At 39.4% G+C, this 288,358-nt stretch overlaps 3 protein-coding genes across 43 annotated transcripts; all 3 read right to left on the bottom strand.

The window, feature by feature from the left end:
- Positions 1–47,290: 47,290 nt before the first annotated feature.
- On the bottom strand, positions 47,291–94,079 carry ramp1 (receptor activity modifying protein 1). Of its 2 annotated transcripts, XM_003215159.3 has the most exons (3): positions 93,766–93,896; positions 77,035–77,173; positions 47,291–48,723 (listed from the first exon to the last, which is right to left on the bottom strand). In XM_003215159.3, exons 1-3 carry the CDS (start codon positions 93,815–93,817, stop codon positions 48,468–48,470), a joined length of 447 nt encoding a protein of 148 aa, XP_003215207.3. In that variant the 5' UTR covers positions 93,818–93,896; the 3' UTR covers positions 47,291–48,467. The 2 variants fall into 2 exon arrangements, with proteins under 2 accessions (XP_003215207.3, XP_062816946.1); XM_062960876.1 differs by lacking the exon at positions 77,035–77,173 and having other exon boundaries at positions 93,766–94,079.
- Positions 94,080–103,021: 8,942 nt separating this feature from the next.
- Positions 103,022–128,310, bottom strand: rbm44 (RNA binding motif protein 44). 11 transcript variants are annotated; one of them, XR_010000374.1, is made up of 16 exons: positions 128,174–128,310; positions 126,541–126,618; positions 125,101–125,483; positions 118,649–119,994; positions 117,763–117,818; positions 116,656–116,826; positions 115,348–115,423; positions 114,685–114,763; positions 110,924–111,028; positions 108,680–108,765; positions 108,489–108,562; positions 107,727–108,192; positions 106,491–106,639; positions 106,239–106,398; positions 103,764–103,910; positions 103,022–103,495 (listed from the first exon to the last, which is right to left on the bottom strand). XR_010000374.1 is itself a non-coding variant. In XM_062960826.1 (16 exons), the coding sequence occupies exons 3-15, from the start codon at positions 125,432–125,434 to the stop codon at positions 106,239–106,241; spliced, it is 2,994 nt and encodes a 997-aa protein (XP_062816896.1). In that variant the 5' UTR covers positions 125,435–125,483; positions 126,541–126,618; positions 128,174–128,310; the 3' UTR covers positions 103,022–103,495. The 11 variants fall into 11 exon arrangements, 10 of the variants coding, with proteins under 10 accessions (XP_062816896.1, XP_016850686.2, XP_062816885.1 ...); XM_062960826.1 differs by lacking the exon at positions 103,764–103,910 and having other exon boundaries at positions 107,727–107,950; positions 108,059–108,192; XM_016995197.2 differs by lacking the exon at positions 103,764–103,910.
- Positions 128,311–137,297: 8,987 nt separating this feature from the next.
- lrrfip1 (LRR binding FLII interacting protein 1) lies at positions 137,298–283,065 on the bottom strand. Of its 30 annotated transcripts, XM_062960781.1 has the most exons (23): positions 282,854–283,058; positions 219,210–219,296; positions 208,278–208,295; positions 201,784–201,831; positions 200,661–200,705; positions 199,836–199,886; positions 187,397–187,477; positions 186,103–186,147; positions 182,056–182,121; positions 178,185–178,262; positions 170,540–170,572; positions 165,523–165,648; positions 164,820–164,891; positions 162,565–162,735; positions 161,008–161,100; positions 158,152–158,244; positions 156,197–156,289; positions 154,885–155,026; positions 146,444–146,493; positions 142,873–142,987; positions 141,840–141,919; positions 140,567–140,671; positions 137,298–138,253 (listed from the first exon to the last, which is right to left on the bottom strand). In XM_062960781.1, the coding sequence occupies exons 1-23, from the start codon at positions 282,965–282,967 to the stop codon at positions 138,143–138,145; spliced, it is 1,917 nt and encodes a 638-aa protein (XP_062816851.1). In that variant the 5' UTR covers positions 282,968–283,058; the 3' UTR covers positions 137,298–138,142. The 30 variants fall into 30 exon arrangements, with proteins under 30 accessions (XP_062816851.1, XP_008111933.2, XP_062816693.1 ...); XM_062960623.1 differs by lacking the exons at positions 137,298–138,253; positions 140,567–140,671; positions 141,840–141,919; positions 142,873–142,987; positions 146,444–146,493 and adding an exon at positions 150,068–153,914 and having other exon boundaries at positions 282,854–283,064; XM_062960669.1 differs by lacking the exons at positions 137,298–138,253; positions 140,567–140,671; positions 141,840–141,919; ... (1 more) ...; positions 146,444–146,493; positions 282,854–283,058 and adding exons at positions 150,068–153,914; positions 229,567–229,620.
- Positions 283,066–288,358: the final 5,293 nt, after the last annotated feature.

The following is a 288,358-nucleotide window of genomic DNA, read 5'->3' as shown; positions in this document are numbered from 1 at the left end:
ATTCAGGCACAAAGCTTAATGGTTACAATGTTGTTTCTCCTTGTGGTATTTTTATTAACAGTTACAATGCTAGAATAAGATGAGTCAAACTCCCTAAAGTCACTTATTTTACTTAAAGTAGTTAGAACTTCTTTCTCTGCTACTTTTAAAACCACAGTCACCCCTGTGATATGTGATCACAGACTCTCTGTTCCTTACTAGGACACAGACTACAGTAAATAAGTCACCAAACTTATTTTAATCCGACTCAAAATGACCAATTGAGTCTCCCTTGATCCCCTCAACCTAGGATCAAGTCTTCTCTGTACCTCCTCAGGGCATAGACTGACTTCTTTTTTAAAGTCTGCACTTCTTCAGCAAAACGGCAGTTGGCTCCGCCTACTTCTCCATGGCAACCAGCCTCTGAGTGCTGAGATGCAATAAATGTAATACTTACCCTTTTAAAAACACTAACACACAATTAAACATAATATCTGTAAACCAAAAATTCGTACTTCATTACAGGGCGTATAGGGTCTTTGGGTCAAATTTGGTTCAGTGAATGAAATACATCCTGCATATCAGATATTTACATTATGATTCATAACAATACCAAAATTACAGTTATGAAGTAGCAAAGAAAATAATTTTATGGTTGGGGGACACTACAACATGAGGAACTGTATAAAGGGGTTGCGGCATTAGAAAGGTTGAGAAACACTGCACTAAAAGACCCACTAATGTTCCACCTGACCATTAGGAAGAACTTCCTCACTGTGAGAGCTGTTCAGCAGTGGAACTCTCTGCCCTGGAGTATGGTGGAGGCTCCTTCTTTGGAGGCTTTTAGGCAGAGGCTGGATGGCCATCTGTCAAGGGTACTTTGAATGCAATTGTCCTGCTTCTTGGCAGGGGCTTGGACTGGATGGCCCACGAGGTCTCAACTTAATTATTCTATGATTCTACTATGATTTTTTGGTACAAATGTGGTTGCCAGTTCTTACTAAAAAGCCACATATATTTGCAATAAAAGACATAGGCTTTCTTCTTCTCAGAGGCAAAAAGGCCAAATATTTCCCTCTGTTCTTTCTATTCATTAGCTGTAGTGCTGCTAGAACCTGCCTAAATGTCATTTAAGTGGATTACAAAGCTAAATGGTTAATTAAAGGGACCGTAAGAGTTGGAAGCTATTAATGGAGATTGGCTGTCTTAACACAGCCATAATTAGTCTAGGAAGCTGCATCACCCTGACTCAGAAAACTACTTTGTCTAGACTAGCACTATCCATCCTGCCTGGCATAAGATTTCCACAGTCTGCACAGGTTTCCCTCGACAATCCTATTCTCCAGAAGTTAAACTTGACATGTCAAACTGGAACTGTTCAAGACTGAACTTGAGGGGCTTCTTCCAGCCAGGCCCACAGGGTCTACCATATCATTTGGTCATTTGTATCCTATAATGAGAGTTCATGGGACATCACTGTTGCCTCTGTCTTCAAGCAACCCGATCGGAAGGCTTTCTTAAAGAGTGCAGCTGACGTTTGCTACTGTCATCCCCTGAAACGGAGGCCTCTACTTATAATCCACATTATCAGCTTTGAACTGGGTTATATGAGTCTACACTGCCATATAATCCAGTTCAATGCAGATAATCTGGATTTTATAGGGCAGTGTAGATGGGGCCTAGGAGAGTGTGACTTGTTCGAGGTCACCCACACTATTGGATCCTGTGGCCAAGTGGCGACTTGAACCCAGGGCTGGCTCCAGCACTCAAACCACCTCATCCTGGCCCTGATTTCTTGGAAATATGATAAGCCTATATTGATGTATGGGGCCGCCTGGTGGCACAGTGTGTTAAAGCGCTGAGCTGCTGAACTTGCGGACCAAAATGTCCCAGGTTCATATCTCAGGAGCGGAATGAGCGCCCGCTGTTAGCCCCAGCTTCTGCCAAGCTAGCTGTTCGAAAACATGCAAATGTGAGTAGATCAATAGGTACCGCTCCGGCGGGAAGGTAACGGTGCTCCATGCAGTCATGCCGGCCACATGACCTTGGAGATGTCTATGGACAACGTCAGCTCTTCGGCTTAGAAATGGAGATGAGCACCAACTCCGAGAGTTGGTCACGACTGGACTTAACGTCAGGGGAAACCTTTACCTTACCTTATATTGATGTATATGCCTAGCCAATGCCCATATTCTTACATACTTACACTTCCCCTTTCTTTCTTTGGCCTTCTCTTTTCGTAGTAAAGAGATTTTAAAGACTTAGTGCTTAAAAAAATATATTTTTGTGAGAGTTCCCTTTTTCTCAGGCTGGGCCCCACAGTTCCAACTTCTGAAAACAGGACAGACTTCTTCTCTGCTGCTCAAGAGACTACTAGGGCATAGAGCAGTGGTTCTCAACCTTCCTAATGCTGCAACCCCTTAATACAGTTCCTCTTCTTGTGGTGACCCCCAACCCTAACATTATTTCCGTTGCTACTTTATAACTGTCATTTTGCTACTGTTATGAATCGTAATGTAAATATCTGATCTGCAGGATGTATTTACATTCACTGGACCAAATTTGGCACAAATACCCGAAACGCCCAAATTTGAATACTGGTGTGGGGGGGGGGGGTATTTTGTCATTTGGGAGTTTAGGTTTCTGGGATGTATAGTCCACCTACAATCAAAAAGCATTCTGAACTCCACCAACGATGGAACTGAACCAATCTTGGCACACAGAACTCCCATGACCAATGGGAAATACTGGAAGAGTTTGCTGGGCATTGATCTTGAGTTTGGGAGTTCTAGTTACCTACATCCAGAGAGCACTGGATCTGGACCAAACTTGGCAGAAATACCCAATATGCCCAAATGTGAACACTGGTGGAGTTTGGGGAAAATAAACCTTGGCATTTGGGAGTTGTAGTTGCTGAGATTTATAGTTCATCTACAATTAAAGAGCCCCCTGAAACCCACCAACAATAAAATTGGACCAAATTTCCCACACAGATTCCCCATGACCAACAGAAAATACTGGTCTTTGGCAACCCCTCTGAACCCCCCTCGCGACCCCCCCCCCCCAGTTGTCCTGACCCCCAGGTTGAGAAACTCTGGCTTAGAGCAATGGATTCAAACTGCAGAAAAGCGTTTCTAATCTATATGAATATTAGGAAACACTCCCTGATGGTAAAGGTGTGGTGGAGTGTCCTTCTCTGGGTTTTTTTAAAACAGAGGTTGGATGGCAATTTATTGGGAATGTTTTGGCAGAATGAAGTTGAACTGGATAGCCCTTGTGTTCTCTTCCAACTCTATCATCCTATGAATCCTGCTATTTGCTCTGCTTTTCCTAGCCTTTGATGCCTGCTAATCTCACCCTGCACTATAGTCCCTCCTTAAATCCCTGCTTAGACTTGGGTTATGGATCTTTAGTGAATTTGATGTGGACAACATTATTTTACAATTAGTTCCAATAATGGTAAGCATGACACTCTATGTTTTATATTTAAGGAAGCCAGACAGAGTCGGGTTTAACAAAGAAACAAGTAATTCAACACTGAAACCCAATAAAGCAACGACCAATCTGTATGTTACCAAGTTTATCTGGATAATGTACAGATTGGTTGTTGCTTTATTGGGTTTCAGTGTTTAGCTCCAAATATACAATAATGATGCTCAAACTGCCAGACCATTCCCTCATTCAATTTAAAGTTCCTGGGTACACTCACTCTCCTCCGACTCCCACAACTGACTCCTCAAGTGTCTTCCTTCCACTGTTGCCAACCATTTCTATTTACAAATTCCCCTTTGCTCAGAGAAGCCCCTTTCTCCTTCACAGAGTTTTCTCTACTGGGATTGGCTGCCTCCAGTAATTCAAATGTTGCTTGGGACCAGTTCAGTGCCCTTTTCCCACTAATGTCACATATTCCCCCCTTCAGATGTCATTGCTCTATTGAGATTTCCAAAGGTCTCAATGAAAAGTGATAAGATCTAGCTCCTTGACATTTACTGAAGGTTATATTTACCATAACCAAAAACGTTACAATCTCTTCAGTCTCTTGCTGGGTCGTGGCACATTAACAACAGGTCGGTTCATAAATAAAATACATTTGGCTACCTTCACAATATCTAGCACAAACATATCTTTCCAGTTTTCCAGCCATTTCTTCTGCTTCATTACCCATGTTATTTGCATACTTTCTGGTTACTATGGGTGCAGCATCTCTCGCTACAGTGAAATGCAGAATCTTTCCTGAGAAGTCAGAAAAGAAATGTGGGTAGTTTTATAATACCTAGTGTTCTTCCGCTATCTGTTCCTGGGAAAGAGATGAACCAATATGTGCTTCAACAACCTTGCTACCTTATATTTCCCCTCTTCCCCAATGAGGTGAATATGCTTCCTTCTCCCTCAGTTTAGAGTCTGTATACAACAGTGTGGTAAGTAAGCAAACTTTAGTATATGAATGTAAGGGCCAGAGACATTCCAGAAAGAAAACAAATTACATAACTAATATTGAATTACATAATTTAAATATTAATATTGAATTACATAATTAAAATATTTTTCCAGTAAGAAGGGCAAGGGTCAACAAAAATCAATTGGTGGTCTACTTGCGGCCCACGGGCCGCAGGTTGGACCACACTAGTATACAAGATCAAATTTCTCTAGTATACAAGATCAAATTGCTATGCACCACCTTTGATTGATAATTATCTTCCCCACAAACAATTAGTTGACATCATTTAGTTGAGCTTGGATCTCAATAGGTCCTTCCTATGAGGCCGAAGAATCAACACTTAGCCACCAGCTTCAAAAACGTACTATCTCGCTTTTCAGTCATTTTGGTTCTTTTGTTTCATTTAGCTCCAGCCATCCTTGTTGCTCTTTTTAACAATGTTTGAAGATTTTCTACATAGATTATGATGGCTTTCAACAGTTGATCTTCCCTTTCACTAGCTTATTTAGCTATACTCAACAGTTCTTCCTTCTTCCTTCCATATAATAGTTCAAAGGGACTCAATCTTAAACTTTCTTGAGGCACTTCTTCACAAGATAACAAGAGATGTTGTAATTTGAAGTCCCAATCATCCGGATTCTCAGACACATATGCTTTGAACATTTTATTCATTAAGTCTTTCTACTAACCCATTAGTCCCAGGAAGACGGGGTGTAGAGATGAGATGCTTGACACCACGTCCTTCCCAAGCTCCCTTCATCAACTTGTTTCCAAATCAGAGACTAGGAAATCCTTGTTTACAAAACAGATTCACCAATGTAGCAGCCACACTTGTTATTTCAATGTTGGATAAAGCAACAGCTTCTGGGAGCTAGTAGCACTAACAGCTGGTAGACTGGCTGTGATTTCGGGGAGTTGGAGGCCAAAACACCTGGGGACCCACAGGTTGAGAAGCACTGGTGTAGGTGGTCTCACTTATGGAAGATTTGGCAAAGTATCTTCTAATAATTTACTACTTTGAAGGGATCACAATGGCTTATTGATGCTCTGGTCGGCTGTGGCCTTTGGTATTCAAGGCTGTGGCCTTTGGCTGTGGCCTTTGGTATTCAAGGACCCTCCATGGATACCAAAATCTGTGGTTGCTCAAGTCCGAATGTATTCAGTGGCATAGTAAAGTGGCAGCCCTATACTGGGTGTCCATAAAGCCTGTTTACCATTTGCCAATTTTTAAATGGAAAAGAGTATTTATGAGCACCCTGTATAATATGGCAAAATCAAGGTTTGCTTTTAGGATTTTAAAAATATATTTTTTCAATCTGTGACTGGCTGAATTCACGGATGCCAAATTTGTGAATGCGGAAGGCTGAATTTATGCACAAGCATTACAGAGTAATCCTAATAAATCTTTCAAAATAGGGGTAGAAAAGAAAAACTAAATTTCTCAGGAAGTTGGAACATAGCCTGTGTGAGGAAGGACTGAATCCTTTGAGGTAAGACCAAAACCCAGTTAGGCAGGATATGACAGAGCAGAGGTTCTCAACCTGTGAGTCCCAGATGTTTCGGCCTTTAACTCCCAGAAATCCTAACAGCTGGTAAACTGACTGGGAGTTCTGGGAGTTGTAGGGCAAAACACTTGTGAGACACAGGATGAGAATCACTGATACAGAGGTTTATAGAATACAGACAATGGAAATGTTTTCCTCCTTTTATAATAATAAAACTTAGGATCATTTAGTGAAATTTATTGGCAATTCATTCAGAACAGGAATGAATTGCCAAATCCTTGCACAATAAACATAGATACAACATTACCATATCTTGTGAGAGCAAAATTCCAGGTTAACAATAAGTAATCCTTTCTAATGAATGCAAAAAAGCTAAACTGCTAAATCAAAGCTTTCATAGTGTGTTGCCATGGTAGCTAAAGTGGAATCAAAGTTCTGTTGTCAAACCACACCACCTCACAATCATTGGGGTATGGATGACTTAAGGAGGCCACAACTCTAGTATTCCCCTAAGAACCAAACCATATCCCCTTTCCCAAGAATAAGCCATTCATCCACTAAGTATGTACAATCACTTCACATCCTCTGATTCACACCCTCACAACAAACAAGAGATCAGCAATCAGCCTGTTCTCATGTCTCACAATGACTCAGACTTGACTCAAGCCATGAACGCATTAAGCTGTCGTCTCAACCTTTTGTCCTAATCAAAGAACTCATCATGACACCCAGCCACCCATTATCCCAAATCTAGGAATATTGTGGGACCCATTTCTCCATGGAAAAACCCACTAACCTCCCTTTGTTCTCCATGATTCACGGCTCCACATTCTTTTCCAATCTTCCTCCCAGAGTCAGACTCAAACAGATAGCAGACAGCTTCAAATTTAACCAATGACAGTTTATTCCACCCAATGCACCAATCACAAAATGTAAATGAATGCATTTTTGAACCAATGAGATCAGGGATTGTAAATTGCACCAATCACAATGCATGTCCACTCTCTGTAATAAATGTAAATTCTCTATATAATATCCATGCTTGGACCTGGAAAGCATACTGGATTTGGGTCTGCCCCCAGTAGACTTGTGCACGGATTCGGAGTGGTCGGTACTCTTCAGCCAATCCAGCTTGTTTTGCTTGGCTGGATGGCCATAATGACAAATGCCCAGCCATCCTCCTCCCCTATTCAGCATCACAGTGGCTTCACTGTATTTTTGACCTCTCTCTTGAATCTTTTTGATTTTCCATTATTTTCTTGATCCTTTTTATTTAGTGGGACTGACTGGAGTTGGGAATGTGTGGATGGGTGGGTGGGGTGCACAGCACGTGTTTAGGGGCTTTGAGAGCCACCCTTTTAGTTTCTTTTTCTCCTCTCCTCCTTTCCTTCAGAAAATACTTCTAAAAGATAATAGTTAAAATTAATAACAGTAATCCCAGCAAACAAACAAAAAAAGCCTAATTCTCAGAAAACTATTACCACCTACTTCTCCTCTAAAGTAGAAACAGTTTAAAGAAAGCATTAAACCTGAAGCAGAAAGGCGTGGGGGGTGGGTGGGTGGAAGCACCACTCCAAGCAGGGCCTGCAGTGCAAATCAAGAGAAAAGAGAGGGCTTTTTAAAGGAAGCCCAGGTTATCACTCTTCCTTCCCTGAGCCTCCTGAAAATGCCTTGGAAAGCTATGTGCAGGGAGAGAACGTGTGTGCCTGTCTCCTATTGAATAGAAACAGCTTTAATGAAGAATTAAACCCAGGTCTCTTCTACAGACCAAAGGGGAAAGGATTGCAGAAAGACTGGTATCTTAGCTCTGATTCTTTTTAATCCAGGTTTTAATGAAGGATCGAACCCCGGGAGCAGCGTGAGCGGCCGCTGTTAGCTCCAGCACCTGCCAACATAGCAGTTTGAAAACATGCCAATGTGAGTAGATCAATAGGTACCACTCCGGTGGGAAGGAAACGGTGCTCCATGCAGTTATGCCGGCCACATGACCTTGGAGGTGTCTACGGACAACGCCGGCTCTTTGGCCTAGAAATGGAGATGAGCACCAACCCTCAGAGTCAGGCATGACTGGACTTAACGTCAGGGGAAACCTTTACCCCCCCACCACCACCATTGCAGCCAATTGGTCGGATGTAGCCATATTTTTTGGTCTGCAAACCAAAAACTCTATTCAGCTGCGTGCCCGTTTTCGGGAGGCACACAAAAATGGATATGGGGGTCTACTGGTATCCAGCCAGCAGAAACAGATCGAAGTTCAGCCAAAATGTACAAACCTAACCTCCAGTTCCTACTCTGGCCAGAGCTGGATAAATTGATCTCTGATCCTGGTCAACTCGTGTGTGTTTCATTGGACCAAATGGGAGCTGTAGCACATCTGCAGGACCCAAGATTTTGTAAAACAACTGGCGTCAGATGGCCTGGGAAGTCAAGAGAGTTCTAGGTGGTCACACCTGCACAAAAAACATAGTCCATCCCCAAACTACAGGAATGCTCCATATATATGTGAACTGTAGACTACTAGACTCTGCGATGTCTTCTTTCATGATTCTCCATTACTTTTGCCCCTTGCCAACACTCTGTAGGTTCACTGAGCAAGCTCCTTCTTCACTAGGCTATTTTGAGCCCAATCCAGCCTCCCTTCCTCTGCATCAGTTTTGCTCATTGTATCTGCATGGCTATCATGATTCAGAGCCTGAATTGGCTTAGTGTCACTGCTACTCTCATGTCTAAGTTTATATCCCTCTTTATCTATAAATCTATGGATGTAAGTGTGTAGTTTGTTATGGGTGCTCCAAAAAAGAATGTGTCTCTGCCACTTCTAAAAGCATCTAGAAGCATTTCCATTATAAATGTATCAAAAGTATCCTTCTAATGTATGACAGAACCAGTTTAAAATTTGTTTTAAAATAACTCCTCTCTGGCAGACAAAAACAAGAGTAAGGGGATAATTGGAAGAAGAACTAGGTCAAGCTTGCACTTGTTACAAGAAAACACTGCATTGAGTGAGTGCCCAGTTGCAGTCTGCAGCTATTGTTTTCCCTGTATTCAGTCTTACCATGATAATGCCAGAGTGTCCTGGCAGGACACAACATTAATGATAGAGTACTGTATTCCATCCTTTTTTTAAAAAATGTTTTTTTTATTAAGTTTCCATATATAAGTGTACATATATACAAAAGAGAGACAAACTAGGGAAATAAAATCCAGTTGGGGAACTGGAAGAAAAAGAGCGAAGAGAGAAAGAGAGAAAGAAAGAAAAAGACAAAGGGGAAAGGAAACAGGGCAAAAGAGGTGAGGTTGGTGTGGTATCACTTCCACATCTCCGCCGGAGGGTCTAACTTTCTCTGTTGTTAGGTTTTTTCTTCTTATACCACACTCGTTTCTTCAATCTCGGTTTCTCCTGTTTCTTCTCTTCTTCACTGTTTTGGTGGGATTATCAACCTGATCTTATTTCTCATATAGTTTTCAGCTTTTATATTTATCTAAATTTATTCAGTTCTCTATTAGGTTTCCTTAAATTCCAGGTGATATTGTATCTGTTGCCAGTTTGTAACTTTTCTAGGTCTACCTTGGGTTTTTGCTATTAAGTAAGTTAATCTATCCATATTTTTTATTTCAGCCACTTTAATAAGCCAACCTTCTCTCTTGGGGATTTCTTTTTGTTTCCAAAATCTAGCGTAAGTCATTCTTGCCGCAGTAGTTAAGTACATCATTAGTTTCCGTAAAAATTCCTAGCAGGTACAGTTCTGGGAGCTTTTTTAATTTTCTATTTAACATTTTTTGTATTATCTCATGTATCCTAGTCCAATATTCTTTGGCCTTTTTACATTCCCACCATATATGGTGGAATGTCCCCTCTTTTTTGCCACATTTCCAACATTTAAATTTTTTGTTTTGTTGATCATTTAGTTTTGTTGATCATTCCTAATTTTTTTGGGGGGGGGGTGATGTACCACCTATAGAACATCTTCTGTATTCCATCCTAATTTTATTTGAAAAAAGATAAGTTTTTTAAAAAAATGATAAGAAAGGCAAGCAAATAGAGTGAGCCACTGAACAAAAGGTGAAGTCAGCAAAATAAAAAATGAGATCATTTTCATCAGGGAAGATAGTGGTCAGCATCCAGTTGTTAGAAAAACAGAAATAGATATTGAAAGGCATATCTTAAGAATCAGCCAAAAAAGAATAGCAGTAGTAGTAGTAGTAGTAGTAGTAGTAATACTTTATTTGTATTCCACTCTATCTCACTGAGCCTACACAACATAAAGGCAAACATCAAATGCCTAGAAACAATGAAACACAAATAAAAGTAAAGGCTTCCCTTTCTGGCTCTGAGGGGTGGTGCTCCTCTCCATTTCTAAGCCAAAGACCCTGTGTTGTCTGCAGACACTTCCTAGTGAAGAGGCTCAGTTGTGATACTCCTTTAAGAAGGCAACCTTTGTTAACCTCTCGAAGTTGGGTTCCCAATGAGACGTAGGAAGGCAGAGGAAATTAAAATTACACAGCCTTTATTTGCAAATAGAGGATCTGTGGGTGAACACGTGGAAGGAGGGCGGCACACCGAGACACAGCTTGGTTAATTTTTATAGGATTCCCAAAGATATTTCACACCTGCTAAATTCTTCCATTCCTATACCTTCTTTCCTTTCATCCTACACATGGCGCTTTTGATCAGATGCTTATCAAAACAATTCAGGAAAGCAAATGTTCCGGGTTCAATTGATCAAAATCAAACTACATCAAAATGCCATTGCCTGCTTAGGTGAGTTTCTTGAGCCAGATATTTTTGCATTTCTAAGGAATGTTAATTGCTTGCTTCTCTTCTTTCAACTGCCATTTGTGTTGTATGTTTTCTTTGGTTAATTGCCTTTTCCTTCTAACACTAAAAACTTAGGCTATTTATTTTATAGACTATTCTTTATACTATTGTAATGTATTAATCAAATACAAATCAGGACCCTTGATTTATCCCCTTCACTAGGCCATTTGGCTGGCATGACTGCATGGAGCACCATTTACCTTCCCGCTGAGGCGGTACCTATTCATCTATTCACATTTTGCATGTTTTCAAAGTACTAGCTTGGTGGAAACTGTGGCTATCAGTGGGAGACCAGTATCCACTAGTTGCAGTTGCAGTGCAAAAGTATTTAAACACATAGAAGTTTAATACATACATACATACAAACACAAATGATGTCAGTAGAACAAAGATTGTTAATTTCACATTAAAAAGAAATGATTTGTTCTTTTCTCAAAAGAAGAAAAAATATTCTTCATGTGTATAGTATTAATTGTTACGTCTTTACTACAGATGAGTAGGCTCCATATCCTTGCACAGTAAATATTCTGGTTTCTTTATTACACAAGAGTAGACCCCAACATTCACTCACAACTGGTTTCGACTCACAGGAGCCTTCATCAGGTAGCTGGGTCTGTAAATGTTACACGTTAATAACAACAACAACACTTTATATTCTGCCCTATCTCCACAAGGGGACTCATGGATCACGGCAGATCACAGTACACAACATTCATGCTTTATTGACTACTCTAAAGCCTTCAACTGTGTGGACCATAATAAACTGTGGCATGTACTTGGTGGTATGGGGATACCAAGTCACATTGTCTGTCTCCTGAAAAATCTGTATAAAGACCAAGTAGCCACAGTAAGAACAGATCACGGAACAACAGACTGGTTCAAGATTGGGAAAGGAGTGCGGCAGGGCTGTATACTTTCACCCTCCCTATTCAACTTGTATGCAGAACACATCATGCGACATGCGGGGCTTGAGGAATCCAAGGCTGGAGTTAAAATTTCTGGAAGAAACATTAACAACCTTAGATATGCAGATGATACCACTCTGATGGCTGAAAGTGAGGAGGAGCTGAGGAGCCTCATCACCAAGGTGAAAGAAGAAAGTGCAAAAGCTGGGTTGCAGTTAAACGTCAAGAAAACCAAAATCATGGCAACCAGACCGATTGACAACTGGCAAATAGAGGGAGAAAACGTGGAGGCAGTGACAGACTTTATATTTCTAGGCGTGAAGATCACTGCAGATGCAGACTGCAGCCAGGAAATCAGAAGACGTTTACTTCTTGGGAGGAGAGCAATGGCCAACCTTGATAAAATACTGAAAAGCACAGACATCACACTGGCAACGAAGGTCCGCAGAGTCAAAGCAATGGTATTCCCCATAGTAACCTATGGATGCGAAAGCTGGACCATAAGGAATGCTGAGCGAAGGAAGATAGATGCTTTTGAACTCTGGAGCTGGAGGAAAATCCTGAGGGGGCTTTGGACCGCAAGAAGATCCAACCAGTCCATCCTCCAGGAAATAATGCCCAGCTGCTCACTGGAGGGAAGGATATTACAGGCAAAGTCGAAGTATTTTGGTCACATCATGAGAAGACAGGAAAGCTTGGAGAAGATCATGATGCTGGGGAAAATGGAAGGAAAAAGGAAGAGAGGACGACCAAGGGCGAGATGGATGGATGGTATCCTTGAAGTGACTGGCCCTTGAAGGAACTGGGGGCAGTGACGGCCGACAGGGAGCTCTGGCATGGACTGGTCCATGAGGTCACGAAGAGTCGAAAATGACTGAACGAGTGAGATGACGACGACTCTGCAAAGGCATTTTATTCTGTTGCGAGTATAGAATTGAAAGAACTCAACCCATTGCTAATATAGCAAGCCCGTCAGTCAGGTGGTAGTGATATAGTTGCTAGTTCTGAATAGTATTTAAAGAAACACCTCCACTGTTATGAAAAATAGTCATATGAATTAATGTTGTTTAACCCCTTTGGATGTTCTGCTTGTAAAAATAATAATAATAATAATAATAATAATAATAATAATAATAATAATAATAATAATACGAAATCCAGCATATCTATCTTGTTTGCTGTGTCATAATAAAATAAAAACTTTATTTATATACCGCCCTATCTCCCAGAAGAGACTCAGGGCAGTCTACAACAAAGATACAGACATACAATACACAACAATATAAAAACACATTATTACACAAAAATAAAATTTACATTTAAATAACAATCAGTAAAATCACAGCAGCTTCCAACTGGGGTCAATAATGTCATAGGTAACATAGACCATGATCAGGAAAAGATGAGACTGTACAGTATATTTCATGCCAAGTCGGTGGAATAGCCAGAATGGAATTCATTCAAACATCTGCTGAAACCACCAGGTTTTGAGCTCCTTACAGAAAATATGTAGAGTAGTGGCCAGCCTAATCTCCTTAGAGAGAGCATTCCAGAGCCAAGGAGCCACTACTGAGAAGGCCCGCTCCCTCATCCCCACCAACCTCGCTTTTGTGTCTCTTGTAAAGTGGGGTCTCTTGTAACCCGGTATATCTTTCACCAAATTCGAGTATTTTGTCACTGTTTTTATTGTGTGTTTGGATAAGTTAGTCAGAGTGAGAGGCCATGCATGTCTGTTATCCCTGGGATGATCTTATCCTCTAATACAGTAGTTCTTGAAACTCTGGAAACTTTGGTGCTGGCCTTATGACGCAAATGTTCTGAATAATCCTTGTTTCTAAACTGGCTTTTCAGTATTTCCATGTTATGCTCAAAGTCCTATGGTAAGGTTCAGTTACGTAGGATCCTTAACATCTGTGTGTATAGGTAAAAGTAAAGGTTTTCCCCTGACATTAAGTCTAGTCATGTCCGACTCTGGGGGTTGGTGCTCATCTCCATTTCTAAGATGAAGAGTTGGCATTGTCTGTAGACATCTGTAGACATCTCCAAGGTCATGTGGCCAGCATGACTACATGGAGCTTGGTTATCTTCCCGCTGGAGCGGTACCTATTTATCTACTCACATTTGCATGTTTTTGAACTGTTAAGTTGGCAGGAGCTGCGGCTAACAGAGAAAGCTCACCACACTCCCTGGATTCGAACTGCCAACTTTTCAGTCAGTGCCACCGGGGGTATAGTAATTTTTTTTAAAAGGTAGAATATGGTAACTGATGTAATGTAAAAATGCATTTCTGTTCAAAGGTTTTTGGTAATTGTCAACTAGCAACTTATTATTTTTTAATTTTTTGCATCCAAATATGCTACACTATTGGGATTGATATTGCCTATGAATTTGATGCAAAGGTAAATGATGCATATTAGACGTTCCTGAGCTCTTTGATAGTTCTGCATGATCAAAAAGACATCATCTATATATCTGCAGTACTTTTTACCATGTGGTTGGAAAGGGGAATTTTTGTGTGATTCAAAATAAATTTAACTTCCAAATTATTCATAAATAAATTGGCAATGGATGACGTGACTGCGCTCCCCATGGTCACACCCTGAGCTTGAAAATAAAAACAGTGATCAAACTTAAAGTAGTTTTTCTCAAGAATTACATTAGTCGAATTCAATAAAAATGGGTACGAGAATGTAAGTTAGGTCTCAGATCAAGCGTGTTTGCACAGATTTCTCGAGCTTCTGCTAAAGGAATACTTGTATATAATGAGGTCACATCCATAGTCATAAGGACCGCGTCTGTGGGAATACAAAGATTTTCTCTGATGTTGATGAAATGTTTAGTATCCTTGATATATGACATAGTTTGTTTACAGAGAGCTGTAGAAAAAAAAATCCACAAATCTACACAATGGTTCGAGAACTGAGCCGGATCCGGAAACAATGGGCTGGTCTAAAGGTGGCATACGTTCCTCTAGGAATGCCACTTTATTTTTAAACAATACAATATTGATAGTAGAAATGCTGAAGAGTTGCAGATGGATTATGCCCTGCGTATTGTGCAGTGAGGTGGCATTTATATACATTCACTCTTTCTCAGATGTGCTCTGGTGATATTCAGTACAGGGATTGCACAATGTTAGCCATGCAAGATTCCATCAGCAGGTATTTAAGCTCTGCTGAATCAATGTACAATCTCATCCATAGGTAAGGGTAAAGGTTTTCCTCTGACATTAAGTCCAGTCATGTCTGACTCTGGGGGGTGGTGCTCATCTCCATTTCTAAGCCAAAGAGCTGGCGGTGTCCATAGACACCTCCAAGGTCATGTGGCCAGCAGGACTGCATGGAGCGCTGTTAACTTCTCGGTGGAACAGTACCTATTGGTCTACTCACATTTGCATGTTTTCGAACTGCTAGGTTGGCAGAAGCTGGGGCTAACAGTGGGAGCTCATCCCGCTCCCTGTATTCAAACTACCAACCTTTCAGTCAGCAAGTTCAGGAGCTAAGTGGTTTAATCCTCTGGGCCACCAGGGGCTCCAATCTCATCAATTGTGTATAATAATGTTTTAATAATAGTAATAGTAGCTGATTGCTTCAGTGTAGTAGAAAATAATGATAAAGGAAAGTTTAAAAAGTAAAATAAAATCACCATCACCAATAAGAACTTTTGCCATTAGTGGTGCTACAGGCATTCACTGATAAGTGCCAAAAATGTGGCTAACCATAGGAAACCCCATGAAATGTGTGGAGACACCATAATTCAATAGCTGACTTAAATACACCTGCACACATAGGATACCCATGAAGTTACACCAATGCAAATATACCCTGCCAATTGCAGTTTACATGGGTGGGAAAACAGTTCATTTCCCTGTGGCAAAATGAATTGCAATATGGATGCTGTGAAAAAAGGCAAATATTATATCCTCACGATACAACAACACCCCATCAACAAGAAATCATCTAGTTCCTGTGCAAGAAATTAGCAGCAATAATTCCAAAAATAGAAGGCCATACAAACTATTATTAATTTTTCTTGTAAACATGCCCTCATTGCAATACTTAATAATATCCTTAAGCAGTAGTGTTTCAACAACTTTGAACTGTTTTAGATGGAAAATTGTTGATTTTTTTAAAGCATCAGGATCTAATTTGTATCTCACAATTTTGCAGGCAAATGTTATTAATCACAAGTGAACTGTAATCACCCCAGTATCCAGAGAGAATAGGAAACCCATAGCTGTTTGCGTGAGAAAAATGTCTTGGGTTTTCTTCTGGGAAAGAGGAATGATATAAATCTCCTTGCAAGAGAAATATGAGGAACTTGGAAAGTGCTGTTCTCTGGATTGAAACCAATATCATATATTCTTTTGTTTCCACTACTTTCCTCACTCCCACACTCATAGAATAATAGAGTTGGAAGAGACCGCATGGACCATCTAGTCAAACCCCCTTCTGCCATGCAAGAAAGCACAATCAAAGCATCCCCGACAGATGGCCATATAGCCTCTGTTTAATATTTTTATTTGTAAGTTTTTGAAATGCATAAAAGAAAAACACAACATACATTGCACAATGACAAAGACAATAACAAAGACAACAACCTAACATGACTATAACGGACAAGACAACACATAACCCAACCAATTCGCCTTCCGAACCTTTTACATGACAATACTCTTTTCCCCCCACATCCGCGGCTTTCTTAGGTACCCTTGGGTCCTAAGTTAGCTGATCATTATAGTTCCCTTTAGTTGGTATTTTCTTTATCCATATATTCTTTCACTGGAGACCAATTGGTCTCCCTTCTTGGAGCATCATCCTGTTTTATATACTGAGTCAGTAAATCCATATTCTTAATATCTATAAGCCAATAACAGCCAATTTTCCTTTGACGGTGTTTCTTGTGTTTTCCATAGTTTGGCCAGATTTATCCTGGCTGCCGTCACCATGTATGTAAAAAGTTTTTCCGTATTCTGGTCCATCGGGAAGTCCGTTATTCCTAGTAGGAAGTATTCCGGTCTCAGGTCAAATTTTTTTCCTATTATCTTTTCCATTTCTTTATGTATAATCTGCCAAAAGTTTCTCACTTTCTTACAGTTCCACCACATGTGCATAAAGTCCCCAATGTGTTTCCCACATTTCCAGCATTTGCCATCTCCCTTTCCCTTGTTCATTTTAGCCAGCTTAACCGGCGTAAGGTACCATCTATAAAAGATTTTATACCAGTTTTCCTTTAGTTCTACTGCATATGTGTATTTGATATTTGTGTTCCATATTCTTTCCCATTCCGACATATTTATCGTACGGCCCACCTCTTTGGCCCATTTTATCATAACTTCTTTAACCTGATCTTCTTCCGTTTCCCAAGTTAGTAACTGTTGATACAGTATTTTTATGATTTTTTTGTCGGATTTTAACACTCTATCCCAGCCTGTGTCTTTTTTCTCAAATCCTATTTTCTGATCTTCTCTAAAACTTTCTTTTAGTGGCCAGTAATTTAACCATGACATGGATGGTTCCAATTGTTTAATTTCATCGTAGCTTTTCAGCCTATATTCCTGGTTTTCTGTGTTTAGTAGCTGTCTATATGATAACCATTTTCTCTTTGGGAGTTCCCTCATATGTTCCGCCTCCATCGGCGAGAGCCACATCGGAACCTTAGTGTAAAATCTTCTTTTGTATTTGTCCCATGTTTCTATCAACGCTGCTCTTATATAGTGCTGTTTAAAACACTTTTCCTTTTTGCTTTTCTCCCTCCATAGATAACTGTGCCATCCTTTATTTAGATCATATCCTTCCAGATCTAACATTTTTTTGTCTTTCAAGTTTGACCAGTCCCTGACCCAGCTTAAGCTCGCTGCCTCGTAATATAACAATAAGTCTGGAAGCCCAAGGCCTCCTCTTCTCGTATCGTCTTTCAAATATTTAAAGGCAATTCTGGCCTTTTTACCTTCCCATAAAAATTTATTAATTTCTTTTTGCCAATTTTTTATGATTTTTTTATTTCTCAGAATCGGTATGTTTTGGAACAGAAAGAGGACCTCGGGCAGAATCTTCATTTTAATTGTTGCTATCTTTCCTAGAAGGGAAAGTTTTAGTGATCTCCACCTATTCATTTTATCTTTCATCTCCCTCCATCTCTTTTCATAGTTATTTTTTTGGAGTTGAGCATTACTTGCCGTTAGCTCTATCCCTAGGTACTTGATCTTTTTCACTATCTCAATGCCCGTTTTTTTCTTTAGATTCTCCTTGTTCTTCTGTGTCATGTTCTTTGTTAAGATTTTGGTTTTTTCTCGATTTATTCTAAACCCTGTCACTTCTCCAAAGTTGGCAATTGTTTCCCACCAAAGGTCGAACTGTTCTAAGGGATTCTCAATTAGACAGACGAGGTCGTCCGCGAAAGCGCGTGTTTTGTAACTGTGGTTTCTAATTCTGAGCCCCTTAAGGTCACTATTTTTTCTAATTGCCTCTAATAGGATTTCCAGCATCATAATAAACAGTAGCGGGGAAAGTGGGCACCCCTGTCTTGTCCCTTTTTGTATATTTATATTGTTTGATAATTGACCATTCGTTATTATTTTTGCTGTTTGCTGTGAATAGATTGCTTCGGTTGCGGAGATGAAATAATATCCGGCATCCATTTCTTTAAGAATTTCTATGATGCAAAACCAGTTAACATTGTCAAACGCCTTTTCGGCATCCAAGAATAGGAAAGCAATTTCCTTTTGTGGGTTTTTGTCGTAAAACTCTATGGCGTTCAGTATTGTCCTTATGTTTTCCCTCATATGTCTGCCTGGCAGGAACCCTGCTTGCTCTTCTTTAATCCTGTCCTTTAGAACTTCCTTGAGTCTGGCTGCTAGTATACTTGTGAAGATTTTATAGTCTGTGTTCAGCAGCGATATTGGTCTATAATTTTTTACATTTGCCATGTCTGCTTTTTCTTTTGGGAGTAGTGTTATATTTGCCTCCTTCCATGTTGCCGGGACTTTCCCTTCTACGAGAATTTTATTCATAACCTGCTGTAGTGGTGGGGTTAGTATCTCCTGGAATGTTTTATAGTACAGCATTGTGAACCCGTCTGGTCCCGGCGCTTTATTGGGCGGCAATCTCTTAATGGTTTTGCTTATTTCTTCACCTGTTATCTTTCTGTTAAGAATCTCCCTTTGCTTCTCTGTAAGTTTTGGGATATCTTGTTTCCCCAAATATTGGGTTACCTTTTCTTTTGGAATTTTGTCGTCCGCATATAATTTCTCATAGTATTTGGTAAATTGTCTTTTTATTTCTTCATTGCTATAATAATTTTTCCCTCCTTCCTGGATCTTGTTAATAGTATTTGCCTGTCTTTTTTTAACTAACCTCCACGACAGCCATTTGCCTACTTTGTTCGCGTGTTCGAAGTACTGTTGTTCAATGTATTTTAGCTTTTTCCCAATCTCCTCCATCTGTAGTGCTTCTAGATCTTTCTTATTCATTTCTAATTTCAATTTGATTTCTTTGTCCTGGGGCTTCCCCTTTAGTTGGTTTTCTAATCTATTCACTTCCTCTATGATTTTTGTATATCTTAGTTGTCTTGCTCTATTCATTCTTACACTGTGTTGGATCATCAGTCCTCTTATATACGCTTTGCTGGCGTCCCAAATTACTTCAACTGGAGTGTCTTCTTCCTTGTTAAGCTTGAAGTATTCACCTATTTTTTCTCTGTACAGATTCTGGTCCATTGCCTTTTTCAGCAATGAGTCGTTCAGTTTCCATCTAAATTCCTCCCTTTTCTTTCCTCTACCTTCCATTATCAATTCTATTGGTGTGTGGTCTGAATTTAGTCTGGGCATAATTTTAATTTTGGTTACTTGGTTCATTACTGATTTGGTGCCCCAAATCATGTCTATTCGTGACCAGGTTGAATGTCTATTTGAGAAAAACGTGAAGTCTTTTTCGTTTTCATGGTGGTACCTCCAAATATCTATAAGGCCTAGATCTTCTTTTAACTGTTTAAATTTTTTTGGTAGCTCTCCTGCCACTTTGTCTTTTTTCCTCCCCCCTTGTTTTGATTTGTCTAATTTATTATTTAGTACTCCATTGAAGTCTCCTAGAATCAGAAGATCATCGTACTCTTCTTCAAGTATTTTTTGGTATAAAGCCTCTACGAATTTTATCTTGCTCCCATTTGGGGCGTATATATTGCAAATTAGGATTTTTTTCCCCTCTATTATTATCTTGACCCCTAACATCCTACCATCTTGGTCGTTGAACCTTTTTTCAGATGAGATATTTTCGTTAACGTATGTGACCACCCCCCTTTTTTTCTCCGCACTGGATGCGTAGTATGTTTTTCCTAGACTTTCTGTGTTAGGTGTGCTACGTGCTTATTCATAATGTGTGTTTCCTGTAAACATATTACGTCATATTTTCCTTTTTTTAATTTGTTGCCATACTTTTTTCCTTTTATTGGGCGAGTTGAAACCGTTAATGTTATTAGAGTAAATTTTACATCTTTGAGCCATCATCGTTTTTACTCGCATCAGTCTTGTTAACTATTCCCTTCTCAAAGTGAAGGGGTCACATAGCCCAATGTGACTCCATTTTAGATTTGCCTGTCTGCTTTGAAATGGAGGATCAGTCTCCCCTCTAAATTATAAAGAATTGCAACTTGCTGTTTTTGCAGCATGTGTCTAAGTTTAGCAATAATCAGTTGTACTTGCGGTTAGGCTAATTCCGAGAATTGTATGCAACATATATACGTTACATATGTTATGCTTGTACCTGCTGAAATCTTGCGGTTAGAACATACTGGACTTGTTGACAACTCAGGAAACTCTAGCTCACCACAAACTGTACTGGTGGTTTTTCCAGTAAAGACCAGTCCAGAATGGGGAACTAGAAATGCGTAAACAAGTAGGGTATAAAAGACCCCGGGCAGATTTGCTCGAGGCCGACAGCTTTTGCCAGCCACACACTGTGTGACTCTGTCTGCCGGTAGCTACCAATAAAGGTGTTTGTCCTCAACGAATTTTGGGCTCTTTAATGGTCTCATAGCGGCTTGGCGAACTCGGGTAATTATAATTTTCAGTGATTGGGGTTAGCTCCCAAATCACCCCTTTCATTTCTGGTGCGTTGGCCGGGAAGTGAAATTTTGGGATTTGTAGTACTTCGCCAAGGTTCCGTTGTAGACCACTCAAGAGCTGCTCTTGGGAGCAAGGCGTGGCCACTTCCCCCTTCCGGGGTGCCGCGTACGGTCCGCGCTGAGACGTGCACGGCCTCTCGAGGTAAAGACCAGCGGTTCCCTACGTGGCACCCGAGGCAAGGAAAGGTGAGCTCTCCTCCAAAACCAACTTGTTGGGAGACAACCATCGCTCGTGGGAAGGCGGCCGCCGCGGGACAGAACGCCAGATAGGCAAGTATATCTCTTAAACCGCTGTTGTTTAGCATTGCGGGGAGGGAGAGTTTTAAATTGTAGAAATTGTTCTGAGTCCCGTTAGAAGCCCTTGGGAAAACGTAAGAAACCCAAAAGGGAAGAGCTCTAGGAGAGACCTGATAGGGAGATCCAACCAGGTCTAGGAGGCAAGCCCTATTGACTGGACGTGCACGGGAGATCCAACCACAGTCCAAGGGACATACTCCATTGGGAAAAAAAATTTTTATTTCTGTGTTTTCTTTTCGCATCTTGTGGGAGGGCGGAGAAGACCTTGCGTTCCCGGTTACTGGCCATTGATCTTCTGGGGGTGCCGGCCAGGGTCGACTCCACATACCACAATGGGTGGGAAAGGATCAAAGAAATCCAAAGGAGCAGAGGGGTCGGTGACCCCTCTCCAATGCATGTTAGACAATTTTGATAAGTTTTCCAAATACACATATGAGAAAGGAATGAAACCAAATAAGTTGCGCTCGCTGTGTGAGGTGGAATGGCCCTCATTCCCCCTCACTCCCCAGTGGCCTCCTGAAGGGTCACTCGATCTTGCTTTGACTGCAAATGTCTATAGATTTGTTGGGGAGGTACACCCTGATCAGGCCAAATACATTTCAGCTTGGTATGATATTGTAAGGAAACCGCCTGATTGGTTGAGAGAATGCAAATGCATGGTGGTTGAAGAGGTGATGTCAGGGGGAAATAGAGGACTTGCCTCAGGTAGTTCCCAGAGGGGAATTGGCACCCCAATGGGAAGGAAAGGGGGAAGGCAAATTGCTAAACCTCCCCCCTATCAAGATTCAGGGAATCCGGCTGACGAACCCATGCCGGCTCCCCCATATATACCTACCCTCTATAGTCCACTGACATTACAGGCAAGGGGAGGTGCGGTGGGGGGACTTGACCTCACGGCAGCGGCAAGCGCCCCCAAGCAGGAGCAGCCTGCTGTGAGTTCAGGCCCCCAGCCGCTCTACCCCTCAGAAGAGATAAAGCGAACGGAGAGGCAGGCAAAAATAGATGCTCGTCAGAAGTTGGAAGAATTGAAGCAAGCCCATTGTTATAGTGAATCAAGTGATGATGAGGCAACATTGTGCCCCATAAGGGAGGTGCCGCAACTTGTGCCATTGTCCCTAGATGATCAGGGGCGCCCTAGGTTTGAGACTAGGACCTTGTTTCAACACGTTCCCTTTACTTCTTCGGACATTTTGAACTGGCGCACAAACCGCCCCGCCTGGTCAGAAGATCCGAGAGGCATGGCGAACCTGGTTGAAGGCATCATTCAGACACACAATCCTAGCTGGGTGGATTTGAAACAGTTGTTGGAGGCTTTGTTGACAGCAGAAGAACGAGTGTTGTTGACGCAGGTGGGTAGACAGGAGGCTGCAAAGGAGCATGCAACCTCTCATAGTATAGATGCGGTGGATGTGTACCAGGAAAGGGTATTCCCAGTGAGGGAAGACCCACATTGGGATTTGAATGAACCAGGGGGCCTTGGTAAGGATGCTCTGAGGTTGTATCAGAATTTGGTTGTGCGCGCTTTGAGGAAAGGAGTTCCAAGGGTCCCAAATTTGAAAAAGATTTACCAGATGGAGCAGGAGAAGAATGAAAGCCCAGTCGCATTTCTGGAAAGGCTCAGGGAAGCGTTTGAGAAGTTTTCTCCCTATGACATGGATGATCAGAGGGATCAGGCTGCAGGAAAGATAGTGTTGAAAAGTGTTTTCTCAAGCCAGTGTAGCCCAGACATACGGAGAAAGTTACAGAAGGATGCTGGTTTGGCTCATTTGACTTTGGAAAGGATCTTGGAGATTGCAAATCAAGTTTACTTGTCTCGGGAGGTGGTGCAGGCAAAGAAAGATGAAACAGCGGTGGCTCGCAGGGCCAAGGTCATAGCTGCTGTGTTCCAAGGGGGACAGCAGCAAAGACCCAGAGGATCAGGCTGGAAAGGGAGAGAACAAGGAAAGAAAGGACCAGGGGGCAAGCCACTGGGAAAGAATGAATGTGCAAGGTGCCACAAGCATGGGCATTGGGCAGCTGATTGCAAAGTGGATCTTGAGAAAGGACAGAATAGGAAAATGCAGAATGGAAACTGGAAAGGGAAAAGGCAGAACCGTGGGACTGCCGGCCAGCCCAGATGGGCTCCGGTTGCAGCTGGATTGGTAGACCCCGCGTTAGATGTGCATGGATTAGCCTCCGTGAGGGAGGAGGATGAGTATGAGCAATAGGACAGACCGGCTCCCGGATCCCCGGGTAGCCATGGAGTGGTTAGGATTGAACCAGGGGAGCCAATGGTCAATATGAAAGTTGGAAATCAATCCGTTGAGTTTATGCTTGATTCCGGGGCTTCTAAGTCTGTGGTGAACACGGCTGTGTCTCACCCGACTGGAGAAGATGTAAATATTGTAGCAGCTACAGGAAGACGAAAAGCTTGTCCTTTGTTGGCAGAGAGAGAATGTTTACTAGGGGGGCATCTGGTCAGGCATAGGTTCATTTATATGCCTGAGTGTCCAGTGCCTCTAATGGGAAGAGACCTTTTGTGCAAAATGCGAGCTGCTCTGCTTTTTGAAGAAGATGGTTCAATGTTGGCAGGCTTCAGGACAGGTCCGGATAGGCAACTGGTAGAACAGCAGTTGAAAATGGCTTTGGAACTACCTACGGAGGAAGAGTGGAGATTGTATTCTGTATTGGAAGAAAGAACCGACTGGGAAGCATTCAATGTCCCAGAGGTGTGGGCAGAAGATAACCCTCCGGGGTTGGCAAAGGATGTTCCACCAGTCATAATTGAATTAAAGCCCTTCGCCAATCCGGTGGCAATCCGACAGTATCGGCTCCCTCGGGAGGCGATTGTTGGAATCGCCGCCTATTTGGAGAGGTTGGAGAGATACGGAATACTGGTTCCTTGCCAGTCTCCATGGAACACACCCTTGTTGCCAATCAGGAAGCCGGATGGGTCTTATCGCCCTGTCCAAAGATTTGAGAGCTGTAAATAAATTAGTAGTCCCTCTTCACCCGGTAGTTCCGAACCCATACACATTGCTTAGCCTTATTCCACCCCATCACCAATGGTTCACTGTCCTGGACCTTAAGGATGCATTCTTTTGCATCAGACTGGCTGAAGAAAGCCAGAAGATTTTTGCCTTTCAAAAGGAGGATCCTGGGACAGGGGCCAAAGGTCAACTTGTTTGGTCAAGATTGCCGCAAGGGTTTTGTAATTCCCCGACCATTTTCGGACAAGCCTTGGCACAGGACTTGCTGCCTATGGTCAAAAATGATAAAGGATGGACCATTCTCCAATATGTAGACGACATTCTTCTCTGTGCAGATAGTAGAGAGGAATGTTTAGAGGGAACTCAGACCTTGTTGCAGTTCTTGGCAGAGAAAGGTTACAAAGTCTCAAAGAAAAAGGCTCAGCTGGTTCAGCAGGAGGTGAAGTATTTGGGTTTTCGTTTGGCTAAAGGTGTTCGGAGGCTAGAGGTGGAGCGCAAGGAAGCCATCTGCTCCATCCCTACCCCCCAAACTCGGAAACAGGTCAGAGAATTCTTAGGAGCGGCAGGGTTTTGTCGTATATGGATTCCGAATTTCGGACTATATGCCAAACCCCTCCATGAGACTACAAAAGGGAAGTCAGGAGACCCCTTGGTGTGGGGAACAGAACAGCAGGATGCATTTGAACAATTGAAGAAAGCCTTGATGTCTGCCCCAGCTTTGGGGTTGCCTGATTTGGACAAAACTTTCTACTTGTATGTAGGAGAACGGAAAGGAGTGGCTGTAGGAGTATTGACTCAGTTGGTAGGCGATTGGCCCAGGCCAGTAGCTTATCTGTCTAAACAACTGGACAATGTGGCCTGTGGATGGCCCCCATGCTTGAGAGCTGTAGCGGCTGCTGCAGTTCTAGTAGAAGAGGCAAACAAGCTGACCTTAGGGCAGCCTGTGATTTTAAAGTGTCCCCATGCAGTAGTGACTCTAATGGAACACAGGGGACACCATTGGCTCACCAATAGCCGAATGCTCAAGTATGAAAGCATGTTGGTGGACAATCCACAGGTTAAATTGTCAGTGTGTGCCACTTTAAACCCAGCTACCTTGTTGCCAGTGGAAGAAGGAGAATTGATGCAGCATGATTGTTTAGAGGTGATGGATGAAGTATATTCGAGCAGGCCAGATCTCAAAGATCTGCCACTACAGACTCCAGAATGGGTGCTTTTCACAGACGGTTCAAGTCGTGTGGTTGGTTCTGAAAGGAAAGCAGGGTATGCAGTGGTGAACAGCAATGGGGAGACCCTAGAGGCAAAGGGGTTGCCTCCGGGGACTTCCGCACAGCGGGCCGAGTTGATTGCTCTGACCAGGGCCCTCCAATTGGCTAAAGGAAAAAGAGTCAATATTTATACTGACTCGAAATATGCCTTCACCACTTTGCATGCCCACGGTGCCATTTACAAGGAAAGAGGACTGCTGACCTCTGCTGGACAACAAATCAAGAATGCAACAGAAATTTTACAGCTTTTAGATGCAGTTTGGGAACCAAAGGAGGTAGCAGTCATGCATTGCAAGGGACATCAGTACGGTGAGGATCAGGTAACACAAGGGAATCGCCTGGCAGATCAACAGGCTAGGAAAGCAGCAGACGAAAGTACATCAGAGGAATCAGTTTTGCAATTGGATGTCACACCCACAGTAGAGTCCATGACTTACTCTGCACAAGAGAAGGAGTGGGCCCTAGCAGAAGGGGCAAAGTGGAAGGGTAATATTCTTATATTACCAAATGGAAAAATCTACGTCCCAAAAGCGTTGGGATGGGGATTGGTGAAGGAGGTTCATAGACAAACCCATTTGGGTGCAACAGGAATGGCCTCACTCTTAGAACGGCAAATCTGGGTGGACGGCTTGCATGCCTTGGCCAGAACTGCTGCCCTAAGATGTGAAATTTGTGCAAAGAACAATCCCAGGATGGGGCCATTGCTCCCACCTGGAGTTCAGTATTTGGGAACAACACCCTTTGAGTCTCTAGTGGTTGATTTCACTGAAATGCCAAAAGTCCAAAGGTTTCATTACATGTTAGTGATGGTATGCACTTTCTCAGGGTGGGTGGAAGCATATCCTACCACCTCTGAGAAGGCTGTAGAGGTCAGCCGTGCCATGATGAGGGACATAATCCCTAGATACGGAATACCTTTACACATTGGGAGTGACAATGGCCCGGCCTTTGTCCACCAGGTCCTAGGGTGCCTAGCCCAGTTGTTAGGAACCGCTTGGAAATTGCATTGTGCATACCGGCCCCAATCCTCGGGGAAAGTAGAAAGGATGAACAGGACTTTGAAAGGGACCATCTCAAAGATGTGTCAAGAGACTGGGATGACATGGGTTCAAATATTGCCAATGGCATTACTGAAGGTCAGATGCACCCCCACCAGGGTTTTGGGTTTGTCACCTTATGAATTGTTGTATGGAAGACCCCCTCTGAAAATTAGACCTCTGCAAGGAGACATACATGAATTAGGCAAACAAGAATTGATAAAAGAGGTCCAAGCTTTGGGTACAGTGTTGAACAAACTGTATAAATATACTGGCATGCTGCGTTACCCTTTTCCCGTTACTGCGTTACATTCTTTTTCACCAGGAGATTTTGTTTGGCTGAAAGATTGGAAGTGCGATCCCCTCGGCCCAAGGTGGAAGGGACCACTGGAGGTGTTGCTTACAACCCCTACTGCTGTGAAGTTGAAGGGTATAAAGCCGTGGGTACATTACACTCGTGTCAAGAAGGACTATACCACCAAAGATCCTGATTTCTGGAAGGTAAACCTACACAAGGACAATCCACTGAAATTCACACTCACACGCCCTAAGGGTCAAGCTACCAAGAGCTGCCCTGAAGAGGAGGGGCCCGAAGCTACCTAGAGCTAGCCCCAGAGGTCAGGTTACCAAGAACCGCCTTGAAGAAGGAAGGAGGGTACACTTCCGAGAGTGTCCCAAAAGACCGAATGGACACTTGGTTTTGGGTGTGGGGAATTGGGGGTTCCTGTGTGGGTTGTATTTTGTTTCTGTGTTGGCTGAAATTTTGTGATATTAAGGACAAACACCACTGTGAAAATGAGGACGCAATTATGCTTATTGATATTGATAATGATGCCATTGGTGCAGACTCAGATGGGTTGGGACAAGAACATGTTCCACCAGTTAATTAAAGAAATAGCCAAAGAAGCAGAGGTCACAGACTGCTGGATTTGTGCCCATAGTCCTCATTCTCAATATGAGGGCTGGGTCATGAAAGCAGGGCCACTGCTGGATGTATCTGGATGGAAATTGTTTACCCCTTGGACATATGCAAGTCCGGAGGGGTTAACTGATTCGGCTCAATTTTTATTGGCCCTCGATGATTCTGCACCAGATGCATCAGCCTGTCTGACACGGTCAGAAGAAGGGATTTCAGAAGTTGATCATAAGAACTTCCCCCAAGCCAAACTCATAAAAGTAGGAGATTACCCCCGTTGTAATCTCACTCTCCCTGTGTATTATGACAACATACACTTCGGAGTTGAACAGCCACAGCCACAACGAAATGGTCACCTGCAGAGATTAAAAAGACAGGTGGCCTCACCAGAGGGGGGTCGCAAGAAACCACCCTCTCGTCCGGCTACGCCACCACCAGAGGAGGGTGAAGTGAAACTGCCCCCTCGTCCACCACCACGTAATGGGAAAGTTAACACCCCCCCCCAAATATTTGTGGTTAAGCCCGGGTCGGAGCTGCCTCGAGCAGCAACTCAACCACCTGAGGCGGGAGCGGCGGCTCCACCACAACCGCCTGTGGGTGGTGCTGCTTCTTCACCACGATCACCAGTGGTGAGAGCCGCACCCCCACTGCGGCAAGATCTGCTCCGGACACAAGGAAACTTCCCAATGGAATACCAAATTCCTGGAAGGCCAAGGCCCGGTATACTGCTTGATAACCATGCAATGGGAGGATTGCCTCCGGGATACTTCTGGATATGTGGAAAGTGGGGAGGTAAAGTCTTACCCCCACTATGGGTTGGTACCTGCACCATTGGTACCCTAATCCCCACTAATATTGGGATACACCCGCGAGAGCAGCCCTTGCATGCATTGGAAGCAGCTGACCGGTGGAACAGGCCTAAAAGATCCTATGATGAAAAGCGTGGCTATGATCCTGAGAATACATACCTAACAGAGGGAGAGAGATTTGGAGCAATCCTGTTCCCTTGGGTGGGAGTTGCCCTAAACGTCAAACAACTGAGGAGGCTTTCCGCACAGCTGGAAATTCTGGCCAATCAAACCGTTATAGGCATGAAGGCACTCCAGACTGAAATTGACTCACTAGCAGGAGTCCTTATGCAACACAAGATGGCATTAGATTACCTTCTGGCGGCAGAGGGTGGCTTATGTGTTTGGCTGAACACAACGTGTTGCCATTATGTCAATGAGTCTGGACTTATTGAATCTGATGTGGCCAAAATCAACAACGTTGTCTCCACCATAAGGGCTACTTACACCCCCAAGGGAACTGGCTGGATGGATTGGCTTTTTGGCTGGCTCCCAAATCTTAATTGGTTACGAGACCTCATCAAAGTATTGTTTATAATCCTGCTAATTATACTTCTTGCTTTGCTCTTTTTGCCTTGTATTATGTCATGCTTAAGAAACATGATGGCGAGACTGATCACTGCCACCTTCAGTCAGCACAGGGAAGTTCAACGTGTCATGTATATGCAGTTAAACACCATGGAGCAAGACACCACCCCACTGTAATTCGAAATTGCCTGTGTAACCAAGAAAATATCTTCCTTGGTTACAAGAAAAAACGGGGGAATGAAGGGGTCACATAGCCCAATGTGACTCCATTTTAGATTTGCCTGTCTGCTTTGAAATGGAGGATCAGTCTCCCCTCTAAATTATAAAGAATTGCAACTTGCTGTTTTTGCAGCATGTGTCTAAGTTTAGCAATAATCAGTTGTACTTGCGGTTAGGCTAATTCCGAGAATTGTATGCAACATATATACGTTACATATGTTATGCTTGTACCTGCTGAAATCTTGCGGTTAGAACATACTGGACTTGTTGACAACTCAGGAAACTCTAGCTCACCACAAACTGTACTGGTGGTTTTTCCAGTAAAGACCAGTCCAGAATGGGGAACTAGAAATGCGTAAACAAGTAGGGTATAAAAGACCCCGGGCAGATTTGCTCGAGGCCGACAGCTTTTGCCAGCCACACACTGTGTGACTCTGTCTGCCGGTAGCTACCAATAAAGGTGTTTGTCCTCAACGAATTTTGGGCTCTTTAATGGTCTCATAGCGGCTTGGCGAACTCGGGTAATTATAATTTTCAGTGATTGGGGTTAGCTCCCAAATCACCCCTTTCAAAAGTCCATTAAGTCTATTGTATCTTCAGGTGATTTTTCCCTTATCCTTTTCTTTAATCTACTCGTCCCCTCCCCTTCCTCCTCCCCCGCCCCCCCATCCCCCCCGCCCCCCTCCCCCCCCACTCTCCATCCCTGTGTGCAAATTTTTCTCGTAAAAAGCCCTAGCTTTGTATTCACTTGTGATCCAAATTTTGTTCCCTTCCCATGTCGTCATAAGGCCCTCCTTTTTGTCCCATTTAAATCTTATGTTTCTTCTTCTTAGTTCATCTGTTAAGAAAAGATACTTGCGTCTTTTTTCTAGTACTGATGTTGGGTATTCTTTTAGAATTGCAATTCTGTTCCCTTTGTCAAATGTTGGGTTACTCGCGTTTCCCTTCAGAACCTCATCTCTCAGATTTTTTTTACTGAAATGTACCACTACATCCCTGGGGGTGTTATATTTTTTGGCATAATTTGATTGCACTCTAATCACTCTATCTATATTCATGTCTGTTTCCTCTTTTGTTTTGTTTGTTATATTGGACACAATTTCAATAACCCTTTCTCTTATATTTTCTTGTTCTCCTTCCCTTAGATTGCGGAATCTTAATTGAAATTCTTTTTCTCTTGATTCCAAAATCTCTTGCTGTGTCCTAATTACATTCAAAGTCTTCTCGATTGTCCCCCTCTCTTTCTTCGCCATCTCCTGTTGTTTTTTAATTATTTCCATTGCCTTATCCCTTTCTTTGCACCCTTTTTTTGTTAAGTCTAGATCTTCTCTTATTTTATTTATTTCTTCTTTGACTAGGGTTTGTATCTCCTCCTTTATGTCCCTCTTTATCCCTAACATCTCTTCTCTCATCTCCAGATATTGTCTATCTTGTTTTTCCTGTATTTTAGAAACCTCCGTTTGTAATTTCAAAATTTCTACCATCACATCTTTAATGCTATAGTCTTCTGTTAATGATTCCTTCCTTATAGCCCCTCTCTTTTCCTTATCTTTTTCTATCCTGGGTTTTGGTGTATTCATGACTCCTGGCCTATATAACCTTTCTATCTCTTCTTTCTATCCTTTTCTTTCTTCTATCTTTGGCCCTTCAGCCGGGGTTTGACCCTTATTGGTGGTGGGAAAAGTAAGGGGGGGGGAGGAAGGCAGAATCTAAAGGGATGAAAGGAGAGAGTGATAGAAAACGGAGAGGGAAAGAGAAAAACCGAGAGAAGATAACAGCTAAGAGGCAGATAGATAGGGTGAGGGGTAGAAATAAAATAATTAAATTTCTATCCCCCCCCTTTTTTTGGAGCTATTGCTGTTGTTTTTACCGTTAATTATTGTTGTTATTAATATTTCCCCTTTCCCACCCTTCCTCTCTCCCCACCTCTCCCCCCCTCCCACCCCTCCACCTCCCGGTTCTTTTTTTATATATATATATGATTTTTATTAAGATTTTATTAACATAAAAAGAGTGAGAACAATAATGAATAAAGGAAAGATAGTGAAAAGGAAGGGGATCATGAGATTGTGAGAGAGGAAAAAAAAAAGAAAAAGAAAAAGAAAAAGAAAAAAAAAGAACACAGTACTTCCCGTCTTTTCTTTGGGGTAACGAAAAATTTCGTATTTGTTATCACTGTAAGTCCACTCCGACATTATGATTTGAAAAAAGTTCTTCTTGTTCTATATAGATTGTTAGTAGTGACCAATCTGTTTCTTTTATTGGTTTGCCATGATGGGTCTTCATATAGTATGTCAATGTGTCCATGTTCTTTATGTCCATGATTTTTAATATCCATTCTTCTTTAGTTGGTATGTCTGTTGATTTCCATTTTTTTGCATATATTATTCTAGCTGCGGTTACAAAGTAATTAAATAGAATCTCTTGATTTCTGTTGAGATTCGTATCAATCATTCCTAATAAAAAGTATTCCGGTCTTAGTTGGATATTGACTTTAATGATTTTTTGTATCACTTCATGTATTTTTTTCCAATAATCTTTTGCCAATTTGCATCCCCACCACATATGGAAGAATGTGCCTGTCTGTTTCTCACATTTCCAGCAGTGGTCCTTTACATTTTTATAGCACTTTGCCAGTTTTTGAGGAGTCATATACCATTGGTACATCATTTTGTACAAATTTTCCTTGAGATCGTATGAATTGGTGTATTTCAATTTGTGGTTCCACATTTTCTCCCATTCTTCCATGTTTATTAGATGTCTCACATAGGATGCCCATTTTATCATGCAGTCCTTGACTTGTTCTGTTTCTGTAGTCCATTGTAACAATATTTTTTAGTTTTTAGTTATTTCTTTTCTCTCATTAAGTCTGATTTTATCCCATAAGGTATCTTTTTCTGCAAACCCATTTTTTTAATCTCTGTTGTAATACTCTTGAATCTGTCTATATTGAAACCACGAGACCTTTTGGAATCTATTTCTTATTTCTTCTTGAGTTCTCAATATAAATTCCCCATTCTGTTTTTTCAAGACGTCTTTATATGTTGGCCATTCTTCCCATCTTAATTCTGTTCTTTGTGACGCTTCTATTGGGGATATCCAAAGAGGTGTTTTCTGGTAAAATCTTGCTTTATAATTTTCCCATATTTTGATGAGGGCCGATCTAATAAAGTTATTTCCAAAATTCTTTTCCACTTTTTTCTTATCGTACCACATATAGGCATGCCAACCATATCTTAGGTCGAATCCTTCTAAGGTTAAGCTTTTGATTTTGTTTAAATTTGCCCAGTCTTTGATCCAGGTTAGGCCACAAGCCTCATAGTATGATCTCAGGTCTGGTAGTCCCAGTCCTCCTCTCTTTTTTTCGTCGATCAGGTTGAGGAGTTTTATTCTCGCTTTCTTCCCTGTCCAGATAAATTTAGTTATGTCTGAGTTCCATTTTTTAAATATTTGGTAGTTTCTTATTATAGGGATTGTTTGAAAGAGGAACAGGATTTTTGGTAGCACGGTCATTTTGACCGTTGATATTCTTCCGAGTAACGATAGATTTAGATGTTTCCACGATTCCATGTCTTTTTTTATTTCCCTCCATTTTTCTTCATAGTTATTCTTTAATAGTTGCACATTTTTGGGTGTAATGACTATTCCTAAGTATTTTATTTTATTAGTGACTTTTATTCCTGTTATTTTTCCCAATTCTTCTTGTCTTTTCCTTGGAATGTTTTTAGTCATTATCATTGTTTTATTCTTGTTAATTCTCAATCCCGAGACTTTGCCAAATTCTTCGATTTTTTTAATCCACTTTTGGATGTTTTCTAGTGGATTTTCGATTATACAAATATCGTCGGCGAATGCCCTTATTTTATAGTCTTCTTTTCTTATTTTTATTCCAATTAATTCTTTGTCCTCTCTTATGTTATTTAGGAGCATTTCCAATGAGAGTATGAATAATAAAGGTGAGAGTGGGCAGCCTTGCCTTGTGCCTTTTGTTATATTGAATTTTTTTTGTTTCTTGGCCATTTATATAAATCTTTGCTTCTTGTTTAGTGTATATTGATTTTATTCCTGTAATATATTGATGTCCCATATCCAATTCTTTTAACAACATAATAAAGAAATCCCAATTAATATTATTAAACGCCTTCTCCGCGTCTAGCGCGAGGAAGGCACATTCTTTTTGATTATTTCTTTCGTAATATTCGATTGCATTTAATATTATTCTGACATTATCTTTTATTTGTCTCCTTGGAAGGAATCCGGCTTGGTCTTCTTTTATCCATTCTGTTAAAAAGGTTTTCAACCTCTCCGCCAATATGTTTGTAAATAATTTGTAGTCTGTGTTTAAAAGCGAGATTGGTCTATAATTTTTGATGTCCTGAGGATCTGATTTTTCTTTATGAATTAATGTTATTGTAGCCTCATGCGTCGCGTGCGTCCTACGTTATTCGCTGTGCGTCAAGCGGCTCGGTGCTCCCTCGCCTCTCCGGCTGTCCTCCCGGCTCTGTTGCCGCCCCCAGCGCCGTCTAATGGATCTACCGTCTTGCTTCTCCTCGCTCCGGTTCAGTTTTCCCCTTTGTTTTGTCTCTAGTATTTTTGCTTTGCTTTGCTTTGATTTTAGAGGGGTAAAGCTGAAGTTCAGTACACTTCCTTTTCTCCGTTTTCACAGTACTGTTGTAACCGTCCCGGGAACGGTGTCATGCCAATATTCAAAGTGGCTTTTTATTGTTCCGGTGCTGACTTAACAATTCAGCTTTCCTTCCACCTCCGCCACCATCCTATGCCGCTAGAAAAGTTTTTTTGCTCATGCAAAAGTTCCTAGTTCCTTTGTTCCGCTTCTGCCCTCTATCTTCTTTGCTTTTAAAATAATGGCAGGCGTTCTACCCGGCCAACCCGGTATCCTCCACCACGCTTCGCCTACCTCAGGTCCCTTTGTCTGTTGGTCACCCGAAGAGAGACACTTCGGGGCGCTAGGACCCACGGTTTCGCACCTCACTTGCCTCCAGCTTAAGTGAGTGGGAGCTTTCCTTGTTGCAGCTCGACCAAAGCCCTTTGGTGAGGCAGAACGCTGGCTATCTCAGGAGCCTCAGCGTTCTGCTGCGTTCGCCATCTTTGCCATTACCGGAAGTCTCCATATAGCCTCTGTTTAAAAGCTTCCAAAGAAGGAGATTCCACCACACTCTGAGGCAGAGAGTTCCTCTGATGAACAGCTCTTACAGTCAGGAAATACTTCCTAATGTTCAGATGGAGTCTCTTTTCCTGTAATTTGAACCCATTGCTCCGAGTCTTAGGGCCCTTGCAGACAGGCCCTATATCCCAGGATCTGGTCCCAGGTTTACTGTTTTTCCCAGATTATCTGGCAGTGTGAACTCATAGAATCCAGTTTAAAGCAAAAAAATAATAATAATCCTGGGATCAGATCCTGGGATATAGGGCCTATCTGGAAGGGCCCTTAGTTTCCAGGGCAGCAGAAAACAAGCCTGCTTCCTCTTTATTATAAAATTCTTTCACGTATTTATACATGGTTATCATGTCTTGAGCCCCGGTGGCGAAGTACGTTAAAGCACTGAGCTGGAGACCGAAAGGTCCCAGGTTCAAACCCCGGGAGCGGCGGGAGCGGCTGCTGTTAGCTCCAGCTCCTGCCAACCTAGCAGTTCAAAAACATGTCAATGTGAGTAGATCAATAGGTACCGCTCTGGCAGGAAGGTAACGGCGCTCCATGCAGTCATGACCTTGGAGATGTCTATGGACAACGCCGGCTCTTCGTCTTAGAAATGGAGATGAGCACCAACCCCCAGAGTCGGTCACAACTGGACTTAACGTCAGGGGAAAACCTTTACCTATCATGTCTCTGCTCAACCTTTTCTTCTGCAGGCTAAACATACCCCGTTCTTTAAGACTCTCCTCATAGGGCATTCCAATGTGACCCACGGCTGGTTATGGGCTCCCTTGCTGGTTGGTCAATGAATGCTCTCTGGATTCAGATTCAAGATGCTGAAGAATAACCCCTGCATTAGTTCAGCACCTTGGATAGCTCCCAAACCCAGAATGGATTCACTAAGGCAGTGTTTCTCAACCTGTGGGTCCCCAAGTGTTTTGGCCTACAACTCCCAGAAATCCCAGCCAGTTTACCAGCTGTTAGGACTTCTGGGAGTTGAAGGTCAAAACATCTGGGGACCCACAAGTTGAGAATCACTGCACTAAGGGCTCATGGATTCAGCATGTACATGTTGAGTCTGGGGCCATTGTCCAGAAAGCCCAGGATCGCATTGTCCCCACTAAGCTGTCACCTTCTTTGCCCTTGCACCCCTAGCGAGTCATGTTCAATCTTGCTAGTTGTGCAAACACCCATTTTAACAGCAACAGAGGCACTTACAGGGGACAGGTACTCGAGCAGACCTCTATGAACAGTTGGGAACAGCAGTAGGACAACCCACCACCCTTCCTTGTACTAATCAGCACAGCAAAAAGGGGGCAGTGGGGATGTTCCTCCATAGCAGGCCTGCACAACCTGTGGCCCCCCAGGTATTTGGGACGCAAACTCCCAAAAGCTCTAGCCAGCTTTTCCAATGATTAGGAATTATGGGATCTGAAGTCCAAGACAGCAAGAGGGACACAGGTTGTGTAGTCCTGCTCTAGACAATGACTGGGTTAAATTAGATCCAATCTAGCTGTCCAGATTGTCCAGAAGCTCTACTGTATTTCTAAGTTTCAAGGAAACCAAGTTCATAGAATCACAGCATCCTGGAGGTGGAAGAGACGTTATGGGCCATCCAGTCCAAACTGATTCTGCCAAGAAGCAGGAAAATCACATTCAAAGCATCCCCGACAGATGGCCATCCAGCCTCTACTTAAAAGCCTCCAAAGAAGGAGCCTCCACCACACTCCACGGCAGAGAATTCCACTGCTGAACAGCTCTCACAGTGAGGAAGTTCTTCCTAATGTTCAAGTGGAATCTCCTTTCCTGTAGTTTGAAGCCATTGCTCTGTGTCCTAGTCTCCAAGACAGCAGAAAACAAGCTTGCTCCCTCCTCACTATGACTGCCTCTCACATATTTTCCCTGGCTATCATGTCTCCTCTCAGCCTTCTCTTCTGCAGGCTAAACATGCCCAGCTCTTTAAGATATCCCTCAACTTTGCCAAATTTGGAGCAAAGTTAGTTTTAAGTGAAAAACAGTGATACGCACCTGATGCCGCTCTGTGTTGTGAAGACACAGTAGTCTATTCACTTTGACTGTGGGGTTTAGGGTAATTGCAGATAAGTTCCAGCTCAATATAGAAGATGCTAGCTGCCACAGACCTTTAGCCTTAAGATTCAGCTGCTGTTTTCTATGGATGATGATGATGATGATAGCATCATCCCTCAGGAAATCCTGCACCTATACCATATTCTGTATTGGTCTATATAGCCCATAGAACTGAAGGTAGTAAACAGCCAGTTTATGACTATCAATAAGGAAGAACTTGAAGGAAAGCCAGTTTTTCTTAAAGGGGACTGTTCTCAGAAATCAAAAGGTTTTATAATTTATAATTAAAGTACTCAAAGCATTTCAGACTTAATACCCCATTTTCTGATTCTGTGACATGTGAACTAATATTAGATAACCTTAACTCTGGTCTTAAGCCCACAAGCTTCTTGACAATTGAATACAAAAAGGTCATGGTAATATCACCTCTCATCACACTGTTCTATTAATGCTTGCTGCGGTCTATGCAAACAACAACCACCAGGAAAATCAAGCTACAGTTACACAATCTCTAAACTTCCGTCTCTTATCAGCCTTCATATCCTGCCAACATTTGGCTGCAGTAAATGGGAAAGGTGTTGACTTTGGCAAGTCCTTTGCCTGGGCACTGCCTTTACTGAGCTTTCCCAAGCCGAAAAGCAAGTTAACTAGTCACTTTTATAAGAATAATTACATGTTCAAGATGTAGCTGAACACTGGAACACATTGCTCTGATTTCCCAGCGTTCACCCAAAAAGCAACACAGGAATAAACATTTAATTGTGTGCTGGTATTGACTTTCCCAAGAGTATAAAAAGCAGAAACCATATATACATTAATTTGGTGGCCCTGAGCAGGCATCATCATTTCAGCTGCAAGGAAATAGAAAATGAGTGTATCACTGGTATTTGACAGTTGTCTTCTTGATCCTCTATAACAGATGTCTGCAATCATTAAAAAGCTCAATTTTTGCCCAGATTCTGCAGCCAGCTTGGTCATGGAAGCCCATTGGGTGGCCTTGGCTGAGTTCCAGGCTTCCCAGAAAATCCATGATAGGGTCACCATATGTTGAAGGCACACAGTAGCTGTGTGCTGGGCTGTGGCGCTGGCTGGTTAGTAGCCAGCTGCAATAAATCACTATGAACAAAAGGTCATGAGTTCAAGGCCAACCCGTGACTGAGTGAGCACCCGACCATTAAAATAAAAAATAGCCCTGCTCATTGTTGACCTAAGCAACCCAAAAGATTGTTGCATCTATCAAGTAGGAAATTTAGGTACCACTTATGTGGGGAAGCTAATTTAACTAATTGACAACGCCATAAAAATTATTCAGCAGCGTTTGGAATGAGGAAGTATCCAAGGACTCGGCATCACAGTGGATGATGAAGCAGCTGCTCCCCCTGTGGCCGGAATTGAGCATATCCACAGGAAGCTGGAAGCTGAAGGAGGTTAAATTGCTTCTGTGTTTCTGTCTCTATGTTCATATGGCATTGAATGTTTGCCATATATATGTACATTGTGATCTGCCCTGAGTCCCCTTCAGGGTGAGAAGGGCGGAATATAAATACTGTAAATAAATAAATAAATAAACAAATAAATAAATAACAATGTGCATGTGCCTTCAACTTGCCTGTCGACTTACAGTGACCTTACAAATTACCAGATCTTCATTTGTTCACATTAAGTGTTACGAAAGGTCAGTCGAATACATGGAGCTCCCAGTAGCTCAGTGGGTTCAACCCTTGTGCCGGTAGGACTGATGACTTGAAGGTTGGGTTGCTGACCAACAGGTCGGCGGTTCGAATCTGGGGAGGTAAGCTCCCGTCTGTCAGCTTCACTTCCACTTCCATGCGGGGACATGAGAGAAGCCTCCCACAAGGATGGTAAAAACATCAAAACATCCGGGCATTTCCAGGGCAATATCCTATCAGATGGCCAATTCTCTTACATCAGAAGCAACTTGCAGTTTCTCAAGTTGCTCCCGATATGAAAAGAAAGTCAAATACATTATTTCCTCTTTTCCACTCCCATATACTATGGATGTAGCAACAAAAATCCCACATTAATTAAATCAATTTATGGCTGGGCTGTTCCAGGGATACACAGAAAGGGCCTTTCTCTTGATAGTTCCAGTCCACGGACAACTGCCAGCAGAACCAGTCCCTAATACAAACATAGGCCTAATGTAAACAGCAAATTGAAGACAGTGCCAGCGAATCACATCTACCAAAGAAAATTAGACTCCTTTAGTTTTGGAGGAGCAGCAGAACAACATCGCCTGTCACATCAGGCTGTCTCACAGATTAACAGAATAATTTGCAGAGTAATCAAGCTGTCAGCTAAAGAGCAGGTCTGTTTGATTTGCAGCCAAGGTTCCTTCAAATATGCTCTGATGAATGTGGAGAGCTCAGGTGTTGATGGCAGTGGAAAATTAAAAGACCCATCATGATCAGATTTTTAAAAAAGCTTTTAATCAATAACAGAGGACATTGTCAGCTGGGAGCCTGGCAGAGATAAAAACCCTGGAGAGAGAAGCCTGTCTGAAATGAGGTTCTGCTTGTGAGAATGTGCAAAAACTACAACCAGGCAAGAAACTCCAAAACAAATAGGAGTTGGATAAATAAACTGGGTTGTAGAGTGTCAGGTCTCAGGAGTTTCGTCTGAAGTTAACTTCTGTGCACTTCAGGAGAAAATATGAAAGCATCATGGTGAGACCGGAGAATCTAGAAGGCAGGCTCTCTTCTGAATGACATACGGATAATTTTTTGGCCACGCTCTTGACTAGAATAACCAGCTGTCACCTTCTATCTAGCACAGCATTTCTCAACCTGGGGGTCAGGACCCCTGGGGGAGGTCGCAGAGGGGTCACCACAAACTATTAGTAAACATTACAACTCCCAAATGTCAAGGTCTATTTTCCCCAAACTCCACCAGTGTTCACATTTGGGCCTATTGAGTATTTGTGCCAAGTTTGGTCCAGATCCATCATTGTTTGAGTCCACAGCGTTCTCTGGATGTAGGTGAACTACAATTCCCAAACTTAATGCCCACCAAACCCTTCCCGTACTTTCTGTTGGTCATGGGAGTTCAGACTGCCAAGCTTAGTTCCGTTCCATCATTGGTGGAGTTCAGAATGCTCTTTGACTGTAGGTGAACTATAAATCACAGCAACTACAACTCCCAAATGACAAAATCAATCCCCCCCAACCCCACCAGTATTCAAATTTGGGCATTATCAGGTACTTGTGCCAAATTTGGTCCAGTGAATGAAAATACATATATCAGATATTTGCATTATAATTCATAACAGTAGAAAAATTACAGTTATGAAGTAGGAACAAAAATAATGTTATGGTTGGGGGTCACGACAACATGAGGAACTGTATTAAGGGGTTGTGGCATTAGGAAGGTTGAGAACCACTGATCTAGCCTTTCCACAACTGGTGACCCACAGGCTTCATCCACAGGGGTTCCTAGATCTTGGAACTTGGGCAAGTTTTTCCACTTCTCAGGGAAAGGAGAGGAATCTCAGGGTGACAGCGCTGCCTTGAAATATGCTTTTACATATATATTTCTCTTGGCTGGGCTTTGTAATGTTTTTATTTGAATTGCAAGCTCTGACAACTTGTTTTTGCATCATGCTTAATACCATCACCAAGGGTGAACATCAAAAGATGTTTTGTCTTTGAAATCCTATGGTATTAACCTGTCAATCCTGCCACCCACTAATCTTCCTCCTTATTCTCTTTCTTGTACTTTTATCTCTGTGAACTCGCCATGCAGCATCCAAAACTACGGCGTATATAATCATGTGCATACCATTGTGCCCACCAATTACTGTCCAATTACATCTTGTTCTCTATTCTATAGCGAATCAAGGCTCTCGCTGCCAGGTTCACTGACTGCTTCTCTGTTTGTTTGTACCAAAAGACTAGTAAGTAAAAAATGACATCTGTCTCTGCTTCCTCTCACCACGTATAGCTGCATTTTTACAGCAGCCTCTCTCTCTCTCTCTCTCTCTCTCTCTCTCCCCCCCTCCCTCTCTATATATTAATATAATAGAATAGAATAGAAAAAATCTCACTGGGATTGTGCCTTGATCCATAGCAGCTTTGAAGTAAAAAGATTGATAAAGTAGCCCAATCAAGCAGTGGAACACATCCCTGAATAAGCTTGAAAATGAAGCCTTCAGACATAAGTGGTGGTAATAATAATAATAATAATAATAATAATAATAATAATAATAATAATAATAATAATAAAAATAAATTACCTACCTTTCCTTGCGGCTCAAAGCGGGGGACAATATAGTTTAAACCAGGGGTCCTCAAACTTTTGAAGCAGGGGGCTGGTCCACAATCCTTCAGACTGTTGAGGGGCTGAATTATCATTTGAAAAAAAAATACAAACAAATTTCTATGCATACGGCACATGTCTTATTTGCAGTGCAACAACAACAACGAAAGAACAATACAATATTTAAAAATGAAAACAATTTTAACCAACATAAACCTATCAGGATTTCAATGGAAAGTGTGGGCCTGCTAATGGCCAATGAGAGAGTCAAGTTAATTAGGACTGTTGTTGTTGTGTGCCTTCAAGTCATTTCAGACTTTGGCCGAGCCTAAGTCTAAAATTAATTATTTATTTACTGCATTTATTTACTACATTTATATCCCGCCCTTCTCACCCCAAAGGGGACTCAGAGCAGCTGTATGTACATACAATATATTATTAGCATAGCACAATATTAGCATTATTATTATTATATGGTATTATTATTATTAGTATTATATTGTATAACATAATATTATTATATGTATATACAATATATTATATTATTAAAACTGATATAAAAATATTATATTATAAAACTGAGGGTGGGGGCCAGGTAAATGACCTTGGAGGGCCGCATCCGGCCCCCGGGCCTTAGTTTGGGGACCCCTGGTTTAAACAGTGTGGTAGAACAAAGCACTATTAAAATACATATAACAAATATACATAGGTAGCTAAAAATGTAGCAATATAATGCAGATTACAATTCACAAATTAAAATTATTATTAATATTATTGACACAACGACGTTGTATGACACAGCAAACAAGATAGATATGCTGGATTTCGTTTCACAAAATCACAAGTCGAACACTTCCCAAGTGTCTAGGACTGTGTGATGTATTTTCGGATGATGCGTGCAGATCCCAGTAAGGTGGCCTTTTGCAGTTGGCAGATCGTAATTTTGTCAATGTCTATTGTTTCCAAATGCCGGCTGAGATCTTTTGGCACGGCACCCAGTGTGCCCATCACCACTGGGACCACCTGCACTGGTTTCTGCCAGAGTCTTTGAAGTTCAATCTTGAGGTCCTGATAGCGGCTGAGTTTTTCCTGTTGTTTTTCTTCAATGCGACTGTCACCTGGGATGGCAACATCAATGATCCAAACTTTGTTCTTTTCCACAACTGTGATGTCTGGTGTGTTGTGTTCCAGAACTTTGTCAGTCTGGATTCGGAAGTCCCACAGTATCTTTGCGTGTTCATTTTCCACAACCTTTGCAGGTTTGTGATCCCACCAGTTCTTAACTGCAGGGAGGTGATACTTGAGGCATAGGTTCCAATGAATCATTTGGGCCACATAGTTGTGCCTCTGTTTGTAGTCTGTCTGTGCAATTTTCTTACAGCAGCTGAGGATATGATCAATGGTTTCATCGGTTTCCTTGCACAGTCTGCACTTTGGGTCATCAGCTGATTTTTCGATCTTGGCCTTGATTGCATTTGTTCTGATGGCTTGCTCCTGGGCTGCAAGGATCAGGCCTTCTGTCTCCTTCTTCAGGGTCCCATTTGTGAGCCAGAGCCAGGTCTTCTCTTTATCAGCTTTTCCTTCAATTTTGTCAAGGAACTTTCCATGCAGTGTTTTGTTGTGCCAGCTGTCATAATATTATTATTATGTTTATTTATACCCCACTTTTTCTTTCCACAAGGAGACTCAAAACAGCTTATATTAAAAGCATTTCAACACCATTTAAAATCTACAAATATACAAACATGTAAACAGAATTAAATATCAATGGTATTAAAATTAAGTTAAAATCCATAAAAACATATTCAAATCTAAAAACCACAGCACCCTAACCCTAACCCTAACCTTTAATGTTAAAAACCTTCTGCTTTCAAAGCCTGCCTGAATACAAAGGTTTTAGCCTGTCACCGGAAGGACAGCAGGGAGGAGGCCATTCTGGCTTCTCTGGGAAGAAGGGAGTTTCAGAGTCAAGGGGCAGCCACCGAGAAGGAAGGCCCGCTCTCGCATTCCCACCAAACAGGCTTGAGATGGAGATGTGACCGAGCGAAGGGCCTCTCCTGAAGATCTCAGGGCCTGGCCAGGTTCGTACAAGGGATAGCCTGGAACTGGGCTGTCTAGAGCTTTAAAGGTCATAACCAGCACTCTGAATTATGCCTGGAAACAGACTGGCAGCCAGTGGAGCTGCTGCAACAGGGGGGTTGTCTGCTCTCTGTAGACAGCCCCAGTGAGCAACCTGGATGGAGCTCTTTGGACCAGCTGAAGTTTCCAAGCACTCTTTAGAGGCAGCCCAACATAGAGCATGTTACAGTAATCCAGACAAGCTGTAACTAAAGTGTGTACCACCGTGGCCAGATCTGTCTTCACAAGGAATGTGTGCAGTTAATATAATAAATAAATAATATATAATAAGTTTCCTGGGGCGGACTATCTTAATCAGTCCCCCATCCCTGCGGAGTTTTGAAGTCCCAGTGAGTCTAAACCTGACCAGGTAGTGATTGGTCTATGACAATGGAACTTCACACCACTATCACCATCCCCACAACCCATCCTGCACAGAAAACAAGGTCCAAAGTGTGGCCAGCAGGGTGAGTAGGACCAGACACCACTTGGGACAGACCCATGGTTGTCATGGAGGCCATAAAGCCACCCTCGACTGGGGAATCTCAGCATGGATGTTGAAGTCTCCAGGCACTATTACCTGCCGAGACTCCAATTCCAACTCCACTCCCCGCTCTCCCAGCCTTGCCTGTTGCCGTACAGAAAAATTTGGCGGGCAGAGCTGAAAGATATTAGCTCCTCTCAGTTTCATCCAGCCAGGTCTCTGTGATACACACCCAATCAGCATGCTCATCCAGAATCAAGTCCTCTAAGTGACAGTAGCCAGTTGGGTTCTAGCTGGTTGTAGTAATGCCCCCCCCCCCCCCCCCGAGGACCTACGTGTGCGGAGCGGATTGTGTAGGAGAAGGCAATCCTGTAGGTAACCTGGACCCAAACTAACACTTTGTACTTTGCTCAGAAACTAATTGGCAACCAGCAGAATAACATGCTCACTCCTGGATGTTCCTGTAACTAGCATGACTGCCATGTTTTGAACTAATTGGAGTTTCCAAACTTGGTCCAGAGGTAGCCCAATGTAAAGCACATTGCAGAAGTCCAGTCTTGAGGTTACCAGCATGTGCACTACCATCTTCAGGTTCTCCGATTCTTGGAGGGGGCACAGCTGGTGTATCAGCTGAAAGTGATAGTAAGGGTTCCCGACGGTTGCATCTACCTGGGCTGACATTTGAAGAGACGGATCCAGGATTCCCAAGTTGCAAACAGTCTTTCAGGGGTGCCTCAGATTCACATATTCCCCTGGCGTTCAAGAAGGATACCATGGTTGATTGTATCAAAATCCTGCTTTGAAGCCAATTTGAAATGGGAGTGTGTGTCATCCAAGATTGCCTGGAGTTGGACAGCAACTGCCTTCTCAATCACCTTGCCCCCAAAAGGAAGGTTAGACACTGGTCTGTAGTTATTAAGGTCCAAGGGATGAAGGGTGGGCTTTTTCAGCAGTGATCTAACTACTACTTCTTTTAAACAGAATGGAAAATTTCCTTCCCTGAGAGATACACTGATAATTTCTTGTATTTGAAACCTAACTGCATCTCCTTCCTAGATGACCAGCCAAGAGGGGTAGGTTATCCTCCTTAATTGGCCCAGATGTTTATCCACATCAACAGTGTTCACCAGTTGAAACTGATCCGGTGTAATTCCACTTAGGTACGACGGAAAGGGCCAACAGAACGTACTCCTGACTGAATAACTCCTGTGGAACAGGTGCAAATTCAACCTTTTGTCTGGTGCAGGACATGCCGCTAAGCTCTTGTCACTGATATCTAACCATGGATCTGGAAATTACCTTCTGAGCATGCATCAAAATCATATTTTAACTTCTGATATTGCACAGAAAGCTGAGTTCTCTGTGTAGTGGGAGAACTTTCCCTCCCAAGATATGATGCTAAGCTACTTGGAATTTTAACCATAACCGTAGATTCTCCCTAAGGTCAGCATATGTGTATGTGCGTCTATAACTTAATATAACAAATCGCTAGAAAGACTAACATAGAATCTGATCATTTCCCCATGTAAATATGCTGGGATTCCAAGACTTAAAAATGCTTAAGTGGAATGCTGATGCTAACTATGCTGGTGTACACTTCACTGTCATTCATGAGTCAGAAACCCAGTCAACCAGAAATTGATAAAAATATTGGGGTGCATGCAGCAGTTAGATTTAGAATCAAGCATGCCAATGGCTTGGATAAAGAAATTAAGTTTTGTAAGGATGTTATGAGTTAATGGGAATTATTGATATGATTTTATTTATTTGTTTGTTAAGGGAAAAGGGAGTTATATATTAGCAAGGAAAAGCCTAACATGGAAACTAGCTGGAAGCAGCGTTTGGTAGGTTGCCATGGTAACACAGCTTCCCTTGGGAGAAAAGGGGCGTGGCTAAGATGACAGTTGGAGCATATTCCCTTTTAAAAGTTCAGTTGCTGTTAGGGTTTAAAAAAGGACGGTGGCTGTTAGGTTTTGGAAAGATTAGGAGCTGTGGAAATCAGCTAAGGACGGTAGCTTATGGTCACTCAGGAGAAAGGCTGGTGATATAAGTTGACCGGGTGTTTTATTTACTGTTCGAAGAGAAGTTATTTAAGATATATCAATTCAAGAAAGACTACATTGTAACTTAAGATCCTGAAACGTTTATGTATTGGAACCATACGCTTATGTACAAATAAAGATTGAATTTTGTTATTGTTCACAAAGATCAATCTCCTTGCCTCTCTGTAAGCCTGTTACCTCACGTTGGTGGCAGTTACCGTACCTATCTATATAAGTTACTGTCATGGAGCCAATTCCCAGAGCTGAGTCTGCAAGCTCTGGAATCGGAGCCATAACAACAAGCACTTCCCGATAGCTCATGCAGACACCTGGCACCGGAGCATGGGAACTTTTGGAGTGAGAATCAAAACAGCTTTAATGAATAGTTGGTGTTGTAGTGGTAGTAATGTGATATGTGGGGTGGGGTTTGGTGATGATATTTACATGTGGTGTGACGTTGTAGCAAAGGTGATAAAAATGATTGTGTGTAAACATTATGTCATTCTCGACTTTTCCCAAGTCGTGTGTTCTTCAATAAAGATTGGTTTTGATAACAGCTACCTTTGGTCTGTGTTCATGCTGGTCGTTTGAAGTAAGCGTGACAAGTTACCATACTTTTCTATATAAGTCACCATCTTTACTCATTTAAACCCAATCAGTTCCGTTATCCTTCCTTATCCACTAAATCCTCCCTGTCATACATTCACACATCCTCCATCCCTCCCTCTCACATGCGAGCACATCTCCTCAATTGGAGGCAGCAGTGGGATTTAGAAAAAGGATTTCCCCCTGCCTGAGTTGAGTACCACAATTTGGGCTCTCTTCAAGTTTTATTACAGAAACTCTATTCTATGACAGAAAAGTTACTCAGGGTAAGGATTTAACCTATCTACATCTTGGAAAGTCATGACAGGAACATGTGGGAAGAAGAGGTTGAGAACCATCCCTACAAGTATCAGTTTATAACACATAGGCAGATGTAGAAAAAGGACACTTCAGATCACTCAAACAATCAGCTCACTCACTATTCCTACTGTCCACTAAAAGGCCTTTTTCATTCTTCAGTGCTAAGGATTGTTGCATTTTCCAAGAAAAAGGGAGCTCAAAAAGGTAGAGTAGTTGATAAATAGCAGAGACCCCTAAGTCTAAAGCGGTGCTTCTCAACCTGTGGGTCCTCAGGTGTTTTGGCTACAACTCCCAGAAATCCCAGAAAGTTTACCAGTTGTTAGGATTTCTGGGAGTTGAAGGCCAAAACATCTGGTGACCCACGGGTTGAGAACCACTAGTCTAAAGAGAGAAACCACATCTACTTCATTCTTCCACAACATTTCCCACCTTCAGTAAATAATAACATCTGGGAGGCCCATGGGAAGATCTCCATCCCCCTGGCTACCAGCTGCATCCATAACATTCCGACTGCTCTTAAACATCCATGAATGAAGGAGCACTCATATATCGAGGGCACGGGCTGTTCCTTATCCCTGGGAATCCAAGAACAGACAGAAGGTGTTGTCTGTTCACCACAGCCTTTGTTCAGTGATAGAGGAGACATTGTTGCACATACAAGTGCCTCCACCTCTTTTGCTCTGCAGCCAGGGAAAACAGTGAAATAAATTTTAAGCATGATATGCACACTACCCACACCCAGAGATGCTGAAAGAACATTGAAAGAAGTCATTCTCCACAACCACAACAATTTTGGACGATACCTCTTACTTCTTGGTTCACACATTTCTCTCCCCCATGACAGTGCATAGCCTGTGAAGTCAGACATTAGTTTGCACATTACATTTCCCTTTGAGAGCATATGATCTGTGATTGCTTGAGTGAAGAGAGGAAATTATATAATGAAACTTTTTTTAAAAGGTGTAATATTCAAAGCAGCTTTACTTTTCCAGCATCTTCTATGTCTGGTTGCATTTTAATAGTTTTAAAAAAATAGTATCTGTTGCTACAGCAACAGCAAGTCTTTCTCAAATACAAAGCCAGAATCCAGCTATTTAAAGGAACAATAAAATTGTAATTTGACATTTGATTTTATTATGTATCCTAAACAAGCGTGCTTATACATGCACACAGAAAGGGATATGGAAGAGATTTTCTGCTGTGTATGAACATCACTTCACAGCTGATAGCTACAATCCACGACTACTTTGTTAAAAAGCCTTTTGGTATGGAATTCATAATACTTTACCAGCCACCTGCCATTTGCTGTTACAACTAATGCTAGATCACATAGGCATTTCATTGATCATAACTGAAATTCAGAAACAGCCAATCCCAATTTCTCAAGTAATGTTTTAATTTAAAATAAGTTTATAGAATAGTATCTCACAAAAATACATTGTGTGGTTAATATCCAACAAAATACATACACAGCAGTATATTAGTTCTGTCTCCCATGCGCTGCTCCCTTGTCAGTCAGTCAATGCCTGCACAGCTAGCTCTGTGTGATTTGCACATGAATCTATTACAAATAAGTCAATTATAACACACCGTGAACATACCCTAATTAGTACCTTACTTCTTTCCTCCCTTCTGCACACATATAGAGTTTGAAAAATTAGTTTTTCGTTCACCTTATGTACCTTGTGTTTGCTTAGGCAAAAATCTGGAAATTATTGCTCTGCTAACCTGTTAGTATGGATATTCCCCCTTCTTTCCTTCACAAAATAATACTAAAATGGAAACTGCAACTTGCATTCACTTTTGTTAAAATAAATTATTTATTGAGCAATTATGCTGCCCCGGTCACTCCTCAGTGTCGCAAAATTGTTTTAGGGCAAGACACACTTCTAAACAGTGCAGAGCTCTTTAGTTCCAACTAAAGTATATATATTAAATCAACAGAAATTTGGCAAATCACACTACTTCTGCAGTGTAACTGATTCAACGGACTTACTCTAGTTGGGTCTTGCAAATAAGTTTAGGCTTATATGTAAATCCAGCTAAGTTTTTTGTTTATTTATAAATTACCCAACTTAAGGAACAGCCTACTATCACAAAGGAAGTGTGTATAGCCCAGTACAGACAAAAGGACAGCAGAACAACATTAAGGGCCAATCAGAGGTAACCAAAAGGGGAAAGCAATTTGAAAGAGAAGTATTTGTCCAGCATGACTAAAAGATGGGTGCACAAGAGGGCTTCAGGTATATAGGAGTGCGGTTTAGTCCATGGTGCATTTCTTAGCTTCCACAATACAGTTATTATCCAGAGAATATTGATGTCTATCCCCTTTATCAAGATGTAATCGACTGCTGGACAGCATATAGAAAGACTGCCTTTACTGCTGTTTACATTTCCGCAGGAAGAGTAACAAAACTGTTCCTCACTACAGATCATCTAGAGTTCAATTCCAACTCCCCAGGGTTTCATGAATCTGAAGGCTGGAGACTTTGGGGTACTTCTTTACAAACAGATGCAGATCTTGCCATGGAAAACCAAACGTGGAAGACATTTAGACAATGCCTTCGCTGCGTTTGCTCCGCCATACAACCAGTGCCGTCATAAGCAGAGTGACAAAAATGGGCACCACAATAAAGGGGCACAAAATGGAGTTCGGTGGATCCCTCAAAGACCTTCCTGAGACAGCGCAGTTTTTGAAGTAGTGCTTGTGAATTGCCACAAAGAACTCATCCACCAGGTGGTTTGGCCAGTAACAGTCCAGTTTTGCAGCTACCAGGAAAGTACAGTTGGTAAGTTCCCCATACCAGCTGAAAAAGAGAAAAAGGAGACTTGTTAAAAGAACATCTGTTGCTGCAGCCATTAAGGGGTATTTCACACATTATACAGAAGCAACGTTCGAATGGTCACTGATGGAGAACGCAACAGAGTTTGACAGTGTCATAGATTACCCTGAGACCACCCACATTACACGTGACATCTGACATTTAAAGTATTGTGGGCATGCAAAATAACATGTGAAATGGTCTGAAGAGTAATTCAGCTAGGAAATCCAAATATCTATATATATAAAATGATGAAGTTGTTTGCGCAGTGACTATAACAACAAAACTAAACATCCCAGAAATACGAAATTTGGCAACATAATGCAAAAGGCTTGCCTCCAGGTTACAACAACACAACCACACCACAAAACCACAATCCAGACCCACAAAAATCACAACAACGCATCATGCGATAACAACACAACTAAACGCCCCAGAAATACAAAACTTGGCAACACAATGCAAAAGCCTTGCCTCCCAGTTGTAACAACACAACCACACCACAAAACTACACAGGACCCACAAAACTCACAACAACGCATCGTGACTATAACAACACAACTAAACGCCCCAGAAATACGAAACTTGGCACACAACTAAACGCCCCAGAAATACGAAACTTGGCACACAACTAAACGCCCCAGAAATATAAAACTTGACAACACAATGCAAAAGCCTTGCCTCCCGGTTGTAACAACACAACCACACCACAAAACCACAATCCAGACCCACAAAACTCACAACAATGCATCATGACTATAACAACACAACTTAAACTCCCCAGAAATACGAAACTTGGCACACAACTAAACGCCCCAGAAATACAAAACTTGACAACACAACATAAAAGCCTTTTCTCCCAGTTGTAACAACACAACTACACCACAAAACCACAATCCGGACCCACAAAACTCACAACAACGCATCATGAATATAACACAACTAAACACCCCAGAAATACAAAATTTGACAACACAACGCAAAAGCCTTGCCTCCCAGTTGTAACAACACAACCACACCACAAAACCATACTGGACCCACAGAACTCACAACAATGCATCAGGACTATAACAACACAACTAAACACCCCAGAAATACGAAACTTGCCAACACAACACAAAAGCATTCCCTCCCGATTGTAACAACACAACCACACCACAAAACCACAATCCGGATCCACAAAACTCACAACAGTGCATCGTGACTATAACAATACAACTAAACGCCCCAGAAATACAAAACTTGCCACACAACTAAACGCCCCAGAAATACAAAACTTGGCAACACAACACAAAAGCCTTGCCTCTCAGTTGTAACAACACAACCACACCACAAAACCACAATCCGGACCCACAAAACTCACAACAACGCATTGTGACTAACAAATACAAAATTTGACAACACAACTCATCCACCTCCCCAATCCCTACATTCACACTTGGCCTCCAAAAAAACAATTACAATAATAACAATGACAACAACAACAATAAGAATCAACACCATCACAGGCAAGAAACAGCCAGGCACTGAGGCTGAGAGGCCAGTCAGTGCTACACTGGGTCTCCAAAAAACAATACAGTAGCATCTAACTTATCCAACCTTCATAATCACTACAACAACAACAATAATAAACACCTACACAGGCAAAAAAAAAATTATTGTACCACAATAAAAATGTAAACCGCACTCAGCAGAATCAGACATTACAATTAACAACAAACCAAAGACAACAGGGATCTCAAGCAATTATCAATCAACACAAAAATTGAAGAAGGTAACAGACTTCAAATACTACTACTAATGTGAGTATAAAGAAGGTGGAGGTCACAGCATCAATACAAGCTAATGTAGACTGACCAACACCACCAGACTAAGCCACAGCAACGCGTGGCCGGGCACAGCTAGTGACTAATATTTTAAAGGGGAGAAATATTACACAAAATCCCAAGCCTTCAGATTGAGGGAACCCTGGAGAGTTGGAATATTTAAGGTTAGGAGCAACTCCCTTTTCATCCTTAGTGAGTTTTTACAAAGGGGGAGGGGGAAAAAGAGGAAAACTGTGAAGTTGGCACTAGCACCATGCTGGGTTTTGGCACCAGACAATCAGTGTCTCATGTTTCTAGGCACATATAAGGATGTGCATGCTGTAGATATGGGAAGGTGATGTCTGTTCTCTGCTCCCACTAGATCTAAAAAAAAGGAAGAAACAGATTTGAGTTTTGTTGGTTCAGCCATGTAGCTTAGATCATAGAATCACAGAATTATAGAGTTGGATGAGAGAGACCACACAGACCATCCAGTCCTACCTCAAAGCACCGCTGACAGATGGCCATCCAGCCATGCAGCCAGTCCTTTGGTGAGACTACATGAAAGCAAAGTTTTTATTGTCTGGAGGCTTCCTATTCCATGTACTTAGCTGTTTCAAGAGGGACACAGTTTTTAAATTAGGCCCAATAAATTATGAAGTGCAGAAATTCTGTGGTTCAAAATGTGCTGGTTCATGTTACCACTAAATCCCAGTCATGTGTGCAATGGCATTGCTATTTGTATATATAAACAATATAAGGTTTCCTTCTCAGGGCCAGTTCTTCCTTGCAAGGAAGATAGAAGTGGGTTGTTGTGAGTTTATCGGGCTGTATGGCCATGTTCCAGAAGCATTCTCTCCTGACATTTTGCCCACATCTATGGCAGGCATCCTCAGAGATTGTGATGTCTGTTGGAAATTAGGCAAGTGGGGTTTATATATCTATGGAATATCCAATGTGGGAGAAAGAACTCTGGTCTATTTGATGGAAATGTGAATGTTGCAATCGATCAGCTCGATAAGCATTAAATAGCCTTGCAGCTTCAAAGTCTGGCTGCTTCCTACCTGGGGGAATCCTTTATCGGGAGGTGTTAGCTGGTCCTGATTATTTCTTGTTTGGAATTTCCTTGTCTTCTGAGTATTGTTCTTTATTTACTATCTTGATTTTAGAGTTTTTAGTACTGGTAGCCAGATTTTGTTCATTTTCATGGTTTCTTCCTTTCTGTTGAAATTGTCAATTCTTGTGGATTTCAGTGGCTTCCCTGTGTAGTCATAGTGGTTGTTAGAGTGGTCCAGCATTTCTGTGTTCTCAAATAATATGCTGTGTCCTGGTTGGTTCATCAAGTGTTCTGTGATGGCTGATACAAGTGCTTATGTCCCCTTTTCACATACGTTCCAATCCTACTTATACAAGGGTATTGACACTAAGCAAACAATGGGCACATGAGAAGGGAGGGAGGAAGGCGCTAGTTAGGTAGCAGATAAAACAGCCCGGGGGAGCTAGAAAAAGAAAGATTCATCTACACTTCTAGCGTTATGATTCACTCAAGTCAACCTGCTCCTTCTGCTTTATAAAGGCATGCACTTCTGTCCTCATAGGCAATACTGGCTGACCCAGGAAGCCAGATCTTTCTTAAAGGGGTCGGGGACCTCTGCAATTACTTTCTAAAAGCAAGTGAAAGGTCTAGCTCATTCTGCTTTTCAAACTGTTCATTACAGCCTCAAATATGACCCCAATTAACTGAGAGGTAGCTATGCTTTCGTAGCTGTTTTTATGTTAGAGCTTTTTAAAATACAAGGTTGAACACTGACTTTTTAAATCTAATTTTTAGACAAATGTAAAATGGTACTTTACTATTTTATCACTGTGATGAAACCTGTAGTTGATACCTTTCATTTAAAGCAAATAAACACAAACAAGAGACAAAAATCATATTTACTTGCTTTGTGAGATGTTGTTTTAAAAAGAGCTCTGAAAGCAGAAGTCAGGTTAGAAAAGGACAGGGAAATACACAAGATTTCACGTTAGAGTATCCAAGCTGATGTTACTATTTCAAAAACCCTAAGCATTCCCTTTTCTTTTCATACTTAGACTCAAAGCATTGTTTTAATTAAGTTAGGCTATAAAGCAGTGGTTCTCAACCCGTGGGTCCCCAAGTGTTTTGGCCTACAAATCTCAGAAATGCCAGCCACTTTACCAGCTGTTAGGATTTCTGGGAGTTGAAGGCCAAAACATCTGGGGACCCACAGGTAGAGAACCACTGCTATAAAGTATCATAGAACCACAATTTATCACAAGGTGTCATACTGCAACAAAATTATCTAAAACTCCCCCATTTTGATCAACAAAGCTATCTGTGCCATTGTCTACCTTGGGATTCATATTAGCATACATTCTAAAGGAAAAGTGGCCCCAGACATATAGAAGATGCTGCATGCATTTATGCAGGCGTCCCAGCTAACACATTTAACTGCTGTGTAACTTTCCTGCCTACAAATAGGATGCAGGTATGCTTTGCTCCAAATATTGGCAGCTCCTACAGAGACTGATTCGCAGGTGAATGCCGGCAGGGAGGGGATTATCAGGACTCAAAGGAACAAACAGTGCTGAGGACCGTCGTGCATCTTCTGTTGCTTGGAAACCATTCACTTTTCCTTGAGGCCCTGTATCCCAAACAACTGATGTGTGCAGAAGTATGACTATAAGAAAGCAAGCTGGAAATTGCATTATAATGGAATTGACGATGACCTAAAGAAGTTTCACATTGTCTCTTGTATGTTAGCACTGTCGTCACTGAAGATAATTCACAGGTGGGAATTAAACAGATTTTGGTTTCTGAGGCTGAAGTAAAATATGCTATGTTTAGAGACTGATATCTTTCAGTTACTCTCCTTTGGGAGACAGATCAAATGGATAGTGAGAAATGAGCACCCATCTATGTTTCTACTGCTGAAGCTACTAAGGCAGTGGTTCTCAACCTGGGGTCCCCAGATGGTTTTGGCCTACAATTGCCAGAAATCCCAGCCAGTTTACCAGCTGTTAAGATTTCTGGGAGTTAAAGGCCAAAAACAACTAGGGATCCCAGGCTGAGAACCACTGCACTAAGGCAAGGCCATCTTCCAGATCCAAGGACCCCCCAGCCCCTTCTGGAGAAGGCCCTTATTGCTATGTGTCTGATTATAGGAACACAGCCAAATTAGCTGCCTTCCATTCTCCACAGGCCATTAAATTGGGTGCATCTACGCTGTAGAATTAATGAAGTTTGATATCACTGTAGATGATACTAAATCTTGGGAGCTGTAGTCTGCTGAGACACCAAAACATTTTGGCAGAGAAGGAGAAAGACTTTGCAAAGCTACAAATACCATAACCCCATAGGATAGAGCCATGGCTGTTAAAGTGGTAGATGCACCCACTTGTCATATTTGGGAAGCACTGGAGAAGTCTCCACATGAGGAGAGGAAAAAGGCTAGAGTTGTGTCTGGTAAAGTTTTACATTCCTCCAAGTGAGGCAGGATCTTGTCCATAGTGTTAATACTTTGTTTCATCAATTATTGAGTATTTTGCAGAGAAGGCACCAATGAAATAAAAAGAAATAAATGGTATAATCCTAAACAGGTCTATATTCAACTGCTCAAAATAATGATACACTATAGTGTGTATTGGAGTGTAACCTTAGCAATAAGGCCAGTCAAATTTGGTGGATTTCCCAAGTAAATATGCAACTTTTAGTTCTGTACGTTTTCTTTGGAGTATTCAATTTCTATTTTAAGTAAATGACAAACCTATGACTAAAACTAAAACTTTTTCTAAAAGGTTGTTCTTATTTGTCAAGCACATTGCATTCTTCAGAGGATTTAATCTCAGTTTTAAGTAAGGGATGCTCTCATGATTAAAAATAGAATTCTTTCTGCACAATTTGCAGGGCTGCGGATGACCTTGTGATAATGATACAAACCTCTTTAGAGTCAATAAAAGCTCTCTTGAAGGTGTTTGAGGCTTGTTCTGGTTTTAAAGTGAACTGTGAGAAAACAAAACTGTTGAACTTTGGAGAGAAGAATGAAATCATTGCTTTAGTTTATTTTAAAATCAAAAAGGGATTACAAACAACAGTCGACAGAAATTCTGGAAAGAAATTAGAAAATATTTGGAAAAATTGGGAAAGCAGAATTTATCTTTTCTGGGAAGAATTGGGGTACTAAAAGCAAATGTTCTACTAAAGCTGTTATTTAATTTTCAAAATAATCCTGATAATAAGAAATATAATACCATTTGTGAAATGGCAAAAGGCTATTTCTAGATAACAAACCTAGAATAAAATTTATTATGTTGTCTGATGCTAAGGAAAGTGGTGGTTTAGATTTACCTACCATATAATATACTTGTGTGTAAGTCAAAAACCACATAGACTATAGAGTCTGCTGGATAATCTAGCGATTTCTTGATTTTAAAAAGCAGTATTATTATTCACTGTATTTTACTCTCATGGGGATCCTGTGCCCCTAACAGTGGCAAAAGTGGAAAGCTGACTATAGGTAAGCTCTATATTAGCAACATGGGAGAATCATCAGAATTGACATTTCCAAGTAGGGTTTCTCATGGATTTTTCTTGCTTTTTATTACTCCCATAATCACAATGTTTTGCATAATGGGGTATTGCAACATGTAAGTCACACCATTCAAAATACTGCAAATGAAAACTGTAACAATCTTCGTCTTCTTTGCATCTAGGTGACCCTTCAGTATAGCATCCTGGATATTCCCGTAGAGACAGAAACACAGAAATCACAAAGGCCATCCAGTCTAACCCCATTATGGCATTCAGGGACAAACAATCCAAGCATTCTTGACAAATGGCCATTCGGCTTCTCTTTAAAAACCTCCAAAAAAGGAGACTCCACTTTCACCACTGTTGAATAGTTCTTACTACCAGGAAGATCCTTCCTGATATTTAGGTGGAATTTATTTCCCTGTAGTTTGAATTTGTTGCTCCAAATGAACAAAACGGTATGGAAACACAAATTAAATGGCTGAGATGCTAACCAGGCCCATGATTATAAGGTACCAAACCCTTAAGACTGCCTTAAGAGATCCTTACTGGGTACCATGCAAAGAACAACCATCACAACAAAAGTGATGATTCTGCTAATACAGCAAGAATGCAAATGTAAAATGAAACAAAAGCTGTAATATGCATATACAGTAGAGTCTCACTTATCCAACATTCACTTATCCAATGTTCTGGATTATCCAACACAGTTTGCCTCCCACCCTGATCCACCGCTGTTTCTTTAGGCAGCAAGGATTGGACTTTTTATGGATTTAATTTCCAACAGTGTTACTACTGTAAGTTCATTTTATGCAATTCTATCTTTATTTGTAGTCCATTTGTCAGTAGCCAATGTTTTTGTAGTCAATGTTTTCAATATATTGCAATGCTTTGGTGCTAAATTCATAAATACAGTAATTACTACATAACATTACCATGTTTTGGGCTGTTTTTTCTGTCAATTTTTTGTAAAACATGATGTTTTGGGGCTTAATTTATAAAATTATAACGTAATTTGACATTTAATAGGCTTTTCCTTAATCCCTCCTTATTATCCAACATTTTCACTTATCCAGTGTTCTGCTGTCCCATTTATATTGGATAAGTGAGACTCTACTGTATCATGTACACTGTAGAAAAAGTTTAAGAATTACTTGTCTTTCTGGCTGGGGCAAAGAAAACAAATCCTAAGTTAAGATGTGCAACCCTAGCAGACATGCCAAAACATGGTAGATTACTACCTATGCTGCAGTACACATTGATTCATCATTTAATGCTGTGACCCAAACAAACAAAACAAAAGCATTCACATTAAATTTGCGGAAAAATTCTATTTTACAGCTACACAGCATCTTATTGACAGATGGACTACATGACATTTCAAGATGGAGTTTTTAAAGATTTTCTCCAAGAAATCTTTCCATTCCTGTCCAGAAAAAAGCAAAGCGATATTTTGTTTTTGACATTTTTCACATTGCACACAAGCAAGAAAATGTCCTTAACCTGTCAGGTCACATAAACTCTGGCTTGCACTTAAATGTGTTGCAAATGCCAGCATGGCACAACAGCACTATTCAAATTACATACAATTGTCATCAGATTAACAAGCTATCTAATTCAATTTAAGTATGCTACTATAGTATTACTTGGTTTCATGACATTCATTAATAATTCCATTGCAACCATGTGGAATGAATCAAACAGAACAAAGTAGAAGCTTAGAATAGTTGATCACCAGATGCCATGGTATTTCTGTTGATACTGGCTTAGTAGCCATGATCTCACAGAAGGCTTTGGAAACTTCAGGCTTTCAGACAATGGAAACTCCTTTCACACTAAAGCGGGCTCTACACTGTAGAATGAAGGTACATGGATTGGCACTACTATCTCCCATGGCTCAGTGCTATAGAATCCTGGTAGGTGTAGTTTGGTGTAGAAAAGCCAAATGGCTGCATAAAACAACAATTCCCATGATTCCATAGCACTGAGCTAAGAGAGTTAAAGTGGTGTCAAATTGCATACATTCTACAGTAAAGATGTGCCCTTAGAGTTACATTATCCAAATCTTGTGACCCCAAAAAGTGGAGGTTCAGATACATGACCTCAAGGTACCCTGCTTAGCTTTGGAAGCAGGAGAATACCCCCTGCCAACTTCTCCCTTTCCCCTCCCTCCACACAAAAGGGCTCAAGATACCAGAATTCCCACTTCAGCCTCTCTCCTGGACTTAGAACTGAGAATATTGTTTAATAAGAGTAGAATTCAAAACAACCTTAACAGATTAGAGAGATGGGCCAAAACTAACAAAACGAAGTTCAACAGGGACAAATGCAAGATACTCCACTTAGGCAGAAAAAAATGAAATGCAAAGATACAGAATGGTGGGGGGGGGGGGGGAGCGCCTGGCTCGACAGCAGTACGTGTGAAAATGATCTTGGAGTCCTCGTGGACAGGAACATAAGCCTACAATGTGATGCGGCAGCTAAAGAGCCAATGGGATTTTGGCCTGAATAAATAGGAGTCTAGTGTCTAGATCCAGGGAAGTCATGCTTCCCCTCTATTCTGCTTTGATCAGACCACACCTGGAATACTGTGTCCAATTCTGGGCATCGCAATTGAAGGGAGATGTCGACAAGCTGGAAAGTGTCCAAAGGAGGGTGACTAAAACTATCAGGGTCTTGAGAACAAGCCCTATGAGGAGCGGGTTAAAGAACTGGGCATGTTTAGCCTGCAGAAGAGAAGGCTGAGAGAAGACATGATGAGGGCCATGTATAAATATGTGAGGGGAAGTCACAGGGAGGAGGGAGCAAGCTTGTTTTCTGCTGCTTTGGAGACTAGGACGCGGAACAATGGCTTCAAACAACATGAAAGGAAATTTCGCCTGAATATTAGAAAGAACTTCCCAACGGTGAGCGCTGTTCAGCAGTGGAACACTCTGCCTCTACCATGGAGTGTGGTGGAGACTCCTTCTTTGTAGGCTTTCAAACAGAGGCTGGATGGCCATTTGTTGGGGGTGCTTTGAATTGGATTTTCCTGCTTTTTGGCAGGGGGTTCAACTGGATGGCCCATGAGGTCTCTTCCAACTCCATGATTCTAAGTCTTCCCTTTTCCAACCCTGATATCCATCAGCAAACACTGTCTCCCCTGAAACAATAACTTCCTATGTTAATGAGGTCAAATGGGAAGTGTAGATACAGAAGGAAGACTCAAGAAATCCTCCAATGAAAGGGTTTATTAAGTTTCACACCACACAGTTTACACCATTTAGATTGCGAATTGTAATTTTGTACTAATTAGAGCGATGCCTTTTATTTCAACAATGTGAACCAATAAAATTGCTGTTTGTAACATGTACCTTCCAAAGCAATTTCTATTCTATAAAATGTCCATGCCTGTAGCTGTGGGTTATGCAGGATTTGGGGAAATTTCCCTGGTATCTTTCTTGGCCAAATGAAGCAATACAGAGCTATATGCCTCTGCCCTCCACCCGGCATGCCTTCACTTGAATCAATCAGAGCTTGGCATGCTGGGCAAACACCGAGATTTTGAGCAAGAGTTTGAATGCAAAGTAACTGCTGATCAGTTCCGTGACTTCAGAAACTCATTGCTTATACAGAGTGGACAGATTCACATGGAAATATATGTTCTGCGTACTCCCAGATGCTCCTGCTACAAAGCCTTCCTTTGTACCATATAAATGGCTAATTGTTGCTCTTGATAAATCATGGGATTACAGCTCTCAAACATCCTAATGGATCCCACTCAATCGGATTTGATGATATGCTCAGAAAACAAAGGAGGAGGCATAGGACATGAAAGCAAGAAAAGAGGACCACTATTAATTCATTCACTGGTGCAAAATATATGGCCTTCTAGATGTTGTTGGATTCCTGGCATCTCTAACCAGAACAGAGACATACCAAGACCTTGCAAATAAACCCTGAAGTAGTAATAAATTAAGACACATTTAAAATAAAGTGATTCTACTTAATTATTCAAGTGCTTGGTGTGTAGTCTTTTGTGAATAATGAATAATGTGATAGCCAGAGCAAAAAAGCTAAGCTGTACAGAGCTAACACTATCTTTTACATTCATTCTGTCAACAGGTGATATTTTCAATATGATTTCAAATTATGTGGTGAAATATAGGTTTTAAAGATGCAAAAAGGGGAATAACAAAAGGACCACTGACTTTAGCAGGAGGGAAATAACTGAATATTATCTTTATTAGCCCTCATCTGGGAATATTTTGAAAAAATATTTCTTAATCTTGTACGAAATTCAATGTATTGTTGGATTATTAAAATGGCCTTTTTCCTGCAGGACCATTTGTGAACGCAATGATATGTGACAATACTGCTATACCAGGAGATTGAAATGCATGTTTACTCGATGTACATAATTCATTTTGAGTAAGGTTATAGTTATGGAAAGTTTGGTTCTGTTCAAACTCTGGAACAAAATGTTCCTGGGGCAGGGATACTATTCCAGCCATCTGGATGGAGGTGAAAACAACTTTTCCAAACATAGACAAAGCCATCTTTATATCACACTCACTTTGAGGTGGCTGCTGAAAATCTTTTATCTTAAAACTACATTTCCACATTTAACTAAGGCCAGAAACGTCAGAGTCCACCACTCCTGGATGATGAAGAAATCTTCCAGCTCAAATGTCCACAGTGGTTCCAGGAAAGAGACTCTTCCGTTCATCCAGTATCCAGGTCCCTTGGAGTTGCTTGTAGTGCTCTAATAAAACTCTTGGGTACACTCATCGAAGGCACAATATGGTTTGTTGTTGTGTACCTTTACTTCAGATTCGCAATCCTAAAACAACTATTATTTTTTATATACTTACAAAACAAATCCAGTACCGGGTGCCTGTATTAATGCTCCCCATGTCATCACGTCAGAGGCCTTCTACTCTTTGAGGCAGAACTATTCATGGCAATGCAAGCAGGTATTCAATTGCTGTTCCCAAAACAGGGATTCCTAGCAGAAGGAAAATTCTAGTCTGAACTAAAATAACAAGAGTGTGGAACATCTGTGAATGATTTTGACTCATGCAGACATCAGATCAGGAAAAATGACATAGATGTTGACAGGTACCAGTAACGTCTCACATTGTTCTGTATTTCTGCATGAATTGTTGAGAACCGTTTCTCAGAGTATTTATTGCTGTTTCTTGTGTCCTTCCTCATAAAGTTTTCCATAGTTACTTTGAGTCCCCACAAGGAGAAAGGCAGGGTATAAATAAAGTAAACAATAATAATAATAATCTGTGTGTGTGTGTAGTGGGGAACCAACAGAATGCCTGTGAGCTTTATGTTTATAATTTATCTGGTGGAGGAAGATTATGCTATTCAATTTAGTACTAAGAGGACTTCATCATGTAGATATTCCCCCATCTGATCCCTAAAAGCTCCAAGCAGAACCACTTATCTTTCCCAACATGTGTTCTCCAAAAGGTTGTTTCTCAGCAACCATCAGTATTATGCCAGGGCTACATGGTGCCAAAGTATCCATACCACTTTCCAAATTACTCTGTTAAACCTTTTCTGTTTGTTTCCCTCTAAAGCAAAGTGCGCAACACATTTGCTCTGATGAGACATGATACTCTGATGAAAAGATTTATGAGCAGATGTATTCAGACTGAATATCATCTTCTGCATGCACATGCATCCACCTGTTTTCACTCAAAATGACTTCAGAAATTGCCTGCATTATTAAAAGGAAACAGTCTTGTTCCAGCACTTAAAAATCCAAATTTTTTTAGCTGCAAATAAACGTAATCTCAGTCAAACTAATCCATACATTTGGGCTGCAAGCTAATACACACAGAATGGGTTTACTACCAAATGAATTTGCCCCTAGATATAATGAAGCAAGCACTGATAACTCAGCATCACATTGGGCCATACTGAGAATATATTGGCACATAATACTTCCTGCTAGACTTTCCTAATAGTTTTAAAGAAGCAATTCTGGTGGCTGTTGTAAACTGAGACAGGCGTTTTGGCAGCAGGAGTTTAAGGAGACAGCAGGAATAATGTCAGTGCATGAAGGCACAGTCTTGTATGAGGCATCTGTTTAGCAGATAAAGACTACTGACTGTGCAAATCATATTTTGTGGTTTGGCATTCCCAGCTGAAACTGGGAAGTCTACTTTTTTAAAATAATGGCCAAGAGAAAGACAGAATGGGAGAAGAATTGACAAGATCTGAATAAGGAGAGCAGAAATTAAGGCATGCTCGTGTCTTCAATTGTAGTATATCAAGTTTAAGTGGCATGATTAGTTTTTAAGAAGTATATTATTCTAACAGAAATGACAACAAAGTACATTTTTGGATTTTTTTAAAAAGGTATCTGAGGAAGATACTCAAAATCATTATCAGTTGTTGAGTTTATGCTTTTGTGATTTTTATGTTTTTATGTATTAATTCATTTTAACTGAATGTATCTTACGTAGTTGTATTTTATTGTTTATTAAGTTTACTTAAGTTGAGGGTTAATCAGACGCTGGCGCATCCCTCCTGCCATCTTTTCCTCGTGAGAGATTTTAAAGCATTGTCTTTGCTATATTATCCAGAAATTTCTCCTAAAATTAGAACCAATTCTTTACTTATTCCCTTTTAAAGGTTGGTCTGACAGCATGCCACAGTGGAAAAGAACTCTTAAGGAGTAATATTTGTAAACACTTTCTGTAGAATTCAATATAGGTCTATTTTAGCCCTTGCTAGATTTTTAAATATTTAAGGTGAATGTTCCCAGAATGTAATGACAGCTGAGTGAGCAATGATTTTATGAATTCAATATGCAATTCCTCTGATGTGGAACTCTCCCAGAGAGACACCTTAGATGGACACATAAAGAACAGTTCCCACAGGACTGCTTCTACTACTGTGTTTTCATCAGCTCAACACAAGTAATTTAGAAATACTTCCAAGAAAACATTTTGTTTTGGGGACAGAATTCTAAAACACATACGACAAAAACAGAGTTCATTTTAGTACACCCACTGTGTGATCTTCTAGTTCCTAAATATGTGGATGATGTTTAAAACATAAAGAGACTTATTAGGAAGTGGGTTCTTTTAAACCCGAAACGACTTGGCAAATATGCTGGTTATTTTCTTTACTTACTGGGATGTAAAACCCAATGGAATTTTATTGGTCTTAAATACATTTTGTTTTTTTGATTTAAGGGGATACTGCTTTCACTTTTTACCAAAATAGAACTGAATTAGGAAAATGTATATTATGCTGAACATTCCCCCAAATTTTCTCCATGCCTTACATTGATTGCATTTTAAAAGCCTACCATCGGGCATGCCTTGGTTTTCATCGATCTCACAAGGACCCAAAGCCCTGAGACTAGGCTCCGTGTGTTATGTGGTCAAAAACTTTTATTCTTTAAGAAGCCCAATACATTCTGGCCTTGTCATGAATTTATTTATTCTAAAAACAAACAGAAACATATGCTACAGTTTCTACTATATGGATAAACATATGCCTATCGATCAATGTATATGTATAATAGAAACTAACAAAAAAATTTTTTTTAAAGGAGTTGTTTATGTGTCATTCCAAATGTATAAATAGTATTTCTGTTTATCCCACGAAGAAGGCCAGCACGGGGCTTTTTAAGGAATAAACCTTTTTAACCATAGCATATGGAATGTAATTTCCTTTTATTTTTTCACGATCATTACGTGCTTTCCAAATCATGAAATTCAGTTTTAGTTAAGGGCATAACCCATTAAATGCAACCGTTTCCTAGCAAGCTGTACATTGCTGGTTTTTAAGGGAAGGCTGATAGCAAAGACTTCACCAAATGCTGGTCATTGACTGAAAATAAAATATTTGATTTGATTTGACGTCACCAAAGAACTCTGAAGCCCCAACAAAATTTTCTGATGATAAAAAAGAACTAAAGAACACTCTTTTTTAGCTGAAAATAAATGACTATTGCTATTACGTTTAACAAAATCAAGCCAGAAAATGTGACCAGAGGCTCAGAAGGCATATTACTCAAGTGCAGCCATTGGAGTGAGTCATCATAAGAGCCCGACACAAGACACTGTAAAATGAACCAACAGCAAAAAGGAATAAAATAGGAGACAGGAAATGATTGGAACTTTGGAAGGCATAGAACAGTGGTTCTCAACCTGGGGTCCCAGATGTTTTGGCCTACAACTCCCAGAAATCCCAGTCAGTTTACCAGCTGTTATGATTTCTGGGAGTTGAAGGCCAAAACATCTGGGGATTCACAGGTTGAGAACCACTGGTATAGAAGGAGAGCCTCCTTTTTGGGGGCCTTACCTTCTATAGATTGATTATCAGAAACTATGAAATACTCCAAAATTGTCCCCCATCACTGGTCGAGATAGTGACACCTTTGCTTTCTGATGCTTCAATGTACACAAACTTCATTTCATGCAAAAAAAATTAATAATAATACACTTTATTTATATCCCGCTCCACCTCCCCAGAGGGACTCTGAGCGGATTACAGAACACATATGAGGCAAACATTCAATGTCAAAATTATCAACAATACGGTATATAAAATTATCTTCAGGCTATAGTGTAAGTTAGACACAAACTAATTTCATGTTTAATCTTCAGCCCCAACTCCAAGATATATATCACAAATTTCTTTTTTTCCAGCTGGAAAATCAAAATCTAAAAAAGATCTAAATCAAAAACATGTCTAGTCCCAAGCATTTTGGATATTAAACCAATAACAATTTACTGTCTTCCTTGCTTCAGATCTTTAAGTTATGTAGCCCTGTCCTCGATTTGGACAAAATCCTCTTAAGTATTCAACCAAGTACTTTCCCACCATATGTGATGATGAGCCATTTTTCTTATTACAGTAAATGTTGATGAATCAAGAGAGATTTGGAGACAACACCATTTCATGCAAAATGCAATTTATTTGCCTCTCCCTCGGCTTCCCTCTTTTTTTTTTTACAAGGATTTGCATAATTTGCATTCAAAATACATTCTAGGCAGAATAAATACAGGCAGTCCCAAGTTGCAAACATCTGGCTTACAAACAACACATAGTTAAGAATGGGGGTGAAACAACAGGAAATGAAAGTAATCTGCCCTTTGGAAGTGAAATTTATTCCTGAAACAGTTAGCATGTGGAAAAGTTGTTTCCACTGAAGTTTTATCGCCAATGCTTGTTTCATACGTGTTGTAAAAGTAATCGTTCAAAAAACAGAAATTTGAACACACAATATAGAACTATATTGGAGGCAAAAAATTCATTTTTTAGCCAACAGAACCTTCTTACATTAAGGACAGTTGGATCAATTACTTGTTATATTGATGAGAAATACGTTTTTTGCCCTGAGTAAGATGACATATGGTAAGCTAACTGCAAGATAAAGGATAAGATCTGATACAAAGATATAAGACCTGTAGTTTGGAACTGATGCTTTAGCTATGCTAGGAGTATGTTTTGCCATGATACTAAATATGGAAACCACAGTGCTGTTTCTAAAGACACATTTTGAGTTATTTCTACTTCTCCGGGTTGGATACTGGATACATGGGGAAAACAAATCATATCATTGCTAAGTTATGTTTATAAATAACTTCTCCCAGTAGCTTTTTACTTTAGACACAGACCTCTCTGAAAACATGAAAGCAAGTTGCATATTGCACATTCCCAATGAGATTTAAATGGTCCACTACCAAGTAATGATTACGATGATGACGATGACAATTATGATGATGATACAATGTTTATTTTTGTTTGTTCTTGGCTTGAGCTGCCTGGGATGCCTTTGCAGTTTGGACAGAAGTCCAAATGAACATTATTCGTATTCTATTTTCTATTTTGATGTTAATTTCTCTTTTGTCACAAGTTTATGGTTACTATTTTGTATGATATTTTAGATGTTTATATTTGCGAAGGGCATTGAATGTTTGACTTTTTTGGTGTGTAAATCGACCTGAGTCCCCTCGGGGGGAGAGGGCGTTCTATAAATAAATTATTATTATTATTATTATTATTATTATTAGTATTATTATTATTATCAGTACATGGGAGCTAATATCTTCAGCTCAGCTAAGTACTTGCTTCAAGGGATGGTGATTAAGCAACATCTGCTGTCTCATGAAGTCATAATTAGAAACCAGTGACCAGGAGGTTTCTTGGAAGAATGATTATGAAGGGTCTGCACCATCCCACTTGCTAGAAAAACAGCAACTTCAAAAATTAGATTTTAATTCCAGTGGCTGGTACCAAACAAAAGAATGAGTCAATGAAAGTTATGACGACAACAACAACAACAACAACAACAAAAACAAAAACAACAATTTTTATTGCGGCCCATAGACCCATCAGTGAAACAAACAATTGTTTATAAATTCTCCCATCTCAGGGATTTTACCAGATTCCCATGCCTTTCAACATTTCCCAGATGAAAACTGGGACAGGTCTGGCCAAATGTCAAGATGACAAAAGTTATCAAGGAGGAACAGGCAGGCTAGGGACCTCATCACATGCAGCGTTTCCCACATGGAGATGAAGCCTGCTGAAACAAGGAGCTCAGAATACAGGTGAGTAATGGTGTTCTGAGCTCCTGGCACACACCAAAACTATTGCTAATGACAAAAACACACACACACACTTGTGATGGGATATGACAGATTTGTCTGTGTTGAATTGTTTTAGTGACATGGAGGAATGGGTGTTCCTCACCACTTTGCTTTCACTGTATTTTCTCCTTAATAGGCTTGAGATTGTGCTCTTGCTAGCTTTTTAACATAATATGTTTTTAAACATAACACAGGTCTAATGGAGGAAATGAAAGCCTAGGAGGATCAAGGCAAAGTGGTCTAATGAAAGGAAGCACAGCTTGCAAGATGGGATGGTTGCAAAGGGTCGAAAATTGCACTGGTCTAATGTAGAGAAGGAAGCCATGGGAAAGACTTATCATGGCAAAAGGGTTTAAAATGCCTCCGCTTCCTCCAAAAATGAGATGAGGTCCATAGTAATCTTGGCTTTCGATATTTAAGTTTTCCCTGAGGATTCCGATATTTAAGTTTTCACCGAGGATCCTCCATGTGATGGTTCAAACATGGGCAACAACAGGGAAAAACTGGGGGAAACTGAAGAGGGAAACACATGTGGGAAGACACAACTTAAAACGGGACAATTGGGGATCAAAAGGTACAGTTCCCTTCACTAGACAGATGGGCTCCCATGCTTCTCAAAGTCAATGTGTTGAGGTCATAGGAAGGGCTGCATCAGTTTGCTTTTGTCTGACTCTATAGGGAAGGACAAGACAAACTACCTATTTTTGTACTTTGAATTCAGATTGCACTACTTGAAGTAAGCTGGCAACAAAGGGAGAAAGTGAAAAGAGGAGAAAGTGGAACGTTTTAAAAGCAACTGTAGCAGTGGGATGATGGAAGATTAATCAGGAATGCCCCTGCCAAATTAGGAGACATGGAGGGTGTGAGTTCCCATTGACCCACTCTGTCTGCTTTGCCAGAAGCCAGCAATTGCATTTCAGTGTAGGGCCACAACATGTCCTCAGTTATTCAGAGGGATCAGTTTAAAATCTTAGATTAACTATTAAGTGTTCTGTTATAGTAGTCACAAATATCTAAAATGCATAGGAAACATCATTTCAAAAAGTGTTGTTTTCCCCATTCTTTTATATAAAGAATTCCTCTTGCAGCTGGACCAGAGTGCTATTTTCCCAAAACTTGGAAGCAATGCCTGGCACCCTGTGGGTTAGTCTCTCTAGTCCAAAGGAGGCCATTCAGAGAATCATCGATTTGGAAGAGACCACAAGAACCACCCATGTAGGAAATCACACTGATTGAATGGATGGTCTCTAGTCAAGAGTGACAATGGAATTTAGGCTATTGCATAACATGTAACAGAATTGCCCGTGGCAAGTTACTTTTCTTGTTAACAGGGACAGAAGCAAATTAGATTTGATAAACAATGCAGCATGTGTAATCAGCATCACTTTCTAATTACTTTTAAAAATTATTAAAATGTGTGGTGGACTTTTAAACACTTTTTATAAGAAAAAAGTAACAAGTGTGCAGCACTGCAATGAAAAATGACCATTTCAAACATTATAATGAGATATGGAAATAATTACATGTTAAAGTAACTTTCCCCAGCCTAGAGCCCTCAATTTTCAGTTTCAAAGCAGAACTAGCTAATTAAAGCTCTTATAAAAAGCTGGCTGTGAAACAGTAATAACCTAGAAATACTACTGTAAGAATCTGGAAGTTCTTGGAGTTGAAATCAAGCTCACAACAATAAGCTGGAAGCAAATAATTTATTCCGTCTTTCCCCAATCACCGAATAACGGTTCTAAAGATTTCCCGCTCAAACACCCTGTAATATAACAGCCCAACTCCCAACTGCCCCTAGTGGCTAAACACTGTGCCCACAGCCTATTAACTACAACTTCTATTTCCTTCACAAAACAGTTGTCTTATCTACACTACCCTGCACCCAGCCTCCCTCCCCCCCCCCTCCCTTCTTTATGGCAGAGAACCATATCAGCCAGTTCTAGGCTGATACGGTAATCCTGACAACTACTTTAAAACTGTAATTCCAGTATAAAAATCATTTTTTGAAAAGCCATCATGATTTGCTAGTTTCTCTATCATCCCATTCTCAAATATTCTCACATTCTATTATTTTAATTGAAATGTATCCATAAAATCTGACATTGCTATGAAACACACACAAAAAAGGAAACACATGATGATGACAGCACATCCACAGTGGCTACTGTCTAGACTGTGATCATAATTAGATAATCATTGAAACAGTGGTAAATTCATGTCTTTTACTTCGCTTTTACTTCACATCGGAACTAAAAAAGTGTATGTTACAGTGCCCAAGTTACGGACAAGATGAGTTCTGTAGGTTTATTCTTAAGTTGAATTTGTCTGTAAGTCAGCTTTGGATAGCATAGGGAAGGGTTAACCCTACTGTGGTGTTCAGAAGATTTCACCTCACTTTCAGTTCCTGTGATCATTGGATTTTGAAAAATGTGGCTTGTTGTGGAAACAAGGATTGGTGATAAAACTTCAGCTGAGATCCCTTTTTCCCATGATAACTCTTTCAATTGTGAATTTCCTTTCCTAGGGGTAGATTTCTCTCACTTCCTGTTGTCTCATCCCCATTTGTAACTAGGAGTCAGAGACTGCCTGCACATGAAAATGCGCATGAATGTTTTTGCAACTGAAAATAATAAAAATGGTGGCAATCTTTTCTCGTGGATCCAGTTTGACTAGAACTCATGATGGGACAGAAAGAAAAAAAATCTATTTATAGTAAGCAGTGACAGCTTTATGGCAATGCCAAGTTTGGTTTAGTTGCTTGCCTTGAACTGCAATCAATTGAGAGCTTACAGTATTTGCTTTTGGGCCACATTTCTCAGAATGCCATAGCCAGCATGGCCATAATACCTGGAAGAATACCTCATTTAATCCAATGGGCTTTTGTTTGAAATTGAGATGCTTCAGGGTTTCCCTGATAATCAATTTTAGTTGGCCAATTTCAAACTATGTTCAGCTTCCAATTCCTCTCTCTCTTTACACACATACACACAACTCCTGTAGATATGGTAAGTATACCACAAAGGATCTCTGGATAATGGACAACCTAATTGCCTATTGATGCCCAGGCCTAAAGGGGAAGGAGGTTTTGCGTAATGGGAAATAATAACTCTTTACTGACTGACCACCTGATAAGCTGCAGTTATGTTAAGCATTTGGTTCCTTCTCAAATAGCTTTACAGAAACCACTGCAATTACGTGTCTGTATTAATCATATTGATCCATTTAAAGTGGGATTTAAATAACCAGGATGGAACAATAGCTCGGCTCAGCTCCCCTTTTAAAATACAGCTGTCATGCTACCACAAAAACAAACAGCATAATGAACTGGCTCTTTTAAGTGGATTTGGCTGCTACTGAACACGTATGTACAGGAAAGGACATTTGCAAATGCTCTCTCATGAATAAATGACAACAGCTGCCACCTGCAAATTAGAGGTAGGTAACAAACTGTTCAAAATTGATTGTACCAAGGCCATGCAGGCTTTTAGGGACAAAAATAGCAAAAGTGACAACAATGGGGCACTTACAGAAGATCACATCCCCCCTCACATCTTGGGGTCCTGGAGAGAGGTGGGGAAAGCATGCCCATCCCAAAGTGTTACTGGATTGCAGATCTTGTCAGCCCTTGTCAGCACAACTCATGGCAAAGGACTATTGGAACCACAGACTAAAAGCACCCGGAGAGCTACAGGTTCGCCTTCCCTAGATTAAAAGGAAAGGCCAATGTTAAGGGCTGGGTTTGTTAGGCTCCTGCAGAGGTCCATGCCCTGAGTGAGGCCCCCATTCCTGCAGTAATGTGGGTCTCTGCATTGTCAGTTCTTTTTATTGGCCTTCCTTTTAATCCTGGATGAGGAATGTTTAGCTCTTCCCACTTGCTGAGGACTCCTCTTCTTGCTTGCATGCTTTCACCTGCCTCCTTTGGGCACAAAATCCTCTTTGACTGGCATGTATAAAATGAAGTAGCTGAATCCTCTATTTGCTTTGTGCTTTCCCTAACAACGATTGTGTCGGATGGGCCAAAAGGACAGGAGTGAACGGGCTAAAAGAAGGAGGGCTCACTTAGGACATCTTGCTTACACACATATCTGTTGTCCTAACTGTTTTTTAGTATATACCCTCCTACCCAAACTCACTTTCCTGACTGCCCTTTCCCTCTAGTTCAGTGTTCTCAACCTGTGGGTCCCCATATGTTTTGGCCTTCAGCTCCCAAAAATGCTAACAGCTGGTAAATTGGCTGGGATTTCTGGGAGTTGTAGGGCAAAACACCTGGGGACCCACGGATTGAGAAACACTGCTCTAGTTTCATATTATATTCCAAACTCCCCTTTCTTTATCCAAACTATAGGATATTATTGGGTTATTATACTAGATTCCCAAATTCTAATTACAGGAAAGTAACAGGAATGTGAAACAATGGGCTCTGTGATCAAAACTGCCGTAAGCAGAAATGCTTTAAAAAGAAAGAAAATAAGGGATAAAATATGAAACAAACACTTCATGTTTTTCCCCAGAAAAGAGTGATCGTATCTGATAGTGTGAGATGTTTTAGTTTATCCAAAGTATGTTATTTTAGATTTCTTGGCTAAGAGGGAAATCTTTGGTTCATACATTTCCCACCAGAAATATATGTTTTTTATCCTTGCTCCCACAATGCGTCATGAGTGATCTTATTTATTTCTTCATTGTTACTGAAAAGAAAGAAACAATTATCCCAAGAGGCCCACGGCTTTCAGATGAATCACAATACCCAAAGATATGTGCTAATGTACGCTCCGTATAGGCACACCAAGAGTATTTTTATCCTTATCCAGTCGGAACAGCTGTACTCCAAGTTAGAAGGATGTGGGCTGCACAAGTGCAATGCAATCACAAAAAGCTAACAGAAATATGTGCTCTTGCTTTCAGCCCGAGAATCTAGTAAATATACTGGTAGGTCAAGTTGTTCTTGGCCTAAATACCTTGAAGATACCAGATCCTGTCTAATCTTGAAAGCTAAGCAGGGGTCAGTCCTAGTTAGTACATGGATAGGTGGTCACCAACAAATACCAGCTGCTGTAGGCTCCATTTCAGAGGGAGGAACTGGCAAAATCACTTCTCAGTATTCTTTGCTCAAGAAAAGCCTGTGAACTTTACAAAGCCGTTATAAGGCAGTTCCAAAAGGGATTGCTCTTGTGACTTGGTTTCTGTTGAAACACTTGACTATTCTGTTTGTATCCCTCAAATATGATAAGAAATACTGCTGAGACCCACCTCAAGCCATGGATGGGTAAGAAAATCATCATCATCATCATCTTTATCATTATCATTATTAATACAGGAATTCAATTTTGTAGTGTTCTCAATGGTATGAGTATTATAAAATTCCATCTCTCCTGAACAACTCTGATGCACTCTTTTGCAAGACTGTTGCGAGGAGATTTGCCAGATGGTGTGGTGAATCTGGCGGACAGCATGGGAAACCATCACCCCGCACCCATATCGCCAACATAGCCGCTTTCCCCATCTCACAGTGGAAAACGGAGGCTCCCAGCATCACCCTGCACTCAACCCATTCTAATTAATGAGAACACAAGAAGAACACGCACGGCTCCATCCTAAGATGCTTCCTAGGTGGAGCCAAGACCTTGTGTCTCAACATCTAAATCAGCTAATGGTCAACTCGAGTAGACGTTTGCTGTAAATTGAGTTCTCCTAAGGTAGTGGTTCTCAACATGTGGGCTCCCAGGTGTTTTGGCCTACGACTCCCAGAAATCCCAGCCAGTTTACCAGCTGTTAGGATTTCTGGGAGGTGAAGTCCAAAACATCTGGGGACCCACAGGTTGAGAAGCACTGTCCTAAGGGCTAAATGTCACACTTTGGACAAGTGTTTTAGGCCTTGGGAACCTATTAACATTACTAAATGGGATTTTCACAGGTCAGGGTCTGTCCCTGAATCTTTCTAGCAAAAAGCCTTATAAAAATATTTTTTCAACACTTGATTCCTTTTCTTTCAATTTTTGGTTTCATGCCTTCACTGTAACTCCTGAAATGCCACTTCCTCTACCCATCCCTCCCTCCCTCCTCCTCTTCCCCTCCTGCTTAAACATCTTCCCATTCCTTTCTCTCTCTCTTTGCCTGGTTATCTTTCCTTCCTTTCTTCTATCAAGACAGAAAGGGTTCTTTTTTGCCTTCAAGAAAGAGCTTGTAACACTAAAATTAGTTGAATTAAAACTGCTGTGTTAAAATTGCTGAGTAAAAGAAGGGCTGACAAGAGCTTGTTTGTTTTCTATTCTATGCTGATGTTTTGAAAACTTAAATTCCAACTTAAGATATAGTTACATTTCTGTGACTTTGTTTTGTTTTATTTGAAAAACAAGCTATGAGCAGTTTGGGAGGCAGGGTCAGAAGAAGCGCACTGCTATCCTAAGAACTCATAAATTTCCTTTCAAATCCCAAATTTCTAATATTGCCAAAAGTGAGATATTGAAAGTGGTACAGATTTAGAATTATTTGTAATATTTATATTATTTTGGTAGTTTTACCTGCTGCTTTTCTGTGCACATTTAAACTAAAACTCAACTGAAGTGTTAAGTTGTTGCAAAAACTAGAAGTTTGAAGACCAAAGGAAAATTTCATTAGAGTGGGCATAATTCTTATTTGGGAGTTCAATGCCTTCATCTCCATCCTACCTTAGATACACTCTGAGCTACTGCGTGCCTAATGACATCTATATGGTCCACTCGTCTGTAACATCACAAGGTACTATCATGAAGTCATAGGTTTTGGCCCTGAAACCTCTGGACCCAATGGCACCTGACTTGGCAACTACACTAGAAAGTAATCCATGCAGAAACATTGCAGTTAAGTGCAAGGATGGCCAGAGGGCTGGCTGAATCATTGTATGTGTTGCACACAAACTTTCCATGCTTTGTTCATTTCAGATCCCCAACTGTCCTGAACTTAAGAACTCCAGAAACTAATTTAAAACTTAAGGAATCGTGATTCAGGTATAATAATTAAAACAATAAATGCCAGCATCATTCTATCTCATTCTGAGATTGGCTGCTTCCTCTAGTAATCTGAAGATGAAGGCCAAACTACCATAATGCTGGGCAAATTCCATGATTGCTACTCTTATCTATGCTGCACTAACTCCTGCCAAGAATGGTAAAACATAAATGTGCTAATACTTTTAATTAGGTTCTGATGTTGCTGTGTCTGCCTGGATTTTTATCTCAGTGCAGGTGCAAAGCATGAATGTCATAGCTAAAAGAAATGGCAGAACCATGCTTTCCCTGAAGTCTGGCAAGTTGTAACCAGTGATTATACATGGAAAAAACATTATCACCATGTATTTCACACTCAAGTGCTGTACATACAAGACAGGACACCTGAGACAGAACTGCAGTGCAAGATGCCTTCTTGATTTGATTTGAATTTTAAAAGAAGTCTCTGCTGTAAAAAAGAAACAACCAGGTCGGCATGTGTGAGTGAAGAAGCAAGAGCATATCTTTCTGCTCTATTTCTCCTGACATTTGAAGAACTGGAATTAATCTAAAAACTGTCTTCAGATTCTGAAGAGATTTCTGGATCTCCTTCTCATGCCATAAGTGCAATTTCACAATGAGACTTGGAACAGAAGTTTATACTTTCATTGCTACCTGAGATGCAACATGACCCAACAGGCCTGTAAGCCTGTCCAGGAAAGCTATCATCATAGGACGTGTTGACTTATACCTCAATGTCCCCGAAGGGCTTTTTATTCATATCTAAAACACTATCACACACATCCATGTTTTGGAAAATAAGACTAGCACTCTTCCATCCCATTACTGGAGGAAGCAAACTCTGTTGGGAAATTGGCTCAGTTACATAAGCATGCTGCAACCAGACCCTATATTCCAAATCTTTGCCAGGTTTCTTCAGAACTCAGACTTCATTCTTTCAGGCAGGGTTTGATGAACTGCTGCCACATGGGAATCAAGCAAAGTCTGTCAACTGACTGACCACAAAAATGACAGCAAATACTGTGTTGGATAATAAAAAGGATACAACTTTATTTGGTTACAGCCTGCCAGGGCTGGCCCTAAGTAGGTCAAGGATCCCCATCTGCTGGCCCACTTGCCATTGGGAAAAATACATTTGTCCTTGAGACAACTGCTGGGACACCCCAGCTGCAGTCTGTCTCAGAGTATACCAGGATATGATGTGGTGTGACTGCCCTGGCTGGGTATACCTACCTGGCCACATCTCATCTATTAGCCAGGGTTGTCTCATTTGGGACCTGTTTTAAACTATCAGTGCCCTCTGTCACTAGTGAACAACTAAATCCATGATCCATGCCAATCACCAAAACCCCAGTTGTGAAAATAAATAGCTGCAATATTTCAGGGAGAGGAGGGAGAGCTGAAGTTTCTCTTGGACTGGCTACCTCCTTCCTGTGAGCTGGCTATTTAAACCCTGTTGTCTTTGGTGGGCTTTTTGACCAATCACCAAGCCCAAAGTTTGCATCTGATAGTCTGCGGAGGGTCGGCTCACAACCACAAAGGATTGCGCTCCATCGCCACCTCCCCCTTTCTCCTAGGAACAAAGGCACCTGTTGACACTAGCAGATATTTTATGCAGACATTCTTTACAATACAACTTTAGGATTGCCATAGGGTGGAAACGGGGAGTTTTAGGGTGAGTTCTGAGGGAGTTGAGAAAGGAACAACATACAGTTTGCTGATATAACACACATAACACACTAATTGGACAAGAATGTGCAAGATTGCCTTTTTATACATAGAGGCAATCACTGCTATGTTCTAAACCTTGAGAATACTCCCTGTTGAATCTACACTGCTAAATAGAACAGCAAGTAGAGAAATCTACTAGTTACTGTCAGATTTTTAAAAATTGTTGAGGGTAGAAAGTCTATTCCTTGTGCTTTCTTGATGTTTAACTGAGAAATAATATTTTTTTACATCACTTAGGACTAGAGGAGGTCACTGGGGTAATTTTTGTTGGTGGGGGAAATAGCAGATTTTTCTTTTAACTGTTCTAAAAAAAATCCCAATGCTTGAGAAGAATCACATCCATTTGCTGGAACCAACAACACACATTGAGTAAGTGCTGAAATAATCCAACTGCCCTGCAACTATATGCCCAAAGAGATTACTATTTTATTTATAAGAAGCATCCATCAGCATTTGCTAGGTAAACTTTTAATTTTGCCCCTTTTCCCATCTTAATCAAAGCACTATACCTTTGCCTAGAAGTTATACACTCCTTTAACCAAATCAAGCAAAGAAAAAGTCCATAGACAGCAAGTGTAAAATACATTAAAAGTCTGGGGAAATGAAAACAATGTCTTAGGCTATAATTTGATGCCCACTTACTTGAAAATATAACTTAATGGGAATGACTTCTAAGCAGAAATGTTAACCTATGACCATGTAATACATTCTGAGCAACTGAGCCACTTGCTATGGGGGCATAGTGCACACCCACTGCATGTTTGAAGAGACACCTCTTCCTTTCCTACACGGTATATTTTCAGGAGTAAAGGCCTGGGTGCCCATGAGGCAGGTAAGGTGTTTTCAATGGAAAGTTCAATAAGGGGTATGCACAGCAGTACTAAAGCAGTTGTCTGCCTTGTATAGGCTGCTTCAAGACAAGTGTAGGCAAGTGTAGGAGGATACGATTTCTTGCTGTTGCTTGGGGAACAGGCAGTGAGGTGTCTGTTTGTTCTTAAACAAGGCTCATCTGTCCAAAGCATGTGTTCCAGATACAGTTATAAATTCAAAAATAACCGGAAAGTACATGCATGTCTACTTTCTACGGACAACGCTGGCTCTTCGGCTTAGAAATGGAGATGAGCACCAACCCCCAGAGTCAGACACAACTAGATTTAATGTCAGGGGAAAACCTTTACCTTTATCTTACACGCATGTTATTAACAACTTAAAATTGCCATAGTTGTGACTACTGAAGAAGCCCTTTGTCAAAGTAACAACAAACGCTTCGGGCAGAGTTCAACTTTAAATATTTCTTGTTATTGGTGGAAATAATATGAGATATGATGTATTTTTTATCTAAGATCCCATTTTTCAGACATTTAGAAGTACTTACAAATGAAACATAGTATGGAATACAGCTGATTCTGATTGTGTCCCACTCCACCCCAAAATGTTTTTCTTTTTAAAAAATGCTTGCCTACTTCTACTAAAACGGCTCTTAAAAAGTAACAATTGACATATAGACCCAAGAATCCATGTACAATTTTAGGGAAATTTGTATACAGTCCCTGAGTGGGTGCGAGGAACTCTTAAAAATGCTTTGTCAGGCACATGAGTAGACCAGGCTATATCATTATGACATTGTAGTCTCAAATTGGAGTTAGTTTTCCATTTTACTGTTCCAAGCATTGGAAACCATGCTAAATTAAGGAGGATGTGAGATGTGTATATGTGAAGGGATTGCTTACTTAAGGGGCTATTCAGGTTTTGTGTCATGCCATGGCAGTGCAAGACCGGGGCAATTTTGCCACCCTGAGATTCACTGGGGGCCACACATCTGTTCCAAAACATGCTTTTAATTTTTAAAAGATCTCATTTGCTTGTATATATTTTGTGGGTTGTTTATGTTAATTTCTTTGAAATTCTAACAGTAAAATAGTTTTTCAGTAGAATACACAAAAAATGAGAAATACAGTCAGTCATCCACATTTCCTAGGGTTAAGGCATAGGACTCACTCCTGTGAAAATGGAAAAACCGTGCACAAAAATACCTGACAAAGTACTTCGCTAGGAATCTCTAGGTCTTCGAGCATGACTTTATTGTCAACTTCTGCTACTAGTTAGCCACAGAATCACCCCGGAGCACTGAGTGTTTGCTAGAGAGATGTTTTCTCTAGGAATCTCTACATCGTTCTACATGACTCTGTGGCCAACCTTTAGTCAAAGTGGATGGTAGAGTTGCACTGGAGGACCTAGAGATTCCTAGCAAGAAACCTTTAATCAAATTCATTAACAATGAAGTAAGCAAAACTCAATCTAGCAAATGTGGAGGGCCAACTGCAACTAGAAACTCATTTCTTGATTTTCAAAACAAAACAAAACAAAAAATCCCAGGAAAGCAAGGCTGCTTACTCAAACAATACTGGGAGGAGGGGCTTCAGCCCAAACGTTATCTATTCTGACAACAGAGCACTTAACGAAATGGATGGGGAGAACTGTCTTGACATATGTCCTGGGTTGGACTGCTGACCTTATGAAGCCCACTGTAACATTTTTTACTTTAATGTTTACAGACACTGTCTGTTACCATTTCAGTGGATAAAATATAATTTAGACCATTTGACACTCACTCAAGAGTCTTCTCCCAGTCACACCACAGCGTCGTCCTGAGAGTTTCCATGTCAGATTTAAACTTGCTGAGGCAAAATTCCTGTATGAGTTGGCCATAGACAGTTTCACGGCACGCAGTGACCACCAGGAAATGATGGGCTGAAAATAGGGGGACAGTGGGAAAGGAGGGGGAGATAAGAAGAAAAGCAAAGATGAAAGACAGGGCTGTGTTACTTTTAATCCATTTTAGTAAATATTACTAATATTAGACAAACTACAGATTTTCTCATCAACTCCTTGACTCTGGACTGTATCAGAAAACATAATGAGAGCTTTATTGGCATCATTTTCTATCCCTGAAACTTAAAGCAGGTGCCATAAGTATGTGTGGGTATGTATATATGTATGTATGTGTGTGTGTTTGTATATATACATACACACACACATATACAATTTCAAGGCCCGCCCGGTGGCACAGCAAGTTAAACCACTGAGCTGCTGAACTTGCTGACTGAAAGGCCGGTGGTTCGAACCCAGGGGGCAGGGTGAGCTCCCGCTGTTAGCCTCAGCTTCTGCCAACCTAGCAGTTCAAAAACATGCAAATGTGAGTAGATCAATATGTACCGCTCTGGTGGGATGGTAACACCACTCTATTCAGTCATGCTGGCTACATGACCTTGGAGGTGTCTATGGACAACGCTGAGCACCAACCCTCAGAGTTGGACACGACTAGACTTAATGTCAGGGGAAAACCTTTACCTTTACCTATGCAATTTCATATGTCAACTGGGACACCACTGCAGAAGGATTCCCAGGCACTACATTAAATTTGAAAAGAGGGCCTATTTTCAGCACAAAGCATCTATTACTTTGTTCAAACTAGCACTAACCCTACAAAAAATATGGAGGGTTTCACAGAAATAAAGAAATCTATTTTCTATGGAATAACACTGCAAATTAAAATATAAAAATAAGCAGAGACTATTCAGGTTAGAGCTTGTTACATCAGGAATAAAAAAAAATCTGACAAGGTATTTAGACTTCTCTGCCGAGTGCTGGCGCCTCACCAAACTACAACTCCAAGGATTCTATACCACTGAGTCATAATATTTAAAGTAGATTCAAAATACATTAATTCTGAAGTGCAAATGCACTCTTGCAACCATTAAAAGTACAGGAGCCCACTCAGTTTTCTTTCTGGCAACTCTTGCCAAAGTAAGATAATGTGGCAACCGTTTTAAAAATGGAACACCACTCTTACAACTACAGCACTCCTGTGGCAAAGAGTTAAATTGTGCATTTGATGTATGAAATTGTACTTATTTTCATAGATGAAAACAAAGTATGGGTCATAGATGAAAATAGTGCATTTGTGCAGTTCTGAAAGTGCTGCTGTTCTGCTGCATCGAAGACTGAGATACTGCATTTGTGCATGCTTGCATGCATGCCCAATAATATATGTTGCTGGAGGATCTGCTCCAGCTGTAATTTATTCAAGAATAGCCTGTCCTATAATGGCCTCTGAAGTGCTGGAATTGTAGCTGACTGACCAACACAGTTGACTCGCTGTTTTAAAATTAATGTGTTGCTTTAAGATAATCTGTCAAAGGGAGCATCTACATTGCACACTGAATGCAGTTTGACATTGCTTTAGCTGCCATGGCTCAATACTATGGAATTCTGGGAGTTGTGGTTTGGATTCATTGGCAAAGTGAGATCTGTCCTGACTGTCAGCACAGTTGTGATGTTATTTATGCTCTTTAGTTCTTGCCTGGATGACTTTTGCAAAATTAAATAGCTAGCACCACATACTCTCCTTCGAACCCTCCAGTCAGATCACAATTATGGTATGGGGGCTAATAGGCCCCCTTATTCAGCATGATAGTTAAATTTTTCATCTAAAAAAAGTAATATCATGCCATAGAACCCAAAGTGGCACAGATATGCTTCTTAGTTCTTCCACTCAGACTGATAAGTTGTAGGATGTGAGCCTGAGGTTCAAGGACAGAGCTTCCCATGAGTCTGCCAGTCACTGACAGCACTCTTGACCTGGGCATGGAATGCTGGCAAGAGATGCGCTTCCTCCGGGAACATCCTGGGTATAAAAACAGCCTGTGAAATCCACAGAGACATTTGATAGTCCCTTCACCAAAATAGATCCATCTAGGCTGATACACAGTCAAGAAGAAGCCACCAACCAAGTTTACATACACTGATCCCCAGCCCTAATTCACCCATTCTGCCATGCTTACAACAGTAGTGCATATTCTTTCCCTGTCCAACCACTAAAATATTAATTATGAACAACAAACACTGACTTATCTAAAAGCTTGACCTGGAATTTAATTACTTCAAAGCAGTTCTCACAGACAGTGTTTTCTGTCCTGGAACCAAAATAAGTCATCTGACCTTTTTCTTCAGTCTACTTTGGTCAATATATCTGAGATTTTGTGTCAGCCTATCTAGCATCTGATAAACTTCAGCTCTTTTATAAAAATGCCAAACTCTGGTTTCTCTTCAGATCGTATAAATATGCCAAACCACATATTAGTAGGAATCAGAGCTTGGAAAGGCTATTGTTTGGATTAATGGGAGCTGTAGTAGTTTAAAAAAAAAAGCTTTCCTAAACCATATGACACAAGCCTAGCACAATGTTCACAAATTTTGATATAAACTGTTCTGACCCATAGCTCCTGGACTCTAATCATATAATACTTGTACAGATCAGAGTGCAATCCTAAATGGCCCCTCCACTCTAAATATGTCAGGGGTGGTTTCTGTCTTCTAAGCCCCACACAATCTTCATGTCACATTATCCCCACCATCAACCCGTGCACCATTATCCTCCCATTTTCCAAGACCAGGTACTGCTAAAATCTCATAAGCAGACTTGTACAATTAGCTGTTGAGGGAAGGCATAAACTAGAGTTTCCTTCTGTGAACATGAATTCTGTTTGGAGGAGGAAGTGGATGATCCAAGCCAAAATACATAAAAAATGCCCAAAGTAACTTGGTTCTATAAAGAATTATGATGTCTGGTTTTGTTGGTAGTACACTGGCATTTCAGCTATTTTTCAGGTCCTAGAAATGCAAAAGCAAAGTAAAACCATGCTGGTTTCAAAAACAAATCTTTCAAAATAAACCATGACATCCTTTCAACCAGCTAGAAAAAAACGTATTCAAGAACGAAACAATTTTTTTAATGGGAAGGAGGGCTTTTATATAAACTGCAAACAAAAGAAAGACGGTTCACCCAGCATAGTCTAGTTGCAAACTGTTTTTATCTATTTTTGACTCCTCGTAATCTTCCAGAGCTGCAGCCACCCCTCCTCTCTCGGCTGAAAGGCAATGCCAAGGTTAAAAGTATTCACAGCTTCAGGCTGTGACACATTTGTCCTCCCAGACTTCCTCCTCAGCAGGGCTGCATGAAATGCTTGTGATGAAATCTAAAACCAAGAGAAGCTCACCTGTTCTTCTACTTGATTATGAATTCTAGATTTATTTAAATGGTGTCCACCAACCTTTGATATCCCATTCAGTGTTAAAGGTTTGTCCAGCTGTCAGCAGCTCAGGCTGAGCATGAAGCCGGCAGCTGGGCTGGCAAGAGTTGATGCTGCCAGACAGTGCCCATTTTCTGTGGCTGGACAGGCAATGGTCTTGCTTCCCCAAAAGATGGCATTTTCCCCTTTTCTCTTTTCTGTGTAGCAAAATGCTACACAATTTGAACAAAGCATTAGGCACCATGTTCAACATTGTGCATGGTCCCTTTGGAGGTATTTGTTTTCACAGCACATGGGCTATCTGGAACTATTCTGGCATCGGGAACTAGAAAAACATGGCAGTTTCTCTAACCCTTTCTATTTTCCATAAACATGAAAATACATGTTAGTTAAATACCATGGTGCCCAATTAAAATCAGCTAAGCTGGAGGAGCAGTTCTCAAGTGGTTTGAACTTGGAGAATAAAAATAAAAGTTGCAATTAACATTAAAAAGGAAACATTTGCCTCCTTATCTGAACTCCTTGTCCCTGACTTTCATGCAGATAAGTAAAACAGCACTGCCTTTTCCATCTTGCTGGCCTCCATCCCCACTACAGAAAACACTGCCAACTAAATGCTTTGAAAAGTGACTCATTGGCTGGTCAGTCCAAGCACCCCCAATCTTCTTTGGCACAACAGCTTCCAAAACACTCAGTTCCAGCAATAATCCCACATGTTTCCCTGCATGTATCCATTTCCCATGATGACCCACAATTATGAGTTTCCAGACTGAAACCCTAGAGAAGACCCCTGTATCTTTAAAACAAATGCAGAAGTGGGATTTTCACCAAGCTTTGTGTATGTGTAAGCCATTGGTTCTCAACCTGGGGCCTCCAGATGTTTTTGGCCTTTAACTCCCAGAATCCTAACATCTGGTAAACTGGCTAGGATTTCTGGGAGTTGTAGGCCAAAACATCGGGGGACCCCAGGTTGAGAGTCACTGGTATAAGCAGATACTTATACCACCTACTGAAGTAGTGGTATAACACCTACTGAAATTAACTCTCTTATACAACTACTAAAGATATGGAGCCATTCCATTTTCAATCTGAGTCAAGTAAAATTCTACTTTTATTGTGATTCTTGTTTCTTGACATGGGATCTCAAGGCATACTTTATTGAATGTTTCAATAAACTCTATGGCAGTGACAAACTGTAGAAATAGTTTTTCTTCCTTCCTTCGGGCAGACTCGATTCTGCCCTAAGACAGATCCCCCCTCCCCCCCCCCCCCAAATGACCTGGCAAAACTGGAGCACCAAGACTCGGGCCCCTTCCACACAGCTGAACACAATCCCACATTTTCTGCTTTCAACTGGAATACAAGGCAGTGTGGAGCCCAGTTCAAAGCAGATATTGTTGGATTTTCTGCCTTGATATTCTGTGTTATGTGGCTGTGTGGAAGGGCCCTCCTACATACTTAAAAATTCTCAGGAACAATAAATCAGAAATATATTAAAAGATTAAGCATTAAAAATATTAATAATGTGATTGTCATTGAGAGCCCACAGGAATAAAGAAGTAATATTCAAGCAAGGGAAAGGAAAATGTCAACCCTAAAACAAAATTATTCTAATGTTTAACTGGTTTAGAACTGCTAAAGTACTATAGCACTTTCCCCATAATTGTTGGGTAATGAAGATGTGGATATTGGTGAAAATCAATTTCAGAAATGTTGCACAAGTCCAGAGGTGACACATGATCCGTGGGAGGAGGAGAAGGTAGAACACAAGGAGGGAGGAGTGTTTGAATGCAACCTGGTTATTTATAGGTAAAAAATTAAAGGCTCACCCAGAAAGGAGGAAAAAAAAACATTTGTCAGTCAAAATGTGATGTAAAGATGCATAGGTTATCTACCTGAGTAATCCTTTTCCTAACAGACACATATCTGAAAAGCTTGGCTACCAAAATGCATTTCTGATTCTCTGCTTAATTCAATATTTGGCTTTATCAGCGCCAAAGGTTCACTTAATTGTATTAAAGTCCCTCCCTAGATTTATGGTACAGAACAAAACCATGAATCTGTGGTCTGCATTGTGTGTTTATTTTATTACAGGATATGTTTCCTGAGTAACAAATTGCAGCTGTAATAAATATGGACCCTAATCAAAAATGCCCACGTCAGAATCAAATGTATGCTCAGTTCTCTGCAGGAGCCATTTATCTTCAGGGATCTGGTCACCATCACAGAAACAGAGCAATGGTGAGAATGCAGCATTCTGCACGTTTGGAGCGATCTCTATGCAAGATTCAGCCAGAACAATAACAACCATGATGAAAGAAGAATGTGCTCCATTCACGTTACTTTAGGTAGCTCCAAATGAAAGCAAAGCCCCGATTAATTTCCAAAGTTATCTCAAGGTCAGACATCAGAGTCTATCCAGGTTATTAAAAACAAACTGGAAAACACCCTACTGTATAATTTTCTAATCTTTTTGTATAACAAGTATTTGGTATTGGAATATAACCATATGTCTCAATAGACACAAATAGAATGAACTTGTTAAGTGTCTACTGAGATACGTGTTTATATTCCTTCTCTTCCTCCTCCTCCTCCTTCTTCCTCTTCTTAAATTACTTTCTACCTTTTCCTCAGCTCTGGGACTCAAGGCAGCATACAACAGTTAAAACAGATACAGCTAAAAGTGCTCCCCATACATAAGTCAATATATCAATAGAATTAAAAGCAGTTAAAAATATTCCTCTTTAGAAAGAAAATCTAAAAATATAAATATTGAAACATATTATTTCTCTAGTGCTCAAATGCTAGCCAAGACAAAAAGGAGTCTCCTCCCTGTGAATGGTAACATAATTATTAAGCAACCTAGCCATACATTCTCTTTAAGGGTAGACCAGTTGTTCCAAGTGCAACAAACCCAGGTTCCGCTCTTCCATGTTAGAACATGTTTCTGAATGAAGAGCAAGCCCAGATAATTCCTAGTATCTGAAGGCACAAAAATCTGTCTTTGTGCACCCACAGCTTCCATGCATATCTTGATTCAGGTGTGTATTGGAGGAGTACATGCAGGAGCCACTCACAGGACAACAGATTAGTTCATATCAGGCTATTCTGTGGTCAGTTTGGCTTCTAATATCTTCTACTTGGTTGGCCCTTGAACAATTACACTAATTTGGCTTCTTGAACTGAGTCTTGAAGTCTGCGCAGTCTTAAGAGGACTGGAGGTGCAAAGTTTCTATAATAAGGACATCTTTCCCTTTCCCTTCCTTCCTTCCTAAGGTGAAAGGCAACCAATTGGCCTTGCAGTTTCTTTTCTAAGTAATGGTTTCCCACTACAATGACATAGTGTCACGATCATCATGTGTTCACACTTTTTTCCCTTTCTGTCCACAAAGAGGGGATTTAAACTGACAATTGAAGTTTGCCATAAAGTGAGCTTTTGGGGTCTCCTGGGGTTTGGTTTCAAAACCCACTATAGATACATAGTGTCTCTTCCATTTGGCTTTTTGGATTAAAAAAATATTTTTAAGCCATAGGTATACCATACACTTACACACAGAGAAAGCCACAGATTGTGCATCCAGATTCGGACATCCATGGCTTGAAAGAAAACTGTATGCACACACACACTATACCTGAATTTCAATCCAACCTCTATCACAGCATTCTACTATCTACCATTGTATAAGCTGATTATGTCATGCAGGACACTGAGCTGCTGACAAAGATGCATAGTAAAAGTAAAGGTTTCCCCTGACATTAAGTCCAGTCGTGTCTGACTCTGGGAGTTGGTGCTCATCTCCATTTCTAAGCCGAAGAGCCAGCGTTGTCAGTAGACACCTCCAAGATCATGTGGCTGGCATGACTGCATGGAGCTCGGTTATGTCATGCAGGACACTGAGCTGCTGATAAAGATGTATACAGCTAGTTTAATGCATTTTGGGTTGAGAAAATGGGTTTGGATGCTAACCTCAGCTGCACACACTCTGTTTCTTATCATCTCCAAGTTGTTGGACACAGGAGAGTATACATGAGTAAAGCTCGATTGCTACCTTTTTCATGGCTTTTTCACTGAGATCCTAGAGATTCTCTGGGGAATTCTCCAAAAGAACTGACAAATCATTATGTGTAGTTCTATAACTTAAGTTTAACCAGTTCAGGCATACGGATATGCCTGTGACAAGGAATTAGGGAGGTGAGATGAAAGGGGGGAGTCAACTGCAGAGTACGTTCAACTTGGTCACTAGAAATAATAGCATGTCTTCTATTTATATGATAAATTTGTCTGCCATCTGTTGTGCGATAGAAGTCCACAAGTCTGATTACAGATTGATAAACTTTGGAATGTTATTTACTGGAGCCAAAATCAACATTACAGTAAAATTTTGGACAGTCAGTGAACTCATTGTGATACCTCCTGAATACACAACTTTGCCCTAGAATACATGATTTATTAATTAAGTGGTGTCAAGGTCCACTGACCCTACCCACTAGGTTGTCTGATTACCTTACTTTGCCCATTACGACACAAAGGTTCTTCAAATATTTGCTCATGGCTGATCCTCCTGTCTTGATTGTGCTCCTAATTCAGTGCTCTTGAGCATGACTGTGTTGCTTGAGCAAAGCTCATAGCTCTCAATTAGCATGGTTTTCTCCATTAATTATGGGCATCAGTTTCTCCTGCTGTCAAACTTGTGACAACAGTATGTAATACCCAATTAAAAGTTATTGTATGTGAACATTTCCAAAGTGGTACAAGATGCCAACCCTTTCACTAGCATTTAAATAATTGTCTGTGGCCTTTAGTAAGCTGGCCACCAAATGCCTAGGGACAAGTGCTACATCAAGGCTCGTAGGGTGGCATGCTGCAAACTCATGAGACATTAGACTGACCTATGTGAGCCAAGGGATTCTCATGCCTTACAAGGTATTTGACTTTCAAAATATTGAAATAGCCAGAATTTTCAGCTGTCATTTATTGATTTATGGGCCACTGCTAGCTGCACTTGGCCAGTACAAGTGGCCTCACTGTCCGCATGTCACAATCTCTCCCCTTCTAGACGGTCTTGATTGAATAGTGGCAGTAGCACTGTATGTGTGTTTTGCCAGTGGTAGCATATTTGAGTCCTGAACCCAAGGTATGGGTATGTGCCTTCAAGTTGACTGTCGAGTTATGGTGACACCATGAATTTCAGAGGATCTTCTTAGGCAAGGAATACCCAGAGGTGCTTTTTACCGTTCCTTCTTCTGAAACATAGCCAGTTATTGATTGGTGGTCTCCCATTCAAGTACTAATGATGTAATGATGTATCAACAAGAGGGGGAATACCACCATAATAGACATCAACAGTAGTTGTGTAGGTACATCATCAACACATTTGATACCCAACCATCCAAAGACAGACCATTCATATGGTATAGGAATAAGTGTCAGCATGTCTTGGGTGCTGAAGTAGGACTGAGTCCAAGGTTTGAATCCTCGCTTAGGTATAAAGTGATTGACTGGGTGTCCCTGGGCATGTCACACTCTCTCAGACTAAGAGGAAGGCAATGGCAAATCTCCTCCAAATAAACCTTAAAAAAAAAACCTTCAACAGAATCATCATTAGTTGGAGTCAACTTGAAGGTACATAAGAAACACATCAAGCTGGTAAAAAAAGGTAAAGGTTTCCCCTGACATTAAGTCCAGTCATGTCTGACTCTGGGGGTTGGTGCTCATCTCCATTTCTAAGTCGAAGAGCCGGCGTTGTCCGTAGACACCTCCACGGTCATGTGGCCGGCATGACTGCATGGAGTGCCATTACCTTCCTGCCGGAGCGGTACCTATTGATCTACTCACATTGGTATGTTTTCGAACTGCTAGGTTGGCAGGAGCTGGAGCTAACAGCGGCCGCTCACGCCGCTCCCGGGGTTTGAACCTGGGACCTTTCAGTCTCCAGCTCAGTGCTTTAACGCACTTTGCCACCAGGGCTGGTACTTCTCTTTGTCTTATTAAATAAATACACAAATAAATGCAGTTAATAGATTAAACACATAGACATTATTTGCAAATCTTCAGATGGAAATGCTTTAAAACCCCTACATTATAGATCTAGTTTTCTGTGGATTCTGTAACAAAACATTGTTCTGATGGCAAAAATGTTCCAATAGCAGTTAAAGACACATAATATCAGCCTACAGGTCCTCACACGAGGAAAGGTGGATGTTGTATAAACAGAAACATATTTTGTATAAATATATTCTGTACCAATCAAAGCATATTTTCACCCAAGCTTGATATTTAAAACAAAGGGAATCTAACCTGCATGTCTTCTATTTCCCAGTAAAGGATTACAAGATAAACAGTAGTAAATAGTTGATTATGTTGTTAGAGATAAGATCATTATATATATAGAACAACACAATACATTATTCAGTAGAGTTTATCTGCAGAGGAAAGTGCATAAAAGAAACAGGAGGAAAAGAAATGGACCTTTCTTCAAACAATCAAAGTCTGTAGGAACATTTCATTTTTCAACATAGTTACTGATCAAGAAGTCTGAATGTATACTTAATATGAAGGATATCAGAACTATCCAATCTTGTTTTCTGTGTCTCAAGTTTTGAATATAGGGATAATGTACAGGCAGAAGGAGACCTGTCACATTTATCCATCATTACTATTACAAGAACCTTGGAAAATACATACATAATTCCACATTTGTCTTAACCAAACAAGACAGATGTTGTGACACTTAATTAGGGGGAAATCCAGGTACTCCAGACTAAGTTCCTTATTTACGATTTATTAATGAAAAGATAATCTCACAATGATGAATTATTTGATCCTTATTGTCAACAAACTAAGCCTGATACTTCGGAGCAGCAACCTGTTTTCTGTAATATGCTACATTGACAGTGTGATAGACATAAATAAAAAAGTGGCTGATCTGCATATGTGGAGGAAGACAGCACTGCGTATGCAAACTGAACTGGCATTGCTTCTCGCAGAAATATGAAAATAGGTATGCTGCCTGAGTATCTGTTTGTACTGATGAAAGACAGATGTCTTCTTCCTATGAGGATTTTTTTCCCAGAGAGACAGCTGCATTAATCTGTTTGAGTGTTAAAAATGGGATGAGAGAAGGCATCTTGCAGCATCTTTATGACTAATAGATTTATTTTAGCATCTGTTCCATAGATTGCAACCCACTGTTTTTGAAGCACTGGTAAGTACCACATCCAAGCCTTGTGTATACATTCACAGGGATACAGCTGCAACTGTGTGCAGGGAACCAAATAGGTTGTTTATTTCAACCTCCCACTGAAAGCGCTATTCATCTGTCTAACATCTCTCTCAATTAGCATCAGTATACCATAACACTATGTAACAAAATGTAGAAACAAAAATCTGTTCCTGGTTTGAAAGTGTTATTTCCTATTTAATTGTGTGGTATTTACTTTGAAAGTAGTTGTTATACTCAAGAAACTAAATTTTTGCAGTTGTCACAAACAATGTTGAATTGGTTGAGGCTCGATGAGATATTCACTGAAAAACAATAGCAAAATGTACTTCAGAATGTCTTGTAAAAACAAAGTTTTTGCAGTTTAATAAACCTTTTCCATATTTTTATGATAGAACCAAGTAGGAAATGATATGTATAACCCAGGAACAGAAATCATGTTACACTGTGTAATTAAGTGAGCAATTTGAACTACAAAAGATGATCTCATTTTACTGTGATGTCCTATGAAAAATATCTTGTCAAATAAGTCTACCTGGAACCTATGATCCACAGAAGAGGTCATTTTTTCAGGATGCCTTTACACTACAGAATGACTGCAGTTTGACACCACTTTAAGTGCCATGGCTCAATGCTATAGGATCCTTGGAGTTGTAATTCCTTAAGCTTTTGGTGCCAAAGAGTGCTGGCACCTCCCCAACCTACATCTCCCATGATTCCCCAGCACTGAGCTATGGCAGTTAATGTGGTGTCATGTTTCATTGTATCTACAGTGTGGATGTGTCATGAGTCCCATCACCTTTGGTGAGTGGGGACACAAGATAGGGCCTTTTCAATAGCTGCCCCCTGGCTCAGGAAGTCTCTTTCTAGAGAGGCCAGAATAGACCCCTTCTTACTCTCTTTTTGCCAAAAGGCAAACATAATTTTATTCTGACAGACTTTTAGAGCTAAATGTTTTGAAAGGCTTTTAAGAAGATGCTGCATTGCTTTATTTCAGTTATTTTAACTGCTTTTATTCTTTTTAATTGAACATTTTAATACCGTGAATAATGTTGTTGTAATGTTGATCTTTTAAGGGTATAGCTATATTATGTTGGCTTTAAATTACATACCTCCTAGATTATCCATTTTTGAAAAGAGTTGACTTCATAATAAAAATGATGATGATGATGATGGAGAAATATGCTGACAAACCTTTGGGAAGAAAGAAAGTATTGGGCTTCTTTATGCCAGCCAGCTACGACGTGTTAGTCACCAATGGTGTTTAAAGTGGCCATTTTTATGAGTCCTCTGATCAATGGAATGTTTTTGTTAGAATATGTCAAAGCTAAATATCTTACCATTTAATTAACTCTTAGAGGGAGAAAACATTTTAAGGTTGATGACCTGAATGTACAAACTTCACTGTGAAAATGAAAAAATGTGAAGACGTGATGCAACTATGTTATCAGTGCATTTGAGCCATGGAAATTGCACGGCACATTTTCCTTAGTATTGATTTCCTTATAGTTAGTTTGCAGGGAGGAATTTATTGTGCACTGAAACCCCAAAAGACTAAAAGGAAAAAAACACACTGAAGAGTCATAAAGAATAGGCCCTGTTTGCATACCAGCAAAGGCATTAACAAAAGTGGAAGTTTTAAAAACTGCAGTACTTAAACTATACAAAAATACCACGAATCTTTTGGGAAGTAAAGAAATACCAGATTAAAGCTCAACAGAACAGAGAAGCCACACACTCTGCCACTTCCACCCATCCAGGGTTGAGCTATGGAAATAGTACATGGTGTACATGCTTGGGAGAAATACCGATAGCTTCGTATGCTCTGCAATGCGGATAAAAGTTCTGTCACCCCCTTGTTCTCTTTAGGGTGTACCTACACTGCATCATTGCTGCAGTTTGACACCACTTTAACAACTCCCAGCAAGAGGTGAGGCAGGATTTTGCTTGCTTGCTCCTTCTTCCACCACAATTTTGAAGGGACAAATCCACTAAACCCAGTTCCTCCTGCAGATGCACCATCTTCAATCCTAGATGGATTGGGGGATGAAGAAGGAAGGGTGCCATAAGGGAAAGGGCAGCCAAGACAAGAAAGTATTTGACCAATCACAATGGCTGAAAGCAAAGAAGAGGTCGGGGAGAAGCAAGTTGTTCTGTAGGCTATTTGAGCATATTAACTATGACAGCGGACTACCATCAGGGACTTTTGCAGCATAGTTCATTTTTCTATTTCTGGTCTAATGCTGTTTGACCTAAATAAAGCCCAGGCGAACAGCTTCACTCTCCCGGGTTTTACCACTCTACAGAAGCCACGGATTAGAAGTTGCTCCATGCCCAGGGCGAGGTAGAGAGGTTTGGGTTATTATTTCTCCAATGAGAAAAGGAAACAGCAGATAGGTACTGACTTCTCTTTCCTACTCATTTCCCCAACTGCCCTAAGGAGGAGGCCACCCAGAGGAGGAAGAGACGCTGACTTCTTTCTCTCAATTGCAGTGAAGGGAAGGTGATGACTGCCGTTGTTTTCCAGTGCTCATTTGTCTTGTCCTTCCTCCATCTCTGCTTGCCCATCCTCTTTCCTTCTAGCTACTAGGGCATACTTTTCCTTTGCGTCATAATACAGAAGAAAGGGATCTCAGAGCATCTTTGAGACGGAGAGAGAAGTAAGTTGGTAGTACAAGCTTTCACTGACACATTTGATAAGGCAGACTGAGTCCACAAAAGCTCACATTACAAACTTCTTTGCCTCAGTTAGTCTCAAAGGTGCCATAAGAGCCTTTTATAGGTAAAGATAAAGGTTTTCCCCTGACATGAAGTTGAGTTGTATCCAAATCTGGGGGTGGTTGGTGTTCATCTCTATTTCTAAGACGAAGAGCCAGCATTGTCTATAGACACCTCCAAGGCCATGTGGCTGGCATGACAGCATGGAGCACTGTTACCTTCCTGTCAGAGCAGTACCGATTGATCTACCCACATTTGCATGTTTTCGAACTGCTAGGTTGGAAGAAGCAGGGGCTAACAGCGGGAGCTCACCCCCTCCTCACATTAGAACAGCCGACCTTTAGGTCAGAAAATTCAGCAACTCAGCACTTTAACCTGCTATGCCACCAGGAGCTCCTTTCATATACTAATACAAAACAATATAGCTACTGAAAATAACCACAAAAGTGAAAATAAGACTTCTCCACCCAATGGATAGGATTAAGATTTCTTTGAGACTGAACAGTGTGCCTTCAGGTCATTTCTGACTTACAGTGACTATAAGGCAAAACAATCCTAGCATTTCCTTATCATGATCTGTTCAGAGAGATTTTTTTTTTGCCACTGCCTTCCTCTGCCCAGATGCTGGTGCCTCACCAAATTAAAGGTATGTGAGAGAGTGTGATTTGCCCAAGGTCACTGAATGACTGGAGGTATGCCCCTGTTGTACTGTAATATATAAACGAAAGCAATGTTTGCAAGAGATAAGCTCATATTCACATTTTAATTTCTGGGCCCCGCCCAACGATGCAACTGATGCATATATTTGTATTCTTACAATTGACAAATGTTTGAGTAGTCAAAGATAAGATATTTTAGACCTGAGTGAAGAAAAAAACAAAGGAGAAGGACGGAATAGTATCTGCTCCCTGGAGAACCCAACTCACCAGATTCACTGGTACAATGAGGGCGTCTACACTGTGGAATTAATGCAGCTTGACTCCACATTAACTGCCATGACTCAATGCTATGGAATCATGAGGGTTTCAGTTTGGTGAGGTACCAGCACCCTTATGCAGAGAAAGCTTCCAAACTGCATAATTAAACTATGCAGTTAAAGCAGTGCCAAACTGCAATTATTCTCTCTTTTTTTGTATAATTTTTATTGTGGTATATGAAGGAGAAAAAGCATACAATCTTGAAAATTCAACAATCGAGATACACATATTATTTCCCCAGTCCCACCCATGAACCACCACCCATGACTTCCGACACCATGCCATTAGGTACTAGTATCTAACCAGACTCTATCCTTATCACCACATTAATAAATTCCTCATGCAGTATTCATTCTCTGATAAATGGCCAGCGAAGGGTCATGCTCCGCAGTGGCAGACTGGGTCTGAATATATTGGTTGCCAAGAGACACTTGGGGGGGGGGGGGCACCCACAATAAGGCACGGGGAAACTTCAGCCCTCCGGGTGTTTTGGACTTCAACTCTCACAATTCCTAACAGATGGTAGGCTGTTAGGCACTATGGAACTTGGAAGTCCAAAACATCAAAGGGAGGAGGGAGCAGAGGAGGGCAACTAAAATGATCAAGGTTCTGGAAAATAAGCCCTATGAGGAGCTGCTTAAAGTGCTGGGCATGTTTAGCCTGCAGAAGAGAGGGCTGAGAGGAGACATGTGTAAATTGTGAGGGAAAGTCATAGGGAGGAGGGAGCAAGCTTATTTTCTGGTGCCCTGGAGACTAGGACGCGGAACAACGGCTTCAAACTACAGGAAAGGAGATTCCACCTGAGCATTAGGAAGAACTTCCTCACTGTGAGAACTGTTCAGCAGTGGAACTCTCTGCCGCAGAATGTGGTGGAGGCTCATTCTTTGGAGGCTTTTAAGCAGAGGCTGGATGCCCATCTGTCAGGGGTGCTTTGAATGCTATTTTCCTGCTTCTTGGTACTGGGTTGGACTGGGTGGCCCATGAGGTCTCTTCCAACTCTATGATTCTATCTGGAGAGCTGAAATTTGCTCATGCCTGCTATAAAATCATAGAATTGGAAGGACATAGGCAACCCAGTCCAACCCCGTTCTGACATGAAGGACAAGCGCAAACAAAGCAGTCCTGACAGATGGCCACCCAGCCTCTGTTTCAAAGCTTCCAAGGAAGGAGCCTCCACTATACTCTGAGGCAGGGAGTTCCACTATTAACTGCTCTTAAGAGTCAAGAAGTTCCTCCTAATTTTCAGGTAGAACTTACTGACTCTTGACTTAGTCAAGAAGTTCTTGCTAATCTTCAGGTGGAGGCCTCGGTTGTGCAGTGGGTTAAACCCTTGTGCCAGCAGGGCTTCAGACTTGAAGGTTGGGTTGCTGACCTGAAGGTTGCCGGTTCGAATTCAACCTAGAGAGAGCACGGATGAAATCTCACTGTCAGCTCCAGCTCCATGCTGGGACATGAGAGATGCTGGGACATGAGAGATAGTAAAAACATCAAATATCCGGGCAATATCCCCTGGGTAACGTCCTTGCAGACGGCCAATTCTCTCACACCAGAAGCAACTTGCAGTTTCTCAATTCGCTCCTGACACGAAAAAAAATCTTCCAGTGGAATCTCCTTTCCAGGAACTTGCACCCATCAATACAATCAAAATGTGTATCATATTGGAACTTCTGAGAAGCTTGAAGCCCATGAACATACAGTAGAGTCTCACTTATCCAACGTTCTGGATTATCCAATGCATTTTTGTAGTCAATGTTTTCAAAACATCGTGATATTTTGGTGCTAAATTCGTAAATACAGTAATTACTACCTAGCATTGCTGCGTATTGAACTACTTTTGTTCAACATGATGTTTTGGTGCTTAATTTGTAAAATCATAACCTAATTTCATGTGTAATAGGCTTTTTCTTAATCCCTCCTTATTATCCAACATATTCGCTTATCCAACGTTCTGCCGGCCCGTTTATGTTGGGTAAGTGAGCCTCTACTGTACTTTTAATATACTGTCTACACTTGCCATCGGGTTGCAAGCTTGCCTTGAGCCCTGGGCAGCCTGAGAAGGGTGAAGGAAGGTACCTTTTCCCTAGTCCCGCCCATACAGAGCTGGGGAGGCCCCACCGAGAAGAAAAAGCTGCCCGAGTCACAGCTGGAAAAGGGTTCCTGTCCCTTTAAGGATGGTGTAGGCGAGGGAGACCCAGGTGATGCGAGTTAGCTGGCTGTTTAACCAGCAGCGACCCCGCCGCCCTTCAAAGAGGAGCCCAAGGCAAATACAAAGGAGAAGAAAGTCCCAAGCCCCCACCCCCGCGCCCGAAAAGCCCACGGTCGGGAGCAGCACTCACCCAGGCTCAGCCACAAGAAGCGCCTCAGCAGGGCGAGCATCCCCAAAGCCATGGCTCCTCCCGCCCCGAAGCAGCGGGGAGAGAGAGAGCGCGCGCAGAGGACCGTCCGCCCGACTCTGCCTCTCTCTCGCTCTCTCTGACTGGTTTGGTCCCCGGGCGCGCGCGGCGCAGAACACTCCCGGGAGCACGTGCAGCGCCGCGGCGGGAAAGGAGCGCCCTGATTGGCCAGCCTTGGAGCCGCGAGCCCAAGCAGCATGCCAAAGCCAAAGCCAAAGCCTTCCTCTCCCCGGCGGCTGCATCTCATAATAATAATAATAATAATAATAATAATAATAATAATAATAATAATAAATAAATAAATGTAAGTATGTGTGTATATATATAGATATATGATTATACACATGACATTATATAAAATACTAGCTATGCCCGGCCACGCGTTGCTGTGGCGAAGTATGGTGGTATGGGAAATAAAAGTATTGAGGAATTGGTGGTAGTGAAGGTAAAGGTTTTCCCCTGTAGAGTAAAATCTCACTTATCCAACATTCGCTTATCCAATGTTCTGGATTATCCAGTGCAGTCTGCCTTTTAGTAGTCAATGTTTTAAATTCATTGAGATATTTCAAAGAAGATAATATAAGATTATAAATGGGTTATATAGCTGTGTGGAAGGGCCTTGAGTCTACACTGCCATATAATCCAGTTCAAATCTGCTAATCTGTATTTTATAGGCAGTGTGGAAGAGGCCTAAGTGAGGCCTACCTCTGCCTGTCCCCTGGGCTGAGTGGGTTGCTAGGAGACCAAGTGGGCGGAGCTTAGCGTTCTAACTGGCAGCAATTGGATAAAACACAATTATTCCTCTCCCTCTAATTAGGACTTAATTTTTCTTTTCTTTTTGTTGTATGAACGTAGAGGCATGGATGAGGGGTTGTGCTGCCAAGTTTAGGGTTTCTGGGATGTGTAGTTTTGTTGTTTTGTCCTAGGCCGAAATTTCATTACCCTTTTATATATATAGATAGATGGGAAAAGAAGAAACCACTGCACTTTGCATTAAAGCAGGCCTGGGCAAACTTCGGCCCTCCAGGTGTTTTGGACTTCAACTCCCACCATTCCGAACAGTAGGCTGTTAGGAATTGTGGGAGTTGAAGTCCAAAACACCTGGAGGGCCCAAGTTTGCCCAGGCCTGATTTAATGTGTGCGTCAACTGCAAAACAAGATGCATGAAGCTGATTGGTTGAGCGATGTCTGGAGAGCTGTTAAATCTGGGAGTTTTTGATACTGTTCCAATTTTGTTCAGGCTTGAGCTGAGCAGGTGCAGAGACAGTTGGAAGAGAGAAGCAAGAGAGAGAGAGATGTTTGAAGTGTGTTCTTGCTTCTTGAGCTGCTGGAACAGGACAAAGGAAACACATGGACAAAGGAAAGACTATTTTAAATCTCTCATAAAAAGAACATGATGTGAGTTGGTGCAACTGAGCACACTGCACATATGTTGTTCTGGGTTTAAGAAGAATAAACCATTTGTTCTTTATTGTTCACCTGCGTGGCACACATCTTTTTTCTCTGGCAAAGCAGTGCATGGCGTACACATTTTGATTTTTCATTAGGTCACACAGTCCAACCCCGTTCTGTCATGCAGGAAAAGCACAAAATAACCTTGACAGATGGCCATTCAGCCTTTGTTTAAAAATTTCCAAGGAAGGAGCTTCCACTGTTTAACAGCTTTTGCAGTCAGGAAGTTCTCCCTAATGGTGGGAACAGCATTTCTTGATCTCGAAAAAGCATTTGAGTTCCCGATTACTATTTTATGACACAGCAAACAAGATAGACATGCTGGATTTCGTATCACAAAATCACAAGTTGAACACTTCCCAAGTGTCTAGGACTGTGTGATGTATTTTCGGATGATGCGCGCAGATCCCAGTAGGATGGCTTTTTGCAATTGGCAGATCGTAATTTTGTCAATGTCTGTTGTTTCCAAATGCTGGCTGAAATCTTTTGGCATGGCACCCAGTGTGCCCATCACCACCGGGACCACCTGCACAGGTTTCTGCCAGAGTCTTTGAAGTTCAATCTTGAGGTCCTGATAGCGGCTGAGATTTTCCCGTTGTTTTTCGTCAATGCGACTGTCACCTGGGATGGCAACATCAATGATCCAAACCTTTTTAGAATCATAGAATAGTAGAGTTGGAAGAGACCTCATGGGCCATCCAGTCCAACCCCCTGCTAAGAAGCAGGAAATCGCATTCAAAGCACCCCCGGCAGATGGCCATCCAGCCTCTGCTTAAAAGCCTCCAAAGAAGGAGCCTCCACCACGGCCCGGGGGAGAGTTCCACTGTCAAACAGCCCTCACAGTGAGGAAGTTCTTCCTGATGTTCAGGTGAATCTCCTTTCCTGTAGTTTGAAGCCATTGTTCCGTGTCCTAGTCTGCAGGGCAGCAGAAAACAAGCTTGCTCCCTCCTCCCTATGACTTCCCTTCACGTATTTGTACATGGCTATCATGTCTCCTCTCAGCCTTCTCTTTTGCAGGCTAAACATGCCCAGCTCTTTAAGCCGCTCCTCATAGGGCTTGTTCTCCAGACCCTTAATCATTTTAGTCGCCCTCCTCTGGATGCTTTCCAGCTTGCCAACATCTCCCTTCAACTGCGGTGCCCAGAATTGGACACAGTATTCCAGGTGTGGTCTGACCAAGGCAGAATAGAGGGGGAGCATAACTTCCCTGGATCTAGACGCTATTCCCCTATTGATGCAGGCCAGAATCCCGTTGGCTTTTTTAGCTGCCGCATCACATTGCTGGCTCATGTTTAACTTGTTGTCCACGAGGACTCCAAGGTCTTTTTCGCACACACTGCTGTCAAGCCAGGTGTCCCCCATTCTGTATCTTTGATTTCCATTTTTTCTGCCGAAGTGAAGTATCTTGCATTTGTCCCTGTTGAACTTCATTTTGTTAGTTTCGGCCCATCTCTCTAGTCTGTCAAGATCGTTTTGAATTCTGCTCCTGTCTTCTGGAGTGTTAGCTATCCCTCCCAGTTTTGTGTCGTCTGCAAACTTGATGATCGTGCCTTCTAACCCTTCGTCTAAGTCGTTAATAAAGATGTTGAACAGAACCGGGCCCAGGACGGAGCCCTGCGGCACTCCACTTGTCACTTCTTTCCATGATGAAGACGATGCATTGGTGAGCACCCTTTGGGTTCGTTTGCTTAGCCAATTCCACCTAACCGTAGTTTTGTCTAGCCCACATTTTACTAGTTTGTTTGCCAGAAGGTCGTGGGGGACTTTGTCGAAGGCCTTATTGAAATCCAGGTACGCTACATCCACAGCATTCCCTGTATCGACCCAACTCGTAACTCTATCGAAAAAAGAGATCAGATTAGTCTGGCATGACTTATTTTTGGTAAATCCGTGTTGACTATCAGCAATGACCGCATTTGTTTCTAAGTGTTCGCAGACCACTTCCTTAATGATCTTTTCCAGAATCTTGCCTGGTATCGATGTGAGGCTGACCGGACGGTAATTGTTTGGGTCGTTCTTTTTTCCCTTCTTGAAGATAGGGACCACATTTTCTTTTCCACAACTGTGATGTCTGGTATTATTATTATTCTTTCCCACCTCTCCTCACGGCCAAAGGCAGGTTACGGCATTACTAAAACATAAACACACAATCATTTTAAAACACTCCGTAAAATATGTATCAAAATACACAAAACAAAAACAAAGCATACAGTGGAGTTTAAAATTCACAATTAAAACTATCTGAGTAGGCCCGTCAGAAGAGATAAATCTTCACTTGTATCTTAAATTCTGACAGCTGATCCATCTGTTGGAGCTCTATCTGCAGGTCGTTCCATGGAGCGGCTGAGGAAAAGGTCCTCTGGGTGGTAGTTGCGCGTCAGGTTTTGGCTAATTGGAGTAACTGCACCCCAGAGGACCTCAGTGTGCAGGGCTGATTGTACAACAAAAGGCGATCCTGTAGGTAACCATCTTGTGCTTTGCCCAGAAACTAATTGGCAGCCAGTGGAATGACTTTGGGATCAGTGTGATATGCTCACTCCTAGATGTTCCCGTAACCAGTCTGGCTGCCATATTTTGAACCAACTGGAGTTTCCAAACTTGGTACAAGGGTAGCCCAATGTAGAGCATATTTCAGAAGTCCAACCTTAAGGTTACCAGTGCATGCACTATCATCTTTAGGTCCTCCAAATTTAGGAAGGGGCACAGCTGATAATAAACACTCCTGACCGTCGCATCTACTTGGGCTGATATTTGGAGGGGTGGGATCCAGGAACACTCCCAAGCTGCGAGCACTGGTTGAAACACCTCCACCCCCAGATTAAGATCCTTGATGGCAAGCACCTGTTTTTTCTGGATTCACTTTCAATTTGTTTTTCCTCATCCAGCCCATTACCTCTTCCAGGCGTTTATTCAGAGGAGACACACAATATTCTTAGTTGAAGCTATTTTTGAAGGCATAGAGAAAGATATTTGGGTGACATCAGCATACTGATAACACCCTGCCCCAGGATGATCTCTCCCAGCTGTTTCATGTAAATATTGAAAAGCATTGGGGATAGAATGGCACCTTGTGGGAAAGCACATCACAGCTCCTTTTTAGAGGAGCAGCTATCCCCAAGCGCCACCATCTGGAACTTGCCCGAGATGTAGGACTGGAACCACTGCAGCACAACGCCTCGATACTTAGCCTCCCCAGGTGTTCCAGAAGGATACTGTGATCGATAGTATTACAAGTCTCAGAGAGTAGGCCTGTCCCAATAGATAGGTCTTCAGTTGCAATTTTAAATTCCAACAGCATGTTTCGCTGTTAAATCTCTTCTGCCAGGCCATCCCACAGATCTTCTATACTGAAGCATTAAGGAAGGTTGACACTGTTAACTGCCGGGGCTCCAGGCTCTGGAATCCTGGGACGTGCAGTTTGGTGAGGTACTGGCATTGTTTGGCAGAGAAGAATCTTGCTCGATTCCATAGCAAAGTCTGGGAGCAGCCACTGAAGAGGCCCCTCTCTCTTGTTCCCACCAAATGTGCTTGAGAGAAGACCCACCCCAGATGATCAGAAATATCTAACAGGTTTGTAGCGAGACCTAGGCATTCAATAAGCCACCATTCCTGCTTGCCAGTGACTTTTTTCTAAGACCAAAGAAGGCAATGCCTTTCCTGCTAGTGTGCGATTCTCAACATGTCCTTAAGCGGAGGGGCCTGTGCTGTTTGGGTTTATTTGTTGATGGTTTCATTTCCTGGAGTAATCTCCATGGTGTAAACAATACGAAAAACAACTTCATGGCAATTGGTAAAAAGCACGCAACCCAAGATTCAAAATGAAAGAGTGGAACATGTTGACATGCCTCCGAATATAGTTGAAAAAGCAAGGAATGACCCAGAGCAGCTTTTCAAAAAAAGGAAAAATGCATGCAACCAAAACATAAAATTGGCACTGGGAACGCATAGTGGATGGCATATGCATAGTGGATGGCATTATACGTATGTTCACAGCTCTAAAGCATATAGTATGCAACTGTGGTCTTCCTTTCATTAGCCCAGAAGATGATGCCCTTTCATTGCTTCTAGTTTGATTATCTTAAGCGGCATCAGCCCTGAAAGGAAAGGAGAAGTCTCCCCAGGTGCATTTTGGAAGACTCCTGAGCATTTGGTGCCAATTCTGTGCACCTTTTCCATTTCAGATGGTGAAAAGGCAAAGGGAAAACATAGCTGTCAAAGATTCTTCTTAGGCAGGACATAAAGTTGATAACAACAAATAGATCAGGTTGGAAAGTCCCGTGACCCTCTAGAGATTAGTGGTTGCCAACTTTTTTTTTTTTTTAACCAGGGACCATTCTCCAACATTAGTACCAAAAGGTTATGAATCAGTTTTTGGTTAACTTTAGATTCGGTTTGGTTATCTGGGGTGCTGATTCAGAAATTGCATTGGATAGACCGTATCAATTCTAGTTTCTAATACAGAACAAATGCCATCCAGTGGTCGCTGTCTGCTCAACCACAGAAAACCATATTTAATAATCTGGAGCTAATGTGGTCTATCAAGTGCAATTTTCTGAATCCGCACCCCAAATAACCCCAGAACAGGCCTAAAAACAAAGACACCAAGGTGCCACTGCTTCCAGGCGCCACATGGAATGGCTCCACTCGGGGAGGGAGAGAAAAGCAGCAGTCAGGAGGCTTATTGTCACACCTTTTGTGGGTAGTCAGCCTCTCCCCTCCCAACATCCCCGTTGCCTCGGCACTATAAGAGGGTTTTCTGAGACCAATCGCTCTCATTGCAATGGTGTAGAAAAGGTGAGGCATGGGACCATATTTTAGTTCTTGGGGATGACTGGACAGGTACTCTAGAGGTTGAGCTTAAACTCACAACACTTTTATTGTTGGCTTAGCTTGAGTTCAACACCAGGAGGACCACACAATCCATATTCATGGCCAAGGCTGGAAGTGGAAAACTGTTCCTACTTATGTTTCAAGAATGCTGCAGACGTTGCACTAGACTGAAGCAAGACAAACTCAACCTCTGATTCCTGTACAGTATTCTGTCAGAGTATAGATTGAACTCTCCTTATTCAGAATTCCAAAACATTCCAAAATCGTCCATAAAAATAGTCACTTTTGATTTCTTACAGTTCAATAATCCAAATTATTGTGTAAAATCACCTTCAGGCTATGTGTATATGAAATATAAATGAGTCATAGCTACATTTGTGTCTCATCTCCAAGATACTTCAGTATTTATTTATTACAGTAATTTAGGATATTTTTACCCCACCTTTCACTGTGCTGCGGACCCAAGGCAGCTTACAATAACAGTTTATGTACATATATGCAGATACTGGTATTTCAAAATCTCCACTCTGCAAAAATCCCAAACACTTCTGGTCCCAAGCATTTTGGATAAGGGATTATGTATTCATACGTGTACTATTCTGATTATTGAATGTTTACAATGCAAACTTCAGACAGCAAGGAGAGGAAAGCTGTGATCCTCCAGAAGTCGATGAACTCTTCATCTATAGTTTCAAAATGAAAGATCCAAATTTAAAGCAGTATATTTTACAATGGCAAGATGTTACAATTACACAAACAGTTGCAGATAGTGTAATGAATTATGAAGTTACTAGGTTTTAAAAAACAATTTTTAAAAACCAGAAACAAATCTAAAAAAATACATCAGCAGATGGAGAATATTTAATTTAAACCTTATGCTGCAGGGTCACTATCCTGTGAATAACTGAGCTTGGGGGGGGGGGGCTATATGTGCACTGCGAGAGGAATCTATGCCACACCATTTCAAGGGGTGGGGGTTTTGGCCATGGTTGCAGAGATATAGCAATTTCAAATCAGGTCCATCTTTTAAAAACACCCTATATTATTGATCACCATTTATCAAGACAGCAGAGGGGTCTAATAAAACTGAAGTCCAACATTTGAAAGCCAACCAATTTTCCAGTCCTGCCTTATTAGTTCACATGGGACATGTACACCTTAATAACTGTGTACCTACTACTGAACCATTACACTCAGCTTAATAGCAGAGAATTAACACTACCATAGCTTATAATACAATTATTTTAAATGACCCCACTTTCCTAAGATAATTCCACCCATACTTCCATTTCCTTTTATCAATCTCTTGGTTCTATGCTAATGATATATCTCCTCTTTCAGAGTGGCAAAATTACCCAATTGCTTGCTTCAGTTCAATTTTAGGGCCATGAAATGATCTGACATGGTGTAAGTTTATAGATGTAAAATTGCAAAGCAATTTCTCACTCTCCAATCTAGAATTATATCTCCAATTACATCACTTTTCCAAAAGTGAACTCTGGGGCTGGTGCAAAGTTCATAGCGTTTTATTTATCCGTAGAGATATTTTCTTTTGCTGCCACCTATTGTATTATATGAAGAATCACACTCAACACCTAAATCGGTTTAAGAATGGATTTGCCTTAAAATAATAATAATAATCCCAGGTGACAGCAGGATTGAAGAGAAACAACTGGAAAAGCTGAAACAATATGTGGATTTAAAGATCGAATTACAAAGACTTTGGCACAAGCCGGTCAAGGTGGTCCCAGTGGTGATTGGCACACTGGGTGCAGTGCCTAAAGACCTTGGCCTGCACTTAAGCACAATCGGTGCTGACAAAATTACCACCTGCCAGCTGCAGAAGGCCATCTTGCTGGGATCTGCACGCATTATTTGCCGATACATCACACAGTCCTAGACACTTGGGAAGTGTCCGACGTGTGATCCAATACAGGAGCCAGTAGTGTCTGCTGTGGACTCATCTTGTTGTGTTTCAAACAACAAAAACAATAACAAAGGATTTGCCTCTATGTAATTTCACGTTGCTTGTCAAGCATACATTTCCTAAATGCGGAATTGCCATTGCCTTGAAGCTTTTCATCTACAGGCCATCCCCCAAGTTACAAACATCCTCTATTTTTAGTACCATCCCAAATCATAGAACCATAAAGTTGGAAGAGACCTCGTCGGCCATCGAATCCAAGCCCCTGCCAAGAAGCAGGAAAACTGCATTCAAAGCACCCCCAACAGATGGCCAACCAGTCTCTGCTTAAAAGCCTCCAAAGAAGGAGCCTCCACCACACTCCGGGGCAGAGAGTTCCACTGTTGAACAGCCCTCACAGTTAGGAAGTTCTTTCTAATGTTCAGGTGGAATTTCCTTTCCTGCAGTTTGAAGCTGTTGTTCCATGTCCTAGTCTCCAGGGCAGCAGAAAACAAGCTTGCTCCCTCCTCCCTATGACTCCCCTTCACATATTTATATATGGCCCTCATCATGTCTCCCCAGTCTTTTCTTCTGCAGCTTAAACATTACCAGCTCCTCATAGGGCTTGTTCTCCAGGCCCTTGATCATTTTAGTTGCCCTCCTCTGGACACATTCCAACTTGTCAACATCTCCCTTTAATTGTAATGCCCAGAATTGGACACAGTATTCCAGGTGTGGTCTGATCAATGCAGAATAGAGGGGTAAGACCCTCCCTGGATCTAAGTTTTGACAATTTTTCACATTTTGATTGAACAGTAGGTTTTGTTTGTGTTTGTTTTGTTTCTTTTATGTCTCATCTCTGATCTGTAATTTTTAGTAATAGACTGGTAGTCATATCAGCTAAAGTACAAAGTAGCCAAAGTGAAACAGTTCCCATTTGTTTGCACTGTTAAATATCTTCTGAAACCCATGATACTTGAAATATGTGCCCTAAACGTAGAACTATGAACAATATAACAGTTAAATATAATTTCAATGAGATATTTATTCTTTATATCTTCAAATATGAGCACTATCAAACAATTCAACTTCAAATTTTTGAAAGCAAATGTTCAGTGATATTACCATTCTAAACAAAAGCTGTAAGATCAGTATGAGTAACATAAAAATATCATTTCATTAAAAAGAAATTAACAGCAGAAAATAAAATTATAAACAGGTAAAAGGTTATTTTCATAGATACTTAAGGCAACGTTTTTTTAAGGAAATAAACATTGGATCCCGGGTTTCTTGTAAATTTGTTCCCAATAACAATAACAAAAACATGAATAACATTTGAATACAACCTATATTTTTCAACCAAAAGTTTTGTTTTGTTCCTCATTTAGTCTATATGTTCTAAAAAACCTGTGAGCTACAGCAACTCTTCAACTTAAAAGTGCGTTTTCTCTTCACGCCTACAAAGACGGCTTCTTCTTTCAGCCACAGCTGCCAATGTGAACATACAGACAAATTATTAGAAAGAACAAAGACTTATCATAAGATCTACGCATTGTTAAAAAGCCACAGTATCCAAGGAATGGGAAAAATGCTAGTCTGTACTCAGTCACAGAAAATGGTAGAATTTGAATGTACTATTTTTAGGGCACACATTTTTATATTTTACTTCCCTTTGTACATTCTACTGGAGAAAAGCAATTGCTTAATGCCCAAAATATTCTATGGAGATAAGGAGAAGCCCTTTTCTCAGTCTCACCATCATTGCAAGGACAATTGGTGGGGACACAAGAGAGGGCTTTCTCTTTCGGTAGCTGCTCCTCGACTCTGGAAGTTTTTTCTTCTCAGGAAATTTGTCCTATTTTGAGATTTTATATAAAGAGAAATGCCAACTTGTCCAGGTTTGCTAATAAGAGAAAGAAAGTCACGCACATGGGATGTACTGTACAGCAAAGTATTTTAAATGAAGCGATAACCCAAACCGACCTCCCTCCTTTTGTTAGGAATCAAAATAAACTAAATCATTAAACTAAATTTTGACAGACAAAGGAGTGGAAGAGGTTAGGAAACTTCTCTGAAATAACTAAATAAAGCTCTCAAACAACTCCTGTATTTAAGGTTATGCTTTATTCCTAGAAGTTAAAAGGTTAGAGCACAATTTCATTATTTTATTCACTAAAAGCAGAGGTAACACGTGCTACTATTATAGTTCTAATGAAACATTAAGGCTGAGACATTACGGCTTGCCTATAGGCACTGAATGTGCCCATGACTCAGTAGAAATATCAGCCCACATTTACAAAAGCATATATGGAGGTCAGACCTCAAGCATTCTGCCAAAGGGCATTTATAAAACTCTTTTAAATTCATTTCAGCTTATGGTCTAAAACTGTCCTTAAATGACCAGGGAGGAATACATGACATTAATTAGCCCAACAAACAGTCATCAGAGTATAGGATCTGCTCAACGTATTGAATCAAGCCAAAGGCTTCTCTGGATGAGCAGTTTAAAGGCCCCTCCCTAAATTACAAGCCCCAGAATTCTGCAGGAGGCAGCATTTAAAGTGGATTGAAGTGGAAAAATGCTCAAGTGTGATGAGGCTCCAAGTCCTGATTTTAAAAGTAGTCAGTCGAATGCTTATAGGGAGCTCACAAACCAGATATAAGGGCAGTAGGTGTCTCTAACTACTATTTGTTATAAGGTAATATTCAATTACATGCTACTTTTTATCCTGTTGATAGTATACTGTACAGCCATCACAATGAGTAGCCATGAAGATTCCTAGCCTCTGAATTTGTCTACTATCTCTTCAGAAATATCTATTGTGGCTGAAGAGGCTTTTTCCTGTGTCCTCAGCCGACAGACCTATGATGATGACCAAAGGAAAGCCCTCCCTGAAAGACCTTAAAACTTGGACATATAGGGAAATTAGGGTCTTACTAATAATTTGGACTCATGGTGCATTATCATATTACTTCAAAACAATATATGACCCCCCACTAATTGTTTGCCACTTCCTCTTGTGCTTTATTGGGTGCTACTTGGAGGAAAGGGGGGGGGGAATAACAGGATGGTGCCCATACTACGTGCATTTCTCAGTTCTCTCACTGCAAAAGGGAAGATGCTGAATAAGGATTATTTCAAGACTGAGCTACAACTCTGAAGTGGTTGATGAGTTAGCCTTCCAAGTCATCCTCCCTCTCCTTACTAATTTAATGTAAGTAAATGGTACACCAAACAGCCCTCCAAGTAAGCAGAAAAGACAGGCAAAAAGGATACCAGCTGAGGAAATGCACACAAAGACATGCTTAGCAATATTCATTTCTTTCATAAACAGTTATAGACGTATCAAAACCAGATCAGAAACAAAGCACATGGCAAAGTGCTATGTTTTCTGCCTGTCCCATTTTCACATCAAAAAGCACCCTACCAAACTGTTTTCCCCACAGTACTGTTTACTGCAAAAGAGAGCCAGTGTGGTGTAGGGGTTTGAGCAACAGACTATGAGTTTGGAAACTAAGGTCAAATTCCACACAGGCACAGAAACCCACTGGAAAGACAGCCTCTCAGCCTCACAGAAAGAGCAAGGCAAAACGTTTTCATAAACTTCCCTAACAGTTTCACTAAAATGTTGTCATAGGACAGAAATGCCTTGAAGGTACACAGAAACAATGACTAGATAAACAGAGGCTGGACAGCCATCTGTCGGTTATGCTTTGAATTTGATTTTCCTGCTTCTTGGCAGGGGGGATTGGACTGGATAGCCCACGAGGTCTCTTCCAACTTTATGATTCTATGACTGTTTACAACAGTCAAGTGGGGGATGGGGACGAGACCGCGAAAACACCTCTCCATGAACTCAACTGAGATTAGGGTATGGGAACTCCTTCTAAAAATAAAGGAAAGTATACCTCACAACCTCTGAGGATGCCTGCCATAAATGTGCGTGAAACATCAGGAGAGAATGCTTCTAGAACATGGCCATACAGCCCGAAAAACACACAACCCAATAAAGGAAAGTGTCCAGGGCTAATGACTTTTTAAAATGTCTGGTTAATTTAAGATAAAATAGGTTCTTAATGTCATATAACATACGTAAAAGTTCCATAAAAACAGTGGCTATTAGGGTTCAAGATATACCCAGAGCTAAATATTTTATACTATTTGGTAGGAGGTATTTGTCAGATTAAATAGCATTAAACATTTCTATTTCCAGGCATTTTATATACCAACCTATTTATTTCTCAGGTTGTTGTTTCCATTTCCCTCGTATTTTGTTGTAAACTTTTTATTCAGAAGGGATGATGCCATTTCCACAATAGTACTAAGGGGTAAGCCACCAAGTAGGCCCTTCTGTTCTTTTACCTCCAGTAAAGCATTCACAATATTGTCCCTAAAAATGAGAAAATTTATAGTATCTAAGAGAAGGTCAAATACTGCTATTTAATGCATTCCATGAATTCCACCTTCAAACACCATACTTACCTACTGACCTCTGGATGTAGAACTTCTAGGTTTTTCACGATTTTGCGGAAGCCTTTCAAATTCAACGTGTTGGGAAATTCAACATTATTACTGAATGGACTTGGAGTACACTGTACTGAGCCCAGTAGCAAATGGCTCTCTGCAACATCCTAAGTAAAAATTATACAAACTATTTAATAACCCAAGCAAGAAAAATTCTATCTGCACTACTTTTTAACTATATGGAGATCCTAAGCTACTGTCTTAGGAATAAGTGCTCTCAAAAATCTGTGGAAATAGCATGAAGACCTTGATACAGCCTCAAGTGTAGTCTCAAGAAACACAGTATCACATGTACACAACAGAACTACTGATCATGGACACTTAGACGTGTAGGTGCCTTCCCTTCACTCATCAATTTATGGCATAGGGTTTTCTCAGACAACAAATACTCAGAGGTAGTATTCCTTCCTCTGAAATATAGTCTACAGCACCTGCTATTTGTTACAGTTTCCCATCCAAGCACTAACCAGGGCTGTCTCTGCTTAGCTCCGAAGATCAGATAGGATCTGGTACCTTTAGTGTATTAAATCAGTTCCACTAGTCTATTACAGTATATAACAAATTTTGAAATAAATTCTGTCCCTGGTTTGAAAGCATTATTTCCTGTTTAATTGTGTGGTACTTACTTTGAAAGTAGCTCTTATACTCCAGAATCTTAATTTTTGTGGCTGCCACAAACTATGTTGAATTGGTTGAGAGACGATGAGATATTCATAAAAAATTATAACAAAATGTGCTGCAGGATGTCCCGCAACAAGCTTAATAAACTTTTTCCATGTTTTTATGATAGAACCAATTAGGAAATGACATTTATAATCCAGGAACAAAAATCATATGGCATAGTGTTATCTATTGTATCTATTGTAATTAATAATAGAATTGGATAGAAAAACCTCAGTTTTCTCTATCAGGTCTAGGCACAATATTTATTACATGGAAACTATTAACTGTAACTAAAACCAATGACTGTTTTTAAAAACTGGATATCAGAAAACTTAAAACATGAATGGTGTTTATTCCTGAATGCAGTTAACGGCAGCGTTCTAGAATGGGACACCATAATTCCACAGCTTGGGTCCAATTCCTTAAATATCAGTTGAGCTTTCAGAGGTATTATGTCCACACTGAAACTTACATGAGAAAAAGAGACACCACAGTTTTTAAAGAAGGCAGTCCTGTATGAAAAGAAGTTACCTGCTGATCTTTTTCAAAGCATCCATTTCTTGATGAAGGTTTAGAGAATTTGAAACCAGAGTCAGGTACTTTAGAAGTGGAAAATGCACAAAGCGGCAGTTTTGAAGATTCCAAGGTGGGTGGACAAACATTTGACACAGCAGGCGAAGGGAATTTTATCGAAACTTTGGACGCATCTGGTCTTTTTGAGGAGACGGGACTAGAGGTAACTGCTCTGGGAGATACTAAGGCAGAAGGAGGCACTTTTAAATTCACATTACAGTTCTTTCCAGTCTTCTCAGAACAAGTCTGCAGTCTTTGGCATTCATGTTCTGGTTTCACAGAACACTTACAATGTGAGACTCCATTTTCTCTGGCAGTTTTTACAAGTCGAACCTTCACTGCTTGTCCTTTTATTAGTTCTCCATTCACTTTTTTCACTGCCAAACTGGCATCAGAGGCTGATTTGAAACTAAGGGATGCATATCTAAATGTGAAATAAGTGCCAAAAATTAAGAAAACGCGTTTGATAGAACAACCAGGTATATCTCATTTAACAAAAGCTCTTGACAGAGAAGCTCGTTTTTACAAAATATTTTTATGCTCTCATTTTTTGTTTTGTTTTTGTAGCAATATTAGCACTAGGAGGAGGGCTGGAGAGATACAGACATTTGGTGTCAGAGTGCATCTACATGCCTGCAGTAAACAATGAGATAAAGCCACAGCTGGAAAAGAATGGAATTCACAACTTCTAAGTTAAAACCCTCATTATTCTATATGTACCTGTAATTCTCAGAAAGTCCACAAATTGAAATACTAGAAACATTGTACTGATGAAAATGAAGCCACAGATCAACCTACAATAGACAAAATAAAAATACTGAAATAGAGAGACAATGCCAAGTGAAATAAACTGATCGTTAATACTTTTAAATTATGATTTAAGTAATTATAGTGAAACAAAGTTGACTTACTTCTGATACTATGGGACTTAAATTGCCAACATGGACAAAAATATTGTTCTTTGATACCTTTTTAATGTCATCTACAGTTTGCATTTCTAGAAATGGAAAAAAGGTTAAAAACATTAACCAAGCACTAACCAATGAACAAAAAATAAAGTACATTGAAAAAAGTATAATTTATTGAATTTTCATGTGTTAAATTAAATTTTAGTGCCATCCCAACAAATTCCACTGGAACTTCTTTTTGTATTAACAAGTTCCATTCTTTTCAGTGGGTCTTCTCTAAATACCGTAATTTATTCTTCAGTATTAAGTTTCACAGAACATTACAACTCCATTTGTGTATTAAAATTGGCACCAGAAAGAAACCACTGTTGAAGCCAGTGAGATGTCAGGTGGGCAGGGGATGGGGTGCCATTCCGTAAATGTGGGGACCAAAACTGAGGCTTTTTTCCATTTTGTTCCACCAAATGGGAGGAAGAGGCTCTCCTGCAGACCTCAGTTCTCAGGCAGGTATATGTAGGGGCTTTATGACAGAAGCTTAGGCAGATTTTTTTTTTCAAATTTTGTTATATAGTATTATTACACATCAGGTCCAACTTTTGTAAAAACTAGTTAATGAATTAATTTTGGAAATATTGATATATATCCTGCATGGACTAGGCCAAAGCACCACTCTCAAACAAACCTTTTTTTTTTTTTTTTACTTAGTATGTTCTTATTGTATTGTTAGCCACTTTGAGTCTCGCCTTGGTACAGGAAAAAATGTGGGGTAAAGATATGCTCAAATGAATAAAACAAATCACCAAAACAAACATAGACACTATGTTGGTTACACAAATGTCCCATATTTGTCAAATAAACTAATAAATATAACTGCTAGTTAAGCAAGTTATAAAGAATTTGAAAAGTTATCACTGAAACCATTTTACCTTGAACATAATAATAATAATAATAACTTTACTTTTATACCCTGCCTCCATTTTCCCGAAGGAACTCAGGGCGGCTTACATGAGAAAAACAACCAACAACATAAGTTAACATACAGTATAAAACATAATTATACAACAACATAACATAATGAAATTTAAAACCAAGACATCAGTTGATACATATGATTTGTGATTTGTGCAAAACTCTAGATAAGGTCGATGAAAAAGGTAGGACAAGCAAGGAGGACATGAAGCTTGTCACGTTAAAATACTAAAACCTATAAAATGTATAAAATGAGGGGCAATGATAAAATACAGAACAATTTTATAAACAGGCACATGGCTAGATACATGGCTGGTGGCCTCTTCACTCAAAAGCGAACCGAAACATCCATGTTTTTAAATTCCAACAGAAGATGGACAATGAAGGAGCCCGTCTAATCTCCCTAGGGAGTTAGTTCCAGAGTCGGGGAGCCATCCTCTCTCTCGGCCCCACCAACTACATTTGAGACGGGGGTGGGAGTGAGAGGAGGGCCTCCCCGGAGGATCTTAGGGCCCAAGCACATTCATAGGGAAGGAGGCGATCATGGAGATAAGCAGGTCCTAAATCATTTAGGGCTTTATAGGTGATGGCCTGCATGTTGAATTGGGCCCGGAAACTTATCGGTAGCCAGTGGAGCTGCTTTAACAGGAGGGTTGACTGCTCTCTGTAGCTAGCTACGTTTATTAATCTGGCCGCTGACCTTTGTACCAACTGTAGTTTCTGAACCGTCTACAGGAGCAGCCCCACGTACAGCGCATTGCAATAATACAGTCTGGAGGTAACTAAGGTAGGATTTGTTTTTTTGAACATAATATATTTGTTCCTTTTTCAGTATAATACAAATAATGTTATTACCTGCCTCTCCCTGTGGCTTGAGATGGAATACAACATCAAGAAGCAATCAGTTTGTAAAAGAAAAAAAAAGCTAAAAGTCCTATTTAAGGAATTTGCCACCAGCACTTTTTAGGCTGGGCACCTAGATCAGAGTAAATGGAGCAGATTTATCAACCAACATTTCAGACATAGGAAAATAGAAAAAGCGTTAAACTTGCTGTGAAAAAAAGAGAATATCCTCCTAGAATTGAGTATAATGATGGGACCAGCAAGCATCATCTCCCTTGCTAGATTTATAGAACGTTCTAAAATTCAAATTTGTGCAGAGTTAGATCCCTTGTGAGACCAAAAAGAGATCACAAGGAAGTTTTACAAGTGATGTCTGGAACAAAGGAAAACAAAGCATGATAGTATTTTTGTTGTTCATACATAGCCAAAACCCACCTGTTAGGTTTAACTGACCTGTAGATGATAGTGCAGCATCACTCACCGACAGGTTTTCTGTGGCATCAAACCAGTCTTCAGCAGTTTCTTCAGAAATTGAAGATCCTTCATATAATTATAAATAGTTTAAACTCAAATACAAACAAATACAGAATATACTGAGAATACAACACAGATGGATAAAAACAGCACAGGCTGAAAATATGCGAGAAGTCATGAACTCTTCTTCGATCATTACCATTCCCATACTGTTGACGTTTTTCTACATCAGCAGCTTCATGATCAACCATTGTATAGTTTACATAAACAAATAGACAAAAAAAGAATGTCAAATCTGAATTAAAAGTAAACTTACAATGACTTCTAATTTTGTGACCCTCAACATGTACAGCAAATTAGACTATATTTTTCTATAGGAGAAAGTAAAGAACATCTAACATTGCTCAAGAATTTTTTAATTTTTTAAAGTTTTATTGTTTATATAGGAAATAAAAACAGAAAAAAAGAAAAAAATACAAAAGAATAAACAGGTTTACAAAATAGTATACAGCCTGCGCTAGCTAAACATGTGAAAAATCAAAATTGGCTGTACAGTTATTATACCTTAACCCCCATGACCTCGACATCCCTCAATAAGGATCACATAACTAACCAGCAACTATGTCCTCTTTCACTAAATCCCCTTTGTGGCAATCATCAAATCTACCTCTGTCTTCTTTCCCAGATATCCAAGTGCCAGGCTGCATTTGTTTGTAACATTACTCAAGTATTATAAATATAACATGATAGCCAAGTATTTTTTTGGCAAATTATAAATATCACTACAAACTGAACCAGATGGAGAAAAACTATTTTGTCCAGAAATTACTAATATTAGGGTCACAAAGAAAGACAGCTTTATTTTATCTTTGGTTGATAAAAGGACAAGAATATAAGGGTGATAATACAAGTGGGAAAACAAACTTGCAATGAAGCTAGGAATAAATTGACATTCTTCTCCCATGAATATTTTCTAAGAGCAAGGTGAGATACAAAATAATTGAGATACTCTCAAGCTTAGTCATTATGACCAAGACATTAAAGGTATCCTCCTAATACTAGTTCTAATTTTGCTGGTTCCATTACCTTACTGTAATGGGTTGTATGTATGTGAAGCTGCTGAAGGCAAACTGCAAAATCCAATTGGCTCAGAAAGTGGCTTTCCCAAGTCAGTATAATAATTTTATCCATTTATCCATTCAGACCACTTAATTAGCTTCCATTTTGTTTTCAGATCTAACTGAAGGTGATGGTTTTGATTCTTCCGAACAGTCTAGAATAGGCCTGCACAACCTGCAGCCCTCCAGGTGTTTAGACTTCGGCTCCCAGAACTCCTGACCATTGAACAAGCTGGCAAGGGCTTCTGGGAGTTGGAAACCCAAACACTTTGAGGGACAGGTTGTGCAGGTTTAGTCTACAACATAATTTTCTTTTATTTAAGTTACTAAATATACACTTCCTATCCTTCTCTACCATCATTTTATAGATACATTGCAGAACATTAAGATTTACAACTAGATACTCAAATCTAACTGCATTTGAAAGGCTCAAGGGGATAAAAAAATATCTTTATCCGATTCAGGAAAACTGCCACTATCGAAAAGATCTGCCTTAATTTACCTCAGAAAGTGGGAAACCTTAAAGACAAGCTTTAAAGTGTCTTATCAGCTTCACGTGGGAATAAAGATGGAAAGTTCTGATTATTTCAAAATGGGCAAGATATGATCTATAACACAGAATTCTTCTGTATGATTTTTCTCCTCTTTAAATAAAAAAGCCAGTCCAACTCTTGTGTTTTTTAGATGTTATGTTGTTATTAATTTAAAGCAGAACTATCTCAACTACTAGCTGGAGTACAGGCAGTCCCCAACTTATGAACACAATAGGTTGTATAAGGTTTGTCCTTAAGGTGAATTTGTATGTAAATCAGAACAGGTGCATTTTAAGTGTAATTCCAGATGTGTGTGTACACATATATACATACACACACACACACACACACACAATATATAAATATATGTGCAAGCTTTGGATAGCATCACTTTCTGTCCGTGTGATCATTGGATTTTTAAAGATTTGGCTTGTTGCGGAAACAAAGATTGGCAATATGGCTTCAGTGGAGATACCTTTTCTCCATGATAACTCTTTCAGGAGTGAGTTTCCCTTCCCAGGGGGCAGATTTCTCTCATTTTCTGTTGACTCAACCCCGTTTCTAAGTTTGATGTTTGTAACCTGGGGATAAAAATTACAGTGGAGACCCCTTTTCCATAACTTTTTCAGGAGTGAATTTCCCTTCCTAGGAGTAGATTTCTCACTTGTTGCCTCAAAACTGTTTGTAACTTTGAGTCCTTTGTAAGTCAGATGTTTGTAACTCGGGGGCTGTTTTTACTGTGGAATGCCCTCCCCTATACAATCTACTTATCTCCTTATTGAGACAAATAGACTATACTTATCTCAGTATTTCACTTTGGTTGGTTAAAAGATTTTGTTTGTTCTCCAAGGCAGGTTTTTGGCATAAACTGCCTTGGGAATATTAAATAGTGTAAAAATATTACATATGCAAAAAATAAAAACACTCTCATTCCTTATTTCCTCACGCGACTCATTGTGTAACACTTAGATAGCTACTATTAAAACGGGGGAAGGGGAGCAATAACAAACAGTAAAGAATTGAAACACCCTTTAGAGCATGCACTCATAAAATGTATGAGACTGTATAAGGTTGCTTCCCCACTTTCTACAAATGTCATTGACTTTGATGCATATTCCTTCCCCATTATGCTGAGAAAAACATGTTCAAATCACAAATTCATCAATTATTGGAATACAACATATTCATGGATATTCAGAACAAGAGAGGCATCATTTTTCAGACTCTGATGAGAGGAAAAATAGGGAAGACAAAGTTCAGGATTATTATTGGTCACACTACAAGAGATGGGGGGGGGGGTGAATTCAAATAGGTTCTTCATTCAAGTCTTGTTGACAACAGTACACTAATCTAATATCCAGAATGGGGTCTAAATCAGATACGCTTGAAACATCCAGTCAAATGCCGGGACTCCAATTCCTCCTCCCTGACAGACATACCAACTCAGGAGTGGGAAGAACTGACTGACTGGTCATCCTGACATGAAAGGCCAAGGATGCGGGAAGGGAGGGAAAGATGAGAAGAGGAGATGGAACAAAGATAAGTTGGAATGTAATCTTTCCTAAAGTATATAGCAGAATTAGTTTTTTTGAATTTTGGCAAGCAGGAAAATAGACTTGTTTCCAGTGACTACATTGTGAGCGCGTTTTACTTCCATGACCTGCCAGGATCTTATGCTTATTACCTAGGTTGTACAGTCATGTTCTAGTAGCATTTTTTCCTGACATTTTGCCTGCACCTGTGGCTGGCATCTTCAGAGAATCATCAGCCACAGATGCAGGTGAAACATCAAGAGAAAATGCTGCTAAAACACGGCCATACAGCCTGGAAACCACACAACACCCCAGTGAAAGCCTTCAACAATCTAAAACTAGATATTTTTAGAAAAGACAAGAGCTTGCACAATGCTTTGAAGAGGAGTTTGTCTTAGTCTACCTATTTATTCTGTTCTGTTTTGATGATCAACATTATTACTTTCATTTTAGTACGACAGCTACAATCCTAATAACAAAACTTTATGGCGCAAGAGTATATCAGGATCACTGTACTTCAAATTTTTAGATAAACTTACCACTTTCTATAAGATCATTTTGCCACTCCTTTGCATTATTGTTAGAAGGGTTCAAATTTTCACTTATTTGATGTGTAACCTAGTTGAAAAAACAGTATTCAGTTTTGTTCTCTGCACTACTTTAAAGTAACTGGAGTAGAGCAGCAGCAGGCCTCCTGTAATGTTGAGGCTTGTTCTATTTAAGAAAGCTGCTGCTTCTGCACTGCTTTAGCAGAGAAGTCTGCTAATTGGCCCACTTTCCTTCCCTGCCATGTGCTGGGCAGAAACTAGAAGGCATAAGTCAGAGAAACAACACAATTAAACGTTTATGTTTAACGCTACATTTCTTTAAAAGACTCTGTTTGAGAAACATAAAATGAGTAAGACAGTTTCCCCCCACTTCTAGCAATTCAAGAAGTGGAATACCCAGAAATAGGTATTATTCTGATACAGACTGGGCCCAGTGTAAGACCTGGAAAGACTGCATATGAACCCAATTTAATAAATGCCAAAGATAAGCTATCTTTTGTTATTTTCAGTACTACAGAAACACAATTACAGTATTAGTTATATTGCTTCCTGATATAGGGTTGCTTAAAAGATATGTCATAGTTTTCATTTGAACCAATTTCAAAAGTTCCCAGAAAAATCACAAATACTGAAATAATGAATTAGAAGACTTACTAAGGAGTGCGAAGAACCTTCTATGTTCTCTGACAATGAAACTTCTGACACAGAGCTTACTATTTCAGAAGCAGAACTAAAAATAAAGCAGCAATATTTGTAACGTGTTATGCACCAATGTAACATTGATATATGCTAAGTGTTCTGCTCATCTTCATTTAAATTTTTATCACAGCTTTCATTGTTTAAAAAGCATATGGAGAATTTACTATACTGCACAGAAAACCTGTTTCACTTGCCTGAAATCTTTTCAATGGGGCTTGTATCTGAGTATATATATATAGCATTCAGCTGTGCTTTGTATGCTTGGTAGACATGTGAAGACCCCAATGTAGCTCAGAAGCAGCATTTAAGGCAGAAAAAGTTCAATATATAAGGAGACTGAGCTAAGATTATACACCTTACACTGCAGGAAGTTGATCTATGTTTCCCTGTCTATACAGTAGTTTGGCTTATCCAATATAAACAGACTGCCAGAATGTTGGATAAGCAAAAATGTCAGATAATATGGAGGGATTAAGAAAAAGCCTATTACATCCAAGCAAAGGCAGGAGGGAGGGATTGGGGGCTATTGACATCATTCCCAGGCTCCCCCGCATGCGACCTCCCCTTCCTTGCCTCCTGCTTCAGTGCCCACTTTTTCTTTCTTTCCCTCCCTCTTCCATAAAGCAAAATTTTCTACTGCTGGTGAGACAGAGAGGGAGACAGGCCAGGGCTTCAGGGAGGGGGGTAAGGCGAGGATGGGTGCCAAGGTCAAAAGCACCAGAGAGCGAGGCCAACTGAGCAGCCAGGGCAGCGGGCAGCCTCAGCAATGCTCCCACTTTACCCACGCGGAGACCGCTTCCCCGAAGCCTTGCCTGGGCTGAATGAGAGGCCCCAGGGAGAAGAGTCAACAAGGAGAGAAGCGGAGTCCAGAGCAGGAGCCAGAGAAGGAAGAGGAAGGAAGGAAGGAAGGAAGGAAGGAAGGAAGGGGAGCTTTGTTGCAATTCTCTGAGGAAGAGCCTTGTTTTTATTCTTCCAAGCCAGAAGCAGCCAAGGTGGATTGGATAATACATCGGATAAGTGAAGGTTGAATACGGGAGACTCTACTGTATACAGTGTTCCCTCACTACTTTTGGCTCCCTTGCTGTTTTGCGGGTTTTCAATATTAATGTACACATTTATCGCAGTATTTTTGCTGTTTTGCAGGTTTTTGCCGTGTGCAAAGGGTTTTGGAAAGGGGGGGGGGAGAAATAAAGGGAGGGGGAGGGAAGGGTTGTACCTTCTTATACCACAAATGAATTAATTTTAGAAGTGTTTCATACATACCTGTTTACATCTTTTTCATTCATAGCATCTTTAGAAGTCTGCACACAATGCTGACTATATATTTGGTAGATCATGTTTAGAAGCTGCATTTCAGCCTTTACCGTTCTCTGGCATATCTCCTTGCAGCATTTTGGCAAATGATCACTTATTTCCTGAGAGAGCTGCATCAGCCTTCAACAGAAATATTATTTAATTCCATTATCATCAGATGGGAATTGGAAGTTTATTTTTGAAATCTATATTAATAAAGACAGGTGGGAACATATCACCTGTCTTTATTAACTGGGGAAATTAGTCATCTTTCCTGTTTTCAAATAGAGTGTTAATAATATAATTCAGAATACTAATGAAAGGACATGCCTATACCCTAAATTAGGCTTTGAATTTTAAGCAACAACTTATCTGACCTAAATGGGTTTGGACTCAGGACAGCCCTTCACAAAATAAGTCACCCGAAACTTCTCACCATGGAAGGAAAAGGGGAAATTTGAAGGTATTTCATCTTGTATTCCAGTGGTTCTCAACCTGGGGTCCCCAGATATCTTTGGCCTTAAACTTCCAGAAATCCTAACAGCTGGTAAACTGGTTGGGATTTCTGGAAGTTGTAGGCCAAAACACCTGGGGACCCACAGGTTGAGAACCACTGTTCTATTCAACATTCTATTCTATATTCCATGCAGCCTTCAATATTCTGAAGTTGGCAGAAGTGTAAAAGAGAGGAAACTGACAAAGTTGACTTTCTCTGCACTCTTTCCTGTCACAAAAATTCTGGACAAAAAAATGAATCTTTTAAGATGAAAAAATAAAATAAAGCTATATACTATAAATACTAATGTATAAGTCTAGAAATGTTAGTCAAAAATCAACCCAAAAATCTGGGCTGGCTTATCCACAAGTTATTTTAAGTACAGTACTTAAATCTTACTAAGAAAAGGAACTGGGTCCTTTCTGAGTAGAGTGGAAAAGGGCAAGAACTTGCTCTGTACCAAGAGAACCTTTTCTGTGGGTCATACCAAAATCCATGTCTGGCCCCAAATCCTCCCCTTTATTTTTACATGAGATTGACTTGTTCACAAATATTTACTGAAATTAAAAATGGTTGTATACCTTTTGGGAATTTCATTGAATTCTTTACTTCTACTGTTTTTACACTCCAAAGGATCCTGGAAAGATAAATTTTAAAGCTGGAAAGTTAATGTGATCAATCAGCCAGTGGAATGTAGATTTAACTAACAAGTTCAGCAAGATGTCCAACTGCTCCAAAACACCTCGTTATTTTGCTAGTGTTCAGACAGGAAAAAAAAACAATCTATCCTACCAAACAATTTCAGAAAAAGTACAGTCTGCAAGCTGCAAGCAGATCCTGGACCTCAGTGCTGCAGCTCATGAAACCTCCTCACTCCTAAATCCCATGCTAAAATGTAGCATAAAACTTACAGAAAAACTATGTATAGAAAAGGCCATAACATTGTAAAGGGGTTCTTAACATCTTTTAAATTATCACAAAACATATAGAATGAAGAAAATAATGCTTCTGCCTCTTCGCTTTGTGCTTCTACCAATTTAAAGTTGATCTTTCTTTTTCATTGTTCCATGTGAATATGAATTTATACACTATTTGTTATTTATAGAGCACATTTTCTTCTTCATAAACACGTAAAAAAATTGGGGTGGGGGGGCCAGAATGGATTAATAGCATTTAAATGGGAAACTTCATTTTAAGATAACTTTGAGTTAAGAGCTTAGTCATGGAATAAAAAAAACTCTTAAGTCAAGATATCACTGCACAGCCCACCTGCTAAGAAAATGTTTATGTCAGTGAAAGAAAAGTTTCCCTGTCCCAGCAGCAGTCTACCTGCCTTGGACTGTTAGAAGATAGTTTACAGCAGAATTAAAGAGAAGTTAGTTGTGTGAGTTGAAGGCCATTTGTGGAATATCAAATTTTGTTATAAGCAAAACATTTTTAGTTTCATAAGGTGCTTAACAAGATTACCTCAGTTTTGGATTTCCATCCGCAATTTTCCAAAATGTCAGTAACTGCTATTTGTGAATCAGTTGTTTTCGCGTTTCCAGAGATGAATGTCCAATCTGTATTGCAGGAAACACTTCTGTGGGAATCTGTCAGCCACTTATTAGGCCTCTCTTTGTTCATCATTGTTATTGTGGTGTTTTGTGCTCTGGTCATCACTGTGACCTTAACATTAGTTGCTCGACTTGTTGTAAAACAAGCCCTAAAATCAGAAGTTGCATCAACAGCTTGGTTAACTGTACTTTTACTCATTTTGACACGCTTTAGCTCTGAGTTAGAAAAACTCTCTTCATATCCTCCATGCAATTTGCAGGTACAAATCCCATGGGCACTAAGTGCAACTGATTGTTCATGAGCACAAGGATCTAAAAAATCTAACTCACCACCGGAGGTAAGTACAGGTGACTGAAGTGTTTGCGTTGCACCTGTAAGAGAATTTGCTTTGGTTTTTCCATCAATCCCACTCTTGCTCACAAGGAAGGATTTTGGATTCTTATTTTCTCTACTAGCCTTAACACTAACTAAACCTTCATTACCACAAAACATATTAACAGTCTCATGTCTTTCCTGACCATCAGAATCAAAACAATAGTCTACTTTAGAATTGCCATCTTGAAACATCTGGGAGAGTTCTGGTCTTTCACTAAAACTGTAGTAATGACTTATATTAGGTTTGTTTTCCAATTTATTTAACTTTGGCTGGCCACCTGCCATACAACTTGCCGATTCCTTAGTGTGGAAAGTTTGTGATGTTTCCTTTTTTTGTGTATATGAAGAGCTATGACAAACACAGTCTTGTTCTTCAGCACTGTGATATTCTAACTGTGAGTCATCATCTAACTCACTGCATCTGTAGTCATTCTGATTATTGATTAAGTGGGGTAAGTCTTCATCAATATGCACATTAATATCTCCATCAGTGTCATCTTCTGGTGGGATGGAAATTTTCTGCTGCTCTTTACACAAAGATTTACATTTTTCATCCACTGTTGAACTCAAGTTAGCCAAGTTCTCTTTCGTCAAAGTCAATTCTGAGAAACTTAAATAACATGACTGGCTTGAAATGGAGCAGTTAGCGCCTGCTTGATGTTCACTAGACATATTATTAATCTCAGTTTTTGCAGAATGTTCTGACTTGTGGGCAGCATTCAAGACAGTGGATTTATATTGATTTTTTCCACTGTGCTCCGAAGTTCTAGCATTGAAATGAATCCTTGAATCCATTAGGTTAAGCATATCTTTATTGAACCTACTTCTGTCAGAACTATCCGATGACAGCTGATGGGAATTAAACGCAACGTTTCGATCTGCTTAAAAACAAAATATATTTAGAAAAGTTATTTAAACACAGGGTCTTTCTGTACTGAAAAAGTACTCAATGTTCAACACTGAATTTAAGCAAATACATGATGTTGAAAAATTCAATGCATGTCATATATACTTTGCTATAAACCAACACTTTCAATATTGTGTGCCATTAGACAATATCAAGCAAATAAAATATTATACACCATTAGATACTTCAGGCAAATAAGAGTTGCAAACTGTAGGGCTGTAAAAACTAATACTTGGAGTTTAGAAGGGATCTTGAATCCATTATTTGAAAGTAAACACAAAAAACTACATATACAATCATTTTACAAATTATGGGTGCATGTACACTGCAGAATTGAAGCAGTTTGACACCACTTCCAACTGCCATGGCTCCATTCAGTGACGTCTTGGGAGGTGTGGTTTTATAAGGTCTTTAGCTTTTTCTGTCACTGAGTGCCAGTGCCTTGTCAAACTACAAAATCCAGGATTCCATAACATTGAGCCATGTGTCAAATTACATTAATTCCACAGTGTAGATACACCCTGTGCTACTGTTTTGTAGAACTATAAAGAATATATACTACAAAACCACTACTAACATGAAATTAGAAAGCAGAGCAGTATTTCCCAAGTTTGGCTCTCTAGATTTTGTTGAACCATATCACCTGTAAAATCAGAGGCATGCTAATTAATTAATCATAGAATCATAGAATAGTAGAGTTGGAAGAGACCTCATGGGCCATCCAGTCCAACCCCCTGCTAAGAAGCAGGAAATCGCATTCAAAGCACCCCCGACAGATGGCCATCCAGCCTCTGCTTAAAAGTCTCCAAACCTTGCTCTTGATAATCTGTTTATTAATTATTCTTTCTCCATAAATAGAAGGAAAATATAAAAACCCTCCTCAAAATGATTTCCTATTAAATCTTTTTCTTTGTATTCTAGACATGTACAAATCCTTTACTTTCAATTAATATTTTCTCCAATGCTTTAGTAATCAAACAATTCCCCCTTAAAGAATACAACTGCTAAAATACATGACTTCCGCTCTGCCTCCTGGTGGCTTAACTACAGTGATCTTATACTAACTGCAATTGCATTTATGTTACATGCAGTAAATACTGTGGAATCATAATCAATAGAGTGTATCTGACTATAATCTAAAAGTCTTGTATTTCAAGATGTTGCCTTATTTTCCATTGCATCTTTCAATGTCCGTTCTCTGCACCACTTGTTCTCTACGGACTAATGTTTTCCTATCTTCCTTCCTTCAGAATGTGAACTGGTAGTTGAATTCTGTAAGTCTAATGTGCATAAGCTCTTTAGTAAACTTTTGAAGGATTTACATTGAAATAAGCTATGTGTATTTAGTCATCATGTTCTCATTTGAAGAGTTATCTTCCCTTAAGAGACGTTTCTTCCTGCAATTCCTCATTCATTACTTATCTGTATTTTGCAAAAGTTTAGTTTTTCTACTTCTGTCTCAAAACTTCCAATGCTATCTGCTCGTGTTGTTACTTTTCTTTTCCTATTGAATATTTATTCTGTGTGTGTGTCTTCAGGCTTATCTCTATTTTCCCTGTAATTTCACAACTGAAGCATATCCTTTTCAAATTCATTATCATTTAAATTAATCATGTTAAATACATCCTTTTTATTCAAGCCTGCCTGGCAATGAACTGTTTTTTGAATTCACTGTTTATCCATGTTCCATTATCCTTAATTGTGATTGAACATTGGTGCCTGACAGAAATGAATTTGTTGGCGAAGGCTTTCATGGCTGGAATCACAGGGTTGTGTGTTTTCTGGGCTGTATGGCCATGTTCCAGAAGTATTCTCTCCTGATGTTTCGCCCACCACCTATGGCAGGCATCCTCAGATGTTTTGAGATATATGGAGTAACTAAGCAAGAAAGGTTTATATATCTGTGGAGGGTCCTGGATAGGGGAAAGAAGGCCAGTGTGAATGTTGTAATTAATCACCTTGATTAGCATTAAATGGCCTTCCAAGCTTCCCATTCTGGCCTGGGAAAATCCTTTGTTCAAAGTCGTTAACTGTCCACAGCTGCATGGAATACGGTAGACTCCTGCAGGTGTCATCCACATACTGTAGCTGAAACATACAGTTGGCTTTTTTGGTGCTGTTTCTAGGGCTTGTTTTTCAGTGTTCCATGTAGAAATTTGCTACTACTGGGCTGAGAGGGCTCCCCATGGCCACTCAATCTTTCTGTTCATATAATTCATTGATATGTCAATGACACCTTCACCATTTGGAGCCATGGAGAAGAACTCAGCAAGTTCCTGGACCACCTCAACAGCATCCACCCAAACATCCAATTCACCATGGAAAAAGAAAGGGAAGGAAAACTGCCATTTCTAGATTTTCTAGTCATCCGCAAACCCAATCAACAATTGGACCACACAGTTTACAGAAAACCTACACACAGGGATAGGCACCTTCATAACTCCAACCATCACCTAAGTCAAAAAAGAAGCACAATCAAAGCCCTGACAAACCGTGCACAAATAATCTGCAAACCTCACCTCCTCCAAGGTGAACGAAACCACCTAAAGTGGGCTCTACAGGCCAATGGATACTCCACTACAGACATCAGAAGACCTGCAAGACCAAGAACAAGGCATGAGAGTAAAGACAAAGATCCACCCAGAGGAAAGGTGTGCTTACCATACATCAAGGAAACCACTGACTGCATAGGAAAGCTGATGAAGAAACACAACCTACAAACTGTTTACAGACCCACTAAGAAAATCCAACCAATGCTACATTCAACAAAGGACAAGAGGGCCACTGCGACGCCCACCAGTGACGGAACTGGACAAAACTTGGCACTCAGAACCCCATGAACCCCTTTCCGCCCTGGGGCAGATTGGGGGAGGATGGACCAAGTAGCTTCACTTACTTCTTGCTCTGGGAGTTGTAGTTCACATTTATACAGACAGCACTGAACCCAGCCAACTTCAGATCTGGACCAAACTTGGCACACAAGTTTCTCTAATGACCCGGGCACCGCCGGGTCCCCAAGCTAGTCTATAATAAAAGTGAAAACTCGTATGTGGCACAGGTGTCTGCTCACACAGACAGCCTCCGGCCTCCACAAACAGGCTATAGTTCTTAGTGCTGAGGAGTCACCAAGTCACTCTTTTCCACTGACATTGCGGTTACAGTGAGCTCCATGAACATGTAGCCCAACCCCTGCCGATGTCCTCCCCAAACACTACGAACCACCACTCAAGGAATGCTTTCATTTGGGGACCATTTCATTCTAGATTTTGCATTGTCCTCCACCACAGGCAGGCATCCCAGGGTTGTCCATTAGTGTGGAATTTGCATGACCCCACCTACTGTCCTTCACTTTCAAATCTGTCTCCATAACAAACAGAGCACAATTGAGCAGCAACTACATTGCCTGGAGGAGTTTGGGGATTGATTCCACATGGTGGAAGCTGTAGTTCACCTACACCCAGAACGCTATGAACCCAAACAATGATGGTCTGGACCAAACTTGCCATGCATACCTCATATACCCAGATTTGAATACTAGGGTTTTTTATGGGAATTGGCCTGGAGATTTGGGAGTAGTAGGTACTGGTATTTATAGTTCACCTGCAATTGAACACTACCCACGATGGACCAGGACCAAACTTGGCACACAGAGTCCCCATAACCAATAGAACATATTGGACAAGTTTGGGGAAAAGGGAGTTATAGTTCATCTGCATCCAGAGGAACAGTGACGCCCACCGACAATGGACCATGAACAAATTTCGCACAGAGAAGCCTCATGACCAACTGAACATACTGCAGGTGTTTGTGGGAATGGGCCTTGATTTTGGGAGTTGTAGTTCACCTGTATCCAAAGACCACTGAACCCAGCCAATGACGGCTCTGGACCACACTTCGCCTGCTGTGGATACTGATAGATGTTTCGGGACAATTGCCCCAGGAATCTGGGAGTTGTAGTACTTCACCCCCATCCAGAGAGCACTGGAGCCAGGTGATGACCAGCCAACGACGGATCTGGACCACACTTGGTACACAGACCCAAAATGGCCAACTTTGAATACGGGCAGGGTTTGGGGAGGATTGACCCACAATTCTGGGAATTGTAGTTCACCCATTGCAAACTGAGAATACGTAACATTCAAAGAAAACTAATGCCTTTTTCAAATAACCCAGGCACCACCGGACTTTCAATAGCTTCGGCTCCCACAGACCACTGCAACGCCCACCAGTGACAGAACTGGACCAAACTTGGCAGACAGTACCTCCATGACCCCATTTACATCCTGGTGTGGATTGAGGGAGTATGGACCAAGGATGATGGGATTTGCAGTACCTTCATTCAATTCACCTCCCACAGACCACTGTGATACCCATGAAGGACGAAACAGCACCAAATTTAACACTCAGGTGCCCACTTTACATCCTCCTGCAGTGAGGGAACAGTGGACCAGGGCTGATGGGATTTACAGTACTATCACTCACTTCCTGAGACCACTGGAACCCACACCAATGACTGATCAAGAACTTGGCACACAGACCACCCATGACCCCACTCTACATCTTGGCGTTGGTTGGAGGACGATGGACCAAGGATAATGGGACTTGCATATGGGAGTTGTAGTTCACCCGCACCCACTGAACCCAGACAACATTGGATTTAGACGACACTTGGAACACAGGCAAACAATGCCTTCCTCAAGAAACCTGGGCACCACCGGGTCCCCAAGCTAGTTCATAATAAAAAAAGAAAAACATGTTTAGAAAAAATAGTAATAGCTTTCCTTTTCTTTAAAATTTAATAGTTTGTGCGTTTCTGATATTTTTATTATTGATTGTCTATTTTGTTAATAGTTCATTGGCTAATTCTATAATTTTTTTTCTTAAAGTAAAAGGTATAAACACAGGATCTCTTTGGATCTTCAGTTGCTATGAAATTATAATTTTTAAACCATCAACTAGGCACCGCAAATATAAACAAAACGTTGAGTACTTTCCAATTAAATTATTCAAAATCACTCATTATATTTACACATTGCTGACAAACAGTTGATATATCAATCAAAAGCATAATTAAACTCACCCGAAGAACTCTGAATAGTATTGTGCCTCTCTAGAGCATCTGCCTTACAAGCATTTGTTTCAGCAGTGGCATTCATTCCAGCAGCAGCATATCTGTAACAGTTTTGCCTTGGATGACGGTTAAAAGCAAAAGATGACCCAGGTGGGGCTGCCGGAAATGGATTTGCCGAACAGCCACTGATTTCAGGAGTAGAATTGGGTGCTCTTGGATGACCATACAAAGGTACCACTATATAAGTGACCTGTTCATAAACTGAATGATCTCCCAGAAACCATTGTCTTGTGTAGTATGGAGGCGAAACCCATAAAACATTAAAATGAGGCAGGCATGACATATTTTAGGCATGTGTGTAAGACAGGGAGAAAGTATGTCAATTATAATTTCTGGAAAGCAAGAAAAATAAACATGTATAGAAAAAAGAATGATCAGCACCTAAAGAATCCTGAAATGTATACTCTAATTCTAAACAGCATGGTAATCGCAAGTGGAATACATCACTTTATATTTATATTCTTCAAATCATTATTTTAAATACCACTTTAATAATACAATCACATGCAATGCACCTATTTCCAGGAATTTCAATTACTTTCCCTGAGACTTACTCATAGATAAGAGTGTACAGGACTGCAGACCATATCTTTTGTAATTACAGTAGAGTCTCACTTATCCAACACTCACTTATCCAAGCTTCTGGATTATCCAAGCCATTATTGTAGTCAATGTTTTCAATACATTGCAATGTTTTGGTGCTAAATTCGTAAATACATAGCATTACTGTGTACTGTGTACTGAACTACTTTTTATGTCAAATTTGTTGTATAACATGATGTTTTGGTGCTTAATTTGTAAAATCATAACCTAATTTGATGTTTAAAAGGCTTTTCCTTAATCCCTCCTTATTATCCAACATATTCGCTTATCCAACATTCTGCCAGCCCGTTTATGTTGGATAAGTAAGACTCTACTGTACTGTAATATTATGGCTGCATCAAAAGAATCAATGTGAGTACATACTTTGCAGATTTGATCTGAAGAGAAATTTGTACATAGCACGAACTTCTTTTACAGAGTCACTTTGATTTCTGAAATAACTTACTAGCATCCAGGCTAATGTTCCTGAAAGACACTGAAAATTCATTTGAAAAAGGAGTGCTTAGCTCTTTGGAAATTGTCCACAACACTATCAATCAGCACTAGTATCCAATATTGTCACAATCAAATACTTTAAACGAGGAGTTGGATCAAAATCATTAGAGCAATGGTTGTCCCCCAGATGTTTTGCACCACAGGTCTCAAAAGGGCCAGCTAGCTTGGCAAATGGGCAAGAATTCTGGAAGCTGAAGTTCAGTGTATGTGAAAGTCCAGGGTTTGCACAGCACTACTTAAAGGAATATATATGAGGGAACAGAACACGTGAAGTTTGTAGGTGAAACTTACATGTTTCAGATTTCAATCATTCCAAACTATTCACATTTCCAGTTTCTCTTTATTAGTTATACAGCATTTCCACTGTTACTGCAAAAATCACAGAAATAGACTTTAGCATATTTCACATTAGTATAAACGGTAGATTGTGTCAAATGTTTCATCACCACTGCTTTGCTTTTTATCAGCAAAAAATCTACCTTTGATGATTTGTCTGACAAGGGATTCCTGTAACATACTCTAAAGAGAGTGAATATTCTTGACTCTAGCATGCTAGATTAAACAGCTGCCCCATCCAAACACAGGAGGGAAGTCAATATTCTTATACTAGTGTCTTCTGTGAAGTGAACAGCGGAAGATTTCTGTGATCATAGAAATAATTCTATTCTAAAACGCTAAGGCCAATCAGGAAGATTAAAGGTTTATTTTTACTACTTTTAAAACAACCTTGCTCACGATACTTCAATTTGAGAAAATAATATGTTTAATATTAATAGAAAAGTTGTGGAGGTGAGGTTTTTTGGGGGAGGGTGCGTTAACATAAACTATAATAAGTACAATTCAAATTGCATTTTAACTTAACACACACAGTACTGTTTGTTTTACAGGGATCAAAATGTGTGATTGTTAGCTGCCTTGAGTTCCCGGGGAAGAATGATAGGGTATAAATAAATATAAGTAAATAATATTGTAATATCAAATATTCATATTGTAATAGAAGTGGCACAAATACATGTTACAAAGCTTTTGATTAGTCTCCAGCCTATGGTCCTCGCAGCATTATTGCCTCACTGTTGCTAGGATTGATGGGAGTTGCAGTCCAGCAACAAGAGGCCCTTTATCCCAAGGATCACCAAACTCTGGTTGACTTCAAGTCCCAATGACCAAGGAATGCATCTACACCAGGCATGAGCAAACTTGTTGAATCAATGTAGTTTGACACCACTTTAACTGCTATAGCTCAATGCTATGGGACCTTAGGATTTGCACTCTAGTTTTGGAAGGCACCTGCACTCTTTGGCAGAGAAAGCTAAAGTCATTTAAAACTACAATTCCCAGGATTCCAGAGCTTGGAGGGCAGTTAAAGGGGAGCCAAACTGCCTTATTCCTACTGAAGTCAAACTTTCATCTGACAATACAGTTCCAACACTACACCCAAGGATTCTGGGCCCTTAAGTCCAAAACACTTGCAAGCCAAAGTTTGAGAAACATGGCTTGTGTTATATGTTATGCCAGGCATGGGCAAACTTTGGCCCTACAGGTGTTTTGGACTTCAATTCCCACAATTCCTAACAGCAGCTGTTAGGAATTGTGGGAGTTAAAGTCCAAAACACCAGGAGGGCCAAAGTTTGCCCATGCCTGTGTTAAGCCATAGAATCCACGTATTCAAGATAGATGGGACATACTTCAGTTCGGTGGCCTGGCCATAACAGTGAGGCCTATTCTCACCCTACATACTAACTTGTCCGCACTCTTCTGTATTTCTTTCTTAAATAGTGGGCACATAGAAGTCAACAGTGACCCTGAGGGTTTGTTTCCCCCCCCCCCCCCCCGAATTTCACACAAAAAAGTCACAACAGTCCCTTCGCGAAGACAGTGCGTTAGTCCCGGCATCCCGCCCCTTCCCTTCCCTTCCATCACGAACCTCAACGAAAATATAACGTCCAACCCCGACCTCGCGCGGCTGCCAACTAACGACCACGTGCCCAACCGGCACGCTTTATAGGAGACGGGAGCTCCGAAGCCGAACTCCATTGGGCCGCTTCTCTACCCGAGCGGATTGGTGGAAGCAGGGGACCCTTTCGCCAATCAGAACCGGCGGTCTCCCGGAAGGCGGGAAGATTCTTAGAGCCCCGCGGACTCTTTCAAGACGTTTGCGCCGAAACCATGCCTGGGGTTCTCTTAGGCAAGGAATATCCGGATGTGCTTTTGCCGGTTCCTCTATTTCAGAACCTGCAGCACCTGGTGTCAATTGGTGGCCTCCCATCCAAGTACTAATTAAGGTCGTTTTACCTGCTTAGCTTCCAAGATTAATTATGATTTGGCCCCTCGTGCAGGAATAAATTGGGCTGCTGTGAGTTTTCCGGGCTGTATGGCCATGTTCCAGAAGCATTCCTCCCAGACGTTTCGCCCACATCTATGGCAGAGGTTGTGAGGTCTGTTGGAAACTAGGCAAGTGGGGTTGATATATATGTGGAATGTTTAGTGTGGGATTAAGAACTCTTGTCTGTTTGAGGCAGGTGTGAATCTGGCAATTGGCTACCTTGATTAGGATCGAATAGCCTTGCAGCTTCAAAGCTTGGATGCTTCTGCCTGGGGGCATCCTTTGTTGGGATGTGTTAGCTGGCCCTGATTGTTTCTTGTCTGGAATTCCCCTGGTTTTTAGAGTGGTGTTCTTTATTTACTGTCCTAAGTTTAGAGTTTTTTTAAAAAATATTGGTAGCCAGAAAACTTCTAATAGTAAAACTTCTCAAAAGATAGGAATTAGCATGGAGAACATGAACAGCTGGAGGTTCAGATCTCGCTGGAAAGAAGTCTTTCCTCAAATTGCCAAAACCTCTTGTCTTGCTTATCCAGCGTTCTGTATTATCCAACGCAGTCTGCCAATGTTTTCAATATATTGCAATGTTTTGGTGGTAAATTCGTAAATATAGTAATTGCTACATAGCATTACTGCATATTGAACTACTTTTTCTGTCAAATTTGTTGTATAACATTATGTTTTGGTGCTTAATTTGTAAAATCATAACCTAATTTGACATTTAATAGGCGTTTCCTTAATCCCTCCTTATTATCCAACATTTTCGCTTATCCAGCGTTCTGCCGGCCCATAGAACGTAGTTAGAGACTTTACTGTAGCTAGAATGTATGCTTACTTCTAACGTTCTCCTTCCCTGGTACAACCTGAAAGTAGGCTGGAATTCCTTAGGACGGCTGCCTGTCTCACCAGAAGCAATTTTTCCTGTAGTAAACAGTCTGTAAGGCTACCTTTTCACCTGTATGCAATGTGTTTTGCACATTCAGATTTCAGGAATTCCATATTCAAGCTTTCTAGAACTTTACATACATAGTGTTTAACGCTCTTTAATCTTTAATAAAACTGCAATAAATTCACCAGCTGTTTTGTTTTGTCTTCTGTTTATATATACAGTAGAGTCTCACTTATCAAACATAAATGGGCCGGCAGAATGTTGGATAAGCGAAAATGTTGAATAATAAGGAGGGATTAAGGAAAAGCCTATTAAATGTCAAATTAGATTATGATTTTACAAATTAAGCACCAAAACATGATTTTTACAACAAATTTGACAGAAAAAGTAGTTCAATACGCAGTAATGCTATGTAGTAATTACTGTATTTATGAATTTAGCACCAAAACATCACAATGTATTGAAAACATTGACTACAGAAATATTGACTACTAAAAGGCAGATTGCGTTGGGTAATTCAGAGTGTTGGATAAGTTAGACTACTGTAGTAACATTTTTCTTGCAAACACTTTCCTTGTTACCCTTCTAGGGTAGTATCTTGTGTAATGAAGATTCTTGTTGTCATGCAAGCAGCTTATCTATCTATACACATAATAAAAGTGAAAATCTGTATGTGTGTATGTGGCACAGGTGTCAGCTCACACAGACAGCTTCTGGCTTCCACAAACAGGCTATAGTTCCCAGTGTGGTGGAGCCACCAAGTTACTCCCTCCCAGGACATTGCAGGTTACAGCAAGCACATCCCAATGTTCCTTTCTCTATTTGCATGACCCTGCCCACTGCCTCTCCCTTAATCCCTTCCTATTCTTTTCTATGGCACACAGCAAACAGGAATTGATCAGCAACTGAACATACTGGAGAAGTTTGGGGAGAATTCACCATGATTTAAAGGGTTTGTAGGGACTGGACTGTATAGTTCACCTGAAATATAAGAGCACTCTGAACCCCACCAATGATGGACCTGGAACTAACTTGCCACACAGACCCAACATGGCCAAATTTGCATACTGGCAGGGTTTGGGGGTGATTGAGCTTGACATCCAGGAGTTCACCCATATTTCAAGAACACTGAACCCATCTGATGATGGATCTGGACCAAACTTGGCACATAAATTCAACATGGCCAACTGGGAACACTGGTGGAATTTGGGGGTGATTGACCTTTATCTCTGGGAGTTATAGTTCACCTGTATTTCGTGAGCCCTTGAACCCCCGATGACGGATCTGGACCAAACCTGGCACACATATCTAACGCTGCCAACTTGGGGTGATTGACCTTGGCATCAGAGTGTTATACTGTGTTTCCCCGAAAATAAGACAGTGTCTTATATTAATTTTTGCTCCCAAAGATGCTCTAGGTCTTATTTTCAGGGGATGTCTTATTTTTCCAAGAAGAAGAATTCACATTTATTGTTGAACAAAAAAAATGAACACTTATATTCTGTACAGTAGTTGTTATCACAAACCAGCATAACCAGACAAACTGTGAATCCTATCAAGAATTTCTTGTTACTACCATTATTTCCATGTACAACACTCTATGGTACGTACATTTACCGATCCTGCATGCTCTGGTGTTCTGTTCGGTGGGCATGCTTCCAAACAAAACCTTTGCTAGGTCTTACTTTCGGGGGAGGCCTTATATTTAGCAATTCAGCAAAACTTCTACTATGTCTTATTTTCTGGGGATGTCTTATTTTAGGGGAAACAGGGTAGTTCACCCATATTCAGAGAACACTGAACCCAGCAAGTGACAGATCTGGACCAAATTTGGCACACAGACCCAACATGGCCAACTGTGAATACTGGTGGAGTTTGGGGACAGCTCATGCAAAATTTTTGGGAATTGTAGTTCACCCAAATCCTTCTGCATTTTCTAATTGGGAACATTCATAAAAAAACAAAAGCAAAGACGAGCTTTTTTCTAGCATAACATATGACCAAACTGATATTACCTAACATCCAAAAACAAACAAGGCCCTTTTCAAATAACTCAGGCATTGCTGGGGACCCAAGCTAGTAATAAAAAAACAATTGTCCACCTAGCCCAAGCTTTCTTCTTCGGCTAGTAGAATTATTACCAATATGTCTGTTTTGCATCCCAAGAACTCAGCACAAAGATCGCTCCCATTCCAGTTGTGTTTAATACTGGCTAGGTAAAAACAAACTGGGACAGCAAAGCTGGGAAATCACAAATTGTATCATATACTCTTATTATTATTTTTGCTCTATGTAAGAGTTGCAAGTCCAACCTTGGGTTGTTGTTTTTCAAAAGAAATTAAATTAATAGAATTTTAAGATTAAATAACTAGAACTCCATCTTAAACACATACCAGGCCATTCATCATAAAGTAACTGAGATGCAGGGCCACTGTCTCAATGCACTATTCTGCTTTAGAGTTTGAAACAAACCTATTTGGCATATTTGTATCATGAAAGATCAGATATTATGGGACAAACTGATCTAACATTTAAACTTTAAAATAATCCAAGGATTTAAAATCTGTCCCTAAAATATCAAGGCGCTGAGGGTTTCTGCTGGGTAAGAGATAAAAGCATGGCTCAGCTGGTTTTGTGATACTAGATTTTCCTTCTCAGGATCTAGCTCCCTTGTTCTTTCAATAAAGCTTCTGCAGATTCTGCAGCTGGACCTGTTAAGGCAAGGGTCCCCAAACTAAGGCCCGGGGCCAGATGCGGCCCTCCGAGGTCATTTACCTGGCCCCCGCCCTCGGTTTTATAATATAATATATTGTATATACATATAATATTGATAATATTATAATGTAATACACTATAACACTAATAATAATACCATATAATAATATCAATTATATATTCTATATTACACTAGCTGTGCCCGGCCACGCGTTGCTGTGGCTTTTTTTTAGTGATGTTGGTCAATCTACATTGGGTTTTATTTTTGTTGTGACCGTCAACAAAAATTATACAGTATTATTTATTCATTTATTACATTAAAGACATATGATAGGATACTACGCTATAACATATACGACTATATTAGTAGTAATATATACATATATATATATATATATATATATATATATATATATATATATATTGTTTTGTTTTGTTATTAGTATTATATTGTAGTGTATTATAATATTATTAGCAGTATTATATGTATATACAATGTATTGTATTATATATGTATTGTATTATTATATATATTAATATATTGCAAATTGGCCCGAGTACGGAATGGCCTTGTAGTTTCAAAGCTTGGGTGGTTCCGTGTGTTAGAGGGGGGGAATGCTTTGTTGGGAGGTGCTAGGTGGTCCTGATTGTTTCCTGGATGGAATTTGTGTGTTTTCAGACTGTTGTTGTTTATTTACTGTGCTGAGATGAGAGAGTGATGAGTACGGAATGGCCTTGTAGGTTCAAAGTGTGGGTGGTTTCCTGTGTGAAGGGGGGAATCCTTTGGTGGGAGGTGTTAGATGGCCCTGATTGTTTCCTGGATGGAATAGCTGTGTTTTTAGAGTGTTGATCTTTATTTACTGTCCTGAGATGATATTGTTGTGTATTATTGTACCACAGTAATTATTTCATATTACAGTAGAATCTCACCCAACATTCGTTTATGCAATGTTCTGGATTATGCAATGGAGTCTGCCTTTTAATAGTCAATGTTTTTGGAGTGAGTGTTTTTAATGTATTGTGATATTTTGGTGGTAAATTTGCAAATACAGTAATTACTACATAGCATTACTGCGCATGGAACTACTTTTTGTGTCAAATTTGTTGTATAACATGATGTTTTGGTGTTTAATTTGTATAATGATGACCTAATTCGATGTGTAATTGGTTTTCCTGAATCCCTTCTTATTATCCAACATATTTATTTATGCAACGTTCTGCCGGCTTGTTTATGTTGGATAAGTGAGATTCTAGTGTATATTTATAATGTGATATTATTTGTTTAGAAGTGGATTATATGAGGCGCCTTCTGTTATAACAATAATAATTATTATAGTCTTGAATGATTATCATTGTGATAAAAATAATAACTACTTATTATTAGTTGTTATTATATTGTTGAATGATTATCAATGTTATAATAATAATAATTAATTTGTGAATGATTATTACTATAATAATAATAATAATTTTCTATTATTACGATTTGTTAATACATTGTTGAATGATTGTCAGTGTTATAATAATAAGAACTGACTATTATTATGAATTATTATGTTCTCGAATGATTATCAGTATTTACTAATAATAAATTAGTATTATTATTGGTGATTATTACATTCTTAACTGATGATCAGTTATTATATTAATAATTATTACAGGGAAGGGAAAGGTGAGGGCGATAGGGTTTGAGAGGGGAAAAAGGGGGGCTTCTGAGGCATTGGAGGGGTTGTAATTTGTGGGTGAGAACAACAACAACAATAACAACAGAAAAGGGGGAAGCTCAGCCTGGGCCAACTTGGGCCTTCCCTTGACTTGTTTTGGGCGCCAACTTCCACCCTTCCTGGCCTGAGGCTCTTTCCTTTTCCCCATCAGCCGTTGAACCGGGTGAGGGGGAAAAGGAAGGGCCCTGAGGCCGGGAAGGGCGGGGGTTGGCGCCCCAAACAACTCGAGGGGAGGTCCAGGCCTGCTCGAGGGCCGTGCCCTCCTCTTCCCCCCTCACCTTGAAGAGCTTGAAGACCTCCGAGGAGAAGAACCGAGAAGGGAGGAGGAGGAGAGAGGGTGAGGCGGCGGGTGGGGGGGGCTCCGCGGGGCCTTCCTCGCGCTGAGGGGAGGGGAGGGGAGAGGGGCGGGAGGAGGGGGCCTGAACGGCAACCGGGGCCCTCCATGGGCCCTGAGGGGGGAGGACATTGAGGGGGAGAGGGCAGAGAGCGACGTGAGGCCCGCACGCCTCCCAGCGCGGCCTCCTCCATCCCGCGCCCAGCAAGGAATCGGCCTTCCTGCCTTCCTTCCTTCAGCTCTGAGGCGAGGTGTGTGTGTGCGCGCGCGGGAAGGGATGGGGGGGTGCGCGCAGGCGCACATCGCCTGTTGCAGTTTTTGGCCGTTTGTGGCCCTGTGATTGTGTTTGTCCTATAAATCTTACTGGAGCCGCGCGAGCGCCATAAAGGTTTGAAGCATGGTGTTTTTGCGCATGCGTACTTAGTTTTGGCATTTTTTGGTGTTGTGATAGTGTTTTATGTGTAAATTTGTTGTATCTTACTGGAGGCGGGGATGATGGATTGCGTTGCCAATTTTCGAGTTTGGGGGGGCTGTAGATCTGTTGTTTTGTCCATCGCCGTGATGCCATCACTCTTTTATATATATAGATATAATATTACTAATAATATTACAGTATAGTGGTATAGTTCAATATAGTAATATATAATGCTAATATTGTGCTATGCTAATAATATAATATATTGTATGTACATATAATATTGATAATAATATTATAATGTAATACAATATAACACAAATAATACCATATAATAATATTAATTATATATTCTATTTTACATATAATATTACTAATAATATTACAGTATAGTGGTATAGTTCAATATAGTAATATATAATGCTAATATTGTGCTATGCTAATAATATAATATATTGTATGTACATATAATATTGATAATATTATAATGTAATACAATATAACACAAATAATAATACCATATAATAATATTAATTATATATTCTATTTTACATATAATATTACTAATAATATTACAGTATAGTGGTATAGTTCAATATAGTAATATATAATGCTAATATTGTGCTATGCTAATAATATATATTGTATGTACATATAATTTGTAAGCCACTCTGAGTCCCCTTTGGGGTGAGAAGGGTGTGATACAAATGTAGTAAATAAATGCAGTAAATAAATAATAAATAAATTTTAGACTTCGGCTCGCCCAAAGTCTGAAATGACTTGAAGGCACACAACAACAACAACAACAACAACAATCCTAATTAACTTGACTATCTCATTGGCCAGAAGCAGGACCACACTTCCCATTGAAATCCTGATAAATGTATGTTGGTTAAAATTGTTTTTATTTTTAAATAATGTATTGTTCTTTCATTGTTCTTCTTCTTGTGGTTGTTGTTTTTGCACTACAAATAAGACATGTGCAGTGTGCATTGGAATTTGTTTGTATTTTTTTTCAAATGATAATCCGGCCCCTCAACAGTCTGAAGGATTGTGGACCGGCCCTCGGTCTAAAAAGTTTGAGGAACCCTGTGTTAAGGTATACAGAAAACGGGGTGAGTTTTGCAAGGATCAACACCAAGGTTGTTGTAGATCAACTTGTGGCATTGCATCAAAAATAAACCCTTCAGAGCAACAAAACTTTCATAGTCCTTGTATGCATCACAGAGAACATGGCTTCTCCAACTCCCATCATCGCCAGAGAGTGAGCAAGGGAGAGAGCGCCATGTATTCCAAGACACACCCGGTTATACTCCACTGGCTGTGGCCCAAACTTACTGGTCTTAATTAGCACCTGCATATAATGACCACCAGAATGAGGTTTTCTCCTTAACACATATATTTTGACTCTGCTGAACAAGAATAAATTTATGCTTCCTCTTTCATCTCTGTGAAGCTACTGTGTCTTTGATTAATTATATTCTGCATAAACCGCAACAGGTCCCAGTCTTTGCCATCCATAAGCTGAAGGCTCCTGTCCATAGAAATGTTTATCATCTAGGGAAATCCTGCTACACAAAAAGGAAAGAATCCTGATTCCCCCCCCCCCCCCCCCCAAGTTCATAACATCCCAGTTTCTGCTATTTTTCCAGGGTGTCCTCCAAGTTTCATGGCAAGGAGTTGGACTGGATGGCTCTTGAAGTTTCTTCCAACTCCAAGATTTCAGAGGGTCCAAGGATTTGCCAAGTGGTGTATGTGTGTGGAAAAACTTAAACAGAAGTTGTGTCCTTCTATCACTTGTGAGTACATCTCCTAGGTACTTGTTACTGAACTTTGCCTCCCAAAATCATTCAGGGATTGGCTGGGAAATCTGGGAGATGAAGTCCAAAAACATCTGCAGCCCATCTCCTACTATTGTGCTTCTGCCAGGATGGATCCAACCCAGTGTAATTAGCTGAGTTGCTACCACACTAATTTTCCATCCTTCCTAAAAAGAAGTAATAAACACAACCCAACAACATCATAAATCCTTGGTCTTGGTTTTCAGGCCTGTTCCTGGGGTTATTTGAGTCAGAAAAATTGCATTGGATGAATCGCATCAGCTCCAGTTTCTTAAATATGGTTATCATGGTTTTCTATGGACAAGCATATGGTGATTGGTAGATGGCATATGTATATATTTCAAAAACTAACACTGATAGCGGAAAACCGGCACCATTTTTGGAATTAGCAGGTCAAATATACCCAAATGAGACTAACATTTGAGACACCACAATGTGTTTTGACCAGTGTAATCAATGGTATTGGGAAACCTCTTAGTTTGGGTAGATCCCAAGAACATTAAGAAATGCAGTGGTTGTATTAGGATAGTGAGCGTCTGGTACCATTTGAGTATACTTTGTATTTGGAAATCCATTCATAATTAGTATTGCCCTTTTTCTGTATCAGGGAGATCTGGTGCTTTATCGCATTAGGGCTTGACATAAATATTGTCGCTTTACTGACTTTTCAAAAAAGGGAGAACATAGTTGACAAAAGAACATTTTCAGAAAATGGCTGACTACTTCTGTAGCAGATTGACCACAGTTATGACACATCTGATATGCAATTGGTACTATTAATATACCACAATATAAGATAAGATCCAGGTCTTAAAACATGGGGTCGTAGTTTTATTTTTTTGCAACATTACATCCTTTATAACAAGTCATTTACTTAAATTCCAAATACGGGGATTAAATAGAACTAAAAAGCTGATCTTTTTTTTAAAGTGAAGCTATTGCCTATTGACCCTGAAATAAAATAAGGTTTACGATTGAATAGGTGCAAAATTCCTCTCATAACCTTTTACGTTTTTATTGGCAAAGTCATTTAAGGTCACTTTTGCTTCCAAGACCATCTTCCACGATTTCTGCTGAAGGACTTTTGCTTCATAATGGCTTCAGGTTCCACAGTGTTCTGTAAAGAAGGAGGCTGCTATGAAAACACTATTATCGCTCTTGCTACAGTTGCAGACACTGCCATACATCTGACAAATACAGTCATTTTTGCCACTCATTTCCAAGAACAGAATTCAAGTTCCAGTTTAATAGATTTTTTTTTAAAAAAAAATCAGTATTGTTCTCAGAATGTCAACAGCCAGCTGCCGTGCTTTTCTGGTTGAGGCGCTAAACAGAATGCCCAGTGTGCTTATTAATGGCATACAGGTACTGTACTGCACTGCATGCGTTTCAAGAGGACAGCATGGAAGGGCACCAACAAATACAGGCATTTGGAGCAGCTACTTTAATGCATATAGTGCAGGAGGTTTGACTCTGTGCAGGCAGAAGAACCTCATTTGACGTATGGTGGCACATGGCAAAATGGGTTCATGTGTTTGGACTTTTTTCTCTCTTTCTCAGAAGGCATGAAACAAAGCATCCCAAACAGGTACAGACATAAGCCTCGGCAGCATTGTTGTTTTTTCAGTCAAGTAGTCTTCAATAAACACTGGCATCTATTGCTGGGACAGTAAAGCACTCCGATTGGCTTTCATCTTCTCTAGTCGCTTCATTAGATGACCATTGCTTACTTCAAGTTCTTCTGTTCTGTCTAATGCTGAACGAAGCTAAAAATAAATAAACAAACAAAAATCAAATCCAGGTATAGGAAGCATAAGCAGTATTTTATTCATCCTGACAAACAGTGTGACCAGAATTAATTCCAATTTTAAGGACCAGGAAAGTAAGGTTGCTTTTCAAGGGATCCTCCTCTGTGCAGTCACATAAAGAGGATGTCACATAAACATACGAAGGTGCCTTTTGTGAAATCTGATCAATTGAGCTCCACCTCAGTTGTTCTAGATCAGGGGTCCCCAAACTTTTTTAAAAGGAGGCCAGTTCACAGTCCCTCAGACTGTTGGGAGGGTCGGACTATAGTTGTTGTTGTTTTTAAAAAAACTATGAACAAATTTCTATGCAGTGCACACTGCACATATCTTATTTTGAAGTAAAAACAAAACAAAACAGGAATACAGCATCAATGTTAATCATAATCACAATAAAAATAATAAAGAGGGTTAGAAGAGACCCCTTGGGCCATTTAATCCAACCTCCTATCTTTGTGCACCAAAAGAACTAGCAAAGCACCCCTTAATAATTATTAATTAAATAATGATTAAAATACCATTATAAACAAGCAAAGCTTTGGAAGGCATGCACCAGGCGAGGGAGGAAACGGGAAAGGTGTGCGCCTTTCCCTCCTACCCCATGCCACACACACCTTCCTCGGCGGAGGAGGAGGGAGCTGCCGCTGCAGGGGCCGGATAAATGGCTTTGATGGGCCGCATGTGGCCCCTGGGGCCTTAGTTTGGGGACCCCTGTTCTAGACCTTATGTTTCCAGGCATACTTAAGCCCCAGACATTTTCTAATATGTGGGATTAGACTCAAAATAAAGGAAAAAGATGGAATAGCTGAAAGCCCATAGTTTTTCATGTCATAGCTTCCACCAAGATATTCTTTAAATTGAAACTGAAAGATGGGTCCCACTTAAGCAGTGGTATATTGCCACCTGAGGAACACTGAAACGATCCAGAGGGGTGCTAGTAGCCTGGGGTGTAACTGGGAGTGGCATTGAAGAAAAATAAGGTGGTAGTAAAAACATGAAGAAAGAAAAAAAAACTGAAAACCATTCAATAATGTTTAATTTGTTACATAACATAGAGTTAAACATATAGTGATTATTTTCTAAATGAATACACAAAATGCAAGTTATAGTAGTTTTAACAAGCAAGTGCTGGCTTGTGAATGTGTTGTGCATTGTTGGGAAGTTCAGCAAGCATCAGTAGAAATATGTATGTGTGGTGACTTTAGAGTACAAGGATATAAATAAGTGGCATATATGAACTTTAATTTAGATTGTTTCTGAATTGTGTGACAATCAGTTAATAATAGTGCAAGTGCAATAAGTATTTAAAACTTGTATTCATGCTGCTGACAAAAATAGAGCTGAACATTAAAAACATTGATAGCAGCACACCAGGTTCATCCTTCTCATTTAAAATTATTTTCTGTGTGTAATGTGGCTGTTACTATTGATGATATGAATAAATAATTTTATACTGCCAAGTTTCTTGTTTACAACATCTTTCTTTACCATGTTGTAAAATGTAGGTAACAACATAGATAAATAAAAGAATGTCACTGCATCTTTCTGTTTCTTCACTTAAAAATTTCCAGTAATTTTTTTCTGAAAAGGGGCCAGTAGCCCAGATGAGTTTGGGAACCTTTGGCTTAAAGGAATAGGAGGAGCAGTAACCTAGATGAAAAAGCTTAGAAAAGGCTTTGTCTGTCTGCACATTAAGTTTCCCACTGTGTTTTCTATGTTGTTTCAGTTTTTCCCTTTTGGGTGTTTTGTCCAGGCTATCAGTGTTGCCTGGTGCATTTATTTTAGCTGTGTTTTGGAGTGTTAGTGTTTCTGTATGTGCATGTGTTTACTAGTTCGTGCCCACAAATCCCCTAAAGTAAAGACCTCTTTAATTTGAGTGGCAGAAATTCTCCAACGTCTTATGTGGGGAGCTTTTCCTATCAGCTGCGGTCTGCTATTCTAGTACAGAAACACAAAGCCATTCACTGCACTATCATCATTAAACTTCCCAACAGCTGTGAGGAACCGATTGTCTGTAGGCGCCTTCCCAATATTGGGCTGCATAAGAAAAGTTAATCTTCAACATTTAGAATAGTTTCTTGGAATGGCACACACTGAAGTCATTCAACATCTATTTAGGTCCACCTAGACGCGTAATAAGATGTCTTTGGAACAACTTTTCAATTATATTAAGTGTCTTATTGATCAGAGGGGGGGGGTGTTTAATCTTGTGTAGTATTTCTGGTGTTAATTTTTAACATTTTTACTTAAAATTGTTCACTAGTACAAATTTACCTCTCTTTGGAGTTTACGTTTCTCTGATTTCAGCTCATCTTCTATTCTTTCAGCACTTTCTGAAGACATTTTATAGCGAGCAACTTGACTTTCCAGTCTTATTACCTAGCACGAAAAAACTTACTGTTAAGGTAGAAGTGGTGCACTACCACCATAGCATAACAATTATATATGAACCAAAACAAATCAGGTCAACATCAGTTTAAGACCCTCTGGACAAGAAGGTCTTTGCAGACTGCCAGCAAGACCCTAGGGAGCTTCTCTAGGGAGGGGACTTCAAAGCTAGGGTGCTACTACTAAAAACATATTTTCTCAATATCCTTCTGTCCTACTTCAGATAAGTAGGAGAGAAGAATCTCTGATGGAGATTCTTCATCAGGATACATTCAGGCAAACAAATCTGGTAACACACAATGATTACTAAAGGCCACAACCAGGACTTGGTTCTGGGTCCAGAAACAGTCTGGGATCCCAGGGTTAACAGAATTTCTGCTTCTAAAATGAGTGGGGAACACTTCAATGAGTTCTGATCAGGAAACTATTTAGAATTGCTGTCTTTAAAAAAAAGACATCGATGAGTTTCTCAAAATTGTTCATCTGTAGATTAGTAGATATGACCTACTAATTTTGTAACTATCTGGGGAGATAATGTAAAAGCAGTCAAATCATCAGATAAACTTTAAATAATATGAATACTCACTATTCCCCTCTCCCCAAGGCAAATACCACTTTAACAATCTGAAACATTGGTTTTACACTATTTTTCTAGAAACAACCCAAGATCACCAACCTCTCAACTAGGTTTCTAAGCTTTGTCCCAGCATTTACTTAAGACCCTGCAGAAGGTATTGCCACTAGCAGAACAACATGCAATAAACTTGAAGTGAATCTAGAGAAAAATGTTATTACATTTATATCAATCAACGTCTGAAATAGATATACAAATAATGTACACTATAGTATATATTCCTGCATAAGGCTGGGCATTTTTAGCAAAAAATTTGATGGTCAGGGGCAACTGGATCCCTGAGGTGGCATTAGCCCTCCCTTCTCTCTATTGAATGACCCTTGACACATCCATAGGTCACATCAAAATCCGTAATTCTGACCCCAAAACCTGCCCTCAACTAATACATAAGGTCAATTTATACACAAGTCTAGACAGTAATTTCAGTAGATGTTTTGAAGTACTATTGCCTGGGTTCCCAAAATTAAATAAAGAAATAGCAAGCAATGTAAATAGCTGAAGGATCTTAGAACATCAAAAACATACATTCTGTTCCAGTGCTGTAATTTCTTGTTCAGATTTTGCAAGCTTAAATTTGAGGTCACTGATTTGTCTATTTGCATCTCCTAAAAATAAAAACAAAACAAAACACAATTTCATTAGTCATCGGATAAAGCCTGGAGTAAATTTCTATCCCAAAATTTCCTGGGAAATCAGAATAAATATGCTGCAATTTAGTCAAAGTCTAAAATGTAGTTATTAAAATGCACTCTTTCCTCAAGGACAAACACGAAATGTCTTATGTTCTAACAGCTCATAAAACTCCTTTAATAAAGTCCATACATTCCTTGAAATCTGGCTGTTTTCTGCTTTACACCTGAATCCAAGTAGGAACTCATTTGTTACATTATAGATAATATAATTGGCCCTTTGCATCAGTGGATTCTGCATCCATGGATTCAACCACCCGTGGCTTGAAAATATTTTAAAAATCCAAAAAGCAAAGCTTAAGTCTTCCATGTTATATAAGGAATGCAATTTACTATGTATGCCATTGAGACTTGAGAATCCTTGAATGTTGATATCTATGGAGTGTTCTGAAACCAAACCCTAGCAGATACCAAGGGTCCAGTGTATTCATGGCTAACATTCTGAGGAAACTGGATATCTGAGACCCACACATAAAACTTAGAAGTCAACAAATGGAAATCAACTTTTCTTTCCAAATTGGAAAGCATACACACAGTCTCCACAATAAGAATCTCACTAATATGTATTGGTTACCACATATAAATGGAATTATTAACACATTTAGCCACAGAACAAATAGAATGTTAACTTTATAGAATTATTAAACTATGCCCACATTCATTGATAATAGAAAAAAACTGGAAAGAACTTGCAGACATAATGGGTATTCAGCTTAGGGAGGGAGCTTTACCCTTACATGAGGAATGCTGGTGTGCTATATAACAGAGAGCCCACTTTAATTCTATCTAATTTAGTCTTTGTGTCTGTGGAGAGAGTTAGCTACTGTTACAGACAAGCATATTTTCTTCAATATGGGGATTAATCTTACTTTGGAGATCAACCGCATGTGTCTCTGTGCCATTTTCTAGTACTTCCTCCTCCAAATGCATATTCTGCATTTTACCATTCTGTTTTTCTTCCAGTTGTGCTTTGAAGTTTTTAACCTGAAATCCAAAGACAATTTAATCAACTTATTTAAAATAAGCTAATCAATATAAGCAAAGCAAAATATGAGTAAGATAATTAAAGAACTCTTGATTTCTGGAAATTTCTGCCGTAAGCAGGTACATCTGAATGGGAAAATAGCCTGCTTGCCTGTAGCTATAGTTCTTTTAGTGATCATCTAAGAATCCAAACATGGGATTTCTGTGCTTTGTGCAGTCTGTTCTGGAACTGAGCTTTAGCAAGAGCCCTACCCCCTAATTTACTACCCCATCTTTAAGAGTAGAGCTTCTACTGTTCCCACTCATTTCCCAGTAAGTCTCATGGCAGTGTGAGAAAAGATGAAACCTGAACTTGAACACAGAGTCTGACACGAGAAGAAGGATGGGTTCCCTGAATATACAGTTTACTGTTTCAAGAACCATTGTTACAGGGAAGCAATTTTTCTCAGCTTCATTGCCGTTTTGGAGCAGCACATACATGAATACATAGCCAACTAACTTAGGCAGGATGATAGAAAAGTCAAGATTGCATGAAGAGAGATCCCTTATGAAACACCCATATTCATGAGCTCAGATAGTGATAGATCAGCTGTTCCCAACCTTTGGTCCTCCAGGTGTTTCGGACTTCAACTCCCAGAATTCCTAACAGCTGATTAAGATGGCTGGGATTGAAATCCAAAACACCTGGAGGACCAAAGGTTGGGCACCAGTGTGCTAGATGAAAAAGGAAAACTGAGACTGGGCAGTATCTTTTCTTTTGGAAAAGATAAAGGAATGCCAAGGATGTAGATACAAGGAATACATATAATGACTTCTGATAGACCAGGGCAGTGGTAGAATTGCCATTTTATAAGAGATGATGATAATAAAAGAAATCTATTTGTTGGAATAAGCCTCATTCATAGTGTATGGGTATTTTGGAAAGATACAGTCGGACAAAAACTTTTATCAATACTCCAGGGACCAAGTTGTTTATGAAGGGAAATCTGGAGGAATAAAAGCTCAGGTGGAAAGGCAAGATACAATTTTGGGCAGGAAGTTCATGTCCAATCTCAGAATCGTGCAAAGCAAGACAATCTGAAGGATACAAAACCAGCTTGCCTAGTGAGACATTGCGATTGCCCTAAGCCCCAAATGAACAAGAGCTACATGTCAAGGAAGTGTAGTATCATAGTAGAGATAACCATATAGAGAAGTAGGAATGAACCTCACAAGATGATGATGCAGGTTCTAAAGGCAATATGAGACCCTCTTACTTATCAAATCGGAGAAAACAAATTACCATGAAAAGTATACATTCTCCAGCTTTAATAAGAAGCTAATATCTCACATAGAGTTCTGGCATCTGTTCTGAGTAGCATAGACTTGTAATGAGTCTACAAGGTCTGATAAAAGCAGTAGCTTTTGCTTTGCCTGCAGTACTACTGGGAACATAGGCAGAAGTTCAGGGTACAGTAGAGTCTCACTTATCCAAGACTCACTTATCCAACGTTCTGGATTTTCCAACGCATTTTTGTAGTCAATGTTTTCAATACATCGTGATATTTTGGTGGTAAATTCGTAAATATAGTAATTGCTACATAGCCTTACTGCATATTGAACTACTTTTTCTGTCAAATTTGTTGTATAACATGATGTTTTGGTGCTTAATTTGTAAAATCATAACCTAATTTGATGTTTAATAGGCTTTTCCTTAATCCCTCCTTATTATCCAACATATTCGCTTATCCAACATTCTGCCGGCCCGTTTATGTTGGATAAGTGAGACTCTAACAAGAAAAGACACAGTTGTAGATGGTGTTTATATTTTTTTGCAATAACAATCCTATGCATTTTAGGCAGGAAACAACTGCATGTCAAAAGGTGTGAAAACAGGAATACAATCCCATACTTTTTTCCTCTCATAAAAATTGTGAAGTTGGCATCTTTTGAGATGCAGCCAAGTTTAACAGAAGCCAGACAATGCCTCTCAGACAAAACAAACAGTAACAGCTAGTATCAACAATACAGCTTCAGTGAAGTATTCTTCTTTTCATTCTCAAGAAATGCACGTACAGATTGCTTAGATTTAAGACCTATAAGACAGTTCACTTGGTTGGGTGACTAGGACTTGTGCAATATTATGTTTTAAATTTTGTATACTGTTTTTATTTGATTATATTTAGGCGTTTAAATGTTTATGTTTTATTGTATTACTGTGGTTTGTATTATTGACATTGAATTTTGCCTGTTTTGTAAGCCACCTTGAGTCCCCTCTGGTGAGAAAGGCGGGGTAGAAATGTTGCAAATAAATAAATAAATAAACCTATTTCCTTGTAATACAGATCCATCTGATTCCCATCCTATTCTTCGGAGCAGAAGGAAACAAGCTTGCTCCTTGTCTACATGACACCCCTTCAGAAATTTAAAGATAGCTGTGAAGCCAGCTCTCAGTTTTCTTTCAGCAAAATGTAAGCCATTACTTGAGATCAGGAGGAAACAGAGCAGAGAAGCCACAGGTTAGAAGTATCTTGGAGTATATTTCAAAAGCAATAAAAAGAGATACTTCAAGCAATACTTATTTAAAGCAACATTTTGACTTCTGGGTGGATGGGACTGATATCAAAGCTTCCAACTCGAGAATATTCTGAAAAGGGGTTTGCACGGGTACTGAAGGTCCATGTATGTGATGCACAGGAACTGTAAAGACACACATATTTCCATAGGATAAGAACTGCTGGTGTAATGAATTATGGGATGGCAGGAGAAAAGCTCATAAGCAACTTTAACCTATTACATGTTTCTTTACAGCTTTAAATGCAAACTGTTTAGGTTTATGAAATCAACAAAGTGACTTGAACCTCTTCTGTTAAATAGAACAGGTGCATAAAGAAGAACCTGTAGACACTGTCAGCATGTTCCTAAAGAACCATGACAGCTCCCTGAGTTTTTTCAAAACTAAAGGTTTTAGGAAACCATATTTGTTACACTGGTTACCAAGATTATGACATTATAATTATGTAAAGAAATAATCCTTTGGAATGCTTAGTGTGAGAAGGTGACTATGGGAGGAAAGGTTGTCAGTAAGGATGCAACGTTTTGTATGACTCTGTTTAAAGTTAACATAGTATATCAGAATTGTGAAGACAGTCACTCAGCAATTGTCAAGTGACAAGACAATGTACTTTAGGCAGGGATTTGTGTACTTAGGCCATTGTACAGAATACCTAAGCACATGTCTTTTTCAGATAATGTCCTTTTAGAAAGGCCCCCAGAACATTTGATACAACCTTAAAACTTCCATCATCACACTCAAACTTGAAATTCTTCTTACTGAAGTGGCCAAGGACTTGCTCTCGTTTGGCTTAGAGGAGCCCTTTCATTTTATTCCATTCTTTATGGGAAGATGTGATCTTGTAAGTTAATTTTAATGAGTACAGGAAAAAAACAACACCTTAACATAAAAATGTAGATTACCTGTTCAAGTAAAGATTCTCGTTCATCAATAAGTTTTCTCAATCTAATGTCTATAAAGAGGGAAAAAACATATGAAGAGTTCAATGTTGATATTGTGAAACCAAAGAAGTCCAAGTTATGTGTATAATTTTGAAAAGAGAAACAATGATGGTTAGCTGATCTAACAATAAATGAAGTTATGCACGTACCACGGTAAATGAGGCCACAAACAGGACTGGGAAAGGGTTTCGCCCAAAGGGAGTTATGCCAGTCTCACACAAAGCATGCTTGTCACTTCAGTAGAAGCACCCAGCTGCATGCAAAGTGGCTATTCTTCTACTGTGGGTTAGCATGCAAGAATTCTAGGTTCAAAGCACTGGAATACAAAAATCTCACAATCTTTACATTTGAACAGCATTAGAAAGATACCATCAAAACACTATGAGCCACATAGCTTAGAAACAGTAAAGTCTTCATGATTTGTGCTTTATTTGTATTAAGAAACTGCACATACTGATTTTGCATTTTCCTGGGTGAGAGACATTTCAATGTGCATCTTTCAAATCCAGAAGAGAGTACCATCCCAAACCATTTGCTATTGTCCTCTTGAACTTGGGAACAAGCAGTTGTTAAAAATCTAGGATGTCCAAAGCAAGTACTCCCTTTCTCTTCATATGAAACAAAAGCCACACATGGTAGAAGGCAAATATAAAGGGATTGCTGATTCCATCACATTTTCTATTTGAAACTGAATATACCCCCCAAAAACCAACCTGCTGCAGTGATAATGACATTCATAGCAGTTTCATCTCCTTTCTCCCTATTTCCCCCAACCAATACCTAAAAACTTTACTCTGCAACAACTCATGACAAAAAATAACAGAACTGTAATATCATACTGCACAGAAACATTATTCTTCAGAAAGAGGTACTACTTGGTATTCAGATTTTTTCTGCATTTTCCCAGAAACTATTTGTTATAGCAGATGAGAAAAATCAATGAAAGAGCTGGGTGGACTTCCTGTTGTACACTGGCCCTTTCCTTTCCACCTGCCAAACTTTTCATCAGTTTGGAGTGGTTCTGGTATGTATAAGAAACTGTAACAGGAAGAGAGATGCAAAGAAATGAATCCCATTCTTGCTGTTGACCTCGATGTTCTTCTTACAAGCAAACAGAATTGACCCACTGCATCTACTGCTGAATGTTAATTCAACGATTATAAAACCCTCACTAATTAAGTGGGACTACTTATGTGTCATTTAGAAATTTAGATCACCAAGTCTCTATGGAGCTGTAGGTGTCTATATGACCAGTTACATAATAAGTGGAATATTTCACATTATAAAACTTCTTATATGAAGCTATTATTACAAATTATGTAAACAAAGCATTCCTATTATTTTTAAATTTAGGACAACTATATATGTCTGGAGTAGAAAATAAAGCTTACCTAGCATTTGTAAACTTTACAGATATGAAATACACCATTTGTAGTACAGAAGATTATTAACAGGTTAAATGGTTTCAGAAATGTATACAGCTCAAGAGAGATGACAATGGAGATGACAACTACTTTAGTAATGATCAAAATATAGTACATTTTAGGCTGTGAAACTTTTTTTGACCCAGTAGTGTTGTTACCATATAAATTAAGAATTATTATGTAAGAGTTCAAGATAGTCAATAGCATAACTTGGATGAAGAATTTTAATTATTCAACACAGAACTGTATTATGGTAGTTAGCCCCTTGAGTCCCAATGGGTAGAAAGGTGGGCTATAAACAAAGTTAACAACAACAGCAACAATAATAGCAATCATGTGGAAATTGCTTTTTTGTGATGCAATCCTTTCTAGATAGACACTGGGCAGGAGGGACGCTGGCATGTGAACAAACAAATGGTATACGTTTTCCCTTGTAAACTGCTCACTCACCTATGTGGGGTCACCTTTGATACATTCACCAATTAGATTACAGATGTTAAATTAACATAGAAAAGTTACTCCCACAAGACAAACACCAAATATTTATGTGTATTTTGGATCAAATTCAATGGCAGCTGAATTGCGCAATGTTAGATAATTTACTTACTTTAAAATGTCTGAATATTATATAATGGTGTAGAACCATCACCCCTCAATGTAGACATTAAAAAGAGAATTGCCATTAATGAAACTAAAGGTAGTGAAGTTATGCTAGAATCCAGCACCAAGGAAGTTTTCTTCTCAGTCCAGTCTGCTTCATTATGTGACTCAATGAGTTATTCGAGGCAAGCGAATTAAAGGCAAGCAATTAGTAACTGCAATAACAGTATTCTTTCCCCCACAACAATTGCTCCTGTCTCCCCAAATATGGTTCTTTCCAAGCGGTTAGGGAGTTATAGATTAATATAGTCATTATTTTACAGGACATCACCTTAGAACAGCAGTAGGGATGGGCAGTAAGTCACCAACAGTTTTCTTTGTTATCGCCAGTGAAGAAATCCTTAACAATTAATCCCTGTATGATTAGTTAAAATGGCCATTATCACAGAGGGCGCATGTCATAGCTTACAGGCACCCCATATAACAATAACAATTTAACTGTAAACACTGGATATGAATCTCTAATTATGTAAGGAATGACTACAGGCTTATATTAATTTATCACATGAAATCTGAATAGTTCATTTTGTTTGATATTCATCACTGCTCACTAAGAAATTTGATCAAAGCTAGTCGTAACTAGCTCAACTTATAGAGGCACTACAGATCCAATATTATTGGTATTATTAATTCCACATGTTTGTAGAAGGAATGAGTATGCAATCCCTAAATGAAAAATCGGTTTCTCCCATTACATAGAAATTTATGAACACAAAAAGTGAGTGGTTTCTATACAGCTACCTGCCTGAAAGACTTGTTTGCAATATGAACTTACTCCAGTTCATGTAATCAGCAGTGGCAGCTTTATTGAAGGCCTACATGCAATGGATTCTGTCACTGCTTTCCATAGAATTCAGAAATATTCATAACAAACCAGAAAGAAAACAATTGCAGGTGTGTTAACAATCATGGAAGGAAGGGCAAACATCAGTTTGGAAATGAGCGTATCTATATGCTCAAGAATCATAGGTTTAAATGGAACCACAATGACCATATAGTTAGATTTCCTGCCATGCAAGAATAGTGCGTTAACATTCTCACAAGAGATTGCTACCCAGCATCTGTTTAAAGGCCTCCATTGAAGGAGATTCCACCCACTTCCAAGGCTTTTACTGTCAGGAAATTCTTCTTAATGTAGTTCACAACCAAGTCTCTAGAGCAGCTGCTCAAGGCTGATCTTTTCAGACATGCATCTTTGACATTGTATTGAGCGTTCAAACTGGCTGATCTTACGCACCATATCTTCTAATATTGTTTTATGTCTTTGCTGCCCACAGCATGGAAAATTATTTCTCAAAGAAACTATTTTTTAAAAGAAAATATCTTATTAGTTAAGTCTGAAGTTGCTGATTTTAAATCCTTTCAGTACTGTACTGTATTGGCTATAAGACAAATCCTTTGCTTTTGCAAACAACTACAATATTTTAAGAAAGCAGTAAAGACAGCTCAAAATGAGTTAACACAAGTTTGACACATTCATATAAAACATTAGAAGGATCCATTTGATTATAAGCAGCTTTATAACCAGTGGGCAAGATACATTTTAAAGTATATATATTTTTATTTCTACTATATACAAATCAATGTGCATTACATATGGTCTGTTCTTTTGGTGTTTTATTACCCGCATACAAGGAGAGTATTTATTATTTGTCACAGTGCTATATGTCTATGATTTTCAAGGTTTACAGCTTTTAATTTTAATATTTAAAATATGTATGCAATAAAATACTCCTAGTTAGTACACATAAGGAAATCACATGCTCATACATGAAAAACATCAATATTTATTGTATCAAATACTCAAAATCAATTTATATGTTGATTTTAAGGCAGTAGGTTAAAGAGGGACTTTATGTATAGGACAGCAGTTTTCATCTTTGGTTTTGTGCTCTAAAACAATAATTAAGGCATTTGAAACATTCAGATTTGTCAACATCCCTGCAGAGAGGAAAAGGTAAATTTGAAATATGAAATATTCACATATATTGATCATTCTGGGGGGAAATGCAACATACGATATAAAGCCTTAGGAAAATCATTTGGTTTGTTATAATACGCAGTAAACATTTGAAAGAATAATTAAGCATAACGTGAACTGAAACTTTCTTACACACACATACACATACATATATGTTTAAAAGGCTATGTTAAACAGAATGACCTAAATTCAATACTTAGTCCCAACTAGAACAGACCCATTGAATGAGTGGCACTTATGTGTGTGTGGACTTAACAAGTTTCCATTGATTTCCGTTTTAGCTGGGAGGAATGACTTGATTTAAGCCTAATGGAATAGATTCAGATGAAGTCAGTCTAGTTCAGGTTTCAATGTAATCAGAACGAAAAGTTATTATGAATAACTTGTCTCCTTGATTTCAATAAAGTCTAAATTGTTCTAAATCTAGCTCAATGAATGAAATGGCTGAGTTCCTCATATACAACTTTTGAAAAACACAATTCTTATATTGAGCTAACTATTATTTGGCCATATAAGTGACATTACTTTGAAATGTGTCAAGATACATGCACATGGTATAATTTCCAGCAATCTATCAGCATTTTCAAAGGCTGCTGAAGCTACAGTGCTTTATAAAAATGGAATGAAATATAAATGTGTCTGACCACTGTGTCTCAGGAATATGTTCTCCAGGTTATCAGTTCCTAAAAACTATCAAATCCTTCCTGTCACTAAAATACTGAAAAGATAAAATATTATAGTATCACCTTAATGGCATATGAAAAAGAAATTAGAAATTAGTATTATTAATGACTTAGTTTAGTTATAAACAGTGAGTAAACCTAAAAAGTACAAAAACCTTCTTATGTAGCCATTATTGATGGAGATAACAAATTGTATAAACTGTCGTTGTCTAAAAACTGGTTATTGTGAAACTGTTTTCTATAAATCAAAAATTAGACAGTGATGTCCTCAATTTTTTTGTATAAAAGTGCCTTTTTGCTCTGTAACATATTAGACAGCTATGAGAAATATGCAACGACAACCTACCTTCGAGGCTACGACATAACACAATCTTCACGAGATTTACCTTTACCCTTTCGACCCACCTGGGTGTCCGGTTGGCTTTCTTGTTGAGCTAGCCCTAGCTTTTCCAACTGCTCTAATGTATATGCAGCAATTTGTTCTGAGCTGATTTCTTCTAATATCCTTTTGTTGGAATCTTCTAACATTTCACTTTGGGCCTCTGGTGGCTCAGAAATGGCAGCATCAGTTTGCAAATGGTCAGCTTCTTTTTCCTGCTGTGTATTTTTGGTTTTGGTCAACACATTCTCACTTCCCATTTCATCCATTGAGATTTGGTAGTCCTTCTCCTTTTTGTCTTCTCCAACAGGTCTTTCTTTCTCTCTATTTTCATTATCTTTTTTTATGACATCCTGCAATGCACTTTCTGCAGTCCCATCTGTCTCTTGGGTTTTTTGATCATTTATTTCTAGTTCATTACCTTGGTCTTCACTCCTTTCAGTTGTTTTTAATTCTCCAAAGGAAGACTCACTGAAATCAGAGGCTTCATGATATTCTTCCAAATGTTCGTCTTCACTATCAGAATCTCTCTTTTGATTACTGAATTCAGCTTTCTCAAGCTTCAGATCAACAGCCTCAAGATCTGGAACAGCATCTATAACCTTTTCTTCTGTCTTTGTGAAATTCACGTCCTCTTCATTTCTTTTACATACTTCCTCAACATCTTCTATGAGAATATTTGCAGCAACATCCAGTCCTGGAAATTTTTCGTCTTGTTTTTCTGCTCTTGGTTCTTCTGTACATGCTGGATTATCTTGACTATCAGCATCATCATCTTCACTTTTAGATGGGATCTCAACCGGAGTTTTTTCATCATTTATGATTTCAAAATTTATTTTATTGCCTTTTCTAGAATCATCCTCAAGATCTAACTTCTTTCTCTCATGAGTCTGGCATTCATTCTGCTCTACACCATCTACAACAATGTTTTCTGGATGCACGTCTGTCATGCTATTTTGCTTATCATTTTTTTCAGAAACTGCATCCAGTCCTGGAAAACTTTCGTCTTGTCTTTCTGTTCTTGGTTCTTCTGTAAATGCTGGATTATCTTGACTATCAGCATCATCATCTTCAATTTTAGATGGGATCTCAACCAAAGTTTTTTCATCATTTACAATTTCAGGTTTTATTTCACTGCCTTTTCTAGAATCATCCTTGAGATCTAACTGCTTTCTCTCATGCATCTGGCATTCATTCTGCTCTACGCCATCTACAACAATGTTTTCTGGATGGACGTCTGTCATGCTATTTTGCTTATTTTTTTCAGAAACTGCATTTTCTTCTTGAATTCTTAACACAGTTTCTCTCTGCTCGGTCCCTTTAGCAAGGCTTTCCCCAAGATTATCTTCACTTGCTTCTAGCTGTTGCTCAATACTTTCCTCTTCAGTGAATGCATCATGGTTAGAAGATGAGGTCTGTGTTTCTTCCACTTCTACTTGTTTTTGTTCCTCCATAAGGTCACCTGGTGTCTGTTCCCTAGTACAGGCTGTTTCTGTATGTTCGACTGGAGAATCTATTTTATCGCTCTGCTGTTGAACTAAATTTTCCATCTCATCATCTTCATCAGTTCCATCAGCCTCATTTTCATCCTGCTGTTCTTTATCGGTTTTTGTAATACCTTGATCTTTAATAAGCAAATCAACTTCAATAATTTTGTTTTCTGATAGTTTGATATCAGAATGAATAGCTGATGTTTTTGAAAGCATATCACCTGCCAAGCCTGGTGTTTCTGAATGACTGGAAGCTGCTTTTTGGCTGTCATTCACAAAATCTAAAGCTTCCTGAAATATTTCATTATTATTGTCCTCTCCCACATCAACTACAATATCTGTTAGTTTTTCATTATTTTGCTTTTGGGGAAGCATTTCTAAACCTGTATGTATTGTTTCACCAACCTCAATACCTGGAGCTGTTTCTTTACTTTGATTACTAATTTTATTTACAACATTTTCATTCAACTCTTTCCCTTCTGACGTATAACCAAGTGAGCCCCCTTCTATGCAAAATTCAACTACGTCACTATTTTTAGGGGAATAAACAATTTCTGGGACATGCTCTGTGTGACTTTTAGCTGGTTCCTCAAGTCCACTATTTAATACCAAAGTTGACGCAACTTTGCCTTCAGTGATTTTTTCTGCCTCCGCATTTTCATCTGCATGCAACGTCTTTATCTCCGAACACTCCTGTACAATTTCCTGCTCCTTAGTCTCCTCTGTGTGTTCCTCATGCTCAGTATTCTGCAAGATTTCTCTTTTCCCCACATTCTCCACAATCTCATTTTTCATCTCCACTTCATTGGCTCTTCCTAAAAGATTATTAAGAAAGTTGAAGGGACCACATTGTAGGGAAACTATTTAATCTTGTTATATTTAATGCTTACCTCCCCACTTAAAACCCAGAAGAGAGAAGGAATCAAAAAGAACTGGTTAAGAAAGATCAGCTTTTGCCAATTATGTGAAGGCAAAGCAGCAATTGAATTAGTAAGATGATGAGCAAAATGCATCTCTAGCCCGACTATCAACTGCACTGCATCTATCCATGTTACTGATGATAAAGTTTACATATAAATATACCCACTTTCAATATTCTTTTTAAAAATATGGTAACTCGAGCCATGCATTTCCAGTGTTCACATCTGTATAACTGGAATTATACACATTTAATGTCTCAATTTTCCTCCCAAAGGTACAAATTTTGCGCTTCTGATTTGCCTGGCAATTTTTAGTACTTCTTTGGCCTAAAAGTGTTTTCTTTTACAATTGGCATGGAAAATAATAGGACACCTTGTAAATGTAGCTCTTAGAAAAATTACTACTATGATGCTAAAAAGAACAATATTTTGCGGTAAAACATGGAAGTCAGCACAAAGAATATTAGTAATGTGTATTACTAGTCCAATTTTACAAAATCTCAAGTATAATTTCTGGACTTTCCCCATATGTTGCTGGAGACTGGGGTAACTTCAGAATTGCTCACAACATTTTGGATGAGAGTTGTCTAAAGAAAATGTGTACAGGCTTGCCAGACAGCTAGGATCTCTTTGAATAATTCCCACCTCTGGACCTTGGGGAATAAAAGGAACTACTTTAGCATTCCCTGTTAAAAGCAAAGAAAAAGGTAATACGCTTGGAGTGATCATTGGCATTAAGCAAAAAGTCAAACGTACAGAAGTGATTGAACAAGCAGCATGCTAGTGATTAGTTAGTTGTTCAGATTATAAAAGATTTCAAGCAAAGCTAGCAATTAAAAACACACAGCAGAAAGCCAACACTTACCAAGCGTGCCATCCCCAGGTCCCCCAGGGATGTGACTTGTGCCTGAGACCATCTTGGAAGAACTTGATAGTCCATCATTATGAAGGCCACCAGAGGTTTCTCCATTGGTAGCTACCTCTAAATTGGGGATTATTCCATGTTGCTGTAAGTGAAACAACAAAGTAACAATATGACATCACGTGCAATTTGTTTGCAAAGACCTGAAATAAAGATGGTGCAAAGAGGACATGAGTATGAGTATAAAGAATTGTATGAGGACAGGTAAATACAGCTGATATAAGAAAGACTGTGACAGAAAACCTAAATGGCTAAAGAAATGTTTCTCTGGAAAAATATCAATTCTTAGTTATTTTTTATTCTTGTCATCCCTCCGTGTAAGATCAGGAAAACATGTTATTGTCTCATGAAGATAATGTAAGATTTGGTCCACTTGGCCCAAAGCCATCTGAACCAAAGTGAATTATATACCTAAACAAGGATGGATTTTTTAAGTTTAGCACTCCAGTTTCTAATCTAAACCATGCTGGATTCCCAAATAACTCTTACCCTCCCCCCCCTCCTCTATGCTCTGAGGGGCATTAAGTTGCAGACATCCGATTTACATTCAACTTTGAGTTAAGAACGGGGGTGAGCAAGTGAGAGGAAATATACCCCTCGGAAGGGAAATTCACTCCTGGAAGAGTTATGGGGAAAAGGTCTCTCCACTGAAGCTTTATCCTTATTTCCACAGCAACCCACCTTTTTCAAAATCCAATTATCACAGGACAGCAAGTGAGGTGAAATCTTCTGAACAGGGGCACAGACAATAAAATAAACACTACAGGGTTGTTAACCCTTTGCTATCCAAAACTTTTTTTTTAAAAAAAGGCTGGAGTTATATCAAAAAAAATCTCTGTTCCAACTTACACACTCAACTGAAGAACAAACCTACAGAACCTATCTTGCCCATAACCCAGGGACTGTCTACTTTCATTTTTTTTTCTGATACATTTTGAAGGAGAAAACGCTCTTCTGGCATAAGGGAAAGCATATACAATATCAGTTTATAAAATTGGGGATGTCTTAAAATCTCAGTCAAATTACAATGTTAATCTATACTTATTCTATACTACTTAATCAAAAGTAACTGAATTACATTGGCAGAAATGTGTATAGCATAAAACTTTAGAAATAAAGATTTTTCCCACTTTGCCAATGTTTTAACAATTTGCTCATCATAACTTCGGAGCTCTAGCCAGCTTCTTCTCTGGTATAGAGAAAGAAATCATTATTTACTCCTTTTAGGATGTTGTCTTCCATTGTTTCTGCGTACCTTCAATTGTTCCTTCAGCAGAACCACCTCCTCTCTAAGATCATCTCGCTCACTTCTTATGGAATCAAAGAACTCTTTCTGCCTCTCTAATGCCTGAGGTTTTTTTTAGGGACAAGCAGAAGATAAAGAGACAACAAGAGGAGAAAAGGAGGACGGGGAAAAATAAAGATAAAGGAAAATTAGCAATAAGAATGGGTAGATTTCAGATATGCAAAAGAATAATGGGATTTACATGCAAGAGGAGAAAGGAATCTCACTACAGTGTTTGTGGGTGTTATTAAAGGCATTTACAGGGTCTTAGTAAGTAGTATTTGCATCAGTGCACCATGTCAGAACAGACTGAGCAATAATCAAATGCTCAGGACAAGAATCATGCTTTGCGATGTTGGGCTTGGATCTTACACATTTTGGTTTGAGAGATGCTCCATATCACCAGCCTAACATCACAAATGTTGATTTTTATCCTGGTCTTCTTGTTCTCCCTTTTATGGTTAGGGTTGTTTGTTTTTTTTATTAAAAGGGCTGCACATAAAAATAGTAAGCTAACGTAGATCAGTATAATTTTAAAGCCTCCTTTTGTCATCGTAAAGGCTAAGGTGTTACAAAAGCCACAAGATAGTGGAAATGTAACACACTGAGTACTACAGTATGCTTAGCTCTACACTCAAACCCCAGCTATCAGTGTATCAGGGAGGACACAAAATGAGCTGTAGCAAAGAATCCTGAATATAATCTAGAGTATTTAGAAAAATAAAGAGGAAATTTCTTGTTACTTCACTGTAAGAAGAAACCATTCTGACTTTTTCTGCTGAAACCTAATGGGCAAAGAATGCTCCAAAGATAAGACTCTGTTGCTGAATTCTTCTGTTATGTAAAGTGTAATCATTTTTGTTATTGTTGACTCTATTTATATCTGTCTTTTTACACAGAACCTCAGAAAGTGGTAGCTTTCCTGTGGTTTGAAATTACGGTTAATGCACTTTGTATGAGTGAATGGACTATTAATATATAAGCTATGAGTATGACTTGTCTTAAAGCAGGTAGTCAAACTCTCACTGAACAACATTACATTTAGAAGCTCCCTCATTTGGTTGTTCTTGCCATAAAAGGGAAAGTAAAAGAGGCTGTGCGTATTACATTATTTGAGACAAAACTCAAAAGCAAAGTCCAACTCAAAGAGATGTGGTACCAATAAAATGAGAGATGTGGTACCAATAAAATGAAATAAAATTTAGTATTAGCTGTTTAGAATGTTGTCTGGGAAGGGGATACTTCTTTTGGCAACACACAGAACAGATATAGCTTTAGTAACCAGAGAAGAAAGTATTAACCTCCTTCAATCTGCATAGTTATTCCCCTCCATCTTCCATTTTATTTTTAAAATCTGTTATATTTTCTTTAGGAATTCCATAACACAGACACAAAAAATGTAAAATTCAAAGCTTTCTGTGGACAAAGCATGAAAATTAAGAAACTTTGAAGACATTTGTTCAGTTCCTATAATATTTCTATTGCAGCGTTTCTGGCATCTGAATACTAGTCCAAAATCACAAATTCAATCTCTAATACACAAACTAAAATCAAGATCTTTTTAGTAGCCACAACTTATATTTCAAAAGAATGTAATATCTTCTTACAAAAAAGAGCATGTGTGCACATTTTGTTGCCCTATGAGGAGATTAATTCAAAATGTATTCAAAATGACAGGATTTTTTAAAAGGCAATGGAGAAAATTTGAAAAAGTCTCCCCAGGAACAGATCATTTCCAGTGTGGTACATGAACCTATAGTTTGAATGGGAACTCCACCAAACCCTGAAGGGCACAAATCAGCAAGTCAACAGGAACTCTTTTGTGCCTAGTCCATGGCAGTGAGTCTTACTACTTTAATACTGTTTTCTCATGTTAATGGAGATCACTGATGATCTAAACATTTTTATATGTTTGTGAGTCCTACCCCTATCTTTTTTTCTTTCCATTCTATAGTCTCTTGAAGGTCAGAGATTTCCCTGACATAGCCCTCTTGTTTCTGTTGTAGCTGTCGGATTTCCTGAGGTGCAGGAGGAAACAAGAAGACAGAAAGCAGACAAGAAAGTTAATCAGGAAAAAATTCAGTGTTGCAACATTTACAAAGTGCAATTAATTTTTTTGAAGTTACAAAGGCTAAGACAAAGAAACCTACCCACCTGCAAAAATTTCATGGTTCTGCCCTGCAATTATAAAACTTTTTTCTCTTAAGGGAAATTACAAGTTTGGCTAAGCTACACTGTAGCAAGAATGCAGAAGTCAACCTGTAGCCAAGACCTATCTCCCGCTTACCTCCTGTATTCCCAAAGGCACTGAGGGATAGGGAAAGGGCAGATTGCTTAGCTGTAACTGCAGTTCTTCTAAGGCGGTGGTTCTCAACCTGTGGGTCCCCAGGTGTTTTGGCCTACAACTGCCAGAAATCCCAGCCAGTTTACCAGCTGATAGGATTTCTGGAAGTTGAAGGCTAAAACATCTGGGGAAGCACAGGCTGAGGACCACTGTTCTAGGGGTAATCTGTGAACTCACACAAATGGGATGCCTTTGAAAACTTTAGAGCTAAAATCTATTTGGTGGAAATTCTAACCCCTTCTCCATCATGTATGCCCTATACCAGTGATGGCAAACCTTTTAAAAACCTAGTGTCCAAACCGGATTGGGGGGGGGCACTCGGGGGGGGGGAGAGGCAGAGGGGAGCAAGCGAGCAGGGTAGGACTGGCCAAGTGAGCGGGCAAGCGGGCAAGCATGGGTGGGGGAAAGCAAGTACACAAGCAGGCAGGTGGGCGAGTGCAAGGTGGGCAGGGGAAACAGGTAAGCAGGCAGGCAAGCATGGGGTGCAAGCGATGAGCAGGCAAGGGGAGAATGGAGGTGGTGAGCAGGGGATGAGTGGAGCGAGCAGGTGATGGGGTGGGCAAAAGGGGCAACTGTGGGGGGCAAGCAGTGGGTGGGCGAGTGAGCAGGTGAGCGGAGGGGGGGGGTGACAGTGTGTGTGCCAAGGAAGAGGGCGCTGTGTGCTCCTTTTGGCACACGTGCCATAGGTTTGCCACTACTGCCCTATATAGTTCCCACTGAAATCTCCTCAGTTCCCCATCTACCAGAGTGGCACAGTTACTAATGTAGTCAAGCATAAGACAAAGGAGAGACAATGGATTGTGTGAGATCACAGATGATCACTTGAAGCGGCACAGTTACATGATTAGCAAATTACTCATCAGGATGGAAGGTGATCTTTGCTTATGAAAACTGAAACACAGCTTAGCCAAAGAAGATGGAATCTCTGGCATGAACATCTAATCTATAGAACGAAAGAACATGAGTCTAGGTAACTGGTATGAAAAGGTTCTGCAGTTAGGGCACTTATCCAAATTATGGCCTTTACTTAAGCAAAGAAACCACTTTGAGTGGTTTTATGTTTGGGAAATCTTCTCACAATTGAGGCACTTTTTATATAAAGCTGTAGATAGCATAAACTAGAGTCTAAGCCCACTGACAAATAAAAGGGTAGGAAAGAAAAGAAAGAAATAAAGGGGAAAGGGAAAAGAAGAAGAGAATGAAAGAGAACTGAGAAGTTTTAGGGGAACCATGCATAGGGTGTGTATGGTAGAGGAGGGAACGGGGCTCCCACTGACAAAATCTTAGCTCTAAAAGTTTCCAAAGATAAGCTGTGAAGGCACAGAAATCCTATGTATGAGTCATACAGACTACAAAGACAACATATATGAATTCCAGTTAGCATTCATCAAACCTGTTAACATGTATTTTAATAGGTAATCTGAGCACTGTTAACATTTGACAGAAAGTGCATCATTCTTCAAATCTAGCTTTTGCCACATTTGTCAAAGCATGAGTCATCACCACTGTCCTACTTTGGTTGTAAATATACATAGGTCATTTTAAAATGATTAGACCAGTGATTCCCAACCTGTGGGTCCTCAGATGTTTTGGCCTTCAACTCCCAGAAATCCTAACAGCTGGTAAACTGGCTGGGATTTCTGGGAGTTGTAGGCCAAAACACCTGGGCACCCACTGGCTGAGAACCACTGGACTAGATTATCTTGACCCATTTATTTATTTATACATACACACATGGATGCTGGAAAAGGAATCATGCTACTGCAACTTTTTCTACTGCATTAATATCTGATTAAAGAAGTATTCTGAATTTTTCATTTGGCACATTGCCAGCATTCTCTTCTTACTCCAATAACCCATCTGCAAAATATTTGGGTAGTATAAAGAGATTTTAAAAGATTTAAACTATCTCCATCTCATACTTTTCAAGTCAAGTTTTTATCCTTGTACTAGCCCCTCTTTCTTTTCTGATAGTCAACTCCAATGTTTCAAACCATGGAAGTCAACCAGTTGTCTTTAGGCAGTCTGAAAAGTGTTTTAGTAGATGGTCAAGAAACAGTTCTTTAATTCAGAACAACAGACACTTACAGGTCAGTGTAAGTTAGATCCAGCTATTACACACAACAGCAGTACTTTAAACACTTGAAAAAGAGAAATGTTATATGCATCTGAAAAATAAAAGGAAAACTTCTACCTGTGATGACGTATATATAGTTGGTTTTTCGTTGAGCAGCACCAAATGACAATTTAAATTAGAACAATGTACTAAAACATTCTTGCTTCTACGGTTCCACCAGGCATAGTCTTCCCATTACAATTAATTTTGAAGAATTATGTTTTGTGAAAATTCTAAAGCTAGAACAAAACTTCTGTGTATTCCATCAGAAAACATACAACCAAATGGTGATCTTGTTTATTTAACTAAAGTTTTGCTTACTGCAAGTAATTCTTCTCTTTGCTTCAGAGCTTCTTTTACTTCCACAAACTGGAACTGCAATATGGTGTGAGCATGTTTTTCCCTTTCAAAATCCTACCAAAATAAGAATTCTACAATTAGCTTATGAATTTCTTAATACAGGTTGAATATCTTTTAACCTAAATGCTTGGGCCCAGAAGTTTTTTAGATTGTGGATATTTTTGGATTTTGGAATATCTGTATTTACATATACAGTAGAGTCTCACTTATTCAAGATAAACAGGCTGGCAGAACATTGGATATGCGAAAATCTTGGATAATAAGGAAGGATTAAGAAAAAAGCCTATTAAACATAAAATTACATTATGATTTTACAAATTAAGCACCAAAACATGTTTTACAAGAAATTGACAGAAAAAGCAGTTCAATACACAGTAATGTTATGTAGTAATTACTGTATTTACGAATTTAGCACCAAAACATTGCAACATTTACTACAAAAACAATGACTACTAAAAAGCAGACTGCCTTGGATAATACAGAACCTTGGATAAATGAAGCTTGGATAAGTGAGGCTCTACTGTATGTTCATAATGAGGCATCTTGGAGATGAAACCCACACCTAAATACAAAATCAAATTATGTTGCATATGCACCATATACCCATAGCATGAAGGTACTGTACTTTTATACCAAATTTAATTTTGCACATGTAACGAAGTTTGTGCACATTGAACTATCAAAAAAAAAATTTATTTACTGTATTTATATACCGCCTTTTTCACCCCTGGGGGACTCAAACCAGTTTTCAACGTAAGCATGGCAAAATTAAATGCCGAACGTGAAAAACCAGAACAAAAAGATCAAACAATGACATTTAACCATAAATTAAAACTATGAAAACCATATAAAACCATAAAACATGGGCAACATTTAGACATTAACATAGAATTGAAACATATTAGTATAAACATTAAAATCACATAATCCAGAATCATTATCCAAAGCCATTCCAATTGTCAATTGCACATATTCCCTATTTTGGTTAAGGGGTGCTCAACTTGTACAAACAACTATCCTTATTTTGTAAGGCTGCTGTATTATTTCTCCCTCAGATATTCCCACTTGACAATGTTTCTTTTTGTTGATATTATAAATATAGTTAGGCATGGAAGCAATATGTGAGTATCAAAAATTATCCTTAAAATACACACATAGCCTTTCCTTTGACCAACTATCTGTAGGTATAAATATTTATATGACTTGGCTGTGGTGATTTTAAAAAGATAGCTAATAGAGTGAGGACTAAACAGAAAGTGGGGGAAGGAAATCAAAACCATAGGGGACTGCCACATGTTGCATTTCATCTTATATACTTACATTATGTGTGGACTCACCATGGATTACTAATGTATCCTTTTAAGATAAGATCCTTTTAAATAAACTTAATGTAAAAGCTTGCAAAGTCTAGAACTATCAAAGTGAATGTTATCTTAGTAAGATTCAGAAAATTTCTTACTTTTCTTCTGCAAAGTTGCTGAGAACATCACAGATGACTTCTCTTTTGGTGCTACTTACTTTGCTTTTCTCATCATACTGCCTCTTGGATTCTGCAAGCTGTTCTTCTAGTTCCAACAATGCATCTTTCAGGGTGTCTACTTGATACATGAAATTGGTTTTCTCATTATCTAACTGAGCATTTGATACCATAGCCTTCTTATATTTCTCTTCAACTTCAGCTAGAGAGTCCTAAAGATAAGAAATAAAAAAGATCAAGAAGTCCTTTCAGTTTTCAAATCATGTCCAACTGCTTCAAATCTTTTGAATCTACGTTGAAAATATTCATTGGAATTAAAGCTCATAGCTTAGGACCTATAGTTTAACAAGACCACTTTTTGCTCTCTTTATATGTCCAGAGTTTTAATAGCTACATGATATTTGAGATTTAGCCTTAGGAGTAGAGATGCACAACCACACCAGTTTCCTAAGGAACTAAATGTAACAGGGCCAGAGATAAACCTTTTCCCCTTTTGATGGATATGTAACTGGAAAGAGAGGCTGCTGCACATAAAAAGCAGGTGAATAAGCAGGTGTATTAAATCAATATTGTAATAATGGCAGTCCCTAGGGCTGCTGTAGTGCAATGGGTTAAACTGTTGAACTGATGAATCTGCTGACCTAAAGGTTGGCAGTTCAAAGCAGTGGTTGGGCTGAGCTCCCACTGTTTGTCCTAGGTCCTGCCAACCTAGCAGTTCGAAAACATGCAAATGTGAGTAGATCAATAGGTAGATACCGCTTCGGCGGGAAGGTAATAAAGGTGCCCATGCAGCCATGCTGGCAACACGGCCAGGATATGTTTACAGACAACAGGCTCCTTGGCTTGGAAATGGAACAAGAGTACCTCCCCATGGCCAGAATTGAGCACCACCTCTAGAAAGCCGGGGATGAAAAGGGGAAGCCTTTACCTTTGTTTTGTGTATTTGTATGTCATTGTTATTCCACTGTATTAAAAGCACTGAATGTTTTGCCTATCTGTGTATGTTGTAATTCACTCTGTGTCCCCTCGGGGAGATAGAGCAGAATATAAATAAAGTCATCATCATTATTACTAACAAGTTATAGGGAAGGGTTAACATCCCTGTGGAGTTTTGCTGTCTGTGCAAAAGTTCAGAAGATTTCACCTGGACTATGAAAAATTTGGCTTGTTGTGGAAACAAGGATTGGCGATAAAGCTTCAGTGGACACCTTTTTCCCATGGTAAATCTTTCAGGAGAGAATATCCCGGCCTCAGCATAGATTTCTCTCACTTCCTGTTGTCTCACTCCCATTCTTAACTATAAGTCGTAAGTCAGATGTTTGTAACTCAGGTTTGCCTGTACATAATTTCTCTCTCTCTCTCTCTAATTAAAGCACATTTCAAAAGTTCAAAAGCACTCCATATCTCCTACTTTACAACTATATTATAAGACTGCCCAATATAAACTTTGTAAACAAGAGCTGATCTGGCAGGCTGCTGAAAGTCAATTAGGATGTATCTACAATGAAGAATTCAGTTTGACACCAGTTTGACTGTCACAGTTCCATGTTATGGAATCACTGGAGTTGTAGTTTGGTGAAGCACTAGCAATCTTATCAGAAGCTAAAGACCGTGTAAAACTACACCTCCCAAGATCCCATAGCACTGAGCCATGCCAATTAAAGTGGTGACAAACTGCATTAATTCTATAGTGTGGATGCACTCTTAATGCCCTTGTGGCAGAGATGAGATTCAGGCAACGAGCATTCTAGACCATCATTCACAAATTTAGGAACAATACTGTTATACGATCTTGATTTCTGCAGAATGTTGAAAATTAATGATTAAGGGAGGAATGATTCCACAGGCAAATGTCTGATGCCTGCATCTCCACAAAGTACACAAACCACAGCCATCTGTAAACTCTGCCACAAAATTGTGGAAGCAACACATATGCCCTCTATTTGGTGTTAAAATACTGCCCTGTTCAAACTGCCACATATTTTACCGGAACAGGTTAATTTACATCTTAAAATATTCTTACAGCTTTATAATATAGCCACAGAATACAAAACAGGAGTACACATCATGCAAAAGCATAACAACTATTGTATTTGTTCAATCTATGAAGATGTTTTATGTATTTATGTTACGAAAGGAACAATTAAATTGTAGCTTGTCAATTAGAACTGTTATTACAACATAAAAACATTCTGTGTTTTACATTTAGTATATAACTCCACAATGCTGAAAGAAAACATGCAGGTTAGTTTCCATTCAGCTCTTGGCTGTTACTCCCACAAGCTCAATCCTGTACCTTCATTTCCTTTAATCCCTGCTTGTATTTTCCTTCTACATCCTGAATCTGGTCCTTTAACTCATTGATATCCTAAAGAAAATGGCAAAATATTGTGACAAAAAATTCTTTGAGTTATTTTTGAATACAGGCATCCCCCACATATTAGATTTGTAAGGAACTAGGGAACTGGTAAAAAGAGGAAATGGTTGAAAAAGTGAACTGGCTTTTTAAAACTTGCGAATGTGGGACTGAACACTAGATGGCATCAAGCTGACTGAGGGGGAAAAATCTGCACTAAATTGACTGAAAGTGATGTAAGGAACAGACCAGGGATCAGAAGTGAAGTATGTACATGGCTATAATTGGAACATCAAAAAGTGGGTTGTCAAAAGGCAGGGGATGTCTGTATGATGTAGAGGTAATTTCTTAATATTGCATTATTTCCAGAAGACCATAGAATCATAAGTTGGACCATCCAGTCCAACCCTCTGCCAGGCAGAATACAATCAAAGTACTCCTGACAGATGTCCATCCAGCCTCTACTTAAAAGCTCATTACTTAAATTCCAAGCTAATTCCTTTAGACTAGAAAAACATGATAAGTCCCCTTTTCTATGATTATTGTGGTGTTGACGATGAGTCTCAAAACTGCTTTTTGTTTGGCACAGGTTTTTCAGATGCAAGCCCACCTTACAAACATCCACTTCCAATATGCCTGTTACCTTAATTTCTCTAATAGATGCTTCAGTATCAACCGAAATAGAAGTATCTCCGCTTCCTCGCCGGGAAGAGGTTCCACCTAGTGAGGCCAGTGTAGCTGCTGACAAGCTCGACACAGTACGAACTCCCTGGAAATATATGAAAGTAGATAATGGTTTATACTGAGTATGTGCTAGTACTGGTATACTGGTATCAACAATGAAGGACAACTGTTAAAAGGAGGTATTTTGCCATTTCTTAGTAGAGAGCCTGCACCTAAAGCCATGGAATGTTTATTATATACAAGTAACAGAGGAACTTCATTCCCCAGTAATCATATCACACACACACACACACACACACACACACACACACACCGTATGCAAACATGCAAAGAAACCCTACTTAAAGTCCTCAGACTTCTCCCTTCCCTCTCAAGTAATGTGTTCTCCCTATACTACTTCTTCAAAAAGACAACAATAAGTAATGTAATGTCACATCTGGACACCATTGTGAAAGAGAGGAAAAGAACAGGCTTCCCTCTCTATGGTTCTTTGGATAGTCATCTGAAAATCCTCCACATTGTGTCCTGCCAGTCCTTTGGCTTTTGGAACGGAGGGCTTAAGGAGAAAAAGCGCTAATATGCACTACTGGGGAACACTTCTGTACTAGCTCTAAAATGTGTCAAATGACACACTGTGCAGGCACAGATAACTCAACTGTGTGAGTCACAGAGATGGTGAAGAAAACACAGTATATTGGCATCCTCTGATGGGATGTGGCCTGCAGGGTGATTGGGGATGGAAACATTACCAAACAGTCCTGCGCAGGTGCCTACTCTTGTTCAAGAACCTCAGTAGAGAGCTCCATGGCAAGCTATCTTTTCTCTGGCTTTAGCATGAGACCTAGAAGTGCATAATACTGTCAAAGACTCCTGTGTTCTGTGTATGTAGAAGCTTTGACACTGAGGAAAGACCATAAGCTTTCTTTTGCTCTTATTGTTTACTAGCTGTGCCCGGCCACGCGTTGCTGTGGCGAAGTCTGGTGGTATGGGAAATAAAGAATTGAGGAATTGGTGGTATTTAAGGTAAAGGGTAAACGTTTTCCCCTGACGTTAAGTCCAGTCATGTCTGATTCTGGGGGTTGGTGCTCATCTTCATTTCTAAGCCGAAGAGCCGGCGTTGTCCGTAGACTCCTCCAAGGTCATGTGGGATGACTGCATGGAGCGGCGTTACATTCCCGCCGGAGCAATACCTATTGATGCACTCACATTTGCATGTTTTCGAACTTCTGGGTTGGCAGAAGCTGGGGCTAACAGTGGGGGCTCTCTCCGCTCCCCCAATTCAAACCTGCGGCCTTTCGGTCCAGGAGTTCAGCAGCTCAGCGCTTTAACATGCTGCGCCATCAGGGGATATTATTTCCTAAAGGTTGTGAATATACAATATTTCTGATTGTTTTTTTTTTGTCTCTTGGAGGCAAGTATGAATGCTGCAATTAGGAAAAATGATTAGGATGTAATGGCCTTGCAGCTTTAAAGCCTGGCTGTTTCCTCCCTGAGTGATTTTTTTGTTGGGAGGTGTTAGCTGGCCCTGATTGTTTCCTGTCTGGAATTCCCTTGTTTTCAGAGTGGTGTTGTTTGCGATATTTTATGTGCTTCTACTGTCTGTGGCCCTGAGAAAACAGAGGATTTGCCAGTCTTTGATGATGGGAATACTTTTTTGGGAGGTGTTAGCTGACCCTGATTGTTTCCTGTGTGGAATTCCCCTGTTTTCAGAGTGTTGTTCTTTATTTAATGTTCTGATTTTAGAGATTGTATTGTTCTGTTTTATTATACCACATTAATTTTTATATATTCTGATTTTAGTGTTTTTGAATACTTGGAGCCAGATTATATTCATTTTCACGGTTGACCGCCACACAATAATAATAATAATAATAATAATAATAATAATAATAATAATAGTAATAATAATGACTTTGGTAATACACAGTGCTTCACTGACTTCTCAGCTTCCTTTCTGGAAGAATCCTTTCTTGGGAGGTGTTAGCTGGCCCTGATTGTTTCCTTTGTGGAATTTCCAATTTCCCTGCTTTATTTACTTTCTTTATTTCTTTATTTACTGTCCTGGTTTTAGAGATTATATTGTTCTGCATTATTCTATCCCAGAAATTATTTCATATCAAAGTAGAATCTCACTTATCCAACATTCGCTTATACAATGTTCTGGATTATCCAACGCAGTCTGCCTTTTCATAATCAATGTTTTTGTAGTCAGTGTTTTAAATTCATTGTGATATTTTAGTGGTAAATTTGTAAATACAGTACAGTAGAGTCTCACTTATCCAACATAAACGGGCCAGCAGAATGTTGGATAAGCGAATATGTTGGATAATAAGGAGGCATTGAGGAAAAGCTTATTAAATATCAAATTAGGTTATGATTTTACAAATGAAACACCAAAACATCATGTTATACAACAAATTTGGCAGAAAAAGTAGTTCAATACGCAGTAATGCTATGTAGTAATTACTGTATTTATGAATTTAGCACCAAAATATCACAATATATTGAAAACATTGACTACAAAAATGTGTTGGGTAATCCAGAACGTTGGATAAGCGAGTGTTGGATAAGTGAGACTCTACTGTAATTACTACATAGCATTACTGCGCGTGAAACTACCTTTTCTGTCAAATTTGTTGTATAATATGATGTTTTGGTGCTTAATTTGTATAACGATTACCTAATTTGATGTTTAATCGGCTTTTCCTGAATCCCTTCTTATTATCCAACATATTCACTTATCCTGCCGGCCTGTTTATGTTGGATAAGTGAGACTCTACTGTATATTTCTAATCTTAAATTATCTGCTTAGAACTGGATTATATGAGGCCCCTTCTTCACAGCTGTATAAAATGCACACTGAAGTGGATTATATGGCAGTGTGGAGTCAAGATAATCCAGTGCAAAGCAAATAATATAAGATTATAAATGGGTTATATAGCTGTGTAGAAGGGCCTTGAGTCTACACTGCCATATAATCCAGTGCAAATTAGATAATCTGTGGAAGAAGCCTAAGTGAGGCCTAAATCTGCCTGTCCCCTAACTGAACCCTGGCTGTCCTTTGGCTGAATTGGTCGCTAGGCGACCAAGTGGGCAGAGATTAGCCCTCTAAACTGGCAGCAATTGGATAAAAACAATTATTGCTCTCCCTCTAATTAGGACTTTATTTTTCTTTTCTTTTTGTTGTATCAACCCTGAGGCGTGGGTAATGGGTTGTGTTGTCAAACTTTGAGGTTGGGGGGGCCTGTACTTTTGTTGTTTTGTGGGTCGCTGTGATGCCATCACTCTTTTATATATATAGATAAGCTGCATTGTCTTTCATCATTATAATTAATCCATCTCTTCCTGTTTATAATTAAATCTGATTGGATCAGCCTTCCTACTGAATACCCTGTTCCTAATCAGTCCAAAGTCTTCTGGCTCCTATCAGCGACAAAACACAAGTTTCATGACCCAGTATTTCACATAATTGGAAAATGGAAACAGTAAAATATGAAAAGAAAGACAGGGAATCTTCTACAATTACATTTCTTCATAATAAATGTGATACTTAATTCCAAGGTGCTATTATTTTTAAAACTATGAAGAAATTGGCATATATCATATTAAAAAATTATACACTTTACAGGAAAACATCTAATTCGGTAGGTTAGGCTCTACCATACCAATAATGAGTTGGACCAGTGAACATTAGAGTTTTTTTGTTTAAGCGTATTGTGAGAAGGGAATTGTTATGTGATAATGATGCAAAGAACATTCCATACATGCTTCACGTTCAGTCAAAATGCATCTATACCAGATTGGAAAATAATTTTGCTATGGATTTATAATCTTCAGGCAACTGGATCCACACTGTAAAGAAAATCCTGGCAGACCTAGGACCATTAGAGAGCCATAAAATGTGGAAGCAGTAAGGGCATCCACTCAGCAATCTCCAACACTCAAAAGCATGCCATGGTACTGGGCATATCAAGTCCAAGTTTGAGGATTCTGCATGAGAATTTAAAACTGCATTCTTACAAAATGATTTGTCTGACATGATTTTAAAGCTCATTAAAATGTTTTAATGTACCTTTCAGAAATATATACATTTTTCTTCTAGCTTTGATCATTTTTAAATACCCCTTCAAAATGTGGGAGATCTTTATGCCCCACCCTGTATTACCAGAGCTGCTTCTTGTAGCAAAAAAGGTGAGAATACATTGCCCAAATTCTTGGATTCCAGAATCCAGAAAAAGTGACATAAATACATCGCTATAGCTACATTAGTAACAGAAAATGGAAATAGGACAAAACTATAGTGAATCCATTTGAAACATCAAAATTCATGGAATCTCATTTCCATGATTCAGTTTTCAGATCAGTTTCAGATTCATATTCAACACTGGCTACTTAGTTATGAATGCAAAATTAAGTAACATCTCCTGGACAGCAGCCAAATGGAGAGGTGGAGTTCTGTTCAGTTGGTAATCGAGGTGCAGGGAGATCACGTTTTTGTGGCTGCCACAAACTATGTTTAATTGGCCGAGACTTTGAGATATTCACTGAAAAACTAGAGCAAAATGTGCTGCAGGATGTCCCGCAAAAATAAAGTTTATCCAGTTTAATAAACTTTTCCCATGTTTTTATGATAAACCCAATTAGGAAATGACATTTAAAAACCAGGAACAAAAATCATGTTACATTGTGTATTCAAAGCCTCATTCACTGGTATAAAGGAAGGGGAAACATCCTCCTCTTGTGTTCTAACAGCCAACTGGACAGACTTCCATCTTACAGAGAGCTACTGCTTGGGTAAGTAGGTTTGGGAGGTCATTTATGATTGTGTCATTAGTACCACGAGCATGACTAAATACTGTTAGTGAAGATGGAGACATTGTGATTCCATAACCAGTTTATGAATCAGTTATTCCAGCCTCACCTGGTAACTATTGTTAAAAATAATTCAAAATAACATTCCACAGATTCTATCTTACCTTCTCAAAGTCCTTTTCAGGCCTTTCTTCAACCTGAGGAAGAGACATGAAAGAAGTAAGAACTGATAAACAAGGCAGAAAAACTAGATTTTCTCTCTAACAAATTCCCCTCAAACTTCCTCAGCATGATTCCATTGATTGCTGGAAATCTTAAAGCTCATATATTTACTCCTCTGTTTGCACAATAGTTATGCATTTGAATACAGTAGAGTCACTAATCCAAGCTAAACGGGCCGGCAGAAGCTTGGATAAGCGAATATCTTGGATTATAAGGACTGATCAAGGAAAAGCCTATTAAACATCAAATTAGGTTATGATTTTACAAATTAAGCACCAAAACTTCATGTTATACAACAAATTTGACAGAAAAAGTAGTTCAATACGCAGTAATGTTATGTTGTAATTACTGTATTTATGAATTTAGCACCAAAATATCATGATATATTGGAAACATTGACTACAAAAATGGCTTGGATTATCCAGAGGCTTGGATAAGCGAGGCTTGGATTAGTGAGACTCTACTGTAATAAGAAAATAACTTTTTGGTCACACCTGGACAATCAGTGTTTTACTTCATTGTTGAAAAATATTCTCCTAATTATAGCTCGATGCCTTTGCTTCCCTGAAGGCTTTAATTCAATCAAATAGTTTTAATCCATGAACTTCCCTTCTGTGTCATTTATTCAAAAGATATTCAGATTGTTAACTGATTAAGCACTCAAAATTTAACAAGCAGACAGAAAAGACTGTGCGTATGGCACTGTATTAACAGGAGTACGTGCATGTCTAATATTGAAATTTCACTGCAAATCTCTAAGCATCATTAGTACATAACTACTTTTGAGAGGCTCAGTGTAACAGATTTTTTTATTCTGTGATGAATAATGTTGCTGATTGTTTTTGAATAAAAAGCAGTTTCCAAAATAAAACAAACAAATGTTCTTCTAGAAAACACAGCCACTTTGGTTACACAGAGCAAAAAGTGGCGGAAAGTGAGTATACTACTGTATAAATGCCATGCTCAATGTTTCATTTACTTTTTCTAGACCCCTACAAGCTCTCTAAGGCTGGATTTACACTGCCCTATATCCCAGGAACTGATCCCAGATTATCTGGCAGTGTAGACTCATATAATCCAGCTCAAATAAAATAATCTGGGATCAGATCCTGGGATATAGGTCAGTGTAGACCCAGCCTTAGAATGTCATAAGGAAGAGAGAGCAGGTTTGTTTTCTGCTGTTTTGGAGACTAGGATTTGGAGCAATAGGTTCAAATGGCAGGAAAGCAGATTGCACCTGAACATTAGGAAAAACTTCCTGACTGCACGAGCTGTTCAACAGTGGAACTCTCTGCCTCGAGTTGGTGGAAGCTCCTTCCTCGGAAGCTTTTAAACAGAGGCTGGATGGCCATCTGTCAAGGGTACTTTGATTGTGCTTTTCCTGCATGACAGGGTGTTGGACTAGATGGTCCATGCTGTCTCTTCCAAATCTATGATTCTAACGATTTTCAGGTGGTATGACTGGCTATTTTGTGAGATAGGAAGATTAATATGGTAGCTTCCATCGTTACTCCTAGGTAGCCTTTCCCATAGGAGAGGATCCATATGGCTCTTGGTCTACCAAGGAGCTGGAGGTAATAAAACAGTTAATGAGACAATTGGGACATATAGAATATATTGACTTTACTGCGACAGTATCAAATGGAGAAGCTCATATTTAAGCACAGCCTACTGCTGTGATAACAAGATTTATATTCACCACCACAGTTTTAAGTGGCATTCAACAGAGCTTTTCTGAGTGTTTTGAAGCATGTGCACCTTTGTCTCTCAAGAAGACCTTTGGCAGCACACTGTTCTAAATATTTTGAAGACAACGTTGTAAACATCTATCTTGATCTGATTGCTACCAAATCTGCAGGTTAGTCTATAGCAGTGCACCATTTAAAGCACAGATGAATTCTTCCTGCTTCTTTTAAATGTGTCATTGGCCCATAAATCTCTTTTACAAAAGAGACAATTTTGAATGTTGCAACTACACACTAATTCAATCTTATTTTGGTTTCTTCCGTTTAAAAAAACAAAACAAAAAAACATCAGGTGCAATGAAGCAGTTCAACTTTCCTGTATTTCAGGTTCTTTCAAGTAGGACTAAGTATGGGCTGTAAAATAATCTCAAATGGTTTTTTTTAAAAAAAATCTCAAATGGTATTTGTCTACTATAAAGCAGAAGATATTTATATTTAACTAGCTGTGCCCAGCCACGCGTTGCTATGGCTTATGGGAATGCTTTGTTGGCCAGATGGAATAGCAGTGAATAGCCTTGCAGCCTCAAAGCCTGGCTGTTTTGTTTGGTGAGCTGGAATACAAAAGAATAGGCTTGCTGCTTGGAAGGCTGGGTACTTGCATTGTAGGGGAATGGTTTTTTGGGCTGCTAGAATTGCAATGAATAGCCTCGCTGCTTCAAGCCTGGCTGCTTGCTATCTAGGGGAATCTTTAGTTGGTCATCTTCAATAGTACAGAGTAGTATCGCTGCTTCAAAGCCTGGCCGCCTTCTACCAAGGTTAATTCTTTGTTGGTCTGGTTGAATTGCACTGAATAGCCTTGCAACTTCAATGCCTGGCTGTGTTATACCTAGGGGAATCCTTGTTTGGCGAGCTGGAGTAGCACCCTCAATCAAAGAGCCTGGCTACTTCCTTTGTAGGGGAATCCTTGATGGCCAGCTTGAACAGCACTGAATAGTCTTGCAGCTTAAAAGCTTGGCCGCTTTTGACATAGGGCATCCTTGCTAGGCCAGGTTGAATGGGATGGAGTAGCCTCATGGTTTCAAACCCTGGAGGTTTTCTATCTAGGGAAAATCTTGGTTGGCCAGGTTGAATAGCACTGAAGAGTCTTGCTGCTTGTAAGCCTGGACGCTTTCTACTTTGTGGAAACCTTGGTTAGACAGGTTGAATAGCAATTAATAGTCTCGGTGCAGCAAGTATGAATGCTGCAATTAGTCACCTTGATTAACATTTAATGGCCTTGCAACTTCAAAGCCTGGCAGATTCCTCCCTGAGGGAATCCTTTGTTGGGAAGCGTTCACTGGCCCTGATTGTTTCCTTTCTGGAAATTTCAATTTCCCTGCTTTCAGACTGTTGCTCTTTAATTACTGTCCTGATTTCAGAGATTATATTGTTCTGTATTCTTATACCATAGTAATTATTATATATTATATTTTTAATCTTATATTATCTGCTTAGAACTGGATTAGATGAGGCCCCTTCTACACAGCTGTATAAAATCCACACTGACCTGGATTATATGGCAGTGTGGGCTCAAAATAATCCAGTTCAAAGCAGATACTGTGGATTATGATCGTTGGCATTCTGGGTTATATAGATGTCTGAAGAGCCTTAAGTCTACACTGCCATATAATCAAGTTCAAATCAGATAATCTGTATTTTATAGGCAGTGTGGATGAGGCCTAAGTGAACTTTGCCTGTCCCCTGGGCGCCATTATGGCTGAGAGGGTTGCTAGGAAATGAAGGGGGCGTGGCATAAAGGCAGCGGGGCCTACCTTTCTGACTGGCAGCCAGGGAGAGAACGTCTCTTCCTCATCCTCTGTAATTTGGACTGTTTTTCTAGGGTTTTTTTATTGAAAGACATTGATTGGATGACTATATCTTTTGTGGCTAAATATGGTGTTATTTAGTTCAGTGGTTTTGTTGTGTACTCCATAGGAAAAACGCACATTACATTTTTATAGAGAGAGAGATAATGATGACCTAGCAGGGATACACCATTTTGGTGAAAATCTGTGATACAACAAGATTTGGTCTGACAGAACTCTAGATTACCAATCAAGTTTACATCATACTTTGTGTAGAGCAGGTGGGCAACATGTTATCAATGGGCTATATGTTGCCCTCAGGACTCACCAGCATAAAAAAAACAAAACACAAATGCCCTCTGGAGCCAAAAGGGGCATTTTATAGACCTTGGCATTTTAGGCTTAGAAGAGGCTTCTTCTAATGTAGCCTCTAGCCCAGGCATGGGCAAACTTTAGCCCTCCAGATGTTTGGACTTTGACTCCCACAATTCCTAACAGCCCTGGAAGGCTGAAATTTGCCCATGCCTGCTTTAGCCTCTAGTAGTTGCACAATACTCCTTGTATACAAAAATGGCCTTCTCCACTAGTGCAAAACGCTTAACACACTGTCACATGAGGTTGCGTCAAACTATAGCATGTTGAAGAAGGACATTAACCCTTAAAAACATAAAAAAAAAACTAGAGTTGGCTATTGTTGTGTATCACATTAGGAACTCCAGACTGAAATACCTATAAAAGAGAAAATACTATCCTAAGTTCCCAAGAAAAAGGAAAGATTATTTGAAAGACAAAGTTCAATCAATGATAAAGCATTAGACACTATTGTCTTCTACAAACTGAAAATTAGACTTTCCCTATATTGTGGTATTTTCTTTCTCAAACTGTAGTGAACTTTAAAAGTATAAGAAATCATCAAGATAAAAAGAGCAGGAATGCATTATCGTGAAAGAAGGCCAACCCAGTTGAAATCATGGACAAGAGCTCTAATGTATATTGGATCCCACTTGAACATCAGTATGCAAATATATTCTATTAGCACGGTGGTTCTCAACCTGGGGTCCCCAGATGTTTTTGTCCTTCAACTCCCAGAAATCCTAACAGCTGGTAAACTGGCTGGGATTTTTGGGAGTGGTAGGCCAACTGTGGACCCTAGGTTGAGAACCACTGTATTAGCATATATTGTAATAGAAAATTGGTATACTAAATTATTCTGGTTGAATTGCCAAGATGAGTCTAATTAGAAACAAAAGGAAAGTTATTGACAAAATTGGGAGGGGGAAGGGTTTCCAAAATTTGAAAAAAGTACAAAAAAAAATCTGTGAATTTAATGTTAGATTGTCCAGGGTCAAAGACTAAAAGATTACACTATGTAACACAATTTTGTCCCTGGGTTATAAATGTCATTTCCTAATGGATTCTATCATTAAAAAACATGGAAAAGTTTATTAAATTGCAAAAACTTTCTTTTTGTGGGACATCCTGCAGTACATTTTGTTATAGTTTTTCAATTAGTATTTCATTGAGGCTCAACCAATTCAACATAGTTTGTGGCAGCCATAAAAACAAGATATCTGGAGTATAACAGCTACTTTCAAAGCAAATATCACACAATTAAACAGGAATAACACTTTCAAAACAGGAACAGAAAAAAATTCAAATTTTATTACATAGTATTATTAATGTGATATGGAAAATCAGGGAGAGGCAGAATGGAACTGAGTTCATTTCAAGTAACCTGAGCTGCCTGGCACCTTAAGAAAATTAACTGATGTTGAAGCTTTCTGTTTTTCATTGCATACTGAGTTTAATTCCAAAGGTCAGAATGTCACAATTCTCCCTCAGTGCCTTCATTTAGACTACCTTTATCCTTGAACTACATTTCCCATAGGTACAGAAAGCCAAAATGTTTCCTAGACTTTTAAAAGAAGTAGTCATGTGAGCATAAAAGGAAAGGAAGGAGAAAAAAATATTGTGGCAGAAGCATTAGGACTTAGCTGGCTTTTATTTTAGCATGAGCTTTTGTGGATATAGGAGCCCCCTGGTAACACAGCAGGTTAAACCTCTGAGCTGCTGAACTTGCTGACCAAAAGGCCGGCAGTTCAAATCCAGGGAGCAGGGGTGAGCTCCTATTAGCCCCAGTTTCTGCCAACCTAGCACTTCAAAAACATGCAAATGTGAGTAGATCAATAGGTACCGCTCTGGCGGGAAGGTAACGGCGTTCCATGCAGTCATGCTGGCCACATGAGCTTGGAGGAGTCTATGGACAACACCTGCTCTTTTGCTTAGAAATGAAGATGAGCATCCCAGAGTCGGACACGACTAGACTTAACATCAGGCGAAACCTTTATCTTTACCTTTGTGGATATAAACTCACTTCCTCAGATGCAGTATAGAGCAATACTAAAATATATTTATACATTTTTGGGAGTGCGAGAGAATTAACAGGATCCAAAAAGATGCAAAGATACTACATGCTATACTAGATATATCAATACAAAAGTCCTCGGCTATTGTACACATAACAAAAAATATTCTCAAAAATAGTTTTGAATCTAGGAAAAGTGACTCTTGGTTAGCAGATTTATTGCTTAAAAACCACTGTAAATATCTGAAAAACCTGTAACACGTGGCCCAGTTTTTTGAAAACATAGGGCAAGGGACATGATTTGCATCTTTCTCGATCCTGTTACATTCTACTCCACCCGAACAACTGTATATACTGTACATACAGTCCCCATGTTATGAACAAGATAGGTTCTTTAGGTTTGTTGTTACATTGAATTTGTTTGCAAGTCGGAACAGGTACATTTTTAAGTGTAACTCCAGACAAATATGTATGGGTGTATAGTATAGGGAAGAGTTAACACAACTGTGGTGTTTGTTTTGCAGTCTTTGTCCTTGTTTAGAATATTTCACATTACTATCTGTCCCAGTAATAACTGGACTTTGAAAAATGTTGCTTCTTGTGGAAACAAGGATCAGTGATAATGCATCAGTGGAGACACCTTTTCCCTATGATAACTCTTACAGGAATGAATTTCCCTTCTTATATGTAGATTTCTCTCACTTCTTGTTGTCTCACTCCCTTTTTGTAACCAGGAGTCATTTGTAAGTTGGATGTTTGTAACTCAGCGACTGCCTGTATACACTTTATAACCTAGAGCTTAAGTTCATTCTGTACAGGATCTGAAGAAGAGGGTTTATATCCACAAAAGCTCATACTGAAATGAAAGCCAGTGTTTCTTAAGAGTGTTATTGTGTTTTAGCGTATTGTTTATTGCTTGTTGTTTATACTGTTTTAATTGTTTTTAATTTGCCTTTTGTTTTGTATTGTTATATTGTGTGTTGAGGCCTTGGCCTTTGTAAGCCGCATCGAGTCCTTCGGGAGATGCTAGCGGGGTACAAATAAAGTTTAATAATAATAATAATAAATATTACTCTTTTTCCTCCCTCTTCTTTCTTTTTATCCTAGATTTTTAATTTCATTTGATATAAATCTCTATTCGCAGATTCCCATTCCTGCTGGGGGGAAAATCAGGTCCAACATCTGGGAATGATGAGAATTACCTTTTATTAAAAAATTACAGGAGCTGCTGCTGAAGGCAGATTCTGGGGCAAAGAAAGGTCAGACAGCAAATGAGTTCTCTCTCTCTCTCTCCCCCTGTATTGCATTTAATATACCATCCCATAACTATGATGATTATAAGCATTTCACATTTTTGGCACTATGCCTCGTGAATTCTTTGATGTTGCAAAGTAATATCATAAGGAATGCTGCAAGGGCAGGAGCAAAGTAATAGAGATCATCTAGACAGGTATTCACCTATCTGATTGTAACTCCCTTTTCCATAACAGGAACACTGTGAAACAAGACAAGAATATCAGTTACAGAAGAAATGTCCTAATGGTTCATTACAGTTTAAAGGTGGACAATGTAATTTATGAATCAATACAACTGAACCATCTACCGCAAGCTTCCACACAAGTAGAAATAGCCTTGTAAAGCAAGAAAAAAAAGCAATTCAACAGTGCAAGAAAAAGCAGAAAGAAATGCTCACCACAGGACTTGCACGGGCAGAACTAGCTCTAGAAGAAGCCCGGGATCCTGAGCCAAGGTAGCAACTGTACTCCGAAGGCTGCCCACATATACCCAAAGAATGCATCAAACAGAGATGAGAAAAAGAAGCATTAGAACAGTGGAGATCAGAGTAGATTGCAAGCAACTCTGATAGATTAAGGAAAACATGAGCCTATAGAAAGCTTGCTGTAAAGTCAGCATAAAGAAACATAGAAAACAGATTCAGTTAAAAACGACAGTAAAATTTTTACAGAATAATTATACATTAGCAACTCCCATCTATGACCATAGTATTCATAGTCAAGTAACAGGCATAATTATATAAACACACAATCACTTGCTGTATCACTCCAGTTCTCACAATCAAGGAGCATTTTGTATACTGTATGACCTCCCCATGAGATCAGTATCCATGGTTTCATGTATCCACATTCAACAAAGTGCTTTCATTTCAGTCGGGTTCATTATTATCAGCAGTTCTGTGTATCTATGCAAAAACTGGGAACGTATTATCTCCTGTGGATATGGGGGGGCTTCTTTCTAGAGGTATAGCTTCAACTGTGAAAATCAATAACCTAAGCTTTAAGACTGTGTGACAATATTTTCAGACTTGATCTAGATATCAAATAGGTCTCAGGAGGTCAGTAATGATATAAAACAGGAAAGTCAACATTATAGCTAGCTACATGTTTTAATTTCTGCTCCAATATCTGAAGGTGTCTCCTGACAAATCCCACAAGGCACACATAAATACCGAGCTTATGTCAAACTCTCTGAAAGGCTTCGGTCCTCATGCCTCATCCCTAAATCTTTTTGGCTGATTCTCCTTTCAAAAGTACATCACTGCCTGGCTCATCGAGAGAAAAACATGTGCTGTCAGTTTTATAGAACTGGCTGGTTGGGTTTTCTGCATGTTTGTTAGCATCAATACTTAAGCTACTCTAAAAGTTAATAATTTTTGAAAGGGGTGTGGGGTAATTGTAATTTATTGGAGGACATTTTGCCTTTCCCCTTTTCTGTGTCCTTGCTTTAAAAAAAAACCCTCCTGAAATATATATGGTCCACCAATTTTATCACCACAGAAACTTGCAAGGTAGTTTCAGCTGAACTATGTAAGTGGCCCAGGGCAATTGAGCAAGATTTGTGGCTCAGCAATAATCATTATCAATCGAATTGTGTACTAAAGATACATATCCTCTTGCCCAATCTGAGGGATTGAACCATACAAATCAAACTCCAGAGCAAAGACTGGTTATGACATGGAGATCATGATGAAAGTATCCAGTTAAATATTCTCTTGTCTGAGTTCAGTAAACTAATGTATCATGCCACCTTTATACCTGCATTTGGAACTAAGTTTTTCTCAGCTAACAGAGCTTTGATTTCATTTTATCATCCTGACCAATCTTCTAAACGTTCTTATTGCCAAAGCACAGGCAGCACATTCATTTTTGTAAAAAAAAAGAAAGTCAATTAAGAAAATAACTGATGTCCATTCCAGATGAGAGACTGTTAAAAATGCTGATCCCAGCCTGGCAGTGCAGAAGCATGTGATTATTTAGCTATTCTGGAGAGTACTGTCTAAATCTATTAGTCTAAAGAGGAATTCATTAGCAACATAACCTGTTTTACTTTATCAGCATAAAAAGCAAAAAAAAAAAAAACCCTGAAAGTGGGACCTTTCAAATATTATCTCTAAATATAAATTAATTCACATGAAAAACAGATTAGTAGTCAAGCACACTATTTTATCTTATGATTGTCATAATATTATGACTCCTAAATGTCAATCATGGAAGTTAAAGGCAACGCATACCTAAGGTTCCCTACACATTTGCACAGATGTATATTTTTGTAGAAGGTGTAATAGCCTCCCCCAACCCAGCATGTTATGAATATGGAAAATAGTATTAATACACAGAAAATATGCTTAAGGATTCTTTTCCCTTATTGAATCCTTTCAAATCTTGCTTATCATTAAAAGCACATGTAGTATATATGATCCAATGATAATTAAGTGTTGCTCATAAACACAATCCAATATTCTTCAATTGGAAGCCATAACTGGACATAAAATTGACAATCTTTTCTGACTATGCATCAAAATAAAAGGTTAACTGAGTAGATAAGAAATGGTCAGTTCAACAATCTTTCTATTAAAACTATTACAGTGAGCCCTCTGTATCTGCTTGAGTTTGGTTCCAGGACTCCTGCATACATACCACAATCCATAGATGCTGAAGTCACATTATATACAATGGTGTAGTAAAATGGGGTTTCTCACATAAAAGGGCAAACAATTCAACTAAGGACTAGTGAGATCCTAAGGACAGGAGAAATGCCAAAAGTCTACAGCAGGGTGTGGCAAATATTTTCAGAATCCATTGATGCTGAACCCATCCATGACTATGGAAGTTGAATACCCAAAACTGTAAATGAGTATTAGCATTAGAGAGTCATTTTCACTCATTTATTTGAATAGTTAAAGATTTATATTCTGAACAATCTACTGAAAAATGATTTGGCCATCCAAGTATCAAAAACAATGTACATATGTACAGAATGGAGGGGGAGGATGGAGAGAGGATAAAGAGGACTATCCTTGATCTACATATTGTTTGTATATTTACAGATAATAAACTGCAAAGCAGATTTAAATAATATTAATAGAAAAAATTTCACATTGGCTGAATGCAAATGCTAAACATCTTTTAGCTTGCATTAAGCAAATCAGTATTTCCTGTTTACATCAAACCAAAGTGTCCTAGCAATGAATGGCTTGAGTCTGCAAATACGTAGTATTGCATACCAAAGTAATTCTGGCTTGGAGCAATTGTTCAAACCATAATTTGCTAACTTAACTCTAGCTTGAATAAATTATTAAAGGGAAAGAAGGATACATGTTGGAACAACAAATGTGTGATACTCCAGACCAGGGGTCCCCAAACTAAGGCCCAGGGGCCAGATGCGGCCCTCTAAGGTCATTTACCTGGGCCCCGCCCTCAGTTTTAGACTTAGGCTCACCCAAAGTCTTGAAGTCTTGACTTGAAGGCACACAACAACAATCTTAATTAACTTGACTATCTCATTGGTCATAAGCAGGCCCACACTTCCCATTGAAATCCTGATAGGTTTATGTTGGTTAATTTTTTTAAAAAAATTATATTGTTCTGTTGTTGTTATTATTTGCACTACAAATCAGACATGTGCAGTGTGCATATGAATTTCTTTGTTTTTTTTTTCCAAATGATAATTTGGCCCCTCAATGGTCTGTGTACCATGAACTTAAAAAGTTTGAGGACCCCTGCTCCAGACCATTACATGGAAGTTCATTTCAATGCAGCTTTGCTAGTTTGGATATAATGATCTTCACGTGTAATCCAAGGAGTAGTATTAAGACCATCAAACTTTGCCCTTCCTCTTGGCACTTTCTTTACATATGAGTGTCAGCATTTTGGTCCTGCTCTGTTTGAACTAGTGCTTCCCTTTTACCTCTCAAATGGGTTACTCTGGTCTGATGCCAACTAGTATCATAAACCAGGAACAAAACATGGTTAAAGGATTCTGGTTAATAAACCAACACTAGATAAGATCTTCATTGCTTCAGACATAATTGAAAAATTATTGGAATATGCACAAGAAAAAGGGCATAGGAAGAGTATGCAGGCCAACACACCTTTTGAATTGCTAAATCCTAATTTACTAAACCAGATGGGCTCATTCTGTCATTTGAGACATGAAGAGACTTCTAAAAACTGTAGTTTCAGAAAAACACTATTGGCAGAGAGAATTTATACAACAGAGCAAGAGACAGAAATGAAGCCAGCACAAAAGTGTGAAAACCATCTTACAGGACGTGAACTAGAAGCACTATACCGACGAGTCCCAGTGTTAAGGTTCTCATCATACAGAGATGCCTACAATTAAAAAACAGAGTCAGCACAAAATTGATAAAGTTTATCTAAAGACTTAAAATGCTGCAAGGTGCAAATTAAAGAAGTGAAGGGAATAAACAAAATAGCAGCAGTTCCTTCTTAACTGTAGTGCAAACTGCATGCAATTCAAAGATGTGGGAAAGACCACATCCTTTTCCTGCTTACTTTGCAAATGGTCAAAATGCATGCAAAATTAGCTTGAGATTAGACTTTCTACTTCAGGAGTGTTGCTAAGCGCCTCACACTATAGTAGCTCCTTTAATAACCTACATTTATTTCATTTTATTTCCTGAATTTTTGTAAAATTGAAGGTTCTCAAACATTTGGAGTAGAAAACTTTCTGCATGGAAGCAAAGAACAGAGTCAGAAACTAGGGACATGTATTAAATTTGATATCAAAAAGGCACCAAGTACACATAAAAGTGGTCCTTGATTCACCTAGCATTGTTGAGCCTAAAATAAGTGAGAGTTGGCCTATTACGGCTGCCTTTATATTTGCAAATTAGCCTCTTTCTCTTCATACCTTTAAGCAAGCAAAATTGTCAAATCAAGACTATTTATTGTCATTAAATTAAAGTCAGCCATGTCCTAAGGTCTTTATCTGGGTAGGTATAAGGTGCACAACAACAACAACATGGAATGCTGTATAACAGCTAAAAGTTGTGTGCCTTCAAACTTTTTCCAACTTGTGGCCACACTATGGCAATCCTTTCAGAGGCTGTTCTTGGTAATATTTTTTCAAAAAGGGTTTTGCCCATGCCTTCCTCTGAGACTGAGGGAGTCTCAAGAAAACCCATTGGATTTCCATACTTGAGTAGAAGTTTGAACTCTGTTTTCCAGAGCCATAGTCCAACATTCAAATCATTGCACCATGATGGCTCTCAGCCACAAGTTAAGGGCACAAGTTCTCTACACATACTCCTCTGAGTAGCTGCCACCTCAACTCCTTGGTGATGTTCAGAAGTGGATTTGTTTCCTCAAAGAATAAGAATTATAACATTCAATTTCAAAGCAAAACAGAACCAACTCTGTCATTTCCTTGAGATATCTGATCTCATGTTGGTGGTTTCACTGTGTTCTTATTATTGTAATATAACCCCATAGGGGTTTAACCTTTAGGAAACTGCCCAGTAAACTCAGCCACTCAAAATGTTGCAGGACTGGATGTTGACTGGAGAAAGTTATAAGTGTGCAAATAACTCTCCTCTCAACAGTTTTACTGGCCACTAATTGATTTCCATGTAGTCTCCAAAGTACAGTTAGGATCTATAAATTTTTCTATGACATGAGTCTAGGAGACTATCTGAAGAGCTGTATTCTCCCATGTGAGCGTGCTTGTCCTGTTTTCTTCTCAGTGCACCACTCTCACTGTTTGGTGAGGGTGTGAGAGTGGTTTTCTTGATGGACATTCCGAGATTATGGAACTTCCGATAACATGGCGGGGGGGGGGGGGGGTTGTAGGTTGGTCTCTTCCCCCTTGTTCTTCTACAAGGATTTTTTAAAATGAGGGTTACACTAAACTTTTAATTTTATTTTTTAAATTGTATTATTTTAGTTAATAATGTGAGGATTTGAGCCCCATCTTTGGAAAAATGGCAGGACATGAAGAATCATCGTAAAATATTCAAATCATTACACCATGCTGACTCTCAGTGACAAGTTAAGGGCTCCTTGGTGGAAGCTATCAACTGAAGGGCCCCGAGGAATCTGTTATGGTCTAAGGTGGACCAATACCGTTTCTCGATACTAATATTCCACTAATGTCTTGTATCACAGTTCAACTGAAAACATTAACTAGTTTGGATAATACAGTATCAAAAAGCACTCTTGCCGCTTTCAGGCAATCCCACATGAGAAAAACTCATAGTACTGAAGCAAAAAAATCACGTCTTTTCTTTTTCAAAATACTTGTGCAAGTGTCACAGAGGCTCACTTTAGAAGAGGCATTCCCTTTTTTGTGTGATAGAAATTGAAAGACCTCTGCAAATGCAACATTTGCCAACTGAAGCTGTAACAAGTATTTATATTTTTCAGAATCTGCTCCTTAATTAATAGGGGACATATTCAGTAAATAAAGAAAAGCTGTATGCAATGGTTTCATTCACACAGCATTCTCTAATCAATGAAGGACAGAAAGGTGATTTTTGCAAACTTAACATTTATTTTCCAAAGGGTCTTTCACTTGTCTGGAACATATGAGAGGGGAGCTGCAGAGAATCAGCAGCAATTCCCTTCCCCATTTTTATCCATAGAAGCCTCTACTGGATCAAAGTGCATGTTTCTTTGTAATTATTTTGTGGGACAACTTTCAGGGTAACTAATTTGAGTTTCTGGCTTCACTTTTGGTAAGTTTACAAACCATAAAATTGGTATGTTTTCAGTTAGCCAAACTTATTGATTTCACTTTACCTATTGTTTGCTGATATCCTGTGAATTTTTTCCCCATTTTATACCAAGCTTAAGGGACTTAAAACTACATCAGAATTTATACTACTAAAGTTGACAGCACCAGGAAATGCAGTGGCTCTGAAATGGCAGATTATTCGTAACAAAGACATTTATGTGTAGAAATGCTCTCTCTTGTGAAATTAGTTGGGTTCTTGTTTATGGTAAACTTTATAAACTGAGGAGGAAGTGAAATGTAACCCACAAATAATTTGGCTTTGTTCATTGTTCCCAAGAAATGCTGCCTGTCCCCAAAAGATATTAGATGGCAGCAGTTGCTTGAGGAGGCCAGCTTCAAGCCACGTCTATACGAATCTAGCTACACCCGTTTCACTCATTCATACATTCTTATACCACCAAACTACTAATTTATATTAACTATAAAAATGACATTAGGTTTTAGCTTAGAAATAAATATATCATTGGAACCCAAATGAAAGAAAAGTCTGCAATCTTATACCCATTCACTGGGAGTAAGTTCTTCTGAGAAGACATGTACAAGAGTGCACACAAAGGACAAATGCTGGCTAAAGAAAATTTTAAAAATACTGTATTATAGATATATATCAGTGCTTGGTGAGATGCCATTTTAAATCCAAATATCAAACTTTTGTTGTTGTTTGGCAGCAAAGGTGCATATTTTTTTTGTTCAAAATTCTGTGTATAAAGTTCTGTATGAAAAATTTTGTTCAAAATTCCAAGCATAAACATTCTGTATATTCCGAATGTACAGTAGACATTCTGAATGTTAGCTAAGTACAGGTTGAGCATCCCTTATCAGGAAAATTTAAATCAGACATATTCCAATATCCAAAACTGTCTACATGGGTGGCTGGGATTGTGACAGTTCAACATGAACAAGCTTTGTTTTTCATGCACAAAGTTATTAAAATATTATATGAAATTGCCTCCAAGCTATGTATATATGAAATGTGAATGGATTTCACGTTTAGACTTGGATCCCATTTCCAAAACATCTGATTATATGCATATAAGCAAATACAGATATTCCAAAATCCTGAAAAAAATCCAAACACTTCTGGTCCCAAGCATTTTGAATAAGGGATATGCAACCTGTACTATGTTTTATTATGGGGGTGGTGGCAGTGTATAAACATGCACTGAAGCGTTAAAAAGCTGGGAAAGCCCCCTTCCCTTTTTTATTGCAGAAAGCTCTGACGTGATCTCTAGCAGTCTCTTCTTTTTATAACTCCATATCAATGTGACATATAATGTAACAGCAGGAAGACAGACATGATTTATTCCCACTGGGAAGCATTCAGAATAGTTACAGCTCCATTGCAACAATTGTCGGGTTCTAGTGGGAGGAAAGGGAGGGCCCAGCAAAGCCAAGCTGACAGACACACCAAAGGCAAATGTGCATTCCAGTTGCGAAGATCACACACTCAATGACACAGTCAGTGGAATGAGCTGGACTAACAAGATATTCTGGAGACACGACAGAACATGGCCAAGAGATGCGAAGCAGATTTCACACATAAGGGAGAGAAAACCAACCCTGTAGCTTCTGGCAGGCAGAGCATCACTATACAACAAGGAAGGCTGGAAAAGACAAGGAGCACAGTTTGTTTTTAATACGTTTAGAAAGCAAAGGGAAAAGAAAACATAAAGACCTTCTTCACAGTGTACTTCCTGGTCCAGGTAGCAGGTTATTGCAAGGTTAAAAAGTGTGGCAAATTGTTTAAGAGGCTAGACACTGCCATTTGAAAAGTATAATTACAAGTAGAGCAACAGGCAGCAAGGACAGCACACTTAGGCGTATTTCCTACAGGAAGGGAGGACATCCTTGCAAAAGCAAAACAAAACAAGTGAGCTAGCTATAGCTATTAATCCCAGGACATGATTTCAAAACATCTAGATACAGGAGACAAAAATAGGGCTGGGTTGGCTTCTGCTTCAGTCGCAATCACCATCCTCATAGAAAAAGAGGGGCATAGGCAATATCCGTGACAAGACACCATGACAACCTATTACAAATCAGCTTCATGAATAATGGAACAGTTGTAAATAATGAACACCAATGTGACTGCTGAACTATTGTCAGGGCTGAAAGTACTCAGACTGCAGACTTAGCAAGTATACCGATAAGACCAGAAAACATCCAACCGGGTTAGAAAATTAGAAATGTTGATAGAAGAAAAAATACACAAGCATTCAAACAGAACATAAGAGGTTACGGGAGTGGGGCGGGGGGAAGATGATGACTCTTGCATATTACATCTAGAAGGCAGTTTAGAAGGGACCACACAGGCAAAATTCTCATCAAGATGGAGACATCGTAATTTCTACATGCAGGTAAGGGCAAATTCAACCCCAGTGAATGTTGTAAAGCTTTTAAATCAGGGCTTCTCCTTGGCCACAGCAAAAATTATTTGATTTTCGCAGTGTAGGATCCAAATGTACTTTTCTTGTTTGCCAATGAAATACTGCCCAGCAGAAATGAATTCAGAATTATGCACATGTCAATTATAAGAAATATTCCTGCTTCATTAGATAGCTTCAGAATTATTAAGGCCAAAAAGATGAATAACTAACTAAAGATGATTAAGAAAACATGCACCCCAGAGTTTTTCATATTTGAAAACCATAATAATGTTTCACTTCTCTCAAACACAAGAAAAACAATGATTTTCAAAAAACAAAACGAATGAACAGGAGATTTTTGGAAAGCAATACAAATTAAGCGAGTCAGTCTTCCATTGAAGCCTCTTAACATTCACAACTGAAGTTGCATTGCCCAGATAGAAGTAGAGCATTCAACAAAAAAAATGGAGGAGGAAAATTGACAGACCCGATTTCCATTTTGGGAAGAAGGTTGGGATTTAGAAGGAAAACCAGTGCTATGAAGACTAAGGTCAGAGTAGCAGGAAGCCTGCATAAATATAAAAAAAGGTTTAAAAACAAAGGGGAAAATTACATTCCTAATCAGAGTTGTCAAACAGATAATGTATGGAATTAGAAAGTACCTCAGATATTATCTCATTTAAGTACCAGTAATAAATTCTAACATGATTCCTTAAGAAAAGGGAATTCCAGGTAGAAATGAATTTCAGAAATAACAACAAAAGCAAGGTGATGTTCTAAATCTACAATCATCCTATGCATTTATGATTTAAGAATATCTCTGAGCAGTATCTGTCCTATAAAACACATATGTATAGTGAACACTTCTCTACACTAAGGAATCTTAAACAGTCTTGATACATACTGCAGTTTTTAGCCAAGGAAACACCTCTAATTTATTTGATTCTCCATGCCTTCTGAACATCTACTTCATTACAGCTTATCTATCTGTTGCTTATTATAGATTTATTTCTACATACGTCAATCTATATTGTAAGTACATCAGTAGTTGAGGCATCCCCAATACTACTTACCAACTCTCCTCTTTAAATATTTTCTTTTCCAGGCATTGGTTCATCCCTACACTTCTAGCTGTGAAACAGAACTAGACTGGTAAGGAAAGAGCCTTGCCTCTTCTATCTGAACACTCCTTTCAGTGGGAAGACCAAACCAGAATACTGGGATGAGCCTGACACACCCATAACACACAGTTTAAAAGAGGAAAAAAAACAGAAATGGTAATTTAAAAATTGCTCCAAGGGTAGGCATACACCCTTCTCTAGTGTGCTTGTAAGAATGTTTATATTGAAGACAGAGTGCGTCTTGCATCTTATACCTGTTTCGGCCTAAAAAGTAGGGGAAAGCAAATAGCTTCACAACACCTTTTGAGCAATAGCACCTGAAGCTCTGGAATACTTTTTGTCTCACAATAAGCACAAGGTGCCAACATAAGACTTGCCAAGAAATTGTTTACACTTGCCACGGTGGGTGGTGAATTGGAATTTTTAGAAAAGACACTCCTTTCTACAGTAGGGAATTTGTAGGGGGGGGGGGGGGGACCTGTTCAGATCACACAGACAACCTGGTGCTCATAATATTTCTCCCCCCGCCCACTCTACATTTTTTTCCTCTGCTAAAAGAAATTTTTGCAATGTTGCAACACATATTGAGTAATTCAATTTTGACAATGCTTGTTCTACTTCCACAAAACCAGTCCAGCTATTTTGCATATTCTAGCTGGGATACAATTTCACATTCACCCATAGAGTTGCCTGATCTCAGGGCCTGGTCCTGAGTCTGCAAATATTATGGGTCAACTCCAGGCCAGAGAAGAAGATACAAATTCTTCAATTTGAGGGCGGGGGGGGGGGGGGGAGCTCAGCTTCACAAAAAAATGAAAGCTATGAGTACTGTAAATCTCTGGCACAGCTCGAAAAGGACCAGTTTGTTATAATATTCAAAGTTTTAATGATCTGTTGCTGCAATTTGGAGATTCCCAGTTGATCTATGAATTTACTTAGGATATTATTGCACAAGGCTTGTAACATATGTTTAAAGCTCCCTAGCCACAGACGGCTTATCAACACATGACATTGTTCCAAACTTACTTCAAACCAGCAGTGCTTTTCAATAAAAGAGGGAAAACAGGGTTTGTTTGGGGTTTTTTGCAACTGAAATTACTGAATTGATGTTCAAAGTATTTTCATACAATGTGATAATTTAAAAGTGATTCTGCAGTGAATTTGGTGATTATTGATTGTGGGCAAATTGGGGGCATCACTTTGAATTGCTTCACTTTCCCATCCCCAAACTGCTTGCCACCTACTTTCAGTGAGCAGCCTCTGCCTGCAAAGCCATAACTTCCATCCCTTGCCCATTCACTTCCTTTGCAGGTAATCACAGGCACTGATAGGTGTTTTCCTTCTTAATTAAGTATTCCCTTTTGCTAGTCAAAAGTATACCTCCCCTTTGCAAAATACACACACACACACACACACACACACACACACACACACACACACACAAACCTTGTATAGTAATTGCAAAATGCATCTTTAAAATTACTTTAAGTGTCACTAGGGATGGATGGTGCTTGTGTACTGTGGAAATACACAAGTATTAACTGTGGAACTGCAGACTTTACTCACAAAACCAAAGCCCAGTCTTTTGATGTTTTGAACTCTCACACTTGCACAATTCTTCCAGAAAAAACATTTTTTTTTTGGGGGGGGGGGGGGGGGGAGCGGACGGACAAGCAGGGTTGGAAGGAGTTGGCTCCCAGCAGTTATAATAAGCTAATTAACACTTTCAGCTTCCTAAAAGCACTTGTCAAATGGCGTTGTGCTATTCAGGTGTCATCTAGTCTCAAACAAGACATATCTATGACTCCAGAACTTGTTTTTAAGAGTCCTGTGCAATAGTGTGCTCAGTTTTCCTTCTTCCCTCTAAGTTGTTGTAGTGCCAGAGCTCATCCTCTACTGTACTCTGCATTCACTTTCTGCCTAAAAGCAAATTGTTTGGATTAAATATTTCTTATCCCATCTCCCTAAACAAGTGAGAAACAAAAATCCCTTAATTTCACTTTATGCTGGAAATAGCACTTTTAGCGAAATTGTCTGCCTTGAGCTGGCAATCCTATTCATTACAGTTCCAAGAATGATCCCAAAGTTTCCTTAGTTACTGTTGGCAATGTCTGTACAAAACAGCAAAAACATAATTCTCTGTATTCCTTAATGCTACAATAATTAGTTATTGCATCTATTGGACTATCACCTATGTGTTGAACATTGTGCTCCAATATGCTCACAGCTACTTCTTTTGCTACTTGACATTACTCTTCCTCACCCCACTCTTCTCTTTATACCTTGCATGTTAGTATGAATAGATATTCCACTAGTTGATCACATAATGAATCTAACAACAGGACTTTAGCCCATGAAATCTTGTGCCACAATATTTTTATTATATCTTAAAGACTAATTGATGAATAGTCCTGATACTGTTTATTAATGAAGTGTATTGCCTTTATAAGTAGCTGAGAAATATGCATAACATTTATTTCTCTCATGAACAAAATTTCATTAGAATAAAATTTCTACTAACCCCACTAGATGTTCTATTCTGAAATGAATTTGTAACCATTGGTTTGTTACGAGAGAGATGCAGTGTATTAAGAGGCAGAAAATGTAGGAACAGGAAAAGAACTAAAGCAGCCATCAAAATGTTATATGGAAGTAATTTCTTAAGGAGAATGGTAGAATTTATTTGTTCATAGATACACTATATGAAACCTGTGAAAAAGAACTACGTACAGCTGAGATTACAACAAACTCAGTCAATTCTACAGTATAGTTGGAAAATTCATATAAATAAAGTTGCTAAGAGTAAGTCTTATATATATAAGCAATACAATAATAATAGCAATAGAAAATTATTAGTTTCCTGTTGTCTCATAGGAGAACAGATTGTCGAAAGCACCAAGTTGTTAAACTTTGTTTCCTAATATGTCCTCCAGATAATCTAAGCACTGACTCCCATCAGTTTCAGCCAGCATAATCAACAGGAGGGGATAATAGGAACTGCAGTTTCAAATACTTGGAAGGTACCATCCTGGCAAAGACAGATACACCCCATTCTCTTGCTTATGGATACAGCTCTCACAACAGTCCATGGAAATATTAATAAGTCAGAAGAGGGCCACTTCTTTTTGAGCAATAAAAGCTATGAGGGAGGAGACACTTCCTTCCTTGACTTTTAGATCCCCTTGCAATCCTCAGAAAGTATTGTGTGACATGGCTTCTGGAACAGAGCTTCTAACATGAAAATAGTAAACGTGAAGAAGATAGACTCTCCAACTCTGGGCTGAGTACAGTGCAAGGGTTGGATTTTCTTTGGTTTTCAGGACCCAAGTAGGAATTACCCTTTCACTGCATTTGTATAAAGAGGTGTGATCTTAGCTAACACCCATACAACAAAAAACTGCCTTCTTGATCTAAGTTACAATGGTTGGCAATAAATGTATGAACTATAAGCTGGCTGCATTGTACAAGGCTATGCATATCATTTGAAGATACATATTTATTGTTTGTTTGTTACAGTCAACCCCTGGCCCTGTCCACAAGGTATTTCCTTCCATAATGCCAGAGGCGAATCTAAACTGTAGGTTGCTATAGCTCTATTTAGTTTTTAGAGAAATATTTTAATTTCTATTTGTTTTATAATGTACTAGCTGTGCCCGGCCACGCGTTGCTGTGGTGAAGTATGAGTCCCCTTCTACACAGCTGGATAAAATGCACACTGAAGTGGATTATATGGCAGTGTGGGGTCAAGATAATCCAGTTCAAAGCAGATAATATAAGATTATAAATGGGTTATATAGCTGTGTGGAAGGGCCTTGAATCTACACTGCCATATAATCCAGTTAAAATCAGATAATTTGTATTTTATAAGCAGTGTGGAAGAGGCCTAAGTGAGGCCTAACTCTGCCTGTCCCCTGGGCTGAGTGGGTTGCTAGGAGACCAAGTGGGCAGCAATTGGATAAAAACAATTATTCCTCTCCCTCTAATTAGGACTTTATTTTTCTTTTCTTTTTGTTGTATGAACGTAGAGGCATGGATGAGGGATTGTGCTGCCAAGTTTAGTGTTTCTGGGATGTGTAATTTTGTTGTTTTGTCCTAGGCCGAAATTTCATTACCCTTTTATATATATAGATGAAAAATGATGCATAGATCATTTTTGCTCTTTATTTCTTAACTTTACTTTTGAATCCCAGAGAATTTGCACACACAAAAAGGGGGGGGGGGGACAGGAACAGCAGAATGAAATGATGCTCCAAGCTCACTAAGCAAAGCTCTGTCTGAAGGATGGAATGATGGAATACCAACTCTCAGATTTGCTTTTAAAAAACAACAAAAAAAAATACCAACACACACACACACATACACAATTTCTCAGATTTCAGGTACTGGATACAAGCATCTACATCTTTCAAATAACAAGTTAAATTCTAAAGGAAATTATTAATTTTAAACACTGGTTAAAGACATAGCCCAACTGTCATTTAAAAAAATAACACATTGTGATTATTGATGTAGCTATATTTTTACTCGCAGCTTCACATACAACTGAAACCATTTACTTAGACTGTGAGTGTCAAAATTATTGACTGTTTACCTTTATGTTTACCTGTTGACTTATGGCAGCCCCATAAATTCCATAGAATATCTAGATTGAATATCCAGATGTGGTTTTGCCATCTTCCTCATCTGAAATATAGCCCACAGCACCTGGCATTCGGTGGCAATCTCCCATCTAAGTACTAACCAGCTTCTTAGCATCCAAGATCAGATGTGATCTGCTCAAATTACCAGTACAAAAGGCAACATAAAGCTAATCACGCTTTCCTCAATAATAGAAAGCACAATTCAGTAATACAGATAATTATCTGAATTTGTTCTAGTTTGTTGACTATAGTAAATATACATAACAGTTTTTGTGAAGCTACCATTACTATGAAAACCATCAAGGAGGATAAATATAATATAAATGGCAGAAAATAAAAGACTAATTTCTGTAATAAAATGTGTATGGCTCAATGAAAGTGTTTAGAATGTCAGCTAGGAATACCAAAACCTGGTCCATATCCCTTTTCTGTCCACAAAGCTCATTTGGCAATGCCAGGCCGTGAAACTACTGTAACTCAAAATCAGAGCACATGTCAGATCTAGTAGCTTTTTAATTCTCAAACTCATAATGTTCCCTGACTTCATTCCTGAAAATATTAACATTTTCATAATTTAAAGACAGTGATTACAATTTATAATGACTAATCTTAAATTCATCTGTCTACAAGTTCTGAATGACTAGACATTCAAAGTGCATCATTTTTAGAACACACTAAAATGCTGATGATAGTAGAAAGAGCAGGTATATTATCAGCAAATCACAGAATGATGTATCATGAGAGTCTACGCTGTAACATGAAGGGCAGAAAAAATCATGTCACACCCACGAATTTTCCATTATGCATTTTAGTGGTGCAAATGTAACTTAAGAACTCACAATAGAGAACTTTAGGGTACATCTATAATTGTTAAACTCACTGCTCGACAACAAAATAACCAAGTAGGAGACATTAGCCCATCACTTATAATAAACTCTCACCCAAACTTATCTCATGCTGTTGTTACCCCAATAAATTGGGGATGGGGAAGAGAACTGCAAATAGTGCCCTAAGCTCCTTGGAGGAGATGTAGAAAACAAATAAAAAAGAGGAAGAGAAAATATCTTTCTGCAGATTGCCCTCAGGGATTACAATATTATACAGGATATTTCTGCCCAAGCTGCTGCCTGCCCAAAGGTACTGAAATGTAAGGAGAAAACAACCTCAAAAGTGTGAATCTGCTCCATCCTTTCTGACTCACAAGCCAGTCCCTATGAAGAGCTATGTCTTATCATCCTTGTCCCTCCAGAGTGGCACAACCCTTCCCTGACAAAATAATGGCAACCTGAGCAGGGCAAGGATGCTATGAATAATCATTTGTTGCTGGAAAGGTAAGACTAGGGCTAATATCCAGAAGGACAGGTGAAAAAGGCATGTTTACTTCCTCATGCCTTTCACAGTAGCAATCTTATAGTCGTAATCACCAGTTTTACTCACTGTATAATGGCTTTGCTATCAAACATGGTACTTCTTGAGGCAAAATGTCAGAAAATTGAGCACTTATGTTTATCAGTTTCCATGAGTCACAATAGTTCCTTCTTCCTCTAAACTGATTACAGTATAATAATATGAAGTGCTCTTTTCAATCTCCATTTTATAACTACATGGCATGATATATAATTTTTCTTTTCAGAAGGCTCTATAATTGCACATTTGGGCACTAAGGCATTTCACATGGTACCAAATATTTACTGTTCTTCACATTGCCACAACTCAAGCATGTTTCTTTTAAACTTTCATGAGTTTGCCTATTACTGTCATGATTGAAAGATGAGATCTTCTAATACATACTCTTCTCAGGTCCACCATTTTAGTCCTCTTTCTAATTCAACCTGAGCATGAGTAAGAATGTGGGAGCACCTGGGGGGAATGAGTCCCCCCGGGTGAGAAGGACGGGCTATAAATGCTGGAAATAATAAAAAGGATACTAGATTCCCCCTTCGCTCATTTCCATAAGAGGAATATTGGTTGGGCTCTCTGCAAAATCTTATTTTTAAGGTAGGCTTATAAATGTCCAAAGGACTCATAAACAATGCAACTATGAAGACCTTTCCTTTTGGAAAGATAGTGTTGAAAAAATTCAAAAATTAGGGGGAAAGGAGCATGTAAATTTCAATTATTCATGCCTACATGTCTAATCAAACCATTTGATCAAACAACTCAATTCAGGAAGTAACCTCTCAGGAAATGTAATAAATCCTGCTGGGAAAGCAGTATGTCAGACTTATTGCTGAAGCTGTACTGTAATTAACGCATAGCAGTATAGCACTTTATTTTAAAATAAGAATTTCAAGATAGTTAAGTGCTAGAAAATACATTGATACATCTAGGCAGATTTGGTCTCTGGCTTCTTTTTTGGTAGTCATCTCCAAGACGAAATAGTCGCACAAAATAGTTATACACAACCATATAAAAGAAAGCAGCTCTCCTCTGTAAAGGGTGAAGAGAAAGTGTATATAATCCTTCCAAAAGCATTGCAAGAGTTTACAACTAGGATTAAGCAGATGCGGAATAAGTTATTTTATAGATGTGCACCCCCCTTTTTTGGGAAAGCTTCTAATGAAGCAGCTTAGATACTCCCAAAAAGGAAAAAAAGTTAAAATCAAGAAACAATCAGGTCAATAAAAGAACATGGATTTTAAAAAAATAAAAGCCAGTGGATACATGCAGATTAAAAATGATACTTAACATTAAAATATAATCTCTATTCGTATGTTTAATTAACATTGCTTTTGTTGACTGCCTGAGATGTTGTGTAAAGTAGTACTGTAGTGCATGTATTTCAACAGTAGATTTGCCATCTGTCACTAAGCCCCTAAGTGAGAACATATACAGATGTGCTGAAATTCCCATCTCTTTCGAAATGGTACTGGTTTTGCTTTCAAGACTAACACAGACTAATTTTTATTTTGCACGCTTTGAAGAATATACCATTTAATCATCTAGGAGAAAAAACCTTTGTACCAACTGAAGGCAGGCCCAAGGGATGGTGTGAAGGCAAAAAAAACCACTAGGAATTCTACGCATCATACACTCCATAAAGCCAAGATTTGTTGATATAAAACTGCTATCTTTCTTTTCTAATTTCTGCCTCAGAAGTGACCTGTGTGTGTTCAGTTACATAGTTCCAATAGTACTGTGTGCCCACAGATTTTATATTTTAAAAGAAAGAGGGGCTTTCATTATTATTTTTAGGGTCTTGAAAACACTGACTACATCCCGCAATTTGTCTTGCAAGCAAGGAACATCAATTATGCTGTCATCCTAGTTTCCATCTAAAAATTTGTCAATTTGCACATGGATGGGGTGGGACCAACCATTACATTTTCTTTTTTGCCTCGTTCTCTACTTCTTCCTGGTTAAGAATTCTTGTAAACTGAAAACAAGAGGTGACACATGACTTTAGGCCATTTGGTTAAACAGTCATTTTCAGATATTTTAGCAGCTGACTCTAGAAAACATTCTCCACCTTAAGTAACTGGATAATATAATTAACATAGATTACACTATGTAATTTTTTTTTTAAAAATGGTCTGTTCCTGGTTTGAAAGTGTTATTTCCCCCTTAATTGTGTGGGAATTAGTTTGAAAGTACAGTAGAGTTCCGGTTAACCGACTTCTGGTTATCCAACCTACTGTATTATCTGATGTGCCAGGCCGGGCACTTTGGAAAAGCCCAGTGTGTGTTACTAGGAAGCAACATGCACGGGGCTTCCCTAAACCAAGTGCTTGCTGGAGGAATGTGACTCTTCCCTCCGGCAAGCACCCAGCTTGCCGGGAGGGATAATAGGGCCTCCCTATTATCCAACAGATCCGGTTATCCGACCTTTGGCCTGCCTGTTTATGTCGGATAACCGGAACTCTACTGTAGTTGTTATACTCCAAAAACTTTGTTTTTGTGGTTGCCACAAACTATGTTGAATTGCTTGAGACTCTTATGAGATGAGGAAAAATTACAGCAAAATGTGCTGCAGGACGTCCAATAAAAACAAAGTTTTTGCAGTTTTTGCATGTTTTTCTGATAGAAACAATTAGGAAATGGCATTCATAACCCAGGAACAAAAATTGTGTTGCATAGTGTTATGCTCTGTTTGTAGTCTCCATTACCTTCTGGCTCTCCTAGCTTCTTTCATGAGAAGACATTTGCTCTTGCGTTTTAAAGTTATATTCCATCTTTCCTTAAATGGGACAAGATGGCTACACAAAATTTAAAGATTGCTCTTAAATAGTAAGCAAACTCATATGCATCTCAAAGTGAGGATGACCCATTGAGGCACACATACAAAGAAAGCATACAAACATTAGAAGCCAAGTGCTGCCAAGACACTGTTACACTCTATTTTGGCAAGTGATATTGGGGCTCATGAGAAACCCATAAAGCTGCAACCTTTCTAACAGCATAAGTATAGCACAGAAGACAACCACGGGAAAGCTGGTCTGTGTACCCAGCATATTACAAAGGGAACATATAAATAAAAACCACCTTTGTGTTAAATACAAACAGTTAAAGGGCGTGCTGTGTACATCCTGCTAGACTTTACTCACCATTGGTGAGGCACTGGTATAATCAAAGTCACTCTGGTAGGGGTATAGAGAAAAGGCACTATGAGAACAAAAACAGTCTAGGAAAAGCCAGATCGAGATGAAAGAGATCAATCTAAAAGTTCTAGTTCTTCATATATGCTGAGAATTATGACAAAAGAGCTGACCAAGGTTCTATATTCCACACCAAACCCTAATAATCTTAATAAACTTTCATTTTTTCATTGATCAACAATGTACTGGTCTAGATTAAATGTTGCACCAGTTGAAAATTTCTCAAAGAACAGAGTACACTCTGGTTCTCACTTTACTGTTTACCATCCCGTTTCATATTTGAAATAGTTCTCTAATATATGTCTCAAAAGAGAAAGATATGGTACTATATCTAGCCTATCTGATAAGAACTAGCTCTTTAAGATGCATCTTTCTCTCACCATGTAAGGATCCTATTTACTTGAACCATATCATCAGCTCTACTTGCATGATTCAGACATACTGTAGAGTACTGAGCAGCAAGGAAAGTGTTTGCATTCTGCTGCAAGACAATTAACACAGTAGCCAAGTGTCACAAAAGAGTGCCCAACAGATCTGCCCAACAAATATTCTGTAGGTTGTGTAAATTTGCACAAGTTATACAATTATTCTGAAGAACAAGGCTGCAAGTTTAAGTGAAGAGTTAACTACTGAACTTTTACATTTTCCATTACCCTGACCCATGAACATATCATCAAAAGACTTATCACTGTAACCTGCCTATTCGTTCCCATCTAAATTGTCCTAAAGTATTTAAAGTAGACAGTACTTTACATTCTCATTTTTTCTGAGGCTTAATATGAATTCAGTTACTAAAGGATAAGCCCTGTAGAGCCCACTGTAACATATAGTACAAAAACTGAACCCACCAAATTCAACAAATTACAAGGTTGCTCTCTTTAACCATAAAAGATATTGAGTTTTCCCCACTTGCTGGAATAGAATGCTTGTGTCAATAGTACTCTATGAATTCTGGACTCTCCAGACCACATTTAATATTGTTAAATCAGTCAGTTTATTTTATTGTTGATCAGAAGAAGGAAATCTGCTAGATCTGTATCCTACTGAAAAAAGAATTAGATGCACAACAACTACTCTTTATTGATTAGTCAATTTTGACCATATCAAAACATGTGAAACATACAAAACGTACACACTTACCCATACATACAGTAAAACCATGTATAGATGCAAAGCATCCTGGCCTACAGGCCTAGGTAGTTGTGAAAAATTAGATGCAAAATGGCTTGAAGTGAGCCTTCAAGCTCAGCCTAAAAATATACTATCCACACCATGATGTATTCAACACATGGATAACACTGCAAAACCGGATTTTTGTTCCAGAGTTATAAATGTCATTTCCTAATTGTAATTGGTTCTATCATAAAAACATAGAAAAAGTTTATTAAACTGCAAAACCTTTGTTTTTATGGGATATCCTGCAGCACATTTTGCTATGGTTTTTCAATGAATATCTCACTGAGTCTCAACAAATTCAACACTGTTTTTGGCAGCCACAAAAACAAAGTTTCTGAAGTATAGCAACTACTTTCAAAGTAAGTACTGCAAAGTTAAACAGGAATAACACTTTCATACTAAGAATAAAAACTTTTTCAAATTTTGTTAAATAGTGTAATCTGCAAAAAGGAAAAACCCCTGTAATGTAATTTCGGTTTTCTTGTACTGTAGAATCACACGTCTAATTCAACAAGAAACTATATAGATTAGATCATTTTGTAATATAAGTACATCATTAACAATCCCATATTGACATCATTTTTAACTGTATATGTGTTTTAGGTGAAATTAAGAGAGTACTGTACATTGTTTCAGAACACCCCAATCATTTAATGAAAAGATATATATTATAGATCAGCAAATACATTTCAAATTTATCGTTTCACCGTTGTTTCTTAATTACTATCATTAGTCAAGGAAATGTTTTTTTGCATAAGAGTAGTTTCCAATTTTTTAAAAGGCTAAGCATTGCAGAATATATACAAATCTTACTGTCACATAACTATTCATGGGGTCATATTTTTGTTAACAATGCTCCATCAAATCAGTGGCTCTGTTAAGTACAGGTTGAGCACCCTTTATATGAACTTCCAAAATTCAAAATATTCTAAAATCTGCACTTGTTCAGACAGGATTCAATATACACAACTTTACTTCAAATTACTAAAATATATATTGTATAAAACTGCCTTCATGAATGGACTTTGTGTTTAGACTGGGATCCCATCTCCAAGATATCTTGTTATGTGCCTATATGCAAATTCAGATATTTCAAAATCTGGGGAAAAAATCATGGCCCCAAGCATTTCAGATAAGGGATACTCAGCTTGTATCCTACTTAGAACATTGCACCCACTGAGTCTATCAGGTCTCCACAACATTTGCTTTAATCCATGACTCAGACAGACCTATCCCAGAGTCATCTGTAGCCACCAAATCTAGAGTGACTGTAATGAGAAGGAAAATGACCAAACTGCTAATGAGAATGCATCCATTCATCCAAAGGAAAGGGGAAAGGAGAATTACATTAAATGATAGAAATGATTAGGAATGTTTAATCACTTGTTACTAACCCTGAGGCTTCCACGGCTACCCACTGACATGCGCTCATCTTCATCCGAAGCCTATGGAGAAGTAAGTGAAAAGGACACCAAAGATAATTTTAAAAAATGCAGATTTTATATAATGTGTAAATATTTAAGTCATAATCCAAGTTCAAACCACTAATCTGCCTGTGTTTTATACATTAAAGAAAACAAAAACTTAATTAAACAAGTACCAGGAAAATTAAATTCAACAACCTAAAATGTTATTAGTGTGCCATATTATTTATCAGCATCTTGAGAAAACACAAGGGAAGCGTATGAATAAAAGTTATATCAATTTCTGCCTTCTGCTAGTTCTATAGCTGCCAATTATGACTAGGAAACAGACACCACTTTTAGCAATGGCTGAAAGAATACTGCAGGATTATAGTATCCCTTCTTTGAGCAAATCACCACCAACACCAACCATAACTCACCACAATTAGCAGACATTCCAAAAATAGCTGTATGTAATACTAACCAGCATCCATTTATAGGACCCAATTTGAAAACAAAGTTTAATAGCATTATTTGGTTAAATGTGAATCAGTATTACCCACAATGAAGATCAGGACAGACATAACTATGGATAAAGGGGCAGTGGGAACTTTCGCATGAGAGAGAAAGGATTAGGTGAGCACATTCCTTAATATTACACAGACACACACATACAGAGAGAAAGCGTACATATAGCCTGTGATAAGTTGAAAGGATTTTTTCATAATACTCTTTTTAAAAAGAATATATATGTCATTAAGTTTTCTTCACTACCTCAAAATGAAAGTTTTAACAAAAAAATGCAACCATACTGACCGAGGCATTTCTTCTGGATTTACGGGTGTAACGCTCACTGTCTTCCTATGAAGGCAGGAGGAAAGAGAAAGATGAAGGATTGCAGACAAGAGATACTACTACACAACTTCCAAAGTGTAGTCTTTGGAACATAGTCTCTGGCGACAGATGAAAATTTACAACAAAACAGCTGCCTGTCAGAACTCCCATTTCTTTTTAAACCTATTTCATATTTATGTTTATTAAGAAACTTCTCAAAACCACCATCAAGCAATGGCTAATACACAATATAGAGACAATCACAAACTGAATGGATTACAGAAATCCTAATTTAAGCATTCATACACATGGCATCTATTATGTCTGAAAGATGCCTTGTGTCTTACATCATCTTCTTTTTTGCACCTACAAGGATCCAACAGCATCTAGGCTTGTGCATAGTAACTGGAGGATTTCCACTGGTCGAAGAAAATGAAAAGGGGCCAGTAAAAATAGGGTAGCTTCATTTATGGAGTGGAGGAAGAAGGAAACAATGCAAGAAATAAATCCTAGAACTTTTCTGAACTCTGAAAAAACTGGGATATAGACAGGTATAATATATAGATAGATTATACGTAACTCTTACTGGACAGTTTAGTCTTTTTTCCTCCTACTTAAACATCCCAGTTAGGAATAGGAGGAACTATTTCTCAATAGTATTTGCTGAATTATCTGCTATTAAAGATTGTCAATTTAATAATAGCTAGCAAAAATTTTCTTCAGACAGTTTTCAAATATTCTACCTCTAAATCTGTTAATTTTAACTCCCATTATCCTCAGCCAGCATACTTAATTTGCAAGTACTGCCTGAAGTATAGTCCAAGATCTAAAAGGTTAACCAGGGAATGCTATTCTACAGAAATCTCAAACCACGTCTTATAAAACATTCTTTGGTTTAAAAGGGGCATGGATGGCTTTTAAAAGTTTATACAACAACCTAGCTGTTTCTCAGCTATCAAAAACACATTAATAAAAACTGGGGTTTGGTATTAATGCAAATATTCAACACAAATGCAAATACTCAAATATAGAAAACAGCCATGCCATATAATTTATTCAAGACATTAGTCTTTCAAACAACACTGGAATCTTAGACAAAGCCTACCATCCACTGCTCGATGTCACCAAATTTTGTGTCCAGACCATAATATTTCTACAGATGGAAAAAGTTGGAGGAAAAATGTAGAGTGAGAAGTACAGAATACAAAAGCTTTCAGGCATGCCTATAAAAATTTGCATAATTAAAAAATTCCTCTGACTAATAATTTAAGGAATGAATACTGTGTTGTAAGACAATGAACAGAGTAGCATACGCCTGACTTAAATACAACAGAGGTACATCAACACAACAAAAGTCTACAAAACTACCCAGCCTACAAATCGTATCATAAGCTGGACCCCCTGGCATGAATAGGCAATGCCACCCAACCAAGGCAGCAATGAAACATGGCCAGAGTAACTCCCAAGTTGAACAAATTTCAAAAGAAAGACTCCAGTATATGATGAAGTTCAAAGTTCAGTAATGTTCAACATTTTAATTTTGTGATTCAGCCAAATGGCACACTGGTCTCTACAGCATAGGCATGCTCGCTATACTGGTACAGGGGTGGACAACTTATTTCAGAGCAATAAGGGAAATATGGCATTGATAGAAACTTGTATATTTGGAACACAGACATCTATAACTAAGATACACGAAGTATTATGTTATTGTTATTTTTGAAACATTGATAGAAACTTGGTCACTTAAACTAAAGGCTTACTTATATACATTTAACCAGAAGATGAAATTCTTTAGTGACCTGGAAAGCTGGGAAAGTCAGTTTCTCCTACAAAAGCAAGATCTAGTCAAGTTTCTCTTTTGCCTCTTAGCACTTCACTTCTGAGATTCAAATGTGTAGAGAAATTCACCATATACCTCCAACAATATGTACCATATCAAACACTATAAAAGAGGTGGCACTCTACAATAGAAATAGAAAGTTCACGCCCACAGAGTCACAATCTGAATCAAATTAAACCGAGGATAGGAAATTAACACACTATGACCAAAGAATGGGAAGCTTGCAAAGAAAAAATGGGGATAAAACTAATGTTTTGGATAGTTTAGAAGTCAGTAAGAGCAATATATATACTAATGAGGGGTAAACTGCATCGTATAACAATGAAGGAAGAAAATGACTGAGGAATAGGATTAACTAGCACATTAGAATATGGAATTCAAAATGAACAAAATGATTACAGAGCAGTGAGAAAAGACAAATACAAAGATGTAGCTGTAAAGGGAAATGCAAGTTATATTAATACAATTATGATGAATAGTCATCTTTTCATATTAACCAAGATTTCCCCATTTTTCTCCTGCACATTTGAATCCTACTTTTCAGTTCAGAGGAAAGGGGCTTCCAAGAAATCAAAAGTGAGGAGACAAGACCAATCTCCCTCTCATAGAGAAGCTGAAATGTCACCTGCAAATAGACATTGCCCACTCCTGTATCATTAGCCATCTTTCACAGCATTTTATTCTCTCACATATAAAAGATCAGGCAAACATGCTCATGCAAAGCTGAAAGCCACAGCAAAAGTGCTCAATATCCTCTGAAGCTACTGAAGCATAAAACTGCTTTTCGCAAACAAGCTTCTCTTGGCAGAACAGCCGCACTGCTTAGAGATAGTCTAGGAGTAAAGGGCTGCTGAACATTGTTAGTACAGTCATGCCACAGACGTAAGAAGCGGTGAACGGTGCAAAAGGCCTGTATTGCTGACCCAGTTCAGTCAAGACTTAGTATGAGGGAATTTCTGAGGAGCAACTGTAGCGTCATATTACATTTGAGAGATGCTTTAGGAGCAGGACTGAGAAGAGAGCAACTTAGGAGGGCTCTTATGAATGGAGAGAACAGCCCCTATTTTCTAAAAAACCTCCGTATACTGTAATATAAAAATATGTAGGCCAGGGTGTCCTAACTCTGTGCAGAAAGTGAACGAGTTTCATCATGACTCCACGTTATGAAGAACAATAAGTGGGTGAGATTGCTCTAATACTGAGAGCAACTGCCAGGAAGAGACACTTCCAGATTATTTAGCATTTGGGAATGAAGGAGCTAGTCTGAATTCAGGTGTTAAACAGATCATAGTCACACTTTCCCACCTTTGCGATTCTTATACCGGGGGGGGGGGGGGGGGAGGAGCCTTTTTCCTGTTTCCAAAACAGTAACCTTTTAATAAAATGATGTTGAAAACAACTTGAGAACATATAAAGGAGGGGCCAGAAAACAAATTTACGTAAACATTTTAGTCTTATCGGAAGACTCCACACCACTGTCGTTGCTATTAGTATGTGATGCGCTGTGCTCAGCACTGCTCACAGCAGATGTTTTTTCCTCCCCATCACTCTCCCACAATGCATCATCTTCTGATCCATCCAGTGTATTATAAAGGCCAGTTTTTAAAAGGTTTTTACAACAATGTCATTTGTGATAAGATCCCAACCCTTAATGATCCATGAGCACATCAGTTCTAAGGACAGGTGCTTCACATTTCCAGCGGGTTTCAATTGTTGATCACCGCTCATTGTCCACTCATTAGACAAACAAGGGGTCGTTAAAAGCCTTGTTCACTGATACATCCAGTGGCTGCAAGACAGAGGTTAAGCCACCAGGAATCACTACCTCTTGTGTCTTAGTGTCATGGAAAAGTTACTTCAATTACTAGACAATGTGACTTCAAAAACTGTCCAAAACTAGCAGTCAGCTATTTCCATGGTGCACCTGGTTTTTTGTTCCACAAGTTTTAACCCAATCCATCATGAGTTCTAAGTCCACCCAACCCTGTATACCTGAACCCCATGCAGAAATTGTATCCCTTTAGGCATCATTTTCCTCTTGAAAATGTTGTAAGGCAGTAACTTCCTTCCATCAGCTGTAATGGCAAGCAATATGTTACCGTGCAATTTCTCATGAAAATTGCGTGTGTTGGGGTGGGGTGGCACAGTGTGTTAAAGCGCTGAGCTGCTGAACCTGCGGACCAAAAGGTCCCAGGTTCAAATCCCAGGAGCAGAATGAGCACCCGCTGTTAGCTCCAGCTCCTGCCAACCTAGCAGTTCGAAAACATGCAAATGTGAGTAGATCAATAGGTACCGCTCCAGCGGGAAGATAACGGTGCTCCATGCAGTCATGCCAGCCACATGACCTGGAGATGTCTATTGACAACACCAGCTCTTCAGCTTAGAAATGGAGATGAGCACCAACCCCCAGAGTTGTTCACGACTGGACTTAACGTCAGGGGAAACCTTTACTTTTACCTTACCTGGGGTGGGGTGGGGGTTGGCGGGGGCAGCAGTCAGATGGTGAGTGAGTGAAGCAAGTGGGTGGAAGTGGGCAGATGAGTGAGCGGATGGGCGTTTACATCGGAAAGGCTATCTAGATCAAGGGTGTGACTATTATGTGAGGAATCCTTATACAGTATACCAAAACCAGGATCCAAAAATAGAGGTGTGACTATTATTCGATGGCAACGATTATGCAATGAAATATTAATGTATTGTAGAGCACTAATTCTTCCACTATTTCCATGGCAAACAATAAAACATATTAATAGTTGTTGTTAGTCACTGAGAATTTGCCAAACCACCACAGATTATTTTGGTTTTCAAAGACTTAAGAAGGATGTAAATCCTTACCATATTTATTCATATGGTGCTATTAATATTTTATGGGCCTAGTTAAAATTACTACTTAAATACTTTGACATCAGAGTACTATCTGACATGGCATCATATTTAATAACTGTCAAATCATGTTTAATCAGTTTTGCTTTAATAGACTTTGAGGTGGAAAAAATATAGCCTATGGCTACATGCAAAGCTACTATTGCAGATTTCAGGCCTCTAGGAAACCCCTTGCTGGATTCCCATCCCTCCTTTTTATTTTTGAAGAGCTCTACAAGTAGCGTTTAAATGGTATACAGGACCATCCAAAGATCTCAAAATTTTACAAAAGAAACTCAATAGAAGCTTTAGATTTTGAAAAATTTCATTTCATTTCCAAGTCTGGTGTGGTTCACAGATGATTCTAAGGTTAAAAAAAACTTAGCCATAAAACTTGTCTTTCCGTGTTGTATATGGTCATTTTTTCCTTCAGCAATGGTGACAAAGATGTCAAAATAAGTCCTTTTTTGCTTTTCCATGTGACCACAAAAATGATCTTTTAATAATGAATTGATATCTAATAAGAAGACAACAATCTCCCTTACTGTCATGCTGACTTTACAACATTTTATCTGTAGTTTTGTGCAGTCTTGTTCACTTCAAGTGAACACATTTACAAGTGCATCATTTTCCATAGAAGTCGATGAAGACATTGACTAAGACAATAGGAGCTGTAAATCATTCTTGAATGTGTTGATCTGAGTGTGTGCAGTTCAATCTGGATTGTTGAGGTTGCTGCTACCACCAGCAGCAGCACCCACTACTACAACAAAACAACCTTGAGATGAGAAAGTGCATTAGGTATGGAAATTGTGTAGCTATCAAAATACTGATGGACTGAACTCCCAATGGCCCTATCTGGTACAGCAATAATAACCGGCCAACACATATTTTGGTGCCTCAAATGTCAGACTTGTTTCTGGGTATATTTCATCTACTGATTCCAAAAATGGCACTAGCTTTCCCCTATCAAATCTAGCTTTTTTGTTTTTGAGATACAGAACATATCTCATCTGACAGTTGCCATGTGTTTGCCTATAGAAAACCATGATAATTATACCTAAGAAACTAGAGCTGATGTGGTCTATCCAATGCACCTTTCTGAATCAGTGCCCCAAATAATCCCAGGAAGAGGCCTAAAAATCAAGACATCAAGATTTTTTTCCTCCTTGGGCTGTGTGATGGATGCTGGGAGGTATGCTTGAATGATACCTGGAATACCACAAAAATCTTGCTCAAACACTACATGAAAATTTACATACATAAGATATGAAATGTCATACAAGTTTCCATAAATCACCCAATTTTTAAAGAAAAAACTTTCAAAGCCAGTCCAAAGCCAAGGGAGGAGCACATAGAGAAGGATGTTAAAGTGATCAAAACAGCCCAAACAGCACTGCTCATTAAACTTCTGGAAATTGATTTCAGCACCACCCCCACCACAGGGGTGAGTGAAGCACTATAGAAGCCCACAAAACTGGTTTGATGGGAGACCATGGTGAGTCTGCAGGCAATGACAGCTCTTCAGTATCACCTCTAAATCTTCAAAACAACATCTCCACGCACAGACCAGGCCTAAAGCAAATATGAAAATGCACACAAGGACAGCACTTCAAAAACAGCTTAATTTTTACTGTCATTCTGACACTTTCAAGAAGCATTAGTAAAGCACAATCATCCAGTGAAAGCATGCAAAAGAAGAGCACAAGGTCTCCCAAGCAAAAGGAGCCTGATTGTTAGTGTGACTTCTGAGACAAAGTAAACAGCAGAGGAAACAATAAATTTGAGAAGTCAGCCGTGATTATTATTATTATTTATACCCTGCCTTTTCTTGCCACAAAGGAGACTTAAAGCCTTAACTTTTCGATATAAAGATAAACCCTGACTACTGTTTTTTTAATTAAAAAAAAAACTTCAACAGAGAATGGTTGGACCTAATATATCAGCAAAACAATCAAAATTAACAAGTTTGGTCTTTTTGTACTGCTGTTTTCACTTATGTTAAGGGACTGTAATAATTCAGTGTTTAAAGTATACTGCAATCTGTCCTATTTTTATGCAGTGCTATTCTAGTATAAGACAAGATACAACCACAGCTCTGTACTACTGAGTTTAAAAAAAAATGCAATTTTAATTTTTACTGCCCATTCTATAGGTGTTTTCTTGCACTGATACTTGCTAGAAATAGTTCTTTGTATTATGCCACTCAGCTGTAGCAGAATGCCAAATAATTATGACTCTAAAGACAAAAGTCAATAAACATTAAGCTACTGTTGTTCTATAGCAGTGGTTCTCAACCTGTGGGTCTCCAGGTGGTTTTGGCCTACAACTCCCAGAATTCCCAGCCAATTTACCAGCTGTTAAGATTTCTGGGAGCTGAAGGCCAAAATATTTGGGGAAGCACAGGTTGAAAAGCACTGTTCTATGGCTTACACTATGTATATATTTGATATAAAATGCATCTAGTTGGCTTGTCCCCAAATGGCATACAAAGGATTTTTCCAATCTTCATGGCCATAGTTGTACGTCTAATGGCAGATCAGAGACTATCAAACATTATACAAGCTATGTGATTTTAAAAACTGTAACCAATCTGGCTAAATCCTGAGCTGCAAGTTGATTCCTTTATAGGCAATGCTTCTCTTAATTTGTAGTTTAGTATTATAACAGTAAATCAGTTATGGTAGAAGCTGCTATAAGAACAGGCCATAATATCACTCCTCTTGGGCCTAATTAAGATATTAGCAGCAATCCAAACACCATCAATATGAATTTTCAAATAAATCCAGCTGCATACCTGAGATGTTTAGGATGCTTTATTTCTCAAGTGTTATCAAGACTCCTGATGCAAGAGAAAAAGTGCATGCAATCACACAAGGTTAAGCAAACCCTACCTTTTGAACTTGATAGATCTATAATGACAGGGGAAGGAAAGAAAGGAGAAATGTATAAGGAAAAGAGAAGAGGTTTCCGCAGATACAGTAAAACAAAGGACTCGTGTTCCAGTGAACCAGTAAAAGAGAGGACCAGAAGAAACCACAGTGCAAGATCAGCAATGCATCCTTAAAGGCCAACAAAAACCTGCAATGGTTTACAATTTGCTTCTTAGTCTTTAAGGTGGCACAGGATGCATTGGTGTTTTTGCTGCAAGAAAAAGAATGGAAATTATTACCTCAAAATGAACTGTTTTTATTACTAAGTGTGAAATACATACTTAAGAGGGAAGGGAAAATTGTAGGAGATTCTTTATCTTGTGAGATCATTGTAGAATGATTCCATAATATATTAAGACTCAGAGAGAAGATCCATCAATGTGACATCTCTATTAACATTCTCAAGGCTAATAATTTCAACTAGGACAGATCTCCATGGGCATAGCTATCAGCTGTGCAGATCTGTTAAGAGCAAGCTGAAGATTTAGCAGCACAACAGCACACAATTTCCTACCCTGTCTCCACTGCAATTCATCAAAGAGGTCATATTCCAAGAGCAATAGTTAATGACTGTCAAATCATAACCCATATTCAAATTCACTGGAAAGTACAGCTCTCCACATCTGCTGGAAATAGGGACACAAGACCTCATGGAAGTGAAAAAGCATTGCTTTTTTCCTGAGAGAACCCCTCTCTAGGAATGTCTATGGAAGCTTACCATACAATTGCAATGGAGGGCTTAGAGATTCCTAGAGAGGTGTTCTCTGTGTGAAAGGTGACAATAGCTGCACCAAAGAGCTTAGAGATTCCTAGACAGAGTATTATAAGTAATTGTGTGACTAATCAAGTCTTCAAACGTCAGCCTGCAAATGTGAAGGGCTGTAAATACAGTAGAGTCTCACTTATCCAAGACTCGCTTATCCAATGTTCTGGATTATCCAACGCATTTTTGTAGTCAATGTTTTCAATACATCATGATATTTTGGTGCTAAATCCATAAATACAGTAATTACTACATAGTATTACTGCGTATTGAACTACTTTTTCTGTCAAATTTGTTGTATAACATGATGTTTTGGTGCTTAATTTGTAAAATCATACCCTAATTTGATGTTTAATAGGCTTTTCCTTAATCCCTCCTTATTATCCAACATATTCGCTTATCCAACGTTCTGCCAGCCCATTTATATTGGATAAGTGAGACTCTACTGTAAATGCATATTTGTAGAGCCTGGTGTACTTTATATCTTTTATTGTTTCCACAATACACAATAAAGCAAGCATTTATACTGTACCAAAATCTTTACGACAATTGTGACAATTCCATATATATATTAATATTTAATACACATTTATATGAAGACCCCACTGCAAAACTGGTTTTCAAAAACATTTCTCTTTACTTCCACTGAGGATTTTGACATAGGGGCAGGGGAAGAAGAAAGGGAAAAACAACGATCCCACTTCATAGAATCATAGAGTTGGAAGAGAACCCGTGGGCCATCCAGTCCAACCCCCTGCCAAGAAGCAGGAAAATTGCATTTATTTATTTATTTATTTACAGCATTCATAATACAGTAGTATCTCACTTATCCAACCTTCGCTTATCCAACGTTCTGGATTATCCAACGCAGTCTGCCTCCTGCCCAGATCCACAGCTGTTTCTCTAGGCAGCAAGGACTAAACGTTTTATAAATTTAACTTCTGACAATGTTGTTACTATAAGTTCATTTTATGCAATTCTATCTTTATTTGTAGTCAATTTTTTTCGTTAGTAGCCAATGTTTTTGTACTCAATTGTGATATTTTGGTGCTAAATTTGTAAATACAGTAATGACTACATAATGTTATTGTATACTGAACTGCTTTTTCTGTCAATTTGTTGTAAAACATGATGTTTTGGTGATTAATTTGTAAAATCATAATGTAATTTGATGATTAATAGGCTTTTCCTTAATCCCTTCTTATTATCCAACTTTTTCACTTATCTAACGTTCTGCCAGCCCATTTATGTTGGATAAGTGAGACTCTACTGTAATATAAACTAAAAAAGACAAAGGCATCTTGCCAGGCTAAGCAGCTTCTCTATTTACACATAATTTTGTCCACAGCATACCACTTTGCAAAACATAATGTTGGTTATCAGGCTACTTAATCACTCTTTTAAGGCCTTCTACTTTAGATAGCTAATGGTGAGTAATATGTTCAGAAATTCAAGCATTTCTTTTCTTGTACCACAAGGGATTGTATCACATGGAGGAAATGCTCTGGAAATTCTGCAATCTCAAAACAAGGAATGTTGAGGCTGGTTCAACAAGTCCCCTCTAAAGAAATAAGGGTGGTGTTAATATTTCAGAACACAAACCAAACCAGTTTAGTTTTAAACAGGACATTTTTGTAACTAATGCAATATAACATGAGCAATGCAGTGGAGACGTTGGGAACAACTGTGGCCTTTCAGTAGGTGACTCCTCGCTCACCTCCATAGCAGCTTCGACCACACACCTCCATTTACTCCATCTCATTCATTGAGTGGTGAACCTGTGGAAACTGAAGCAAGAGGCTGCTGGGAACAAGAGAGATGATACTGGTACAGGCCTAAATGGTGCCACTGCCACTGCCACTGCCATGACCTCGGGGAGAGGGAATTCTTGCCTTTGATATAGTAACAAGTCTGACATAAATAATGCCAGTATACTTGCATGGTTGCTTTTAATCACCTGACAGGTGTTGCTGCCAATACAAAGCTGAGAATCACACTTTGCAGAAAGGGACAAAAACAGGAGTCAAGCTTATCTTCCACCCCTACCCTTGTACAAAGTAACAATTGATATCAAGTTGTCCAGAGAACCCTTTGGGCATATGCCAAGGTAGCATATCCTGCATCCTTTCCAAATATCTGTTTTGTTTGGAAGGATACATTGTACCATGTAGTAAAAGCATATCTTATTACAGATTTCTGTACAAAACCCAGTAATAGCAGGCAGTTCAGGTGAGAAGCAGGCCCCAGTTTACAGTAAACCTAATTGAAGAAATCACAAAAATATATCAATAATAATTTAAGATGCTTATCTAAGGGAAGTGTGACTTGACAAAAGCCAATTTGTTACTTGATGTAACAGCTACCTTTTAACGAGCTGCGAGATATAATGCTTGCTTTTAAAACAATCCTAACACTGGGCACAAATTTTCATTGAAGGAAGAGATGCCAGGTACCAAAAAGCTCAATACAAAAAAATTATAGGACTTTCTGAGAATTTCAGGCAGGTAAACCGATACCTTCCAAGTCCCTCCAATCCTTGTCACTCCCATACACCACTGTTGAGAAATATCCTATTTTACACTGGCATAAGTGCGTCATCATATTATTATCATGATACAACTCAAAGATTGCCAAGAGGAAAGACACCTTGCTACTTCCAGTTTTTGATGTCAATGTCAGGATGATGTATGCACAGTCTGCCTTCCACTGCCTTCGTGCAATCTTCAGATATTAACCATACTCTAATTACAAAAAAACCTCATGTTTATCTATGAATAAGATTAATCTTGAAGTTTAAGATATAAAAATATTAAGTTCAAAACATTGAAAAAGGACATCTGAAATAAAGTAAACATCCCTTGGTCTGAAAGCAGAATACAAATCCTTTATAATAATAATAATAATAAACTTTATTTATACCCCGCCACCATCTCCCCAATGGGGACTCGGGGCAGCTTACATGGGGCCATGCCCAGTACAATACAATATAACAAAATATAATAGAACAACAAATCATAGCACATTAAACAACACAATAAAAGAAAATATACACTACATTAAACAAGGTCAAAGAACAATAAAACCAAGGGCGGGCCACATGAACACTAGATTAAAACTCGAGGTGAGAAAGGAAGTAGGAGTAAAAACCACAGAGGACAGGATCATAAAGTGGCGGTGCGATCTGGAGGACAAATATTGAAGGAGAGCAGCAAAAGGGATGTATGAAGTGATTACTCTCCAAAGGCACAACGGAAGAGCCATGTTTTCAGGTCTTTCTTAAAGGCAGCTAGTGTGGGGGCTTGCCTAATCTCACCGGGCAGTGAGTTCCACAATCGGGGGGCCACAGCAGAGAAGGCCCTCTCCCTTGTTCCCACAAGGTGGGCCTGAGATATTGGCAGTGGTGACAGGAGAGCCTCCCCTGACGATCGAAGGGATCGGGCAGGTTTATGATAGGAGATACGGTCACGAAGGTAGGTGGGTCTCAAACCGTTTAGGGCTTTATAAATGATGGTCTGCACCTTGAATTGGGACCGGAAAATAAACGGCAGCCAGTGGAGCTCCTTGAACAAGGGAGTGGATCTCTCCCTGTAACTCGCCCCAATTATTAGTCTGGCCGCCGACCGCTGGACCAGTTGTAATTTCCGGGCCGTCTTCAAGGGAAGCCCCACGTAGAGTGCATTACAGTAGTCCAGTCTAGAGGTAACTAAGGCATGCACCACCGTGGTCAAGTCAGACTTCACGAGGTATGGTCGCAGTTGGCGAACATGTTTGAGTTGTGCAAAGGCCCTCCCGGCCACCGCCGACACCTGCGCCTCAAGCGTCAGCGCTGAGTCCAGGAGGACCCCCAAACTGCGGACCTGTGATTTCAGGGGGAGTGCAACCCCGTCCAGCACAGGCTGCCACCCAATACCCCAATCAGATGAGCGACTGACCACGAGGGCCTCTGTCTTGTCGGGATTGATCCTCAGCTTGTTCCTCCTCATCTAGTCTGCCACAGCGGCCAGGCACTGGTTCAGCATCCGAGGGGCTTCCTTGGAGTTAGATGGAAACGAGTAGTGGATTTGCGTGTCATCTGCGTAGAGATGGCAACGCCCTCCAAAACTCTGGATGACCTCTCCCAGCGGTTTCATGTAGATGTTGAATAGCATGGGGGATAGGATAGACCCTTGCGGGACCCCACAGGTCAATGGCCAGGGGTCCGAGCAAGTATCCCCCAGCTTCACCATCTGGGAACGACCCTCCAGGAAGGACTGGAGCCACAGCAAAACCGTGCCACCAAGCCCCATCCCAGAGAGCCTCCCCAGAAGGATACCATGGTCGATGGTATCGAAAGCCGCTGAGATGTCCAAGAGAACCAGCAGGGTCACACTCCCCCTGTCCAGCTCCCTGCGGAGGTCATCCACCAAGGCGACCAAAGCTGTCTCAGTACTGTGCCCAGGCCTGAAGCCAGACTGCAAGCAGTCCAGAAAATCAGTGTCATCGAGGAATTCCTGGAGCTGTGTGGCAACCACCCGCTCCAGAACCTTGCCCAGAAACGGGCAAGGTTTATCTTTAAAAAAAAAAAAGAAAGAAAGAAAACTGTCCACTATTAACAAGTTAAGTCTCATTTTTATTTTCTTAGAAAAACAGAACACAGATTAATTTGCTCTGTGATATCAGCATGTGCTTAGCGAAGGGCAAATGCTTTGAAGCATGCAAGTTTTTGCTGCCTCAGCTCATGGGGTGGGTAGGATTTCTTCAGAGGATTTCTATTTCCTTTTCATTTCAGATGAGTGACCTTTGAAAAATGACCTGCAGCTTTAGCCCATTACAACAAAAAGATTTAAAATCTTGCCATGTCACTGTCACTGTAAAAGCACAGACTGCTGCACCTGGAAGGCAATCGATGGCTACTGCCGATCTAATTTCCAGTAGCACAACTAAGGACACTCTGAGTGCAAAAAAACAACCATGCATGTTGTATTTGCATTATCTAAACAAGTATAATCCAGATGTACAGTCTCACAAACCTGTGTAAGACACATTTTGTATTTACAGAATAATTAAACAAGTATCAAGATGTACAGCCTTAGAAACCTGTGTGAGAAACAAAATTATTGGGGGGGGGGGGGGAGGAGACTAACATAAATCCAGTTGTTCATCATTTGTACAGTAGTGCCAATGAATCAATTTTTGCATGGTAAATTAACATTGATATAAGTATCACTGATTGAGTGTATCTACTGCCAATTTGATATAAGCCATTGATATTACAAAATGGGAATGGGGGAAAGCACGATACCCCGGAAATGTAGAAAAATGTAACTTTAGAAATGTCATACACTATAGTGGATTGAGGGGGAAGAGAAGGGAAAGATTTGCAAAAAGCGGAGAAGGAAAGAAAAGGAGAAAGAAAAAAAGAAAAAAGGGGAAAAAAGAGAAAAAAGGAAAAAAGGGGGAAAAGGAGTGGGGTGGGGAGTCTTTTCTTTCTTGACTTCCCTTCTTCTCTATAATGGTGTCTTATCAAATGATGTTTTCATCTATTGTTTTCAGTCTTTACTGCTTTTGTCTTCAATACTTGACTTCTCTCAGTCTGTTAATGGGTGTTATATCAGTACTTTAATTTTTTCGTTCTTCATCCAATCCTTTACCGGCGTCAATCCATTAAGGTGGTTTTTTAAAAACTATTTTATGAATGTAACACTCAATAAAAATGTATTTAAATTGAGAAATGTCATACACTATGAGCACAAGAAAATCCTGTGACAGATTATGTTTAGGATTGCCATTGTCAGAAATGACTAGAAGGCACAGAACAACAATGATATGTTAGTGAACCGAAACTGTATAAACACTATTGCTCATAGATAATCACAGGTCTTGAATTGGTGAATCATTTTCTGAAAGCTATTCAACTTTTACTATTAAGGCTTTGTGATGTGTATACTGTTCACCTCAAAATACAGGTTATTTCAAAATGATGGACTCAGTTTCAAAGCAGTGTATTTCAGGATGGCAACATGTTACAATTACACAAAAAGTTGCATGCGGTATAATGAATTATTGAATTCTCAAGTTTAACTAACCATTTTGCGCCAGAAACAAATCCAAAAGATAACTCAACAAATGGAAAATATCTCATTCAGCCTTATGCTGTGGGATCACCATCTTGTGAATGACTGACATTAGGGGATATATGTGCACTAGGAGAGGGGTCTCGCAGTAATGCTTTGAAGCTCTATGCCCAACCCTTTCAAAGGGAAGAGTTTCATTCATGGGTGGTTCGTGGTTGCAGATATAGGCATTTCAAAACGGATACATCTTTCTGAAACACCCTGTAGTTGATGAACAGCACAGCTAAATACACCTTAGTTACTCTAACAAAGATTAATTTATTAGCGGTTCTGTATTTTCAAAACTGCATTCTGGAATACTACTCAGATTTTCTAATATTTTTATCAATGTTTGTGAATCCCTTCGTTGTTTTGAGGTGCATGTTTAATGAACAGCTTCATTAAGTGTATAACACTGAAATGTTGCCCTGACTATTGTAATGAGACTTTAAGCTTTTATCTAACAGGAAACAGAACAGAGAAAATGTTCACTGGAACGTATCCATGATATGTTATTAATTTTAGGGCTGATAACTTCCAAAAAAGAGGGAGGGCAAATAGAAGGAGACATGATAAAAGGTCTGTAAATTATGTATGGTGTGGAAAAAGCAGATAGCAAAAAGCTTTTCTCCTTCTTTCTCATAATTCAAGGTCATCCACTGAGGCTAAATGGTGGGAGATGCAGGACCGATAAAAGGAACTCCTTCCTCAGAAGTGCACAGTACTGTGCATGTCACTGCCACAGGACCTAGATATGACTGGAAATTGCAGAATTGGGTAAATTCATGAAGAACTACTAGGGCAGCTAATTAGAATAAGCTGCAATTCTGGCAAAAATGCAGGCTATAAATAAAATCATCATTAGCATCCACCCACTACCACCTCCACTATCATAGGCAGCATGTCTCTGCATATCAGTTGTTGAGGGAATGCCAGACGGATGCCATAGCTGTACTCATTTCCTGCTAACTAAATGGGCACCAAATGAACAAAATATCAATACTACAAAACATGTTGGTCTGATTCAATTTGATTCTTGTTATGTCCTTTATGAACACTAAATGTAGTACTCTGACACACTCCTGATATCCTGGGGGTGGTGTTTTTTGATTATCTTTGTCTAGTCTCTCAGAATTACATTCCAAGTAATTTTTTAAAACCATTCATATATAGATTTACCCCAAGTTCAGCATCCGGACCAATTAACTGTTTCAGTTTAGCGATACTGGAGTACGGGGAAAGAATTACTGTATTTCTTCAGTTACAAGGCTCACTTTTTTCCCTAGATAAACATCTCTAAAAATGGGATATGTCTTAGAATCACAAGTGTATCTTATGTATTTTTGTTGGTGGTGATGGTACAGTATTAACATTAGAGTGCATCTTACAATCAATGACATCTTACAATTAAAGAAATACAGTAGGTTTTTCTTCTCCAGTTATCCAAAATCCCTATCCTCCACTATTAATCCTTGGTAAGCTGTAGGGAAACAATTCTCACTACCGGTAATTTCATTCTCAAAGAGGAAGCAGTGGTTTTAACAATTTTCCCCCCACTGTCAGAAAGTCTTCAAAAACTATTTGCAGTTTGGGACTCACATAATACAAAAGTTAGCATACCTGTAGTTTGTGCAAAAACAGCTCTTTCTGCTCAGAAAGTTATTTCTGTATAGAATTACAATTTTCTGTGCAAAGATTTTGTTTTCCATCCATTAAATGCAACAGCTGGGAGCAAATTCTGCACAAAAAAATTATGTGGTCTTTTCTGAATGTTAAACAGCATATTCTGCAACATACAGAACATTTTGTTTTAAGACACATGCATATTTTGAGCTGAATATGTTCTGAACAGTGGAGATTCTCATCAATTCAAGATTCTATTTATCACTGAAGAAACATGTTTTCTAGGATTTTTGAATATTTTAAAAATTCTTTGCTGCTCTAGTAAACCCCCATCACGAGGGCATCAGAACAACTGTGTAAGAGAGAAAACATTTTACAAAGTTAAAAAGGGGACAGAAAGAGGAGTAATTTTCTTTTCCTGCTCCACAAACCCCACATGTACCCTTTTACACTGTTCAGTATTGTGTGTCTGCTTGTGCCTTCTGTTAACATTTTGTGATCCCATGTATTTCACAGGGTTTTCTCAGTCAAGGGAGAAAAATAGGGTTTGACAGTTCCTTCCTCAAAATGTTTCTTACATCACCTGGAATCTCTTGACTGCATCCCATTCAAGGACTAACTAGGGCTGACACAACTCAGCTTCCAAGGTGAGAGGAGATCTAGTGCTTTTAGGGCATTTACGTCAGTTATATTACTATTATTCCAGTTTTACTGTCATGGCATCTTTCTGTGGAATCCTGTGAACCAATTTAAAGAGGGGCATTTAATATTCTTGAAAGTTAAGAGAGCTCTCATGCTGTCTCCTCAAACTACAAAGCCCTGGGTGGATCTTTGGCTATTAAGGTGGAATAATAATGCTATAATTTGGGTGTTGTAAAAGGTTATGGTTCCTATTCTAAGATGGCTGAAGCCCTGTTTTGAATGAGGGTTTCTTTCAGGCATAGAAATATACTCCATTTTCTAAATATGTGTTCAGGTCTATAAAAGGATAAGTGGTTCAATAATCCTAGTGTCATTTCTATCAACTGAAACAACAGTTCAAGAATCCAGCTGGCAACTTTAGAACTAGTTATTTATATTATGACTGAGTTCTGACCAAATTAAGACAAAATGTTCTTTCAAACTAAACAGTCTATTTGTGAACCCCTGCCCATTAACTTTTTATTTCCCAATTGTTGTACTGTAGTTTTAAAAATTCTAAAATGTAACTGCTTTTTTCATCATTATACATATTTCATTTAGATTTCAGCATAATAATTCTTTTATTAGTTAAGATGTATTAATTTTGTTTGGGGGGAAAGGACATTATTTTGTCAAATCTCCTTTTTGTTTCCAGTGAAATTTCAGTGAGCTCATTAAATTCTTAAAATTGATTTATTTGTTCAGATGCATGCAACTGACAAAACACTGGGATACTCAAAGCACTGAAAACACATTCTGAATGTATAAAATAGGAAGCTGTTAAGAGACCTAACATGCTCTTGTAACAAAATCATTCCCTTACATTATAAACATTATAGGCATCTTCACAGCAAGGGTCAGGATATTTATTCACTGTGGTTTGTTGTAATGCTGTTTAGGAAATCCTATTACTCATGCCTGGCACAGCAGGCGGATATAAATACTCTGCCAGACATGTAAACCTCCAGGCTGAGCCAACAAAGGAGTATTCTACTTTAATAGAAAATATAACTTAACTGGCATGTTGAAAAGCCCTCCTGCTACAACTGTTACTTCTATTTGTAACTGAAGTCTTCAAAGAGGATATTGCCCACTGATTAAATATCAAGATGCAGATAATAAACAACAGCAAGCAATCTTGTAAACCACTGTCAGCATCAAATTAGACATTAATGCCTGCTTTGTGAATGTGCCTGACACATGTTCTTCTAGTTTTCATTCCCCAAGAAAATATGCAGGCACTGACTATAATTTCATCCAATAGAGAAAGCATAATAAATCAAGGGAATAACAATGCTCCAGCTGTTGAAGAGGAAGACCCAAGGCGATTCGACTTCTAAGTGGAAAATACTGCTTCCAATTTCCTTTCCTTTCACTAATGGGTGATTAGGAACCAAAAATTTAAAAAAAGACATTGGATTCCCTGAAGAGTCAAAATCTCCACCCTATATAAAATTTTCTTTTTTCATGACATTATAAAAGGCAATACTCAAAAGTATGCATTGTAATTCTGGTCTCTTCAAATTTTGTGCTATACTACTACAATGTGAAGATATGTTAAAGCATCACCACACACTTCATGCTTCCAGATCTGAATACCGAATTCTTACAACCATTAGTCATTCAGAGTCCTGAAATACCATTTTTGTAACTGGGTTACAAGACTGCAAAACAATTTTTGTACTTAAGGCAATAAAGACAATGGAAACACCTAATTAAATGTCATTAACATACTTCCTTTTGTTGCCTCTCAAGTTCCTTCATCCGGATTTCTCGTGCTTCAGCTCGTGCTGCACGCTTTGCTGCGAGTCTTGCTTCAGCCTATGGAAAGAAGGAACAATACTAAATTTCATCCACTTCAAAATTACCATCATACTTAAAATTAAACTATACACTAGTCTGCGTATTCTGAGATATTATGAAAGCTTAGAAGTAACAAGTTACATGAATTGAGTTACCTTTTGCAGTAACAATTTAGATAATTAATTTGTGTCATCTCTTTTTGACTGTGGTGCTACTAGTCAGAAACACAAGAATCAGCAACACAAAAAGTGGGTGGAAGTAAAAAACAACAACACATTGACAGCATTTAAAACACAATCCTAGATATTTGGGGTATTTGGAACATTAAAGAAAAAAAACATATCCTGTCCTTTCCACCTTCCTTCAGTCCAACCAAATTTAATAAACTATTGCTGAAAGACAGAGGAGAGAACATGAGTGTGACAGACAGGGTGACTGCTTCAAGCAATCGCACAGGGCATATATTAGACTGGTAGGGTTGGAATGAGCAATGAGAGTTTAGAGTAAGATTGTGTTTCTTAAATACGAGATATCCATCTAATTTAGAATAAGGGAATGAGGGAATGAGAGGTTGTGAAAAAAGAAGAATTGAATGAGGCTGCATTTCACACTAGCCACAGTTGTAAGTCTTCTTCAAGGGCAGATCCATATAAAGTGCACTACATTAGCCTAAGTAGGAGGTTACCAGTGCATGACTACTATGGGTAGGTTATTGCTATCCAGGAAAGTGTATCAGTCAAACCTGCTGCCAAACACTCCAGCCCACTGAGTCCTCTTAGGGCTCCAGTACAGAGATGGATCTAGGGCTACTTCCAAGCTATGTACCTGCTCCTTTGGGAGAGTACAACCTAATCTAGAAAAAGCCATTTATCCAATTCCAAGACAACACAGCTTCTGTTAGAAAAAATGAAAATGCAAAGATACAGAATGGGAGAGGCCTCGCTCGACAGCAGTACATGTGAAAAAGATCTTGGAGTCCTCGTGGACAAGTTAAACATGAGTCAACCATGTGATGTGGCAGCAAAAAAAGCCAATGGGATTTTGGCCTGCATAAATAGGAATATAGTGTCTAAATCCAGGGAAGTCATGCTACCCCTTTATTCTGCCTTGGTCAGACCACACCAGGATTCACACTGTATCCAATTCTGGGAATCTCAATTGAAGGGAGATGTTGACAAGCTGGAATGTGCCCACAGGAGGGTGACTAAAATGATCAAGGATGTGGAGAACAAGCCCTATGAGGAGCAGCTTAAAGAGCTGGGTATGTTTAGCATGCAGAAGAGAAGGCTGAGAGGAGACATAATGACCATGTGAGGGGAAGTCATAGGGAGGAGGGAGCAAAGTTGTTTTCTGCTGCCCTGGAGACTAGGACATGGAACAAAAGCTTCAAACTACAGGAAAGGAGATTCCACATGAACATTAGGAAGAACTTTCTCACTGTAAGGAGAGCTATTTGGCAGTGGAACTCTCTGCCGCCAAGTGTGGTGGAGGCTCCTTCTTTGAAGGCTTTTAAGCAGAGGCTGGATAGCCATTTGTCAGGGGTGTTTTGAATGTGATTTTCTTGCTTCTTGGCAGGGGGTTGAACTGGATGGCCCACGAAGTCTCTTCCAACTACTATTCTATGATTCTACTAGCTAATTTTAAAGGAGAATTACTGCCATTAATCCCTCCAACAAGCACTTTATACCGATAGCTGTTTTATGCCCAACTAGAAATGGGAAGGCCTGGGAAAATAAATAGAAACATTGGGGAAAAGCCAGGCTTTTTTTCTCATGATAAATAATATATCTATGACATAGCATTCAAACATGAAGGCTCTAATGAAAGATTTCAGAAAGAAGTATCATGTTACTGTTGCTTTTCAGATTTTTAAAATAATAACATGGTTACTTATAAATAGGTGTAAGAGGTACATGGCAGAGTTTATTTCTTTTAAACATACCTGGGAAACTTTAAAAAATAATTATATTTTCACATTTCCCTTACATATATTGCCTTAATGACACTGGGGAAGAGGCTGACATGAAAAACAGGTTTCTGCCTGCAACTACAATCTATAAATAAAAGCACTGATTCCACTCTCTTAACATCCATGTGACAAAAATAGACCACACATGAATCTGCTACATGTTTCCAGTGTAAGCCTTATGTTCACACCATAGGAATTTATCAACTGTATTGGAACGTTCAAATGCATTTTTTGTACTAAAATGGGATTGGATCCTTCCATGCTAAATAAAGTGTCAAATTTCAAACCTTTCACTTCTAACAATAAACCAAAACTCCTCTAAGCTTGTTTTTTTATATTTAAAAAATCCTGTCTTGCCCCCAAGAGGAAGAGGAGGGAGAAAGATCTGTTTTCAAACTGTCTTTAAGGGAGAAGAAAGCAAATAGCAGAGCTCTTGTGTTCATTTAAATTGTACTGGGGAGGGAAGGGGATTTTCCAGTTTCATACCACTATGACAATTATGCGAGGAAAGGAACAAAATCATTTTGGGACCCCCAAAATAAGGGTGTGACTATTATGTGACACAATGCGATTTTTTGTGTCCAAGATTTCCTAAACTCGTAACATACCTACTCTTACAAACATTGATGTTGTTAATGAAGCCTTAACTGCCAATGCCAATGCCTCATGTGCCTTTCTTAGCGCTGGATCTATTATTTTCTTTTCATAGGAATGTAATGAATTACTTACTGTCTTACTTACTCCAAGTCTCATCCCAGTAAGGTAGTCCAGAAATTTTTTTTGGTGAATGGTATCAAAGGTTCAGCAGAACCAACTGAGATACAGACCCTGTGATTCCGTTCAAGTCATCCACTTAGGTGACCAAAAACTATCTTTGTTTTATAACCAAGCCTGAAATCAGATTTAAATAGATCTAGATAAATCATCTCATTCGAAAGCCCCTGGATCTGGGAGATCACTACATGTTCTAGTACCTTGCCCAAATATAGAATATGGGAAACTGACAATAAATCAACATGAAGACATGTTCAGGATTGATTTTAATTGCTGCTTTAAGCTCGATAGTCTTTGGTGAAGCACTAACCACCACTACAGGCTTGTTACAACATAAATAACATGGCCAGATTTGTCCTAGTTCATTATGTTGTTTGTCATTCCACGTCCACCTCCCAAATCACTGCTCCTATCATGTGAGAAATTTAATTTTAATACTGTCTTCACAGATTGCTTTTTTCACTATTTTATTAAAAGATGGAGAGCATTTCTGGTGTTCTCATTATTGCTTAAGGCTCAGGTAACCATGTTTGATTTCTAAAATACAAGTAATGCCTTCCAACAAAACCTTTTCCAGTCCTTGCGGGGTTACTTTTAAAATAGTTTTTAGATGATGCATAGCTTTCTAAAAACATTTGAAATAAACTGTACACCGTACACATATGTAAATGGAGAAGAAGACTCAATTCAGGCCTCTATTGTGCTTAACAGGAAACAGTCATTTTTTATTGTTGTATTTGTTCCTTTTTAAAAAAATACAGGTCACCCAGAAGCACCTGCACTATAATCTTGTAATCAGGCAAAAATTGTAACTAACAACAAAGCATTAATTATGTATTTTTAAAATGACATTAAAAGCATCCCACCCAGCTTCTTCCATAAATGATTTTGGAGGTGTTAACGACCGTAGTTTCTGGGTTACATAAACAAACACACGTTAAAATTTAAAAATTAAAGTAAAATAAACATGAAAAAATCTCAGGTATTTCAATCATTGCAAGGACATAAAGACTGCTCAAACTTATGATATTTCTAATACATGGAGGAGAAGACCAGACAAAAGTTCCCTGAGAGAATAGCCATGAGTTTCAATATCACAGGGAAACAGTTCTTCCATTAAGTACTCGTATTTATTCAAGCATAACGCTACATCAAATGTAATGAGATCTCAATTTTGAAAATGTGCATCACAGAAACAGATTTGTTGTTAAATGTGTGGCGGCAGTGGCCATGAAAATGTTGGTAGGAAGCTGCACTCCTAGGCCTGGCCTTCCCATCAGCCTTTTGACGGCCACCATCAGCTTCCCACAGGCCTTTTCATGGCTACCACTGCCTCTCCTTCCTCTGTCCCCAGCTGAGATCTCTTGCCCAACAGCACTGGTGGGTTAAGGTGTGTGATTCTAATGTGCATTCAAATCTAATGTGCATCTCAATTTTAGCCATGTAATTTCCCCCAAAAAAGTGAGAGACTTGACTAAATATAGTATTATGAATATATAAAACTGTTCAACTCTGTAGAAAATATAGGAAAGACTTTCCACTAGAACATCTGAAAAATGCACCAAACATGCATGACAGAAGGAAAAGTATACACACTACAATACAAATGATCACATCACCTCATGACAGAAACACATTTCACATGACAGCTTTTATTTACATAGTATTATTTTGGAATAGATATTCACATCAACAACAACAAATCATATAGCACAGCTGAGAGTGGAGCAAGCTGCTATTTGAGAATGACAGATAACAAGCAAGGGACTGTAGATACATCTCTGTTCTATTTTAATATATATTTTATAGAAATATGCTTTAATATGTATCTCTTATAGAAATACATTTTAATACATGTATTTACTGAATTTTTACAATGTCGATGCGTTTTAAGTATGCTGTAACCCATCTCAAGCCACTAGGAGAGGTGGGCATGAAATACAATTATTATTATTATTATTATTATTATTATTATTATTATTATTATTATTATTGGCTTGGGATTATATGCCTATGTGAAGGTGATTGCAAATACAGTACAAATAACATAGCAGAGATCTAAAAATATTTAGCCCAAATTGTACAAACAAAAACACAATCTAGCTTTGTAAAGTTTACTGCAAGTTTTTGGCTGAGAGTTCAATCCTGGGACAGGACTGTACCCATTTAGACATATCTCATTTCCATGCCATCACTCTGGCAAAAACATTGTCAACCGGCCTATTATGACCAACTCATTCTAGCAAAGAGAAGAAACGTACACAATTTTCTTGTAGAACTGTGCTATGTTTCTCTACATACTCGTTGTTGTTATGTTCCCTCAAGTTGTTTCTGGCCTATGCCGCCACAAAGATAAACCTATCATATAGTTTTCTTGGCAAAATTTGTTCAGAAGAGGAATGCACTTACTAAAGTGAATTTCATGGCTGAGCAGGAAAACAGACCCCGGTCTCAGGAACTGTATTCCAACATCCAAACCACCAGAGCTTTCATGTGGGTGATATACCTTTTATACATGCATCATTTCACAACACGGTAATTCGTTTTTACTAGCAAACTGGAGGTTAAACCAACTCCTTATAATAGAACCAGACAAATACATAAATTCTAATAACAAAATATATGGGACACAACATTTCCCATAAAAATATTTCATTTAGGGTTTTTTTTAAGTGTATGAATCGTACACTTAAAAAAAAAGTGTATGAATCGTAGAGGAGCCCTGGTGGCAAAGTGCGTTAAAGCACTGAGCTGGAGACCAAAGGTTCAAACCCCGGGAGCGGCGGGAGCGGCCGCTGTTAGCTCCAGCTCCTGCCAACCTAGCAGTTCGAAAACATGCCAATGTGAGTAGAGCAATAGGTACTGCTCCAGCGGGAAGGTAACGGCGCTCCATGCAGTCATGCCGGCCACATGACCTTGGAGGTGTCTACGGACAATGCTGGCTCTTCGGCTTAGAAATGGAGATGAGCACCAACCCCCAGAGTCAGACATGACTGGACTTAACGTCAGGGGAAACCTTTACCTTTACCCTTATGAATCGTAAGATAACAACATACATTTCTCAGATCTTTATTACACTAATCCGCACTTTTGTTGCATGAAAATACATGCAAGTTGGTATTGCTTATTTCACACAGACACAGAGGCATCTCTTTACTTTCACATGACACACCTACACTCTGCAGCTGACACGCTAATGTGGTCGAACCCGGGCGACCATCTGCGTTTAGTTTAATCTGACCTGTAGCGATGAGTTCCGCAGATCAGGAAGAGTCACGCTGAGACCAATTCGACTGTGTAAACATGCCCCAGCAGCCGCTTAAAGAAAATGTATCCTTTGCTTCCTCTCTGTGCCTTTCTAAACCCTGGACTTTGTAACCATCTCAAATAAGAGTTATTTTGTATCCCCTATGGCATGAGAGCATGAATTCCCTCTCGCGGCTCTGCCCTCCCTCCTTTTCCTCCCTCGCTGGGCGAGTCGCGGAACAATGGGCTACCCCTAGCTTCTATTTCTAGCCATATCTCCTTTGTTTCATCTTTCATATTCCTTTCTAAAAACGCCTCACCGTCAAAAGGACACCAGCCGCTCGCAAATTGATAAGGTTTTCAGAGGAGGATCAGCTGATTGTCATCTGTCAAAAAATGTCAAAACGGAGTTCCCTTGCATTGCGGCGCGGTTTTCTCTGCAAGGGCAGGCTTGCCGAAGTTCGGACTGCATGAGGGGGCCACCCAGAGCCCCTGCCCCAATCCATGAACTACCCTCATCCCTGGAGTGCCCCCTCCCGCTGACCTTTTGACCCGAAGGGGTTGCTTCACCCAGAGAGCCACAGATTTGACTCCTGTGGACTTTTATAATATTTTATGAATTCCACACCATAAAAGGCTTGGGAAACGAAGGGAAAATATTGTTCTTATGCATGAATTATGTACTCTACCTGTTCCTTTTCTTTATCCTTGTGAAAAATGTCTTATATTAAAGAATGACCGAGACCTGACCTAGGAATTAAATGGACAAGTTGCAACACACCCCAGAGGGAGATAATTCCTCACACCAGGAAACTGTCAGATTCCCCTTGCATGGACAATAGATTAAGTTTTTTCCCATTAAGACATCGGAGCAGGGCCATCAGCCATCCGGATTCCGGGACCACTTAACAACAGAGACAATCAAGGCACGATCACCTCGGCTGTCAACATGGACAGGACACCTTTCAAAAACAAATGCAGCCCATCTGACTCACCACGGTCTGGCAGAGCCTGCCAGACAAAATTGTATATTTACACCCCAAGAAACAGTCTAGAAACCCCTTCTGGACATTTACTCAATGACTCAATCATAATCCCTCGTTAATCCCCGGCAAATCCATTGTTCCTAGATAAGCCCGCCTCCTCATCCCTGATTGGTGGGGGACCCCGAGGCGTAGGGAGCCCTCTGATTGGCCGAGGGTTCCCGCCGCCATCTTAAGGACCAATCAGCGCATAGGAGGCAGGGGAAAGGGGTAGCGCAAAATTCAATCCGCGCCTCCCATATTTTTGTTATAAAAGTTGTTGATATGTAAATATATGTTATGACTTCTTGACGAGCGATTGCAGATGTCATCCTTTTCAGCTGAAACTGAATAAAACAACTCGGTCTTCTTTCTTCTCGTCTGGACGGTGAGATTTTCTGGCTAAACCTTGATGTATAGTGGCTCCCCCCCCCCCCTTGCCAGGATCTTCAGACCTGCGGGGCAAAAAAGGAGCAAGGATTTCCCCTTAAAAGGAAATCCCTAACCGAAATCTAGCTCGATATCACTAACATGTCACGATACATGGTTAGGAAAGGTCTGCTTTAATATATTATTCCCACAATTTCCATCTATACAGCATACATTGGACTGTGCCAAATTGTTTTTTTCCCCTAAACACTTTAGTAAGGTGGAACAAGCATCATTAAGGCAAATAATCCTACAGCTAACATTTTGCTGGTGATCCCTGCAACATTATCTCAAAGATTCCTTTAAAAAAATTTTTTTTTCATGTCAGGAGCAACCGGAATTTTAAACTGAGAGCTAGCTTTGCTTTGAACCCTAGTCTCCCAAAGTGCTAATCCAACATACCAACTTCTATAACTACACTGGGTGCCTAAACAGCATAAGAGTAGCTTCCTGTATATAGAAAGAGGAAGAAGAGATAGTAAAAGCTTTATTTTTTCTCTCTCTCTCATTAAAGGGGTACACACACTTGAGCTCACCTCTTTTTTAAGAAAAAGCAGTCATAGAGGATAAGAAAATAGGTTGAGGAATTCTAGGAGTTGCAGTATTTAAAAAACTAACCTTTCAATGTCTGGCAGCACAAACAAGCTGACCTTGTGTCTCTGAACTGATAGCAGAGACTGGGGCAAAAGAAATGGCAAAGTGCATGCTTAAGGTCAGAAGTCCATCATCAGATGCCCTGCAACATAACTATATTTGATTATTCTTTGTGGTGATCCTCCCAATTGTCATCTCTTGTGCTGTTTCCTCAGTAACTACTAGGAGAGGAATGAGAAATGTCTTCAAACTCTTTTCTTCTTTACAGTACTTTTGTCGGGACCTTTTCAATATCCAACTCACAATACTGTAGAAGCTCCCTAACATTACCTTTGGCACTTACAATATGCTCAAATACATTGTCCATCAAATAGTAACCAAACAGTATGTATTTTTAAAAAGAAATTCCAAAGATTATTTGATTACTTACAGTTCTATGGTGTTGTGTACTTAATGTTATGACTTCTCAGTATCATCTAACACAGTTGTACAATAGACTGAGCATCCCTCAATAGGAATTTCAAAATCCAAAATAATCCAAAGTCCACAATTGTCCATATATGTAAATGACATAGTAACACATTTGGGTTCTAATAGTTTAATGCTCCCAAACTTTCTTTCATGCACAAGGTTACAAATAATACATGAGGTAAACCGCATAGAGGAACTCTCTGTTGCTCCTTCCTTGGAGGTTTTTAGGTGGAGGCTGGATGACCATCTGCCAGGGGTACTTTGTGCTTTTCCTGCATGGCAGAGGGTTGGACTAGATGACCCATGTGGTCTCTTCCAACTCTATTATTCTATGAGTCTATGATTCTAGGTGCAAAAAAAAAAATTCACAGCACATTGCAAAAAAACAAGGTTTGCAGTCAAATGTAATGCGCAGCTTCCAGAACAGCTGACAGGGAAGAGAAAGCCCTGCCCCTCCATTAGGCTCTTGACAGATGCACAGTGGCTTCCCAACTAAGGCCTCATCCACGAGACCTTCAAAACTGAGGAAGAGGTTTTGAAGGTCTTGTGAATGAGGCCAGTTGGGAAGCCAGACTTGACCTGATGGAGGAGCACAGATGGGTTTACATGCATGGTTCTAATGTGTCACCGAATATAACACGCACCTCACTTTTGGCTATGTAATGTAGCCAAAAAAGATGAGAATTAGATTTGAATAAATATGGTATTCTCCCTCAACTTATAACACAGATCTGTCTCAAGTGTCTTTCCCAAACGGTGCTCCTCACACCTCACTTCCTGTCTGTCTTCATCCTATACAAATATACACTTTCTTGCTAATCACTGCACACTTGTCAGTCATACCACACCCACACATTTCTGGAAGTACTTCACATCCAACATACCCTGTACAAAAGCAGAAATCCATAATGCTCCCAACGACAAAGAAGATTACCTCCTCCACAGTTTTAAAGTGCTGAGACAACTGCTCCCAGGGAGCTTTTTCTCTCTCAGTCTCTCTTCCTTTTTCTCTTTCTCTGTCACACAAATGCATGTGACTATTTCAGCAAAATGATAAAAGGAGTATGTTTGAATACCTGGAACTGAGGGAGTGGAATGTTTTACTGCATTCACCTTTCTTTCAAGGTTGAAAGGGATTAAGTAAACTCTGACACAAAACAACATCTCCCCCAGTCACTGTAGGCACTGAACTAGTCATGGCCTATTTTACGGACCCCAGAAGTTTCCAAAGACTGTCAAGCCTGAAGAACCTTCCTGATTCAACAAGAAGGTTTCCCTCACTTGAGTCAGAGGCTATAAGCTAAATAAGGAAAGCAACACATCTGAAAGTAGCAATTGCTGCATTAGGAAGCATAGTTTCCTAAATGAAGACGTGGTAGTTAACCAGCACTACAGTTTTGTTTTCTATAGCATGTCTATATGTGCATCCCCACTGTGGACAACCCTATAAAACTTAGGGTTGACTTGCTATGCAAGCAACAAAATGGTTCGTATCTGCGATACTAGTCAGGGAATTTTCTGTAACACAAAAGCATTCCCAATAAGATTCTCCCCCCCGCCCCCCCCCTAAAAACCCAGTCATTTGTCTTTCAAACCCCTCAAGTGAATCCAAACACTGAGAAAAATATTTACAACTCAGAAGTCTGCATAAACTGTTCTAACACACACAAAACAGGGGGCACAACTACGTTCAATGTAATCAAACTGCAGGAAGATGGGACAAATATATTTTGCAAGTTGGAAACACAGAGGGCAAGGAAAGCTGTGTTTTTTTCTCCCTTACCTGAGCATCTGGACTCAGGCATTCTGCTGCTCTTTGCATGGCTGCAGAAAGTGCTATTCACATGCTAGATCCAAAATCCACATAAAACAAAAGACTCTAAAAGGAGATAAGGAGCACAAGCACTAAAGCAACACAGATACTAGCAAGGAAACCACCTTTATGAAGCATCCAGAGCTTCTCATCTAGCTTTTGACCTGTTCATCCACAAGAAAGATTAACTTGTCTCTCCTGAAAATCCTCCTCCTTTTGTCAAAGGAAGACAGCCTGCTTTGCAGAGCACTCAGCCTGGGGGAGTGGCAGAAAAGAACAGGAAAGCCTTTGCTGTGTGCTTGCAGTGTGAAATACCTTTGCTCTTCATGGTGCTACCCTGCATTTCTTCTTTACCGCTTGTAAAAGGATCTGAAGGACAGCATAAACACTCTCACAAAATTTCCACTCCCTACATTTAAATCTGCAATGAAAACTTCCTGCTAGCCTTACTGTTCAGGACTTCACAGCAGAATCAAAGTTGGGATTGGGAGGGAGGTGATAATTTATGGGACAGCGCCATTCCTGACTCAGTAGGCAGTCATCTGGCTCAGAAGGTGCACAAACACAAACAACCTGGTTTTCCTCCTTCCAGGGGCACAAAGTACATACTTGCTGCATTTCTTGATATGTCTACAGTTCGAAGGTAAAAATAATATCTGTATCATCTTCGCCTACTCCTTATAGTAAGTCATACAGAAAAGAGTATTTCCTGCTTCTTTTTAAAAACATTCCTGATGCAACCCCTACAATCAGCGAATATATACCTATAGCAAGACAATCTCATACAGATTTGGATTTCATACCCAAAAAGTTCTTACATTCATTTCAGTGACCAAGATACTCAATCACTTGTTTAAGTTTCCATGTTCTAACAAGGGGGCTTTCATGTTTCCTAAAAAGAGTATGTGTGCATTTGTCTTCAAAATTGCCTGTCAATTTATGACAACTCCATGAATTTCATGGGGTTTTCTTTGGCAGGGGATACTCAGAGGTGGTGAAATATAGCCTATAGTCCCTGGCATTCATTGTCGGTCTCCAATGCAAGTACTAACAAATGATACTGAAGTGTGAATTTATAAGGATTAATCCACATAAGATCATTATAAAACATACCACTAATAGTTAAAACTATTGTGTGCTTTCTTTGCCACAGGAGACAATGGCAATTTACTTAACTTTTATCTGAAGTTTTCAGGGCCATGATGGGGCCTGTTACCAAGAACTGGGCAGGTCAGCTACATGTCAAACATTAAGTGTATCCAGAAAGGATCAGGGCAACCACAGAACCATACAACTGCATCTTTGCAAACTGTACCCTCCCAGTTATCAAAGCACCTATGATATCTGACAATCTGCATTTCATTTTAAGGATACAACAGAAATTTAGAGCACAAGGAGACAGAAAAACGAGACCAGGTTAAATAACATACAAGTTCTAATACCCTAATCACATACGATTACAACATGTGCTGAAACCTCATTCCACATGGGTACTTGTAAGATCTACAGCCACACAGACAGCCCTCCTTCTCCCTATGGGCATTTTATACTACACAAGTTGCAATAATTCGACCTCATTTTCGGCCAGAAAAAAAGTTCAGTGTGAGGATTCTGGGGGGGCTGTATGCTGTCTCAAGGCTGCCTTTTACCCATCCTTGAAATGACCATAGGGAAATAACTCCACCAAACCTGAGAACATATAAAATCTAACATAAGTATTAAGTCTACAGTATGACCGCTACCAAACCGATACCAATAGAACAGAGCAAATGGGTACTTGTAAGCACCAATTTGCTACTGAAACAGTCTTAAAGGTTTTGAGACTTGAGCTTCTTCAGTCTCGCTGACTCCTTCTAAAGACAAAGAGATGCTAACTTAATCTGGCTGCTCCACTTGTTCTCAAAAATTACATTGCTTTCAACCAGCCAGCCAGCCATTGTTTGTCGAAAGGCAATTTTTAAACTTTCCAAGCTAGTGAATGTCAGGATTTAGGCTGTGTCAAAACCAAATTCGCAAAATGTTGGAACCTTACTCTGAATTTGCAAACAGTTGGGGTGGGGGAGAGAACATGGGCACTCTTGTCACTGTTTTGGATGTTTAAATGTTCATTGTGTAGCCCTGAAAGAGTTTGGCTCCATCATTACAACTTCTAGGAAGGAATCAAAGGAGGAACTATATTTTATTTCAGCCCTTAAGGAACACAACACAACCCTGAACCGAGCACAACATACCCATCTGTATAGACCTCTAAGACAAACTTTCTTAAACTGTGGGCCATGACCCCATTTGAGGTCCCATAACTGAATGTTAGGAAACTTGTTTAGCTTGCCTCCTAGTGGCTGTTTAAGATATACATATGAATCTGTTAGCAATAACATGCAGCAAATGCTTCAGCTGTACTTTATGGAAAAGCCTTCTAATGCCAAATTTTATTGATGGCTCTTTTTTCTAATTCAGAAATACTTCCTTCAAATTTTGATTCTAAAAAACTAAGCTGGTTTCATAAACCATATTCAATAATATACAAAAATCAGTCATCTACGATTAAAAATTCAAGAAGAATTTGCCTTCAGTCTAGCAGGAAGGAATTAGTTAATATCCCTTCCAAATCCCTATTTGGGTTTTTTTTTTTGGTGGGGCAGGGGGAGGAAATGAGATATATTTATATATATATGAGTGAGAGAGAGAGAGAGCATGTATGTGAACATATCATGATGGAAACAAAAAGAGGGAGATTGGTATGGGTCCATTCCAGGCACATGTCCCATTCTGCAACCTGAAATCTTTTAAGTTGGAGGTACAAATCCTCAAAACACCTCATTGTGGTCCCCCAATTTAGGAGGAAAAAAAGGAGAACCAATCAAGTATATTTCTGCCACTTGAAGCTACAAATCAAACATGTGAGCATGGCAGGAAACATTTTGACGATGTTCTATGACCTGCAGTAACAAATATTCAGCTAAAATGTGATTCTTTATGTAAATATAAACAACTACATCAATCTTATTACTACGCAAATTGGCTTTCATCTATATATATAAATGAGTGATGGCATCACGGCAACCCACAAAACAACAAAACTACAGGCCCCCCAACCTCGAAATTTGACAACACAATCCATCATCCACGCCTCTAGGTTGATACAACAAAAAGAAAAGAAAAATAAAGTCCTAATTAGAGGGAGAGCAATAATTGTTTTATCCAATTGCTGCCAGTTTAGAGGGCTAAGCTCTGCCCACTTGGTCTCCTAGCAACCGACTCAGCCCAGGGGACAGGCAGAGTCAGGCCTCACTTAGGCCTCTTTCACACTGCCTATAAGAGACAGATTATCTGATTTCAACTGGATTATATGGCAGTGTAGACTCAAGGTGCTTCCACAGAGCTATATAACCCATTTATAATGGACTTAATGTCAGGGGAAAACCTTTACCCTTTACCTTAACTACCACCAGTTCCTCAATACTTTATTTCCCATACCACCAGACTTCGCCACAGCAACGCGTGGCCGGGCACAGCTAGTCTTTAATAAATGGCAAAATTACATATATGCTGAAGAACTGTTTTAAAAATAAATTTCTTTATGAGTTATTACCAGTAAATGTTTGATTTATATACCTATTTTATATATCCACGGTCATATAAAAATTTCTTAGACAAAAAAGTGGAAAGGGTTTAAGAAGCCCTGGTCAGAGGAGAAATGGAGGCCAAGTCACTTAAAGGCAGGGACAACGTGTGATTCCCACAGCAATTTAACCAAGAGCGTTGCTGCAACACTGCTCCGAAATGTGTCTAAGGCTCTGTTTCTGGACATATTCATGAGGCTCAATTTCTAGGGCCCATTTCCTGGCCATATTGATGAGGAACAGCAGAATGCGACAAAATGCAGGAAATGGCTTTGCATGTACAGAGACACCAATCAAGCAAATTACATTTCCAGAGGTTCTTTACCTTTTCCACCTCCCACTTTGATATCAATAGTATCTTAGCTATTGACACCAACCCTAAAGAGATTCTGATGCCACTGTAGCCCATCCTTGGCTTAATCACCTCATCTTTGTAATGTTTTGAACCTGGCTTATAGCACTGAACCATCAAACCATGCCAGATTTGCGAGGGCCTGCCCACTGAAGAATTTGGCAGACACCCTTTTTCCCTTGCTTTGCCTTGACTGTCAAGCATGGCCACGCTGAGATGCTGCCAACAAGGGACAATGGCTCCTTGTAAGCTTTTAACCAAACAAAATGTACTCTCAAACATACTCAGGCCTAATTATGACATGGGAAACAGACATCCTGTTGTTATCACTGCTAGTATCTACAGCTTATGCACTTCTTGACAGACAGCAAAAAATAAGGGAACTGCTCAAAGCTTCTCAGCTTCACAGAAAGCAAGCAAGCATCCCATTTCAATGGAATATTAAGTAGATGTTAGAACACAAGGATCTCTTCTAAGCAGAAAGTCTGTACAGAAGAACACTTTTCTCTGTTTTCACTGGCAGAACTCTTTGAGAATTTCTGGAGAAAAGGTTGCTAGTGACAGGCTTGGCTCCAAATCAAACCTACCTCTTAATGATTAGTGATTCAAGTGGCTGCACAAGAAACAGCAGTTCCCACTGTACGTCAACAGCCTGAAACCATAATTGTCTAGATGACTCACTTTTCTAACACACATCCAACCAAAACAACGAAATTCAATCTGCCTGCTAGCTGATGATATTAATTCAAACACAAACTTCTAATAATAGATCACAGCAAGTTTACCAAAGAATGAACACTTGTTAATTGTAATTTTAGGCTTTTTTTAAAAAAAGAAGAAGTTATCCTTCATGCTAACAGAATGACAAAAAGATGTTAACTTTATTCAATATAGGACCCACTCCCTGTTACAACTCACAGGAGCATTATATTTTCTCACCATAATTCACAGAACATTAGGTGGTAAAGAGATAAAAGAAAATTTGACCATCTTAAATTCTGCCTTACCTCTTTTTACACCAGTTCTCCACCTCCATTACCAGCTGTACTCTTCTCCTAGCCATTCCAAAATGTGTGGGGAAAATATGACATGCACAAACCACTGGAGTACCAACATTGCTTTGAGGGTCCTCAGAGTCCTCCACCCAAAAGATTAAGTCACAGCAAAGGCTTCTTACCAATCAGGACGTAAATATTTTTGTATGTCAAGTAAATAAAGATTACAACCATTTCATTGTTGTTATATACCTTATGGCAACCATAATATGGGGTTTTCTGGAGTTCAGAGTGTGTGACTTGCCCATGGCTAAGCAGGGAATTGAACCCTGGTCTCCAGAGTTGTAGTCCAATGCTCAAACTACTACATCACACTGGCTCCCATTGCGACTATTACCCCTTCTCCCATGATTTAGAATGAGGGAGGGGGGAATGTAAGATAAGGAGAGAAAGCATGGTCTTCCAAGATGCTCCCCAAGCTCTGGCAGTCAAAAGGGATAGAAGCATACTTTTTTCTGAGCTGGGAAATGAGTTGGGATAACTAAGAGTAGCTGTCATCTTATGACTAAAGGACCAGAGAAAAGGAGTTGCATTCTATATTTTGAGATATAGGCCCAAAAATGTATGCATTTAATTTATGTATGCAATTTGTTATTTTTACAGAGAAATGCAAAGTGAGGTTACCTGACATAAATGGTTTCATTTGGTATTTAGGCAGAAGACACACCTGACAGGTTAAGCATTCCTTATTCAGAATTCCAAAATACAGAACCTTTGCTTTCCGAACCCCCAATATGTACAAACTTTGTTTCATGAACAACATTGTTTTTAATGTGTATAAAATTACATCCAGGTTACATGTATAAAGTGTATATGATACACAAATAAATGTTATGTTTAGATTTGGGTTCCAGCTACAAGATATCTCATTATGTATATGTAAACATTCAAAAAACCCTCAAAATCCAGAACATTTCTGGTCCCAAGCATTTCAGATAAGGGAAACTGAACTTGTATCATCAACTTTCTGCATGTCATGAGTTTTGATTGTCCCTTATTGCTGCTTTGAAACATTGTGTTCATTCCAAAGCAATGACACGTCACTAGCTAATTGCACTTGTACAGGAGTGACATCTACCTGTTAATAAACTGAAAAGAAGCAGAGATGGAATCCTTCTGAGAGCTGGCTCTAACATCTTAGACCTACGATTATGCAGAGAAACACCACCATTCAATGCCAGGACAATGTTCTGGGACATCCAGTCAGCACAACACTTGCCAACACCATGCCCTAAGCCTTTGTCTACTGGCACTAGACTTACAAACCTCATGCCACCTTCAAAAAAGTAAAATGCAAGGGGAAACTCAATCCACTGGGTTTAAAGGACAATCATTTAAGCCAAGTATTTAACATAAAATAAAGACTAGATTTGATCCTCTAGAAAGCAGACTGGTCTCAATAAAAGACAATATCTGAGGCTAATGTGAAGCATCAAAGACTCCAGAGGCATCTTAAAAATAAATCCATAATTCTTCAACAGAACCTATTTTAAAGCACATGGGTGAGTAAATCTCTTCTTTGTGAACACAAAATCTAAGGTCCTGAATGCCCATTGTGGGAATTCAGTAGAAAAACGCCTCAGAACACCAAGGGCCAGATCTCCAAAATAGCTTCTTACTTCACAATTATTCGAGTAGCTTTCAGAGCACGAGGCAAGGTTGTTGTGTGCCTTCAAGTAATTTCTGACTTATGGTGACCATAAGGTAAGATTTGCTCAGAGAGAGTTTGCCTTGCCTTCCTCTGAGGCTGAGCGAATGTGACTTGCCCAAAGACATCCAGTGAGTTTCCATTGCCAAGCAGATTTGAACTCATTGTTTCAATGCTCAACCCATTATGCTACACATATAATCCTGATAAAAAGTAGTCTTCCCTGCTTCAGATATGTTAGTCAAAAGTGTTAGTTTCCAATATTTTTTCAAGTATTGTTCTATTTTTTTAATCATAACTTATTGTTATTTTGTCATTGTTTTAGAAACCTGCTGGAGCAAGAGATTTGTGACAGGTGGGAGCCAAAGATCTCTTATGGTGATATGCAAAGTAGTATCTTAGCTTCCCCATGCCATCATCCCCTGTCCCCTTCTGCTACCCTAAAGGAAGAATGGGCAGCTACACTCTTTGAGAATTTCTGGAGGAAAGATTTCTAGTTACAGGCTTGGCACCAAATCAAACCTACCTCTTAATGAGCAGGGCCATTTTCCAGGCTGGCCAAAAAGGTCACATTTTTGTCTCTGTGTTTAATGTGCCACTAAAGTTCCAGCAATATTGAATTATATGTAAAACTGTTTAAAAACTAGCTGAATTTAAAATAATAATAATTCTGCACTAAATATTTTTGATTTAAAAACTTACTCTTGGTTAACAAATAAAACCTCACTCACACTATGAATTTTATACTTACACAGAAGCAAACTTTAAATAGTTAAATTTATTTTTATTAACATAAGATTAGCTATTGTGTTGACTACTGATACTGAACTAAAAAGAAGTAAACTGAGTATGATAATGGCCCCTTCCACGCAGCTGTATAAAATCCACATTGAACTGGATTATATGGCAGTGTGGACTCAGATAACTCAGTTCAAAGCATATATTGTGGATTATCTGCCTTGATTTTCTGTGATATGTGGCTGTGTGGAAGGACCCTATGTAACACATTTTTATTTCTGGGTTATAACTGTCATTTCCTAATAGGTTCTATCATAAAACATAGAAAAAGTTAAAAAACTTATTTTTGTGGGACACCCTGCAGCACATTTTTCTATAATTTTTCAATGAATATATCACAGAATCTCAACCAATTCAACATAGTTTGCAGCAGCCACAAATACAAAATTTCTGGAGTATAACAACTACTTTCAAAGTAAGTACTGTACCACACAATTAAACATGAAATAACATTTTCATAACAGATTTTTTCAAAAAAAAAATTACATAGAGTTTTATTTGTTCTTTTTCTCATTGACGGGTGTATTTAGCTACTTGCCAGGGAATTTTGACAATAAATGACGATGTCAATTTTTCTTGGTGGAAAAAAACTATACCTGGCCCACAGGATGCATTTTTCCTAATAATGCTTTAGTGCTTTCCCTTATCTTGCAAACCTTAGCCTTTCCTTGTTTGAAGATGGCTATTCTGAATATAACATGTCCTTTGTATCTGTGGGGGATATGTTCCAAGAACCACCCATCTCTGTGAATACCTGAAACCATGGATGATATCTATATATATAAAAGAGTGATGGCATCACGGCAATTCACAAAACAACAAAAGTACAGGCCCCCCAACCTCAAAATTTGACAACACAACCCATCATCCACACCTCAAGGTTGATACAACAAAAAGAAAAGAAAAATAAAGTCCTAATTAGAGGGAGAGCAATAATTTTTTTTATCCAATTGCTGCCAGTTTAGAGGGCTAATCTCTGCCCACTTGGTTGCCTAGCAACCAAGGGACAGCCAGGTTTCAGTTAGGGGACAGGCAGATTTAGGCCTCACTTAGACTTCTTCCACAGATTATCTAATTTGCACTGGATTATATGGCAGTGTAGACTCAAGGCCCTTCCACACAGCTATATAACCCATTTATAATCTTATATTATCTGCTTTGCACTGGATTATCTTGACTCCACACTACCATATAATCCACTTCAGTGTGCATTTTATACAGCTGTGAAGAAGGGGCCTCAGATAATCCAGTTCTGAGCAGATAATATAAGATTAGAAATACACAGTAGAGTCTCACTTATCCAACGTAAACAGGCCGGCAGGATAAGTGAATATGTTGGATAATAAGAAGGGATTCAGGAAAAGCCAATTAAACATCACATTAGGTAATCGTTATACAAATCAAGCACTAAAACATCATATTATACAACAAATTTGACAGAAAAAGTAGTTCCATGCGCAGTAATGCTATGTAGTATTTACAGTAGAGTCTCACTTATCCAACACTCGCTTATCCAACGTTCTGGATTATCCAACGCATTTTTGTAGTCAATGCTTTCAATATATCGTGATATTTTGGTGCTAAATTCATAAATACAGTAATTACTATATAGCATTACTGTGTACTGAACTACTTTTTCTGACAAATTTGTTGTCTAACATGATGTTTTGGTGCTTAATCTTAATTTGATGTTTAATAGGGTTATCCTTAATTCCTCATTATCCAACATATTCGCTTATCCAACATTCTGCCGGCCCGTTTATGTTGGATAAGTGAGACTCTACTGTACTGTATTTACAAATTTACCACTAAAATATCACAATGAATTTAAAACACACTACAAAAACATTGATTATGAAAAGGCAGACTGCGTTGGATAATCCAGAACATTGTATAAGCGAATGTTGGATAAGTGAGATTCTTCTTTAATATGAAATAATTACTGGGATAGAATAATGCAGAACAATATAATCTCTAAAACCAGGACAGTAAATAAACAGGGGAATTCCACACAGGAAACAATCAGGGCCAGCTAACACCTCCCAACAAAGTATTCCCATCATCAAAGTCTGGCAAATCCTGTTTTCTCAGGGCCACAGACAGTAGAAGCACATAAAATATCGCAAACAACACCACTCTGAAAACAAGGGAATTCCAGACAGGAAACAATCAGGGCCAGCTAACACCTCCCAACAAAGTATTCCCATCATCAAAGTCTGGAAAATCCTCTGTTTTCTCAGGGCCACAGACAGTAGAAGCACATAAAATATCGCAAACAACACCACTCTGAAAACAAGGGAATTCCAGACAGGAAACAATCAGGGCCAGCTAACACCTCCCAACAAAAAATTCACTCAGGGAGGAAACAGCCAGGCTTTAAAGCTGCAAGGCCATTACATCCTAATCATTTTTCCTAATTGCAGCATTCATACTTGCCTCCAACAAACAAAAAAACCCAATCAGAAATATTGTATATTCACAACCTTTAGGAAATAATATCCCCTGATGGCGCAGCGTGTTAAAGCGCTGAGCTGCTGAACTTCTGGACTGAAAGGCCACAGGTTTGAATTGGGGGAGCGGAGAGAGCCCCCACTGTTAGTTCCAGCTTCTGCCAACCCAGAAGTTCGAAAACATGCAAATGTGAGTGCATCAATAGGTACTGCTCCGGCGGGAAGGTAACGCCGCTCCATGTAATCATCCCACATGACCTAGGAGGAGTCTACGGACAACGCCGGCTCTTCGGCTTAGAAATGGAGATGAGCACCAACCCCCAGAGTAAGACACGACTGGACTTAATGTCTGGGGAAAACCTTTACCCTTGACCTTAACTACCACCAATTCCTCAATACTTTATTTCCCATACCACCATACTTCGCCACAGCAACGCGTGGCCGGGCACAGCTAGTTTTGAGTATATTTTTACTATACGTGGCTGAAAGAATATACAGAATCATGCTGGAGGGTCTAGAGAGGCACACAAATACTTCTGGCAAAGTGGAGAAATATTTTGTGGAGTGCAAGTGACACAGCAGATATCAAATTTGGAGATGAAGAGACATACTGTATAACGAGGCCATTTCACCTCTTCGTAGTAAACCAATTTTTTTTCTTTCTGTAATCACTGGTATCTAAATGAATGTGTATTTTTATACTTACCCTCTGTCCCTATGCACTGTAAACAAGAGCATATCTATATGCACGTATGACTGAGGACACACTGAAACAGTCTTGATCAAATCCCTAATTCCTGACCATTTTGTATGCCACAACAGCTAGCCCGAGATACGCATAGTATAAATCACTAAAGGGATTAGTAAAAATTTACATGTTTTTTTCATGCAGTGTGGGCTTTATAAAACTCAGGTTCCAATACTCCCTTCCATGACCTCAGAAAACCACTGTAATCCATCACAGTCTCCTACCCTAGATTTAAGGAGATAATGTTTCTTAACTGAAAGAGCTCTAACTAGAGCTCTTTGAATAAGAAGCTAATATATTAGAGGTTGCGGCTCTAATTTTCCCCAGATATCTGACATGTTATGATGGCTTAAAGAACATCTGTTAGGAAACCATTCCTTGAAGTGAGTCCACTAATGACAGGTTTCTATTCCTGGTAGACACCTATTGTATGTTATTTGGCAAGTCAATTTGAAACCATTTGGAATTGAGTTTCAATTTCAATTCTTGAAGGTAACATGGCTTTTCTAGTGCTGTTTGAGATCACAAAACATTCTAGCACCTAAGGTCTTTTCACACTAGACCAGTGGTTCCCAACCTTTTGTCCCTCGGGTGTTTCGGACTTCCTGATGATTGACCAAGCTGGGTGGGACTTCTAGGGACTTCTATGATGTCCTAAACAACTGGAGGACAAAAGATTGAGATTCCCTGCACTAGGAAATTACAGTACTATGATTCTGCTTTAATTACAATAACTGTGTTCTATGAAATTTTAGGATTTGTAATTGTTTTTTAAGCTAGTAGAGCTTTTTTGTAGAAAATCCCAAAAACCAATTCACAAACAGCAATTCCAAGGATACCATAGGATTTTGCCATGGCAGTTAAAGTGAAATCATAGAGCTATAACTGTATGGTTTCTTAAAGTCCTTTACAGAAGATGTAGCCAATCATCGTAATACTTTCCATCTCTAGCACACTACCAAAGACCACTAATTTCTCTTAATGATTGCACTAAGTCTAGCAATTCGTTTATAATGGCTGTCAGACAAGATAAAAGACCACAGAGAATCCCACCTCTTAAACCATCCTGAGAATGTCAACAGGCAAAAATCTCAAAAATAGCCCTCATGGGAAAGCATGATTATAAAAGAGACGAAAACTACTGAAACATGGTAAAGATGGATAAACAGAGGTTAATACCACCCTAAAATGGGAGAGAAAACCTAACACACAACAAAATCTTGAAGAAATAGCTTATTTTAGTTTTCCACTCTGTGTCCGGAGATGGCATGAGATGGGGATCATGACACTGGCTCCTATCTCCATTTCACTCTTCTCAGAAAATAGTCTTTACATTGTTGGGTTACATTCCATTTTCCTAAACAATCACATAACCATTCTCTCTTCAACTCTTGAGCAAAAAAGGCCTGTTTTTATCAAAGGAAGTAAAAAACAGACAGGAATAAAACATTTACAATTTTGAAGAAACTTTTGCAATCAAGACGTTTATACCATGTATGCTGTACAAACCTATGAAGCCGACTAATTTCAGCAGAGTTTAAAGCTAAAAATTATTGACCACATTTTTGTCATGATGTATGATCAAAATGGTATTCTGTACAAAGACAAATATCATAATCCTTCTTATGATTTATTTATCTCCTAGACAAATGCACTTTGGCTAAAATGGCCAAAATAAATAAAGACCGTCAAACAGCTAAAACAGCTGAAAGTGAACAGAAACAGACTCAGCACCATGGGGCTTAATCCATGATTAGTTCAGAATTATAGCTGAACCATGATCATTGGCTAGCTCTCCTCCTACCAAATCATTTGCTTATTTCACAGAAGCCAGAAATCTAAAATGTGTTGTGATAGTCAAACACAAATTTCCTCCAGAAGCTGTAAGAATACAGTATTTGCCACCCAAAATGCTCATTTACTCAGTCCAAATTGGCTACTAGAAGACTAGCCTGCTTCTAGACTGGCCACCTGTCAACGACAGCTCCCCCAATTTTATGACCCCAACACACACCTCTATCCAAATAACCTTTCATTAGCAGAAACTAAAGCTATATTTAAATTAAATCTCACATTTAAAAAAAATAAAAATTATTGCAGACAGACTAACAATTATTAGTTTAGCGTGGTGAATAAGTAACTGATCTCTGAATTAGAAAGCCCTTCGTTTGAATCTAATATCTGCCATAAATTCATAGATAGACAATCCTCTTAGTTTCAGTGTCAACTGTGATATTTTTGATATAAAGTAGGTTTTCTATATTCATGGGGGTGAGAGGCACTAGAATTCAGAAAAGTAGAAAAAACACTTTTTTTTTACTTGAGAGAAAACTTCTCTAGGAATGTCTAGGTCCTCACGTCAAATTGATGATTAACTTCTGTCAGAAGTTCACACTGGACTGAGAAATTGCTAGAGATGACATATTAATCAAATCAAATAATCAAATCTGCAAAACTTGAAACCCACAAATGATGAGGGTTAATTGTACATACACATATTGCCACATTTTGCTATAGGGCTGCTGTACCTATTTCATCTAAAGATACATGGGAAACACTTTGAATAATACTCTGCTTGGTAAAATGAAACAAAAAGGGGAAAATTATTCATTAAGGAGTTCGCAAAAAAAAAACCTAGGTACTTTTACTCTGTTTAATGAAACCTTTAAATTTTGAAAAGATAAAAGGAACAAATAGAATGAAGAAAATTTCCATACATATTATGATTTAGACATGAGTTAATACTGAACATTCACAGTGATTATGTTTTCTCAATATGAACTATGGCCTGCAAGCAAGAATGCATACCCCGTTAAGGAGGGTTCCTGCTTTGGAATCGGAAATCTACTGAAAGCAAGACTTGACAAACAATTATTTGGATCACTAAAGAGTATTTTCTAAAAGCTCATATGTTCAATATTGAAGGGTTACAACCTAGAGTTAAAAGAAAGCTGCTTGACACAAAAGCCAACTTCTAGCTAGCAAAATAATAATCAGTTTAAGCCTGAAATCATACATATCCCAAGTGGCTATTAATGCAAGTACAGTAAGTTGTTAAGCTCACTGAAAGCAAAAGTACTTCATACTGTTATCTTCGTGCAGTTGGTGTGATGGTTCAGGGTGCATCTACACTGTATAATTAATGCAGTTCAACAACACTTTAACTGCCTTGGCTCAATGCTATGGAAGTTGTAGCTTTACAAAGACATTGAATTTCTCTGCCAAACAGTGTTACAACTCTCATTATTCCATAATATTGTTCCATGACAGTAAAAGTGGTGTCAACTTGCATAAATTCTACAGTGTAAATGTACCCTCAGTTTCACTTCAAAGTATACTAGCAATCATGCACAGTAGGAATATATAATTGTTGAACTTTGTAAAAGAAGAAGAAGAAGACGTTATAAAGGAGTGCATCTGCAACCAACTCATTCTCCTTTCTTCTAGTGTTATCCATGGAAATACTGCCCAGAAGAAAAGAAAAGAAATCAAGTAATTCTCTCTTCCTGTTTGTAAACTTCCATCTGACCAAAATACTGCTAAAAATATTTTGGAATATGGAACATCAAAATGCATTGCTGCTTAAACTCGCAATGACCTATAGTTCCCAGGGCTGGGAGTGATGAATTCAAAACTTTAATACAGCTCAACTACAGCCAACATTTATTTTGTGCAAAAATGTAGGGAAAACGCAAGGCAACATGGCTCTTCATTCAGGCTTTTGAATAAGGACCGCCTATTTGCAATGATAAACTTCCCGTACTAGTCTCAGGGTTCACCCCCCTTTTTAAGATTTCTCCCCCATGATCTTAAAGCACTTTAACTTCCAACATGTTTACAAGTCTTACTTAGTGCACTTTTGCCCAGTCCATTTTTATGACTTTATTGCTGTATTTTAACCTGTGTTTTATTAAGGGTTGTCATTTTATTTATGTCTTTTAAAATTTTCATTTGCGTTGTTGTTCGTTTCCTGATGTTCTTGTACTTTTGTTCTGCATTTGTAAGCCGCCCCGAGACCCCACGGGGAGATGGAGGTGGGGTACAAAAATAAAATAATAATAATAATAATAATAATAATAATAATAATAATAATTATTATTATTATTATTATTATTATTATTATTATTATAATGGTATTTCCATGAGGAGCCACAAAGGTCTTACAACACCAATCTTTGGAATGTGTCCTCCTGAAAATGAGCAAAACCACAAGATGATGCTCTCAGTACCCACTTTTTATTGTTTATTTTACTTTAGGGAGATAAAGGACAAGTTGAACCTATATTTAAAATGGACACAAAGTGGTTAGAATTGCCTGTATTATTTATAGCTGCTATAGCTCTCCTTTGTTTATCATACATTTCTCACATGGAGTCTTCTTTAACTTTCACTATAGACCTTCTTGTCATCAGGTGCCTTCAACTTAACTCCATTCATGGTGACCCTAAGGTTTATTCAGAAAGGGCTGAGAGTGTGTGACTTGGCCAAGATTCCCTAGTGGATTTCCATGCCTGAGCAGATATTCAAACACTGGTTTTTCTGGAACCTCAAACTGCTACTCTATGCTTGCTCTTACTAGACTGCTGGTCCATGTCAAATTTTAAAAGAGAAGGAAAAAATCATCTTCATTTTGTAATTACTATTTGGTTTTGTTTTACTTTCTATGGGCAGACCTTGAAAAACGCAAATTTATTTATTTATTTACGTCATTTTTATCCTGCCTTTCTCACCTGGAGGGACTCAAGGCGGCTTACAGATCTGGCAAAAATTCAATGCCGATAAAAACAGCAATACAATAAAAACAAAACAGTTAAGAAACAATTTACATTAAGCATTAATACACATGGAACAATATACAAAACTTAAAACATATAAAGTGCATAGTTCCATTCATCCAAAATTGCGCACGTGAGGCAGATGGCACCGATAGCAGGGCCTCCCCAGACAATCTTAAAGTTCTAGTAGGCTCATAAGAGGCGATACGTTTGGACAGGTAAGTTGGACCAGAACCGTTTAGGGCTTTATAGGTAAAGACCAGCACTTTGAATTGGGCTCAATAGCATATTGATAGCCAGTAGAGCTGACGCAACAGAAGAGTAGTATGCTCCCTGTAAGCCACTCCGGTTGTAAGTCTGGCTGCCACTCATTGCACTAGCTGGAGCTTCCGGGCCATCTTCAAAGGCAACCCTACATAGAGCACGTTGCAGTAATCTAAGTGGGATGTAACATGAGCGTGGACTACTGTGGCCAAGTCTGACCTCCCAAGGTATGGGCACATCTGGCGTACAAGTTTTAGTTGTGCAAATGTTCCCCATGTTACCACCGAGACCTGGGGTTCCAGGCTCAGCAATGAATCCAGGAGAACAGCCAAGCTGCGAACCTGTGTCATCAGGGGGAGTGTAACCTCATATAACCATATACCCTGTTCGGCCTTACGACTGACCAGGAGGACCTCTGTCTTGTCTGGATTCAATTTCAATTGGTTCGCCCTCATCCAGACTGCCACAGCTGCCAAGCACCGGTTCAGGACCTGAACAGCCTCCTTAGTAACAGGTGGGAAGGAGTGGCAGAGTTGGACATCATCTGTGTACAGATGACACCATATTCCGAAACTCTGGATGATCTCTCCCAGTGGCTTAATGTATATGTTACACAACATGGGGAACAGTACCAAGCCCTGTGGTACCCCACAAGACAATGGTTGCGGGGCCGAACAGGTGTCCCCCAGTGACACCTTCTGGGAACAACCCTATAGGAAAGACTGAAGCCACTGCAGAACAGTACCTCCGAGCCCCATTCCTGCAAGGCATCCCAGAAGGATACTGTGGGCAACGGTATCGAAGGCCGCTGAGAGCGCCAGCAGAAGCAACAGGGACACACTCCCCCTGTCCAGTTCCTGGCATAGATTATCCACTAAGGTGACCAAGGCTGTCTCGGTTCCATGGACCAGCCTAAAGCCAGACTGTGCCGGAACTAAATAATCAGTGTCTACCAAGAATCCCTGGAGTTGTGAGGCAACCACACGTTCCATGACTTTGCCTAAATAGGGAAGTTTAGAAACAGGCTGATAACTGACAAATTGAGTGGGGTCCAGTGATGGTTTCTTCAATAGTGGTTTTATAACAGCTTCTTTTAAGCTGGCTGGAATCTTGCTTTCCTGAAGGGAGGCATTCACCACCACCTCCATCCACAAACCCCCTCTTCTGGCTTCCTTTACCAGCCAGTATGGGCAGGGGTCTAGGATGCATGTGGTTGGTCTCACCTTTCCAAGGATCTTGTCCACATCCTCGAGCTGCACCAATTGAAATGAATCCATCAAAAACAGACAAGCAGGTGCACGTGTTACATCCTCAGAGACTGCCATTAACATGGTGTCCAACTCGAAACTGAGAAGAGCGACACTGTCCATAAAGAACCAAGCAAATGCTTCACAGCAGGCTGCAGAGTTGTCAGGGATTTAACAACCCTCTGACTACTCGAAACAAATCCACCGGACAGTTCCTTGCAGACGCAATCTTGGCCGCAAAGAAAGATTCCTTTGCAGCGTCTATTGCTGCAGCGTAGGCCCTTAGATAGGCACATAGCCATAATTGGTCTGACTCGCTTTGTTTGGTCTGAAACGCCATACGCACTCGAGTTCCCTCTTCTTTTGCTTCATTGCTGCCAGCTCCTCGTTGAGCCAAGGAGCTGGCTTAGCTCCACTTTTTGAGAGGGAGGCAGGGAGACTATAGTGCAGCAGGGTGGTCAGTACACTAACAGAATCCATATTCCATATCTACTTTAAATCAGCTGTTTAAACCAACTCAGGACACCATGCTGGCTCTGGTCAGCGGAATAAGTTTCCTCTTATTGCTTCATTGCAAAGGCTAGGTCCCACAGCCAAGTCTTTACCAACTTTCTAAAGGACAGGATGGAGGGGGCTGATCTAATCTCGCCAGGGAGGAAATTCCATAGCCGAGGGGCAATCACTGAGAAGGCCCTGTCTCTCATCCCCGCCAATCGCGCCAGTGACAGTGGCAATACTGAGAGCAGGGCCTCCCCGGAAGATCTTAATCTCCGCAGTGGTTCATAGAGGGAGATGTGTTCGGACAGGTAAACTGGGCCGGGGCTGTTTAGGGCTTTATAGGCCAAAGCCAGCTCTTTGAATTGTGCTTGTTAGCTAAATGGTAGCCAATGGAGCTGACGCAACATGGGAGTTGTGTGCACCCTGAACGCCATCCCAGTTATTAACCTGGCTGCCTCTCGTTGGACTATTTGAAGCTTCTGAACACTCTTCAAAGGCAACTTCACGTAGAGTGCATTGCAGTAGTCTCTTCTAGATGTAACAAGAGTGTGGACCACAGTGACCGTCTGCTTCCCAAGGTACGGGCGTAACAGGCGCACAAGTTTTAATTGTGCGAAAGCCCTCCTAGCCATCGCCGAAACCTGAGGTTCCAGGCTCAGTGGTGAGTCCAAGAGGACTCCCAAGCTGTGAACCTGTGCCTTCAAGGGGAGTGTGACGCCATCCAGCACAGGCTGTAACCATATACCCTGTTCAGCCTTATGACTGATCAGGAGGACCTCTGTCTTGTCTCGATTTAACTTCAATTTTTTTGCCCTCATCCAGACCGTTACAGTGGCCAAGCACAGGTTCACAACCTGGACAGCCTCCTTAGCATCTGGTGAGGAGTACTAGAGTTGAACGTCATCTGCGTACAGATGACATCGAACTCCAAAACTTCGGATGATCTCACCCAGCGGCTTCATGTTAAACCTCATGGGAGACAATACTGAACCCTGCGGGACATCACAATGGCTCCGGGGCCAGGCAGGAGTCCCCCAATGACACCTTCTGGGTACGATCCTCCAGGAAGGACTGGAGCAACTACAAAAGAGCACCTTCAAGACCCATCCGTACGAGGCGATCCAGAAGGATAGCGTGGTCTACGGTATCAAAGGCATCTGAGAGGTCCAGGAGAACCAACAGGGACACACTCCCCCTGTCGAGTTCTCTGCCGAGATCATCCACTAAGGTGACCAAGGCTGTCTTGGTTCCATGAGCCAGTCTGAAACAGACTGTAATAAATCCAGATAGTCAGTTTTGTCCAAGAACCCCTTGGAGCTGCAAGGCAACCACATGTTCCAAGGCTTTGCCCAGAAAGGGGAGATTGGAAACTGGCTGAGAGTTGTTCAAATCAGTGGGTTCCAGTGATGGTTTTTTCAACAGTGGTTCTATCACAGCTTCTTTTAAGCTCGCTGGAATTTTGCCTTCCCAAAGGGAGGCATTCACCACCACCTTTACCCACTCTGCCCAACCTCCTCTGGCTTCCTTTATCAACCAAGATGGGAAGGGGTCCAGGATGCATGTGGTCGCCCTTGCCTCTCCTGTATCTTGTCAACAACCTCAGGTTGCACAAATTGAAATTAATCAATTAAAACCGGACAAGCAGGTGCTCTCTCTATATATCTTCAGAGATTGCAGTAACTGTGGTGTCCAGGTCGGAACGAATCAGAGCGACTTTATCCGCGAAGAACTCAGCAAATGCCAAAGAGTGAGCTGTCAAAGGGCCAGGGACCCGGTCACAAGTGGGAAGTTCAACAAACCTCTGACCATTCGAAACAGCTCAGCTCGACAGTTCCTCAGGGATGCAACGTTGGCCGCAATGTCACATTTATTTGCGGCCTTCAATGCCGCAAAGTACACCCTTGCATAGGTCACACGCGTGTTTGGTCTGACTCATTGCGAGATGGCCGCCACATGCCCTCTAGACTCCTCTTCATTCACTTCATCGCTTCCAGCTCCTCGTTGAACTCGGGGGGCTGGTTTTGCTCTGCTGCTCGAGAGCGGTCGCTCCGGAGCAATGGGTCTATTTATTTATTTGTTTGTTTATTTAATTTATATACCACTCTTCTCCCTCAGGGGGACACAGAGCGTCCTTACACAATGGAAGAATTAGATGTCAAATATAATACAAAATGTAGTAAAACCAACAGTTGTAAAACACAATTAAAAACTGATATCCAAATCCAATTAAAACAATAAAAACCACGTGACCATTACAACAGGGGCAGTAGAATTGAGCCAAAGTCAGAGCCAGTCCGTGTTCAACTTCATATTAATCCAAAGAATCCATCAGGTCATATCAACCCATATCCTAAGATGGGCCAAAGGCTTGGTCCCACATCCAGGTCTTCAGCTGGTTCCTAAAAGATATGAGTGAGGGGGCTTCCCTAATCTCCCTTGGCAAGGAGTTCCACAGCCATGGAGCCACCACTGAAAAAGCCCTGTCTCTCGTCCCCACCTGTGATGGCAGCAGGACTGAGAGCAGGGCCTCACTTGATGATCTTAATCTGAGGGACGGCTCGTAGGGGGATATGTTCGGAAAGGTAAGTTGGACCAGAGCCATTTAAGGTTTTGTAGGTCAAAGCCAGCACTTTGAATTGTGCCCGGAAGCTAACAGGCAGCCAGTGGAGCTGCTTAAACAGAGGGGTTGTATACTCCCTGAATGGCGCTCCGGTTAGTAACCTGGCTGTGGAACATTGGACTAGTTCCAGCTTCCGAACAGTCTTTGAAGGCAACCCCAAGTAGAGCGCGTTGCAATAGTCCAAATGAGATGTAATAAGAGCGTGGACCACTGTGGCCAAGTCAGGCTTCCCAAGGTACGGGCACAGTTGCCCTTGTCATCTCCCTGTTATAGAGAGCGACCAGAGCATCAACAGAATCACCTACCCCAGTGGTGGGAATTTCTCCAAGAGGCATCAGGAATCCTTCTGGATCCATAAGCCTCCTGGGGCAGACCATCTCACCTCCACCCCCTGTGGAGGTGAGGGAGTGCAGTGAGTCTAAACTTGACTAAGTGGTGGTCAGTCCATGCCACCACCTTTCTCCCATCCCTGACAGAACACCAAGTTCAGTGTATGTCCAGCTCTGTGGGTGAGGCCAGAAACCACTTGGGACAGCCCCACCATTGCCATGGTTACCATGAAGTCCTGAACTGCTACTGATAGAGAGGTCTCTGCATGAACATTGAAGTTTCCCAACACTATAAGCTGTTGGGACTCTAATACCAAGCCCGAGATTAATCTGGCTACAGTGGCTAGCTCAGGTAGGGAGGTTGTAGTGTTGCGGGGTGGTTGATACACTACAAGTATCCCTATTTTGTCCTGGTCTCCCACCCTCAGGTGGACACATTCCAAATGAGGGTGTCTGTGGGGTGGGGTCTCTGGTCAAGGAGATGGAATTCCAATAGACCATTGCAAACCCACCTCCCCACCCTCTGGATCTTGGCTGGTGCTGCACAGAGTAGCCTGGTGGACAGAGCTGGGTAAGATTGACCCCTCCAGTCTCATCCAACCAGGTCTCTGTTATGCACGCCAGATCTGCGCTCTCATCCAGAATAAAGTCCTGGATGATTGCAGTCTTTTCATTCACTGACCTGGCGTTCTACAGCTCTACCCTTAACCCGGAGGAATGTAACACTTTCCTTCCCCCACAATCCCACCTTGGGAGTTACCAAGGTAGTATGTGCTAGGAGGCTCTGTAACTCCCTCCTTGCTTTATAGTTCTTAAAATGCAATGTGCTAAGGATGAGGGGGGATCTAATTCATTAGCTTTAATAATAATGCCACTGGAGTAAAGGAAACTCAGCTGGAGGTTAAAAAACAGTAGTAAGTTCACAATTAAAGTGCCAAAAATATTGTTCTTGCCACAGTGTTATACAGCTCTTTAGATGATAAGGTAACCATGTGCTTCGACATAATCCAACTGAATTATGATTGTTCTTCTGTAGCCTAAAGTTGGTCGTAACAATTAAGCTCAGGTCTAATAACAAAGCCCTCCCTCCCCAAGCCTCATAAACGACCCTCCCTAACCCAAGTCAGCTATCCGACTATAAACTGTTAATTATCCAACGTAAACATTAACTATAAACAATATAATCAAAATGACACACACATAATTGCAAAAGTACACTCCAAAAAAGCATCAACCTTGCCACAACCAAACACTTTTCCAAGACATTAAGAGTTCATCTCAGTTAGTTACACTTGGCTAATGGCGTAATAAGATTTTTGTGCATATGCTTATTAAGCAATCAGCTCATGTTTACTCGCCAGCAAACAGGAAGCTTCCTGTTTAAGACAACAAACACAAATGCTTTCTCCAATTTGGTAATATTACAGCTGGCTAATTTGTGAATAAATTGCAATATTTATTTGTTGGGTGAAATAAATCTATCCAAAATACCTCTGAAAACATTTTAGAAAATGTAAACATTTGAAAAGACTTTCTCCTTCATTGAAAATTTTGCTTTTTGCAGATGAACAAATATATGAAGCTAAAAGAGGTATTTTGAAGACACAAAATCCTGTTTGATCCCAGAAGCTAAGCAGGATCAGGTCTGATTAGTACTTGGAAGGGAGATCATCAAGAAATCTCAGGGGAAAGCAATGGCAAACCTCCTGTAAATAAATGTTGTCAGGAAAACTCAATGATAGAATCAACCTGACGGGATATAACAACCAACTGTCAGGAGACACGGAAATTTTGAGTTATGTTGTTTTGCATTTGTGTGGTTGTAAAGCCTTCAAGACTGTGATTGATGGAGCTGGTGTAAAAGTCCATAACAGTCTAACCACTCAGGTGGTGAAACGCCGGTAAATAAAAAGGTGGTGGCCAAGAGAAGGGACAGTTGTCAATTCGGGGCTGAAATCCCTTGGAGGCCCTATTGGAAGAAGATTTGTCTGAAGCAGTATGGAAAAGGCTGGCAAGAAGGAGGTCTCAGAAGAACATGAAAGGCAAGCTTATTAAGGAAAAGATGATTGGAAAATGTAAAGAAATGAACTGAACTATGTGAAGTAGGCAGTTGAGACAATGTAAAGATCTAAACTCTTAAAGGACCTCACTTCTTTAAGAAGAGTTTTTCAGCCATCATTTCCATCAGACCTGTATCACTATGACCTGGTTACCAGAAATGAATGTCATGGAAGAAGAATGGGATAGAATGTTGGATACAAATTGTGATTAATTACCTGCTACTAGTTATTGTAGAAATCACACCTACAGTCTCATCATACTAGAGCATGGGCCCATTTTAAATCTGGTTTCTGCCTCTTGCAGAATTCTGGTCTTTGTAGTTTAGGGAGGCCCAGGACTTCTGCAGCTGTGCAGTTTGAAAGCCCCTCCTTAAACTACAATCCCCAGAATTCTGCAGGAGTGGATCCATGCTCTAATACAGGGATCCCCAAACTAAGGCCCGGGGCCCAGATGCAGCCCTCCAAGGTCATTGACCTGGCCCCTGCCCTCAGTTTTAGACTTAGGCTTCCCAAAGTCTGAAATGACTTGAAGGCACACAGCAACAACAATCCTACTTAACTTGACTATCTCATTGGCCAGAAGCAGGCCCACACTTCCCATTGAAATCCTGGTAGGTTTACACTATGTTGGTTAAAACTGTTTTTATTTTTAAATATTGTATTGTTCTTTCATTTACTATTATTGTGTTGTGGTAATAATATAATATATTGTGTATACATATAATATTGTTAATGATATTATAATTTAGAACAATATAATATTTATTTATTTATTTATTTATTGCAGTATTTCTATCACGCCCTTCTCACCCAATAGGGGACTCAGGACAGCTAATAATAATAATACAATACAATAATATTGTATAATATAATATTATTTATTATATATTATATATTAAATGTAATATTATTAATAATATTACGGTATAGTGGTATAGTACAATATAGTAATATATAATTCTAATATTGTGCTATGCTAATAATATAATATATTGTATGCACATAGAACTTGTAAGCCGCTCTGAGTCCCCTTTGGGATGAGAGTGAGTGAGGTATAAATGTAGTAAATAAATAAATAGTTGTTGTTGGGGAGTTTTTTGCACTACAAATAAGACATGTGCAGTGTGTACAGAAATTTATTCATATATTTTTTTCAAATGATAATTCAGCCCCTCAACAATCTGAGGGACCATGAACCGGCCCTCCACTTAAAAAGTTTGAGGACCCCTGCTCTAGTATCATGAGGTCCCTACTTGAAGCAATATTACAGAACATACCACTTTCAACGAAAGTGAAATGATGTAGTATAGCTTCTACCAAAAGCACTGAATGTGCCCTTGCCAGTATGTTCACCCAGCCTGTTGCCTTCTTTGATCTGTAGTGATCTCTCTCTGTGTCTGCTGCTGCAAACGAGAGCTTAGCCAGCTCTATTAATCCACAAACCAGAAATGCTGGTACACTGAACTTCTCAACCCCGTTCATTCCTTTCTCGTCTGGACTTCCCAGGAGGACAGCACATGCTTAACCCAGTTTTCAAATACTTCCTCCCGCCACACACACCGCAGCTTCGTAAGAGCCTTATGGCTGCATTTTTAACAGCCTCACACTAGGCGGATCATTTGCTCACCAAGGGCTAGGAGACAGTGGAAGCATGTCAAATGTCTATGGCAGAAAAGGCAATGGAGAGAAAGATAAAAATGGGCTTCCAAGCCTTGTAAGGGAAGTTAGCATGCTACATGGATTCAGTCATCAGCACCTACTCTAATAGCAGATAAAGCCAGCAACTTTGATGGGCAAGGAGCAGACCCAGCTCAGCTTAGCTCTGCATAGTATAAGCCACAGTACCTAAGCTCTTTATGCACACTTCTTATTAATTTGACAACAACAGAGCTTTCTCTGACTAAGCTGTGCTACCGAGGAAACATATATGAAGATTTCCCACCCACATGACACAGTGCACTTCAATACTTTTAGAACAGCTTTTGAAAACAACAACATGTTGCGGTTCCAGAAATGAAGGAAATGTTTTTGTAAAACTAATGTGCAAAAATGAACAGCTTGCTTTATTCATTCTGGATCAAACACTATAAGCATGCTGTTCTCCTTTATTTTGTGCCCACTGCTATTCCTAAGAAAACCCCAGAGATGGTTCTGTAAGAATAGAACGGGAGCGGAAGTATACCCTTATGTGTGAGATACAGATATTTAAAGATATCCAGGAAATGAGGAAGAAACCTGAGCCATTTTCTCTCTAGAATGACAACACATAATTATTAAGTTGGCAAATGCTGGATTCCCGCCCACTCTTTCAGTGTCTTCTTATGAAGACTGAAAGCTGCATTGGTGACTGTAAGCACAGAGCTTCCACATAGCTTAACATGACCTAATCCTGTGCAAATGGCACAGGAGTTCATTCAGAGCAGATGGGGGAATCTGACACAAGGAGGCCTGGCGTACATTAGAAATGTCTGTTGTTTGCAGCAGTCCTGTACAATTGGCCTTCTAAATTTCCAGGTTTGACTTTTGCCAATTTGATTATTTATGGATTTGATTAAAATATTGTCTCTAGGTATCTCCAGGTCCACTAATGTGACTCCATGGTAGACATCTGATGGTAGCTGACTAGAAGGTTGTACTGGATGACCTATATCACATTAGAGCTCTAAAGCAGAAGAAGTCTGGTCTGCTCCTGCAGAATTCTCAGAAATGTAGTTATGGTAACTGAGGCTTTCTCTGGCTGAGAATTTCAAAGGCTCTACCCCAAACTACATTTCCCAGAATTCTTCAGGAGCAAACCAGTTGATTGGGAAACAGGGACCTGCGCTTTAGAGCTGTAATGCATCGTCCCTAAAGAGGTGTTCTCTTGGGGTTTTGTTTTTTTTAAAAAAAAAGCCATGGTCTGTTATTGGCAGTTTTTCCATTTTTGCAAGGTTCTTGGACCCTAACTTCAGCAAATGTGGAGGATGACTATAATTTTCTTCCTTTTCATGTAACTATTTTCATTAATGCATATGAAAGACTGTGTTTTGCCAGCTAACAAAGCTGACGACAGATGTCATCCTCACCATTTATAATTAAATAAATAGTTCAAATTACCACTCAGTACCTGAAAATAATTAATGTGAGTTTAAAAGTAATAAAAATGCAGAGAAAAATTAGATTTGCTATAATGTCTAAGCTAAAGATGAAAATTAATAATTGTTTCCAGTAATTGGAAAAAGGGGTTTTCCAGAGACTTGCATAGATCTTTGCCCTCCATATGACTATTATAAAAAATTAAACATGAGAAGCTGAACAATTCTGCTCAACTTGCATAACTTACAGAAGTCACAGGAATACTGTTCTCTATTTGTTACAAAATTTGCACTGACTAAGTCAAGACGTGTTTCTGGCAGAACACCTATATTGCCACTGCGTAACTGATAGAGTAACAGTAAACAGTTGAAATATGCAAATTTTAAAGTTCAAGAAATCAATTGAATGTTTAAAGAAAGGTAATCTATAGAAGGGGAAAAAAAACCACTTTCTTAGTTCCCAATAGATATTACTTTGTTTGAACATATTTCTTGATGTGGCAAAGAAAATCCATCTTAACATGCTGCTCTTTTATTTTTTTCAAAATGTTCATAATAATACCACTAGTAGATATATTTTACAAAATATTTATAGACCAAGATTTATACGCTCTTTTCTGTGCTTCAGAATTAGAAGACAATTCTTTTTCTAAAACTGACAATGTATAATTTACTGATAAGTACTTTTATTATTCTAAGACATTTATTAGGGGAAACCCATACTTGAATTCTTATTTTTTGAAATGTTTAAAATGCATATCTGAAAACTACACTGTAATAACGAAATTGTTTCAGTTATTCAGAGATAAGAGAAATGCAATCTGCAAATGCTAATAGAAATATCTGCTAGTATGAGATCATGCTGTACACTTCCAAAGTCCATAGTTTTTTATAACTAGCCCATCTTACACATATAACAGCTTATTCTTTTACAGGGGAAGGCCCAGATAACATTTCAATCCCTTCTAACCATTTTAAAATTAAAAATGTATCCCCAGCCTTTCCATTGCAAGGCAGATCATTTAACAAGCCATGGCTTCTGTATTCCTGGTTTTCCTCTCTTCTTGCTTTTTGAAAATTCTTGTCTCAAGTTGGTTAGCTAACAATAATTTGTGAGAAACAGACAAATCTAGGGCTGTGGAGCTGATATGCCATACTTTCAACATCTCTATTTTTCTATTATCTGACTCAGATTCTTCTTCTAACAACAACAACAGCAGCTACAGCAACAGCAACAGCAACAACAACAACTTTATTTTTTTATCCCACCTCCATCTCCCCAAAGGGACTGGGGGCGGCTTACATGGGGACAAACCCGATCCAACAAAAATTAAAACAAATATAGATTAAAACATATTTCAATAAAATCAACAACATCACAGCAAGACAATAACATAAAAGCAGCAGCATCAACAACCAACAGTCTGAGCAGTAATGGGTACTGAAATTCGGGGGGAAGGGAATTGTGCAATAGAATTTCAGAATAGGGCTGGTGACAAAAATGCAAGGGCCAATAATAAATTAGAAGTAAAAGAGCAATGTCAGTTAAAAAGCTAAACATATAAGAGGAAGGACAGGGATAAAGTGTGGAAACTGCTGGTAGATATGGTTGGCCGCCGAATATCTTTCATCACTTATGTAAATTTATCACATAAAATAAATTGTAAAATAAACACACAAAGCACACTCACACAAATAATCAGGCTACTTAGATTGAATTTTTTTATTTGATTCAATATAAAATATTACAAAATGATGTATTTACCATATCATATTGTAATATTATAAAAAATTTAAAACTGAAACTGAAATCAGATTCAGTACATTTCTGCCGACTGATTCTGATACCATAAGGCTGGGCAGATTTGCCGTTCATGGGATTTCAATAAATGGCACAATGTCATGTTATGATTTGTGGACGTGGACTCAAATCTGTTAGTCTCAACTAGTGTGTGAATAATAATAATAACAACAACAATAACAATAATACAGTAATAATAATAATGCATAACAATTAAAAACAACTGAATAAATGTGTATTATCAGGTTCTACTAATTTAATGGGTTTATTCTGCTTGTGAGTAACATTTGGATTTAGGCTATGATCTAAAAGCTTCCAAAGCAGAAGCCTTGCAGTAAGAATAACTTTCAAGGGAGTGAAACTTGACTTTAAAATCTGGCATTGCTAATCAATTGGTTCATTCATTCTAATTCACCCTATTAACAGGAGGCTTTATAACTCAAAGGCTGACATCTATATACACTATCTTCTGAGGAAGCTCTGCTAAAAACTATAGGACTTTCTCCTAAGTAATATCGGCAGCATTGTACTGTATGCTATGGATCGCCAGCAAGACTCTTATCAATGGAGGTGACTGGTGACATCATGCTAAAGATGAAACGCCACATATTCTGTTCCAAACTCTGTAGCTCAGCAGGTGCTTCAACAGTGTCATTTACCATGCAATTACCATTTGTGGTAAAAGAATGAATGCAAGGCTTGAAAAGACACAAGTGCCTATAGCAGAGAGGTCCAACAGATTGAGTTACAGGAACACATGAAACTAATATTTCCACTGGGTAACTAATTGCTTAAAGTGTTACTTATTGCAAGGTGCTGTAGGATCACAAATCAGGACCACAGCAGCTAACTCTCTATGCCAACTTCATATACCACCACTCCTGGTCTTCAAACAACTGGTCTGACTAAGCTTCACAGGGCACTGACTAGTGCTTCTTAAGGACCTATGCTTCTTAAGTTAACTGATGTGGCAGACTTGCATTCCTCTCCCCCTGCCCAGTGTGTCATGGGCTAGTACAAAATTTGTGCCCTTTGGCTATATTTCATTCTTTCAGGAAACTCTCCAGAAAGGTACAGCTGATGGTTCATGGATCAATATGAGATTGTAGATCACCACTTTGAGTGGCAGTGCTGTACACTTTGTATATGTGCTTATACAAGATTGCACACAATATTTTCAATATAGAAAGCAACACCAGATCACACGGTGTAAGAGAAACTGCTTCAATAAGCAAGCAGTATCCAGGTCAGAGACAGTGATGATCATTTAAGCACTACAGCTGTCCATTCATTCCAGTTGGCATATTTACTGCTAAATCCAACATCATTAGTAAGTGGATGTGGTCCAGGTACACCCCAGCTTTATAAATCTCACAAAACCAGACATTATATGGCAACAAAAAAGTAGATCTCATCACCTCTGGGAAGGCTTAAAAACAGGATGCAAAGCAATTAACAAATTGACATCATATTCCCTAGATCCCTGAAGAAACAAACTTTAAATATCATTAGCTCTAAGGCATGGGAAACTGAAACCTATAACATTAACACATTTTTTTCCTGGAGAGGCTCTGGAACTAATTTTCAAGTCTCATGAAATACTTGTCTAAAATTTATGTAATCTACAGCTCAAAAAGAAATGTTTAACTTTTTGTCATTCACTATTTTTACAATTGCAACCTCTTGCAGAAGAGATCTTTTAAGCTACCTAAACCAATGAAATAAGCATCTTACATTTAAAATGGCAACATTTCAATCGCTGCCATATTTTCTGAGTTGTTCTTTAAAAGATAACCAGATATGAGTTTTGTAATATGAACTTTATGTTACAAAAGTTTGGTCTAGAAGAGATTTATTTTATTTGCAGATTGTCAACACAATTAAAGATGCAACTGAATGAATGCACTGTTTACATAGGAATAAGGTGAAATGGGACAACTAACAATCAAACTGCTCCCCTGACTGTGTGAAAATCAACATAATTATGGTACTTACATGACACCTACTATTTAATCACTTTATAACTTACCCTTTGGGCTTGAAGCAAATTCACTGTGTGGACTAACAGAAATAAAGCACTATAAAACATAACTAACACAACTAACGTTGCAATCCTGCACGCGTTACCTAGAAGGAGTTCCAAATACATTGAATGGGCCTTACGTCTGAGTAGTAAGGCATAGGATTATGCTGAAAAATAAAGCACAGACCTATGACTTTCTGACAGTAGAACAATAATTACAACACAGCATGTTGTACTAAACACATTTTTATTCTAACTGCTGCAGAGGGGATGTATAACTTCAAGTTACTCCATTTTAATGTGTTAAAGGAACAGTTTTCCATAGACTCAAAGATAGTAGATATGTGTGTTTGTGTATCTGCAAACATACATTCATATGTAAATGTAGTATATGTATGGGAGAGGTATATATGGAGGAGTATCCAAAAGTCTGCCTGTTTGATATCTGACCACCGCCAGCACCATGGACTGGCATCATTCCACAATAACTTTTTTGTATTATTGAAGGCTTTCACGGTTGAAATCACTGTGGTGTTGTGTAGTTTCTGGGCTGTATGGCTGTGTTCTAGCAGCATTTTTTCCAGATCCTCTAAAGATGGCAGCTACAGATAGATGCAGACGAAATGTCAGGAGAAAATGCTGCTAGAACATGGCCATACAGCCTGGAAACCACACAACACCACAATCACTTTTTGTTCCTTGGCATTTATTTCAGTGAAAAAGTCATGTATTCTATTTGGTAGAAATAAGACAGATGAAAAGAAAATGAGTGCATCTTGGCAACTGGAACCAAGACATTGTGAATCTCCAGTTAATCATTTTCAGTGACCAAAGCAATCAAGTTAGCAAAGCCAAGAAACAAAAGAGACACAACATCTTGTTTATGTGGAATGGGATTCCAAGATCCAAACTGGGCATGAGCTTCAGTGTAACTTTCTTTGATAATTAATGTTCTTTTAACTCTGGAAATTAAAAGCACATTTATGGAAAAGCCTATGAAATGCCTATTTAAAATCTGCCAAAGGGTTTCATCCATTTCCTTTACTTCTGTTCCTTAGAAAGAGACAATTGTGCTTTTCCCAATTTGAGAAAGCCCTGCAGTTACAGCAACATCTAGGCAAATATTGTACTGGGTGACCTCTGGTATATTCAGATAGATTTCAGAAGATTATAAGCTTGTTTGTTGGTGCAGAATGAAAGACATTTCACAATCCGGAAACATTCAGAGACAGAAAAGAACATGTTCACATGATATGGGACCATTGTATAGAGCAACTCGTATAGTGCCCTTTCTGCAAAAATGTAACAACAATTTTATTTCTTACCCACCTCTCCTCATGGTCCGAGGCAGGTTGCAACACTGCTAAACACACATATGTATTTATAGACATATGTTTTAATATATATTTGTATAGAAATACATTTTGTGTATTTATAGACGTGTTACAAAAATTTATGTGTTTTAATTATGCTGAAAGTCACCTCAAACCATGAGGAGAGCCGGGTAAAAAATAAAATTATTATGATTGATGCTATTATTATCATCATCTAAAAACATTCTATAAAATATACATATTAAAACATTTTCTACAAAATCCATATTAAAATAAACAGAACTAAGATTACACATAAGCTACAAGTTTAAAATTGGTGATTAAAACTGGCTGAATAGGCCTGCCAGAAGAGATGGTCTTCAAATTTGTTTTAAATTCCAATAGCTCATTTAGCCAAACAATATAGGTCTTAAAAGTCAAAATCAACACTTTGTACTTTGCCCAGAAACTAATTTGCATCCAGTATGGGTGTAATATGTTCATTCCTGGATGTTCCTGTAACCAATCTGGCTGCTGTATTTTGAACCAACTGAAGTTTCCAAACTTGGTACAAGGGTAGCCCAATGTAAAATGCATTGCAGAAGTCCAACCTTGCGGTTATCAGTGCGGCAATGACCATCTTTAGGTCCTCCAAATCTAGGAAGGGGAGCAGTTGGCATATCAGCTGAAGCTGATAATAAGCACTCCTGACCGTCACATCTACCTGGGTTGACATTTAGAGAAGACGGATCCAGGAGCACTCCCAAGCTGCAAACACAGTTTTTCAGGTGGAGTGTAACACCATGCAGAATTGGTTGACACACCTCCACCACCCAATTAGGACCCTTGATGGCAAGTGCCTATGTCTTGTCTGGATTCAGTTTCAATTTGTTTTTCCTCATCCAGCCCATTACCTCCTCCAGGCATTAATTCAGAGGAGACACACTATCCTTAGCTGAGGATGTTTTTGAAGGCATGGAGAAATATATTTAGGTGTCATCAGCATACTGGTAACACCTTGCCTCATTTCTACAGCTGATCTCTCCCAGCAGTTTAACGTAAATATTTAAAAGGACTGAGGAGAGAATGGCATCTTGCGGGATACCATGTAACAACTCCTTTTTGGAGGAGCAGCTATCCCCAAGCGCCACCATCTGGAACCTGTCTAAGAGGTACAACTGGAACCACTGCCACACAGTGGCTCCATCATGGCTGAAGCCAAAGGGGAGCGGGTTAGAAGTTCAACACGCCCCCCAAATTTTTCAGGTTTAAAAAAAACCTGGTTTACTCATGAATTTTAACTAGTTAACCAAATCCCCGTGAGTGTCAACTGAAGTTTATCGATGGATCCTGATTTTTAAATTATTTTGCATTATAGAACTACTCTTCATGATTCGCTACCCCCCCCTTTTTTTTTAATGGCTATGGCCCTGGCCTCCATATCCCAACCCTTCTAGGCGAGCTCCAGACGCATAACATGATCAATGGTATTAAAAGCCACTGAGAAGTCTAGAAGCATCCCCCCTTCACAATTCTGGGGGACAGAAAACTCTGATTTCCAATATCATCACCTCCTCCCAGGTGTTCCAGAAGGATACCATGATCTATGGTATCCAAAGCCACTGAGAGGTCTAGAAGCACCAACAGAGACACACACTCTTTGTCAGTGTTAAAAAGGAGATTATCCACTAAGGCAAACAAACCTAATACTGCCTTTGAAAAATTATTTCTGAGTGGGGAAGGGACCCTAAAAGATTAGAAACAGGAAATAAACACTGACAGGAAAGGGATATTTTTTTTATTTGCAGGAAACCCTAGCATTTGTGGTCTTGTTGGGTAGATCCCTAATAAGAGACGTCTCTGCTGCTGAAAACATTCCCCATTAAAAACATTTTTGTATGCCAGCCACTTTATAGAAAACCAGTGTACATCACTTGGTTGTTGCAGTGGTCTTGGCAAGCAAATTCCTCACGTGTGGCACACCATCTGCCGGCTTTCCTATCAACCTTCTTTCTTCAACAGGGAGGGTTGGGGGGGTTGGCTTATTTTGCTGAATGGGGCCAACATATGTTAGGTTTTTGGTTAGCACAACATCTGCTAGTTCTAATCTGGAGCAAAACACTTCCCTTTGCTGACTATTTTGTCCAAGTAGGAATTATGGTTCAAGCAATGTTAGTAACTAAGTAGAGCAACAGGCTTTTAAATTTAAACACAGCACCACCACAACCAGGGTGATGTGCTTGCAGGATAGGCATTTATTACAAGGATAGTCCATATGTAGGGCACATGCTATTACTTAGGCGCTTCTCATAAAATTCAGAAGAACAGAAGGCATTTTGGGGCAGGACTTTTAATTTTTTCCCTATAATCTAGAAGAAGAGATGTTTTCCCTCACCAAAGTCAAATATCAGTGACCACTCCTACTTCTTCTGGGAATGGTTCTAGGTTTAGAAGAATGCCCTCTGTCTTGTTCAGAGCTAGGCAAAACACAGTTCTATCAACCCAAAATTACTAGTAATTTTTTTTACATTCACCCTCTAAATGTTATGGGGAAATTCTTTTTTGCCCCTCTGGAATTGCTTTGACTCTGGAAGATCAATGATGCAATGTCCCCAAAAAGCAGAACTATGTTCCAGTTTCTCTGGTTTTAAAATAAAGGTATTTCTGTGCCCACATCAAACAAGGAGGCCAACGTTACAGCAAGACTGCCCGACACAGAAGAAAGAAACCACCAGTGCCCTTTTCCAGCAAATAATAATAATAATACTTTATTTTTATACCCCGCCTCCATCTCCCTGAAGGGACTCGGGGCGGCTTACATGGGGCCAAGCCCGGATAAAGCAGCAAACCAAAATAAAATACCATCAGAAAATACAGAGACAGAAATTAAATTAATACTCTAAACATAGTAAAAATATATAATGATAATCGTATTAAAACATGGATTTGGCAGAGAAAATATTGTATTTAGGAGTGGTATAGCTGTGGGAACTCAGGAAACTGCTCATCTTGGTCCAGATGGATTTATTTAGTTCTTCATACAGCAATTGGTTCCTGACTTTTGACTGTTCATCTCTCTTAGTCAGAAAGATTAATTGCCAACTTGCATATAATGAATTGGTCCACACTTAATGGGTTGGACTAAATTGTGGATTACTAAAAAAGCATACAATTACCTTCTAGGATCCCAGCTTAGTAAACTCTTCAAAAGATCTCAAGAGGAAATCTCTTATAGCTATGATTTTCATAGAATCATAGAATCATATAATAGAGTTGGAAGAGACTTCATGGGCCATCCAGTCCAACCCTCTGCCAAGAAACAGGAAATCGCATTCAAAGTACCTCCGACAGATGGCCATCCAGCCTCTGCTTAAAAGCCTCCAAAGAAGGAGCCTCCACTACACTATGGGGGCAGACAGTTCCACTGCTGAACAGCTCTCACATTCTTCCTAATGTTCAGGTGGAATTTCCCTTCCTGAAGTTTAAAAGCCATTGTTCCGCGATCTAGTCTCCAAGGCAAGCAGAAAACAAGCTTCCTCCCTCCTCCCTATGACTTCCCCTCACATATTTATACATGGCTATCATGTCTCCTCTCAGTCTTCTCTTCTGCAGGCTAAACATGCCCAGCTCTTTAAGCCGCTCCTCATAGGGCTTGTTCTCCACAACCTTGATCATTTTAGTCGCCCTCCTCTAGACACATTCCAGCTTGTCAACATCTCCCTTCAATTGCGGTGCCCAGAATTGGACACAGTATTCCAGGTCTGTCCTGACCAAGGCAGAATAGAGGGGTGGCATGACTTCCCTGGATCTAGACGCTATACTTGTATTGATGCAGGCCAAAATCCCATTGGCTTTTTTTAGCTGCCGCATCATATTGTTGGCTCATGTTTAACTTGTTGTCCACAAGGACTCCAAGGTCTTTTTCACACGTATTGCTGTCAAGCCAGGCGTCCCCCATTCTGTATCTTTGCATTCCATTTTTTTCTGCCGAAGTGAAGTATCTTGCATTTTATTCTTCTTTGTGTTCTGGGGCAGAAAAAGCTTAACCAAGAGGCAACGGAAGCAGTGTCCCATGTTCAACAAGGCTCTGAAATCTGCACTAAGATAATTTATTTGTTTTGAACCAAGATTAGTTTTGAAAAACCTAACTCATGAATTCATATGAAAGATTAAGAACCATGATCAAATAAAAGTGGCTGATATACCGACAAAATAAAGCTTTATTGGCAACTGGTGGCCCCCATATCAGGGGAATGTTTAATCTATTCCAGGTTTTAGGCAGCTTTTAAGGAGTTGTCTGTGAGGATTGATCTACATATTTAAAAACAGGATTCAGCACCTTAGAGAGCTCCATTAAAGCCTGGATTAAAACCAGGAGTGGATTTACCAGCCCACTGACCTTGAAGTGTTTTTCTGTTACCTTCAGCATCTGACAGTGATAAAACAGGGAAAATAAAACAAAAAAATTTTAAAATAAAAACTTTACTATAAGTGAACCTTTGCAATCCTTTTTAGTTTTGGATGGATATTATTCACAAAGCTGTCGCTCACCTTACTATGCTTTTTTACTTTACAATGAAAAAACAACACACCTTTTTAGTTTGTTTTTTCAGAACAGAAAGAGCTTATCCCCTCAGCATTAACAGGTCATAAACAGCAGTAGCCAGAACTCAACCTATTAATCTGGTGTGGGGAAAGAACAACCCATGGGGCATACAAAACTCTGCCCCCCTCCTTTATGGCTACTGCTATGGGCTTTATGGCTGCCAAAAAGTCTATGTTAGAATATTTTTGCTGCCTTTCTTCCTTGGGTCACTGTGGTCCCAGGAATTAGGTGTTTTAATATGCATAAAATACATTATTTGTTTTTAAAAAGCTATCTCATGGGCCCCAAGCAACCCACACATGATCAAATGTGAAATAAATTTACTTCCCACATCTAATTGGAGTCTAAACCTACTTTATTTTTCAAGAATTAAGTGTGGGAGGCAGCCCTTAAGCATCTGGGGAGTTAAATGTGGCTTCCTAATCCCCAACAGTTGGCCATTCCTGATACGTTGCTTTGCTTATACGTTGCCCTCCTTCTTCTGGTAGCAAAAAGTACAGAGTTTCAATATCATCTAAAAGGAAAACTTCCAAAAGAGGTCAGCATGTTAATGTGCAGGAAAAATTGTTATGAGCCAGAGTCCACCACTCATGAATTTGATAAAGTAGCTGCTAGAGAAAGAAAACGTATGTCTCAAGGTGACATAATATTTTTTCCTTATTTTTGTTCCAATCCATCCCCACCCCCAGGTTTAGCACAGCTGCCTTCTGGAATTGGCTATTTAAGGAATTAAGAATTAATTCTGACTACTCTTTCATTGTCAGGAAAGAATGAATAGGGAAACAAACACAGAATCTGCAGTTGGGACTTAACATTTATAGCCTGCATGCATGCAAGGCTCAAGGGAGAAACTATTTCTTGAATAAGCATACCATTTGGAGTTTGTGAGAGAGGGAGCACTGTAGGCCGTCCGTTACTGCCGAAAAATAGTTGTATGCTGATAAGATCATTTAGGATAATCCAGCTTCGGCTGTTTTCTTACATTCCATTTTTGACCAGCATTTGGCAGTTCAAAGTCTTCTCAAGCTGGTCTCCCCGGAGAGCAGTGCTACATAAGTTAAAGTAGCCCTGGAAGAATGTCCCTACTAAGCAGCTTCCTGCCAAGTGCTGAATGTGCACACACATGGGTCCATGTCAGGCAATCTATCGGCCAGCCAAAAATCTACCTTCAGTTACACAGTAGTAGGTTGAAGTACATGGGATAAAGAAATAATCCCAACACTGCAAGGAGGAAGATATCAGCGAAAGCAAAAACTAATAATGTGCAGTGAACGCCAATCCCTCTGTTCCCTCCAAGTAAGGGGTGAAGAATAAAGAAATATATGAGCTCAAGAAGCCATTAACCCCCCCCCCTCTCCCTTTGTTCTCATGTACATGTCCTATAGGATCAGAGAACTATAGTACCTCTGCTTTTATTTTACTTGGACTACATTTCAACCCATATCATGATGAGATAATTAACAAGATGAAAGTTTCTGACATTGATTCCTCATACTAACAAGTTCTCAAAGACAGTATGAAGTTATAGTGTGTACTTACAGTGACTAGCCAGAAGGAAACACACTTACTAGAACAGTCCACTCCTAGAGACAGACAGATCCAATTGGTACCCTGAGTTCCTGGGGATTACCAGTTGAAACAGCTGGTATTCCTGGCAAAATCCTCTTTGCTCTCTAGGATGCATGTGATCTTGGTTGGCACAACTACATCCCTGTGCTTTCCTAATACAAACTATCTATTTGGACCATTGATCTAATGAAGGATTTAGGATTGTGAAACATGTGAAAGTACAGCTCGATGACAATTTGAATAGAAGGGATTGAAAATTCAAATTTCCAGAAAGTGGCATAGCAAAATCATTACTCCGCCTCAAAGCACAAGTATTCTTTTTACAATAAATAATTTTTATTCAAGAAATACACAAAATACAACACACAAACAAGTATATATAAAACTGCCAAAACTATACAACTACATACTAACCACTACAACTAAACAACTACAAACTACAAATCTATAAAGCTCTAAACGGTTCGGGACCTGCCTATCTTCGTGACCGTGTCGTCCCCTATGAACCTACGCTATATCTGAGATCTTCTGGGAAGGCCCTCCTCTTGCTTCTGCCTTCCTCACAGTTATGTTTGGTGGGGATGAGAGAGAGGGCCTTCTTGGTTGTGGCCCCTCGGCTCCCTAGGGAGATTAGGTTGGCGCCCTCCCTACTATCCTTTAAGAAACATTTGAAAACCTGGACGTTTGGGCTGGCCTTTGGAGAGACAGCTATTGGATGACCAGCCTCATTATAGTTCTATTCTGTATGTTATTAGGTTCCTTTCATTGGGGTATTTTAATCTAATGATTTTATCTTATATTGCTGCTATAGTCCCCCCCACCTTTGAAGTTGACTGAATTGCATTGCTGGTTGTTTGATATTATTACTGTTGTATAAACCTTTGTTTTAACTTCTGTTTTAAACTGTGTATATTGTTAATGTATTTGCGCTGTTACTTTTGTAACATTGTGAGCCGCCCAAAGTCCCCACGGGGAGATGGTGGCGGGGTATAAATAAAGATTATTATTATTATTATTATTATTATTATTATTATTATTATTATTATTATTCACACTCTATATCCAATGATTGCCATCCCTTATTTGTCTACTCTCTTTAAAAGATAATGTGATCACACTCTGAAGATGCCAGCCACAGATGCAGGAAAATGTCAGGAGAAAATTCTGCTATAACCCAGACATACAGTCCAGAAATCACACAACACTCCAGTGATTACACTTCTGCTTTTGACCACACTCTACTAATTCTTAAATCTCACAACTGATAAATGCCCTATAGTATTCTCTGTTGTGCTCTCTTTTGTCTTTCATGCTGTTTGCTTCCTATATGAAACTGCTTAGAGGAAAAAGTTGGATCTTCAAATAAAGTATACTGTGTTCTCAGTCCCACAGGTGCCACAGCATCCCTTTACATTCTGATCTAGACAAACATTGCTATGTCTTTGGATAAAACTGCTAAGTGAGTCATTCAAAGTCTCAAGATAAATTGGTTCCTGTGTTTCTGCAGACATTCTGAACTAACATGCAGACTCAGTTATGAAAGCAAGAAAAAAATAAACTGAAGTTCAGTGCAGATAGCTTTTTATAAAGGATTCAGCAAATTCATGGGGGATAGGGGACATCAACGGCTATTGGTCATGATAAAAACACCACCATTTGCTTTAGAGGCAACATATTTCATAAGACCACCTGAGCAAGGCGAACAGGAAGATATTATGTCCTGCTTATGGGTTTTCCACAAGTACCTGGTGAGCTGGCATGGGAAGGAATATACAGGACTAAATAGGCCTTTGGTTCAATCCAGTAAGGATATTATGGCAACAGGGAAGTTGATAAAGTGCCCTGCAGAAATATTCTCTCATGCACCAACATCTCTCTCCATCATTTTCACTTAAAAAAAATTACAACCAGGAACTGAAATGAATGCAATCGTTATTGTTGTCATAAAACCAAGAACCCATTCCCAAACTTGAGCTTAGCAAAGTGTCCAAGTCCAAACCACAGAATCCAGCCAAGAGGCACCAACTGCAGAGAATAACACCAGAGAAGCTGACAGTCCGTTCCAAGATCCAAAGCCAATTCCAACAGAGTAAAAGGTTAATCCAAAAATCCAAATGCCAGAGTCCAAGAGATAGTCCAAAGTTCATGAAGCCAGAGATTGTCAACAGTCCAAGGTCACCTCTCCAGACACTGAAGTTGCTGCCAGTTATAAGGTGCCACTCTTGAGCATCCTTTATGCTAGCTTCTGAGGTGTTGCCTATTAGCTCATTTCTATGCTAACCTGGAGAGCCAGTGAAGCTGAGCCTTCCCCGTTTGCAGGACCAGAAGATCTTGAATACCTAGCTCTTCCCCTGCCTGCTCAGACGAACTTGCTAGTACTTTGCAAGATGAGAAGTGGCAGCTTCCTCCATAGGTTCTTGTTCTAAGCTCAGCTGAAGTAGCTGCTGGGCTCCAACTCAAACACTGGCCCTTTAAACAGCACTTCCTCACCTCGCTATCAGAGCTACCTATGATACCTGCTACCATCGGATATATTCAATATCATGAAGGTGCAAAATACATTTTTTTTCTGTAGCACCAAAGTTAAGTAAACAAAACAAACTGTTACTAGAGAAGTATACTCAGAGGTAAAAAGGACCCTGGGCAGTAATTACAGCTGCAAGTCTTCTTGGTAGGTTTCTATCAGCTTTATATATGTGGACCTTGTAATTCCTGCTCATTCTTCTCGGCAAAACTGCTCTACCTTGTCATGCTGAATCAGGATTTCCAATGAATGAACATTCAAATTTTTAAATTATAAAATAATTAAGACCTGAGTTCTGAATGGGCCATTCTAAGAGATTCAGATCTTTATCTTTAAATTACTTCAGTATTACTTTGACAGTATATCTAGGGTCAGTGTACTTCTGGAAGGTGAATCTCCACCTCAAACGCATGTCCTTTGCAGATTGAAATAAATTTTCCTGCAGAATGGCCTTGTTTTGATTTTGCCCTCAATCCTAGCCAGTATCTCAGTCCTTTCTGATGAAAAGCACACCAACAATGAACACTCTTGGCTTTTTAAGATACAGTGTTTTGTAACAAAGTCAGATAATTAATGGGCTTCTTCTGAGTAGAAAACCTTAGCCCACACATTTACTGGATTCCTCCATCTGGCAGTTTGCAAACTCTGAAACAGCTTTCTGGAATGTCCAGATGACACTTTCCCCATAAGAGATTTCTCCCATGGTAGCTCAAGATCCATTCATTTATTGCAGAGATACTGTTGGCCTCTTCGCTGCTATACTAATGTTCTCCTCAGCCAGTTACTGAGTTTTGGTTGATGGATACCTCTAGGATAGTTAAGTTTGGGTCATGTGTGATCTATTTATTTGAGAATTGATATAACCGTGCTTTTATGAATCTTAATAGTCTGCCAATTTTCTTTTAAATAACCCAACTCTGATTGGTTCTCCTGCACAATTTTGTCTTGAACTTATTTTGATACCACTTTGCTTGTTGTGATGTTTGGTTATATATTCCCTAAAAAGTCCTGGGGCCTTTCAGAAAAGGGTGTTTTCAATCTTAGACACACTCCTTTCAACTACTTATAAGGCTTCTGGAGGCAGTGTATTATACCAGTGCTTATTTAGTTGTATCACAGCAAAGGAAGTAAATATTTATGCTAACTAGTGCCAGTTTGTTTATGTGACTAACAACTGTCAAGTTGTAACACAATAAAATGTGGAAATATAAAAGAGCTGTAAACGCTACTGTAAAAAACTGTACGCACATACAGATTTGGTCACATTTTTCAAATCTATGATCATTCACTCCTGCTATTTGTGCCCCTTTTCACAACATCCCTTATAAATATCCTTTTCACAAAGGTACATCTTACTTATATTATCGGAGCCTAAGAGGTTGCTTAAGTGTGAGCTCTGATTTTGACTCAAACTACACTAGGGGATTCTGAAGAAAATACACTACAACAGTACCAAATAATTTGGGATTCTTATTCTACAATCTCATTCTACAACTGTGTATTTATGGCAATTATAAAGCACATTCAATTTTTGTGTATTTTCTGTTACATTTAGAGACTGTTCTCTGTGGTGGGAAATAGAGATCAGAGTTGTGGTCAATAAGTAAATCTGTCCTCACAATTAAAATAATGCACATATTATATGTATGTACTATTTTCTAATTCACATTCTATAGTTATAACAACTGAATTCTCTTCTGAAGTCACAGCTAGAATTTTATTATGCAAAGCAAGCAAGAGCCCACTGCTCATAACAGCTTAATATGTATGGCAAATTTTCTAAATGAGGACACTTTCAGTAGGAAATATTTCTAAATCTGGTTAAAACTTTTATGAATCCTAATATCTTCTAGGTATAAAGAAAGTACCATAATCAGGCTCAGACCTGGATGTACTTCTATCTATTTTTTGAATACTGAATCAAGATATTCAAACCAAAGGATTTCAGATGTCTAAAGGTTTGACATGAACTTATAAACCAAGTCAAAATGACAATTCTTTGTCCTGTGAACCAGTTTCAGTTTATGTGATCAAAAGCACTGAAGACTTCAACACAATCTTTAAGGTGACTTCTCTTTAACGTTCTTTTGTAAGTGACCACTCTTCTCTCAAAAGTGGGTTCAGACAAAATAGAGAGCAGCTGCTATTTCAGTGGAGCTATTTTAAGCTTCTGTTACTACGACCATCTCGCACAGATTATATACTGTGCCTTGCAGCCTGCTGATCTACCTCAGAGACAAATGCTTCTCTCTCCCATTTTTTTTCTTTTTCTTTTAGACAGGTGGGAGCGACATATGCATTTGATTTATCTTTAGGAAACAGTTCCAAAAGACTGCATATAGATAATCAAATATATTTTTATTCATATTTTAATCTTGGAGAGAAATCTATACTGTATAAAAGGTTTCTCATTGAGTTGCAAAGAAATAAGGGGCAATTCATAATAAGACAGCTTGGATGGGTTGTCTTGTTTTTTTGTTTATCAATTTGACATTCGCTCAAGAACTTTTTCTATGTGCAAAATCATTTGTTCTGAAAAGGAGTTGTTTGAAAGCCAAAGAAAAATAATCAGATGAAATTACATAGTCTTGTTTTTTGAAGTTGTAATAATGTAAAGGGGAGGAACAATGCATAGTTACAACAAAAACATGAAAGATAATTTGTGAATTTAAATAAAACAGAATTATAGATATGACCATTCCCATGCTAATGCACAAATACACTGAGAACTGAATAGTCTTGGATCGGTTTCCAACTTCCTATCCTGCCACCTTGACACAATTGGAAAGATGAGTAAGACAAGAGTTCAAACAACTCTGCCTTTAATGGTGCAGTGCTTCAGACTACTCTCACAAATTATATCAGAAGCCATTATTCAAGAGGGGTTTTTTGGGGGGTTTTTTCGTGTCAGGAGCAGCTTGAGTTGCTTCTGGAGTGAGAGAACTGGCTGTCTGCAAGGACGTTGCCCAGGGAACGCCCGGATGTTTTGATGTTTTTACCATCCTTGTGGGAGGCTTCTCTCATGTCCCCGCATGGAGCTGGAGCTGATAGAGGGAGCTCATCCGCACTCTCCCCAGGTGGGATTCGAACCTGGCAGCTTTCAGGTCAGCAACCCAACCTTCAAGTCACTTAGTCCACTACGCCATCTGGGGGCTCCATTCAAGAGGTATAAAAGTGCACAGAGAGGAACGAGGAAAACAAAAGCCCTATTCCTTAAGTTTAAATCCTCTCCCATTCATGGAAGTAAAATTACAATACTACTGTATTTAAGGCCTCTTTCTCCCTAAAAGTAGCTATGTTGTTGCAAAACACTGAAAGTATTAAACATCTTAGAACAAACAAACCTCCACCTTACTTTACAAGATATAGAAATGGAACACACATTTCTTAAACACATGAAGTTTCACACAAACAAAAATACAATCAAGGTACTCTGTGTATTGTTTGGATGGTATTATACAGTCACAAAAACTTGCATAATCTCCTTAATCACATTTGTCTGTCTTTTTCCCTTATCCATACCTTCTAGGTTAACTAAAAAAGGGAAAAAAATGGTGCCAGAAACAAGTCGTCTCCAGTCATAACGACAATATGAACACCAAAGGAATAGTCCACACCTACCTAGATGAAAAGCCAAGGGATAAAAAAGTATTTTCCTATGAGTGGAAAGACAGCGGGGGGCCCCTGGTGGCACAGTGTGTTAAAGCGCTGAGCGGCTGAACTTGTGGACCAAAAGGTCCCAGGTTCAAATCCCGGGAGCGAAATGAGCACCCGCTGTTAGCTCCAGCTCCTGCCAACCTAGCAGTTCGAAAACATGGAAGTGTGAGTAGATCAATAGGTACTGCTCCAGCGGGAAGGTAACAGCGATCCATGCAGTCATGCCGGCCACATGACATTGGAGGTGTCTACGGACAATGCCGGCTCTTCAGCTTAGAAATGGAGATGAGCACCAACCCCCAGAGTCAGACATGACTGGACTTAACGTCAGGGGAAAACCTTTACCTTAGAAAGACAGGAAAAGGCTTTAACTCTTCCTTGATGAGAAGCTCTACAGTAGGCATCCTCAAACTTCTGCTGTTTGGGCCTCCAATTCCCAGAAGCTCTAGCCAGCTTGTTCAATGGTCAGGAATTCTGTGAGTGGAGGCTCAAACAGCTGGAGGGCCACAGATTGAGGATGCCTGCTCTAGAGCCTGAGACTGGCCAGAGAAAGTCATTTTTCAAAGTCCCGTCTAAGTTGCTTCTGTGACTCATATAGCCAAAGTCACAACATCAAACATTTCAAAGCCTAACCAGACTGGCATGAGAAAACATGGCCTAGACATAGACTGTATAGAAATTTATAGGTCCAAACTGTCACTTTGGATTGTGAACAAAACACATCACCAACCAATAAGCCGTTCTTGTAAGCTGCTCCGAGCCCTAGGGGAGTGGCGGCATATAAGTTTGAAAAATAAATAAATAAATAAATAAATAATGTATTTCTAACATGTGATCTGCACATCTAAGGAAAAGAGAAAGTTGCCTCATCTAGGTAAATGACCACCCAACCACTACCAAAACACATTCACCCAGATACAGGGTTGAATAGGCGGAATTTTTAAAGGTAAGCATAATCCTTTCCAGCACCGATAAACCTTATTCCTTTATCTGCTTTTGACTGAAAAGGAGTCTTTCTGTTAGATATGGATTAAGCTTCAATTTGTTCGATTTTATCAAGACCAAATAATGTCAGACTCATTCAGAAGAATAACAATTTGTCTAGATTTAGACTGAAAAGAAAACATGAGCTACCCAAACATATTGCCACAGAGTTCAAGACCACATATTCTCTGTGCATATTGAAGTTTGGTCACAACCATCACTTTTTATATTGATTTCAATGAGAGCTGTACAGCTAACATGGCTACAGCCGAACATAGTTTATGTTCACAAAATAAGTATTCATTTGTAAAATCGCTATCTTCGGAACAAAAAATAATGCTGAAAGCCAATACTTTGAGATTTCAATTAGCCTCATGTCATACCAAAATCTGTCACTTTCACATGTCTTGGAGATCATACAAATAAAATCATAGAAATGCTTCAGAATGCCCCCTAGACATGACCAGATGTCTATGGAATATGAAATACAAGGTTAATTGTGTACAAATAAAATGTTGAGACAGAGCCAGAGGACTGCAGCAAAGAATATATTTTCAGTGACACACAACGCTAGCAGAAAGGATTACTGCAATAAATACTCATAGTCTATGCTTCCAAGCACAGAATACTGAAACATGGATGATCAAATAAATGATAAACTTTCTTTATATCCCGCCCCCTCTCCTCAAAAGGACTCGGGGCAACTCACAACATAAAAAACTATATACACAGTAACAGTCACAAAATAAATCTAAAAGGCAAATCGTATTAAATTAATTGCTTCCTGAAGGTCGCTAAGGTGGGGGCTAATCTGTTCTCTTTGGGGAGGGCATTCCAGAGCCAAGGAGCAACAACCAAGAAGGCCCTCTCCCTCGTCCCCACCAACCAAGCTTGTGACAGTGGCGGGACTGAGAGGAGGATTTCCCCGGCGGATCTCAGGGGCAGTGCAGGCTCATAACGGGAGACACGGTCATGCAAATAGGCTGGACCTGAGCTGTGTAGGGTTATATAGGTGATAACCTGCACTTTGAATTGGGTCCAGAAACACATAGGCAGACAACAGAGCTCTTTTAACTCTTTTAGCTCTTATGTTCTCTGTAATTAGCTCCTGTCATTAGACCTAGTCTACAAACTTAGAGTAGAATGGGAAAAAGTTGGAGTACAGTGTTTTAACTGTAAAGAGAGCATCCACTTGTTGTGTTTTAAAAAAACTCTTCTTACAAGTAGAAAATCAGCACACAAGGAAGAAAGGTGCTACAGTCTTCTGCCTACTCTGCCCAATTTTCTTGTTGTAAATATTGTTCAGCTACTGAAAATATTCCAGAAAGCAGCCCACCACCTGCAATCTTGAGTAGCACTACCTATTCCATTAATACCATGTGGGAAGACCTGGGGCCCTTTCAAACTACATAACTATAGCACTATCATATCACATCAGCTACCACAACCATGAAATGTCCTGAAATGTCATGAAATTCTGAGATTTGAAGTTTATAGAGGGGCACTTAAAATTCTCAGCTAGAAGTCTCCTAATGTAGAAAACAGTGCCATCACTGTGTGGTATGGAAGGATCCCAGGCCCATTTGAGGGCTTTGAATCGAGCATCTGTCCCTACAGTTCATCAGTCAGCTAGCTAAAGAATGGTAAGAATAAAAAATAAACCACATCAGAACTGGAACGAACATGGGTCAGCCATGCCATACTCATTTATACTAGAGACTTCTACACTCCAAGCTGTATATGAGGTCAGAAAAAACGGCTTCTATTTTTCCAACTATCATTACACTAGTCTTTGGTTCATTTCCTGGAAAGAATGTGGTCTTTACATAAACATAGACAAGAGTGCTAGGATACCACCATTACTCAACTATACCAAATGTCCATGCAGAGCAAAATGTGCTTGAATTTTTGTGTGCAACAGCCAAGCCTGAAAAAAGTGAAAGGCGTTCCTTCTGTGAAAATGGAATAAAATGCAATGTAGAGGAACAACTGGCCAATAGGAGAAATGCATCTTGTACAAAATTTCTATTTTTAAAAATTCTGGGCGGAAAAGATAGCAGATCTGCCTATTTCCTTTTTCTAAATGCTTAATTATTGTTTCACTTCAGATTCAAAGTCATACTATGGCCAGCTGTTATCACTAAGTAGCTTGTTGACCAAAACCACATTCAAGCATAATGCACAACTAGCTATTGCAATATTTTACAAACTGCAGTCACATTAGAGGAAACTATTGGTGGGGAAAACCAATAATTAACTAAACTGACTTGGAGGCATTTGAAATTCCAAATGAAGTAGTGCTGAGAATGTAGTGAGCTAGATGCAACTCCATCCACCAACAACTGCCTTATACTGCATTAGTCCTGTGCTTCTAGGAAAGGCAATGACTTCCTAGGGTCTCAAACCTTTGCCATGGTACTGAAATCATTACAACTGAAGATGTCAGGGACAGAACCTGAGAACTTGCATATGAAAGGCATATACGTTGTCACTGAGACTGAGTCCCTTCCCAGGATGGAGCACTGCTACAGATTTATGAAAGGGGGTTATGTCCAACATTAACTAGCTCAGCCATCCGGCTCTTGCAGATCAAAAAGCCAAGTGTTAAAATTGCAATGATACCATAATACTGTACAAACACAAATCAACTTTTCAACTGCTGGATAATTTCAATAGCACCGGGTTTCTTTTTAACTAAAGCTGAATTAAACATGTCTCTAACTGCTGGCTATATTGACAGAGTTATGCAAAAAGCAATTTATGACCCTGTTCACCAAAATAAGAAAATTAGCCACTGCCATTTATTCCAGGAAATACATTCCAATTATGCTTGCTCTATTTGTTTTTACAAAGTAGCATAAGAATAACTGGGAGAGACCTAAAATCCCACATACAGACACAGTTGAGGTGCCAGAGGTTGTTTCGGTAAGACATCATGCAACATAACTAATTTGTACAGTTTCCTCTTATTTGTTCATAGCTGTTTCCTTTTTAAACATGCTCTCACATCCTGTAGATGCAACACATAACCAAACCAGAAGGGCATAAACTTAATCTTGGTTGCCATCAGACATTAAAACAATTACTTTTGTTTGAAATGTGCACAAAAAAGATATATTACAAAAATCCTAAGTTTCAGTCAACTTATTTATAAACTTGTCATATGCAGAAGAACTCCTATAAGGAAACGTCACAACTTGACATTCAATGCAAAAACATGTAGATTTTTAATACCGGTTGGACCAATAGGTGCATATTCTTTCAAGGCCACAGCAATTCTCTAAACACTGATGATATTCTAATTGCTAGTGAGGTGTATGCCATTAAGAATGGAAATTACTCACATAAAACAGTCTGAAAGCAACAAAACTTTCTGATCTCTGTGACAAAGTACTTCTTACTGTGCTTCAAGCCCTATCATAATGTATCATATTCCTCATTCCAGGAGGCAAACCTTGTATTGCACATTTTATAAGGGTTGATTTCTGTATGTCATGGGGTTTACACCAAAGGGTTTACACTTTTCTCATAGGTGAGCAAGTGTGGTGGCACACCATGCCTCATTGCTTCTGCAATATGTAGTTCATGGCCAATTACTTAAGCTTTTACAAACAAATACAATGATAAGTCATTTCTCTTTTTCAAAAAAACAATTTACTTTATAAAAGATCATAAGTGTGATTGAACTTTTGGATCCAATGAATCAACTACATGAAAATTAATTCATTATATCCAACCAAAGTTGGTTTATTATGTTTCTATTCTTGCCCTTAAAAATGAAAAATGAGATACTAGACTTTTGTATACTGTAAAGAAAATGTTTAACTCAAAGGATTCAACAAAAAAAATTAGTGGCACAATGGGAATCTATTCACCGCCATATTCATACAGAAAAGGGTATTTTTCACCAAATCAGACAAGCTTTTTCCCAGTATTTTTTTTCAACAAATTTTCAGCATATGCTCCCACACATCATTGGGGACACTTCTTTATAACAGACTAGCTTATGTTCATCAAGAAAATTAATGTGGCTTATTAAGTCTTTTACCTTTAAAAAATCTGAAACAAAAATAAACAGTTGCACATGGGGCTAATTTATATCCTGACGCAGGAAAAATGGCAACAAAATGCTCATCTAAGCCCTCTATACACCACAGAAGACATTTGCAGTAAAAAAAATTCAAAGGAAAAAGAAACGGGGACACAGCAAGGCATGCAGCCCCTCAGATGCCCATGGAGAGATAATGTGCCTACCACCACTGGCATTTGCCAACCCGATTTATTTAATACAAAATCATTCAACCTTTCACCAGGGACCTTAAGACAGATTTCATTTTGAAGACATAAAAATCTTAACATACTACTTCAGGATTAGAATACAGATGCCTGAAAATATGATATGCCCACTTGAAGGCTTCTTTCAGATGAAGATAAAAATTACACTAATGCGTGATACAACAAGAAGGATGAGGGCCTCAAATACACATTTTACCTAAAAAAATAAAATCACAAAATAAATGTTTGATCTCAACTTGCAGGAAGTTTATGCAAACCCAACAGAAGTTTCTAATCTCTCCCCTCAAATGCAAAAAAAAAAAAAAAAAAAAAGCAGAGGAGAGCAAGTGGGAGCCCAAGGTTCAAGGCTGCTTGCACTCCTAATGCTACATAATGGTCTCCCTCCACATGGTCATAATACTATTGATGATTTATTGCAAGAACCATCTGTGAAGCCTTATAATTACTTGTAGTTAGTTCTTAGCCAACAAAAAAAGGAAACGAGGTAGGTTTATTCAAAGTTTTAGAAACAATCAACTTGCTATGCTTCATGTACTTTTAGCACAAAAGCCATGGCATTCACATTGGGCTGGATCTAGATGCAATAATTTAGAATTGTTTACAATGGGTTGGATCCAGAATTAGTCACACTTGGCTCACATCCACTGATATCAACGGGACAAGTTAGTCATGACTAAATTAAGTCTCACTGACTTCAGCAAATCTATTCCAAGCATACCTACAGTAGGTCTGGACCGAAGACTTTCAGACCTTCTAACAAGTATCCAATAACAAGGTCTGGACCAAAGACTTTCAGGACTTCTAACAAGTATCCAATAACAAGAACTAAATATTTCATGCTGTCTCCCTCTGTAAAACAAACATCCCAGGATGATAAGCACTGCACAGATAATACAATAGGTAAGAGTGCTTTGCAACATATCATATAAGCTTTTAAATTTCAGCTGCTGAAGAGCACACCATATACAATATGAAAGTGAGAATATGCTCTGATCTTATATGTGACTTCACTGTAAACTTTTCTTATATAAAGCTACGAAAAATAATAAATTAAACTTGCATAGCTGTACAAAAGCATATTTATCTACACACTATTAGCAAACTTTATTCATGGGAATCTATCAATAACCCAGAAATCTTCCTTTTCCATTGACTGAAATAAAAACAATTCCAAAAATAGAGAACGAAAGATGCTAGAATAGTGCAAACAGAAAAAACATACATTTTTGTTTAAATCCCATGTTTTTCCCAATCCTAGAAAATTAATCCCAATCTGAAGGCAATGGTAAATGTTACTGAAGGAATGTTAAACATAGTCACTCTCTTGCCTATCGTGTTATAATATCTAGAGCTACAACAATATGAGAGAGACAGTCTATCAATTTGAGTATCAAGTACAATTAGTGAAACTGTCTGAAAATATGAAATAAACCTTTTTGGGCAATTCTGTTTAATTTCCACAGCAAACTTCCTTTTCTTTACACTTTAATGTACTAAATGGGGAAGTAAGAGAAGGAAAACATTGTAGCACACAAGACCTAAACTAAATGATCGGAAATTCTTGTTGTGTATTTATATTACTATATATAATAAAAAGAAAAACCATATAGATCTCACTTATTTCCTCATTTCTGACCTTCCTCCTGAGATTCTCAACTCAGCAGAAAACACACATTTGCTCTTCAAAAAGAGTTTGATCCACATGTGAAGCTTTTCATGACATAGATCTACACAGTTTCACCTGCTATTAAAAGTCTCAGAAGAGTCTGCATTTAAAGGAGGTGGGTCACTATTCTGAGAATGCAGCTTCATCTCTTTCCAGGTCACAGAGACAATGTGTGCCCATAAAAAAACCAGTTTATATGTAAATAAATTGAAGAACATTATGACATTTTACATTAAGGGCGCTGAATGTGTGGTTCTCCAGATGGTGATTGGTTGAAACTCTCCTCAGTTTTAGCCCACATGACCAATTAATGATTACAGGTGTTACATTCTAACCTTGCCTTGCCTGTTTCAAATATGAACTACTTTATTGTGGAATAAATTTTTATAACTTGTACATGTATGAAGCACCCTCACCAGGTATTTGCTTGATTTATCAGAGGCTACAGATGATAATGATGATAATAACAATAATAACAATTTTATTTTTATATCCCGCCTCCATCTTCCTGGAGGGACTTGGGGCGGCTTACATGGAGAACACGCCCAATCCAACAACAAATTAAAACCAACAATAGATTAAAACATACTCAATAAAATCAATAACATTACAAAAGACAATAACATAACATGAAACAGCATCATCAACCAACAATCTATCCCATAATGAGCACTGAAATACGGGGGAAAGGGCTAGTGCAATATTCATCTAAAATATTACTGGAGGACAAAATGACTAAGAGTAATAAATTAGAATTCCGGAGCGATGTCATTTAACACTAAACCTATAGGACAAAGGACAGGGATAAGGTACAGGGATAAGATGCAAATATAAGCCAGCAAGATGAAGAAATCCGAGTGTCCTTATCATGCCAAAGATGGCTGATAGGAAGGGAGAGAAAATGTAATCCAGATGTGCCCCAATGACACCAGAAAAAAAACTTCTATCTCTCTGAATGATGAGTGTAAGGTAGGATTTGGAAGGCATTTGTAATCATAGAAATAGTGTCATAGTTGAGAAGACATAGCATGACTGCCTATAGAACAGTTATAGGTCCACATCTCTAGGCCAGTGTTTCTCAAACTCTGCTCCTCCAGGTGTTTTGAACTTAAGCTCCCAGAAATCCCAGCCATCTTACCAGCTGCTAGGAATTGTGGGAGCTGAAATCCAAAACACCTGGAGGAGGAGAGAATCATAGAATCATAGAATAGTAGAGTTGGAAGAGACCTCATGGGCCATCCAGTCCAACCCCCTGCCAAGAAGCAGGAAATCGCATTCAAAGCACCCCCGACATATGGCCATCCAGCCTCTGCTTAAAAGCCTCCAAAGAAGGAGCCTCCACCACTGTCCGGGGGAGAGAGTTCCACTGTCAAACAGCCCTCACAGTGAGGAAGTTCTTCCTGATGTTCAGGTGGAATCTCCTTTCCTGTAGTTTGAAGCCATTGTTCCGTGTCCTAGTCTGCAGGGCAGCAGAAAACAAGCTTGCTCCCTCCTCCCGCTTGAGAAACACTGCTCTAGGCCATAGAGGCAGTGTAGTGTAGTAATTTGAGCACTAGCCTATTACTCTGGGAAACCAAAGTTCAAATCCCTACTCAATGGAAAACCCCTGGGTGACTTTGGGCAAGTTGTCTCTGAGGAAAGCAATGACAACCCCCTCTGAACAAATCTTGCTAAGAAAATCAATGTCGGAGTTGCCTTAGGGCAGGCCTGCAAAACCTTGGACTCCAGCTCCCAGAATTCTTGAGTAGTGGAAAAGCTGGCTAGGGTTTCTGGGAGTTGGAGGCCCAAACACCAGAAGGCTGCAGGTTGTGCGGGCCTGCCCTAGGCTCACCATATGCCTGGCAGGACTTTGAAGTTACACAATCAAAGAGAAGCTAATACCTGCATAAAGAACCAGAAAGAGGGAGGAAAATGCACCGAATGCCATGTAATATTGTATTTTGCCGCATAATAGTCACACTTTTATTCTGGTTCCATCTTCAAAAAAGGGGGTGTAACTATTATGCAGTGAAACATTCCATGGACTTTTCCAGCTCTTGCGCCTTCACCAGCCTGTGTAACTCTCCTTGGGGCTACAGGGGCTGTTCCAAAGGGCGGGTTTGTGGATGGGGGTGCCACTGTTATGCGAGCAAAAAAATACCAAACCAGAAACCTCCAAAAGAGAGGTGAGACTATTATGCAATGTCAACTATCCTTTTCATCAAGGGCTACATGGGCCCGATGGTTGGCTTTAAAGGGCCACTGAATTTATGGACAAAGACTCCGGGGATACAGAGGACCAAATATATTTTTTAACATTTGGATTCCCAGATATTGGGTTAAGGTAAAGGTTTTCCCCTAACATTGCGTCCAGTCGTGTCCGACTCTGGTGCTCATCTCCATTTCTAAGCTGAAGAGCCACCGTTGTCGATACACACCTACGAGGTCATGTTGCCGGCATGACTGTATGGAGTGCAGTTACCTTCCTGTCGGAGCGGTACCTATTGATCTACTCACATTTGCATGTTTCCGAACTGCTAGGTTGGCAGAAGCTGGGGCTAACAGCAGGGGCTCACCCTGCTCACCAAATTCGGACCGCCGTCCTTTCGGTCAGTAAATTTAGCAGCTCAGCGGTTTAACCCACGCTGCCACCAGACACCAGATATTATTGAACAATAATTCCCATCACTTTTGCGGACTGAGGATGCTGGGAATAATAATTTGTGGCTCTGAGGTTGGGGAAAGGTGAAAGGACGTTTTAAGGTCAGGCATCATCTCCACAAGCCTTGGATCTAAATTCAAACCTCAGTCTCCTGACTATAAACAGACCAAACTGCAGCCAATCCAGATGTTGCTATATCCATACTCCCATCCGCTCTAGTCATCCTGATTTCTAATGATGAGGAAACACAGGGGTTGTGTTGCAGTATCTAGAAGACCCCATAAAAGGGCATGGTGGCGCTTTGAGGCTGAGAGAGCACACCTTGGCCTGGTCCAGAGCCAAATCTCTCCGCCCACTCTCTTCCCCGGAAGCGGCGACACCTGACAGCCTCAACGGGGCGGTGGAGGAAGAGGGAGCGAGGAGGCAAGGAGGCGCGCGACCCTGCCCTCCTCGCTCGCGCCACAGCCACCCTCAGAGCACGCGCGCGAGAAAAAAATGACAGTCGCAGCGAGCGAAGAACGGGCGAGATTGGCGCGCGCGCGCGCGCACAGACACGAGCGAGCGGGCGCGCGCTCTCTCCCTCCGTCCCTCATACACAGAGCCCCCTCCCTGCGGCCCCGCCCACCACCGGCTCACCTCGCGAGCAATCTGGTTGAGGGCATCGTCCTCGGCAGCGGGCCTCTCGCGGTTGGGGAGCCTCTTCCGCCCGGTGGGCCCCGGCTGCTGCTGCTGCGACCCCATAGCCTCCATCTGCCCGCCGCCACCGCCCCGCTCCCTGTGCTTCTAGACTCCTCCGGCGTGAGGAGACGGGGACGCTCACTACGCATGCGCGCCCAAGCAGCCGGGCCCGGAGGGGGGCGAGGAGGCGGGGGCTGGGTGACGGAGTCCGCAAGGGGCGGGGCCAAGGCGAGGGAGGGAGGGAGCCATCTGTTGACGGACAGGAGGTGCTGCCTTCTCTCGCTCTCATTTATATCTCACTTCATTTAGCCACAAAACACATACAGTAGAGTCTCACTTATCCAACACTCGCTTATCCAACGTTCTGGATTATCCAACGCATTTTTGTAGTCAATGTTTTCAATATATCATGATAATTTGGTGCTAAATTCGTAAATACAGTAATTACAACATAACCTTACTGCGTATTGAACTACTTTTTCTATCAAATTTGTTGTATAACATGATGTTTTGGTGCTTAATTTGTAAAATCATAACTTAATTTGATGTTTAATAGGCTTCTCCTTAATCCCTCCTTATTATCCAACATATTCGCTTATCCAACGTTCTGCCAGCCCGTTTACGTTGGATAAGTGAGACTCTACTGTACTATAGAAAAAAACTACCAATGCTATTAGCTGAAGGCAATTAAGTTTAGCATTATATTATCATATTACATATCACACACTGCTGTGTTGTCAAATATGTTTATTTTGAGCATTTTATGGACTAGTTTGCAAAAGTGATGTGGCAAGAGGTGAGTAATAAGTAATAACTATTCCAGACATTAAACAGTCAGGGCCTAACAAAGGATTCCCCCAAGCAGGAAGCAGCCAAGCTTTGAAGCTCTAAGGCTATTCAATGCTAATCAAGGTGGCCAATTGCAACATTCACACTTGCCTCAAACAGACGAGTTCTTTCTTCCACCCTGGTCATTTCACAGATATATAAACCCCACTTGACTAGTCTCCAACAAACCTCACAACCTCTGACGATGCCTGCCATATATGTGGGTGAAACGTCAGGAGAGAATGCTTCTGGAACATGGCCATAAAGCCATGAAAGCTTTCAACAACACAATGTATGTGTATATATATATATATATATATATATCTCTCATAATCTATTATAATAATATTGTAATTATTATTTACCAAAGAGAAGCAATGTCTTCTTGGATCAAACAACACTACTAATGCCTTTTAGTCATCAATCAGGTATGCTGAGAAATTACTTTTGCAAACTAGTCCATAAAATGATCAAAATAAATATAATGTAAAGAAATATAATGTATATTTATTTTTATTATTATTGGATGAGAGCGAAAAACTTCTGGCTGCATATACATTTTCAAGCAGACCCTGATAGCTATATAGCTATATTCCCTCTCTCTTATCAGATTATTTTATTTCAAAATCGTATTTTTTGATTCTCAGAAAGATCAAAGCAATTGGCCTGACTTTGGAAGTACAGTACTCTTAATGCTCACAAATGTGGAAGACTGCAAGTCAGTCAAGAGCAAACTTTTGGATCTTGACTTCCATAATGTGACTTTTGCAGCAAAGACAACTTGTTTCCCTACCACATCATTAATTCCATGTGAATGTGAAGTCATAGCAACATATCTTCACATTCTGATTAATCCCACCCATAGGAGAGCTTTGGCGATTGCAAGATGTAATGTGTATGTGTTGCTATCAGCTCTTTTGGATTCTGGATATAAAAACATGGAATGTGGTTTGTTCTTGTGACTTGGTCTTTGTTGAAACACTTCATCATTCTTTGTTTGTTTGCTTCAAATATGATAATATACGTCTGAAATGACAAGAGTGTTATAAAATTCCATACCTTCTGAACTTGGATGCATTATTTTGTGATACTGTTGCAATTTTTATCCTTGAGATTAGTAACTTTTGAGTATGTTTTCTTTTTATCTGTGATTTCCTCTTGTACCAGTGTTGTATGCCAATTTTGTTGTTGTATGCCAATAAAGGCTGTGTGAGATATTTGTTACTCGTCTCTTGCCACATACTGAGGTGGGGTACACCATGGTTAAAACATATATACCAAATTACATAACATACCAATTGAAAGCAAATTTAAAATTAGTTCAAAATGTCAGGAAAGCATACACAAGATGGACTGCATTTCTTTCCTTTGTCTCACTTCACACTGTCTGTTGACCCAGTCCTTAAAATGGAATAATCTATCAAAAAGGAGCTTCCTCAAGAAATGATTGTACATTGACTTGCACAACTGTCTCAATTCAATATTTCTTACACATTCACAGATCTCTAAGGAATTATTGCATGCTCACCAATCCACTTTAGTCTGTAGACTTTCTGAAATGTGTAAGAAGTATCACTATGATTTCAACATGTTCCTCTATATTTTCAGCATGCTTTCTTTTCTTCCTAGTTCTGCCTCCATAAAAGGTTAGGAAATTGAACTCCAAAAATATCTTTCATCACAGACAAAATGTTTGTCTTAACCTTCTTTGAAGAAAACATTGGTCTTTATTGCAGAACCACTAAGTAACTTGGCACAATCAAACACAGGATTAGAATAGCAGAGTCACACCGGGTCACAAACAAAGTTCCCTGACAGGAAAATGATTTACTGCAGCAAAAAAGAAGCCACAGAAAAGATCAATAACTCTGACTCTTAAAAACCTGTATTAAATTATAATATTGGGAGGTTATGAAATTAATTAACCCTTCAGAGCTCATTTCAGTTCCTAGAAGACATACACGGAGATCACACTATCCCTCGGTAATTTAACGTAATGCTTCTTAGCCCAGAATCATATTTATGGCTGTCAAAGTATGCAAGGGGAAATTGTGACACAATTGCACACGGAAATTGGGTTATTTCCTATATGTTATATGCCATAAGGTAAAGGTAAAGGATTTCCCCTGACATTAAGTCTAGTCATGACCGAGTCTGGGGATTGGTGCTCATCTCCATTTCTAAGCTGAAGAGCTGGGGATGTCCGTAGACGCCTCCAAGATAATATGGCCCGCATGACTGCATGGGGTTTAGTGTAATCTATATGTCATAGATTGCACTAAGGCAGTGGTTCCCAAACTGTGTTATGTGCAAAACCTAGAATTCTGCAAAAGCATCAGAAGAATTCCAAGACTGCCAGTTAATAATGGAAGTTAAAACTGGTTAACTCAATTTTACCCTTTATTAGGAGAAGTCGAGTAATGCTTTGAAGTTTAGACGAAACTCCATAGCATTCCCATACTGTGAGGTAGTGGAGACAGCGTACCCAACTCTAACTACACAGCCAGGTGCCTCAGTCCTCTTTTCTCTGCACTGCAATTGAGGAGAAAGACAAATGGGACCATCTCAGAGCTCCAGCAAAGGTATCCATACAACCAGGAAAAAGGAAGTGGGCAATCTTTCTCCCCTTTTCATTCAGTTCCATGAAGCTGTCTATGTACTAAATCGTAGCATTGGATTGGCTAAGGGGGAAAATAAAACTGAATCCAGACAGGACAGAAGCACTCCTGATCTGTCAGAAGGAAAACCAGGGAATAGGGATCCATCCTGTGCTGGATGGGCTTACACTTCCACAGAAGACACTAGACCAAATCCGGAAGTGTAGCAATGTATCATTAAATACAGTGGAACCTCAACTTAAGAGCATTTCAACTTAAGAGTGTTTTGAATTAAGAGCTGTCATTTGGCCCAGGTTTCACTTTGACATACGAGCAGCCATTTGATTTAAGAGGGAGCACCAGAGGGAGCACTGGCGCGACAGTACAGGGCTTTAGGGCTTCAAGGGAGCAGCCTCCGTTCCTCCTGCTTTGTCTGCTTTGGGAGATGGCTCCTCACTTTGCTCTTGTTCACTTTGAGGAACTTTGGGTTAGTTGATTTTGTGTGGTTTTTACTCCTGGTATGTTTGGCTTCATGATGAGAGGGAAGAGAGCAAGAGAGGGAGGGAGGATAATATAATGATAACTTTATTCTTATATCCCACCACCATCTCCCCGAAGGGACTCGGGGCAGCTCACATGGGGACGAGCCCAACAAAACATAGGTTAAAAACACAGTACAGTACATGAATTAAAACAAGGATGTAATGAGTCCAGTAAGAAGAAAAGAATGCTTCTCCCTTTTCACTTTGTGCTTTTTGCTTCCACAAGTTTGTGCTTCTACCATTTTAAAATTGATCTTTCTTTTTTATTGTTCCATGTGAATGAGCAGTTTTTACTTTGCTGTTACACTGGCCAACACACAATTTGTTGCTTCAAGTGTGCTTCCTTGTCACAGATTAGTGCTTCTACCATTTTTTTTTCTTTTTTATATTTTTCCATGTGAATACACATTTATACATTACTTGTTATTTATAAAGTACATATTCTTATTTAAAAAAGATGTAACCAAAAATTTGGGGGGGGGGGGGGGGGTTGGGGACCCAGAATGGATTAATAGCATTTCAATGCATTTCAATGCGAAACTTTGCTTTGAGACATAAGCAATTTGAGTTAAGAGCTCAGTCACAGGACAAATTAAATTCTTAACTCAAGTTATCACTGCACTTGAGTTAGGATGGTCCATAGCATCATATTTCCAATTTCTATGTATGGTTGTGAAAGCCAGACAGATAAAGAACGTAATAGGAATCCACAGAAGGAAAGCCAGGAGGCATGTGGCTAAGCAACATCAGAGTGTGCTGAAGGAGCAGAAGTTATGAATGAGGAAAAACATACAAACTAGTTTGCAAAGCACTGCCCTAATCCCTCTCTGCCCTCTTTGCCCTCTCTGCTGAGTTAAAGGAATGCAAGCTACTTGTAGGCTTTTAACTCTGCGTAAATGGAAGTAAATTGAAAGCAAAGGAAGAAAGTGGAACGAAGTGAGAGAAACTGGAACATTTTAAAAGTAGCTGAAAAAATGGGACAACGGAGGATTAATTGGAATGATTCCTGCCAAATTTGGACAGTTAGATTTTATGAGAAAGTTTGCCTTATATTTTTCAAAGGTTTAACTATTTATTTTGTTTAACTTTACAGTAACATTAATTTCTACCCAAGACTAAATAACCCAACATTAGTTCTCCTTTTGAGGAGCATCATATCCAGAGTAGAGCTTCAGTATTCTGCACACAGGTTCTTTGATCTTATGCAACATCCTTTGTGCTGCTGTTGAAACTAGCCACTATAAAATTGAACTGTGCCTTCATCAGAACATGCGATCATTCTCTCTTTTAGGGAAATGCAATTGCAAAATAAACCAACAAAAAGTCTGTGAGAAGAGAAGTTTACATATGAATACTGATTAGCTGTAATGGCATTTCTGGTTGTTTCCACATTATTTTTCCAGGATGGTTGTTATCATTTGAACATGATACATTTATATTATACTTTTTCTTGAAACTCTAGATGAGTTTTAGCATTTAAAGTCAACGAACCTGTG

This window comes from Anolis carolinensis, chromosome 1, assembly GCF_035594765.1.
Source record: "Anolis carolinensis isolate JA03-04 chromosome 1, rAnoCar3.1.pri, whole genome shotgun sequence".
Lineage (NCBI taxonomy): Eukaryota > Metazoa > Chordata > Lepidosauria > Squamata > Dactyloidae > Anolis > Anolis carolinensis.
Note: the sequence above shows the minus strand (reverse complement) of the source record. Positions and strands in the feature narration are given on the sequence as shown.

What these genes read in the sequence shown, in the direction of transcription:
- lrrfip1 (XM_062960623.1), bottom strand. Translation starts at nt 282,967, where the DNA reads ATGGAGGCTATGGGGTCGCAGCAGCAGCAGCCGGGGCCCACCGGGCGG. An exon ending in GTAGCCGTGGAAGCCTCAGG is followed by an intron (nt 187,478 to 199,835) that starts GTTAGTAACAAG and finishes ATATTTATGCAG; the next exon opens with GCTTCCTGCTACTCTGACCT. An exon ending in GGAAAGAAAAAAAGATAGGG is followed by an intron (nt 156,290 to 158,151) that starts GTAGGACTCACA and finishes AAAAAACCTCAG; the next exon opens with GCATTAGAGAGGCAGAAAGA.
- ramp1 (XM_062960876.1), bottom strand. Translation starts at nt 94,064, where the DNA reads ATGCAGCCGCCGGGGAGAGGAAGGCTTTGGCTTTGGCTTTGGCATGCT. An exon ending in CTTCTTGTGGCTGAGCCTGG is followed by an intron (nt 48,724 to 93,765) that starts GTGAGTGCTGCT and finishes TCTCTTTTTCAG; the next exon opens with CTGGTATGGGGAACTTACCA.
- rbm44 (XM_016995197.2), bottom strand. Translation starts at nt 125,434, where the DNA reads ATGTCATGCCTGCCTCATTTTAATGTTTTATGGGTTTCGCCTCCATAC. An exon ending in AATGAAAAAGATGTAAACAG is followed by an intron (nt 115,424 to 116,655) that starts GTATGTATGAAA and finishes CTTTATTTTTAG; the next exon opens with TTCTGCTTCTGAAATAGTAA. An exon ending in AAGGTTCTTCGCACTCCTTA is followed by an intron (nt 114,764 to 115,347) that starts GTAAGTCTTCTA and finishes TTTTTCAACTAG; the next exon opens with GTTACACATCAAATAAGTGA.